We start from the raw sequence: 247,134 nt of genomic DNA on the forward strand, positions 1-247,134 counted from the left end.
TTTATACCTAGAGAGACAGGAAGATGCAAATGCAGCTTACAACCAGAACCTGGGCCAAGCCACCCTCTGACTAAATGACCAGATATAGGCTCATCAGTATGACTGGCTTTGGCCATATTTGAAGTAACTTGAGGTCTACCTGTGCTGGTGGACTTGCCCTCCTGCTCTCTGATGATCTATTATGAGAGAAACATGAACCAGGTACCTGCTGTCCCTCAGCCAAGGCCCCTGAATGGGAAATGTGAAGCCAACCACATGCCTTAGGTAGCATTTGGTCTCAGAGGGATAAGAGACACACAAACCAGACCTGAAATCAACCTGGAACCTGGAGACCAGAAGCTGGATCCTAGAACCTAGCGTCCAGCCAAGCCCAGTCAGGTGGCAGCCTGCTTGAGAATAGATGGCTGTTTTTAAGCTACTGAGTTTTCCTGTACAGCAAAAGTTTTGCTGTGGTGATAATTGCTAACACATTATACTTTATTGTATTCCTTTTCCCTAAGTGTTTTGAGAATTTGCATTTACAGGCTTACTTTGAATGGGAGGGTTTTGGTTTATTTTCCTCTTTCTTCTCTGTGTTTATCACTACCTGTGTAATACATTTCAGAAGCCTCCATGCAAGCTCCCTGGGCCCTATGTCCAAAGTCAAGTCTCACCGACTCTTCAGGTCCTGGGCTGGGGCATGTAGTTGGCTTTACATTTATCATTTGGGCACCCAGGCTGAGAGACAGCAGATACTGGGTCATGTTCTTCTCATAACAGATCATCAGAGAGCAGGAGGGCAAGCCCAAGAGCATAGGTACATTTCAGGTTACTTCAAATATGGCCGAAGTGGACAAGCCCAAAGTCAAGAGGCAGGGAGTATACTCCACCCACCAAGATGCCATAGTAAAGGTGTGAACATATCATTCTATTCCAGATATGTTTTTTAAAAAATCATACAAGTGACTGCAATGAATTTCATGCCAGTAAATTTGGAACACTACATGAAAGAGAAAGGTTTTGAAATATCTAGTAAGCAATTGGACATTTGTGGACAATGTCGACAAAAACTCAGAAAAGTCCAGGCAGGAAACAGAGGTCATCAGAAACAAACAGTTGTTGAAGACTTGAAGGCAGAACAGATGCTAAGATCTTTAGGACCATCCTTATTTTGAAGCAAGGTAGATAAGGAAAAGCCACATCGAAGATCACAAGAGTGACAGAGTTAGTAGGAGAATCAGAGACATGTTGACAGCTATCAGAGGGAAGAGAAAGGTTCAAGAAGTTGGGTGTCAACAGAAGAGAAGTTAAATGAATTAAGAATGGAGTGCAAAGTGTCCACTGGAGTTGGCAGTTTGAACGGCTTGAATGACCTTTGTTACAGCAGGGCCAGCGCCACCATGTGGCAGGAGACATGTGGGCAATGTTGGAACATTTAAAGAGGGAACATTTCCTGGAAGTGGACACTGCAAAATGTAGATGACTTCAGGAGCTTGGCTCTGACGAGAAGAAGAGTTTAGGAAGTAAAGGAAGAATCTATAGAGAGAAAGAGAGATACAGAGAGAGAGAGAAATAATAGATGAGGGAGGGTGGGACATGAGAGCAGGGAGAGGTGGGGTTTGAGAACACAGCTGGGTGGAGAGCCGCTCCTGCATGGCAGATGAGATGCCTCTGCCTGTGATAATTAGGGGAAGTGGTGAGGCCAGGTGCTAGGCAAGATAAGTTCTAAAGTGGTAGGTGTAGGGGAGGGCATGGGAACTTGAGGGGATTCCTGCCAGATAACCTCTGATTTTCTGTAGAGGAGGAGATGAGTTCATATCTGCAGAGAATAAGAGGGTGGGTGTCAAGCAGGGTCCTGGGGAAAGTCAGGAGAAGCTGCTAGGAAAATGGGGGAAATGGACTGCCCAGAGCACGCGCAAGGACACTTGAGAGAGTAGTGAGACCACAGCAGAATTAGCTATGATCTGTGCTGGTACCAGGACCCTAGGGTCTAACTTGTGGGCATTTTCCTTATAGCACATTAAACTCTAGGATTCTAAAGGGGGCCTGCGTGGCTAACTCAGTTAAGTGTCAGACTCTTGATTTCGGGTCAGGTCATGATCTCACGGTTTGTGAGTTCAAGCCCTGCGTCCAGCTCAAGCAGTGCGGAACCTGCTTGGAATTCTCTCTCTCTCCTTCTCTCTCTGCTCTCCCCATGCACTCTGTCTCAAAATAAATAAATAAAATAAACTTTAAAAATAAATAAATAATAATAAAATAATAATAATCCCTAGGATTCTAGGGATCTTATAAAAATTTATAAAGATTTCATTAGCTGTACCTTCTCCATAGACAATATTAAATAAAAGGTAAGAATTATCTTTAAGCTACCCACATTCCTATGTTCCTGCAGCATTGTAGATTTAGTCACAAAATTCCTATTCTCTCTTCCCAGTCTTAAGTTTTTCATTCAGCTAAACTGAAGTTATTGGAAAATCATATTCAATTTGAGATGGGTTTATTTTGAATACATTCAATAGGAATCTTAATGGAACATTATTCTTGATTGTCTTGGACTTAGAAAAGTTGTGGAACACTTCTGGGATTTAGTTTCTACTATATGGATACTAAATATTTCAATTGTATGTGATTGAAAATCCACAACTTTTACAATCTATAGAGCAAATCAGCTTAATGGGCAATGTGAGAATTCACTAGAAGCATAGGAGCAATCAACAATGAACACTTTTTCCAATTCAGTGAAAAGTCTTTGCAAATAAAAGATCTTATTAAATTGTTTGCACTTTGGTGCTATTTGTTTATTATTATTTTATTATTTTTAATTATTTAAAAAAAAATTTTCTCCCAGCCCCTACCTGACCTGGTGCTCTTTATTTTTAAGTAAATCTTTTAGAATATTGATATGCACTATTCTTATGTGCTGAGAAAGCATATTCTAGGTAAAGAAAAATTTAACCTCAATGTATAATGTGTTGCTTCAATGAAGATATAAATAACTAAAGTGGAAAGAATTATTGGATCTTAATCTTGAATAAAAAATGTAGTGTAAAATGTAGTGTGGTCAAAAACTCCAATGGAAATGGCTAGTTATTTATATGAAGGAGTAAAATTTTGCCAATCGCGAAAGACTATAATATCAACAGATAATACCACATAGGAATAAGACCACACTGTGAAGCCTTACCAATCTTGATATGCTTATTTAGAATTTGTAACAAATTTGACAAAAGCTTAGAGCAAGTTTACCTTTTTACCATTATTAATCAAATTATAGTATAAACAATATTCACAAAGTTAATGTTTAAATTACTTTAGAGAACAGATTATGTTCAAATATCTTGAACGGACTGTATTTAGTAACAATGTACATATGAATTATAAACAATTTAATCTATCCCTGAAGGTAGTTCTCTTTAGGCTTTCTACTATTTTTGTACTTGTTTGCTTTTAAAAATAAAACTCTCTTTAAAAATACTCTATCATTCAGCTTTAAAATTAATTTTACTAGGTTTTTCCCTACCCAGCCAAATTGTTATTTCACATGAAATAATTGAACAAGATTATTTTACCTTTGTTCAATTTGGTCTTCTGTTTTACCTTAAAAAAGCAAAATAGAAGATAATAAATAAGTTCATTAATTATGAGAAAATTACTACAATTTAGTGAGTTCCTCCTAAGTAATAGGTAATATGTGAAGTATTTAAACCATTATCTTTAATTCCTCACAAAATATTGCAAGAAAGATATTGTCCTGGGGTGCCTGGGTGGCTCAGTCGGTTAAGCGGCCGACTTCAGCTCAGGTCATGATCTCATGATTGGTGGGTTTGAGCCCCACGTCAGGCTCTGTGCTGACAGCTCAGAGCCTGGAGCCTGCTTCAGATTCTGTCTCCCTCTCTCTCTGCCCCTCCCCTGCTCTTGCTCTGTCCTGTCTCTCTCTGTCTCAAAAATAAATAAACATTAGAACAAAATTTTTTTAAAAAATGTAGCCCTCACTTCTTTTTTTTTTTTTTAAATTGTTGACCTTTTTTTTTTTTTTTTTTAACGTTTATTTATTTTTGGGACAGAGAGAGACAGAGCATGAACGGGGGAGGGGCAGAGAGAGAGGGAGACACAGAATGGGAAACAGGCTCCAGGCTCTGAGCCATCAGCCCAGAGCCCGACGCGGGGCTCGAACTCACGGACCGCGAGATCGTGACCTGGCTGAAGTCGGACGCTTAACCGACTGCGCCACCCAGGCGCCCCTGCCCTCACTTCTTATAGGAAGAAAGTTGATATTCAAATTAAGTGATTTCCCTAAAGCCTCAAGTATTTTCTGAATCTGATAAATAAGATACAGTACTGTGTATCAAGGGCTAAATAAGCCCTCATAGAAAGCACTCAATAAATGTCAGCTATGGCTACTGTTATTACTCTAAAGAAGGGGTTTACTTTAAAGTTCAGTGAAAGTTGATGGACAGATAAATTAGTCTAGCTTTTGCATCTGTTTCAAATGCATTTGAATACTCATTCATTTATTCATTCAACAAACATTTACTGAATGTTTACGATGCACTGAGAATATCACTGTGGATACACAAAGATGTACCTCTGAGGTAATCCAGTAGCTTTTTTTAAGTTTATTTATTTTGAGAGAGTGTGTGTGTTTTGTGTGCAGGGGAGGGGCAGAGAGACAGAGACACAGAATCCTAAGCAGGTTCTGCATAGTACCGTGTGCAGAGCCCAAAGTGGGGCTTGAACCCACAAAAGCATGAGATCATGACCTGAGCCGAAATCAAGACTTGGATGTTTAACTGACTGAGCCACTGAGGCACCCTGAGGAAATCCAGTATTTTAAAAAGCAATCAGCGGGGCGCCTGGGTGGCACAGTCGGTTAAGCGTCCGACTTCAGCCAGGTCACGATCTCGCGGTCCGTGAGTTCGAGCCCCGCGTCGGGCTCTGGGCTGATGGCTCAGAGTCTGGAGCCTGTTTCCGATTCTGTGTCTCCCTCTCTCTCTGCCCCTCCCCCGTTCATGCTCTGTCTCTCTCTGTCCCAAAAATAAATAAAAAAACGTTGAAAAAAAAATTAAAAAAAAAAAAGCAATCAGCTACAAATGCATGTGTGTGTGCATGTGTGTGTACATATATATATGTGTATATATATGTGTGTATATATATATATATCAGGATATTATATCCTGATCAGATATATATATATATATATATATATATATATATATATATGTATTTGTAGCTGATCACTGTGAAAGTTAGAAATTCAGATGCCTTTTGGATATGACAATATATATATCCAAAAGGTATCTGAATTTCCAACTTTCACATTTTCTGTGTGGTTATTTTGTACTTAAATAGTATTTGTATGTGTTTCATGTTAGAGTTTTTGAGCCAAAAAGGATCTTGGACATGACCTAGTCTAAAATCCTTCATCTTACAGTGAGAATCCTTAGACCCAGAGAAGTCAGAGGTCTGCCCTAAATCAGAGAGGCACCTCTCACAGAACCGGCCTTGGAGTCCAATTTGACTGGTCACCAGATGGTGGTTTTCTCACATCCAACACACTTCATCTCCAGAGCAAATGAGCGACAAAGCCAAATGAAACATGAAGCCAAAGTAAATCCCTCTCATCTGTCACTGCAATAGACACATATCAAAAGCAAAAGTAAACTCTTAATTTTATTTTACACATGTCAATCTGAAATGTATAGGTGTTAAACATCTGAAGCCTGGTAGGAAAGCAATCACCAATGTTTTGAGAGCTGGAACAGAATTAACGGTCATCCACCTCATAGCTCTCAGGTCATAATGAGGTAATTGCTGCTTACCTCAAGATACACCCTGGTCTCCAAACTGAGACTCAAGAGCCACGTTTCTGTTTTCTTGGCCCCTTGCCTCTTCACTGAACTTAAAAAGAGGCCCCAGTACCATCCCGAGAACCAAAGTGGTTTGTAGCGGGCTAGAGGAGCAATTTCAGACTCATCCTTTGAACGGTGAAACATCGAATGGAATAGAATAGAGATTTTGGGGATGAGCAGGGGAAGCAGCTCTCAATCAGAGCCCTTTTCCAAAATGCTGTTTGTTTAAACACTAAAGAAAAAGAACACGAACTGACAAAAACCTAAGCTTTTAAAGACCTGAAAACTACCTCTTCATCCAAAAAACCTTTTCATGCAGACAGAATGAGACAGAGCACCTCGTGTCCATTACAGCACCCTTAGTTTCTTTATGGGATCTTTACATTTTAGTGGACTTGCTTAACAGCACAATGACTCATCAGTCAAAATAAAGTCTATTCTTTGTCAAGTATGGGAGAAAATATGAAGTGACTCAGAGGACCAACCTGAAGAAGCCAATATTCTCAGAAAACAAGCTTATTCTCCTGAATAAGCAGAGCATGTGTCATCCACAGAGGGCTATGTTAAGGGATGTTCCATACATTCTGCTTTCCCTGCTCTGCATTTTTTGGGGCACTGTCTTCCATTGCTAATCCCCTTTCCATTTATTCGGTCTTTCACTTGATCGTTAATTGCTGGAAGCTGTTGCTACAAAGATGAAGAAGACGTGGTCTTTCTCTTAAGAAGCTCATAGTCTACTGTGATGATCTTCCAAGCTTAGTGAGCACAAAACTCAGCTGGGGAGTGCTAGAAAATGGAAGCACCCCAAACCTCTTCCTGAAAGATTCTGATTCAGGAGTCTGAAGGGAAGCCCAGCCATCTGAACTTTATAAAAACACCCCTGAGTGGTTCTGATATAGGTGGCTCCCAGACGCCATTGTTCAACCTACTGGTCTGGAAGGAGAGAGCATTTTTCATGTTCTTTTGAATCTCAACTAACCTTCAGCGCCCAGCTTTCCATGTTACCTTAGTCAGAAATCATCACCTTATTTCCTTCTGTGGCCTTTTATCTGTATGTCTCATGACACTGGCCATCTCCCACTTTCTGTCTTTACTATGGATCCTTTCTGGAATGTCTTATCTCACCTACCAGACTCCTGGATGAGGGACCATCTGACCCAAATTTGCATTCTCTGCAGCGTGAAGCACAGTGCCAATTATTAGTAATCATGTAAGTCTTGCTTGCTGGATGAAGGGCCCATTTGTAAAAAGTTGTGCCTTTAAAGCAGATGTTGGGGCGCCTGGGTGGCTCAGTCGGTTAAGCGTCCGACTTCAGCTCAGGTCATGATCTCGCGGTCCATGAGTTCAAGCCCCGCGTCAGGCTCTGTGCTGACCACTCAGAGCCTGGAGCCTGTTTCAGATTCTGTGTCTCCCTCTCTCTCTGACCCTCCCCCGTTCATGCTCTGTCTCTCTCTGTCTCAAAAATAAATAAACGTTAAAAAAAATTTTTTTAAATAAAAAAAATAAAGCGGATGTAAATAAATATACTGATACAATGGAGAAAGGAGGATGTTTTCAGATGTGCAATGCTAGCTAGGCTCAGTGCTTCATAGGTGGAGTAAGTACAGGATGTTTGGGGAGACACTGAATAGCTTGGCTAAAACGGAACAAAAGGAGCTGTATAAGGAGAGGAGAAAAATGAGTGGGCAAATGGAAGGTGGTAGTAGCTCTGACAGTTGCTGGAAGGTACTGGCTGCCCACCAGAGAGGAAGTATACAGATGGTCAGAGATCAAGGTATTGGAATGATCCTGCCACAAACTGACTGCCACTCTCTCCCCTCCAGTGCTCTGTCCTGCCTTGGTCTTCCTACCCTATCAGCTTCTCCTTCACTCAAGGAGCCGATTGGACTCAGCCTGGGTTCCCCATTTCATATCATGGCCTGGAAACTCTGTAAAGGTAGTAAGCTGAGGAAACTGTAGAGCTTCCCATCTCTCATCTGTCCTTCCTTGCCTCTCCAGCTGCTGCGTGTTGGAGGCTGGAGTGGAGAAGCAACAGTGGGTGTGGGGAGGCCACCTGCAAGGTCCTTGCAAAATTCCAGTTGGGCTCGAGTGGTCTTTACATGGGAGATGGAAAGAGGTGGAGAAGTGTGAGATATGCGCTTTCATTAGTAAAGAGGAGATACCTAGCACAAAGTTGTGGGGAGGATTAACTGAGATAATGACTTCCCCAAGTTTATAAGTGTAGTGCGAATGCAGAACACAGGTGCTGCTGCTGGTGGTGAGGAGGACTCTGTGTGACCTAGAGGCCCTGTAGCCCATTTCCACTGAGGAGTTCAAAGCATCTTCCCCAGTATGATTCAGTCCTTGCCAACTACCCTCTTCTTCTTTACCTTTCCCTTTCCTTCCTGAGCCCCAGCTGGGTCCTCAACTTCTCTCACAGATCTTGATCAGAGAAATCTTGGTCAGCTGATGATCTGCATGTGTCCACACCTTCAGCCCCTGAACTCTCCAGAGTGGGACTCAGAGGGGGTGGCAGGCAGGGGACCTGTGGGATGTACCTGGGGGGGCTCCTGTGCTGAAAGAGGCAATCTTCCAGGGACTCTCCTTAAAACTGTCCTCTAAAAAATTGCCAGGGCACCTGGGTGACTCAGTCAGTTAAGCCTCTGACTCTTGATTTTGGCTCAGGTCATGATCTCACAGTTCATGAGTCTGAGCCCCATGTCAGGATCTGTGCTGACACCCCAGAGCCTGCTTGTGATTTTCTCTCTCTCTGCCCCTCCTCTACTTGCATGTACGTGCTCTCTCTCAAAAATAAATAAACATTAAAAAAGAAGAAGAAGAAGAAGAAGAATTGCCAAGCCTGCTTCTTCATCAGCAGGTCTGTGAGTCTGGCTCATTATAACTAACATCATAGGTTTGGGGTTTTATGGGATTTTCTTCAATCTCATTTTTTTTTTTTTTTTTTTTTTGGTTAGAATTTTTTTGTGGTAAAGTACACATGAAATTTACCATCCTAACCACTTTTAAGTGTGCAGTTCAGTGGCATTAGGTACATTCACATTATCACCCAACCATTACCACCATCCATCTCCAGAACTCTTCACCCTGCAAACCTGAAACTCTGTAACAAACACTGTGTCCCCATTCTTTCCTCCCCTCAGCCCCTGGCAGCCACCATTCTACTTCCTGTCTTTTATGAATTTGACTATTCTGGGTGACTCATATAAGTGGAATCATACAGTATTTGTCCTTTTGTGACTGGCTTTTTTTCACTTAGCATAATGCCCTCATGTTCATCCGTGCTGTAGCAGGTGTCAGAATTTCCTTCCTTTTCAGGGCCGAGTAATATTCCATTGTTAATATATACCACATTTTATTTATCCATTCATCTATTGATGGCACTTTGATTGCTTCTACCTTTTGGCGATTGTGAATAAGGCTGCTGTGAACATGGGTATACAAATATCTATTCGAGTCCCTGTTTCCAATTCTTTGGGGGCATATATCCAGAAGTAGTACTGTTAGATAATATGATAATTCTGTTTCATTGTTTTGAACAAGCCATGTTGTTTTCCACAGTGGTTGCATCATTTTACATTCTTACCAGCAATGCATAAGGTTCTAATTTCTTCACATCCTTGCCAACACTTGTTGTTTTCTGCTTTTTTAAAAGCATTTTTATTTTTTATAATAGTCATCCTAATGGATAAGAAATGGTATCTCATTGTGGTGTTGATTTGCATTTCCCTAATGATTAAAGATGTTAAACATCTTTCCATATGTTTATTGGCCATTTGTAAATGTTTGGAGAATGTCAGTTTGAGTCCTTTGCCCACTTTTGAACTGGGTTGTTTTTTGTGGCTGTTGAGTTGTAGGCATTGTTTATATATTCTGGATATTAGTCCCTTACAAAATATATGATTTACAAATATTTTCTCTCATTCCATGGGTGGCCTTTTCACACTGTGTCCTTTGATGCACAAGTTTTGAATTTTAATGAAATCCGATTTATCTATGTTTTCTTTTACTGTTTTTGGTGTCATAGCTATAATTTATGTTTTTAAAATAATTTTTTAACTGAAATATTGGAGCCAGAATCCTCTCCATTTTTCAGCTGGGGAAATTATTACACAAAGAAACTGATGGATTTCCTCTATTCCAACATTGGTTAGTAAGTTCTGGGCTGAGAATCCATAATCTGGGTTTCCTTTGGCCACCCTCACTTGCCCAGCAAGACAAGGCAGGTAACATTGGTGAGACCTGGAGCAAGTCCCCAGGGACCATAACGTTTGATCAACTCCTGAAGTGAAATAAAAAGTGTTGTTTTTTACCTTTTTCTTTGCTAGTCATGTACAAGTTTCCCCGCTGGTGTTGACAAAAGAAGGACTCTGGAATGGAGAGGCTAAAATATTTTAGAATGTATTCATTTCTGGGCACTACCTTTTTCTAGAGCAGAATTCTCTGTTTAGAATGAATCAGTGGGTTGTTTACACCGCGTTACCAAATCCTCAGGAGAGGAAATCTGAAAAGCTGTAACCACCGCCCAGGCAGAATTGTATTCCTTTTGCTGTGTTACTAAGTGCATGGTGATTTTTCATTCCATCCTTGTTGAAGAAGTCTCTCTGCACCTCCCTCCCCACAGATCCACTCGCCACTGAAACTTTTAAAGCAATAAAGCAACGAATGGGTCTGCTTAGGAGGTTCTAAAGGGGGGGGGGGGGTGGAACCCACATTGGGACAACATGACGGGCCACAATGGAGGGAACTTACGAAGAAGCCACTCAGTAGCCCAGCATCCCTCAACCTTATCAATTCAGGGGAGGTGGGTAGAATGGTGACTTTTTCTAAACCAAGGGGAGCGGAGAGGATTTTTTGGTCTGTGTCTTTGTGTTCTTGAAGGTCCAAAGTTGTAATCCTGCTCGGAGTTCTGAAGGGAGAGCATCTAATTGTGACTTCGGATTTAGCGACAGCTCTCCGGGGGTGACAGCGCGGTCGCCTGTGCCCGTTCTTCCTTCGGGTGTCCACAAGCGCACCTGGAAACTTGGAACCCCGAAGACGTTCTCATCTCGGTTTGATCTAATCCTGGATGCCCCAGAGACTTTTGGGGAAGGGACATGCTTACTCCGCCACCCCGGTGACACTACCGCTCCCCAACTCTCTCACCCCACTCTCTAGGTAGTTTGGGGGTCTAGAAACAAGCCCAGCAGCGGCACTTTTCGCGCACACCATGGGTGAGCATTTGACCGACTGGAAGACGCCTTCTTCCGACATCGTTCTGCCGCTGGTGCGACGAGAAAAGGGAGACCCAGGGCGAGACACCGCGCGGGGGAGAGGCCGGGCGAGAAAGCGACTGGGCAGGGGAGAGCACGGGCCGGAGGGCGGGGCGGGCGCGGGAGGGCGCGAGGGGGCGTGGGCGCGGCGGCCCGCGCGCCCCGGCGGGCCAGGGGGAGGGGCGCTGGCGGGAGCGGCGCCTCCCGCCCGGGGTGAGCGGCGCGCGCGGCAGCCCCGCGGCACAGAGCGCCGAGCGGGGAACGCGGGCGGGTGGCGGCGAGGAAGGGTTGGAGCGCAGACGGCCGACGCGCGGCGCGGCTGCCATGGACGCGCAGTGACCCGCTGTTTAGTGCGAACTTCCTCGGCTGCGCGGAGCTCCCTGGCTGGCGGTGCGTCTCCTCGGTCACCATGAAAGGTAGGGCGGCGGCGGGCTGCGCTGGGCTCCCGGCCCGCAGGGCGGGCTTCGGGACGCGCGGGAGGGGGCGGAGGTGCAAGCTGCGCGAACTTTCTCTGGGCGGAGGGTCGAAGGAGATGCGGCGCGGGGATCGTGCGTGCACGCGTGGGGCGCTCCTCCGTCCCGCAGTTCCGCACGGCAGGGGACCCAGGGGTTCGGGTTTGGGGGCGTACAAGTATTCCTCTCCCCATCGTGTCTCTCTGCGAAGTAGTTTGAAGCCCTAAGTCGTTGTTTACAGATTCCAGTTCCTAACTTTTTAATTGAAAAAACATGCCGAGGAGAGTGGAAGCATCCTCATTCCTCCCAGTCCGTTTTCCGCTCTGAGGCGCTCCACACTGTGTTTGGGGGTCCTCTCCGCTCGGCTGGTTCAGTTTCCCCATCCGAGAAGTCGACGTGCTGCCAGCCGGGTGTTTCCTTCGGGACTCGGGGATGTTCTCGGTGCGCCCTCCCCACATCTGGCAATGATTAGGTGCCCGCGGAGTTCAGCTGGCTCGGAAAATGCGTTTGGCATCTTTCTCCATCAGACCCACCGATTGGAAAATAACTGCTCTCGGTTCCGCGTCCCTTCCATGTGCCCGCCTGTGCAGTTGGTGTGCCCACGTGTGCTCAGAGGTGACACAAATCATTCCGTTGATCGTCTCCTGGGCGGTGTCCTCTGCAGGCCGTTTTAGGGGAGTGTCAGATGTTATCGTACCTTTAAGCGGAATCACAAGGATGAGGGCTTTGCAGGGCAACTTTCTATTTATTAGAAACAGTGAGATCGGTCAACAGAATTCTGATTTATATGTGGGATAAATAATTGCAACGGGCATCAAAAGGGAATCATTTCGGGATGGCCTGGCGTGGTGTTTACACAAGACTGGAGTTTCTAGTTTTGTGCTAGGATAACACGGGCCGGGCTTGAGTGAGGGGGCTGGGTGCGAAATGCCATGTGACCGCCGTGACCGAATTTCCAGCCACCAGAGACCACGCGATGCGATCGCTTTGACTTGCCAGGGCTGTGGTCCGAGGGAGGTGTCTGGGAAGCCCCACACGCTTGGAAAGTAACTTTTGCCTCTAGCGTTCTCTGGAAGGAAGTTCTCGCTAAAGTATCCGGAGCGATACCGTCCTACCAATTAGCTGTCCTTACAAGGTGTTAGTTTCCTAGTCAGGAGACTCGAGGAAAGGTAGGGACTGAACTCCAGGTGAAAAGTCACCCTCCCCAGAAGAGAAACGAAAGATATGGTACAATTTTCTGGCTAGGGAATTTCAAAACGCAGTGGTGTGTGTTTCTTGTTTTTCCACTCAGTTTGTCTTCTCTCATTTACATTTTAGGAAACACACTTTCCTTGGCTAGCACTGATTAAAAGGATCCTCCCAGAAAGGAAAGAGTTCACATGGCTAAATGTTACTCTGGGGCTCAGTTACCTTCATATGAGCCAGAAGTTAATCTTAGTGCTGGTCCCTGAGGCCAGTAGTTTTTGAACTTTTGGGAAGATCAGCTCCCATCTGGGCTCCTGAACCCTGAAAATTTTATGCTTTTTGACTGGGTAAATGACCATTACTGCAATTTGGGTATTTTTAAGTGTTAATTCAAATCTGCCAGGGAAGACACACCTGAGAGTCCTAAATGTACATTTGTGAAGTTTACGCTGCATTCTGGACCAGCTTGCAGACCCACCTGGAGAAGTCTTATTGCTTACCCTCTGTGATCCAGGCACTGTCTAAAGGCCCCACTTACCTTGTGTCCCAGTGGGGGAGGGGGTATAAGGTACTGGTGAATCCCAGGGTAGACTACTTGCTTTGAAGGCCTCTTTTCAAAGGAAATATTCTGTAAGAGATTTGCTTACCAACTATTGCCGTATAACTTACATTCATTTGTCTGGTTACTGAGGTGGGGAAAGGAGAGGATGGTAATAATTTTTTAGTATGTACTAAGTGCCAACCCCTGTGCTACACCCTCTACAAGCCCTCTATCAATTAATCCTCAATGGTATGAGGTAGGTATTTTAACTCCTACGTTACAGATGTGGAAACTGAGTCTAGAACTTATAAGAACTGGAGTCCAGGAGTGTGGTAAGCACTAAAGACAAGCTCTGCCAATTTCCCTGTGTTCCTTGGAAAGGCCTAGGACACCAGGTATGATAACTTCTGGTATAGACTAGAAGAAGGGTAAGTCTCAGACAACTAAGTAGCCAAGTAACCCACAGTAGGTGCAGCAGTCAGGAAGGGGGTGGATCCAAGAAATTGGACACAAGGCTTCTGAAGCCAAGCAGAGAGTGTATTTCTAGCCAAGGAGGAAGGTTGCCTTTACCGAGTGGAATTATTTTGACAATTTGCCATAGGTAACCAATCCAAAGTTTTCCTTGGGTTTGTGATTATGTCTCGTAGTTATTAACTCATTATGCTGAAGAAAGCCAATGTTTCATTAGACTTTAACTTCCCTAAATGATACAGGTCAATGACAAACCTTGCAAATGCTTAAAGTATTAACTTAAAACATTCTTTAGATAAATAGAAAATTAGTAGACTCCTTAGAAGTTACAGAACTTTTTTTTTTTTTTTGCTAAAGCAAAAATTTAGCTCCTGTACGAGTCCAATGCTTTTATAAGGTACCTATTTGACTTTCTAATTCTGATGTTTCAACCTGGGACAGGGTCTATGTAATAAACCTGGCTTTTGGAGTGTAATTCCACATCTGCCATGAGCCACAGCGCCACCTATCTGTTTCATTCAGGAAGTACTTGTCTCTGTTTATTTCCTCGATCTCTGGAATCACCAAGTACCAAAATAATGACATCATTATATCTTTTCCAGAAGAAAATTACTTGCCTTGTGCTGCAATACTCGAAGTCTTTCAAACTTATTAAAACATGAAGTTGTTTTAATTTATTTCCAGTTTCATTTTCAATTAGCTGTGCTACACCATAAATCTCATGGTTTTGGATAAATAGTCACATTCTTTTTGAAGGAATTTGACTCCTCCAGAGTTAGGTGTGTCATTATTAAATCACGTTTCTAGTTCTGAAAGTTGGGAATATTGGTAAGTTTTAATGCAGCAGCACTTGTTGCCTAAGAGATGGCCCAAAACAGCCACTAGCAACTGGGACCACAGTGGTCCAAACCACTGTTCTGATTTAACACAGGAAGGAGGTTGGTGCCATCAAATCATACTATTCAGCCGCTTATTTTTGTGCGCCTGTATAGAAACATTTCTGAAATACTGTTGGCAAGAATACTTAAAAAATGCACTGGTAAGCAATATATGTCTATTGCCAGTTGTTTTTCTGGACTCATGGACTCCTTGCTTTACCACTGTCTCTCTAAGATTTCTTGTCCTTAACTGGGATAAGTAAACAAGCGTGTAAGGGCCAGCTGCATTGAAAGCATCATGTTTTCTGAGGGGAAATGGAAACAAAATGAGGCCTTTTCCCCTTCACTGATTTGGAATTGGGGCTGACCTTCCTCTGGAAGGCAAATTTACAATCTAATTATACTTTTGACTTTTCGTTAGTTTGGGGATGCTTAACATTCTTAATCTGAGGTTTAATTATTGCTAAGTATAGATCTTTTCTGTGGTCTCTGCAGTTTCCCAAGATTGCTCCTATGTCCCCTCCCCCCTGCTTTTTACCATGCAGTTCATCTACTGATAAGGGTGTGACTGGGACAAGCTGGCAGATGATAGCTTGCAAGCTACAGCAAAACCAGGTGTCTAATTTTCTGAATTAACGCTTATTAAAATAGTATTTTAAAACAGTTGATGCAGCTGCTGCCAAAGTAAGTTTTCAGATGGGAAAATAGACATTTACGTTTTGTGATAGAAAAAAAATATATTTTGCCTCAGGTAAACGCGGAATGTGAGTAATCTCTCAGGTGGCAAATCTGACACGTGTCTCCCCATGGTGGGAAGAAGGGGTGGGGTCCTGGGAAAGGAGGCCAGAGTGGTGGTAGAGCACAGCCTTCTTGCTGGCCGTGTGTACCCATGGTGCTTTGGAGCTTCAGCTGGTGAGTCTGAGTGAAGAGAATCAGGCAGTCAGGGGGAGTGGGGGCTGGACAGCATTCTAGGTCTGGAAGGTAATCATCTGTGAAGAATCTAACCCCACCATGGGGTCAGCTCTACCAGGCTGTTTCTGCCCTTTTCATCTTCTGCCATTCTGAAGGCACCGGCTCACTCCCACTCAGCTTCCAGAGTTCCTGTCAATGGCCTGGAGGAAGGAAACAGGGTCATATGTTGGAAGATAAATGGCAGGGACGAGGTTGATCTGTACCAAGGGGTACGCTTGCTAACAACTTCTGAGGTATGACTGATGGCCACTTAATATGCCCACTTATTATTTTTCTCTTTAATAATAGCTGACACTTATTGAGCACCTGCCCAGCCGAGTGTCCTTATTTTCTCCATTTTGCAGATAGGAAAAGTTTGGCTCAAAGAGATACAGTTACTTATCTAAGGACACCTAGCTGGTCAGTGGGAAAACCGGTATTCAAACTCCGACAGTCTGACTCCAGAATGCACATGACACCTCTTGCTTAGACTCCTTCCTAGCCAAACTCTAATATTCCACTCAATCAACCCATCTTTGTTAAGTACCTACTGTGTGTCACATTCCACTAGATACTAAGTGAGCCACATACAGTCCTACCATCTGGACTCAGACCTATAATAACCTGGCATCAAAGGTCTGAAGAAATTGATGTGCTCTACAGCCAGCCACTAGAAGAGCCTCTTTAGATAGAAGCTCTTGTAAAAGATATATCATATTCCAGAGTCATTGCCATGTGTACAGTTTATCTTCTGGGAGGTTTTGCCTATGACTGATTGAATGTGAGTGGCTCACTGAATCCAACAACTCTGAAAACAGCCTCTGCACCACAGTTTTGCTGACAGATTTGCCATGAAACAATGGAACATTGTCAGAAGTGTCATATTCGAGAACAGACTGTAACCATCAGTAGATGATCAGTTATAAGAAAAATACGTAAAAATAAAATAGTAGTAGCGGTAGTAAATAAACATTATGAGCAACGGATAGGGAAATAGGGACATTCTTCATAGAAAGTATTTCATTCTTTACTGCTGACACCACTGTTTCTAACCATAGCAACAAAGCTTGAGGGAGGTAACTTTTCAATCAGTGATTTGATTTCTGTTTAAGTGAGTGATATTTGAAGAGCCCAAACCAATATAGTGCCATGAAAAGATCCTGCTGATTGCTTAAGGGTCCTTTGTAATTATATGGCAGTGAAAACCAGCGTAAACAGAAATAAGTGATATCAAATTAAGATGCCAAAGAGCTAATCCCTGAATTTATCATGAATATTCAGTTAATACTCTTTAGAATATAAAGGAAGTGTGTTTTTCAGCATGGGAGAAGTTTTAAAAATTAAGTGAATTTATTGGACTTTGATATATTAAATATGACTCTTTTATGTTTTCTTGAATGAATGGTTTGGGACTATAACTCAGTATCACATGAGGTCATATTCACTAGACTGAGATTGGATATTTGACATTCTGCCTGACTTGTGCTTGGCTTTTGTGGAAGCAGTTGCTCTTCTTTGGGCCTAAGTCACTTCCTTGTGACCTAGAAATGTTAAGAAACCGATATTTATGTAACAACGTATTATTCACAGGCAAAATAGTTCAACTTTATACCTGATAACGCATACTTTAAAATATAACCATTTCATAAAATGTAATTATACATAGTGACCCCAGGAGTTGAGCCTGATAATTTTAGTGTGGTGGCAAGGGGTGTGGACCCTGAAACCAGAGGACCTGGTAACCACATGAAAATTACCTAACCTCCCCTGGTTAGGAACATAGCCCCTGGTTTCCTTCTCTGTCAAGTGGGGGATAGTAATGGCATCTACCCAATGCCATTTTTATTTGTTCGTTGTGTGGAGGATTAAATAGGTTGGTATGGATTGTTTAGAATAGTGTCTAGCACTTAATGAAAACTCAAGACATTTTAGTTATTGTTATACTGTGTAATTGTTAACCTGCTGCCTCCTCCAGGCAGTAATAGAATTGCCAGTTATGAACCATTTAAGTTAATCAAGTGAAACAATATATACCATGAAGAAAAAATTTCAGTTTTGAGAGAAAAGTAATTTTCAAATTACAAATGTGTTAAAGCTGACCTCAGAGGCTGGAGGGAGCTGTGCTCTCTATAGGAACACTGCTCACATTGGTCTATCTTTAGCTGTTGTCTCTAGTGTTATCGTCATCATTGTATTATATAAAAACCAGCCATACTGAAAATGCAGGGACCGTGTTTATAGTGAGTTTGTAAACTATAGTAAAATCATACAATTTTCTCATTTGTGGTAGTGGTAGAAAATTGATTAAATATTTGTAAATACATTTAATTTGCCTAAGAGCATGCAATTTCCAGGAGCACTATTGTTCATGCCTACTAATAATGACATACTATTTTTAAAGATATGTATCTCAAATCCAGTGTCCAGATTTATCCAGTAAAAATACGACATCAAAGAATCAAAACATAAAACAAATTCGTCTCTAAGGAAGCATTAGGACAGAGGCATATATATATATATATATATATATATATATATATATATATATACTGTATGAGATCATGTCTATTTCACTGGTAGTGTTGATTTCCTACTGATTTGTCATATTTGTATTTTATTATTTATGATTGGGCCACCAAATCTTAACTAGCTTTCACTTACTCTTTATTTAATATATTACTTAAATATGTTCAAATATTCTTTATATCAAATATATTCAAATATTCATTTAGTATATGATTGAGATCTATTCAAATATTTAGTACATTATATAGTATATTATTTACATTATTTAGTATATTATACAGCTCCTGTCCCCAAAGAGCTTGCAGTCTGGTGGGCAGAGCAAGGCTTATGCACAAACAATTGGAATCTAAGGTAAAAGGTGAAATGGGGCCTATGTGAAGTTCAGATAAATGTTGTTGGAGGACAGGAGGAGAGGGCAACCTGGCTGAGAACAGGGATAATTTCATTTGGAGGGATGATGCAAGCTGATTCATTACCTTGAATTATATTTCATATTTCAGATTGCATTATTCTAATTGTAATTGAAGAGGGAAATGGTACATCCAGGCACCGCAAAACCTTGAAGTGAGGCATTTCACTGTAGGAGGTGAGAGAAGATCACAGTTTTCTCAAACTTTGTCTCCTGAGCTCAATGTTGGTCCATTATTTGCAATTAATTATAATATATCACTTTGGCATAATTGTCTGGATAACCTAAACAGAAAGTTAAGTGATTTCAAAACAAAACAGATGTATCAGTTGTTTATTTATTATTTGGGAGGGGGCTAGTTAACAAAGACCACTTATTTTTTGCATGCCTCCAGAGAATTGGACAGCATTAGTTTTCCTTGACAAATGACCCATGTATTTGAGGTCGTTTCAGAGCCCTTATAAAATTTGAGGCAGTGATTCGTCTGCTCTGGACTTTCTTATTATTAACCTGACAATGTGATTGGATGAGGAGGTCCATCATAAAACAAAGAGAGGCATGTCCTCTGCCCTATAATTAGCCATGAATGGTAGATGTGGGGATCAAGGTTTTGAGTGTCATATTTGTTTCTTACTTTTTAAGTTGTTAAAGTTGGCTCCCAGGGGAAATCTGGTTTAGCCTACACTCCCAATTTAGGGGTAAAAGTAACAAAAAAAATCACCTCAATTTGTTGGAATATAAAGGAATATAAAGGAATGAAATATGGTATCTCTCTTTACCCTAAAAGCAAGTATTTGCTGTTTTTATAAGAATCAGAACCATAAGTTGTACCACAAATTGAGGTCATTTTATGTCTGTAATATTGACTTAAAAAAAAACAACAAACTTATACTATTGAACCAAAAAGTGATCCTTTTGTTATAAAACATAAAGTTGGGAAAGCAGCTGAATAATTGAAATAAATCTTCTGTAATATTTGGAGTAATCTACAAGTATTTAAATTGCTACAAATTCCTTTATCCATTTGGAGTAGGGTAGTGGGGAGGCCTGGAAGGCAGATCTAATTACCCCATCAAAATTATGCTGAACCTCAGTATTATATTACACTGCACTGAGCTCATTCACTTGCAGAATACTTAACAACTATGGCCCAGAAATGCCAATGGGCAAACCAAACTATACAAGGGCCATGTTAGGTTTTATATTTATAAAGCTATGAAGCCAGGGCAGATAGTACTAGTACGGCTCTTAAGGTTAAAGAATGTCTGCCTTTGGGGCGCCTGGGTGGCTCAGTTGGTTAACCATCTGACTTTGGCTCAGGTCATTGATCTCACGGCTAGTGAGTTCAAGCCCTGAGTCAGGCTCTGTGCTGACAGCTCAGAGCCTGGAGCCTGCTTCAGATTCTGTGTCTCCCTCTCTCTGCCCCTCCCTTGCTCACACTCTGTCTCTCTCAAAAATAAAAAGAATGTCTGTCTTCAGTTTTTACAGCCCAAATTTTTTAAGATAAATCTTCTTCAATATCAGATAGATACTTCAGTGCCAGTTAGCTAGGGTCCAAATTGAACCCACCCCACATAATACTCTTGCTAGTCAAACTTCCCTGCTGTTGATCTCCCCCAAATGCTCACTTCAGACTGGAGCTTTGAGTCTTTTGAAACTTGAGCACTAAAGTAGTCCCTACCTGGGGCACCTGGTTGGCTCAGTTGGCTTAGCATCTGACTCTTGATTTTGGCTCAGGTTGAGCCCCAACATCAAGCCCCATGTTGGGCTTCTCACTGAGCCTGCTTGAGATCCTCTCCCTTTCTATTTCTCTTTCTCTCTCTGCCTTCCTCTACCCATCCCCCCTGCTCAGGTGTGTTCTCTCTTTCTCTCTCCCTCTCTCTCAAACATAAAAAATAAAAAAATAAGTGGTCCCTACCCAAACCTAAAGCTATCTTGTATTTCATGAGCATTCAAGTTTTGTGATATTTATTTTTGTCCTTAAAGCAGAGTACCGCTGTTACCACCTCTGTCCTCTTACTTAGAAAGACCCCTCATGTTTATTAAGCATTAAGTATGTGTTGGGTGTTTCCCACATATCAATTCCTGTTTGCCTCCCAACAATAAGTGAGATAGGAATTATTGGTCCCATCTTATGGGAGAATGAGAGGCAGCCTTGAGTTTATGTTGCCAGACGAGGTGGAGCCAGTGTTCAAACTCAGGTCTTCTAATTCCAGAGCCCAAGCTTTGGCTGGCTCAGCCTGGCTTTAGGAGAAAAGTCCCCCAGAACAGCACAGTGGTGTCCAAAGAGATGCCCAAAATATTTAGTAACCCAGGTGACATTCTCTGGAGGCCACAGTTCTGCAGTGCCATGAAGGTGCCTCCACGCAGCAGTGGCCAGTGGAGGGCAACTGTAGACTCAGGGGTCCAGATGACACTGGGTATTTGGCTCCAGGGATGCAGGGGCATTTTTTCCTCTCCTCACCACCCAGGCCTGCTGTGATAGGTAGTGGTGGTGGGAACCCACAGGAACAGCTTGCAGGAATGCTCACGGCAGGCAGCGTATGTTCACCAGCTGGTTTGGAAGCATGGAAACATTCTAACAGCTGGTAGGACTGTGCTGTTCTGTTCTAACAGTGATGGCTGTACAAGAGCTGGGACTGCATCGAGGTAGAAACAGCATAGAGTAGCCGATGGATACGCACATGTGGACAGCATCACTGAGCCTAGCCTCTGTCCACGGTCCTTCAGCCTGGCTCCTAAGGAAGTCTGAACTTGCTCTGTTCAGTTTGGCGTTTGTCAGAACATACTTTGTGCCAGGGATTTAAGGCTCTAAGTCCAAACTTCTTATTCTGTTGCTTCAGGTTGGACTCTTCACACTGGCTCTTTGGAACAGGGTGGACTTTGGACCTTTTTCTGGTCATCAGCACTTTCATTTTTGTCTACCTGACTTTTATCTTGCACCCACATTCCTTTGTTTTGTTGGCTTTATTTTTTTTTTTAAATCAAAGTTAGAGATGTGTATAGTTGGAAGAGTCAAAAAATATTTATTATGAATGAGATTTATTATGAAAAACAGCAGTTTCCTGCTGGCCCACCTTCATATCATCATTTTCCAGTCCCCAGAGGGAATCTCTTGAGAACATTTTTAGCATTTTCTTTTGGCATTTACTTTTCTTGCGGTTATCCTCTGATGCCTAACAAACCATCCCCAAACCCTGTAGCGTAAAACAACAGCTGTGTATTTGTTCAGGATTCTGTAGTTCGGCTCGGCTTCTGCTTCCTGGGGTGTTGACCATGCTGGTCAGCCGCACCCCCAGGGCCGGGCATCAGCAGGGTGGCTGGAATGGCTTCTTCCCCTTCGTCATCTCTTGCTCTCCTACAGATCTTCTCTCCCAGGGGGGCCTCCAGTCCAGCACGGTCGTGGGACATTTCACATGGCAGCTAGTTACCAAAGGGTGAAAACAGAAGCTGAAAGGCATCTGGGGCCCAGTTCCTGAGGTCACCCACTGCTACTTGTGGCAAATTCCATCAGCCAAAGCAAGTCACAGGGCTCTCCCAGATTCAAGAGAGTGGAAATGGGCTTGCATGTGGAGGGATGGAAAGAATTGTTGGTAGTCCTTTATGCGGATGATCTGTCACAACCCCTTGTCTTTAAGTGAAATGCTTGTGGTCTTCTCCTCCTCCTTATTACTATTAGTACTACAGCAGTACTAGTTAGCAATTAGTTAGCAATTAGTTAGCAATTAGTACTAATTGCTAATTGAGATTTAGGCATATATATTGACTCCCCTTTATAGCAGATAAGGTTTAGTTCTTTCACCCTTCATTTCCACCTAACAACCCTCATGGATGCCGTCTGTTGCCCTCCATCATCCCCAAATAGTTACATCATAATCTTGATTAAATCAGCATTCAGTGTTCATATTACTATACTTATATAAATGCTATTCACAGCTGACTCATATTTCCTTCATGCATAACTTTTCTCCTCTGGAATTAACAATTCTCTTGTTTTATTTGCTTAGCTTCCTATGTGTATGTGTATGTGTATGTGTGTGTGTGTGTGTATATATATCTCATCATTCATCCCCAGAGTCTCTTCCACTTTTCTGAATCTCTACACATGTGTTCACCTATAGTAGATATTCTCTCATTTCCATATTTTTGAAGAAATCTTCCCTGGAGCTTTCTGACCTACTCAGGGTTAGGGTTAGATTAGGGTATATGCATGTGTGCATGCACACGGATACACACACACGTGTTTTTCTAGCTTTGTTATTTTAGTGGAATGCATTCTCAAATGTCTCGAAGAAAGTGTTCATGAGAAGTACATTTTTGGGGACTGTGTAGGTCTGAAGACATCTTTGTATTACCTACTCATTCACTGGAGAGATTTCTGTGTAGGAAATAATTTAGCCTTAGAATTTTTGAGGGCACTGATCTATTTTCTTTTAGTTTTGCTATTAAGAAGTGTGAGTGTGAGGTCTTCCTTTCCTTTCCTTTCCTTTCCTTTCCTTTCCTTTCCTTTCCTTTCCTTTCCTTTCCTTTCCTTTCCTTCCCCTCCTCCTCCACTTCCCCTTCCCCTTCCCCTTCCCCTTCCTTTGTAAGCTTTTAAGTTTTCCTGTCTGGAAGTTTTTAGGATTTTCTTTTTGTCCTCAGTGTTCCGAAATTTTACAGTGATGTGCTTTGGAGTGGATCTCTTTTCTTTGTGCTGGGAAGAAACTGGCCCTTTCACTCTGGAGACTCATCCTTCACTGCTGAAAAATTTTGTTTAGTTCTTCCTCTGATAATTGTCTACCCCTGTTCTTTTACCTAAAACACTTGCTATTTGAATTTAAATATTGGATCCACTGAATTGATTTTTTTTTTTTTTTTTTTTTGGCTTTGCTCTTTTCTATTTATTTGTTTCCCTTCCTTCCCAACCTCTGGAATATTTCAGCTGTGTTTTCCAACTCTTCTATTAAATTTTTGCTTTTGTGATCATACTTTTAAAAAAATGTTTATTTATTCATTTATTTATTTAGAGAGAGAGAGAGAGAGAGCGTATGAGCAGGGAGGGGCAGAGCGAGAGGGGGAGAGAGAGAATCCCAATCAGGCTCAGTGTAGTCAGTACAGAGTCTGATATGGGGCTCAATCTCATGAACCAGGAGATCATGACCTGAGCCAGAATCAAGAGTCAGACACTTAACCAACTGAGCCACCCAGGTGCCCCTTTATGATCATACTTTTAATTTCCAAGAGCTTTTTCTTTTTCTCTTATGGTTCTTTTTTTAAATTATGCCATCCTGTTCTAATTTTATGGATATGTTATCTTCTCTTATCTCTCTAAGGATATTGGTAGAAATTTTTTATGAAATTTTTTTCGTCTCATATCATATGTCTTTCCTCCAAATTTCTTTATCTGGTTTCCTTTTTTTTTTTTAGTATTTATTTATTTTGAGAGAGAAAGAATGCATGTGCATGAGCAGGGGAGGGACAGAGAGAGGGAGAGAGAGAGAATCCCAAGCAGGCTTCGTGCTGTCAGTGCAGAGCCCGACGTGGGGCTTGAACTCACGAACCACGAGATCATGACCCTAGCTGAAATCGGACACTTAACCAACCGAGCCACCCAGGCACCCCTATCTGGTTTCTTTATGTTCATATTTATTTTTTTCATATTAGAGGCTGTGTGAGATGTCTGGGTCTTATCAGTAGGAACAGACTATGGTAAAGGTTGATTAGAACCTCTTTGTTTTGGTGGGTTTTGTGAACTGTGACTGTCACTCTAGGCTGAACTGGCTGAGCTGTTCCACTGGGGACCACCCAGAATCAGAATCATTCGTTTATTTTTCTCTTAACTGGTCAGATTTCCCAGGAAAAGCCTTCCAGTCTTTGACCTAGAGGGCACAGTCTGGCTGACTGGGAGAGGAGGACCACGTGTCTGGACATTCAGTGTGCAAACGTTCACCTTTTCTCTGAGTCCCTTGCAGTCCCCTCATCTCAGCTGTTCCTGGTGTCTTCTAAGCAAGATACCTTTTGTTTCTGACTTCTCTGAAAAATAAACTTAGGTCTTCTGCTGTAGTCAGGGAGGGACAGTCACTTCCCTTGGCAGGGGACTTGGGAAGTCCAGCTGCTCCCCACCCCCCCCCCGCTGCCCCACGTACCACACAAACCATTTAAAGTGTACAAGTCAGTGGGTTTTTTTTGGATTTTGTTTTGTTTTGTGTATTCACAGGTTTTGCAACCATCATTACAATCAATTTTATTTTTTATTTATTTTTTTTTAATTTTTTTAACATTTATTTATTTTTGAGACAGAGAGAGACACAGCATGAATGGGGGAGGGGCAGAGAGAGAGGGAGACACAGAATCGGAAGCAAGCTCCAGGCTCTGAGCCATCAGCCCAGAGCCCGACGTGGGGCTCGAACTCGCGGACCGTGAGATCGTGACCTGAGCTGAAGTCGGACGCTTAACCGACTGAGCCACCCAGGCACCCCTACAATCAATTTTAGAACACTTTTGTCACCCAAGAAAGAAACCCCATACCCATTAGCTGTCATTCCCCATTTTCCCCTAAAACTTTTAGCCATAGGCAACCTTTAATCTGCTTTCCAACTCTGAATTTGTTTAACGTAGACATTTCATTTCATATACATGGAGTTGTACAACATGCAGTCTTTTGTGACTGGTTTCTGTCACTTAGCATGATGTGTTCAGGGTCCATTCATATTGTAACACATGCCAGCGCATCATTCCTTTTTAGGGCTGAATAATACTCTATCGTGTGGCTCTTCCCTAATTTCTCCGTTCATCATTTTGTGCACATTCAGGGTGTTTCCACTTTTTCCTGTTATGACTAATACTGCTACAAACATTTGTGTACAAGTTTTTGTGTGGACATGTGTTGTCATTTCTCTAGGATGTATGCCTAGAAGTGAAGTGGCCTAACCCTTAGAAGAAGTGCCAGACCATTTTCCAAAGTGGCTGTACCATTTTACGTGTCCACTGGTAGCATATGAGAGTTCTGATTTCTGCACATCCTTGCCAACATTTGCCATTTGTCTTTTTGGTTCTAGGCAACTGCTTCTTAAATATATGTTCATCCAGTCCTCCTATTTTAGCCTTACGTTGATTCTCCCTCAAGAGTGACCTGTGTCCCAAATTCCTCAGCCTTTTCAGCATTCTGTGGTATAAAGCATTGCACCTTAGCTTTTCTGCTAGCACAGGGTTCAGTTTCTTGGGACTGTGGTGTCCTCATGGTGTGGAACTCGAGCCCTCCTCCCCCCACTGCTGCCAGATTCTGGGTCTTAGTCTTGGTCTGACTCCTCACAAGCGGTGAGACCTGGGGTCAAGTTATGTAACTCCTCTGAGCCTTAGTTTTCTCATCTGTAAAACAGAGAAATATAATGAGTAGGAAGTATCTGACATATGGAAAATATTAACTAAATATTAGTTCTCTTATCTTCCCCAAATGTGGTGAATATTTAAAAAGAGGAAGATTTAATCTCTTTTCTTTAGGAATTCATCAACTGGTAGTAGAGATAGACACATATATAACTCTAGTCTGCTGAGTTTCAACAACTATTGAGTACCTATAAGGTGCCATAAATGTGCTGGTTGCTGAGGGTACATACAATGCAACAAGTTTCCTGTTTTCAAATGGCTTTCTATCTGGTGGCGTGAAAACCAGCAACTGGAACGTGGGATAGACGGAGGAAAGTGCTGTCGCACTGACCTAAAGGGAGTGTAGGGAAAGGAGAGGTATATTCTAACTGTAGGGTGTCACACACTTGGTCCTTAAGTTGATTGGAACATCTTCACTTGAACCCACGGGACCCTGAAATAGCAAGACTCAAAGCTGTCAATAATCAACAGAATTCTCTTCAGTGTTCTCTATCATGAAACCTCTGGCAAGTGTGGCTCTGTGCCACATACCAAGGAAAGTAAAGAAAACAAATAAAAATCACTTTTTGAAACAGGCAAACTGAAGACCGGGTAGCCCATAGGTATTGAAACAAAAATGCGGAAATACAGCTGTGGAAGCCTAAAAGCATGTGCCTATAGATATAAGTCTCACATTGTTTTAAACTTGTTTTGTTATTTTGTTATGTTAAGGTTATGTCCTCTCTGCAGACAAACTGCTGTTACAAGCAGGGATCAGGTTAGGGCCACGCCAGAACTTAGAGGCCTTTCATCTTAGCCAAATCCTTGCTTGCATAGGGGTGCAACAGATGTGTGGCTTAGGTGGTGTCGGAGACAGATTCTGGAAAGTGGCAAGTTGCTGAGGTGACTGGATATTCTCTAGGGAGAATATCCGTATTTAAGAACACCACTTTTGGGGGCCCTTGGTACTGTAAAGATAGTCTACAATGCACTTCCCTTGGGTCTACAGAGCGTGAGGAAAAGTTTTGAGAATAGAATGCAACGTTGCACATCATGTCAGGCTTATTTATCTTCCTCAAACCTGTCTGTCTGCCACTGTGGGCTGAATTGTAGTCTTTTCCCCTCTAAAATCTTCAGGCATTGCTTTCTCTTTCTGTCTCTCAAAATAAATAAAAAAAAAAAAAGAGGGGTGCCTGGGTGGCTCAGTGGATTAAGCATCTGACTCTTGATTTTGGCTCAGGCCATGGTCTCAAGGTTCGTGGGATAGAGCTCCTGTCAGGCTCTGTGCTGACAGCATGGAGCCTGCTTGGGATCTCTCTCTCTCTCTCTCTCTCTCTCTCTCTCTCTCTCTCTCTCTCTCTCTCTCCGCCCCTCCCCCCCCCCACTCTGCCCCTCCCCAGCTCATGCTCTCTCTCTCTTTCTCTCAAAATAAATAAACTTAAAAAATAAAGCATTTAGGCATTAAGAACACTTGACCTTGTCCTCTCTCCTGGGGCTCGTGTAGCCTGATGTGGGTTGCCCACGCAGCCACAGAGCCATCAGCCCTGGCCTTTTTCTCTTTTTCCATCCCCTAAATGCCTGGCTCTACCACTAGCTTGAATGGACTGTTTGTTGGCTGCACAGCTGGGGAAACATGGCAGAGGGCTCTGGGGGCCAGCCAACTATGCAAATGAACAACAGATAAGTGTTACCTGACTGACTTCACCTGGCTTTTAAGGATACGAGAAGAGGATTCTAAGATCAACTGTTGAAAACACGAGTAAAACAAAGTTAAGTTCTTTTTCCTTTTTCATAAGGGTTCAAAAACCCTTGTGAATCGCCAAGAAAGGAACATACTATACAGTGTTTCCAAAATTCTCTTTTTTCCTCCAAAGAAAAAACGTTGAGAAGACTCATTTAAGATGCCTCTCTATGAGACCTTCCCTGATCATCCACATGAGATGTGATCTATGGTACTTGATGTGTACCCCTTAGGTCTCATGATTTTCTGTCTAGTTGTAGAGTTGGACGAGATAGTTGTTTGTATTCTTTTAGTAGCTGCTGTAAGAAGTCCTGATATTTTTGGAATGAGGCTTAAGACAAGAAGCAGGAGATCCTCCTTGAGCCCTATTAGGAGTCACCTGGAAGGCCTTTGTTTTCTCGAACCCCTAACAGGTTTGAGTATGTTAATTTGGAGACAGAGCTGAACTGTTTTAGTAACAAAAATATGAGACATTTGAAGTTCCCAGGGAAATTTCAGGAAGGAGACAAGAGTTAGTCAGACTAAATGCTGCATGGGAAAAAGATCAGAGAGGAAAAAGAAAACAAACAAACAAACTAATGGTAGGCTTGCTGCAAAGAAGCTTTGGGAGGAGAACAGAAATGTCTAACGGGAAATTGTAAGCTGTTTGCTATGAGAGGTACAGCATAAACCGCTCTTTTGTTTCCACTGTGTGATCCTCAGTGATGCCTCCTTGCTTCACAATGTCTGAGGAGTCTGTGAGTAGACTCCTCAGACGTGGCCTGGTGGAGGAGGGGCTGGAACTGGCAGGGGAAGCTGACATCTAGGTGACACCATTACCTGTCTTCATGCCTCATCAACCCCATTAGGCTATAAGCATATGTTTATTGAGTGAATAAATAAGTAAGTAAATGAATGAATGGATTGATTTATCTGCAGAAGCAGTAGATAAGGATTTCTCTTTAACTGAGACTAGACCAAGCCTTTCAGCCATTAATATGATAGGATTACTTAGTAAAGCTGGCCCAGAGGAGCTTAATAGGTATTTGTGAAACTAACCAGTCACCGAGTGACTGAGAAAGGTACTGTTCTCTTGGTTGTAAGCATGTTCTTCCATGTAGAAAGAACTAAAGATTTAATCTTTTTTTAAAACAAATTTTAATGTTTATTTTTGAGAGAGAGAAGGAGAGAGATTGTGAGCGGGGGAGGGGCAGAGAGAGAGGGAGAGATAGAATCCAAAGCAGGCTCCAGGCTCCAAGCTGTCAGCACAGAGCCCAATGCTCGAACCTGTGAACCATGAGATCTTGACCTGAGCCAAAGTTGAATGCTTAACCAACTGAGCCACGCAGGCACCCCTAAAGCTTCAATCTTTGACATAAGAAGACTGCTTTAATTATGAAGACCTGGCCTTCTGCATTCCAAGCAAGATTTCTTCCCTGTTCTCTGAATAAGGAAACAATGGTAAAATACAGATACACACTTCTCCATTCTCTGCTGGAAGTAATTGCTCTCTCACTGGTGTTTTCATAGCACTTCACAACAAACTAGTGCTCTGAGGCCACCACATTGTATTACAGATACCATGCCTCTTGGGTTTTTCTATAACAGTTCAAGGTTCAGATACATCCAGGTCCTGCATTCCATTTGGGGCCTGAAAAAAATGATCTCAGAGGCTTTGTTTTCCCCCTCCTTGACTCTCTTTCTTGAAAACTTGTCAGCTTCTTCAGGGAAGGGACTATGTTCACTCATTTCTGAAGCCCCACTGCCTGGCAATCTCTGGTCCACAGTAAGTGCCAAATAAATGCTTTTTTTTTTTTTTAATTTTTATTTATTTTAAAAAAAAATTTTTTTTTTCAACGTTTATCTATTTTTGGGACAGAGAGAGACAGAGCATGAACGGGGGAGGGGCAGAGAGAGAGGGAGACACAGAATCGGAAACAGGCTCCAGGCTCTGAGCCATCAGCCCAGAGCCCGACGCGTGGCTCGAACTCCCGGACCGCGAGATCGTGACCTGGCTGAAGTCGGACGCTTAACCGACTGCGCCACCCAGGCGCCCCTAAATGCTTTTGAACTGAACTGCATAATGGAGATTACTGAATGCTGGTGCAATAATGGTGACCAGCTCAAGAATAATTGGTTAGGGCTCCCTGGAAAGGCCTCATCTTGACACTTTACTTGTTGTCAGAAGTATCCTTTAAGTGCACAAGAAACTAGACCCACACCTGGCAGAACTGTAAAGTAGGTTCTTTGTCAGTGTGATAAGGAATCACATCACATCTGTCTTGGGGGTCTGGATTTAGATCTTTTGGTAGAAAGCTTGGCTGACCTATCTCTTTTGTTCCAGAGGGGCCCTACATTTAGGAATTCCCACAGCAAGTCTGTCTTTTGAAATGTATTTACTGGAAAACCATCTGTTGGTCCTGGTTATCCAATGGAAAGGGAGTGGGAAGGGTTTGTTTGTCACTGCAGGAGCCATGCTGGGCTCCTGAGATGTCACATTTAGTGAAACACAGGACCCCAGAGCCTGGCATCTGAGAGGAAGGGCTTAAGACTCAGTTACGTGACGATAACATAACCCTTTGGACAGCTGGTTATTCAGTCATCATTCAGCAAAATTCATTTAGCCCCTGCTTTGTGGCATGCACCATTCTAGGCATAGGTGATTCGTTCGTGAAGCAAAACAGAAAAAGTTTCTGCTCACAGGATGCAAGATGACACACACACACATAAATGAGGATATCAGAGAGTAATATTAAAGTAGGGTGGTGTGACAGGGAGTGTCTGGGTTGTGGTCTGGAAAGGCATCTCAAAGGTGTCACTCTTCAGCTGAGACCTGGATTAGTAGGAGTCTCATCAAGAGCAGAAGAAAGAGCATTCCAGCCAGAGGGAACAGCCAGTGCAGGAACCCCATAGCTTTTCTTAGAAAGTGTGGCATGTTTTCTGGGAGCAGAAGGACACGTGTTATGGGCAAAGGGGAGGGTGGAGCTGGTGGGGGAGGTTGGAGAGGTGGGGGAGGGTGGAGCTGGTGGGGGAGGGTGGAGAGGTGGGGGAAGGTGGAGCTGGTGAGGGAGGGTGGAGAGGTGGGGGAGGATGGAGAGGTGGGGGAGGGTGGAGAGGTGGGGGAAGGTGGAGCTGGTGAGGGAGGGTGGAGAGGTGGGGGAGGATGGAGAGGTGGGGGAGGGTGGAGCAGGTGGGGGAGGGTGGAGAGGTGGGAGAGGGTGGAGCAGGTGGGGGAGGGTGGAGCTGGTGGGGTCCCAGCAGCTGCATTCCAGGTTGGCCCTGTGCATCTGGGCCTTGCCAGGGTTAACACTGTGCCTTTGCTTTTCCTGCAGACGACTTTGCAGAGGAGGAGGAGGTGCAGTCCTTCGGTTACAAGCGGTTTGGTGAGTGCTGACCAAGCTCTTCTTCTCTGTGCTTGATACGAGATACAGTGATAGCGCCATTGCTGGACCTTTAACACACATGGATGTGTGTGGTTTCGAGGCCCAGGTTTGACTGGAAGTTTTGAGTTTCCCTGTAACAGGTGGACGACTTCTCCTAACACCAAGGGTAATGGTAATGGAGCAGAAGCCGTGCCCAGGCACGGAAAGTGATGGGATGCTCACAGGGTTCGCTGAATATAAACCAGTAGGCTTAATAGGCAAAACTTGATGAAAAAGGTAAACCTGTGACAGGACAGGAGCAAAAATACACGTGATTTCTCTATGTTGATATTGAGAAAACATCTCTGCCTCTTTTCCTCAGGGCTCCTTTTTCATAACCTAGTGTGTAGTGAGAAGGCGGCTTTCTCCAGGCACCCAGCCAGACACAGGTGCCCTGTGGTGGCTGGATAGCAGCCCCCAGGAGTATCCACATCCTGATCCCTGGAACTTGAATGTTACCTTGTCTGGCAAAAGTTGCTTTGCAGATGTGATTAAGTTAAAGGTCTTGAGATGGGGAGATTATCCCGGATTATCTAGGTGGGCTCTAAATGCAATCAAAGTGTCCTTATGAGAAGAAGGGAGAGGGATATTTGACGACTGACAGGAGAAGGTGGTGTGCTCTGAAGGTGGAGGAAGGGGCCACGAGCCAAGGAATACAGGTGGTCACTAGGAGCTGAAAAAGGCAAGGAAATGGATTTTCTGGTCAGAGCCTCTGGAGGGAGCAGGGCTCTGCCAACATCTTGATTCCAGCCAACTGGAGTGGATTTCACACTTCTGGCCTCTCAAACTGTGAGAGAGGAGATTTGTGTTGTTTTAAGCCACCACGTTTGTGGAAATCTATTACAGCAGCCGTAGGGAACCAAAACACGCTCCTCTGCCTCCCAGACTGCCGCACACAGTGCTCGTCTCTCTTTGACCATGCTTCTCATGCTCTGCAATTTGGTTTTGAACTGGCAGTGAACACTTAAAGTTCTGAAGACTGTTCAGAGGAGCTGGGGTTTTTCTGTCCAGAGAGAGAGAATGTGAAAGAGAATGAATCTACTTCCTGTTGACTTAAAAAAAAAAAAAAAAAAAAAAGTCTCCTGGCTGGATTTTGATTAAAGTTAACAGTCCCCAGCTGCTCTGGCTCCCTCATTGCTTTACATTTTTCCTTCTGGATATACACTTCTACATTTCTTTCTGTGAAAAAGTCGGGCTTTATGATGGGAATGCACTGGCATCAAGCCGATGGCCACTCCATTCGTACACTGGCAGGGATGCTCAGTACTTTCTCCCCTCCTCCACACTGCTGTTCTTTGCACATTACATGTTTCGGGATTGGTGCCCTGTGTTGTTCTGCACTGCCATGGTGGGTTCACTGAAGGTGGTAGCAGGAGCAAAGATGAACCCAGGAATTATAAAGGAAAGAAAAACAAAACAAAAATGAAAAGGTAGAAATAAAGAGGAATATCAAACTTGTAAAAATAAGGCAAAATCAATGTTGACCTGCCTATTTTGGAAATCAGTAGATTTCAGATCTTTCTTTGGACGTTAGTAGAAATAAGAAGAGCCATGAGAAAATGTTTCCTTTAAAAAGAGTGACCTTGAGAGAAATTTTTTTTAAATTTCATGACTATGTAACTAGCTATGTAACTAGCTAGATGGATGGGGATTTGGTGAAAAACACACAAAAATGATAAGTTGCTGAAATATTTAATTTGTGGTGGTTACATTATGTGTGGAAATCATAGACTGATGACTCAGAGGAGGCATGGTAAAAACTTACCAATATTGGCGATCATGAGCAGAGAGGCATGGCAAGAGTGTTAGCAAGTGGTCTGAGTGGGGTAACATATAGGGTCTGTTGTGATTTATGCAAATCACAACTTGAATTTAGACCACACATGAACCAGGGATTTGTTATTCACAGGGCAAAGGGGCCACTCACTGTTCTAACAATTGTTATTTGGTGGCTTGTTTTCAAAGTTATTTGTATACAGTTATTCAGAAACATTTGCTACATGAAATCGTAGCAGTTTACATAATATTTTGCTTTTTAAAATTCAGTACAAAATTACAATAAAGTGCAAAATGGGTGATCTTTTCTGTTAATCTAGCGTGGCATGATATTAGGACAACCAGCCCTTGTCTATTTGGGGATTCATTATTGCATTTTGGTTTTAAGTAGGTCTTCTGTTTTTCTTCAGTTGCTCTTTTTTTTTTTTAATGTTTTATTTATTTTTGAAAGAGAGAGAGAGAGAACGAGTGGGGGAGGGGCTGGCAGAGTGGGGGGACAGAGGATCTGATGCAGGCTCTACGCTGAGAGTAGCGAGCCTGATGCGGGGCTCAAACTCATGAATCAGGAGATGATGACCTCAGCCGAAGTCAGATGCTCAACCAACTGAGCTACCCAGGCGCCCCACTTCAGCCTCTTTTTATGTCACACTTGTTAGCCCATTTCCCAAAGTTCTGGACAGGTGTCTGGGGAAGAGGCAGAGTTAAATCTCATAGGTTTGCCATGCATTTGCTTCTCTAACAGAGGCTTCAATGAGGGGAAACTTCGAAAGGTTAATGAAGTAAGCATATACAAGTTTTAATCAGGTTCTCAGGGTCAGCATTTCTTGGATTCAGTATGCAGAGCTAATTAATTTGGGATATAACTATAGTTACAGTTTGGCAGAGTTCACTCTCTGAAACATGAGGCACCTGTATGTTAAATTTTTACTTTCTAGAGATAGAGTATGATCTATACTATAATGATATCTTTCTACGTATTTCTCAGTTACTGTTTTCTTCAAAATATCATGTGGCACTAGTATTCTTTATTGTAGTTAGCAGAAAAGGAAGGAGAATTACTTCATATTATAAGGGATAAATATAAATTTATAAATTTTGGAACTTGTGATAAATTGATCCAAGAATGTCCCCTGAAACCTTCCGATTAGTCATATGATCAACATGAATGCATCCCAGGTTTTGTTTTCTTAAATTTTTCTTCATGAAAATGATGTGGAGTAGAAGGAATGAAGAATGTCTTTTCTTCATTGAATGAAGGGCTAAGTGTATCAGAATTCCATAGGAGAAGGGGAGAAGTGTGGGAAGAGGGGTGAATTCCAGAACATGTGTAGAAATGATCATAGCAAATCCAGCTCACATTTGTTTATCACATTTATCTTTCTAAAGGACTTACATATTTTTCCTTCACAACAAATCCATGAGGACAGCAGGCCAGGTGTCATCTTTCCTGTTTGATGGCTGCTTTTCATCTTTCCTGAGACATTGTGGGGGCAGTGGTTAGGTGTATGGGCACTGGAACCAGGTGTGTGAGTTTACTCACCAGCTTTGTGACCTCGGGTTCGTTAGTGTCCAAAATTGTGAAGTCTGTTTCCTCACTTATGAAGTTTGGATCATAATAGGCCAACTGCATGAAGTTGTGGAATTAGATATGATGCTGGGTTAGCACAGTGCCTTGCACACTGTGAGCATCCCGTAAGTGTTGACCCTTATTCTAATATTAGGTTCCTTCTTGGACCTTCTGGCCCTGTGGCTTGAACATAGTGCCTAGGATTTAGTAGACCTCTGGAACCTTCTGATTTCTAGCAACCTCATGAATTCTTGTTCTATCATATCTCTTCCTTTACTGCTAAAAACTAGGAAAGGTGAGAAGATCTGGGGACAGCAGTCCTGTGCCCCAGCACCCTGGTGGGTGGTGTGTGCATCTCATGGTGAACATCATACTGGATGTCGTGGGCCCTCCCTCTAGAGCCTGCTTTGCTCCTTTGTGTGCTGGGGCAGAAGGGAGCCTAGACCAACTTTGTTTCCTTGGTTGCTTTGGGTTCTCTTGAGTTATCTTTGGGATATGATCTGGTATAATAATAGGATGTCCAAAGCTGGAATGGTAGATGAGCAAGAGATACGTGGTTCCGTCCGTGAAAATCATGGGTAGATTTAAGGGTTGCAAGTGACCAACTGGGAGTGGCTGGAAACATTTGTTGTTTGTATTTGACAAAGCTGTGACAAAATTGCTTCCTCGGGGCTCAGCTATGAGGAGCATTAATAGCTATGAAGAGAAAAAGATCTGAAAAATTGCAAATTGTGAAAGAGTAACAGAAAGTTAAAGAAGCATTCTCTGTGGAGTAGAATTCTAGTCGTTTGTAAAAACTAAGTGAGGAAGTTCTGAGAGAACTATTTAAGGGATACAGTCCCAGAAAGGGTATCAGATGCCTTTTCCTAAGTATGTTCCGGGAAGTGTGCCCTTGAATAGTTTTGTTCGCCTACAACTTCACAGGCCCCCCTGTATTTAAAGTTTCAAACATGCTGGGCTTTTTCTTTTTCCTTTCTTTTCTTGAATGATAATTTCAGTTTAGCAAGAATATTTTAGCAATTTAACCTTCAGGCACGTGGAAACAGCCTGAGAAATCTTTGTGGAATAGAGCCCAGTCCTGCTCCAGAATGCCCCCCCCCCACCCCTTACCTACACCATCCTCCAAAGACATAAAATTCAAATCAGTGACTTCAGTTAAATCGCTGAGCTGTTTCTTGCCAAGAGTTTTAGAGGAACTGAATGTCTAAAGGTGTGGAAGACCACACGGGCTCCTGAAAAATAGTGACGTGTATTTGCTTAGTCAGACAGCCAGAAAGAAGAGTTGTTTCTGAGATACATGGTGCATTTCTGCTTTCAATGCAGAGGATTGAAAAAGTTTACTAAGAGGACGCTGAACTGTGTTTGGGAAGCTGCTCAAGATAAACCCTTGATGCCTCAACTTCTGGTTATTTGGGTTTGGGGACCAGGCTGCCTGTCTCTTCTCTCCCACGACTGTGCTAGAAGCCTGTCTTCCGTGGTTGGGTTTGGTGAAGGCACTGCTTTGAAGTCATCCACCTCCAACAACAAAGCAGGGATCCCCACATCCCTCTCACCACGGCCTGCAGGACTGACACCGGCAGAGCTCACCGGGGTCCCTGAGAAGAATGCCAGGAATGTCCATCATTTCCTGTCAGGAATGACTCAATAAGCTCAGCATGGGGCTGGCCTTTCAGCTGCACCTTTTCCAAGCATCTCTGAATGGAAATGATATAGGATCAATTGCAAAGGACTGACCCTGGGCAGAGACCAGGTTAGGGCAGGAAACAGGAATCTGATTTCTTGGAAATGTTCAAGCCATTTGCATCACTTTGTGGGAGGGTTTTATTTATGTGGCTTTGTGAATGCTAATGGAGTTGATATTTTTGATTTTTTAAGAATTTGGTATCAAATGGCTTGTGGAGAAGTAGACACAAAAGAGATTCTCAGTCAGAGTCACCTTGAAGGAGATTCGTAGCATATCTCACCCTACTCTCTGCTTCCAGTCAGGCAGGCGGGGTTCCTGAGACCTAAGAACGGGAGTTCCGTGGCTGTCACTTTCTTTTAAATAACCTAAGCAGGTTTCCTAACTTTTATCATTAGAGATGATATTCACACCATCTCTTGCACCAGTATTTGTCCAGGTTTCACTTCTGCTCCTATCAAGGTCCTCCCTGCCTAGTCCTTCTAGCTCATCAGTAAAAAATTTGTTCCACATGGTGTTCCCATGTGATTATGATTTTATTTTAACCATTTTCATGTGAAAGAAACCATTAAGCATCATTTCTCATTTCTCGGCTATCTATTATGTGTTAGGCAATTTCCCACTCATTAGTTCTTTTAATTCTCTCAGAAATCCTTTGAAGTGGGAATTACCTGCAGTTTGCAGGTGAGGAGGACTGAAGCCCCTAGAGCTGAGTGGCATGGCCAACATTTGTATTCAACCTGACTTCAGTCCCCACGATCTCTCCACTCCATCCATGGCTAAGAAACACACAGATACATCCATTCTCAGAGCATCTCAAGATTTAAAAAAAAAATGCTTATTTATTTTTGAGAGAGAGAGCATGTGGAGGAGGGGTGGAGAAAAGAGAGAATTCTTTTTTTTTTTAATTTTTTTTAATGCTTATTTATTTTTGAGAGAGCACAAGCAGGGGAGGGACAGAGAGAGAAGGAGACACAGATCTGAAGCAGGCTCCAGGCTCTGAGCTGTCAGCACAGAGCCCGATGTGGGGCTTGAACTCACCAACCACAGGATCATGACCTGAGCTGAAGTCAGTCACTCAACCAACTGAGCCACCCAGACTCCCCGAGAGAGAGAGAATTCTAAGCAGGCCCCACATTGTCAGCGTAGAACCCGAGGTGGGGCTCTATCCCATGCACTGTGAGATCATGACCTGAGCCAAAATCAAGAGGTGGATGCTCAGTCACCTGAGCCACCCACGTGCCCTGCATCTCAAGATTTTGATGGGAAAACAAACGATCACATGTATATGTGGATTAAATCAGCAGCTGTTTATACATGGTCTCATGTTTCATAATTCATAATATGTATCGATTGAATACTTGAGCCCTGAAGTTTTCAACCGTTTTAAGTAGAATTCCTCCCTGCCCTTTCCTGGTTTGCATTTGCTTACGAATCCTGGTAAGAGTGTGGGGAGGGAGAATAATTTGTTTGTCCTACAGTTGGGTTGAAGCTGAATGTGGTTTGTTTTTATTTTTGGAAAAACTAAGGGGGAAAAAAAATCTCCTCAGCCATTTTTCTGCTCAGACAGCATGAAGGCATTAGGTTGTTTCCAGTGCTTGGTCGTTAGGGGTAGGGTGGGAAAGAGTGATTCCTTTTGGTAGCAACTCCAAGTAACTTAAAACAGATGAACTCTGAAATTTTCCTTGAAAGACTTGAGCTGTTCATTTGGAGGCCCCCCAGGGAAGGGAATGATGTCTGAGAGTCGTTGGTTTTGAGGGAAAACACAGTCCTCAGCAAAGTGGTGAGCTGGAGGGCTCCTCTCCTCCCTCACAGTCCCTGCTGGTGCCTCTGCTCTGCAGGATGCCAGCTCATCTTTAGATTCCTATAGTCTGGTTCACATGCTGGCTTTGCCCCTTGCCACCAAATCACCCACTCTTGAAGTACCACTTTGCTCATCTGGGAAATGGGAATAACAAGAAAACCTTCCTTGCAGGATGTGTGAGTTATAACACTTACAAGTAATACAGAAGAGGGGCCAGGTATATAGTCGGTCTGCACTGACATGTGGCTGCCGGTAAGTTGCTGACAACTCTCAACCCTCTTGCTCCCTTCCCCTCCATTTTCCAGGCACCAGCCTCCCGTGTTTGCGTTACCTCGGCTCTCCCTTTGTGAAGCCTGGTAGGCCTCATGCCCTCTGACCCTTTCCGCCTTCTGTCCTCCCTCCATCAAAACCTCACTGCCCTCACTCCTATGTACTCTTCCCTGTACCAGGGTCATACTTTGTTCAGGGAATATCGAAGGAGTCTATTGTCTTGCAGGCCTTTTTAAAAATAATTAAAGACCTAGTGGCCACTAGCAAAGAGGATATTTTAAAGGGAAGAAACACATGCTGGGGGCTAAGAGCAGCTTTCTTGGAGAGGTGACATAGCATCCTCATGGCTGAGAGATGTACCCTGGCTTGAATTTCCAGCTTTGCCACTTAGTGGCGGGACAGCCTTGGCTAAGTCAGCCTCTCAGTGCCTCATTGTCCTCATCAAAAAATGGGGGTAATTCGAGTATCTACCTATAGGGAGGTGAGAACTGAATGAGTTAAAATACTTAGAACAGTATCTTGCATGTAAAGAGAACTGCATACAAGTGTGTGTTATGAAAAGTGATGGAAATGGTCACACGGTGGCTGCTGCAGCGGGTCCAGGTTGGTGAAAGAATCTGTGTTTCTTCCCAGAAACTATCCCAGAAAGCCTTCAGTAGACCCTCTGTCACAGGTCATTGGCCAACATTGAGCCTCAGTCTTTTCCTAAATCAGTATGGACGAAGGGAGTAGGGCTGGCTCTGGTTGGCTTGAGCTAATCATTTAGGTGTAGAATGTATAGTGAGGAATTAAGGACTTTGACCGCTCTTATTATGTAGAACTTAATAGCCATGGTATTTAACATAATATTATATATAGTATTGTCATATTTATAATTTAATGTTAATTTAGACTGAGTAATTATTAATTATTAAATAACAATGTGATTTATTTATAATCTGATCCATTATTACCTATGCTTTGTTCCACTTACAAAATTGTCAGGTTTTATATAGCACATTGAAAAATTCAGTTTATTTACAAAATAATTACAAGTTTACTTTTCAGTGCCTTATAATTTTGTTATAAACGGAGCTACAAAGGTGTTGAACTCTCAAGAATACAACTCTCATGTTGTATTCTTAGTGAACACAACTCTTGCCACAGGAAACATTGTGAAACTGGTCTCCTGAGTCATAACTATAAACACTTCGTGCTTCTTCCGATGTTTTTCATTTTTTAGCCTTTTTATAAGTTTTTGAAAACTGACATTTGTCCCTGATTGAAACAAGCTTCTCTTTTCATATGCTATGATAGTTTTTTTTTTTTGATTGGTGTAAATATTTCCATACACAGATCAATTTTTTTCATACACTGAGAAGATGAAGAACTGTAGACTTGTCAGGAAAACAGGAGAATGGAACTAGCAGTCTGCAAAAGTTCTGGCAGAAACTTAGAATACATTCTTATTCTAAATGCCTAAAGATGCCTCTGTTCTCTAATATTTGAGATAGACTTTTTATTACATTCTTGTTCTGTGAAGCAGGAAAATACGTAAGTAAAATTACTGTTGACATTTTAGATGATAGAGTTTTCAATCCAAGCTCAGGCATTCAAAGCAGTGTAAGCGAGAGATAAGCATATTCTTCCCCTTTGGGTTTTATTTCGTTTTGTACTTGGAAGAGGAAGTCCTCATGATAGCTCATATTCAGTACTTTACTGGGGCCTTTTGATGAAGAAAATGAAGATATAGTGATTGCTCTACCTCACATTTTACATAGAAATCTTACTGTTGAATTGCTTTCGAGATAATTGAGGAGAGATGGAAATACTTATCATTCATATGAGCTCTCACTGACTACCCACCATGTGCTGTGAATTGCGGTACAAAGATAAAGAAAACAAGGTCCCTTTCCTGACTATTAATTATCATTGGCATTTATAATTCATTTTTTTTCAATTTCTCAGAAGATAAGAGGTATAATAATCCTTATGAAAACAAAAAAACAATGCTTTAAAAAATCTGCATACTAGTGATAGCCTACTTGAGAATCCTCATCAAAGGGTTCCCCCAAAGACTCATAAAGTATAGGGAGTTTAGAGAGAGCTGCCATTTTGTGATGGAAGTGATATGAACCAGGGTGTCAGAGATTTGTGAATAAATTCTGCAAGTGGGAATGGAAACAGAGTTGGGGAACAGCTGGGGGTTGTGGGAGGAGATATCCCTTGGCCCAGAGAAAAGGCGAGTGAAGCATTAATAGGAGTTTGGGGAAGAGATTCAGGCAAGGAAGATGGGCCTTACACAGTGCTTTTTTCTTAGGAAATAGATGCAGGTTTTGAGATTTGCTGAGAAATTGAAGCAAGCAAGACTCATGGGAAAATGTCATTCTTAGTCAAGGCAATATGAAAATGATGTGACATTTATTAACTATCCATAATATGTTGGGCATCATGCACAGTAAAGAAGGGAGATGTAAGCTTTGCCTTTGGGAATTTCCGATTTAATGAAAAGCAGACCGTTTTCCAACACTGGTACATTTGCATAAAAGAAAAATATCAGCCAGCCCTACAAATTGTTTCCCCACCCGCCAGCAGAATTTCAAAAGGCACAATAGAGGGCACCACATGCCAGATGGAATGTGAGCCGTCTCTCTCTGTCTCCAGTGTTGCTGTCAGTTCACTATTGGCAAAACTTCAGTGGTTTCCGGGTAAGGTTGGGACTCTCCTTTGTACCCGCCCCTTCCCGTCTGTGCAAGTGAAGAGGGCATATGCAGAGTCTCTTTCCTTTGCTCCACAGAAAAGATTCAGGATGAAGTGTAAGAATCTGTTTGATATGAGCCCGTGAAAGAAGGTTGGAAGGTAATTTCCGTCTCCATATGGTGTACACACCAGCGACCACAGCTGTTTCTAAACTGCTGCCATGTGAATCCACTCTGCTTTTTAACAGCAGCTATATTCGTTTAAAACACAGTTCAGAAAGTGTGCATAAAATAATTTGGTTTGGAAGCCTTCACTATTTGTTGCACTTTTGGTAGACCAAAATGTGCCTCCTCTAAACAGTGAAGCCTGTGAATGAGGAGGTCAGGGAGACCAAGTGACCTTAAACTTGTGAATTTATACCACCAAGCCTTCATTTGCTCTTTATGGAAAGAGAGATAACAAAACCACCTACGTCACAGGGCATTATGAGGATTCTTTGATGTAAGTGAAGTACTTCTCAAAACGCCTGGCACTTACAAGGTATTCCACAAATGCTCATTACTAATCAAGACAGAAAGACAAAGATAGAAAACTAGATTTTGTGAAAATAACTGAGTTCAGTACTTCATTTGAGCTCTGTCTCTCCCACGCTGTCTCTCCCTCCTTCTCTCTGTCTACACATGCACACCCCCCTACATGTGCATGCATGACTGGATATTTGAAGAATGGAGTTCAGAAGTAGTCTTTTTTTTTTTTTTTTTTTTTTGCATATGTATTAACTAACTAGCTATGTGAATTTACAAGATGATGTAAACTCTCTGGGTCTCAAATAAGCCAGTCTGCAAAATGAAGGGAGTAGAGTAGGTGATTTTGAAACCTTCTTTAGGCCATGCACTGTTATGGGTGTGATCTGTAATGTCATCCAGAGCTCTATTCCACCCCTACGTTTTATTTTATTTTACTTTTTTTTTTTTCAAGTTTACTTATTTTTGAGAAAGAGTGAAAGAACACAAACAGGGGAGGAACAGAGAGGGAGAGAGAGAGAATCCCAAGTAGGCTCCACACTGTCAGTGCAGAGCCCAATGTGGGGCTCGAACTCAGGAACTGTGAGATCATGACCTGAGCCAGAATCAAGAGTTGGCTGCTTACCTGACTGACCCACCTAGGTGACCCTGATTTTACATACATAGTACTGGTTTTTACTTTTACTTACTTCAACACTTCAGAGTAAATATTTTGGTACCTTCCCTTTAGATATATTTTTCCAGTTCTCTGAAACGAAAGTTAGTTGGTAAAAATTGACAGATGGAAAACTCTCATCTCATTAGTTTTGTTCAAAATGTTAGTCATCTCATGATTATTGGTTTTCCATTTGGTTCCCTTCATGTAACTTTAGAGGTACTGAAGTATTTTCTAGGCTTATGTGTTTTGAACTCACTTTATTCTAGATTTCTACACTCAATCATGGAAGATTCTGGTCCCTCCCAGCTTTCATAAAATCAGTGGGTAATTATTCAAATATACATGTCTACAAATTTAATAAAAAGCATAACGTTTCCATTAATAATCCCAAGAAAACTTGCAGTTTCTCTCAGTTCAGTGATCTGTTTATATTTATCATATTATGAAATTTTTCTTTGTGCTTCTCATGTTAATGAAAGCCACATTGAATGAAAACATAAATCTACTAGTTATCAACAAAGGAAAAAGAAATCACTTGAACCATGCTCTGTATTGAGATGGCTTGCTGGGAGCAGTGACTTTCTTCCCTTCTCAGGCTAATGACCAAGTATTAGAATCCATCCACCAAAGGAAAAAAAAAAAAAAAGGTGCCAGGTGGTCTTCTCTGCTTTGGAGCTTTTTTCCTTCCTCTGAGATTGTGGTTATGTAAAGTGGGAACACTTATATTTTAAAAGCTCAGCTAGTCCTTCTCCCAGCTAGGATATTATTAAATTGATTCCTTCCCTCTCTGCCTCTTTGTATATAGTTAACCTCACTTTCAAAATAATGAATAAGTCAGCATTTAGAATGAAGGGAAGAAGAAAAGAGTATTAACTTTTTTGTCCTATTTTAATTGCAAATACCTACAAAAGGTGGATTCTGATAAGTTCAGAGTCTTTTTTTTTTTTTTCTCCCTAGCTGAGCACAAGGCAGGGGGGGGGGGTGGTTTTGGTATGTATACCTAGGCTGAACACGATGGGAGGGGATGGTATGTATACCCTGGATGAGCATGTGGTGGGGGCGGGGGTAAGTATACCCACGGTTGGAGAGAGTGGAAGAATTTGGGGTTCCAGGGTGCTCAGGGAAGCACCAGGAAGGGAAGGACCCATGCGTGGGAAGATCTGGAGGGAGCAGAGTGTGCAGCAGGTTTCGACATTGGGGTATGAAGTGATCTTATTTAGTCCTCAAGGGCAGGGCTTATAGGCAGAAGGGAGTGAACAAACCCTTGCATCCTTACAATTACTTTTTTTGTTTTTAAATATTTTTTCTTAGCCATGGTGTAAGTTTAATGGGGACAGAGTGTCTTGTTCATTACTGTACCTGGGACGGTTCCTCAGCTCAATAAATATTTGAGAAAGGAAGAGTGATATGTTTTGTGTGCTTATGATGTGCATCGTACTTAGGGTGTTTTCTTAAATCTTACTGAAGCCCATGATCTGGTAGGCCTCTCCCAAAAGGTGCCTGCCTATGGACAAAGAATATTTTCTAAAGTTGAATTCAGGGAAGGCAGAGGCTCAGACCCCACGTCAAATAGTCAGTTATAGGGGCGCCTGGGTGGCGCAGTCGGTTAAGCGTCCGACTTCAGCCAGGTCACGATCTCGTGGTCCGTGAGTTCGAGCCCCGCGTCAGGCTCTGGGCTGATGGCTCAGAGCCTGGAGCCTGTTTCCGATTCTGTGTCTCCCTCTCTCTCTGCCCCTCCCCCGTTCATGCTCTGTCTCTCTCTGTCCCAAAAATAAATAAACGTTGAAAAAAAAAAAAACAAAAAAACAAATAGTTATAGCACAGACTCAGATCCAGGAAAAGTAAAAGATAGCAGTGGCTAGGTCTGAGAAGGGAGGAGACAAACTCGAGCCAACCTTGGGGAGGAGGAGGTCAGAGAGTGACTAGGGTCAAAGGGAGAAGACTGAGCAAAGCAAGGACCTGCTGAAGCACCTGGAAATCTCTAAGGTAGGACCAGGTGTCTCTTTGCTTCTTCAGAAAGATACTGGGACAGTCCTTTTGCTTCATTTGAATTTACTCTATTTCTGTTAAACTTAAGATTATAGACCTCTTGTGAAGTACAAATACACTAGGAAGTTTTAGAAAGAATGGTGGTTCTTAATGGTCACCTGCACTTCAGGCTGCACTGTTTAATCAGATTACTTTCTCCATAAAATCTCGCTGAGGTCCTTGAATCTGTTGTTAATAAAAGGTTCATGTTTCAGAGATATAAGAGGTTCAAGGAGCTTTGGAATGAAGGCACCTAGGATTGGGGAAGAAGAGTGTTGAGATGTAGAGCAGGAATTCAGAGAGGTGAGTGTGAAACAAACTTTGCATAATGATTTCCTTTAGGTCTGTTCCTATCTCCCTTCTTTCCAGAAAGCAAGTGAGAAGAGGCCATCTTTAAGGAGGCTTGAGGGAGAGTACAGTCTGCAGTCTGAGGGGAAGCTACCTTTATTTTATTTTATTTTATTTTATTTTATTTTATTTTATTTTATTTTATTTTTCAATATATGAAGTTTATTGTCAAATTGGTTTCCATACAACACCCAGTGCTCATCCCAAAAGGTGCCCTCCTCAATACCCATCACCCACCCTCCCCTCCCTCCCACCCCCCATCAACCCTCAGTTTGTTCTCAGTTTTTAAGAGTCTCTTATGCTTTGGCTTTCTCCCACTCTAATTCTCTGTATGGCTTATTTCACTTAGCATAACACTCTCCAGTTCCATCCATGTTGCTACAAAGGGCCATATTTCATTCTTTCTCATTGCCATGTAGTATTCCATTGTGTATATAAACCAGAACTTCTTTATCCATTCATCAGTTGATGGACATTTAGGCTCTTTCCATAATTTGGCTATTGTTGAGAGTGCTGCTATAAACATTGGGGTACAAGTGCCCCTATGCATCAGTACTCCTGTATCCCTAGGGTAAATTCCTAACAGTGCTATTGCTGGGGGGAAGCTACCTTTAGATAGAGGTCCCCAGAGCAACAGTGGTGAGCCGGAGGGCACGCCGGCTTCCCTGGGCCCTGGGGCTGAGCCCCTTTCTGCATGCTGGGAAAAAGGACTCCTCAACCAAGTTCTGTGAAAAGAGTTAACTTTTCACTAGGAAGAGGAAGTTTGCATGATTCCTGGGCCCTCCATGAGAGCTCCTGGAATAAAATCCTAGAGTATCTGTTATCTACCTATTATATCCTACCCCGTGCTAGAGTGTGGGATTGTATTGCTGAGACATGGCATCATTATTTATGGTCGTTGCGGTCTAACAGAGGAGGGAAAAAAAAAATCAACATAATCATACTATAGTTTGAAAGATGTTTGAAAGGAAATAGAGGATAGATAGAGGACCCAGATTCTAAGGTTACTAATTCTGCAGGGAGGAGAGCAATGTGTGATCAGAGAAAGGAATAGGGAAGGATGATTGTTTAAGGGAAGGGGCATTAAAATGAGGGAGTCCCGGGGCGCCTGGGTGGCGCAGTCGGTTAAGCGTCCGACTTCAGCCAGGTCACGATCTCGCGGTCCGTGAGTTCGAGCCCCGCGTCAGGCTCTGGGCTGATGGCTCAGAGCCTGGAGCCTGTTTCCGATTCTGTGTCTCCCTCTCTCTCTGCCCCTCCCTCGTTCATGCTCTGTCTCTCTCTGTCCCAAAAATAAATAAACGTTGAAAAAAAAAATTTTTTTTAAAAATAAAAAAAAATGAGGGAGTCCCTAGGCAGTCAGTGGGAGGGTCTCGAGGCAGAGACAGACTGAAGATACAGCAAGGGAATCAAGGAGCATTAAGTACCAGTCTTCTGTAATCCAGTATCCAGTGATAGTTGTTAATGCTGTGTGGTTTAGGCTCCCAATATGTGCTCGATGCCCTGGAAGATTCAGAATAGTAAATCTTGGTCCCTGCAGTCAGCATGTTACAAGCAAGTTAAGGAGACAAAAGTTACTGACAGGTAACAGTAGCAAACAGTGCCAGTGAGTTCCAACAGTAGCTCTCTGTGGTGAAGGTGCGTCCAAAGGAAATCAAGAAAGGAAGAGGAAAACCATTGTAGTAGTCTGGAGCTCTGGGTGAGGAAAGCAGGAGTTAGCTTAGAGAGCATGTGGGGATGGGAGAAAAGGTCCCCAGAGAGGGAAACTGTTTTCCTGACTGGAGCTGGGGTTGTAGGGAGGGTGTGGTGGGGGGTGGGTAAGGAGCCAGGCTAGCGAGCTGAAAACCAGGACAAAAGAATTTAGACTTGATTCAGTTAAAATGGCCCATCTCTGAAAGTGTTTTAACAGAGCAGTCTGTATAGCAAAAGGGGTATTAAGGGATATTGAGGGTGACTGATGTGATGTTGCCTTGCAATGTTACGCAGAAAGAGGAGAAAGGGGCAGTGAGGGGACAGGGGATGGAGCTGTAGCTATCACCAGCGAACAGGCTGATAACATACTTGTGACAGTAGGAATGAAGTGAGAGAGACACTGTAATCTGTGACTCCAGGATGTCTGCTGACTCTTCCTGTGGTCGCTGATAGCATCTGGCACTGAGGTTCAGAGGTCAGCACGCGAGGCCGCAGCTCGGCACGACCCTGCTCCCACCACAGAGGAATCCAGGCACTTAAGTTGCTTAGGACGCAGGCCGCCACCTTTCATTTCATTGAGACAGTTAGGCAACTAATTATTTTTCTTTGTGGTTTGTTACTTTCTTGATTTGAATAGATCTTTTTGGTTTGGTTGGTTATTGGGAAGTGGCTGAAATGCAACCATGGATAGTCAGGCACAAATAATAAGCGCTTTTTACGAAGCAGCTGTTACTTCACCAATGTGCCAGTGTGGTCTTGGAAACGTTTTTGGTTTCGGGGAAATAAAAACAACCGGCAAACCAAGCCTAGAACAAAACATTGTAAAAGAAGTGTCAAACTATAAGGGAGGACAGTAGTCTGCGGGTAAGTAAATCGCTTTCTGGAAACCCTGATGCTGAAGGCTGGCGCTAGGGTCCTAAAGTCTGAAGCTGATTTTGGAAACCCATCTTGAAGAGGTAGTGAGTGGTGAATGAGTGCTGAGCTGCCCAGGAGGATGGCGGGATTGCAGGAGGAAGCGGGACGTCACGGTATGAGCCTGTACTTCTGCAGACCTGTCACCCTGTCGTCAAACCCCCTCTCGCCAACCCTCCTATGGAAAGATTGGCTTTTTCCTTATTACCAGGGAGGTCTTCAGTCTGAGATTCTACACTTTGTTTCTCTTTATAGCCTCTGGCTAGGGAGAAATTAACCTGGAGCTTCTCTGCTTTGCCTTCTTTAAATAGAAGAAACATACTTCAGCATTTCACCCATTGTTTGTATTGGTAGAATGCCTCTGTATCCATATATCTGTGGTCACATGGGCAATCTCATATGAGCACTTGATAAAATGTGGTGTTCAGGGGCCTCATACATTAGGTGGAGTCGTCTTTTGTTACTTTTTTTTTTAAATAACAGCGTTATTGAGACATAACTCACATATGATTCAACTCACCAATTTAAAGTGTACAATTAGATAGTTTTAGTGTATTCAGAATTATGCAATAATCACCACAATCAGTTTTAGAACATTTTCATCACCTCAGAAAGAAACCTTGTACCTATTAGCAGTCATTCCCCTCTTCTCCCCAACTCTTTCTACCCCTTTGTAACCCAAGCTACTTTTTGACTCTATGGATTTTCCTGTCCTTTTTGACTCTATGGATGTTTCATATAAATGGCACCATTTATATGAATGAGCCTGGATGGCTCAGTCGGTTAAGACTCCAACTTTGGCTTAGGTCACAATCTCAAGGTTCATGAGATCAAGCCCCCCTTTGGGCTCTGTGCTGACAGTGAGGAGCCTGCTTGGGATGCTCTCTCTCCCTTTTGCTCTGCCCCTCTACCACCCACGCTCACTTGCTCTCTCGGTCTCTCTCTCAAAAATAAATAAATATTGAAGAAAAGTATAAAAAAATAAATGGAACCATACAAGGTCTTTTCTCTCTGGCTTATTTCACTTAGCATTATGTCTTCAGGGTTCACATGTGTTGTACACCTGTCGGTACTTCTTTCCTCTTTATTGCCGAATAATATTCTTGTGTATGTGCCACATTTATTCACTGATCATTTGATGGGCATTTGGCTTCTTTCCACGTTTTGGCTATTATGAATAATGCTGTGGACATGGATGTGTAAGTTTTTGGTGTGGATGTATGTTTTCACTGCTCTTGGGGAAGTGTTTAACTTTGGGAGGAACAGCCAGCCTGCATTCCAAAGTGGCTGCACCACTCTTTCATTGTGTCCTTTACCCCCAAAGGGGGAAAAACCCATCTTCAATTACTTTGCTATAGTACAGTGGTGATTTGTATTAACTAGAGAGGGTAGAGCTGAAATGATCTGAGAGTGGTTTTAGGTATGGTGTCATTTGTTTACATCTCCATATCTATACATTACAGTATACTTCAGTTTGCCACCATGGGAAAAAGAAAACCCGGTTAATATTTCTGTTCTCCTTTCCCTAAGTTGGTGAGGTGTGGGGCAGGGCTACATCTGAGCTTGCCAGTGTGGTAGCCAGGGGCTGCATGTGGCTACCGAGCCCTCGAAAATGTGTCTAGTTCAAACTGAGATATGCCGTGAGTCTAAAATCCACCAGATTCGGAAGACTTAATATGACAAAAAGAATGTAAAATATAACGATTTTTATATTGATTACACATTGAAAGGATAATATTTGGGATCTGTTGGGTTAAATAAGATATACTGTTAAAAATAATTTCACCTGTTTCTTTGTACCTTTTTTATGTGGCTATTAGAAAATATTAGATTACATGTGTGGCTTATATTTCTATTCGGCAGTGCTATTATATACTATTTTCTAGGCTTTATTTTTTGAATACTGGAAAAAAAAATTTAACTCTCTTTTGGGTAGATTCAGATGGTTATTGGCAAGTTTCTTTTTTTTTTAATCACTAAGAAAGAGCAGAAATCCATTTGCTCCTTGACTGAGAACAGTGAGTCAGCCTTCAACAGAAGGGTGCTGACTGACCAACTGACCAGCCTTCCTTCAAAATTAATTCATCACCTAACCAACAAAATAAGACAAAGCCTTCACAGAAAAAAGAAACGTGACCATAAAGACATTAAAACAAACTCCTGTGATAATCGAATATAACTCCTTCACTGACTCTCCCAGTAACATGCTGGCCTAGGACAGTGTCCCCTCTCTTTGTGTAGCTCAGGAGAGTGACTGGTGGACATTTCAGGCCAAGAAAGAAAAAAAGACAATATACATGTGGCAAGTTGTTGGGGAAATGTTGGGCGAGGCTGATCTTTCAACTAATATGTGTGGATACCACTTAATCGTAGAGTTGGCCCTGTGTTTCTCACCTGCCTTTTTTCGTTCAAGGTCAGTTTTCAGATTACCAGGAGAGCTATGTTGAAGGCGTAACATACTTGGCAGCCATCTTCTGTAAAGCACACGTTATGTACTGGTGTTTTTAATCTCAACTATTTGGACATAAGATTACCACTGGTGGTTTCATGATTCAGAAAAGAGAACAGACCTTTTTTTTGGCACCATCCCCAGGTAACATAATTTAGCTTGACTCCAGACCTTAAGACAGATAAATTCCTGAATTCTACTCCAGTGGGAAGAAAACTCCTTCCCCTTTGGCTGAGACTTTCGCTGATGTGTAAAATGAAACTTGGGGTGGTGTTGGGGGAATGGATTCAAAAGGTGAGACAAAGTCCATAAAACCTTAGGGCATAGAGTAAATGAAGAATCCTGATCTCTCCCATGGCCCATCCCAAGTGACCATGGAAGAAGAAGGAGAAAAATAGGTGGGAGCCAGTCAGGATTTTGCTCTTGGATGACAGCAGAGGGATTCCACGTGTCTTTAAATGATGTCTCTTGTCAAAAACATTCTTAACTGTTTTACTGATGTTGTTTCTTTGAGCTCACTGCCAAATCAAAATAACTAAGTCTATTTTCTTCTTTCTCTTGATGAGTTCGTAAGTGAAGGATTTGGCAGGTTACTCAATCATCACTCATCACTTGTCCATTTTAAAGGAAGAACTTTAGGGAAGTCCCCCTGGGAAGTACTGAGAGGTCATTATGGTTTACTGAAAAACGGGGTAATTAAGAGAGAGAATGATCCAATAAACTAATTTCTGTGTTGAACACATGTGTTTTATTAGATTTCCTGGTTGATTTTAGGGCCAACTTTACGAGCAATGATCCCCCTTTAAGAAGCTCCTCAGTATCCTTTTTCCCTCCTGTACTGTCCTACCTCCATAACTAAGAGGCATGGGAGAGTCAGGAAATTGTATCCTGGCCCTGGCTCTACTTCCATGAAACTTCTGGAAGGAAGATGGAGAAAAGAATAAGCAAAGGTATTCTAGCACATAGGCAATACTTGCTGCCCTAGGTGTGCAGAGGTAGCTGGTTTGGGGTCTCTTGACGTAGACCTGGCATTAGCAGAGTTTTAAGGTAAACAGAACTATCTCAAATGCTCCTCTTATCTACACTCAGGTTTTACATACCACGCTCTGGTCAGTCTCTTCCAGGCATCCTGCCCCTTCACTCTTTCAGGAACCTGCAGTGTGAAAAAAGCTGTCTGATTTAGGATTTAACTTCTAAATACATTCTATACATATGTACCGGGCACTGTGCATGCTTACTTTTCCAGGTGGTCATTCACTCAAAAGGAGACCTTGATGTAAGAGCCCTGTGTAACTCCAAACAAGAACACGCAACAAATGACCTTCCAGACTTAGAGCTGATTGGCAGGGCAAAGTCCATTTCATTGGTACCCTTCACATCTTAATACAAGATGAATTTCTCTGCCCACACCTAAGTCCGTAAGTCCCTAAGTCCCTAATCCATCTAAGCTCCTCATTAGAATCTGGGTGATCCAACTCTATCCACCTGTTATTTAGATAGCAAGTAAGAACCAGGTGTGGTGGTAGAGCACAGAGGAAATTGGAGAAATAGCTCCACTTGGGAAAGAGAAGTCTTGGGGAGTGATCATCTGGGGAGAGAATCTGTGGTCATAAATTCTTCAGACAAGAACATAGATGGGAGAAGTCCAAAATAAGGAGGGGCTTATTTTAACAGGTGGAACTGTCCAACAGTGATCCAGGCCGCCCCATAAGTCTCTACTTCCATCCAGAACTGCTTCCCATTCACAGAAGTGAAGGCTTGCCTTCTGCAGAGAGGGCCAGCCCAGATAGCTCCAGCAGGCTTCCCCTCTCCCTGGCCCCACCACCCTCCCATCTTCTCAGTTGTTTGGATAAGTCCGCAAACTCAGGTGGAGAAAGGAGAATTGCTCTAAATTGTCAGAAATGTGTGTCTGTTCAAACACGAAACTCAATTCAGTAGCAGTTAAAAAGATCATTGCTTTTTCAACATGAGAAACAAAAATATGTCCTCAGCGGGATGTTTCAAGGGTATGTTAGGAAATGACTGATAGAATTTTTGGTCCTGACAGGGTCCTCTGAGAGCATTCTTAAAAATTGCTCGTTTTATAGATAAGGAAATTTAGAAGAGTAAAATAACTGCAAATGGGACCAAAAACAAAAAAAAAAAATCACAAGCAAGCTGAACATTTTTCTCTTTTTTCAACTCAGACTTGAGGTTTATCTCACATCCATAGTCCTCCTCTTGCCTGAACTCTTTCCTGGCAGGGTCCAGCAGGTCCCTTTGCCCCAAAGAAAATGCGGTACCTCTGGCAAACCACATCTTTATTCAGCCTTAGACATATTTATCTAACTCAGTCGGAAGAACTTAAAAAGATAAATTTCCAATTCTGCAAATTTACTGTAACTTTTGAAAAACGACCTATATCCTGCCTAAGATATGCCATCCCCTTAGTCATAAGCTCTAAATAGTCAAGGATCCCGTTTTTGTTGGCAGTGATGTTGAAAATGCTGAATGGAGAAGGCTTGTTTTCATTCTCCTCCACTTGGTATGGAGCAGTGAGAATAACAACAAGGGGGAAGCAGCTGAGAAACCCCACCACCATGGGGACGGCAGGATCTTCATGGAAGAGTCTAGTTGACTTCATTTACACCTCATTTCGTGTAAACACTGGGCTTCGTAGGCATCTATTTCCAGCCAGCTCAGCAAATCCACCGAAGGATTTTGCAGATTTTATCAGTTGCCCCACCTCAGTCTCAGAGATGAGGAGTTCGAATCAACAGAATTTCGGTCCCCTCTCTGAATATGTAAGCCTTGCTTGACTACTGTACTCAACTCCATCAGCTTGAGCATGTGACATGGACATTCTTCAAGGCAGAGTTAAAAACATCTGCAGGCTCGAAATCAGCCGAGTTCCCCAGGGAGGGTGTTAAATCCAGAGTGTGCTGATCTGTTTCCTGTCTCTGTTATGATTTCTTCACTGTAACTGAATATCCTTTGGCGCTCCAGTGACTGGGTACTCTGGTGCAGCTGTGTCAGCAGGCCAAGGACTGTTGGCTTAGGGGGCTCCATTTGCGTTTACACAGCTAGCTTCCATAATTCCAGTCAGGCCTATTAATTTACAGGGTAAGCCACTCCTTGTCTGCACATCAGCATGCCTCCCTGTGCAGTCCGTGCTGTTAAACATAATCTAATTAAGGCTCATTAAGGGAGAGCAGTCACCTAGCTGTACTGATCCCTGCCAAGAGAAAACTCCCAGGGACATGAGCAAACTACCTTCCGAACAAAATGCCCATGGAAACACTGCCAAAGAGCAGTGAAACATTTAAGAACTTGAAGGTGTTCCCAGGCTCATCTTCAGAGAAGGAGCTAGGGCTAAACACTTGACCAGAAGGAGGGGGCTGAAATCTCAGAGTTGTGTATTGTGTGGCCATATCTGCATAGCTCTTACCTACCCCCTGTATTTTATGTTTACTTTCTGCTTGGAAAGCTGATCTTGCCTTCCCAACAGACTTTCATCCTCATGTGGGATCTCTCCAGAATCAAAAAGGTGAGCAGCTCAGGGGTTACCACTGCCCACATCCCACAGTTCAGTCAGAATCTGCTCTTTGTTGGAAGGGAAACTGTGCCTTTTGGAAATCTTGAAGATTACATAGTTTATTCTCAAAACACTGCATCAGCCATCAGTGGGTTTCCAGTAAGCTGTGAGAGCATTTAACCCAAAGTGGGCTTGTGACCTTCTTGAGCTGAGGTGTGGGAAGGCTCCAGTGATGTGGAGAACAGATCATTGGTAACTTAGAAGTCATCCTGCTGTTTCCGGCACTGAAGAGAGAAGCCAGCCAATATAGAGTATTTCTCCAGAGGAGGTTTTTGGGAAGCTTTTCTTTCTTTGTGCAAAGTGTTTCATCTGTGTGGGCCTGGCTTATGAGCACAAGTTGCTCACAGCACACTGTTGGTCCAAACTCCCCAGCAAGGATCTGTATTTTGTATGAAGGTTATAGAACTGAGCACTGTGCGAGAGAGAAAGAAATGTTATCTTTCATTAAGGTTTAAACACAATATAACATCAACATTGTAGTTCTGCGCTGAGAATTTGAATGGAGCATGGCTACAGTGTGCCTGTTGGATTTTAATGCTACCATGCCCCACCTCTGTGAGACAGGGTAAATGTGGAAGTCAGATGGTTTCTCTCAATTCCGTAGCTAAGTTCAATTCAGAAAAGTAGTAAAATTCTTTATATAATGTAATGCAAGCCCCTCTTAAAGCAGTCAGCCTTCAGCCACGTGCTTTATAATTCCACCTGAGGGCTAACATATGGCCTGATTTCACACCCTGCCTGGGTATGCCTGATGCACTTAAGTATTGTGTCATTTAAAATAGGTTGTGCTTTCTTTTTAAAGATAACATTATAGCATCATGGTGCCTTTCATTTCTGTTTATCTTCCAGTGTAGCTTTCCATTTAGGTACCACACAATCATGGAACGGAAAACTGATTTTTCATATTGTTTCTGTCTGGCTCACATGCACCATCTGAATGATGGTGTGTGGTCTGTGATTGTAAAAGGTGGCCCAGCTTGTGGGGGTAGTGGAGATTCTTGGACATCAGTAAGAGCAGGAACATTAGAGATCATCAGGTATGATTCCAACCAACATGTATCCTTCATCTCTGAAAATAAAACTAAAAATCCTGATTATAGGAAACCCTTTCTGGCCAATCTCAATGGCTCCACATTTATTTATTGAGATACTGTTGACTATCTGTTATATGCCAGCCTCTGTTCTAGGCTCTGAGAATACAGTGGAGAACAGATAGAAAGCACCTATCCTCAGGCAGGTTGGTTGGGGGATAGGTAATAATCTAATGAGAAAATTCAAATAGTGACAAGGTGCTATGGAGAAATACCAAGACAGAGGACTAGGGAGATGAATGGTTGTTTTGGACAGGATGATTAAGAAAAACCTCTTGGAAGAGGTAACATTGGAACAAGGACACACATGAAATGATGATGGATGCTGTGATTTTGGGGAAGCATTATACGCTGAGGGTATAGTATGTAAAAAGACCCCTGAGGTAGAAACAGCCTACAGTGTTCTAGGAACAGTACTAAGCCAGATATTGCTAGAATAAAATGAAAGGGAAGCGGAGGATATGAGGTCAAGAAGTGGGAAGTGTTAAGACCTGGCATCCATGGGGAGGATTTTGGAGTCTTGGAAAGCCTTAGTAGGGTTCGAGTAGAAAAGTAACATGGTCTGACTTGCATCTCGTAGTATAAGTCACTCTGACTTCTCTATGGAAAAGTGATTATAAGGTATGAGGGATAAGGAGGCAAGTGTGGGAGCAGGGATAGCTAAGGAAGTGTGTTGGTAGACCAGATGGAAGATAATGGTGTGTTTGACCAGAATGGCGGTCCTGGAGAAGTGATAGGGTTCCGGGTATATTTTAGAGACTGAGCTGACTGGGCTTGCTGATGTGGGTATAAGGGAAAGGGTGGGGTCAGGAATGTTCAGATATTTGGTCTGTGCTCTTCATGTGTGTCAGGAAGAGCAGGGGAGTCGGGGCCTGATAACTTTCTTTTTCCTCTTTTCCTTTTATTTTCCCCTTTCTTTCCTTTCTTGATTAATTTCCAAATTCTGGAGCTCCCCAACCTGGCCAGGAGTTGATCCTGTGCTTACATCTCCTAGCACAGTCCTGTCCTTGTCGATCTCCAGAACACGCTCAGTGACGCTGATCATTGGACAGTGATTCAGAATTCCTCCTTGCTAAATTCACCACCATATTTAAGTAGGGGAAGTTGGACTGTTTAGGGAAGGTGGGGGAGTAAACCATCAAATCCCAGAGACCTCTCTTTATTGTTGAGGAGCTCACTGTGTACTAGAAGATGGACTTGACAGTGTGCCATAAAAAAAAACAAACAAACCAACAACACTAGTTTCCTGCTGCTTTTTAGGGTGATATGTTTTGAATACATTCTTTCAATTTGTGGAATATTAGCTTCAAATTCCCATGGATTAGGATTTCTGACGGTGGGTGCCTGAGTGGCATTGTTTGGTGGGACAAAGGCCATGTCCTTACCCCTCTAAAGCAGCCCTGTGCTCCTGTTAGAAGTGTCTGGTCCTGGGGCGCCTGGGTGGCTCAGTCAGTTAATCGTCCGACTTCAGCCCAGGTCATGATCTCGCAGTCCGTGAGTTCAAGCCCCATGTCAGGCTCTGTGCTGACAGCTCAGAGCCTGGAGCTTGCCTCGGATTCTGTGTCTCCCTCTCTCTCTGCCCCTCTCCTGCTCATGCTCTGTCTCTCTCTGTCTCAAAAATAAATAAAAACATTAAAAAAAAAGTGTCTGGTCCCAAGGCCCTTAGGTACTTGTGTGGCAGGAGAAACAGATGTGAAGTTCAGTGGAAGAGAAATAAATACACAGCAAAAACCATATCGGCAGAACACAGTAATTTAAAAAATAAGCAAGCCTACAAGTGCTAGAGATCCAATCTTGGGTTCCTGGCTTGCACTGGGAAAATTTTTGGTTTTGTCAGGGGTAATATCAGCTGATCTTCTGTACTCCCACAGAATCCTGCCAGAGCCCAACACCTGGAAACGCGGGATTTCTTCCAAGATTCTTAAGAAATGTTCTTTGATGATGAGGAGGAGGAGGAGGAGGACGCTACTGCCAAAGAGGAGATTTCTAGAAGCAGCAGTCAGAACCCTTAAAGGAATAAAAACTAATAGTGATGTTGATAATCACCATTCCATGAGTGTTTACATGTGCCAGGCACTGTGTGACACTTTTACATGCCTTATCTGAGCTGATCCTTAGTATAGTCCTATACAAGAGACACTAAAGGGAGGGATCCCATTTTATTGCTGAGGAAGCTGAGGCTTCAAGAGGCTGTATAAATCATCTAATGTTATATGCTAGTAGGTGGGAGAAATTTGAAACCAAGTCTGTCTGTTTTCAGAACCTAAGCTCTAATCTAAAACATATATTGGAGACAGAAGTGCACAAAGTTGGTCTTCTTTTTCTAACACAATCTGTATGAGTGATGATTGATGCCAATATCTGTTCTGTTAACACTAGCCCATGCATTGTGGGGGCATTCAAAAATATGCGACATTGTTGTTTTTTTTTTTTTTCAAGCAGCTTAGGTGTCAGAGAAGACATAATAAAAAAAAAAAAATAGAGACAAGTGTAAGGCAGTAGGTAACGAACTGCCTAATCAGAGCTATGGACAGATATTACAGATGCTCAAGGGAGAGCAAATGCTGTGACAAAGGTCAAGGTGATATCTTTCCTCTATGATAACTATCTTTTCAACTAATGGTGTATAAAACACCATCTTGACTGATACTTAAGATGTACCCTCTATCAAAAGGTTAGTAAAATCCCACTTTCAGAAATACTATCATAACTTTTGTTTCAATAGGAGAATTTATCTGTGAATCCCAAGGAAGACCTCAAATAGGATAGTTTTAGTGTTGTGTATATAATGCAGTTTCTTGAATGAGTTCACTGGTCATCATTTGCTAAGTGAGTGTCTTCTATGTGAGAAGTTCTGTGTGAGGCCAGTGGGATTCCAAGATGAAGGAGCTCAGAAGATAGGAGGGCAAATGTGAGAAGAGCAAGACTAGAGCATGGGGAATGAGCCCATGAGCCCAGATGATAAGCACATAAACTCTTAACTTAAAGGCTTTAGCTGGAGAGATTGAGAGATGCAGATGAAGTCAATAAATACTTAGGCAGATAAAAAGTTCTTTTGCACAGCAAAGGACACAGTCAGAAAAACAAAAAGACAAACTACTGAATGGGAGAAGATATTTGTGAATGATAGATCTGATAAGTGGTTAATAGACAAAATATATAAAGAACTTATACAGCTCAACACCGCAAAAACAATAATCCAATTTAAATATGGGCAGAAGACATGAACAGACATTTCTCCAAAGAAGACATACAGATGGCCAACAGACACATGAAAAGATGCTCAGCATCACTCATCATCGGAGAAACTCAAATCAAAACCACAATAAGAGATTACCTCACACCTGTCAGAATGGCTAAAATAAAAAACACAAGAAACAACAGGTGTTGGTGAAGATAGTGGAGAAAAAGGAACACTTGTCACAATTAGTGGGAATGCAAACCCATGCAGCCAGTGTGGAAAACAGTATGGAGGTTTCTCAAAAAGTTAAAAATAGAACTACCTTATGATCTAGCAATCATATTACTGGGAATTTACCCAAAGGATACAAAAGCACGAATTAAGATGGATACGTGCACCCCAGTGTTTATAGCAGAATTATTTACAATAGCCAAGATATGGAAGCAGCCCTAGTGTCTATCAGTAGCTGAATAGATAGAGAAGAAGTGGTGTGTGACACACACATATATACACACACATGTACAATGGAATATTATTTGGTCACAAAAAAAGAATGAAATCTTGCCATTTGCAATGACATGGATGGAGCTAGAGAGTATAATGCTAAGTGAGATAAGTAAGAGAAAGACAAATACTATATGATTTCTCTCATATGTGGAATTTAAAAAGCAAAACAAATTAGCAAAGAAAAAAGAAAAAGACTCTTCGTAACTGTAGAGAACAAACTGATGGTTGCGGGGGGGGGGGGAATGGGTGAAATAGATGATGGGGATTAAGAGTACACTTCTTGTGATGAGCACTGAGTATAGAATTGTTGACTCACTATGTTGTACACCTGAAACTAGTATAACAGTGTATGTTAATTATACTGGAAATAAATAGGGGGAAAAAGAGCAGTCTCATCCAAAAAACTGTTTTTATATTGAAATGATAATATTTTGGACATGTTGGGTTAAATAAAATATTATTGAAATATGGGGACCCTGGGTGGCTTAGTCAGTTAAGCAGCTGACTTTTGATTTCTGCTCAGGTCATGATCTCACAGTTACGAGATGGAGCCCTGCGTTGGGCTCTGTGCCAGGAGTAGAGTCTGCTTATGATTCTGTCTCTCCCTCTGCCCCTCCCCCATTCATGTGTGTGCCCCCCCTCAAAAAATAAATTCATGCATACATATATACATTCATACATACATACATAATTAGGTGGTAAAATAAGCAGGACTGAGCATGGAGTTCAGGGGAAAGCAAGGCATCGGGGAGAACTCCAACACTTCTGAATGGATCAGTGGTGGTGGTGTTACTATCTCACGAATGGAGTATAGGAAGAGCAACATGTTGTTTGGAAGGAGGATAAATTATGTTTTGCATAATGCTGAATTTGAGGTATTTATGGGTTGAGTTATGTTCCCCCAAAAGATGTTGAACTCCGAACTCCTAGTACCTGTGGATATGCCCTTATTTGGAAATGGGGTATTTACAGATAATCAGGCTAAACTGTCATTAGGGTGGACCCTAATCCAATATGATGGGGGTCCTTATAAAAAGAGGGGAGATTTGGACACAGGACATGCACACAAGGAGAACGTCATGTGAAGATGAAGGCGGAGATCAGGATGATGAGCAGAAACCAAGGAATGCCAATGATGGTCAGAAAACCATTGGAAACTAGAACGGGTATGGAGGACACTCTCCATCACAGCTCTCAGAAGGAATCAGCTTTGCAGACACTGATTGTGGACTTGCAGCCTCCAGGACTTGGAGAGAATACAGTTCTGTTGCTTAAGCCGCCCAGTTTTTGGTACTTTGTTACAGCATCAGCCTTAGGAAACTAATACACATTTGGTGCTGTGGTAACAAATCCCTAAAAATGTGGAAGTGGCTTTGGGGTTGGGTAATGGGTAGAGGCTGGAGGAGTTTTGTAGTGCTTGCTAGAGAAAGCTCAGATTGCCTTAAAGAGATTTTGGTACAAATGTGGATGTTATAGGTGGTTCTGGTGAGGACTCAGAAAGAACAGGAGGGCTCTCTACAAGAGAGCTGTAGAGAGAGCTTCTGTCTTCTTGGAGAATACATAAATCATCATGAAAAGATTGTTGCTAGAAACATGAATGCTTAAGTTGCTTCTTGTGAGTTCTCAGATGGAAATAAGGAATGTGTTATTTGAAACTGGAGGAAAGGCAATCCTTGTAATGAAGTAGGAGAGAATTTGATTGTGTTCTGTCGGATGGAAAGTGGAACTTATAAGTGATAAACATGGATATTTAGCTGTGGAGATTTCTAAGAAAAGTGTTGAAAGCATGGTGTAGTATCTCCTTGCTGCTTTTGGGAAACTGTGAGAGAACAGAGATTATTTGAAAAAGGAATTGTTAAGCATAAAAGAAACAGGACCTGAAGATTGGAAAATTCTCAGCTTGTCCATATTGTAAAAAAAAAAACAAGTCTACCATACAGAGAGCATCAAGGGTGTCAACCATCTCAGCAGAAATACTTCCAGTGTGGACTAAAGGGGCCAGAGATGGGATAAAATGAGGGAAGGATGTTATCAGACTTCTAGGAGTCTATAGGGAGGAGATGGGTCAATGGAGCTGTTTGGCCAAGAATATGTATTATCCTTCAGGAAAAGGGAAGAATGAGCCTGAAGGCAGTTCATAGGTCACCAGGGCTGCTGTCATCACCATGGTCCTCTAGGACACAGGCCTGGGGTCAGTGCCTCCTCCTTTTTTTTTTTTTTTAATTTTTTTTTTAAAGATCTTTTTTTTTTTTTCCCCAACGTTTATTTATTTTTGGGACAGAGAGAGACAGAGCATGAATGGGGGAGGGGCAGAGAGAGAGGGAGACACAGAATCGGAAACAGGCTCCAGGCTCTGAGCCATCAGCCCAGAGCCTGACGCGGGGCTCGAACTCACGGACCACGAGATCGTGACCTGGCTGAAGTCGGACGCTTAACCGACTGCGCCACCCAGGCGCCCCCAGTGCCTCCTCCTTGATTCCAGAGGGCTGGGTCTGGGGCCGCCATGCTGGTGGGCCTGGAGGGCAGAGCATGAAGCCAAAGAGGATTATTCCCAAGCCTTAAAATCAAATGGAATTTGCCCTGCTACTTTTCTTTCTTGCTTGGGACAACATAGTCCCTTTTTTCTCCTTCCAGTTACTCCCTTTTGGAATAGGAATGTGTATCCTTGTATCCTATGCCTGTTCCACAGTTGTATTTTGGAAGGAGATAACCAGTTGTCCAGTTTCACAGCTGGAGAATAATTTTGCTACAGGATGATTCTTACCCCAAGTCTTACCCATTACTGATTTGCATGATGTAGATGATGAGATTTGGGACTTTTAGTTGATGGTGGAATGATTAAGACTTGGGGAGATATAAGTGATGAGGTCAGTGTGTTTTCCACGTGGGAAGGACATGAATTTGGGGCAGCAAGAGAATAGACAAGGTATGGGTTGAATTATGTCCCCCAAAAGATGCTGAAGTCCTAACTCCCCAGTACCTGTGGATATGAGCTTGTTTGGAAACAGGGTCTTTGCAGATTAAGTTAAGATGAAGTCATTAGGATGGGCCCTAATCCAGTATGACTGATGTCCTTATAAAGAGGGGCAGTCTGGACACAGAGGACATCCACTCAGGGAGAACACCATGTAAAGATGAAGGCAGACATCAGGGTGATGTATCAGAAGCCAAGGAACACCAGTAGTTTCCAGCAAACCACCAGAAGCTAGGAGAGGCAGGGAGGAGATTCTCCATCACCGCCCTCAGAAGGCATCAACCCTGCTGATCCCTGGACCTTGGACTTCTAGCCTCCAGAACTATGAGATAACAAGTCTCTGCTGTTTATGTCCTGTGTTGTGGTACTTTGTTACAGTAGTTGTAGAAAATTAATACAGTACTCCATCAGTTTCTTGTGGTTGCCAAAACAAATTGTCATGATCTTGGTTGATTAAAGCAGCAGAAATTTCTTCTCTTATAGTTTGGGAGGCCAGAAGTCCAAAATCAGTTTTCACTGGGCCAAAATCAAGATGTCAGCAGGTGGATTCCTTCTACAGGCTCTAGGAGGGAATCTGCTCCTTGCCTCTTCCAGCTTCTGGTGGCTGCTGGTATTCCTTGGCTTTTGGCCCCATCCTTTCTATCTGCCTTAGCAGTCACTTTGCCTTCTTCTCTGTGCATTTGTTGAATTTCTCTCTGCCTCTCCCTTGTAAGAACATTTGTGATTTTATTCAGAGCCCACCCAGGTAATCCAGGACAGTCTCATCTCAGAATCCTTACTGTCTTCAAAGACTGTTTTTCTAAATAAGGTAACATTTACAGGTTCTAGGAATTGGAGTTGATGATCTTTGGGGGCTGTTACCTGCTTACCACAGATCCTCTAGTACCAAGGTGGAGAGGTCCAGCGGTTAGTCAGATATGAGTCTGAAGTCCACAGGAGAGGAAATGACCACAACATATATGACAGTGAAAACCATCAGAAGTGGATATGACCACCTACAGGGAACCTGAGGGGGCCAAGGACAGAACTCTGGAGAATGTCCATGTTAAAGAGGTAGATGGAAAAAGATGGATGATCCAGTAAAAATTTAGAGGTGGGAAGAGAATCAGGAAGGTATGGTGTCCCTGGAAGCTAAGTAAGGAATTAAAAAAAAAAAAAAAAAAAAAAAAGGTCGTTCATGGTACAACACGAGTGAACCTTGAGGACATGATGCTAAATGAAATAAGCTAGTCACAAGAGGACAAGTACTGCATGATGTCACTTAGAGTTACATAGAGTAGTCAAAATCACAGGGACAAATAGTTGAATGGTGGTTGCCAGGGACTGGAGACGGGGCAGTGGGAAGTTGTCGTTTTATGGGTACAGAGTTTCAGTTTTGCAAGATGAAAGGAGTTCTGGAAATTGGTTGAACAACAACATGTCCTTAACACTACTGAACTTTATACCTAAAAATGGTTAAGATGGTAAATTCTATGTGTATTTTGCCACAGTGAATAAAGAGAAAGTTCTTGTATTTTATTAATACTTTCTTCGATGTCAACATTCTCCCTTTAAGTAGATGTTTCCTAATGCAAGTGAAGGCAATCTGTGCCTAATTTTTTCACTAAATATTTTATTAATAAATGATTTACCTAGCATACATATTTGATATGATAATAAAAGATAAAATGAAATTATATAAGTGAAAATTGTTTAAAATCACAAGAAATATCTCAATGAAAGTTTTTTAGTCATGTTTTTATTACTGATAACAATATTATTTTTGAAATGTTATGTAATTTCTGGGGACACAATTGTTTTTAAAAAGAAGAATGTTTCCTGGCTATGTCTAAACCAGAGTTAGTATCGAGTTTCTAGGAACTGCTTTGCAATAGAGAGGGGAAGCCAGGTCTGAGCGGGAGAGCACAAGGTGTTTGGATGATGTGTCCCAGACATTCTGTTCTCATTTAAAGATCTGTGTGTATACTACAGGTATCCCAGGGCTAGCTCAGCTCCCAATTTTCTCACAAGAATGTAGGTTGGAGCCTAAGGTGTCTACATTTATTTGAGTCCACTGGAAGGCACATGCCAACAAAGAATTAATTGGTGGAAATGTCTTGTGAAGGATAATGGAGTGAAGAAGCCAGAATAACCAGAGAGAGCCTTCAGACTGTACGGGTCTGACACCTTTGAAAAGAGAGGAGGAAGGAAGGAGGACTGGGTAGGAGAAGCCTCAGACTACAGTGCAGCCAGGGACGGGATCAGTTGGCCTGATGGGGAGCCCCAGAGCAGAGGCTGCCTGTTTAGAAGCATCCCATGTTGAGAACTGACCTAGATCTAGTGTTCCTGCTATGCCCAGTCATTGACTGGGAGCAGACGCAGGATAGTGTGGCCTCAGCAGGAACATTGTTGAAGATCCCAAAAGTATAGTAGCTGGCAGTCACAGCAAGTACTGTCTTGACGGCAGATCTGAGAGGCACACCTCCATGCCTGCATAGTGGTTTTTACCACATTCTAGAAAAGCATCTCAATATGGGAGCCCCTGTGTGAGTTTGCTGAGGAAGCTTCATTATGGTAGCTCATAAGGCAGCTAGTTAACAGCATTTCAGAGACTCCATGGCATTGCAGGTGGCCTTCAAGACAAGCTCTGATATTTGTATATTTCGACTGTAAACAACAGTGAGAAGAACATACTTTTCTTCAACTCCGCCTCAGAGAAAATCTCTCACACTGGAGTTATTTTTTTAAGTGACAGGTTTTTTCTTATTAGTTTAGAAATGTGTATTTTAGAATGTAGAGGTCTGCTGTAACGCTCCATCCCGAAAAGACAATCATTGTTTTTAAAAAGGTGTATGTTCTATATTTAAAAAAAAAAATGTTAATGCATTTGACCCTTGAAAAACCTGGGTTTAAACTGCATGGGTCCACTTACATGTGGATTTTTTATAGTACAGCAGTATAAATGTATTTTCTTTTCCTTGTGATTTTCTTAATAACATCTTTTCTCTACCTTCCTTTATTGTGAGAATACAGTATATAGTGCAGGTAACATACAAAATAGGTGTTAATTGACTGTTTATGTCATCGGTAAGGCTTCTGGTCACGAGGAGGCTATTAGGGGGCACCTGGATGGCTCACTTGGCTAAGTGTCCAACTCTTGATTTTGGCTCAGGTTATGATCCCAGGGTTGTGAGTTGGAGCCCCACATTGGACTCTGCACAGAGCTTGGAGCCTGCTTAGGATTTTCTCTCTCTCTCTCTCTCTCTCTCTCTCTCTCTCTGCATCTCTCCCTCTCTCCCTCTCTCCCTCCCCTCCTCTAAACATTAAAAAATTTTTTTTTCTCTCCCTCTGCCCTTCCTCCCCATTGAAAAAAGAGTAGGGTATCAGTAGTTAAGTTTTTGTGGAGTCAGAAATTATATATGGCCTTTTTTTTTTTTTTTTTTTTTTTTACTGTTTGTGGGGTCAGTGTCTCTAAGTGCATTGTTCAGGTGTCAACTGTATATAGACTTCAGTATGATTTCAATGAAACACATGAATTCAAGTAAGGGCACCTGGGTGGCTCAGTTGGTTAAGCGTCTGACTTTGGCTCAGGTCATGATCTCGCGGTTCGTGGGTTCGAGCCCCCACGTTGGGCTCTGTGCTGACAGCTCAGAACCTGGAGTCTGCTTCAGATTCTGTGTCTCCCTCCTTGTCTGCCGTTCCCTTGCTCATTCTCTGTCTCTGTCTCTCAGCAATAAATAAATGTTAAAAACAAAAAAAGACATGAATTCAAGTAAACAATATTTATTCCCCTCCCCCCCCCACAGGTGTCATTTCTGTAGGAGCAGAAAAATGACCTTGTTTTGTGTATCTGGCCATTAATTCTTTTTTATTGTTTGTGAACATACTGAGTGTACATCAGTCATTGAATGAAAATTACTTTTTAAAAGAAACCGTAGTATTTATTCCTTTGTACGCTACAACAGAAGGCACTGCTTTATTGTCATTAAATTTATGTATAATACAGTAGTTTTTTTAAATCTTTTAAACTCATCAGGAAGGGTTTTGGTACTTGTGTAATGGAAACAGCATCAGTTAAAAAGATTTTTCCCCACAAATTTCAATTAGTCATTTTTGTTTAGTTAATTGTTCTAATTTATGCATATTTTTGGCCACTGACAACCATAATGGCCTCACACACATCTCATTTTATTCAAAGTCCCTCAGTAGTTAAAAACCATCTCCCTTTTGGATTCCATAGGAATTTGGACAATAACTGGGAAGTTTTTGGTACAGGAGTAGGGCTTGGGCTGCCCATATATTATGAAAAATAGAGAAGAGAAACATTACTTTTCAAGTAAATTTGGTTTTCCATAGAAGAGTCTGCGCTTAAGCATTCATTCACCACAGACCCATTGAGGGCTTTAGGAAGTCAGTCTGTTTACACTGTATCTTAAGTCAAGGGTCCTATTTTTACATAAGGTTTGCCAAACCGAGTTATACTACAGTAATGTTCTGCCAAGACAAAGATTACAGGATCAGGTCCTTTGTGAGCAATTGTTTGCCAAACAGTCAGTCATGTTTTATCTAGACAACCCCAGCCTCCCAGATTCATTTTGGAAACTCGATTGTGTTTATCCCACGATGATGACAAAGTGATTAAAATAAAGATTACTACACAAAGTAATATTTTCAGGAGACACAAAAGGTATCGATGCAGACAGGCTTTAGAGAAAGACAGACTTTGTGGCCACCACTTGGGTATTTGAAAGCAGCAGAATTACTGTTTTTCATTTGCAGTTGGTGCTGCATTCCACATTGAGCTTTTTAGATACATATTTTCATACATACTGTTCCCCAAAGTCAGATTTCCATGCCCCTACACCCTCAAATTACCATTTACCTTGACTGTTGATAATTTTTGGAAAGAGTTCTAAAATATTTGATAATTATAAAAATGAAGGGTGGAGTTTTTCTCCCCATAAGATTATTTTATTGATGTATTCTGCTAGAGGAAAACAAAGTGATCAGTACATTTATACTTAATAAAATCAGGGATGACAGGATCTGCTTTTGCAGTTTTACTTGTATATTTACTACATTAGTGAAAGATCCAAGCATTAGAAACGGCTTCTTCATAATGTTGTCAAGTATATGTGAAGGGGTGAATTCCACAAAAGGAGAAGCTGGGTTGTACCCTCCAACTTTCGACAGTGCCCATAAAGAGCAGGACACCAGTTTCTCAGCACTCCGAGGTTACGCTCTGCTGTTTTTCCTGGAGTGCTTCTATGGTGGATCTGTTTCACTTGGTCTGGTGAAGTCATCAAATTCTATTGAAGAAGACAGACTGGGTGGCCGCCATTCAGCATGCTAGGAAGAACTATGGTGAATTTCGAGAAGTGGTAGGCTACTCTGCTTTGCCTCAACCCCCATGAGAAATGGAGAACTGCCCAGGGGAGGTTGAGTGGAGATCTGATTCATGCTGCCCAGGGGAGATTGAGTGGAGATCTGATTGCCTTCTGATGAAGTCAGATCCTGCTCAGAGGAGCAACGTATGTCTCCATATAGGAAGGTACCACTGACTGATCCAAGTATTTCTTAGATGGTACAACCATGGCTGACCCCAAATTACGAATAGAAAAAGTATTTACTAAAATATAACCATTTTTGTTGGTTAACAAAGGCCATAAGCCAAGGAGAAAGCCTGAATGCATGTGTTATCTATACAGTGTGAAAAGTCTTTCATAAAGAGGGATTCAGCATGTTTTAATCTAACTTAATGGGCATGTAATTCTCAGCAGGAAGTCACTCTGTCCAATCACATGAGCTAGAAGAGCCCCTCAATAGTCAGTATCTTGAACATGGGAAGATAAACCAATACTTATGATCAAGAATAACTATGAAGGTGGTCCTGAGCACTCAAAGCATACGTCAAAGATAATCGCATACTTTTTTTGGAAGCCTATTAATGTGCATATGCACTCAAAGATCTTATATTCTAAAGAAAAATGGCTAAAATAATTCACAATGATTAGGGAGAAGTCAAATGGAAAATGTGAATTAAATTAAGGCTTTTGATTGCTTTTATGGTTGCTTAATACAAATAAATGGCTGACAGAATGTTGCAATATACATTAATATCAACTGAAATTGCTCTAAGAAGACGATAATTTGCCAGTAACATAGTAAAAATTTTATGCAAATAGTCCTGAAATGTTGAAAGGTTTGGAAATTATTTTAGAAAAGGGGCAGAATATTCCTTTTTTTCTTTTTGCATTTCACATTTGATTTTGTTTACAAAACTTGTTTACATCAACAAGAAGGTAAGTGTCTGGTAGTTTCTCAAAAGATTGGACATAGAGTTTTTATATGGCTCAGCCATTCAGCCCCTAGATATGAAATGAAAACATGTCCACCTAAAATTTGCACACAAATGCGTATAGTAGCATTATTCATAATAGCCAAAAAGGAGAAACAACCCAAGTGTTATTAACTGATGAATAGATAAATAAAATGTAGTATAATCCATAAAATGGAATATTATTCAGTTATAAAAAGGAAGTACTGGTACATGCTTCAGCATAGATGAACCTTGATCATATTATGTTAACAAAAGAAATCATACACAAAATGATTCTTTGCATGTGAAGTGTCAGAACAGGAAAATCTATAGCAACAGAAAGTAGAGTGGTTGTTAGGGATGGGGTGGGGTGGGGCAGGAGCTGGAGGATGCTAATGGGTATTTGGTTTCTTTCTGGGGTGATGAAAATGTTCTCAAATTGCTTATTGTGATGGTTGCACAGCTATACTAAAAACCCTTGAATTGAACACTTGAAATGAGTGAATTATATGGTATGTGACTATATCTCAACAAAGCTCTTCTATTAAAAAAAAAAAGTTAAATGTCAGTCCATCCCTATTAGAACTTTCACAGATATGAATAATTGGCATTGAAATGAGTAAGAGCTGACATACAACATAGGCAACATCTACCACTAAAAGGAGCAAGGCTGAGAAATGTAGCTTTAACTTAGGAGAGACCAATAAGGTTTTTCCCCAGGTGCTCTGAAATCCACACTAGCTGGAATCTGCTGATGCATACTTTGTGCCACATTGAAAGAACAAGTGCATGTTGCTGTATGATCTGGCACTTTTTCCCTGGCATTCTGTTCTCCATATGAAAATTGTTGTCCCGGTCAGGTTTGATTACTTTATTATATGTTCCCCTCAGAGTGCAAACATCACGTGGGAAAAACATTTCCAACTGGAAGAAACAAACTGTGAATGTCGTAAGAAGAGGGCAACAAGTCAGAGTTGACTTCTGTTTTAAAGTCATATGTAAAAAAAAAAAAAAAAAGTATCTTAATGAGTAAAAGTAGCTTAAATGGGCAAAATAAAAACAAAACATAACAAATCAAGGAGTAAGTATTTGCCTAGATCCCGAAAAGTGTTGTACATGTTCCCTTCTGTCAGATCTTGCAGGCAGCTTGGAGAATTGCATTTATTGTGAGTATGGGACCTGGTGAGATGCTTTCAGGATATTGTTCCTGACAATGCTAAATTTCTTGCTTTAAGGCAATATGGAAATATCATATGTATATCTCATTTATATAGAGATATATAATTTTTAAAATAAAAGTTATTTCCAGGGGTGCCTGGTTGGCTTAGTCAGTTAAGCGTCCGACTTCGGCTCAGGTCATGATCTCATGGTTTGGGAGTTCGAGCCCCACGTCAGGCTCTGTGCAGACAGTTCAGAGCCTAGAGCCTGCTTCAGATTCTGTGTCTCCCTCTCCCTCTGCCCTCCCCTGCTTGCATCCTGCCTCTCTCTCTCAAAAGTAAATAAACATTAAAAAAAATTTTAAGTTGTTTTCACATGGGAGAAAAATAGTTTTCTTGTTTTTCATACCTGTACTTGTATTTTAACTTTATGTTTCCCTGTTCTATCCAATCTCCTGCTTCCCCTCTACCAAACAAAACAAAACAACACGAAGAAGCAAAACATATAAATATTGCTTCAGAAAGAGTTGAGAGTGTCAGAACTATAAGCCACTTCTGGGAATATCATGTCTCAAAAATAAATTAATTTCATATCAAGGCTACTTCTGATGTTTTATGTTTACACTGCAGTGTAAATATGGGCTCAGGGTTCTATCTGCATGGCTTTGTTATTATATTTTTTATATTTTCTATCTCTTTGCTGAAGTTCTCACTGATTTCTTCCACTCTCCTCTCCAGCCTGATGAGCATCTTTTTTTATTATTATTAGTTTTTATATTAGAAAGAGAGAGAGAGCACATGAGTGGGGCAAGAAGGGCAGAGGGAGGGAGAGAGAATCCTAAGCAGGCTCCACATTCAGCATAGAGCCTGATGCTGGGCTGAGCCACCTAAGTGCCTCAGCCTGCTAAGCATCTTTACAATCATTACTTTAAACTCTTTGTCAGGTGTATTGCTTATCTCTGTTTCATTTAGTTCTTTTTCTGAGGTTTTGTCTTACTCTTTATTTTGGAGTATATTCCTCTGTCTCCCCCTTTTACCTGACCTTCTGTGTTTGTTTCTATGATTTAGGCTGAACAGCTACTTCTAAACTTGAAGGAATGGTCTTGTGGATGGTTGTCCCTTATGTAGACCATGTGTACTTGGTGAATTTGGCTGGCTGGTTGGGGCTATGGCTGGTGTGGGCTGGGGGTCCTGGGGTACACTGTGCTGAGGCTGCCCTGGTGGGATGGCTGGAGGTGAAGTGGGTGTGGGCCAGGGCAGTCCTGAGGCTCTTTGCACAGAGGGTGTTCTGGCAGGACCGTTGAAGCTGAAGTGGGAGCATGGCTTTATTAGCTGTGCACATGGCATGTTGTTTCAATTATGTCAGCATTTTCACCCACTGTAGCCTTTGCACTGGACCAGCTCTTAGCTATGGAGTCTAGACTTTATACCAGTGATCTACAAAGTGCAGTATGAACGTGGTTGATTTTTATTTGACAAAAGAAAAGGACATTTAAACTGTAATACTATTTAATATGGACAAACATAGTGGGTGTATATATATACACATATATATGTGTATATGTGTGTGTGTGTGTATACCTATATACACGCCTATATGCACACACACACATATATAAAATAAATATACTGAAGGACATTTTCTCATTACTTCGTTTCTGATAAGGATGTTTGAACAAAAGTTTGGAGCATGTTCCTTTCTTTGCTTTCTCTTTCCCATCATAATCTAACCCTTATTCTTATGCTCCAGCCTCCATGATTCATTTCCAGTGGTTCCCCTTCCCCTCACCCTGCACCATTAAGCACCATTAAGGGCACACAGGCACATATTGGGAACCAAGAGTACCTCAGGGTTCGCCAACAGATGCACATTCCCATGAAAACCTGAGGACAGCCACACTTCCAGAGCCAACTGCTCTTAACCACCATTTCAATAGAAGGCCCAAGAGGATATTTAAATAAAAGGAATGGTTTTATTTTACTAACTGAAAGACATTAAAGTGAGATACAAGCTAACTGAGTTTCTTCCAGGTTTGACCCGTGGTTTCTTTCAGCCATGAAAAATCAATGCATCCATTTTTCCAGATTTGGAGATTTTGACCAATAATTTAACTCCAATCTGAAGATACTTAAAAGTCAGTTCAGTACTCAAGTACATACGTTGTTTTAGGTGCTATGGGAAATATTAGAGAAGTACTTGTTCTTGGAGAGTTCATGCATTAGTTGGAAAGAGAATATGCATGTACAGAATACATATTTTTCATATACTATATATATATATATACATATACACACACACACATACATACAGAGCCAGATGTGGGGCTCGAACTTACGAACTGAGAGAGCATGACCTTAGCCGAAGTCGGGTGCTTAAGAAATGTTGGGAGAATCCAGTGCATTAACATATTGAAAATGCTTTTATGTAAAACTCTATTTAAATGTAAAGTATTAGCAGTATTTCCTAATTATTATTACTGCATGTGCTATTCTCCAAATAGATGGTATGTGAATTATATCTCGATACACATTGTTAGGTAGGTAGGTAGAGAGAGAGAAAGTTGGAAAAATGAAAAAACTTCATACTTCTGGAAACCATGAGGTTCAGAAAATTTGAATTGTTGTGGCTGTGAGGGTATTCTTCTCTGTGTTCTAGGTTTTCTCTCCCTTGCCAGCCTAATTACCTCTTTCCATTTGCTTGTTCATTCATTCATTCATTCATTCATTGATTTATGCAACAAATACTATTAAGCTCATCTTCAGATGAGCTACTATTTTGGTTGGTATAGGCATACGGACAGTGCCTATGAAGGAAACAAAAAAAATCCCTTTTTTAAGTTCATGGTTTTGAGGAAAAGGCAGACATGGAAACAAATAATTATAAAACAGTGAAGAATGTGCCATTGTGGAAGTATTTACAAAGAATGAGGAGATGCCCTTGATTTCTCAGAGCAAGGGCACTGTCAGAGGAAGGTAGAGAAGTTTGAGTTAATTCTGGAAAAAGTTTCCCAGATAGCTGAGGCATGTTAATAGGAACAGCCAGTTCCTATCCAAAATTATAAGTCCTGCTTCCTTTATTTATTATTCTTTCCTGCCAGCTGCTTCTTTAACTTCCCATAATTATGGCCTTGCCCCCAGACTTCTAGTCTGTTCTTTCTTCTGTTCTTTCTGTGACTATTCAGAGAGATTCAGTGAAAGTTCGTAGATGTGGGGTGCTTGGGATTTTGTGGAATGAGAGTTTTTGATCTTGCATTGTATCTCTTCTTTTTTTATAAAGCACAGCTAAACTTGATGTGTAAATTTTTAAAGTATTGCAAATAAAATGACGTATGTTCACTTAAGATTTTAATGTGTTTAAAAATAATAGTTGGCAGAAATATTGAGTATATTAAAATTTAGAATGAATTTTAGCTCCATGATATAGTACAATTTTATATTTGAGGCTAAGCTATCAACTTGGAAGAAAGGAGTTAGGAAAAGTAAGTTATTAATTTATTTGTCAGCCCAGGTTGTAAGAGAGTAAGGTTTATGCTGGCATTCTGAGTACAACATCTGAAATCACTCATGTCTACTTTTCTAGATCCAACAGTATCTCTATGGCCAAATTAATTTCTTTTTTACATTCATTTAAGAATATTGCTTTTACTTTACAATCTAGCACATATGTCATCTTACCCCTTTTATCATTTTTTTAAAAGTTAAACTCAAAATATATCCCAGAGTTCAAAGCTGAATTATACTCAACTATATACATGTACCATGTGTACGTAGACTATAAATTTCTAAAAATTATATTTCTTCAGAAATATGTGTGCTTTGGGATGACAGGTCAAAGCTTTAAATTCTACTTTCCTTAGTCTATTTTATTAGTTGCTAGAGAAATATTGGAGACTTGTTTTAAAACCCATTTTTGTAGCTCAAATAGTCCATTAAGTGAATTAATAGATGCAAAAGAGCTTAGGAGAAAGTGCCTGGCATCTGGTAAGGGCTCAGTAAATGCAAGCTCTTGTCATTCCTATTATTTCTCCAAAGACTTTTCTTTTCAGTCACATGCTGTGACATGAAGTATCACCATCTGGGTTGACTCAAACCACTTACCCAAATCAGAATAAAACTTTTAGCCCTGGAGTCATTTCCTGTCCTTTCTAATTGTACTTAGGAATATACTAAAGAAAGATAACTCAACCAGCTATCAACTGAGCAAATGATGCAAGTGCCTCATTCCATGTGTGTGCATATACACCACCAATGCAATGAAAACCAACTCGAGAGTATGAGAGAAAAGAGACTACGGAAATAGACTTTAAAAAAAATTCGGTTTAAGTGGAGAGTCATGGGACAGGTCAAAATGGGCAGGGGAAAGAATTTGAGAGAAATAAAAATGTGGTGCAGGTGGCCACCCTGAAGCTAATTTAACTTGGGTCATCTATGATCTCTTCCAGCTGTGAACATGTGCATGTGGCCCAGTGGCCCAGATGTTCTTCCTCGGTCTTTATGTTGCATAGCCCATAAAATTAAAACAGGATTGGAATTTAATTCTAGGGCTTTCAGAGTCCAATCATCAATATTTAATGGAGCTGTTCTCTGAAAATATGGAGTCCTGGTTAGAGAGTCCCTGGTTTGGGCCAAGACAGCCTACTGTAATTTTTGTAATTTCTCCTCAGTGACTGCTGACTCCCTTCCTCCACTGCCCCCCACCCCCTCCATCTTCAATTTTATTCTACTCAGGGAATGCTTTTCACCTCAGAAGCTGCTGGATCATATAAATATGTGGTTATTTCTAGTCATGAGCTAGAAATCTCTGAAAGACACAAGTAGTGTGCTACTTTCTATAGCAAAATCAATTAGTTGAAGATATTTAATGAGCTTGTGCTATATATTTCATCACTGGCGACTCTGTCGGCCATGTGAGGAATACAAACAAAACATAAAACATGGAACCTGGCCTCAGGAAACATGCAGTCTGGTTGTGAAGGAAAGATGAACACATGTAAGGTCATCAAAGAACAACATAAAACTCTTCTATGGCTCTTTAGAGGAAATCTACATACTTCCTTGTGATGGCTACCTCTGGTTGTGACCTTTGATTCAGGTGACTCCCAGATAAACTGGAAGTAAGGCCTGAAAATCCCAGTTGAACACAGAAGAGATCTATGAGATGTCTGTACCAAACTACATTTACACCGTAGAGTCCCACATCTAAATTCCTGAAAGCCACCCTTTCTTTTTTCCTTTGTTACCTGTAAAATAAACAGATCTCTAGCTGAGAAAGAACCCTTTGTCTAGTTAGTCCTGTGGCAGAGCAGGGCCTATTTGAGCAGTATTTTAATCACTAAGTAGTGTTTTTTCATGCAGTCTAGTAACTTGACCAAGAAGCAACAAAGAGTTGATGGCTAGCTAGCTGGAGCTTATTTCGTAGCAATAGTCTGGCTGACATACTATGCACATTAGTCACGGATTCTGACTTAAATTCTCTCCAGAGATGACACAGACACATGGAAGACCAGAGGGGAAAGGTGAACAGTTATTAAGAATATCTGACTGCCAGAAACACAATCAGAGTCTTTTGTGGACAGTTGCTGTGAACAGAAGATTAAGAGTCCAGATTTCAGTCCAGATTTCTGTTGTGTGTTATCAGAAACAAGAGTGCAAAGTTCCAGGAAATTCTTTAGCCTAACCCATCAAAATAATAGTCATTATATTTGGGCACTTGTTGTGTTTTGAGAACAAATAAGTGTCTTCAACTTATGTGTAGGAGGCTATTCAGTATAATGCAATATTCAGATTTTAGATATCCAGAAGGATTCTTATCGAGCAGGCAAAATTCTGAATGCTTTGTCTACCTCAGAATATTCAGGAAAAAGCTATGTATAAAAAGAGACTTCAGATATATGTCAGCCATATATTTCTATGAATTTAGTTTCTCATCCTTTCTCTTTTATAAGTTCAGCCTAATTACATTTAGTGAATATTAATAGTGTTCATTATGTGCAAGAGAGTGTGCTGGGTGCTAAAATCTTTAACAAATTCACAATCCAGCTAGGGAAGTGTAAGTGAAGAGAATTACAGTATCAGGAATAAGTACTAAATAACACCAGAAAGCTGCTAGTCAACCTAGGCTGAGCATTGGCCTGGAGCAGGGGCCATGTAGGACACTTCTGTGAATGCAAGTGTTTTGGCTCAACTGGGGAATGTAGGGATGGCCAGGATGGGAGATGAAGCAGGAAAAGATAGTTTAGACCAGAACAGTGGGGTGCAGTGGAGATGATGTTTGCACTAAAACCCATCCAAAGACTTCTGTAAGGAAAAGGTAGCCATTATGTGATTGCAGAAGAGAAAGTAAGCTTCAAATATGAATTTTGGGAAGATAATTTTGATGGCTGTGTGAGTAGGGAAGTGATAAGAGAGGAGGTACCTCAGATAGGGGTTTGAGTTTGACAACCATTGCATCCCACTTGGCATGAGATGGTGGTAGCCTGAGCTGATCAGGACAGTGAGGAAGAGTGGCCGGGAGAGGCCTTGTGGAGGAAAAATAAGCTAGATGTGGCTGTTCAGACAATATAGAAACATGGGTGATAGAAACCTAGTGCAAGGTTGGTTGTGAAAGCAAGTCACCACCAATTATGGAGATTTGTCATGGAAATACCATGTATCACATTTATCTCTCTGGGTCATTATCAACCATTATCAGTTTATGTATTTTTAAAACATCTTCAGTTTTAAGCACTGGGTATCTTCCCTTATTTCTTCCATTTTCAAATGATGCTTTGAACCAGTTTTCAGTGGTTGGCATGTTCTTTCACAGTTTTACATCATCAGTGGAAAGCATGTATTCTAATAATTCCTGTTCCTTTTTCCCAACCAGTAAGAATGGCTTAATGATATATGGATAATAGTTCAGTAGTGTTATAGTATTAGTAGTAATAAGATGGCATCCTATGATTGTGTAATGACTCCCTCTTGGAATATGAGTTTGATTTTTATGGACAATCTCTCAGGGTACTTAACCTTCCTTCTTTTTAAAACAATTTTTTTAATGTTTATTTATTTTTGAGAGGGAGAGAGAGAGACAGCACAAGCGGGTGAGGAGCAGAGAGAGAGGGAGACATAGAATCTGAAGCAGGTTCCAGGCTGTGTGCTGTCAGCACAGAGCCCAATGCAGGGCTCGAACCCACAAACTGTGAGATCATGACCTGAGCTGAAGTTGGACGCTCAACCGACTGAATCACCCAGGCGCCCCTAAACTTCCTTCTTTCTTCTCTTTTTTCCCATGATTATATTCAGAAGATTACCACCTGCCACAGCAGATCTCTTCTCCAGCCTTTTAAGAAACAGAGCAGACCTAGATTTAGGAGGTGATGATCAGGACCGGCCTCTAAAACCTTGTGTTGTCTTCCACAGGTGGTGACTCCTAGAGCTGATCGGCTTCTGGGCTAAGCAATAACTTGACTTCAGGGCCTCCTCGGGATGCCAGAATCTTGTAAGAAGCCAGCTGTTCAGTTGCCATAGGAGTCTCAGAGAAAAAACTGGCAGCCACACGCCAGTAATCTTCTGACTATATTAAGTGTCTTGGGCCCATACCAGTCCTACCTTAAATGAAGCCCCAAGCATCCTTGATTGTGTAGGAAACCAAGGGCCAGCCTTTCTAAAGTGCTGAATTTTCAAATGCAAGGAAGTAGGTGCTTTTCCTGAGGGAGTAGCAAAATGGACAGCAAATGTGTGGTCATTTAAATGGTATGACTTGGTCCTTTTTTCCCTTATGGGGGGAAAAACAAGTTCATACTTAAATTCTTTTTATTTTCAGCCTCCTGTTGATGTGATTCAGCATGTTAAGATTTGTTTGAAGGACTATCAAAGGTAAACATTCAATCTAGGAATGACATAGTGAAGTTTTGCAGAACTGAACGTTAAATTTAAGCATGATCCGAGTACAGTCAGTTCTGCTATCATGCAGCATATTGCCTTCCTAAAAACCACTGCACTATACAAAATCATGTGATAAAAACCACAGGCTAATGGGAAACGTAGGGTAAGGGGCACAGGGCACAACACTCAAAGACTTCACCAGTGACATATGTTTTTTAAAAAAGATAAGATTCTGTAAAAAGATTAGCACAGTTTTATACACATTAAAGAAACACATGTTAAGAAGCATGTAAATACTATGGTAAATGTGGCACTTTATGTTGAAAAGTTTGTTTGAGGAGGTAGATACTGAAAGGGTTGTAGCTTGTGAGTTTTGTGAAAGGGTGGAAGGAAGGTTATCTGATATCAGATAGAAAGTTCTAACACCAGATGTGGATGGGAATGGCTCACAACACACAGTGAACCGAAGTAGCTGGGTGGTGTTTAAAATATGTGTGGGGGGGGGAGTGGGGGTAGGTACGCACACACACTGCGCATTTTGTGTATTCCCACATGGCTCAATTCAGCTGGATGACGTTTTCTGCATTCACTTAGTGTTTGTCACAGAAGAAATTTCGCATTAGCAACAAAGTGAAATTCATGTTATGCTCAAATTGTTTTCTAATATATCAAATGGTTCGGAAACAATTTGTATCTTCACACTGGCAATACAGCAGAACTCCCCCTTAGCTTCTATATAAGGAGTCAGCCGCAGCCAAGCTAAATGAGGTTTCCTAGTCAGATTAGCAGTAGCTGAGCTGAGTGTGAATTCTTGGACACCCAGGTTCCTTTTGCAGTAGGAATGTCTATGTCGTCTGTTGCTTCTTTTACTGTTATATCTTTTATTTTTATTGTTAGTGATAACATTATTTTAGTACTTGTTTTAATGTAGGTGTAAGCACTTAACATAGTATGTGGAACTGAATAAATACTTGTCAGTAAATTAATTAATAAATTAATGAGGTTAGTGAATGACCATAATCAAGCCCAGGTTCATTGTGGAAACAGTTCCAGACCTGCGTGTAGAGGAGCAAATAGAAAAGATATGTAGAGTTCAAGATGGCAGTACTCTCCTTATATACTCTTCAAGGTTTCTTGGGTTTGTTTGGATTTTTGTAAAATAATTAAGGTATAGGCTTGTGATAACAGACAAGCTATTCAACCTCCCTAGATAATACCAGAACTACCTCATTGGGTTTCTGTAACAGTTAGATAAAATCAATGTGTATAAACTCTTAGCATAATGCCTGGTACATGGCAATGGTTCATTAAGTGTTAGCATGTATCATCATCATCACTACTACTACTGTTGCTGCTGTTTTTCTAGCATAACCCTCTGTACGTCGGAAGGAACCAAGAACCAATGAATGTGAGAGAAGGCGCTCTGGTACTTTTCCTGAGCTGTGGCCCAGTTTTTCCAATTACTCACTGGATACCCCAACCCAGAGATACAATAGCACTTCAAACTCAACACATCCAAAGTCAAACTCATTAGCTTGCTCCCAGTAGACTCCTCCTCATGAGTTCCCACTTTCCTCAATTTACCCAAGCTAGACACCTCAATGGTCCTTTATTCTCTCCTTCCTCCTCCACATTCCATGGGTCACTCATTCATTCAATTAAGATTTTATTGAACACGAAGTGTGTACAAGGCACTCTCCAAAGTGCCTCAAGAAATAAACGTGAATAAGGCATGATTCTCGTCCTGAAGAATCTTCAGTATAAGACAAGATGCAGAGAACGAAGCGCTGAATGCAAATCCTACATAGTAAGCCTGTCAAAATAAAATGTATTGACCAGCTGTAAGAGGCCACATGATGTGATCATGGTTCCTATATGTTGCCACTCAAATACAAAGTGGACAACCGTTTACATGGAAAGATGATGAAGGGTACCATCAGGGGATCATTCTGTATTTTAAAAATTTTGGTCCTTTTGGTTAGCAAAACACTTGTCAGGAAAACTAGTGTTTGTTTGTTTTGGTTTGGTTGGGTTTTTTTTTTTTTTTGTTTTTTTTTGAGAGAGAGGAAGACAGAGGGAGAGAGTACACAGGAGCAGGGGAGGAGGAGGGGCAGAGGAGAGAGAGAATCCCAAGCAGGCTCCATGCTCAGCACAGAGCCCATGTTGGGGCTTCTCTACCTCACAACCCTGAGATCATGACCTGAGCCAAAAGTAAGAGTCAGACCCTTAACCAACTGAGCCACCCAGGCACCCCTGGGAAAACTAGTTTTATTACTTGTTCTCCATTTTGGGTCCTAAAAATATTCTTTCACATGATGATGACTTTACAGTAAAAGTTTTCCCTTTTTTAGAATATTCAGTTCTTTTTTTTTTAATGTTTATTATTATTTTGAGAAAGAGAACACAAGGAGGGGAGGGGCAGAGAGAGAGAGAGAGAGAGAGAATCTGAAGCAGGCTCCAGGCTCCGAGCTGTCAGCACGAGCCTGATGCAAGGCTTGAACTCATGAACTGTGAGATCATGACCTGAGCTGAAGTCGGATGTTTAACCAACTAAGCCACCCAGGTGCCCCTAGAATATTCAGATCTTCAGGTGGACTTGTGTCTGTACGGTAATTGTTTTTTGTGGTGATATGAAGGTAGGTTGAAAATAATTTAAAGTCGACTATTTAAAAATTTTTTTAATTTAAAGAAATTTTAAATTTAAATTAAAGAATTTAAATTTCTACTTTTTATATACTCAGTTGGATTAATAAATTGAGCTTAGCCCATTTATTCTCATTCTTAGCAGTTTTGTTGTACAAATAAAACCTTAGAGATTTTTAATTCACTGTAAGCTTCAAATGTAACATGTAAGTGAAAGGGAACATTATCTTTCAAATGCACTATAAGTAATTTATTCACTAGTAAGTAATTAGGCAGTTAGGAAAGAGCTCTGGAAAAATAAAAGTTTTTAAAATAGGGGTAATTAATAAGCAAAGTTATCTAGGTACAGAGTCTGTAGTTCTCCAAAGGATTTATTTATTGATAACTTCCATGTGCCAGGTCCTGTTCCGGGAGCTGGGGATGCAGCAGTGAGCAAACCAGAACCCAGCCCTGAGACAGTTTACATTCTACTGAGAGAGACAGGAAATAAACTAATAAACAATAAACCTGTGATGCCAGGCAGTGATAAGAGCTATGAATTAAAATAGGGGCAATAAGGGCAGCGCACACGCATTCAAGCCAGAAGCACAAGTTGGGACTGGAAAAATTCTTCCGAGGATGGAGGCACAGAGCCCCAGGGCTGAGGACAGCTTCACCCAGGTCACCTGCCAGGATGGCCCAGGGCCCCAGGGAAACAGCAGCCGCATGGACAAGGCAGGCAGAGGTCCGGCCGCAGGGAGGCCCAGTTTCCCACCCCTCTCCGGCCGTGGATTCCTAGGTGGGAAAGAAGAAACAAGGAAAATTCCAGTCCCAGCTAACAGATACATGCCATTAAATGAGAACGGATGCAGAGATTTACTCCTATTGTAGAACATTTGCGACTTCAGATACGCTTTACCTTGAAATTCAGGAATGTGGAATCAGGACTTGTAAAGAAACCAAGGACGTTAGTATTTTGACAAAAGCAGCTGATTTTGTGAAAGCCTTTCTCTTGGGTTTCAGGTGGAGGACATACTTGCCCTCATTAGGTTGGGTGACCTTTTCCTAGAGTCTTTTGAAATTACAGATGTGATGACCCTAAAGGGAGACCACCTGTGTGGGGCAATAGGAAGAATCACTGGCAAAGGAGGAACCACCCAAATTCACCACAGAGAGTGTGACATGGACAAGGATAATTTTGGCTGATGTGAAGGTTCACATCCTTGGCTCTTTACAAAATATCAAGATGGCAAGAACTGCCATTTGCAAACTCATACTGGGGACTCCTCCATCAGAGGTTTATGGCAATACTCAAGCCATGGTTAGTGGAGCAGCAGATCCATTCTGATTCCAAATTACAGACATTTTATCTTGTCTTTGGACTCTAGAGAAAAAGACTTTGCCCTCCACTCATGGTCACGAGAAACCGTGTGAAGGATTTTTCCATTTCTTTAAGTCTCCATCACTTGTTTCGTTCTCAGCCAGAAGCATAAATAGAAAGAAAAGGTTTGATTATTCACACCCAGCAGCTTTGAGGGTAATTTCCATATCTAAATTTAGTACCGTTATTATACTTATACATTATTTATAATTTATCACTTCATTTTAAAGAAAAGATATGCATAGTTAATAATTCTCTTATTGGAGGAAAACATTGTTTAAACAGTCCTTTATGAATTCATAAATTTATTTATAAATGTGTAACTTTTACAAATTGATAAACATTTCTTGTCTATGGAGTATAATTAAAAGAATCATCTCACTAAAGAAAATAAGGGCAATAAGGATTAGCAAGTAAAGAGTGCTAGATGCAATAGATAAGGTGATGGGAAATCACTCATAGATTGTAGAGCTTCTCTCCCTATTTGGTTGTTCACTAAGATTTCATTATTCACATTGGCCTAAATCAGACATTCGAATTGACCTCTACCATCACACAGTCCTACCTTCCCTTTCACTCTGGTGCATATTCTCTGCTAGCTTGTGTTGGTAATGAATTGCATAAGAAAATAGTTTGCGTTGTTTATCAAATCTGCCATGTATAGAGGTTGTCTCGTGTGGCACACATGATTCTAACAATAGTGTAAATACTTTGAAATCTGCATTCTTACTAGTGGGGAGACAAAATGCTTTCATTAAGAAAACACATACATGAAGCAGATGGCTAACTAACAGCATCTTGATGTGAGCAAATTTTAGTCTCAAATTCTATGGCTTCATAATCTCAGAGGGATTTTCCTTCTTACTGTTAAGGAAAACTTACTCCCCACTGCATTTTAAAGAATTAAAAGTCACATTTGTATGTTAAGAATATTCACTTTGGCCTATTAAAAAAATTATGATTGCCCCCCAAAAGGGGGCTTTTATGACCTTTTACATTTTTAAAGTAAAGCCTTCCATCTGGCTAAAAAATATCTAAAAAAAAAATTCTTTTACTGTGTTTGTCTTTCCTAGTAAATGTTACATTCATTCCTTAGAAAATTTGCCCTAGGGCAAGTTCATTTTGGCCTGATGTAATTTAATCCAAAGGGAGAAAAACATTAAGTTAATGAAATCTTAATGGAAAGCCATTATATATAGTGTGGTGTCTTAATTATTATTCTCCCAAATTATATTGGCTTATAATTTTTAATTTAGGTCTAAAAAAAAAAGATACAGTGTTTAGTTACCTAATTAAATGCAATGCTGATTCATTAGGGGAATAATACATTATTTAATTCCTTTTAAATGAGCTCCCACAGACATGTGTCTGTATGTATCAATTGGATATAATTTCTAATCAATCATTTTTTTTAGCCATGATAATAGATTGCTGAGCAATCCATGGCATCTGTTCTGACCACTTGGAGTTATTCAATGAGTAACTTGAAGTAACCAATTATTTTTAATTATTTTTAACAAAAAGATCAGATTTCTGTATTCTCTGAAAATGGAACTACCACAGAATCATATGAAAATCAACCTTCTTTGCCATCATTTAACTTGATCTGAAGAGATATAAAAAGTGAGTTTTTATTGCTTAGGTTATTTATTTTATTTTAGTTTTGAAACTCAAGACAAGATTTCTAACAATTTTTTAAGGTTTCCTAGTATAATATAAGTTTGCAAACCACACATCCAGTAAAGGACTAATATCCAAAATACACAAGGGACTCATCCAACTCAATAGCAAAACACCCAAATAACCCAATTAAAAATATTTTCTTTCATTCCATAGTTACCTTTTTATTTTGTTGGTGATTTCCTTTGCCTTGTAGAAGCTTTTTAGTTTGAAGTAGTCCTACGTATTCATTTTTGTTTTTCTGCCTTTGCTTTCAGTGTCAAATCCAGGAAATCATTGCTAAGACCAATGTCAAGGAGCTTATACCCTGTGTTTTCTCCTAGGGGTTTTATGGCTTCAGGTCTTATGTGCAAGTCTTTAATCCAATTTGAGTTGACTTTGTATATGGTCTAAGATAGGGGTTCAGTTTCATTCTTTTGCATGTGACTGTCAGTTTTCCCAAGGCCATTTATTGAAGAGGCTATTCTTCTCCCATTGTATATTCTTGGCTCCTTTGTCGTAAATTAATTGATCATATCATTGTGGGCCTATTTCTAGGCCCTCTAATCTATTCCACTGATCAGTGTGGATGTTTTTATGCCAATACTATACATTTTGATCACCATGACTTCATGACATAGTTTGAAATCAGGGAGCCTGATGCCTCCAGCTTTGTTCTTTCTGATGATTGCTTTGACAAGCGGGCTTTTGTGGTTCCATACACATTTTAGTATTGTTTGCTTTGTTTCTGTGAAAATGCCATTGGAACTTTGATGGGAATTTGCAGGGACTCTGTAGATTGCTTTGGGTAGTATGGATATTTTAACAATATTCTTTCAGTCCATGAACACAAAATATCTTTCCATTTATTTGTGTCATCTTCAGTTTTCCATAAATGTCTTACAGTTTTCAGTGTACAGGTCTTTCACCTCCTTGGTTAGATTTATTCCCAGGTTGTTTTATTCTTTTTGATGCAATTTTAAATGGGACTTTTTTCTTAATTTTTTTTCTGATAGTTCATTGTTAATATATAGAAATGCAACTGATTTTTGTATATTGATTTTGTATATTGATTTTGTATCCTGCAACTACTAAATTTGTTGACTAGTCAAACCATTTTTTGGTGTGGTCTTTAGGATTTTCCTTTTTAAAAAATTTTTTTAAATGTTTATTTATTTTTGAGACAGAGAGCACAAGCAGGGAAGGGGCAGAGAGAGAGGGAGACACAGAATCTGAAGCAGGCTCCAAGCTCTGAGCTGTCAGCACAGAGCCTGACGCAGGGCTCAAACTCGTGAACGTGATGAGATCACGACCTGAGCTGAAGTCGGACGCTTAAACGACTGAGTCACCCAGGCACCCCAAGGGTTTTCTATGTATGGTATCATTTCATCTGCAAATAGAGACAATTTTACTTCTCTCTTTATAATTTGGATGCCTTTTAAAAAGTTTTCTTTTAGCTTCATCTGTTTCCTCCCACCATTGTCTCACCTTAAAATGAACATAAACTCTGTGGGAAGAAAGACTTTCTCCATTTTAATCCGGCACACAGAACATGGCATAACCCATGGCAAACATTCAGTCAGCATTTGTTGGGAAAATGTCATTACTTTTTATTCTTTTAAGTTTTTAATTTGTTTTGAGAGAGAGAGAGTATGTGCATGAGTGGGAAAGGGGTAGAGAGAGAAGCCCAAGCAGGCTCTGCACTGTCATCGCACGGAGACCCATGCAGGGCTCAAACTCATGAACCGTGAGATTATGACTTGAGCTGAAACCAAGAGTCGGATGCTTAACCAACTGAGCCACCCAGGTGACCCAGGAAAATGTCATTAAGTAGGCCCTCCGTGAGGGCAGATAACAGTTCATGTAGAATTGTGCACTTTTAAAAGACAATAGTTTAACACCAAAGACAACTTTGAAAGGAGAAAATAATATCTCCCAAAGACAGCCAGAGAGGAGAGTGGAATCCAGGGAGCATGTCCCACATGAACGTGGTACGGTGGGCTTGGCATCTCCTTCATTTGGGATAATACCAAGCATGTGGTAGATGTCTAATAAATGTTCATTGTATTAATTATTTAACTAGCTATGGGCTTATCTTCAGTTATATTCAGTAAACATTTGACGATTAGTTATGAGCTGTGTCAATCACTGGGCAGACACAAAGATGAATAAGAAAAGATCTTTTTCCTCTAGAGATTAGTAATTACATAGATAAGCCTCAGTCTTGTTAGTCCCAGCCATAGAGTTTCACTTTTCTTCCAAGAGGGCTGCATCCCTGAGTTACCCCCAGAGATCCACTGAAGAGGCTTCCAAAGGGCTCAGCCTTGTGGGGATCACCCAGGACAGTTCTGCTCATGGGGACAAGATATAGAACGCTTCCACCTATGTGTACTGGATGACCTGCAATTCTTGCTTCTTTACCAGTTTTTAAATGAGGATTTTCGGGGCGCCTGGGTGGCGCAGTCGGTTAAGCGTCCGACTTCAGCCAGGTCACGATCTCGCGGTCCGTGAGTTCGAGCCCCGCGTCGGGCTCTGGGCTGATGGCTCGGAGCCTGGAGCCTGTTTCCGATTCTGTGTCTCCCTCTCTCTCTGCCCCTCCCCCGTTCATGCTCTGTCTCTCTCTGTCCCAAAAATAAATAAAGGTTGAAAAAAAAATTTAAGAAAAAAAAAAAAAAAAGGGTAAATGATGACTCTCAGATATCAAATGAACACGTGTCAAGGATTTATTTAATTCGCTCATTAATGAGATAATCAGTAGATTGTTACAATCAGGTACCTGGAAGGCTGCACCACACAATGCCTAGTTTTCTGCTGATAACACCCATTAATCATTCTGATCCATTTCAGAATTTTTCACAATTATTTTCTGCATTTTTTTTTCTTATTGCTAGTTCCTTATTTGCATGCTAGGAATGTTTTGAGGACCAATAAGATAATAGATAGGAAAATTTGCCATATAAGCTGTGATATATTTTGCAAATAGTAGAGTACAAAAGAGACAGGTGAGGCCAACCTGCATTTCAGGCCAACCTCTGATACTTCCTGTGATACTGTGATCTTGAGCAAGTCACAGAACACCTCTTTGCCTATCTTTCCTTAGCTGTAAGTTAGTGTATTTAAGATTCACTGCACAAGGCTATGGTGAGAATTAGATGAAGTTACATGTGGGAAAGTACTTTGGAAAATAAAAAGAATGCTATAGAAAGATGGGATGTGATGTTATTGCTCTCAGCTTAGATTTGGTCCATTTTTCTTTAAGAAGAGACTTTAGAATAAGAGATGGAGTGGTGAGTTCTTAAACTCACCAGGTCATTATTACTGCAAGTTGTAAATCACGTGGAGAGGTCTTTAACTCAGTAACAGTGATTTATGGCACTACTGTTGATCCAAAAGCACCTCTCCAATATTCACCCACATGTCCTGATGGCTCCAGAGAGAAGTTCATGGTGCCAGCAGTGGTAATGTTGATGCCCATGGGGCCATGTGTCCTTAATTAAACCTGTAAGAATGGTATTTTACTCTCCTCAACCTCTTCCCCCAGTGCTGTCATCCCAGAGTCTCCCCTGGTTATCCTGTAAAAAGAGATTCATTTAACCAGCCTGTGGAGACTCTCAGGAATTTGCAGGAATTGGGAAGGAAAAGTCTTTGGCCCAGCACACTCCTTTCCTGGCCCAGTTCTGGGTTTTGTAATTGAGAAGGGATAAGGAGGGTTTGGAGTGAGTCCAGGACCCGACACTGAAAGCATTGAGAGGAGTTGAGCGAGCTCTGGTGGGAGGGGCCAGGACTGCTTCGCCTGGAAAGGAGCAGGCCACAGCGGGACTCTATGGGCAGATGCTTCCACAGAGGCAGTCTTTCCACCATGTCTGCTGCAGAAGAGAGTGACTTTACCTCAAGGGTTATAGTTATGGAGACTGAAGAACTGTCTGCCTAAGCTAGTGAATGCTGTGGACACATTTATGAAGGTTCTACCAAGTTCTTCTCTAGAGATTTTGAAGAACAAGATTGGGTCTCTCTTAATCTGAAATATTACAGAACATGTCTCCCCCGCTGCCCCGCCGAGGCAGAGGCTTGATTCAGATATGAAGAAGGGAAAAGCTGAGACAAGGGAACCATACCTGATTGTCCTACCTTGTCTATTGTGACTAACAGAGCCAGGTGAAGGTGGGAGAGAGATTGAGTAACTGAGCTGACTTCCCTGTTTACCTTCCCTTCCCTGTGCCCTGTGAGGGGACCCCAGCATTTGTGACAGCGTTTATCACACTTACTTCCTCTCCTTAGACTGAGCTCTTCAAAGGCAGAGCCTTGGTCTTCACCCCTGTGTCTCCAGCCCCTAACATAATACCTGACACGTAGTAGGGCTCAGCAAATATTTGTTGAATGAGTGCACAGATATGAATAACTCCTTTGACAGGCAGAGGTCAAGTCAACAGAAACCTCAATGCTGGAGACACTGACAGAAACCCCATTTAAAAGCCAGTTGACCAGCCCAACCTGTGAGTGCTATTGAACTGTTCACCATAAAATAGTAAGGGAAGCCTGAGTTCAAACTTCAGCATTCGTAGTGAGACTATTTTCAGCTTTCTCAGAGACAGCATCTGTAAATAATCAGGCAGAAGCCTTTTATAAAACAACACAGAAAAACCTCAAAGACTATTCTAAGGCTGCAACATTTAAACAAGATTTTAACCCATGGGGACGCCAAGATCAACACGGAGCTTCCTGAACATAAAAGCCTGGAATGTCATAGCAGTGTGGGGGCAAAAGCTATGATCGCATTTCCCCTTTTCTAAATTATATACTGCTTAGTGTTAATGTGAGCGGAGGGCTGGGACAGAGACCGCCCTGTGGGTTACGTAAGTAAATCTCCTTGCACCCTCCATCTCAGCTGTAATGCAGCATCCATGGTGACAGTGGTTGGAGGGAGTCACCAGGCTGGCTGGACTGACGGAAGGCAAAAGGTCACTTGTAGGTCATGCCATGATTTAAGTACTTGATGTAATTTATAACTGGGCTTTTGCCCTATGTAGAAAAATGATCAGGGACATTTGTTGTGTAATTTCTTCTCTCACTAGAAGATGTTGTTCTTAAAACTGAGTTTAGTGGCAGCTATGAAAGACCATCTGTAGCACATTCCAAAATCACTTTCTTTTCCTTCCCAATTGGAAAGAGGGACAAGAAACCAAATGAACCCTTTAGCTCTCTCAACCTGCATGATTGTTGCCTGAGGAGGAGAGACAGGTCTCTAGGTCACATCTTTCCCTGTCCCTGTATTAGGGACCACATCAGCCAACCTCAATTATAAACAAGTGAAAACAGAGTGCTCCTAAACCAATCTTACTATCAACCTTACTATGTGTGTGGCCAGTATGATATAAAAATCTGCCCATTTCTCAAGTTACCTGCAACGTTACTTCTTAAGGCTCTTCCAGGGAGACCTGCACTAATAATGAGTCGTCATGTCTTGTTACCTGGGCGAGCTAATATTTGAACAACTATCATAACACCTGACAGTTGATACAACTAACTTTAATTCCTTAAATCATTTTAATTCTTTAAATCCAAAAGGATTTTTGAGGTTATTTTCTTAAAAAATGAGAACGTTATTTGGAAAAATAGTACACATATTCATTTTAATTCGTGTGTTCTGGACTTGAGGATAAGGCTACATCTTCATTTTTGTACTCCTAGTTGGTGTAGTGTTTGGAAGATGGTCTAAGCCCAATAAATATTTTTTGAATCACTGAGTGAGAGGAATATTTACAGAGCAGAAGCCTCTGTGCTGGTTGGCTGTGAGTCCAGTGGTGTCTTCTTTCTGCAAACTCTGAAAATGTGTATAAACAAAAAGATCAGAGTGAGAATTTAAAAAGAACATTTATTATAATTTTCAATAATATGTACTTTTTAAACTCATGAATACCATATCTGAAATTGTTCATGGACACACATACACCCCCGACACTTCCCATAGGTACATGCTTAGACTGTCATGCATAGACTGTGTGTGAGTGCATGTATATATATCAATGGTTTTTTTTAAAAGATACGGAAAATATAGTTAACAGTAGTTATCTCTAAAGAAGGAGTAAATTTGGGAAAGATAAAGGGTACTTTCACAATTTAGCTTATATGTTTCTCATTTTCAAATTCTTCCTATGAGTATGCATTTGTATATCTCAGTTCTTAACACATGGTCTGGCACTTAGCAAACATTAAATCAATGTTAAACACACACATAAAGTGAATCAGTGAATGGAGTGACATGTAAATTATACTCAAAACATTTGACTTTGAGAGAGTTAGGAGTAGAATGGTGATAAGGAAATTGAACTGAAGACTTAGGAAAGAGAGGGCATCATCTGGGTCTATCAACGAAAGAAGCCATCAGAAATATAGGAATAGTTTTGGGTTGCTATTGATAAATATATTTTCCAATTAAAAAAAAAACAAAATGGCCCCAAATTTACTGCCCACTATTAGCAAATAACATAGTATTATGTAGAGTAACATGGTATTACACATAATTGTATGTGTTCCTCTGGGCTTATATATTGCCTGAACAAAGGCCAGTGGCTTGGCAAGAAGGCCACTAACTTTGGTGATCTGTTAACCTGATAGGGCTGGACAGGCATGGCTTCCTGAAAGGCCTTTGTACTCACAGTCCTGTTCAGGTAACGCTGGTTTGCCGCATCAAATAAAGAACTAATGAGACCATCTGGGGAAGGAGACAGCAATCTAGTGGTTCAAGCATCAGTCATTTGGCCTGTCCATGAGCTTGATATCCAGAAACTGACATGATGCGTGAGAATGTTTAACCCCAATCCAGCTGGCATGACCCCAATGCAAGAAACCCTTTCTTGGCCCCTCATCTAGGAAATGAGTTGGCAGTATTTAAAAATGCTTGAATGGCAACTTGGAGTCTATTTGAAGAAGCTGGTAGAAAGATCCCAATGGCAGGAATGTCCAGATAAGATTACCACCAGTAGTCGGTTGCTGAAATCACTTAAGTATTTTGATCAGGTGAAAAAAGTGCCACTTAGCTTCAGTCTGGGTGGCAGAGAGTCCTTTTAAATGTAGCTGCAGCGCAGACGTTCTGTGCATTACTCATGCTGTGAAGTACGTGATTTAAGCCACTGACTTCCTAAATTAAAGACACAAAAAGGCAGACATGTAATTCTTTTAATTACACCTCCAAATTTCTCCTACATTCCTTTGAGTTTGTCTCCTGTTTGTCCGTGTTTGCCTGTTTGATCAACCTACCAGCAGAAGATGAGCAGCGGTGAAGGTAGAGGATCTGTAAGAGGATAAAAGACTTGACTTAATTTGTTTTCACTATAGGAAAATGAAGGCAGTGTTTTTGGAAGTTGAGAAGATAAGAAATCTGATTTCTGCTGATAGTAGAGCATTTCAAGGCAGAACTGAGACATAATGTTTGCATGTTTTTTTGGTATCTGCTGTCCACTAACATGGGTTACTAATAAAACATATTTGACTTATATCACCAGACAAGAAGGTTCAATTTTATCTTGTATTTCTAGTAAAGTACAGCCTTCTAACCTTAACATGTAGTTTTCGTAACTCAGCAAGAGACAGGCTGCACTTTCAGAAGGTTTGTAGTCATGAACAACTTAAAGCTGTGTGTACTTTTTAAAACTATGCAACCATTTAGATATTTATTTGTAGGAACTAATTGAAGTAGGTACTTAGAAAGCCATGTAAGTTTGTTTTCTGCTAGATGACATGAGAAACTGAATTTTGGAATTAAGCAGCTAAGTTTCTCTCCTCTTTCTCACCTGTTCCCCTTTGTAAGGACGGGGACATGATGACTTCTTTTACTGTCACAGTTTCTGGGTTGGTTTTCTGATTATAATGGGAGACGTGCTAACCCATCTGTACTCCCAGACTAGGCCTCACTGACATCAGTGCACCAGTCTGAAGGTTGTTAGGTCTCTGTGCCAAGAAAAGCCTCTCTCTAATCCCACGGTCATTAAACTAGTGTAACCTCACCCACCCCAGATTTCTCCCCCAGGTACACTTGACCTCAGCTAAGTCTTTGAACATGTAACCCTTTGAGTGATGTTCTAAGAATGTCCATGTTGGATATGGCCTGGTAAGAGAAGGCTACAATCTTTATTGGGGTTTCTGAGGGAAAGGAAGGGCAGAGCAGGATAAATAGGATTGGCTAGTTTGAATAATTTCTGAGGGATTTTGGCAATGGGGATGGTCTCTAGTTGCCTGGTACCTGGCCCTGGGATGATTAAGGCAGAGGAATATTGTAGCCAGGGTGAAGGGAACAGAATGAGGAAGTCTGGCTCTGGATTGGTTAGTTTGCATATCAAAGGCATGCTCCCAGCTGGGCCCTTTGCTATCTCCAAGAATTGGCTATCCCCAGGGGAGGGGGCAGTCTCTTTTCAGCTAGAAAGGGTTTTTTTAAGGTGTCAAAACATAATAATGTACAGAAAATAAAAAAAATACATACAATACAAATGAGTTTAACATATCTGTCTGAATCTTTCTTAGTTACCTTTTGTGGGTTTGCATGAGTATTTGTCAAATTATGTTATAAAGTGATTTGCCTTTAGTGGTCTACATGATTTCAAATGAATGGTACGGTATTTATACAGTCCTAAGTTACTGTCCAATACCAACTTTAACCTCGACTGTGGCAGGCAATCCAGAGCCCTCTTCCCCTCACCCAGAAACTTTTTGAGGGCTCTTATTAATTAGCCTTTTAGACCTCTTTTTTTTTCTTTTTCTTTTTTTTCAGATTTCTGCAGAAGAGATTTTAGCCTACATAGATTTTGTTGCTTTACAAAACTTAATGAGGCTTTTCCCCTTTTCACCGTACTTGGAAATACTGAGGACTCATTCCAGTTACCCATAATTTCTCAGACACCCACTGGCAGCTAGCCATAGGAAAATGTTTTCCTGTTCTAGGACTGAGGCAACTGTGGGGCTGAAGTTTCATTTTGGTGACACACACACTCGTAAATAACCATCAGATATTTTATCATTTCATGTTTGGATGATTTTCCAGTTATCTATTTTATCTATTGCTGTGAAACAAACCACTCCAAAACATGGTGGCATAAAGCAGTTTATTACTCTTATATCTCTGGTCTGTGGGTTCAGGATTCTGTGCAGCTCGCCTCTGCAGCACCACCCTGGGGTTTCAGCTGGGATCATAGGAATGGCTGGAACTGGAAAACTTGGGGGCAGCAGGGCAGGTCTCTCTCCTCATATGGTCTCTCCAAGTGACTAAGTGCAAGCTTTCTCACAGAACAGCAGCCTCAGGGTAGCCTTCTGACATGGTTGCTCTGGGCTCCAAAAACAATTCTTCAGGAATCAGAAAGGGGAAGCTGCTGGTCTCTTAAGGCTGAGCCTGGAAATTGGCAGGCTACGGCATTCTTTCTGCCATATTGGTTAGGTTGGTTAAGTTTTCACAGAGACACCCACACCCCACCCTGCAGATTCCAGGGCAGAGGACAGACTTCACCTCTCAGTTGGAAGATTAGCAAAGAATCTGTGGTTATCTCTACTCTACCGCATGGCGTTTAGCATATCGACAAAAAGAAGATTATTTTTATCTCACTCTGTACCTACCTTAGAAAAGTAGATATTCAGCTGTAGCTCATTTCAGAGTTCTCTCTCTATGAAGATTGTTGACTGTTTGATGGAAAAATTTTGACTTCAGACTCAAATTATGACTTGGTAATCATCTAAACTATATACAGTGTATAGTAGGATATCCAAATGTATATCCTTGCACTTATTGGATATTTTCCAAAGAATTTTAAGATGTATTAAATGATTCTTACATCTGTGCTTGAGTATTACTGCCTTCATTTTGTTCATGAGGAAGTGGAGGCTCTGAGTAGTTACGTGTCCCACATTACATGGCTACTCATGGTGGCAGAGACAGGACCAGAATTAGGTTAGCTGTATACTTTTCACTGATGGCATCTTTGTATTCCTTAATATAGATAAAAGGAAGTCAACGACCATGATAAGAACTTTTAATAAATTTCATCATTTTGGGTGTTAATTTCCTGAAATGAAGAAAAGATCTTTGGTTTCAAGTACATGCTTAGTGTTTGACAGCTCTTAGAGACTTTGTCCCACATGCTGATCTCATGAGAGGTATTGTTAAAGCACCATTTTTCAGATGAGGAAACAGAAGTACAGAGAGGTTAAGTAAACTGCTTGTGGATTGGTCACATGGCTGACTGGTAGAGCTAGTGCCCACGCCCAGAACTTGAAACTCTGAATCTTGTCATGTCTACCTCTTGAATCCCCACTACCCCACACCCATACACCCTGTTTCTTGGCCTTGGAAGTCTTAGGACAGCATACAAATGGCTCAGTTGTATAGACCAGGACCAGCCTTCTCAGGGACAAAAATGGAGGCCTCAGAGGACTGAAAGAGCAGTGAGAGAAAGGCATAAAAGAACAGGGCAGCACTGGCATTATTAGAGGAAATGGGGAACACTCTAATTGCAGGCAGTTTCAACTTTGACTGTTTCCAGGAAAAGCTAATACTGTTATGATTTCTCCTGATGCATGTGAAATCAGTTGCTATAGCAATGACCAGTGTTTGTTGGAACTTGCTGACAGCAGCAGGCCTTAGGAGTAAAATCTCTCTGTTAATCATGCTTCTGATGCTGATAGTAATGAACTTGGATCCACCATCTCAGCCCCTCTACCATGTCCATTTCCCACCATGATCTCCTGGCCAGAAGGAAGGGCAAGACAAGTCTCTGCTCATGTCACTAGATAGACATGTTGACAATGGCCTTGGGAACATGGTTCAGCTGTGGCCATGTTCTAGGGAAGGAGAGCCAGGCTGATGATAGGGAAAATGAGGAGTTTGGAGCCCAAGTCTGAACCGATCTTGGTAAATGTTTGGGTAGATCCAATATCGTCCATACATCTGTAGATGTCGCAAAGAGACTAGGAAATAAATTATTTTGTTATTTGTTCAAGCTGAAACAACATTAGCAAACATTTCCATTTTTCCATTGAGATGTAAGCAGATGTTGGCAGTAAGCTACAGGACACATTTCCCGGTTCCACATTCCTTCCCCACTGCCACAGCGGCCCTCTTTCACTCCTCAAGCTTCTACTTGTGTTGGGATCTCTGCAGTAGCTACTCCCTCTCCCCAGTGATCTTGTATGACTAGCTCCTTGTTAGTCAGAGCTCTGCTTAATAACCACTTCCTGACTTAGTTTTAAATTATTGTTATTGATTTAGGGGTTTTTTAGGTATAATTGACATACGACATTATATTCGTTACAGGTATACAACTTAATCATTTGATATCTGTATACATTGGGAAATGATCACCACAAATGAACTAGTTTACATCCATCACCTTATGTAGCGACATTTTTTTTTCTTGTGATGAGAACTTTTCAGGTTTACTGTCTTAGCAACTTCCAAATATGCAATACAATATTGTTAACTATAGTCATTGTACTATACATTACATCCCCATAATGTATTTATTTTATAACTAGAATTTTGTACTCCCTGCCTCTGGAAATCACTGGTCTATTCTCTGATTCTATGAGCTTGATTTTTTGTTTGTTTTTTAGATTCCTTATAAGTAAGATCATATGTTATTTGACTTTCTTTGACTTATTATACTTAGCATAATGCCCTCAAGGTCCATCCAAGTCGTTGCAAATGGCAAGATTTCATTCTTTTTTCTGATTGAATAATAATATGTATGTGTGTGTGCGTACACACACACACACACACACACACACACACACACAGAAGTAGAATTGCTGGATCATATGGTACTTCTATTTTTAATTTTTTGAGGAACCTCTATACCATTTTCCAGAGTGGCTGCACCAATTTACATTCCTACCACCAGTGCACAAGAGTCCTTTTTCTCTACATCTTTACCAACACTTGTTATTTTTTGTCTTTTTGGATATAGCCATTTTAACAGATGTGGGGTGTTTTATCTCATTGCAATTTTGATTTGTATTTCCTTGAGGATATCTGGTGTCCATCTTTATATCTTCTTTGGAAAAATATCTATTTAGATCCTCTGCCTATTCTTTAATCAGATTTTTTTGAGTTTTTGTTCATTTCTTTGTTTTGCTATTGAGTTAAAGGAATTCTTTATATATTTTGGATATTAACCCCTTACCAGATATATGATTTGCAAATATTTTCTCCCATTTCATAGGTTGCCCTTTTATTTTGTTGATGATTTCCTTCACTGTGCAAAGGTTTTTAATTTGGTGTAGTCCTACTTGCTTATTTGTGCTTTTTTTTTTTAAACATTTATTTATTTTTGAGAGACAGATAGAGACAGAGCATGAGCAGGGGAGGAATGGAGAGAGAGGGAGACACAGAATCCGAAGCAGGCTCCAGGCTCCGAGCTGTCAGCACAGAGTCCCACGCGGGGCTTGAACTCATGAACTGTGAGATCATGACCTGAGCCGAAATCGAGTTGGATGCTAACCGACTGAGCCACCCAGGTGCCCCAGCTTATTTTTGCTTTTGTTGTCAGATTAAAAAAACACAACCTATGTCAAGGAGCTTACACCAGTGTTTTCTTCAAGGAATTTTATGGTTTCAGATCTTACATTCAAGGTCTTAGATCATTCTGAGTTAATTTTTGTGTATTGTGTAAGATACTTTCTAGTTCCATTCTTTTGCATATGGCTGTCAGTTTGTCCAGTCATCCATCCATCCATCCATCCAATTATTTATTGAAGAGATTGCCCTTCCTCATTGTATATTCTCAGTTTCTTTGTCATAATTGACCATATATGTGCAGGTTTATTTCTGGTCACTCTGATCTGGTCTTTTGATGTGTGTCAGTTTTATGTCAATACCATACTGTTTTGATTACTGTGGCTTCAAAATATAGTTTGAAATCAGGGAGCATGATGCCTCTAGGTTTCTTCTTCTTTTTAAATTTGCTTTGGATATTCGCATCTCTTGTGGTTCCACACAAATTTTAATATTGTTTATTTCTGTGAAAAATGCCATTGGAACTTCAATGGGGATTGCATTGACTCTATAGATTGCTTTGGGTAGTATGGGTTATTTTATTTTATTTTATTTTATTTTATTTTATTTTATTTTATTTTATTTTATTTTATATGGACATTATAACAACATTAACTCATTGAATCCATGAACACAGAATATTTTTCTATTTATTTATTTCCATTAATTTCTTTCATTGATGTCTTAAAGTTTTCAGTGTACAACTCTTTCACCTACTTGGTTAAATTTATTCTTAAGTATTTTGTTATTTTTGATGCCATTGTAAAGGGGATTGTTTTCTTAATCTTTTTCTGATAGTTTGTGATTACTGTATAGAAATGGAACAGATTTTTGTATCGTGCAATCTTACTGAATTCATCCATTAGTTCTAACACTTTTTTGGTGGAGTTTAGTGTTTTCTATATATAATATCACATCATCCGCAAATGACAATTTTCTTCTTCCTTTCCAATTTGGATGTCTCTTATTTCCTCTTCTTGCCTAATTGCCCTGGCTTGGATTTCCAATGTTATGTTGAATAAAAGTAGTCAGAGTATACATCCTTATCTTATTCCTGATCTTAGAGGAAAAGCTTTCAGCATTTTACCATTGAGTATAATGTTAGCTGTGGGCTTGTCATATGTGGCCTTTATTATGTTGATATACTTTCCCTCTATACATACTGTTGAGAGTTTTTTATTGTTGAATTTTCTCAAATGCTTTTCTGCATCTATTGAGATGATCATATGATTTTTATCCTTCATTTTATTATGTGATGTATCATAATGATTGATTTTTGTGGAGTTGAACCATTGTGCATCCCTGGAATAAATCTTACTTGATTATGGTGTATGATCACCATATTATTTGATATATTATTGAATTCAGTTTGCTAATATTTTATTGGAGGTTTTTACATTTATGTTCATTAAGGATATTGATGTGTGATTTTTTTTTTTTTTTTTTTTGGTGCCATACATGTCTGGTTTTGGTATCAGGGTAATGCTGGCCTTATAAAATGAGTTTGAAAGAACTCTCTCTTCTTCTATTTTTTTGGAAGAGTTTAAGAAGGATTGGTATTCTTTGGATGTTTGGTAGAATCACTAGTGAAGCCATCTGGTCCTGGACTTTTGTTTGTTGGGAGGTTTTTGATTACTGATTCAGTTCCTTACTAGTAACCATTCTTTTCAGATTTTCTGTTTCTTCATGATTCTGTCTTGGCAAGTTATATGTTTCTAGGAATTTATTCATTTCTTCTCGGTTGTCAGGTAGTAGTCTCTTATAGTCCTCTGTTATTACCGTGGTAGCAGTTGTAATGTCTTCTTCATTTCTGATTTATTTATTTGAGTTTTCTCTCTTTTTTCTTGGTGAGCCTAGCGAAAGGCTTGTCAATTTTATCTTTTCAGTGGACCAACTCTTAATTTCATTGATCTTTTCTATTATCTTTTTAGTATCTATTTTATTCATTTTGGCTCTGATATTTATTTCTTTTCTTCTACCAACTTGTACTTTGTTTTTCTTTATCTATTTCTTTGAGGTATAAAGTTAGGTTGTTTGAGATTTTTGCTTGTTTTTTTTTTTTTTTTGAAATAGTATTCATTGCTATGAATGTCTCTCTTAGGACTGCTTTTACTGTATCTCATAAATTTTGGTTTGTTGTATTTGCATTTTTATTTGTCTCAAGGAATTTTTAAATTTCTTCTTCAACCCATCAGTAGCATGTTGTTTAATCTTCACATAGTTGTGAATTTTCCAGTTTTCTTGTAATTAATTTCTACTTTTACACCATTGTGGTCAGTAAAGATGCTTGATATTATTTCAGTTCTTCTTAAATTTATTAACACTAGACCTAAGATATTATCTATCCTGAACATAGTGAGTGTTCCATGTGCCCTTGAGAAGAGTGTGTGTTCTATTGCTTTTGGAGAGAATGTTCTGTATATATAGGTTAGGTCCATCTGGTCTAACATGTTGTTAAGGCAGATGTTTCCTTGTTGACTTTTCTGCCTAGATGATCTGTTAGCCTCCTGATTTCTGAAGGACCCAATGTAAAGTAGCCACTTTGATTCTCAGTGTAATACTATTTGAAATTTTCATGTTATTTTATTTATTTTGCGTCTCTTCCCAACCCCCATACTCTGTCTCAGAGGCAGGTTCATGGAGAAGGGACCTTGTCTGTTGGTCACCACTAGAACCCAGAGAACAATGCCTGGCCCAGGTCTCAACAAATACATGTAAAATTAATGAACTCTTCCTAGTTACTGCAGTTCTTTAAACCAGGTATACTTTCCCACACATCAATACCTTTGCACATGCTGGACCCTCTACCTGGAGTGCCCTTTTCCTCCCTTCTTCTTTTTCTATAACCCCCCAATTTGTTTACCAAACTTTATCTTGTGCTGTCCAGAATGTGGGCAAGATGAATGTTCTAACTTTAATTTTATTATTACTATTACTATTATTATTATTATTATTATTGTTATTATTATTATTATTTACATACTTTAGGTGAAGAGATCTGTCACTCTGATTGTTAGAGCAAAAGATCTATCCTCTGGTTAAGGACTTCAGTCTTCACTAGAGCTGGTACTTTCCCATGACACATTCAAGAGAAGCATGTGAACAGTGCCTGCACAGCAGGTCATGGAAGAGACCCAAAGCCTCATTGTGTGGATGGAAATTTGAAGTTATCTCCCTGCTCTTAACAGGAGAGATTCCCTACTAGAGAGGAGGCACAGAAGCCACTTTCAATGGCTTGTGAAGTTCTTGTAGGATATAATAACAAGATATTTAAATAAAATGTTGGGAGAGCAGTTAGAGATGTATAACTCCTAGATATTGTGACAGTATCTCTCAGTACATCCCTTTTCAACCTCTGACTTTATTCATCTTTCTTTTCTTTTTTTCCTCTACATCAGATAATCTCATGAAACTCAGTTCTGCTTAATGTTGGAATCATCTACAATAACCAGCATGTGATAAGTACTTCACTAGATATTCCTGGCTGCTCTTTGTTAGCTTTTGCTTTTTCCTTAAACAGTTCTCAAACTGAATTTTTTGTGGGTCAGTACAGGTAACATGTTCATTTTGAAATTTGATCTGTTGGACCTTCTTGTTTCTTTAACAGCAAAAAAGGAACTGGAGAATCTAGAAAGAGTTTTAAAAGTCATCTCTCCACCCTAAAAATATTTCACCCACATCTCCTAGCATGATGATAACTCAGTTGAGGGCAGTGAAAATCAGTAGCCTGACCAGGAACTAGTGCTGTTGATTGTCATTTCTTATTTATTTTTCTTCAGTCCAACTTATTTTAAGCCTAACGTATTCAACACCAGAGTATTGAGTAGTTGAAGAAAGACAGATGTGAATTACAACATAATTAGGTTCATATGTCAGGATGATAGGCAACTGAATAACCTCCATGTTATTGCACATTTATCCAGAAAAGCTGTGCTAATTATTCTATTTTTCTGGGCCTCCATTTCTTATCTTCAGATTAATAGATCAAACTAGTTGATAATTAAAACTTCTCCTACCTCTAAGGGTCAGCGTTTGCATGAGTGTTTATTTTTTGCTTGTTTTGTTTTGCTTTTGCTTACTTTCCTTACTAGTTTGCAAGTCATCTCTGAAGCATTAAATTTTAACTTAAATTTTGTTTTGAAATCATTGTAAATTCTTATGCAGTTGTAGGAAATAATACAGAGTAAGCTTGTGTATCCTTTACCCAGTTTCCCCCAGTGGTAACATCTTGCAGAACTATAGGACACTATCACAATCAGGATTTTGGCAATGGTAGAGTCAAGATACAGAAAATGTCCTTTGTCACAAGGTTCCCACACATTTCCCTTATATAGATAGCTTTACTAACTTCCTTCCCTTCCACCTTCTCGTAATCCCTGGCAATCACTAATCAGTAGTCCATTTCTATAATTCTGTCATTTCAAGAAATGTATAAATAGGATTGTACTATAACCTTTCATGGTTGACTTCCCCCTCCACACACACACACTGAGCATTCTGTGTAGCCTCATTAAGATTGTTGTGTGTATCAGTACTTCCTTCCTTTTTTATTGTTGAGTAATATTCCATGGGATAGTCATTCATTCACTGAAGGACATCTGATTTGTTTCCAGTTTGTGGCTATTATGAATAAATCTGCTATAAACATTCATTTACAGATTTTTTTTGTGAACGTAAGTCTTCCTTTTTTTCTGGGATAAATGCCAAAGGAATGCAATTCCTGGATCATTATAGTATTTGCATATTTAGTTGTTTAAGAAACTCCCAACTTTTTTTCAGAGTGACTGCACTATTTTACATTCCATTCACATTCTAGAGTGATCTAGTTTTTCCACACCCTCACTAGTGTGTGTCACTATTTATTTTAGCTATTTTGATAGATGTGTAGTGGTATATATTATTGTGGTTTTAATGTACATTACCGTCATGGCTAGTGATGGTGGATATCTAATGGCTGATGATGTTGGATATCTTGTAATTTACATGACTCTAATGGCTGCTGATGTTGGTTTTAATTTACATCATTCTAATGGCAGGTGATGTTGGATGTGCTTATTTGCCATCTGTCTATCTTTTTGGCAAAATGTCTCTTCATGTTCCTTTGAATGTCTCTTCATGTTTGCCTATGTTCCAATTGAAAAATTTTGGGGTTTTTTTTTTTGGTTGTTGTTCTTGAGTTTCTGAAAATGCCTTATACATTCTATATTAGTTCTTTGTTTGAATATATGGTTTGCAAATATTTTCTCCCTCTCTCTAGCTTGTCTTTTCAGCTTCTTAGATAACAGGACTTTTTTCCAAAGGCAAAGGTTTTAATTTTGGTGAAGTTCAACTTACCAGTTTTTTTTAATGTATCTTGCTTTTCGTGTAAAGTCTAAGAACTCTTTACCTAACTAAAGAGCCTAAAAATGTTCTTCTATTACTTTTTCTTTATAAGTCTTTTGTTTTATGTTTAAGTCTGTGATGCATTCAAGTTAAGTTTTATATCAGGTGTGAGAATTGCTTGTCAATATCCAATTGCTTCAGCATAGTTTGTTGAAAATGCTAAATTTCCTCTTTTGAATGGCTTTTGTGCCTTTGTCAAAAATCAGGTGGGCATGTTTGGGGTCTGTTTCTGGGTTCTCTGTTCTGAATCACGTATGCAGTACAATCTTGATTACTGTAGTTATATAAAGCTTTGAAATAGGGTAAATTGATTCCTCTGACTTGATGATTCCTTTTCAAAATTGTTTTAGCTATTTCAATTCCTCCACTCCTTCTTGGGAGCTTTTAAATTATGAATTCATGGGGTGCCTAGGTGGCTCAGTTGGTTGAGTGGGCGACTTTGGCTCAGGTCATGATCTCACGGTTCGTGAGTTCAAGCCCTGTGTTGGGCTCTGTGCTGACAGTGCAGAGACTGCTTTGGATTTTCTGTTTCCCTCTCTCTCTGTCCCTCCCCTGCTTGCACTCACACTCTCTCTCAAAAGTGAACAAACATTCAAAAAATAAATAAATTAGGGGCTCCTGGGTGGCTCAGTCAGTTAAGTGTCCGACTTCAGCTCAGGTCATGACCTCAGCATTCGTGAGTTTGAGCCCGTGCCCCACATCAGTCTCAGTGCTGACAGCTTAAATCCTGGAGCCTGCTTCCAATTTTGTGTGTGTCTCTTTCTCTGCTCCTCCCCAGCTTGCACTCTGTGTCTCAGAAATAAGTAAACATAAAAATTAAAATAAATAAATAAATAAATAATAAATTCATTTTCCTCAATACATATAGGAATACATATATTATTTCATGTTAAGTGGGTTGTGGTAGTTTGGGTTTCTTTGAGGAATTTGTTCATTTCATAGAAGTTGTCAAATTTATTCATGTAGAATTGTTCTTAATATTGCTTTATTATCCTTTTGATGTCTGCTGGGTCTGTAGTGATATCCCATTTTTTTCCTGATACTGTTGGTAGTTTACATATATATTTTTTGTCGATCCTACTGAAGTGAATTTTTTGTCACTTTTATTATCTTGGCAAAGAACCAGCTCTTCAGTTTACTATTTTCTCTACTGTTTTTGCATTTTAATATTCATTGGTTTCTGCTCTTATCTTGATTATTTCCTTCCTTCTGCTTGCTTTGGGTTTATTTTGTTTCTTTGTAGGTTCTTGAGCAGGGAGCTTAGATTATTGATTTCAGACTTTTCTTCTTCTTTTTTAGTTTATTTATCTATTTTGAGAGAGAGAGAGAGAGAGAGCGCGAGCAAGCATGAACTAGAAGGGGTAGAGAGAGAGGGAGAGAGAGAATCTCAAGCAGGCTCTGTGCTCTCAGCATGGAGCCTGATGCGGGCTCAATCCCACAAACTGAGAGACCATGACCTAAGCTGATATGAAGAGTTAGATGCTCAACCTACTAAACCACTCAGGTGACCTCCTCCTTTCTAATGTACATATTTAGTGCTGTATATTTTCCTCTCAGCACTGATTTAGTTGTGTCCCACAAATATTGATATGTTGTATTTTCATTTTCATCAGTTCAATGTATTTCACTGAAATTTCCTTTTGACACATGGATTACTTAGCAGATTGTTATTTAGTGTCAGTGTTTGGAAATTTTACTGTTACCTTTCTGTTACTGATTTCTAGTTTGATTCCATTGTGATCAGAGAACACACTTTGTATGATTTCAACTCTTTTAAATTGATGATGTTTGTATTATAACTCAGGATTTGGTCTATCTTGATATACGTGCTGTGGGCACTTATAAAGAATGTATATCCTGCAGTTGTTGGGCAGAGTGTTCTAGAAATTATAATTAGATCCTGTTGGTTGTCGTTGGTGTTGAGTTCTTCTATGTCCTGCTGATTTGCTGTTGAAAATCATTTTCGAGGCGCCTGGGTAGTTTGGTGGGTTAAGCGTCTGACTTCAGCTCAGGTCATGATGTCATGGTCTGTGGGTTCGAGCCCTGCATTGGGCTCTGTGTTGACAGCTCAGATCCTGGAGCCTGCTTCGGATTCTGTGTGTGTGTCTCTCTCTGCCCCACCCCCACTCACTGTCTGTCTCTCAAAAAATAAATAAACATTAAAAAAAACTTAAAAAAAAGAAAATCAATTTCAACCAATTGTTGAAAGAATGGTGTTAAATTTCTCAACCATAATTCTTAAGTTGTTTATTTCTCCTTTCAATTTTATCAGTTTTTGCTTCACATATTCTGCAGTTCTGGTGTTTGGTGCACATACACTTAGGATTTCCAAGTCTTGTTGGAGTGACCCTGTTATTATTATGTAATATCCCTCTCTGTCTCTGGTCATTTTATTTTCTCTGAAGTCTACGTTATCGGATATTAATATAACCACTCCTGCTTTCCTTTGATAATATTTGTCTGATGTATCTTCTTCCATCCTCTTACTTGAATATACCTTCCTATATTGCTATATTTGAAATGAGTTTCTTGTAGATAACATATTCTTAAGTAACACTTTTAAATATGTTCTGCCATTCGCTATCTTTTAGTTGGTTTATTTAGATTGTTTGCACTTAATGGATTTATTGATATGTTAGGGCTTACATCAACTGTTTTATTTTTTTTGTCATTATTCTGTTTTCTTTTGTTTGTTCTTTTTTTTTTTTTTTTTTTTGCTTTTCAGTGGGTTATCTGAACATTTTTTAGAATTCCATTTTGACTTATTCATAATGTTTTTGGGTGTATCTTTTTGTATAGCTTTCTTTTGGTGGTTGCTCTGAATACTGTGTATCTACATAGTTTATCACAGCCTACTGCTATTTTCTTTTTACCAATTCAAATGAAGGTAGAAACCTTACCTCCCTTTACCTTTCTCCATTTATAATATACTTGTCTTAAATAGTTCATCTACATACATTTGGAACCAAATCAAACAGTCCTGTTAATTTTGCTTCACCATCAAACATAATTTAGAAAACTCCAAAGGAAGATAAAAGTCTATTGCATTTATCTTTTTTTTTGTTTGTTTACTGTCTCTTCCTTCTTGATGTTCCACAGTTTCTTTTATGTTTAGAGAACTTTCTTTAGCTGTTCTTTCAGAGTGGGTCTTTTAGCTACAACTTTTCTTGGTTTTCCTTCTTCTGAGAGTGTCTTCATTTCTCCATTCCTTCCTAAAGTATGTTTTTTCAAGGTATAGGATTCTGTATTCACAGTTGTTTTCTCTCGGCACTTGAAAAATCTTGTTCCCCCTTCCATATTCTCAGATGAGAAAACCACTGTTGTGTGAATTGCTTTTCCCCTGTAGGTAAAGTGTTGTTTCTCTCTTGCTGCTTTCAAAATATTTTCTTGTCTTTTGTTTTCAGAAGTTTAATGATGATGTGTGTTGGCATAGATTTCTTTGGCTTTATCCTGGTTGGGGTTCACTCAGCTTCTGAACTTGTAGGTTCTGTCTCTTGCCAAATTTGAGAAGTTTTCTCAGCCATTATTTCTTCAAGTACTTTTCTAGTTCCTCCTTCTTTCTCTTTTCCTTCAAGACTCTGCTGACATGAATGTTAGATTTTTCTAACAGATTCCTGAGGTTCTCTTCATTTTCTTTTTAATCTATTTTCTCTCTATTCAGATGGGTAGCTTTTATTCTTCTGTCTTCCAGTTCACTGTTTCTTTCCTCCGTTCCATCCATTCTGCTGTGGAGCCCTTCCAATGAGCTTTTTATTGTAGTTATTACATTTTTGTTTGTTTGAAGTTTCCATTTCATTTTTCTTTAGGTCATCTGGTTTTACACTTAAACTTTCTTTTTCTTTTCTAACTTTTTAACTTGTTTCATTTGAAATGTATTCATAATTGCAATACAAGAAGCAATTTATAGAAGCAATTTATAATGGCTGCTTTAAAATCTTTGTCAGGTAATCCTAAAATCTCTTGTCATCTCATTACTGGCAGCTGTTGATTGTTATTTTTTACTGAGTTTGAGATTTTTCTGCTTATTGGTATGACAAGTCATTTCAATTGAAACTCAGTTATTTTCATATTATTTTATGAGACTCTGGATTTTACTGAAACCCTGTTTTAAACTGGCTTTCTTGGGCCTTCGGCAGAAGAAGGTGTGAGCATTGCCTCATTACTGTTTAGGTGGAGGCAGACATGCAGGTCCCCTACTCAGCCTGTGTTGACACTTGAGGGGTGTCATTCTTGTTCACTATTATCATTGCTCATTATTAAGCATTATAATGCTGCTGGACAGGGGTGGAGGTTCTCTTTTGACACCACAGGCAGGGTGGCCTCATTATCACTAGGCTATAATGAAAGTCCTGACACCACCACCACCCCACTGCGGGTATTTGGGCACCTTATTACAGCCTCACAAGGGTGGAAGTCTAGGCTCCCCACCTGGGAGGTTGGGTCACATTTTTTGTGTGTGCATTGTTTAGCTGGAGCACAGTGTTTTGTTTTGTTTTAATTTTTTTTAATGTTTATTTATTTTTGAGACAGAGAGAGACACAGCATGAGCAGGGAAGGGGCAGAGAGAGAGAGGGAGACACAGAATGTGAAGCAGGCTCCAGGCTCTGAGCTGTCAGCACAGAGCCCGACGCGGGGCTCGAACTCATGAACCGTGAGATCATGACCTGAGCCGAAGTCAGACGCTTAACCGACTGAGCCACACAGGCGCCCCTGGAGCACAGTGTTTATTAATTTAAAAGTTTACTACCTTGCAAGGCTGCCCCTTTCCAAAGCAGGCTTTTGTTGGGGGTATTTGACATACAAAGAAATAAGAACAACTCACCACTGTGTTGTTCCATGTGTCCTGAGGTTTCTAACTAGTCTGCCTTCTCCTTCCTCTCACAGTGTCACATTTGTTTAATATCTGACGTCCAGGGTTTCATTTTTACTTAGTAGGAAAAACGAGAGTAAGTGCATCCACTTCATCTCCCTGGAAGCTGGAAGTCCTGGAGCTTTAGTTTTAGTCAGCTTGGTTTTCAAGCTCAATATTGTACGAACACGCAGTACCACTTAACAAACCAGAAGGACACCAAACCACCTGCAGGAAACATTTGTTTCTTGGGTTTATGCAAGAGGAAAAGTGTCTACCACGTGCTTGGTACTTTATGCATAATTTCACTTAATCCTCAAAAGTAATGCTACAGGGAGGGTATTATTAACCCTATTTTGCAGAGGTGAGAACTGAAGTTTAGAGAAATTAAGTAACTTGTTCCAGATCGCACAATTTAGTAATTTGCTGACATTTTCCTTCCACCACATGCCTCACTCAGCTTGTTAACTCAGCCAGGACAGAGATGATCTTTCCTGCTTCTTTTGCGTGTGCATACCTAATAAATCCCATGCAACTCCACATCAGTTTTCAGTTAGGTGAACCGTATTCTTATAGGTGTGGTTTTTGTGTATAAATATAAATACACCTGCATAGTTAAAGAGGAGTCCTATGCTAACAGTAGGAAACTAATAAATACCTATTGGATGAAATCAATGAGAGAACTCACCATGTTAGTGTGTTCCAGTATTGCTATGTAAGTTGTGCCTGCAATGTAATAGACTGATTTCATAAGTAAATACATATGTAAAAAATCATAAGTAAAAGAAGTCATTGCCACTCTTTATAGGAATGCTCACATTTTGGGGAAAGGAAACATTTCTTTAAGAACTTAAAAACATTTGTCTGCTAGCAGAATATCCAAATGATATTCTTTTGGTTTTGAAGAATCATTGCTCCATTTAAGGTTAATAAGCTGATAATAATTGTCGAACATGATCATTTCTGAGTTAGGCATTGCAAGCCTTATTTTAGTGTGAATTAATTTGTGGCAAAATTATTTTTTGAGGGGCTTTGGACACATTACTGATTTTAGACCTATTTCCTGTCTCTGAAATTTGACTTAAAGAAATCATCTTCATCTCTTTCTTCCCTTTTATTTTCCCCCACTTTTTCCCTCAATATTTGACAATACTTGAATTCCTTGGAGAGTTTCAACTTTGAGACAGCTATGAATAATTCAAGTTTAATCCTGCATTCATACCTTTTCAAGTTCAAAATCTGACATCTTTTTTTTTTTCTGTTTATGAACCACAGGAGTTTTTGGTACAAGATAGTGATTGAAAAGAAAGACTGCTAAAAGAGATGTGGTATGTGATGTATTATTTATGTATTGAAAACATAGATGGGATTACATGTATGATGGTAACGTTTTCGGTTCTCAAGTTTTAATAATACTTGATCCCTGCTGAGTTTAGAGGAAGAGAATGGCCTTTGCTGGTATCCTGTCAGGGTCGGGCATTGTGCTGACCTTCTAAGAGTGTCGACTCAGCCATCATTATCCCTAGTTTACCAGTTAGGAAATGGGGGTTGCCGGGGATTTGTGAGAGGCTAAATAACTCTGTGGTAGAGCTGGGATTGAACCTAAGTCTTTCAGACCCTGAAACCCATACACTTTCCAGGATACATTCCCCACGCCAAGCTGGAAAATCCTCTTATGCTGAAAACCAAAGAAATTGACTTAACCTCTTGCATTCTGAAGAAGACCTACTAAAAATTCATCTCCTAGGCTAGTGCCAGCAACTGGATTCCATCTGTTCATCATTTCTCCAACCATTTATTGTATTCCTTTTAGTCCAGAGCTTTGCAATTATGACCACATATCAGATCATTGGGCAGGTGTTTTTGTTTTTTGGGGTTTTTTAACTATGTCAGGCTCCATTTCACAGAGGTTCTGATTTTTGGCCCGAGATGGGGCCCAGACAGCTATTTCTTAAGTCCCCAGGTGACTCTGATATGCAGCCAGGATTGACACCTTGCGGTCTCCTTGCTCCCTGTAATCTGTAAGGTCACTTTCTGTGATGGTCAAATCTCATGTGTCTATTTGATTGGGCTGTGAGGTGCCCAGACATTTGGTCAAGTATTTATTCTACGTGTGTTTGTAAGAGTGTTTTGGAATGAGATTAACATTTGAATCAGTGGACTGAATAAAGCAGATTGCCCTCCCTGATATGAGTGGCCATCTACAATTAGTCAAAGACCTGAATAGAAGAAAAAGGCTGACCCTCTTGGAAGTAACTGGGTCCTTCTGTCTGACTGCCTTGAGCTGGAACCTTGGTCTCTTCCTGCCTTTGACTGAACTGAAACACTGGTGTTTCTTGGGTCTCAACTGGCTTTCAGTCTAACATCATCAGCTCTCCTGGGTTATAGCTTGCCAAAGGCCAGTCTTGGGACTTCTCAGCCTCTATAATTACACAAGCCAATTCCTTATAATAAATCTCTCTATACACATATGCATATCATATTTTAACTAAGACTTCTTGACACCTTTTCCGTCTCTGAGATTTTTCATACTTTATGTCCTTCTAGATATCATAAGGAGAGTTTTTTTGAAATGGGGTTGGATGGACATTTCTTTATCATTCTTTAACATTCCACCTCAATATTGATGCTGGGGATGCAGTTCAGCCACAGGAAACTCACATTCCTGCCCCTGTGCTTCCCTCAACCAGCTTGATCTGATTCTTGGCCTCTACACTTATGTTCTTCCAGCAGAAGCAACTGTGAAATCAAGGAACACAATACCTTGCTATCAAAACACAGCCTAGATAAAGTGGCCTCAACACAGGAAGAGCAGCCTGGGGGATAAAGGCACCTTATGGTACCTATTGTGTTTTTTTTTTTTTTTTATTGTTGTTTGTTTGTTTCTTAAATATAATTTATTGTCAAATTGGTTTCCATACAACACCCAGTGCTCATCCCAACAGGTGTCCTCCTCAATGCCCATCACCCACTTTCCCCTCTCCCCCAACCCTCATCAACCCTCAGTTATGGTACCCGTTGTTAATGCACACTAGTTGTCCCTCCTGGTGGTCTGGATCAGTCTGCTCAGAGTGTTGGCCAGATGCCCAAAGCTGAACTTGGCATCTAGAGTCCAACACTGAGTGGGGAGGTGACTACCCAGAGATACAAGAGCAAAATGAACCAAAGAGGGGTACAGGCCAATCCTAGAGAGCACTGGGGGCCAGGCTAGTGTCCCATGCCAGTCCAAGGGGCAAGCAGGGAGCCAGAGAGGGAAGAAAAGTCGAAGGTCAGAGCCCAGTAGATGTAGCCAGAGGAGAATAGGATGGGGTGGGGTGAGAGGGAGATGGGAAGGTAAACCAGATGTTCCCATCATTACATATCTGATTCATTCATATTGACTGCCAGCCATATGGCCATGAATAAATCAGTTTGGTTGAAAGTCCTGTGTTGGAATGGCTATTTTTTTTAAGTTTTTATTTTGGAAGAGAGAGAGAGAGAATCCCAAGCAGGCTCCTTCAGCGTGGAGCCTGATGTGGAGCTTGATCTCATGAACCATGAGATCATGACCTGAGCGAAAACCAGGAGTCAGACGCTTAACCGACTGACGCTCAGGCGCTCCTGAGTGGCTACTTTTTCGTTCAATTTTTACAGCCCCATCCTTAGTTCCACTTTATATTAAGATGTGGCTCCATCTGTCTTTTGAATATTTCATTTTATTCAGTAACACAAGTTCATGACTTGGTCAAAAAAAAAGCCTTGGTTTATAACACCATAAGCCAGTGCCTCATAAATTTCTATCACACTGATCATATCTTTAAATATATGAAAGGCACTTTGGGATTCCATATTGTTAGAGTAAATTTTAATTTATTTTAGTATCTTGTAAATCGCTGGCAGAGGAGTGATATTCTTGTTTTATCATTTGCTTCCCCGCCCCCCTTTTTCCAAACTTTGAAAAACAATTGCTAATAAACAGAGCCATAGGAATTATTCTGGTTCAAGGGAATAAACGGATTTTGAGAGATCAGAAGTCACCGAAGTTTATCTAGGGCTGCTTTCATGACTATATCCTACCAGCACATCAGGGCTGCCGTGTGTGAAGATAAAAGCATCAGAGTTTCCATTTCGTGCTTAATTTTCAGATGGTTTTGCTATTCTCATTTTACCTAAAGTAAATTTAAAAACCCAACTAGGAATACATTTGGGGAAAAAAAGGAAGATGCCCTGGGTTGGATCTTGGAGTCCTTCCAATTCTATAGCAGCAAAAGAAAACCTCTTCCAACCCCTCCCCCCCTTTTTTTTAGAACCATAGGTATGTGAGAACAAAATGTAACCATCCCTTTTTCATGTTTGCTTGGCTTCAGGGGAATGAGAAGGCTGCCCAGGGACCTGAAAAAATTGGGACCATAGAGAGTATGGACATTTTAGATTTGAAAAGATAACTTGTCTTTTAGTTTTGTCCAAGCTGGATACTTTTGTTAGCTCCCCACTTTGGTTAGCTAATGGAAATACAACTTTTTAATCTTTTTGTCTCCATTTATCTTTTGGATTGAAATTTCCAGCAGAAATTAGATTGATAGGTTTTCATTCCAAGCTGTTTTTTCAGAAATTTGGATAGTAAAGAGTCACTGAAGGCAAAAGAAACTACACTTTGCTTCATATTCTGTTGCTTTATGCATTTTTATAAGTGGTATTAGCACACGCAGTGCTGTATTGGAAGGTTTGGCAAATGGGTGCTGTTAGTCTGGATTTTCCCACTCTGGGCATCAGAATCTTGTCTTTTATAGGCACCTGTGTCTACCCAGGTCATATGTTTATTTACAACAACCTCTGAAAGGTTGTTTTTTTTTTTTAAACTCAGGGTCTGTATGAAGACAACAAAGGAATTTCTTGGGAGTGATTAAAAACACACCCTCTGATAAGTAAGGACCTTATACAACTTGTGTAGACACCACAAACCACAAAGAAGAGAATGGGTTTTGCTATGAGTTGCTGGTTCCATATCCCTGAGGATTTGGTCACCCTAGTGGGGCTCTGCTCCCGTCTGAGTCCTTTCTATCATGATCTTGTCTCACTTGGTCTGGTTTGCACTTCTTACCTCAAGGTCTTTCATAAGCTGGTTACACATAGCTGTTAGTCTTTGTTTCTTAAAGTTTAGCTCTTAAGAAGCAAGTATTTAAAAGTCCTCCAAGGATTAGCATTCTTCTGAATGCTAAGGCTACAGATGGGGAGTTGAAAAGTCCTTTTGAAGGGCAGAGTAACTTAACCCTTAAAGAAGTGAACATGGACTGCTCATTGTCAGAAGCACCAACACTATTTAACACTATAGACTGTCCCCCAAATTGGCAACTCAGGCCATAGCTGTTTAATCACTTTGTGCCCAGTACACGTTTCCTGCTTTTGTGCACACCTAATCCACCAAGTTCTCCCACGCACACACCCGAAAGCAAGGAACAAACGTTCACTGCTGCCCATGGTGGGGGATGGGGGTGGCAGTGGAATTGTGTCAGCCATGGAAATAGCCCTAATTCAACTACTGCTAAGACGGCAACTACTTTATTATGTGAAAGTAGAAGTTCTCGATCTTTTAGATTACAGGAGACAAGACATGGGCATCTTCTATACCTCACTTCTGGTTCATCTTTGCGTCATCTGGCCAGGCTATCATAAGTTCCCTCTTTCATACAGTTACATTGCAGCTTTGCTCCACCACAGTCTGCTAGGACATGATTCTGACTAAAATGGAATTACCGAATCACGCAACAAATCTGAAGGTGTCCTGAAGGTTGTTGAATATCCAACTCTCATTGTATAGGTGAGGAAACCATGAAGTGCGGTAAAGCAGCAGTTGGACTCAGAATGTATTAACTGTGCTTTCCAGTGTTTAGTTCTTTCTGCTGGTGTAACGTAGAGGAGGACTTTGTCAGAGCTAAGTGTTGAGTCTTTCAAGAAGCCACCCATCCCTTTCAGGCCACCTCGGGTCCTCTGAGTTCCAGACCATCATGTAACACAGCTAGTTTTCAGCCTTCCTGTCCCTGGACCCTGAAGAAAGAAGGTTTGAAGCCTGCTGTGAAGTCTTATGCAATATGATGTGGCCAGTGCCATGCCTCCAGGAATTATACAGAAGCAAGTATTTGAGCGTATTCCTTTGAGGTACTTTGTGGAGTATCTGTAAAGGATAAGATGGCCCAGCTTCATAAACAAGAACATTGAGATGCCAGGAGGATGCACAGTGGAGCTAAGCCAAGTGCTAGCATTGGCCCCACCCACGACACCTGGAGACTTTTGATCTGAGATCACAAAACACTGAGGACAAGTCCTTGGTGACAATTAGAAAGTATCTTTTCTGTTGATAATAATTGTACTTTCATGAGCAGCTAAGGCGCCAAGGACCATTTGGCTTTTTGAAAACCTGGTCTGTTTCCCTTGGAATAGGGGTTGAATCCCTGTAAGGAAGCCAAAGGTAACTGCATTGCTTTGAGTGGCGGAGTTACTGGAGATTTTACAGAGGAATTATTTAAAAGGCCAGCTGGTGTGAGCTGGTTACAGATCTGAAGAACTATAATGCAAATACAAATATTTTATTTCACTCATGAATAACTAATTTTAGATACCTAAATACTAAGAAGGTTGAAGCAAGCCTGAGTGCAGATAGTATTGAAAAAAAGCACATGTTTGTGGCTCCTAGGTAAGAATTGTTGTTTCATGATTAGAAGACATTCATGTGCAAGATAGTCTACATTCCATTAGCCCCTACCTCCAGAGGCTCTAATGAGATTGATGTTCCCATGTAGATAAATTCCAAGGAGATAAAATTCCATTAACTAATCTAGTCTTGGTTTCACTAGGAATAAAGAATTTATCTTAACAAAATAAGAAAAGAAAGTTTATTTTTCAGGAAGCTGAAACCATATGTTCCCAGATGCTGCCTTGCTACAAAACTTGGGGAAAGAAGGTTGAGGCTATTTCTTTGGGCGGGGGGGAACACTCAAATTGTTATTTCTTAAAACAGAACAACAAGCCCTCAAAAATAGTAAATGTTACCAGAACAATAATAAATAATGGCACAAATGCCCATCTTAAGAAACATGGTCAGTCACGTCTTCCATTGCGCAACAAACAGCCATGTGCTCAGGCATTTCTGTGATGATTGAAGACACATTCCGACAGTTATAAACATCCATCACAGATTCAAGTATGCAGCTCAGGATTCCAGAACCACAGTCTGCCAGTTGTTGACCGTTAGTGACATACCAAATATTACTGAGATCTCTGCAAGATATCTGGGTTTGCACGAAACAGCTGAAATACTACTCAGAATAAGAAAGTACCTGGGGTGAAATAACCCTTCAGGAAGCCTAATAAAAGAAGAAAGGAAATGTGCCATTTAAAGCTAAAATTGCTTTCCTGAAGCATGGTCAAATCATACATGAAACACAATGGCCTTTCCATGCCAGAGGAGTAATAGCTCATTTCCCCTGCACGCCCTGGACTCTCTTTTCCCTTAAGTTTTATTACATGTTTAACTATACATTATTGGTTATTCCAAGTGCACGAACTTATGACAGATCAGAAGGATCTATTCATTCTAGAAACTGTTGAACATTCAGTTGGCGTGATTTAAACTGAAAGTTGCTCCACTCGTAGAGCACACCAGTGCTTCATTATCCAGTACCCAGAGATTATCCAGATTAGACTTTATGTGTGCCCTTTCCAGCTTCTAGATATCCACTTGCCACTGTCTTTTTGCAGTTTTACTCCTCCCAAGCACTACCACGCACTACCTCAGTCTGCACTGAGGACACAGATGGAGATGAAAAGGGTTAACCACTTACACAAAGAGAGAGCTGAAAGTCTAGCTAAAACTGTGTCTTGGGACTTTCTATAGACTCTGAATAAATATAGCCTCTCCAGTCATTGCCCTCCCCCCCCACCCCATGTACACCCTTTAACAAGGGTTGTCTGAGGACTGAGCCAAGAACCAGGGTCTGTTATAGGTTGGGCTAGTCCCAAGCAAACTGTGAAACAGATGAAAATTAATTTCGCAAGTGCTCTACCATGGTTCCCACCACACATCTGCCCCAGTGCTTCCTTCCAGGTACTCAGTATCAGTCTGAATTTCAAAACCCTGCTTAACTAACAACTGGCAACAGCCAAGTCTAATTCTGCCCCACAGTGTCTACATGTTAACCAGGATTAAAACTCAAGCAAACAGCCTGCCAGAGAGACTTAGAGAATGCTCCAAATGAAGGTAGAGGCTATGTGTGTTCCATTCATGTGTATATCCCCAGGACTTGACCCTTAGGAGGAATTCAATAAATATTTGTTAATGGACAAATAAATTAGTAAATGACATGACATGGATGGCAGAGCATGGCCTGCCATTGGGGAGAGTTTGACAGAAAGGACTCCCATCTAGTAGGAACAGCTACAAGGGCACAGAGCTGCCCACCTGGGACTGAGAAGTACCTTTCCTTCCTTCCTTCCTTCCTTCCTTCCTTCCTTCCTTCCTTCCTTCCTTCCTTCCTTCTTTCTTTCTTTCTAATGTTTATTTTTGAGAGAGAGAGAGAGAGTGAGTGAGCATGAGTGGGGGAGGGGCAGAGAGAGAGGGAGACACAGAATCTGAAGCAGTCTCCAGGCTCTGAGCTGTCCACACAGAGCCTGACGCAGGGCCCCAACTCACGGACCACGAGATCATGACCTGAGCTGAAGTCGGATGCTTAACCGCCTGAGCCACCCGGGTCCCCCGAGAAGTATCTTTTCAACTAAGTTGCTCTCCTGGCTCATTTCCCTGTCACACACCCCAGGTCTCTAGTGCTGGTGGTCCCCACCCCAGTCATCTGAAATTCAGTCCTGAGACAGGGTGGAAAGTGTCCTCAACCTCAGACTCCATTGTGCATTTTCTGGGATGGCATTTTGGGTTTGTTTTTGTGTGTTGTCTTTTGTTGGTTTATTTGGTTGGTTTTGCTTTTTTATAAATAGTGCCTCGAGCTGCTGATAAAGTAGCCTGGTATACATGGGTGGCCCTCAACTGCTTGGCATTATTTGGACCTGCTTTGTTTGGTTACATTGATCTTAAGAAGATCAGAAGAATTTGGATATGTTTGGGTTAGGATTTAGGTCTGGATACTACATATAGGCCAGCTTTTAATTCCTTCTTTTCTTCTTGTATTAAGTCCATGGGCACTTAGAATCCCCTAGTGCAAAAAGAGGCAGCACGTAGAACTTGAGGTCAAAGCTGTCAGCTTACATGTTCCCCCCATTCCAGAAAAGACTAGAGATTCTGGATGTCTCAATCCATAGCCTCAGTTGGCTTCAGTGCTGGTTTTCTTCTTGTTCTTTATAATAACTGACTTCTTTGAACTTCATTACAGATGCCAGTGAATCAGAGAGTTCATTGGAGAAGCTAACTTAGAGTTAACTTATGGTTAACTAACTCCTCTAACTCTTGCACAGTTTGAATCTGCTTTTCCCATAGATAGAATTTTCCTGTGACTGACCCTGCTAAGTTGCTAAGTCAGCTTCCCCACCCTTCCCCCAGACTCCCTCTCTTGTATCAGGCCCACTGAATGCACAGAGATGCTTCTGCCGTCAGAGAGAGAGGCTTGTGCACAGAGGGGAGACCTGGCTCAGAAGGGCCAGTATTCAAGCATTGGAGAAAAGTCTTCACTGGCAACATTGGAGAAATGCGCTGATCTTGTGTTTTTACCGTAGAAGTGGGTGGAAAGGGGAATTTGTGGCTAGTTCCTTTCATCTTGTTGGTGGTTGCTTTTCTTGGATAAAGTAGCAACATTCCTCAAAAACTAGAAATCACGACCCTTTGGATTGAAAATGTATATAGCAGCTCTAATTTTTCAAACCTAGAATGGGGTGACAAAATCAATTTATGGAAGGTGTTAAGACTGTAGGTGTTATTATTGCGGAAGGTAAGGCAATGTGGGCTAATGGAAGGAGGAACAGCATGCCTTTTGCTGCTGTCTTGTAGCTCCCATGCTTTTTTTGAAGTGCCCATGGAGGAAAGATGAGTGAAGACAGACCCTGTTTTTTTGTTTTGTTTTGTTTGTTTGTTTTAAGCCTAGAAAGTTAGGTTGTATACTTTACCTGCTTCCCTTTGGAGGCATTTAAGACATTTGGACATAAATGGTATCTGTAACTTCCTTTCTCTTGCTAGGAAGTGCTCTGAACCAGAAATGATGTAGATGTGGAGTCAGCTATGAAATTCTCGTGTTTCTGGTGGCTATAAAACCCAGTGCATTTTTTCCTGGCTGGGTGACATGGTATTAACCCTAAGTGAAAGAGTGGGCCAATCTTTAGACTTTTGTCTCCAAGTTCTCAAAGGCAGAGAGTACTCCATGCTTGGTTACTGGTACCTAGTTGAATGGGTTTAACAGTTGTATTGTCTAGTTTTAACCTCCACGAAATGAACATATGACTTTAAAAGACCCCTGTAGGGGCATGTGGGTGGCTCAGTCAGTTAAGTGTCTGACTTCGACTCGGGTCATGATCTCACAGTTCATGGGTTTGGGGCCCACATCAGGCTCTATGCTGACAGGTTATGTGGAGCCTGCTTTGGATTCTGTGTCTCCTTCTCTCTCTCTGCTCCTCCCCTGCCCATATGCTTGCACATGCTCTCGCTCTCTCTCAAAAATAAACATTAAAAAATAAATAAAAATAAAAGACTCCTATAAAGGAACCATGGATTAAAGATAGCATTCTATCAGTACATCCCTGAGAGAACCAAATAGACAAAAATTGAACACAGGAAACACTTCTCCTATGCCTCCCAAAAATGGTTTGCCAATCACATTATAAGGTGACAGTGTTACAGGGTAGACACAGTGACAGTCTCTTGTGATTTGCCAAGCATTAGCCAGAAAACCATCAAAATTATTAAAATGTCACTGGGGGATATGGATGAAAATTTACATGTGTAATTGTTACGATAGCTTTCACTCTAAGTGTATTTTGAACTATTAAGTAGTGATGTGATAGCTTGCATCGATAATTTATCAGTTAACAAAGAATAAATAAAGTAATGAAGTTGGGGGTTCTATGTTCGAATGCTTGGAACCCATTGAACTAGGAAATAGCACCTACTAAAGTTGGTGGTCAGAGTTTGGTGGTCTGTTCAAAGATAGAGTGGCCACAGAGGACAGGCCTGCCTGCAAAATCTGAGGGATGATAGAGGCCACTGACAAGAAGTGGGAAGGCATATACAAACCAGGAGGACAGGAAATCTCCCTGTCATTCCAGAGGTATGCAGAACTAAGGACGCAGCTTAAGAAAGTGGACCCAAACTCACCAAAGCAACAAGTTCTGTCTGGCAGCTGGTTCTTGGGCAAACTGAGGATTATCAGCTCATCTGGCCAGATGGAGGCCCATCGGGTATGGCTAACTCATGCCAGCCTTGCCATCCAGCCCTCTGTGGGACTCAGCATTCAGCAAACACAAATAAAAGTATATGGTAGGGTTTTATGTTTTTTTTTTTTTTTTAATGCTTATTTTTGAGAGACAGAGCGTGTGAGCAGGGGAGGGGCAGAGAGAGAGAAAATCCCAAGCAAACTCCACACTGTTAGCATAGAGCCCGATTCAGGGCTGAAACCCATGAACCGTGAGATCATGACCTGAGCCAAAGGTGGTCGCTTAACTGAGCCATCCAGATGCCCCATGGTAGGTTTTGATTAGAACCTTTGACCTCTTGCATTTAATCATCCTAGTGTGGCTTTTCCAGTTAAAGCAAATAAACTTCAGAGTTTCTGTCACTTTTTAAGGTCTCTGGAAAGAAAAGGCCTAGGAAAAGCTCTTGCCAGGGCTGCTGCAGTCACTTGTGCAGGTTTGGCTCTGCAGAAAGGTTTCCAGAAGGGCTGATCTGCCTGAAGGGGCACCTTTTCCTAAGTCATGCAAAGACACTTTTGTTGTCCTGCCATGGCTTTGCAGTCAATTTTGGCAGAATAGAGCCAAAAATCAGAAAAAAAAGATCCAACAGGCAAAACACTAAGTCTAACAAATTTTCATCCTTCATCCCAGAGTGTGGCTTTATGTAGGCCCAGGTAACGTAGGTTCACGTTGCCATCATCTTCAGTGTTGTTAGAGAAGCCACTTGAATTCAGATTAGGTGGTGCAGAGAAGCCCAGTGTGAGAATTGTATTGCAGTCACCAGGAGCCACCCCAAAGACAGCAGGGATAAAAAAAAAAAAAAAAAAAAGGAAGAGCACGTAGATTTCGTTTTGTGACCAAGACTTTTTGAGTTGCTGCACAAACGCCATTAGTTTCCAACAATTAACAAGCTGTGTGTTTCTCCCAACGTTTTTATTTATTTTTTGGGGGACAGAGAGAGACAGAGCATGAACGGGGGAGGGGCAGAGAGAGAGGGAGACACAGAATCGGAAACAGGCTCCAGGTTCTGAGCCATCAGCCCAGAGCCTGACGCGGGGCTCGAACCCACGGACCGCGAGATCGTGACCTGGCTGAAGTCGGACGCTTAACCGACTGCGCCACCCAGGCGCCCCGCTGTGTGTTTCTCATTCTCATTAACTGCTGCCGCTCTTTCCCAGACTTGCTTTAAGGTCTTCACCCACTGTGTGACTAAGAAGGGGAGTTAGTTGTGGCCCAGACTAGAAGTGAAAGAGAGCTCACTGGAGGATGGGAAGGTGTTCTCTCCACATACAAAGCTGGGAGCCATGTAATCAAACCAAGCAGCACTGAGAGCCCAGCCCGCCTCCCTGGCAGCTCTTTTCATCACAGTGTGCTCTGGGTTACAGAAGACCTGTAAAACTGCATAGTAATGGCTGATTCCTCAGCAGGAATAAACATGTGCTTTGAGTTTTCCAAATGAGTCAGACGCACGCTGTGAGATAAATACTGATAGCAAGCAGATGTGACGTGTGCTTTTCAAGAGGGACAGAGAGGGATCATGTGTTGGCATCTCCCACACTTTCTGAGATGATGGACTGACACTTAATGGGGTCTGGTCCCTTAACAAGAAACATTGGGTGATTTTCCCCCCTCATTCTTTCTTTCTGTAAGAAGAATCTACATTTTAAGCCTTAAATGTAAACGTGTCCTGGCTCCAATTTGTCGGCTGACTCTAATCGCCTCGGAACTTATATAAACTCTAGGTGAGTAATTTCCCCAAGTACAGTGCCCCCTTGGAATGTGTGTGCTGTGAACTCAGATTAAACTTTTAACCTCACATTTTTCTGGGAAGGATTATGATCCATGTTTTTATTGTTTAAAAAAGGCAATCAGAAACTCAAAAAAGTCTAGTGCCCTTCCCGTGGTTGAGTCGGTACATCCTAACATGAGCCTTTGCCTTGTGCTGTGCGTGCCCAGGGATTGTGGACACATGTGGCCCCCTAAAATTGGGATATTGTGCCAGAATTGAAACCAGAAGGCACCAGCACTCTTGTGTTCCTTATGGCACTTCCAACTGAATTGTGAACTGTTTGTAGAGCCCTGTGCCCTCCCAGCTCAACTGCAGAAACCCTGAGTGTCTTTTTGCTGATGCACGCCATGTCCCAGTTGCCAAGTGACATACATAACACATTCGTCAACAGAGTAGGAGATCTGAGACCAAGATTTCTGCTGCATTCTTGCACACCCTGCTTTCATTCACCTCCTCTCCTTCTTCCAACACTTGGGTCAGCAGATGCTAGGCTCTCCCCAAGTGTTTACAGAATCAGTCCCAGATGCCAAGCTCGAAGATAGAACATTTCTTTGCAACCTTGTCCCTGTCCCTGTACACATTAATCACTTGCTCAGATGTTTAACTGAGTCTGTTAGCCCTTTAATAGAGGGCTTTTTTTTTTCTTTTAACTGAGTTGGCATTAATGTAGAAACAAGTGGGTTGGTTTATTCTCCCAGGAGTTTCTGGTTATTTGTACTTAATTTTTGTCTGAGGACTACCAGGAGGCAGCTGGCATGAGATCCTGGGAGCAACAATGGTCTGAGTATCAAGCATTGGTTCTGCTGCCAGTTCATTGTGTAGCTTTGGACAACTCAGTGTATCTGACAGGGCCTCGGCTTGCCCACTTGTAAAATGGAGGTGTTGGACTCCATGGTCTTCCTGTTGAAACTGTAGTAGTCCTATTAGTTTTACTGTGAGGTTTCCAGGAAAGCAAACACCAAGCAAAAGGCAAAAATGGGAAAGCTCCAAGGCAGAAAGTTACTGCTTACTATATTAAAATTGCTCTGCAGTGCCCTTTGAATGTGTTTTGGTGCAAGACTCTTCTGTAAACAGTGTGATGCTATTTTCATGTTCTGTTTCATCATCCAGTGGATATTTGGATTCTTGAACAAATGAGAAGTTATGCTGGCACTGGAAGGACAGGGGAGGCTGTGGTAGCATCATTTCTATCCCAGTGTTTGGAAAATTGAATCATTGGTTGCTGGTGTTAGCTTTCCTCAACATTCATACGCAGGCGTGCACCCTTGAGGCCCCCAGTATACCAGACTGCTTCCTACCTGCTCCCTTTACCTGGGCCCCTCTTCTCTGTCCCGTGGAATCAAAAAGCAGAATCAGGTGTAGCTTTTTTTTTTATATTTTGGGTTTGATGTTGTGGTGTTAGCATCACCAATGCCAAACAGCTGGAATTTGACCAGGTAGCAAATGCCATAGGCAAGAGTCGTGGGGGGAAAAAAGCATCCCTGTATTCCTGTCTCCAGAAGAAATTTGGAGGATTGGGGTTTGCTCTGAGGAAAGACTGATGTAGCCAGTTATCTCAAACTCTGGAAGATACCAGCATGTGTACCTGTGCCTCCAGCAGCCACCACTGTGAAGCCCATGTGAATACTGAAATGCAGCTTGTTATCAAACTTCGTTACGAGTCTCCCAGGGGTCCCAGTTCTGGTTCTGGAGTATTCATTGACTTGTTACTTTTACAAACATTTGTTGAGCACATATATGTGTGTGTGTGTGTATATATATATATGGAGCTGTGGTGAGGTGCTGGAGATACAAAGATAAATGCAAATTGCCTTCAAGGAGTTTATGATCTAGCAAAGGACCCAGGTGTATACCTAGTGTACTGGAGATAATATAAATGCTATCCTGGTGGCATGGATGAAAAGCCATACAGGAACAAAGACAGAAACTATGAGTTCTGCCAGGATTTCACTTGACTAAGAAACAGGCAAAGGGTCTTCCAGGCAGAGGAATCTGCATAGACAGATGGAGAACAACACAGAAGGGCACAGCATAGTCAAGGCATGATGCAGGTCAGTGTGACTGGGTCACAGAGTCATGGTAGAAAATGGCAAAAGACAAGGCTGGAAAGGCAGATGTGATCTGGCAGAGCCTTTTCAGGGCCCACAAGTTAAATGCACATTTGTTCTCCAAAAATTTAGGAGAGTTTACAGAAATACACATAATAAACACATTAAGAAGAAATTAAACTGTAGAAAGTATGAGGGATGAGGATGGAAAAGACCATGAAAGTTAGTTGTTCATATACAGTTTATGTACAGTTAGTTGTTAGAGGTAGCACAAAAATTTGACTCTGTGCTTCCTAAAACCACAGCGAGAAGGGAAATAGGCACTTTCCTGTGCCCATATCAAGAAAGCCAGAGAAACAGGTTTGTGCTGGAACTAAGACCCAAGGGACATTTCTCCACTGATTCTCATCAAATGCTCAATGTGGAGATACAGTGGAAATATCTTCAACAACATTCTTACACTAGCAGTTTTTATAGAACTGCTTCTTATAATGTCCCTCACTGCAAGCCAATGGCATACTGCCAAAGTGTAATTCAGTAAAAGCAGCTCTACACAGGGCCAGAGCAGTTCAGCCTAAGCCTGCTGCTTTTTTGATCGTTTGGCTTGATGTGCGGATACAATTTTGGGTATATAAAGGGATAGAAGTTCTTCGTATCTTTTAGGCAATCATCCATGAATATTATTTCTTACAACAGGACTCTTAAAAAGTATTGGACAGCAGGCAGTGAACTTAAGCTTCTATTCATTGTCAAAGAACTCAAGAACAAAAGAGTTTGAACCTTGGGTTATGTAACACAGAAATCCTTTCCAAAGATGTTTAATCATAGAAGGAAAGTAACTGTCATCCTGGACTAATAGTGTAATCCATGGCTCAGCTCCAGCTGACCTGGAATTAGGACTGGGTTGCTAAAGTGAGTTCCCTGACCTGACAGCACGTGTCTTGCTGTGAACTCTAGGTTGAAGGTAGATGTATAAAGAGCCCTTACATTATACAAGTCAAGCTGTGAGCTGAGCATCTTTTGACATTAGCCCTTTTCCTTAGCAGCTGAAGCAATAGTGTGAAGCATAAACATAGATCCAACAGGCTGGTGTGTGTGTGGCATTCACCAAATAGCATGTAAACTAAAAGAGTGTAAATTTTACCACATATAAAACACACTTTCCACATATTTATGCAACATTGTACAATTTATAAAGTAGATTTCCATCATTCTGACCCAGCATCTAATTTGAATTGCATAAAACTTTGAGCAGGACTGGTATGATTATCCCATAATACAGATGAGAAAACTAAAGGCTTGACCAAGTTGATATGGACATGGGGGAGGAGAACAAGGGTCATAACCTGGGTCTTTTATTTTTTTCTTTCTTCCAAGATGTATCTGACTTATCCAAAAGAATAGTGAATTGTAGGTTATGATAACTGTGCTCAGCAGCCACCAGGCTATATACTGCCAATTGGAAAAAATTCCATGCACTGTAGGGATGGAAGGCTCCCTGCAGTTTAACCCAGAAAAAAAATATCAACTCCTTAGGCAGAAATGCTAAAGCCATGTACTTCCTATTTCCTGTGCTCCCTGGATGGTCCCAGGTACTCATGGGCCAGAGACCATCCAAGGATTTGTTCTTTCGGTCTTCTATTTACTAAACATACAAAGTTTATTGCCACACGTGAGTGTGTGGACGTGCATGTTCTCAGTATAATGTAAGATTAGTTCCAAAAACATTGTATAAACTTTAAGTAATCTTATCTGTTGATATTAAATGACGAGATCTTCCCAAAGGTACTTACTCACTGTAGATGTAAGGATGAACTTGAACTCTGTATATTGTAATAATTGGTTTTCTGAGTACTCTACTTAAGTAAAAATAAACTCTTGCTGCCTCCTACCTACTTTTTCGTTGAACGTCCAAAGAGCTAACTTGTATCTAGTTACTTTGGTGTGCAGCAGGGAATTTGTGGTTGTAGGCTGTTTTCTCTTGGTCCCCCCCAAAAATACAAATAGGAAGTAAAATTCAGACATCGATGGCACAGTGCACTAATTATAAACTACTGTCCCAAAAGACAGAATCTCCTCCCGATCAACAAGAGTTCTTACAACAAGAGAGCCACAGGCACTCAAAAAGGTGATCTCAAGATAGCACTAAATATCTCCAGTTTATTGCCCAAGAGGAGATGGCAGATCTTAATATGGCATACTGCCTGTTAACTTATAACATGTTGTGTATTTGCTGAAAAATGGAGACACTTTTGCTGCAGTTACTTGCCAAAGATACCCCAAAGTAACCCCTCCCCAAATCAATCAGGGTAAAACATTCCAGAACGTCTTTCCCTATTCTCTTCTCTGTTTGGGCACACACATTACCAAGCACCCCTTTCCATTTGGCATCCAGTTGGTACATACTCTTCAAATGAGAGATATCATCTCCTAAGTCTTTTTCAGTTCAAAACATTGGGAGTCTACAAGATGAAAGTAGGTACATACCCAAAGAGCTTTCTTCTCTCCAACCTCCCAAGTTGTTAGAGATGGAGTTCATGTTAAGTCGGTGGAAACAAGACTCTGTGACATCCAAACCTGAGACTGGTTTGGAAAAAGCCATTAAATGGCTCTGCAGTAAAACTGGAAATTCACATGAGAAAGAAAGGAAGGAAGAGAGAAAGAGTGGAACCAGTTCCCCATCAACACACAGCTTCCCTCAGCCACCTGCATGGTTACTTCCTAACAGATCCCAGTTTGCTGCTGTGGGGATGATGTCTGACCCACCAGTGTAGCAGGCAAGGACTGTCCTTGTGTCTTTGTGACCTGCTGCTGTACTGTGACCAGGGCATTAGGAAAACAGGGCCTTCTTAAGTCTTTAGGATTGTAATTCATGCACCAAAGGAGCCTTTGCCTTTGTTATCTTTTTAACCTTTAAGTACAGTAAAGATCATTTGCTAAATGATCTTTTGTGCCTTGAAATAGTTAATGGAACATTTCTGAAAATATCCGGGTCCTGGAAAGTAGTTTCTGCTTTGAAAGATTCTAATTCAACTTACTCATCTTGCCTCTTTTTCAAAAATAGCTCACAGGACAACAGGCGTAGGCCTGTTCCGTAACAAACCACCATTTGTGCAGCAAGACTGGCTTCCCTTCCCAGATTTTGAGAGCATCTGAGGCCTGCTCTTGGGAAATGCAGATGTGATTTGGAGCACTCTAGCCCCTTGCTGGGCAAAGCACTTACGGGTCCTAGGATAGGCCTCGGGTTGACATGGCATCCTGTGAAATTAGAGTCTGACATTGTGTTTGCTGTATGTTTTTATTTATTTGTGCGTTTTTTAAAGGTTTACTTACTTTAGAGAGGGGCAAGGGCAGAGGATCTGAAGCAGGCTGTGCACTGACAGCAGAGAGCCCCACATGGGGCTTGCACCCATGAACCGTGAGATCATGACCTGAGTCGAAGTTAGGCACTTAACTGACTGAGCCACCCAGGTGCCCCTTTGTGCTTTTAATGTTAAGGAAAAATTCCATCAGGATCTTATCGTTGGCCTTTCAATTAGAATGAAAGCCAGTCATCAGAAAGCTGTAGATGAGGTCTGTGGATACCATGGCAGAAAATGGATTTGCATCTGTGGCCTGATCTGTGAGTGTGATTTTGACCACAGATGAGATTTCCACATCCATTGGCCAGGGTCAGGGCTGAACAATTTTTCAGAGGTGCTGTGCCAGGTTTTCAGCTCTGTTCTTCAGGCTTGAGTCTGTGGGTGGCATTTTGAGTGAGCTTGATTCTCTCGGGGAGTAGGTGGAACAGAGAGGATGATTATTCTGAAATAGTGGGAGAAGACCAGTGATGACCTTATTTTTGACCTTGTGGTTGGATTAAAGAATCCCCAAAGGGGCTTGCTGTTACAGTACCTTGGAGAGTTTCCACTTAAGTATATATGGCACTATGTCATTTTAAAAAATTGCTGCATAGTATTGTACAGCATGGCTGTGTGTGTGTGAAATGGATATAGGTATCTTTTCAAACATCCTTTCCTTATTCTGCCTGAAACAGCTTCCTTTTCAAAGTTACACTGGTTGGAAGTCTATCAGTGATAAATTCAATATTGTCAATAAGCTCATCCTTTCAATTGTTAATACCCTTGGGAGAGTTGTAGCTAGTTGTTCTATTTTCACAATAAATTGTGAATCATACAGACAAGTTGTTTCTTTCTAACACCTGGCTTACATACTCACCAGGAGAGGAAATGTTTGTTATAGAAGGAAGAGGTCATCAGAATCCAGGGGCATTGGAGAGGGCAGCAAGTGAGGAAATGCCACTAGCTGATAGGCACAGTGAGTTCACCGGGAGCCGGGAGACAGGTAGATGGCATTCGGGAGAAAGAAGAGCAATGCAGAGATGGGGACAGGAGGACTCCAAAGTGATGGGGACAGGAGGACTCCAAACTTCTCCCTATGTTGAAAGTGTAAAGCAGACCCTGGCTTGGGACGAAAGGTGTGTGATCTCGCAAGTGTTCCTTGGCCTGAAGGAAAGGGAGCAGTAATGGTGAGTGAGAATTTTATAAGCACAGTCAGTTATTACAAGTACTGATGTGCCTGCTCCTCTTCAAGTGTCCCTGGGACTCTGATTTTGTGACAAAAGCTGGCTTCAGGGTCACATTAATTAGTTGGTAGCCCATCATTGCCAGGAATACCTCCCATTGTTTCTCCACTGTTATCTCTATTTAGTCCATCCCTGTGACATACTGGCTCTTGGACATTGGCTGGCCACAAGTAGTTAATCAGTTCAGTAAGTTAAAGTTGAGGTTTACCACCTTCACTGGATGTATGCTTGGCATTTGGGGAGACCCACATACATATGTTTGAGTGAATCTCTTCATAAAAAGGTGGGTGGGGGCGCCTGGGTGGCTCAGTCAGTTAAGCATCTGACTTTGGTTCAGGTCATGACCTCTTGGTTCATGAGTTTGAGTATCGCATTGGGTGAGCTCAAGCCCCACTTCAGGTGAGCATGAGTCCCACTGTGGGTGATCCCTGCTTCTCTCTCTCTCCCTCCCCGCTTCCCCCCCCCCCCCCCCCCCGCCTCTAGTGGGATTCTTTCTCTCTGTGTGTGTCTCTCTTTCCCTCCCTCTCTGTGTGGGATTCTCTCTAGTGGGATTCTCTCTCTCTGTGTGTCTCTCCTCCCTCTCTTGCTCTGCACCACCACACATGCACTCTCTCTCTCAAAAAAAAAAAAAAAGGTAGGTGGCTAATGCTAGCTGCTACTTGGAAGGCATGTGAGTGTGTGCAGTATTGATGGCGCCATGCTAATTAAGACTAATGGCCAAGAGAGCCATTGCTGATGACCCAATTAGGCAGATTTAGTTAGAGATTATACAGATAACTCTGGTTAAGACATCAATCTAGTTCAATTTTACAAGGCTTCCATTTAAAATGAGGTGGTATTTGACTATAATAAAATAGTATAATAAGTAGTTTACTGTGTCTTGCCATTATGGAAGCTGAGTGCTACAAACAGCCTTAAAAATTACCATTTTAGCTTGATTTTTTTCATGTACCAATTATGTAGATGGCTTATTACCAAGTTCTTTTTGCTCATTATCCCTCCTGTTGTCCAGTTGAGATTGTTTTACAGTTCCCTAGCCCCTTGACAAGAAGGTAGACATGAAGAAGGTGAAGCTCACATCTATCTGCCTAGCAGCAAATCTAGTAAAACATTTTGTGGGGAAGATACTGAAGCTATTGGCTGAAAACAGACCTATGTGTTCCCGCATGGATTACATTTTCCTTTGATTCCCTTAGATCCCCAATGTTGGAAAGAGCTAACAATTGGCTGAACTGAATATTTCTTGGTAGGATAAAAAGTAAACTCAGCAGGATTCTGCTTTATATGGCATTAATTTTGTTACATGTAAGGAAAAACAGTGATAAATCCAACAGGATTTTGAAGATTTTCAAATTACACATGATTTGTTCAGTGATTACACTCATCAAAACAGTTTTTGCCTAATTCTGTAAATACTGTCAACAAAGTTTCTGAATTTTCTTAGAGTACATTATTTTTAAGAGCTATAAAAATACAGTCATTTATAGTTGTATCTGAATCAATGGTGCTGAGATTGATAGTTCTCAAATATTGCATAAGAAAATATCACCGAGGGATTGCCCTATGGCTTAGAAGCCTTCAAACATTTCTTATGTTTTTGTTTTTTAATTTTTACTTTTGAGAGAGAGACAGAGCATGGGCAGGGAGGGACAGAGAGAGAGGGAGACACAGAATCCAAAGCAGGCTCCAGGCTCCGAGCCATCAGCACAGAGCCCAATGCAGGGCTTGAACCCACGAACCGTGAGATCATGACCTGAGCTGAAGTCAGCGCTCAACTGACTGAGCCACCCAGGTGCCCCACTTCAAACATTTCTTAAATGGGGAGAGGGAAATCACAATATTATACCAGTAGAAATTTTATCATGGGGCTTAAACTGGATGCAGAAGTTTTTCTGCCTCTTGCCTTTAAGCACGGGTTTGGTGGGGAGGAGAAAGGGGGGGAGTGAGAGGATCGAGAAAAGGAAAAAGGCTAGTAGAAGGGTATTCCAGCTTCTGCTAGTTTATTGCTTTCTCTAACGCTCCTAGTCACTGCCATATGATAAATGCCTCAGTGCACCCTTCAGTTTCTTGCCCTGATGCAAGAAAACACCAGCTAAAGAAGGACATATGTTACCCCCCTTGGAAAAAGAAATAACAAATAATTAAGACCACAGCTCAGAGGGACCCACATTTATTGGCAATAAAAGGCAGCTGTGCTGACAACTCTACCAATTAATCTGCCAAAAGCGAGCTTGTCACTGTGTTAGAAAACAGCACTGGAAACATCCAGGGATCTATATAAAGCTTGGACAGCAGTCTTAAAGAACATGGGCAGCAGTGTGGTACCCCACCCTTCAGCAGATGAAGTAGAGTTCTCCATTCTTGCCCAACAAAACTCCTCACCACGTGGAGAGCCCCTGAAGCCTCAGTGAGGAGTGCAACTGGCCCCTTTCAGAGGTTCTGTGCCTCTGGAAGGTACCAATAGGAACAATAACTTTTTGGAAGTTACATTTTTTGTGGACCTTGAGCTCTTTCAGGTGTTTCACTAAATCTTCACAATTATGCTACTAGGCAAGTATTAGCATCGTAGTGGCCACAGGTGAGGAAACTGAGGCACAGAGCTTCCAAATTCAGGTCTCCCTGGCTTCCATATTCATTATTTTCCCATAACAACATAGGTTTCCAGATGAAGCAGCAAGAAATGTGTGTTCTGGGCCTGGCTTCCATGAATTTATGGTGTGACTTTGGGCAAGTCGTTTAACTTCTCTGGGCCTCGGCTCTGTAGCTAAGAAATGAAAGGTTATTCTTGTAAAACTAAACATACTCTTACCATACAATCCAGCAATCATACTCTTTGACATTTACTCAAAGGAGATGAAAACTTATGTCTACACTAAAACCTGTGCACAGATGTTTATAGCAGCTTTATTCATAATTGCCAAAACTTATAAGCCACCAAGATGTCCTTCAGTAGGTGAATGGATAAACTATAATGCATCCAGATTATGGAATATAATTTAGCATTAGAAATAAAGAAGCTATCAGGCCATGAAAATACATGGAGGAGGGGCGCCTGGGTGGCTCAGTCGGTTAAGCGTCCGACTTCGGCTCAGGTCATGATCTCTCAGTCTGTGAGTTCGAGCCCCGTGTCGGGCTCTGTGCTGATAGCTCAGAGCCTGGAGCCTGTTTCAGATTCTGTGTCTCCCTCTCTCTGACCCTCCCCCATTCATGCTCTGTCTCTCTCTGTCTCAAAAATAAATAAACGTTAAAAAAAAAATTAAAAAAAAAAAAAAAAGAAAATACATGGAGGAGACATAAATGCATATTACTAAGTGAAGGAAGCCAGTCTGAAAAGGCTACATATTGTATAATTCCAACTGTGTGACATTCTGGAAAAGGCAAAACTATGGAGACAGTAAAAATGTCAGTGATTGTCAGGTGTAATGGGGAGGGAGGGATGAATACATGGAGCACAGAGTTTTTTAGGGCAATGAATCTACTGTGTGTGATGCTATAATGGTGAATACACGTTATTATACATTTATCTAAACCCACAAGATGTGCAACATCAGGAATGAACTCTAATGTGAACTGTGGACTTTGGGTGATCATGATGTGTCCATGTAGGTGTGTCACCTATAACAAATGTGCCACTCTGATGGGGGATGTGGATAATGGGGGAGACTGTGCAAGTGGGTAGGCAGGAAGTACATGGGAAATCTTGTACCTTCCCCTCAATTTTGCTGCAAACCTAAAACTGCCTTAAAAATAGTCTTTTTTTTTTTTTTTTTTTAAATGGGAGGATAGAAATTCTAAGGTCTCTTACCAAAGTGCTTCTCCAGCTTTAATGAGCCAAAGGAATCACTTAAGGATCTTGTTAAAATGCGGATTCGGATTCAGTAGGTCTGGGGGGAGGCCTCACTTTCTGCTTCTGAGAAGCTTCCATCCAGGTGATGCTATTGCTGCTGGTGCACAGATAGCACTTTGAGTGTGGAGGTCTTTTATTTTTTATTTTTTTTTAACTTTTATTCATTTTTGAGAGACAGAGAGCGACAGAGCATGAGCAGGGAAGGGGCAGAGAGAGGGAGACACAGAATCCGAAGCAGGCTCCAGGCTCTGAGCTGTCAGCACAGAGCCTGACGCGGGGCTTGAACTCATGAACTGTGAGATCATGACCTGAGCCAAAGTTGGATGCTCAACCAACTGAGCCACCCAGGCGCCCTGAGTGTGGAGGTCTTAATAGCATTATCCTCCTGAGACTCGAAGATGGCAGCAGGCATGTCTTAGTCTTCCCATCATTGCTGTATGCTCACGTTTGGTTAGATGCCTTGCATGTAATAACGTTAGACATGTTGGATCTAGTTAGTACAGAAAAGTGGCTCAAAGGGACATAGATGGATGGGAGTTTGTAACTTTAGCTGTTCAGTGATTCTGTAGTCCTCTAAAGGTTCCATTCCTCCAGGACCAAACCAAGACTGTCCTTATTCCCATCCCCACCCACAGCAGGTTTCCTATTAATCCTTTCTCCCAGGTGGGCATACCCACCCTAACTCTATCCTCAGTTCACTCTGACTGACTTGATCCAAAATGAGATGACCTTAAAGTATATCTTAATCGTAGATGACATTAGGAAACACCTACCCTTCCAGAGATTTTATTTTGCATGTTAAATCACATTCTCCCCCACATGCATTGTTACATATAAAGTTTCTTCCTCCAGTCCAACACCGCTCTTTGCTCTGGTAATCAATACCTGCACTTTATTAGCTGTCTATGGTAGTACCATGCATTTTTCCTTGTTCAGTGGAAGTGACTACTCTTAGGAATGGTTGCAGAAACCAGAAGTCAGCTTTTCATTATCTCTATGGGGAAACATATTCATAATCTCAGGACAACAAGATGGCATGAATTCAAAATTTCTTTTCTTTTTTAAAAAAATCCCATTATAAACTACTTGTTTAGAGTTAGGTTTAATTAGAATACTTTACAAATAAGGGCTTACTGTGTTGAACCTATAAAGAAGTAGATGCTATTTTTTTAACCTGATCTTTTCTTATAATGCCCAGAAGGATAACACTATGTATTTTTGTATGACTATCAAGGGACAGAGGCAGCTCCAAACATTTGACCTAGATAAACAGATTACCATTCACTTCATCTGAAAATATAGGGATAATTAACTTGGACAGCCATATAAACAGCAGGGAGCTCCTCCAGAGTGTCTGCCTTCTCAAATCAGATAGCTCCTGGAGAGCTGCTGCAGAGAGGGCATTCAGCGTAGCTGCCTTTCACTGCTGTATTTTGAATTGTTCTAATGAACTGTATGGTATTGTGGAAAGAGCTCTGGGGCATTTTAGTCTTCTTGGGTTTGTTCCTACATCCCAGCCCACTCATGTTTACCCATTAGGTAAGGGTTATTAATGGATTTGTTTTCCTGAGTTAAACGAAATTTTTTTCTTCATCATGTAAAGTTGATAACTTAGTCCATTACTAGCATCAAGCCCCGGAAGTCACAGAGCTGCACCAGACCTGAAAAGCTGTCCAGTCTGATCCCCCATCTGATGTCTGATTTCCCATTATAGAATCTCTGGCCTCTGGGGCCTCACACCAGTCTGCGCTCATTCACGTCCAGCTGTGGGTTGTGCGTTCCCTCAGGGCCTCTTCATCTTTGAAGAGTTCTCCTTCTAAGAAAGTTCTTCCTGAGATTGAACTGAAATCATTTCCCTCTAGTTTCCATCCTTTGATAGTCATGCAGGGAGAACAAAACAATTTTTTTCCTACACTTGACAGGGCTCCAGGTATTTTATTTTTATTTATTTATTTTTTCATTAAAAAAATTTTTTTTAATTTTTCCTGAAGTTTGAAATATACATTTATAACTGACCCATCTCTGTTTTCACATAACACTTTTTATTTTATTTTATTCTATTTTATTTTATTTTATTTTATTTTATTTTATTTTATTTTATTTTTAATTTATATCCAAATTAGTTAGCATATAGTGCAACAATGATTTCAGGAGTAGATTCCTTAGTGCCCCTTACCCATTTAGCCCATCCCCCCTCCCTCACCCCTTCCAGTAACCCTCAGTTTGTTCTCCATATTTATGAGTCTCTTATGTTTTGTTCCCCTCCCTGTTTTTATATTATTTTTGTTTCCCTTCCCTTATGTTCATCTGTTTTGTCTCTTAAAGTCCTCTTATAAGTGAAGTCATATGATATTTGTCTTTCTCTGACTAATTTCACTTAGCAAAATACCCTCTAGTTCTATCCACATAGTTGCAAATGGCAAGATTTCATTCTTTTTGATTGCCGAGTAATACTCCATTGTATATATATATATACACCACATCTTCTTTATCCATTCATCCATTGATGGACATTTGGGGTCTTTCCATACTTTGGCTATTGTCGATAGTGCTGCTATAAACATTGGGGTGCATGTGTCCCTTCGAAACAGCACACCTGTATCCCTTGGATAAATACCTAGTAGTGCAATTGCTGGGTCGTAGGGTAGTTCTATTTTTAGTTTTTTGAAGAGCCTCCATACCGTTTTCCAGAGTGGCTGCACCAGCTTGCATTCCCACCAGCAGTGCAAAAGGGATCCTCTTTCTCCACATCCTCACCAACATCTGTTGTTGCCTGAGTTGTTAATGTTAGCCATTCTGACAGGTGTGAGGTGGTATCTCAGTTTGTATTTCCCTGATGATGAATGATGTGGAGCATTTTTTCATGTGTCAGTTGGCCATCTAGATGTCTTCTTTGGAGAAGACATATTCATGTCTTTCGCCCATTTCTTCACTGGATTATTTGTTTTTTGGGTGTTGAGTTTGATAAGTTCTTTATAGATTTTGGATCCTAACCCTTTATCTGATATGTCATTTGCAAATATCTTCTCCCATTCTGTCGGTTGCCTTTTAGTTTTGCTGATTGTTTCCTTTGCTGTGCAGAAGCTTTTTTATTTTGATGAGGTCCCAGTAGTTCATATTTGCTTTTGTTTACCTTGCCTCCTGAGACGTGTTGAGTAAGAAGCTGCTGCGGCTAAGATCAGAGAGGTTTTTGCCTGCTTTCTCCTCGAGGATTTTGATGGCTTCCTGTCTTACATTTAGGTCTTTCATCCATTTTGAGTTTATTTTTGTGTATGGTGTAAGAAAGTGATCCAGGTTCGTTCTTCTGCATGTCGCTGCCCAGTTTTCCGAGCATCACTTGCTGAAGAAACTGTCTTTATTCCATGGATATTCTTTCCTGCTTTGTCAAAGATTAATTGACCATACATTTGTGGGTCCATTTCTGGGTTCTCTATTCTGTTCCATTGATCTGTGTGTCTGTTCTTGTGCCAGTACCATACTGTCTTGATGATTACAGCTTTGTAGTATAGCCTGAAATCCAGAGTTATGATGCCTCCTGCTTTGGTTTTCTTTTTCAAGATTTCTTTGGCTATTTGGGATCTTTTCTGGTTCCCTACAAATTTTAGGACTATTTGTTCTAGTTCTGTGAATAATGCTGGTGTTATTTTGATAGGAATTGCACTGAATATGTAGATTGCTTTGGGTAGTATCAACTCCACGTATGTTAAGTATCGATTATACACCCCCTGAGTATATTCTCCTCATCTCCATGTCCCTTGCCAGTTGTCCTTCTGTCACTATCCTGGTCATTCTCATTTGAACAGGCTCCCAACTCTCCAATCTTCCTCAAGTTTGTGGACCAGAACTGGTACCATCCTCTGGGTTCAAGTGGGACCAGCATTCTAGAGTAGTGGTTCTTGACCTTGACTGTGCATTGGAATCACCTGGACTTTACTGACCTGGGTTCAAGATTTGTACAGACTTCTGGGGTATATCATGCAACTGAGGCTGAGAACCACTACTGTAGAGTCTTTACTGATCAAAGGCATTCCTGGGTGCATGGGCTGAGTGTGGAGAAGGGATGGGGAGGGTGGTTAGGGTGGAGGAGAAGCTATAACCTGTTGTTGAATTGGTAGGTTTCTCCTTAAGATGGAACTAAGGTTACTTGGTTTTTAGGTTTTAATCTTGAATTATGTTGCATTAATACAAAACCAATATAATCATAACTTAAGTTTCACGGCTGAGCTAGGTAAGCTCATGTTTTCATGTTCCACATTTTATCATGTTTCTGGCAGGTATTTTGTTTTGCTATGGGATGTTATGACAAGGCATTTTGGAGTTGGGATTTGGGGACATACAGTCTCCCTCCTGAGGTATCACTCCCCTCCATACCTCTATCACACTACATATTACACATTAGCTACACCAGATCCCTAACTGATATTGAATTTGCTACTCACCTAAACTCCTAGTCTTTTTTCCCTCATGCTACTACTAAGCCATTACCCCATCTTATATTTCAGCAGATGCTTTTTTTTATTAATTAAAAAATTCACCTTTAATACTGATAAAGGCTAGGTAGGAGGATGTGGCTTAGGTGTACCACAGCAATGGGCTTCCCAATCCTGGACTCTAGAATTAGCTGGACTTTCCCACAGGGAATACTAGAAAACTACAGACTTCTTATGTGGGGACTGTCTTGTAAAACGTACTGCGTGGAGGCACAGACCATAAAGTGTGTTCTCTGTCTGCAGGCAGACACCCCAAAAAGGGAATTACATTTTACAAGGAAAGAAGAGGTAACTATGATGCATTGGCCCAATATGTACCACATTTACCATATTCATTGTAAATGCATGATTTCACTTAGTCTGTACATAATTTTGTGATGTGCATGTAATTATGCCCACATTACAGAGAAGAAAGCTAGTGCTCAGAGGGGCAGAGTGCTAATAAGTGGAGTGTCAGGAGCGAAATGTGTGTCATGCCCTTTCCACCACACCATCCGCTAAGGTAAGGGAGGCACTTCATCTGTATTGAATTTCATTGTATTGGGTTCACTCCAGAATTCCAGGCTGTCAGTCTTTCTGGGTCCTATTTTTGCATGGCGTACATTTGCTAGGTTACAAAAACCTGCTCCACTGTGATGAAATGCAGAACACTTAGGAGATACTCTACCTTCCTTGGAGCAACTTGCTGTATAAAGTAGTAAGTCAGACTATACACTTGTGAAACTAATTGATCCTATATTCTTGACTCTGCATGAAAAGTAGAAGAGGGGATTTTTTTTTTTTCATCAGTGTGTCTGAATGATTTATACAGGTAGTTCCTAACTTGGAACAGGCAAAGTAATTTGTAAGGCAGATGTTTGATCATTTAAAGATACATTTCTCTCTAGAAATAATGTTTTACCTTCTGATCATCTGCAATGCCTGTTTAACCCACTGTGTACCTGGTATGTATAGTGAAAATACTATTCCAACTCCACCATGAATATATTATGGATTATTATAGCAGTGTATTCCTAATTCCTAGTAAAACTCCTGTCTCCCCTGTGGTGGCAGTAGCAGTTTTTAGATCTCTAGAAGATCACAGACCTGGTATGCTTGTTTAACGTGCCCAAATAATGAGTTCTTGACATTTGTAAATCCAGCAGTTTATTTCCTGATGAGAGGTGAGCACACCTACAAACTACCAACTACACCCAGTTTCAGAAGTGCAGAATATTCCAGACTTAGATACCCCTTTCTTCTCCTGTCAGTTTCATGCCAGACTTCTTGAAAATTGAGGTTTTGGAGCAGAATTATATCTCTGTACAATGAACTATTTCAAAAATTCCTTTGTACATAAATACCCACTTCTGTACTTTTCTACACTTTTCTGCACATGCTTTGGAATGCAAGGGGTCCCTTCCTGCATTTACCTGACTTTCTCGGAGTCTGGCTCCACTGCCTTTGACATTTACAAAAGTCTCAAGTGCTTACCTCAGCATCTTTGACATTCTGTGGTTCTTGGGAAAAGGCTAGTTAAAATGGATGGAAATAATAAATGACTCTTTATATAGAGCCACTAGCCAGGGGCCATTTGCCCAGGAGGCTGGAAGGGGGGGACCAGGAGTGAGACTCTGCACAAGACACTGTACCCCCTCTGTCTGCTCTCACTCACTTTGATTTACAACCTCCCTACCCCCCACGTGCAAACATTTATACTCTGATTTGAAGGCTAAGGACTGTGGATAGGAAATACTTCTAAGCATTTGAAGCCATTCATTTCCAGGTTTCAAACTTGATTTCAGATAGACCACTCACTCTGTTCATCACATCACATCTGTCCCAACCTTGGGGCCCTGGTCAAAAACTTCTAACCAGTGTCCTAACTAGAACCCACAACCCTAGAGATGCAGGAGGTGATGACAGTGTGTGTGTGTGTGTGTGTGTGTGTGTGTGTGTGTGTGTAATTAAATATGTATACATGTAGAATTGAAACAAATGATATCTGAATATTCTGAATATGTTTGGGGCACTGCCTGTGTGCTAGGCACTGGTTGCAAAAAGATGGAAAGATACAGCTCTAGTCTCTATTACGGTAAAAGATAATTAGTAGAATGGAAACACATTCAAGTTCTGTGGGCATCCAGGAGAGGGAACGCCTTAGAAGTCAGGATTCACAGAGGAGCTGGAGTTTTAGATGGGTTATAGCGGATGAGTAAAATTTGGGCAGGAAGGCAAGCAAGCAGGAGAAAGTGTTCGAAGCAGAGGGAAAATCATGAGACAGTGTAATGTGTTCTGGAAGGTGCAAGTCCTCTGAAGTCTGAGCTGAGAATGCGGGAAGAAGACAAGAAGTGTTAGGCAGAGGTCTCTTCGTGATGGCCTTTGGTGCCATGCGGTGGAGTTTACGTTTTACGCTCTAGGCAGTGGGAAGCTACTGAAAAATTTCAGGCAGGGGAAGAGAGACATGGCCAGACGTGTTGGGCATCAAAGCTGAGGCATGTATGCTAAAAATAATTCAAATCAGAGGGAAGTAGAATTCTTTCTTCATCACTGGAAAAAAAAATAATAAAATAAAGCTCTTACCTCAGCTTTGGGTAGAAGTCTTTGCTTTTTCCTCCGGAAATACAGCTCCATCTTCTCCTTTGTGGTTTCTGGGCTAGTGCTTTCTTAATCTGGTCTTGCAAGCAAAGCTACCAGATGGCTCCTGTCCCTTCTGCCATCCTGGGCATGCCCGCCTGTCAGGGTTGATGGATGGACTCCTCCCTTGTATTTCTGACCTTTGCATTGCCACCTTTCCAACTGTGTGACTCCAGACTCTCTCGATCTAACCGTCATGCATGGAGATTCATGAGCCCCCTTGGGAGCAGACCACTTGTCTTAAATCACTTGTCAGAGGCACTGAGAGGCTGCTACTTAGTGGAACATTAAAAACAGTTTTAGTATTTTGAACCTTGACCTGTATCCAGTGTGATCACTCTGAAATTGAGTCTCTCTCTCCTGCTCTTTATTCCTTTTATTTCTTCCTTTTATCCTCCAATTTTCCTTTTTTGCTTTAACAGAATTTTTAGGCTGCATGGATCTGGGCTGGGAGTAAGTGACCTGTTCTAACTTTTTCTCCTAGTGAAGATCTAGTTTGCGATAAAAGAGTGAACAGTCCATCCAGCTCTGGCCTACCAGAAGGAATCCTGGGCTGGTGGGGGCATGTTGTTGGAAACCATCCTTCACATTTCTACCTTGCCCCACTCCATCCTCAGTCACAAGCACTCGGGGTTCTTTCTGGTGGTCCAGATGTAAGGTTCTTGAAGGCACTGTTGGAAAGAAAGAAATAGAGCTGCTAAGAATCAAAGAGACTGCCATGGAGAACTGGTTCTAGGGAAAGAAGGAAAAGAAAGGTGAGAATGGAGAAGGTAGCGATCTACTAGGAGTGAGGAGGAGAAGGGAAAATAGATTGGGAAGAAAAACACTGTGTCAGAAGAGTCCTGAAAGGACAAAACAGGGGCACCTGAATCATCTGACTCTTAATTTTGGCTCAGGTCCTGATCATTATAGTTCGTGAGTTCGAGCCTCACATTGGGCTCTGTGCTGATAGTATGGGGCCTGCTTGGGATCTCTCTCCCTCCCTCCCTCCCTCCCTCCCTCCCTCCCTCCCTCTCTCACTGCACCCCCCCTACTCTGTCTCTTAAATAAATAAATAAATAAATAAATAAATAAATAAATAAATAAGACAAAACAAACTGTGGTTCTGTCAGTATCTCCTTTAGCACTTACAGTCTTTCCCTGCTGAGTAGTGACAGACTGCTGCATGGAAGGAGCCTAGTTATCTACAACTATGACAGTAATTGCAAAGACTTCGATTGTAAGTTTCTGGAGGCTGGGCACTGGGTGCTGTTTGCTTCTTTCTTTCTCCCTCCCTAGCCATGCCCTTCGGGACTTGATGTGGGTCTTCCTGCTGAAGGACCTGTGGCAATCACATCTGAATTTTTTCATTCACAAAGCAATAATACACTTAGGGTTTTTACGCAATTTGACAGGAATGGAAGAATTTTCTCCAAGCCCTGGCACCTGTCCTCACAGCTCCTTTCCCAAAACAGTGGAGCAACTTAAAATAGCCATTCATCGTCTACTTTTATAACAGTTCTTGTTTTTAATTCACAACTGGAGCACGCAGTCCATCTTCTGATGTACCATTGAGCTCTGTGTGGCCAGGTGACCATGGAGCAGGGCGCCCTCCAGGCAAAGTTCCAGGCAGTGAGAGCTGCGTGTCAACAGTGGAAAGTGTTGGCTGCTCTGGGATATTCCACCCACAAGTAATTGCTGTGGTATTTTTAAAACATCTCTGTCAGGATATAGGTAGGGCTGATGCTTAGCAGGGAGCACCATGGTATATTCCGTCTGATTGATCAGTGCCCATGCCAAAGCATTTATTAAATATTTGGACAATCACCCCTAGATATGGGGTTGGGGCTGACGTGCACAATCACATATTTTCCTTTTGGTTGAACTGGTATTTGGGATATGGGATGTTTTAATGTCTGAATTAAACCTCAGTCCTCTCAGTGGGGAAGGATGTAGCCCCCCCCCACAAACCCCACTTTTTGCCAGCCTAGAGCCAAGTAGGGCTTAAAGGTGCCCAATGAGGGGTGCTCCTTGAATCTTCTTTCCGCGTGCTGCTCATTGGCTTCCCTATCTTTCTTTGAAAGGCAAATGCTCCAAGTTCAGGCTCTGAATAGACAGAGGATTAAAGGCTTTTGAAGTCAAAAATAGGTCTTCAAAGCTGCCAGCAGTGGCCAAGGATTCCCTCCACTATAGCATGGGTCCAAAAACCCAGCCCAGCACACATCTCCCAAATGCTTTGGGAAGCTCATTTCCTTTGTGCAACAAGACCTGTGTTGTCTGTGAGCCTCAGACTTGGATGCTGGGGAGCAAGCATTGCTGGAGGAGGGAGGGAGGTGACTTCTGTGCTGACTGATCCAGTACTGGAATAGTACAGTCCAGCCAGGGGATCCAAGTTTGCTGGGGGTCCATTTCTAGTTCATATAGGTTCTTTATGAGTGTGGGCCACCAGCCCTGCTGATGGGCATCAGATCCCTTGGGCTCACTTGTGCTGAGTGCATCATGTGCTGGTTGTTCTCCCGCTATCTGGAAATCATTAGCATTGAAATGGTTTCAGCCACTGTGTACTTGGTGTGTCACGGGAGGCGCAGCCCAGCACAGCCCCAGTTCTAGGAACCAGGAGCCTTTTGCTTCCTGTAGGATTTCCAGTTTAAAACCCAGTGAAGCCCTAGCCTCCAGGCCATCATCAGGTCCCCTTTTATCTCTTCCCTTTCCTCTCCTTTTGGAGCCCAAGAGTAACGACATTTGCAGGGAGATTCTGACATCTATCTTTCTGTCATTTCTTGCCTACCTTGTAGGTTTGAAGGGGTGGGGTGTGCAGGTAAGTCACTCTTTAAAAAGCCCTCAGGAAAGGATTTGCATTTTACATCCTCTGTTATGTGCATTTTGCAAAGTGGAATGTCTCAAACGAACCCTCAGAGGAAATTGGGACTCAAGCCTCTAGCCACCTAAAAATCATCATAAAAACTATATTATAATAATAGCTGCTGGCGGTGCCTGGTAACATGCTAGGAGTGACGTCTGCCTTCCTTACTCCTCACATAGCCCTGTGGACGAGGACCCTGAGTCTCAGAGTGCTGCACAGCTAATAAAAGAAACAGTGGATTCTAACCATGATCTTTGTGAATCCAAAGCCTACGCTCTTTCTGCTCTACAAGCTCATGACCTGGTTAGGCTTGGGCAGGGTGGAAGCCCCAGGAGGACAGAGGAGCAAAGGAGGAACAAACATCTGCAGTTCACACTAGATAGTCCAGTCATGGGTTTCTCTAAGGAAGCAAAATGATCTTTTGAAAGGAAACTCACGCAGTCCATCAGCTTCTTGCCAACATTAGGACGGTACAACTTGCCAAAAACAGCCAAACCTTGTTTTGGGTATGAAAGCAGCTGTTATAATAAACTCCTCTCTCTACCTCTTTTTCCTGTTATGGTAGAATGACTGTTTAAAGTAAATGTCTCCAATACATGGATTTTCTGGGGTCATGAAAACATTTTTTAATTGGCAGGTTCTTCTACATTTTTCGGTGAAGTTAGGAAGTAAACAGAATGCCACACGCCATTTCAGATTCACGCAATACAAAGGTCTCTGGATTCGAGAGACTTTATTCCCTGCCCCCCACTCCCTTGGGCTGGAGCCTTCTCAGGCTTTGTGGGCTTGTTCCAGAATGAATGGATTGCTGCCTCTCTTCTGTGCTGGGAATTACAAAGCAGAGTGAGGGGAATGAGCACATAGAACTCAGAGTCAGATCTGGGTTTGAATCCTGGTTCTGCCAGTTGCTAATATGTCACCTCAAGTGAGTTACTCTGAGCTTCAGTCTCCTAATATGTAAAATGGCATAGTAGTAATTACTCATTAGGTTGTCATGAAGTTTAAAACAAAATTCAAAATGGGGCGCCTGGGTGGCTCAGTCAGTTGAGCGTCCAACTTTGACTCGGGTCATGATCTCGTGGTTCGCGTGTTGGAGCCTGGAGCCTGCTTCGGATTATGTGTCTCCCTCTCTCCCCCCACCCCCCTGCTCACACTCTCTCTCTCAAAAATAAACATTTTTTAAAAATAATAAAATAAAACAAAATTCAAATAATTGCCAACATTTACATAATTCTTGTTATATGCTCTGTGCTGTTAGGTTTGACATGACTCATTTAATCTTCTCAACAACCCCGTGGGGTAGGCACCATACTAGCCATATTCTAGCCCTTGGGGATATAGTAGTGAGTTGCAAGTGACTGACAAAAATCTCTGCCTGCATGAAACCTACATTCTTTTTGAGGAAAGACAAAAGATAAGTAAAATAAGTAGCATGTTAAATGGTGCTTAGTGCTATGGAGAAAGATAAAACAGGAATGGGGAATGGTGAGGGATGGGTAGTGTTGTTATTTCTCAAAAGAATGATCAGGGAAAGCCTCTCTGACAAGATGATATTTGAGTAAAGACTTTAAGGGAGAGAGGGAGCCATGAGGATATCCCAGAGAGAGAGAGTCTGGGTAGAGGAAAAGACAAATGCAAAGGCCCTGTAGAAACATGCCTAGTGTATCCAAGGTGCAGCAAGGAGACCAGTGTGGCTGGAGTAGAAAGAGCAGATGAGGTCAGAGAGGTCAGGGTTGGGGCACAGACTGTGTAGGGCTTTGCGGGCCTTAGCTCTTTGTCTCTGTGAGATGAGAAGCTACCAGAAGAACTTGAGCAGAGGAGGGGCATGATGAAGATGAAGCCAGATGTGTAGAAAGGACACTTCTGATTCATTCACTACAGCTGCTGCCCCTGCTGTTGGTTCCCACAAGGACAGTTGCCAACTTTTTGAGACTGTTTAAGTAGGAAATTTCTTAACAGGACATCTGGGCCTCCACTGTCAACATTGTACTTGTTGATTTTGACAGCAGATGAGCTTTCCCCAACTTCCCCTCTATCTGGGTCCAGCCTCCCTTCTGGATGATTCTGTCCTTTGCTGCCTCTCTGCACTGGATTGTCTCGATGATACTGCTAATGTGGTCTATACTTGTGATTCATAATGTGTTGCTGCATTTGCATTAGTTATTGGGACCGGGGACTCACAGATAAATATTGCTTTGGCTGGGCAACCAAGAGAACCAGTGGAGACCAAGGATGTGGAAAGCCATGTTTGTCAATGAACTTGCCCCCTGCAGTGTGGCAGACAGAGAACTCACTAGCACCTATAAATTCCTTTGGGAAAAGATTATGATATCCTTATATTCCTGTGAGGGGCCAGGCATCACAAACTCTGAGCCTTAGGTATGGCGAGCTTCTAGAGCCCAGAGATCTCCTGAAATAATGTCCAGTGTACATCCAGGTACGTTTTTCTGGGGAGAGGTCATAACTTTCATGTTGCTTGTTCCTTGAATGATTCATCACAATTGCAGGCCATACTTACATATGGATATGCTAGTGCACTAACCTATATGCCAGCATGTGGCAATATACACATTTCAAAAAGGGGCTTAAAGGGATCTTTTAGTTTCCTAATATTAAGAATCTGGAAAATTTCTATTTAACAAATATTACTTGTAGGATTTCTAAGATAGAAAGATAAATCATGGTCTCTAGGAAGGCATGGAATGTATTTTTGAGGACATCAAGGTGTGTTATCACACAAGGTCTGTTTTGCCTCCATGCTCAGTGACTAAACTGCTAGGAATTCACCCGCTGTATTAGATCACTTATTCTCATATGCTCCTCATTGCCTTTGAAACACCTCCAACTTTAGCAATGCTTTACAGACATGCACATGAGCCAAATGGTTTAAAACAACAACCTAGGCCTTAGGTATTTGGAAGCACCCACATCCCCTTGGGTCCTTAGTGGAACAGAGCTCACACACAACATGAGGTCTAAGCTGCAAAGGGGAAAAGAGAGGAAAATTTAATAGGGAAGCATAGTGACTTCGCAGCAGTGCAGTGATAGAAATAGACGTTCCTAAAGTCGTGCTGGCACATCCTGACGTGTTCCTGTACTGGAGGCAGGCTGTGCACCTGGCATATCTATTGGTTGCCGCTCATCTGCAGATGTACCCGAAGCACACCAGGCGGAATTTGGTGGGTTGCTGCTTCCCCTGGGCACATTAGTCCATGGGGCCCAGTGCAGAGAAGCCCTCAAGGGGTTCTTAGCTGGGACTTAGAGAAGTCAACAAAAGGATTTGTTGAGAATGACTGATCCCACGCCCTGGAATGCAAACCCTGCACAGTTTATGGTACATAATTATATACAATAAACTATAAAGGACATACAGTGGGTTTTGATATCAGGTTCCAGCTCCTCCTCACTAAAGGAACTGGTAAAAACCCTTCATCATTGTGGCTAAGGAAATAGTTCTGGTCCTGTCTGAATCTGCTTCCATAGGTCCACCCTGCTCTTCCCCCACTGTTTAGTCTCACTGACTAAAGAGATGTCTGCTTCTCACGTCAGGGTCAGGAACATCCATAAGCCTTCCTATTTTTTTCTGTGGAGGGGAAAAACTAGGACCATCAGAAACATGGTCAAATATGATTAAGCTTGTATTTGATAACTGGAGAAGATCCATGATACACATTATGAAACAGAAGCCTGTTTATTTTGTTCTTCAATTGCATAGAAATTTCACATTTTTTATTGAGATGAGAACTTTAAAAAGGAAAACTATGAAAACATTTGCTACCGGTTCAGTCTGTGTTTCTGTCCACCAACACGAGCAACATTTCAGTTTTATCCTGGCCACAGGGAGCCCTAGTCTCTGTTCCTCTCTAACTTGAAAATCCTGTCAGAAGATAAAGTGAGGCATGTTAAGAATTTTAAGAGTTTAAGCAAACATCTGTTCAAATTGGAGCAGGCAAACCGGAAGTGGTTAGGAACCAAGGGAAAGACTTAAAGAGAAGGTGTAGAAGCAAGGAAAGGAAAATATTTGATTGGCTAATGCTTAGCTGTTTGTGATTGGCTACTCTTGGGTTGGGATTTTGTAACCTTAAGGCATTTACAGACTTAGGCTTTGGTTTGCTTATGTAGGCTGCCAGGGCATGAGAGCCACCTCATCTAATGGCCTCCTGATTTAATTAATTTAACAATACCAGTCTCTCAAAAAGATTCATTATCTTTTGCTACAAAGCTGTAATCTCTGTTTCCTGGAAAGACGGGAGGAGGTTTAACCTCTTTGGCCGGAACCTTTTTTCTGCTGGAAGATCAGACCAAAAACTGGATCCCCTATTTGGGAGGTATCAGTACACTTCCTGTGTCACGTTACATGTCCACTTGTCAGAAAGTGCTTTGCCAAAAGTGCTGCCCAGTGTCAGTAAATAACACTTATAGGTATACCCTACAAGATGATAGAGCTGGGAAATTATTTTGCTCCCACTTCTGCACCATCTTAAGGGTTGGACTAGTTTGCTCCCAGCTGTGGCTCAGAGACTTCAGAACTGTAGTACTTGACTTACTAGAAATGAGATAGTGCAGTAAAAATAGAGTCAGTTTGGTCTCTTCAGTTGATTACCTGTTTCATGAGGGTGGGTAGAGGAAAAATAATTGAGGTTGAGGAAGAACTCTGAAATGGGTCTACTAAAAAAGAATGCTTTCATTGTCTAGACATAGCACCCCAAGTAGGGAGCACCCGACCTGTGTGCTGAGCCACGGTGTTTGGGTCCCAGTGGGGGCCACACAAGAGCACCTGGCCATGATGTCCGTGGTGGGAGGAGTGGTGAGGGTTGAGTGGAAGCCGAAGTCTCACCCTACTCTGAGGACCAGGTGTGCAGCTATAAAACCTTAGTATTGGCCATTTGGGAACTTAAGAATCACTGCATTTTAACAGCAGGAGCTCCACTGGTACTCATTTCTTTACCTAACAGACTTACTTGATTATGCCCTAGATGTCCAAGTAATTTTCTATGACTTGTGCAGATACTTGTATCATGCTCTAGTTTGTTTTCTCTTTACTTTCTAGAACCCACTCTTCATTACTAACAGAAATAATCTATATCATCTCTATGTTCCAGTGCACGGAGCACAGACATTCCACCTCAGGATTTCCCCGCTTGTTGGGACACAAATGACTCAGTGATATCAACCTTCCTTATAGTGTCTTTCAAGGCCTTTTGTTGCTTATTTTCATTCCTGTGTTGCTACAGCTCTCCCCTTTCTTTTGTTATTTCTAGATACTCACAAATCTTTGCTCTTCTAAAAAACTTTTTTTTGGTTATTTCTGTCTCCTACTCTGAGATCCTTTCCTTCTTACTCTAAGCCTGTACAGCTGAAGCCCTTGAGAGGAGTGCTCCCTGAGCCCCTGACTTTCCCAGCCCCACTTGAACAAACATTTCCATTAGGTGATTTGTGCCCACTTGTTTTGTGTGCCTGGGAAGTAAGCAAGAGTAGATGGAAACCGACAAATCTTCCCACCCAGCTCAAAGCCAAGAAGATTTACTTCTACACGCTAGTCCCATAGATACAATTGAGTAAATCTACAATCACATAGTCATTGGGGGCTCTGTATACCCTAGTAAATTAGTGCTTCTAATTTTATAAGGACTGTCATAACCACAGTTGTAAGTGGGATTTTTCCTTTTACTGTAGTATATGTTCCTGTGCTTTACTAGGTGTTGTTTATTAGGTGTTGTTTCCCCTAAGTGCTATATAAAGTGACAGATTGTTTCAAGGCAACCAGTAGACTGTATTTACAGGTGGTTGGTTGTCTTTACTAGCTTTACTGCTACAACACAACTGCTTTCTGGCAAGAGGGAACATCACATACTAGCTGGAGTTATTAAGTCCAGACTTTATTCTATTCCTCATTTAGGAATGGATGTTCTGTGAATCACTGAATCCTTGTTTAGTTCCTCTTCAGGGCCATCCGTGACGTCAAAGTAATGAAATAGCACTGTCTTTTGATTGTAGGATCACACTGCTGGACTGTTAGCAATAGGATGAGAGCTTTTCCAACACTTCCAGGACTTCATGGGGAAGTCTTGCTGCTCAAGGAAGGAAGATCCCTGCTTAGGCCCTGGTTTGTTGTTGTTGTTTTTAAGTTTGTTTGTTTATTTATTTATTTATTTTGAGACAGGGGCAGGGGGGCAGTGGGCAAAGAATCCCCAAGCAGGCTCCACAGTCAGCACAGAGCCCAATGTGAAACTCAGACCCACAAACTGTGAGATCAGTACCTGAACCAAAATCAAGAGTCGGGCATTTAACCAACTGAGCCACCCAGGTGCCCCAGGCCCTGTTCCAGAAGGGGTGTGTGTCCTTGGTCTGCTGAGCCCAGCCAGGCCTGTCCCTCGCATCCCACTGTGCAGTGACCACTCAAGACAAGTACTTCTTTACTGGAAGGGACCAGAGGATATTTTAAAGAATAATAAGCAATAAACTCACACTATATTCCAAACTATATCTAGCTTACTAGGAATTAATGTAAATAAATATGTGCTACAAATTAGAAATGAAATACATGAATGACTCACTAGTGGGTGATTCTGATACAAATTTCAAATTCCACATTCACTGGCATAGTGGAGAAAACCCTGACTTAGGTGAGGGTTAGACAGCATTGTTAAGAACTTGTCCTAAACCTCTTCTTTCCATCTGTTTAACCAGTTTACTGATGTAATTAAAAGCTGTTTGGCCATTTGGGCAATAAAATGGATTTTGTTGAGCATGGAGTAGAATTAAGTGATTTGACCCTAAGAAGTTCATATTGGTGAAATTGTGTGTATACTGTCTGCATCTCTGATCTCCATTGAGTAATGAACCAGAGCTAATATGGCCCTGACCAAATTTTGCAATTTTCTGCTACAAGAGGTCAAGTTCAAAAGGTATTCTGCCTCCACTGTTTGCAGCTCAGCTGGTGTATTTCTGATGTTTTCCTGTTTCTGTCTGTCTCTGGGTCTGATGGATGCTGTCACAGATATTTGTGCATCTCATGAATGTATAGAGATCTTATGCTCCTTTGGACTCTTGGACATTTTTAATTTTTAAAATTTATTATTATTATTATTATTATTATTATTATTATTATTATTATTACTACTACTATTATTATTTGGCCTAGCAGATGGTGTTTTAATTCCTTCAGAATTTTAGGAGGCAAAGAGAATGTCTTCCAGACTGAGGCTTGTCATTTGATGTGCCCTCCACAACCCTCTGTCCTTAGACTGATTCATCTATGCTCCACCTCTTAACTTTGCTGCACTAACTTCATGTAGGTGACAGACTAGGCCAGCCCTTCTTTACATCATCTCCGAAGCGAGAGGAAAATTCACTTTCAGGCTGCTTGGTCAGAATTAAGTCAAACTTGTATCCATAGTATGAAGTTAACAGACATGTGGGAATTGAATCCTAAACACTGTCAGTTTCACTAGGAATTGAAGGTTATTGTACCCCATAGAGATTATGAATTTGAAATGTATTAAGTATCCCTGGAAATTTTGAATTCAAAACATCTCATGTGCACAAATATCACTAATAAGAATACCCATCTGATCTCTATAACCTGGAGGGGGAGAGAAGAAACAAAGGTCCAGTGTTATCTTCACTCTGTCCAACGATCCCGAACTTCTCAAGTGATTACTCCAGATGGACAGAGCAGTTTGATTTGTTTAAATGTGATGGGTCAGTTGAACCAGGCTGAGTAGTGTGCTGGCAGATGTTTAACAACCAGCTTTCCAGGGGACAAAAGCCCTGATTTGTAGCATTTGCTGATTTTTTTGGTGTAAATACTCCCAGTGTGACCAGTTCCAAGCTGTCAATGTAAAGTCACTGAACGTAGAGTTGTGAAGAGATACAAATACTTGGTTCTCACCAGTCAGTGTCAGCTGGCTCAGGCACGCACCTGAGGAATCCATGGGAAATTGTGAATTTGGATTTTGACTTAGAGAACCATTTTTAAAACATTTCTACTGTCAAGAAAATCACTTTGTGTGTGTGTGCATATGTATACAAGTGTGTGCACTTATCCATTTTTTTTATGTAGTTATTTCAGTTTTAGATAATTTCCTAAATTTAACTCTGCGAACTCTTTACAAAGTCATGGAAAATTTAATAAGCATACATCTTCCCATTTATTTTATGTTCAATTATAATTCATTGCATGCCTTCTGACTCTCTTGTGTAGTGGGTTTCCATTTTTATATTCTTTTGACCTCTACAACCATAGCTGCCTGCCCCGTGGAAACATTTCTTCCTCTCTCTGTCCTTTGTCCGCCCTTAATAACAAGTAAGAATAACAAGCTGGTGAATGGGATGCTCTTCACCGAATCTGGGGACCTCATTCTTCTCACCGCTGGGCCATAGTCTGTAAAATAGATTCCCCCCCCCCCCCCATTTCCCTCATTATTTATTTGCCAACTCTTCCTCATTTGGGTCATTTCAAGTTGATTGACTCCTTTCTCATCAAGGTTCAGAACTGGGGCTACATTCAATGCAGAGTAGATAATTACTTTAAAACACCAACAGTAAAATTTGTTGCTCTGTCTTGGCTCACTTTTCCCTTAATTTAAGTGTCCTCAACTACAGTGTTCACTTGAAGAAAGTAAAAAACACATATTCATAAAGGAATGAGGAATGTCTGTCAGGCTGATTGATATTTTCATTTACATCAAGGCCCCTTTTTTCCCATCAAAAACACTAGTTCTGTTGGTTTGAAAAAATCAAGTAGGTATGTGAGAGAGAGTGGATTAGTCTCTTTTTTATGCCAGCACCTGCTCCACAGCATAATTTCCACATGTCCCAACACTGTTTCAGTGATAAACAGCAAATACACTATCATTAGCTGAGACTCACTCCCCCTTGGCTCAGCAGGGTTCCCATCATCATGATATTAGCTCCTCTGCTGCCCCCCAAATAACACTTTTTAAAGCAAAAGCACTCTGGGGCACCTGGGTGGCTCAGTTAAGGGTCTACCTCTTGATTTCAGCTCAGGTCATGATCTCACGGTTCCTGGGTTCAATCCCCATGTCGGGCTCTGCACTCACATTGCGGAGCCTGCTTGGGATTCTCTGTCTCCCCCTCTCTCTCTGTTCCTCCCCCACTTGTGTGAGAACACTCTCTGTCTCAAAAATAAATAAACTTTTAAAAAAAATTAAAAAAAAAAAAAAGGGGCGCCTAGGTGGCGCAGTCGGTTAAGCGTCCGACTTCAGCCAGGTCACGATCTCGTGGTCCGTGAGTTCGAGCCCCGCGTCGGGCTCTGGGCTGATGGCTCGGAGCCTGGAGCCTGTTTCCGATTCTGTGTCTCCCTCTCTCTCTGCCCCTCCCCCGTTCATGCTCTGTCTCTCTCTGTCCCAAAAATAAATAAAAAATGTTGAAAAAAATTTTTTTAAAAATAAATAAACTTTTAAATAAATAAATCTTTAAAAAAAATAAAGCAACAACACTCAAGGCAGATGTTGGGTTGCGGGTTCACTTTTCTCATCTTTGCCCTACTGGATTTAGTTTTGTGAGTACTGAGGGACAAAAAACATAGAAATGCTGCTGCATGCCCCACATTAGATCTTGGGATTCATTTCAGGCTGGGCTGGGGTCTATAGAATCCCTTGAGTTTCTTTGGTCAGTAAACCCCACTGCACTCCCCACCTCCCATGGTGAAAAAGAAAACTCTTCCTTTCAGGCTGTGGGCTCCTGATTGTTCCAGGCAGTGTTGTTATGAATGTCTGCATTTTGACTGTCAGGCCTCTGAGCTGAATGACTCTCCCAGGATGGCTGCATACATCCTGGCCCGCAAGTGAGATCAGCATGTCACTCATCAGGTAGAAGGCAAGATGGGAGAAAAGGTTGTGAAATCCCAGCACCTGAGAGCTGAGGGAAGTGGCCACTTCCGGTTTGTGTGAGAGACCTTCACTGAGGGAGTGACAGAGACTGCTTTTCTCACTTTGTTAAACGGCTTGATGTGTAGGGTTCTAGAGAGAAATAACTGGTTTGTTTAGAGATATCCAAAAGCAATCATGCAGAGAAATAAAATTCCCACACCTACAAGAGGTGGTAGCCATACATATGGCCTTCAAAAACCCAAATGAGTATAGATTTTTACACTGTAAACCACACAGGTACTAAAGGGGTTCAGGCCCAGCTGGGCATGGGGTGGGGCTAATTTTACGAAAGGATTCACAAATGTGTGAGTAAAGTTTTAAAAGAAGTCGTTTGATGGAGAGGAAACATTTTGCAGGGAGGAGGAGGACAGATCTCAAGACCTGGAGAAGGAATGAGCACATGTTTGGGGAATGCAGTGTGAGCTCCACACAGGTACCCTGGTGCTCTTTCCCACATTCCCTCAAGCTTTTGCTCCAGTGTTACTCTCTGAAGCCTTCTCTGACCACGCTATTTAAATTGCCATCCAGGGGCGCCTGGGTGGTGCAGTCGGTTGAGCGTCCGACTTCAGCCAGGTCACGATCTCGCGGTCTGTGAGTTCGAGCCCCACGTCGGGCTCTGGGCTGATGGCTCGGAGCCTGGAGCCTGCTTCTGATTCTGTGTCTCCCTCTCTCTCTGCCCCTCCCCCGTTCATGCTCTGTCTCTCTCTGTCCCAAAAATAAATAAACGTTGAAAAAAAAAAAATTAAAAAAAAAAATAAATAAATTGCCATCCAGGGGCGCCTGGGTGGCTCAGTCGGTTGAGCGGCCGACTTCAGCTCAGGTCATGATCTTGCGGCCCGTGAGTTCGAGCCCCGCGTCAGGCTCTGTGCTGACAGCTCAGAGCCTGGAGCCTGTTTCAGATTCTGTGTCTCCCTCTCTCTGACCCTCCCCCTTCATGCTCTGTCTTTCTCTGTCTCAAAAATAAATAAACATTAAAAAAAATTTTTTTTTAAATAAAAAATAAAAAAAAATAAATTGCCATCCATCTCCTCTCCCACAAGCCCTTTGCCCATTCCTGGCTTGATTTTTCCCATAGTGTTTATCACCTTCCGACACCTTACTGTATCTTCCTACTGGTGTGTAAGTTCCATAAGAGCCAGGATTTGTTGTCTGTTTTGTTGACCATTATACCCAGTGCCTGGTACATAGTTGGTGCTCCATATTTATTTCTTGAATAAATGAATAAATGGGATGTAACAAGAAAGAAGCATAAGGAGGTGGGCAGGGTTTGGGGGTCTAGATTAGAATTCTGGCAGAGAATCGGGAAACCTGAATCCTAAAGACAGGGCTGGCCCATGGAATGGGGCAGATAGTGGAGTTCACTGGGCTGTAGTTTCCTCACTGTAAGACAGATGTTGGCCTAGATGACAACTGATTCTCCTCCTGGCCCTGAGGTTCTTCAGACCTGTGTGGTTAGAGGAGGCTAGCTGACGTGCATCTTGGAATCTACTTTGAGCCACCTGGAACTTACTATGGCAGTGGAGAACACCATGGGTTTCTGAAGCATTGGGTCAAGCTGGTATTTGTGAAAAGGTTTTCCCAATATACTCAAGCAGATTTTTTGTTTGAGGGGTGGTTAAGAGGCTACAGATAAATTATTTTTTTTATCACCATTTAATTAATCCTTCTTGTACCTCCTTCTTTCCACTAACTTATCTCACCCAACTTCTGCAGGTGTGAACCTACTGTTAAATGGTCCATTGGAGACCGGCTTTTGTGGCTACTGTGTCATGTACTAGAAGTTCAGAAGAAAATTCCTTAGGAGCAACCAACTTGCTTTGGTTCCAAGCTTAAACTGTGCAAGCCCCCTGCACGTCTCATAGTTTGCCTTGAAATTATAAAGCTGCCTTCTCTTCCTGGCCCACCCCATTCCAAAAATTCCATCACCATTGGTGGATGATTCCCCTGAAAGGCCAATAGACCTTACCAGCCAACCTTCAAGACAGTCCTGACCTCTCACAGAGATAATGAGCATTTATTTAGGGTGGAATTAACTTGCTTTTCAGTATGTCACCACAGAAGAGTCAGAGAGAAATTACAGTCAGTAGAAGCCCCAGGCCGTTCAGCCGCTCACTAGCTTGGATAGTCAAACTCTTTGATGCCCACTTTCCCAAACTCTGTAACATTAGGGTCAGAATTCCTACTTTGCAGAATTGTGAAAGGGATTGTAAGTAACCAGGAGAGGGTGCCTGGCACATATCAGGGCCTCAGGAAGAGCAGCCGTCCTCAGCAGTGCCTCTTTGCCTTAGCAGCAACGGCAGACTCTCACCCACTAAACAAATGTTCAGTGGCCTTCCTCCAGATACCTGTGCAGTGTATGTGTCTGGCTCAGTTATACAACAGACTCTGATGGCCTGAGCTGGAGCTGCATTTTCATAAGTCCTTTTCATTAAAAGATTCAGTGCCTAATCACAGAAGGACATTGTTTGGTAGTGCCAGATAATGAAGTAGTCAGGGCTGCTGAAATGTATCAACAGGATTGTTGACAGCTCACTCTGTGTCCATAGGATAAAATGAACAGGACTGGAGCCAAGAGGAGGGGGGCCAGCGAGGAGGGACAAATGCAGGAGATGTGATGGTTGAGCTCCCTGATGAGCCCGGATTCTGTTCCTCAGAATCGAAAGCATTTGTGTACGGTTCATATAATAAAGGATTTCTTATTTTAAAAGCCACAAAGAGAAAATAATGGTGTTCTGTCGAGACAGTATATATTCTGGCAGACACTATATACTCTGAGTGGCTCATTACATCTGGCTTTTTCCTACAGCAGTTCTTTTTTAGTAGGCAGGGCACTAATGATAAATTTTAAACAAATAACACATACTCTTTTTTAAAACATTAAACCCAAACCAGAACTGACTGCCATATATATATAAATATATATACTTATTTATAAATATATATATATATTTATATATTTATATATATATAAATATATATATGTATATATATGGCAGTCAGTTCTGGTATATATATTTTTATATATATATATATGTATAAATATATATATATAATTGTTTTAATGAAAAAAACTATACCCTTGTTAAATGTGCAGAATATTAATATAAGCTCAGAAGGAGTACTGAAGATTTCAAACTCTCCTCTAAATAATTTTCCTGGTTTGAATATACTTTTATGAATGCAGAAATGCTGTAAGGCTTCATTTATTTTGTGCGGAAAGTTATTTCATTCCCAAGTCTTGTCCTGCTTCCGTTTTCATGATTCTCCACATCGTTTAGGAAACTTGGCATAATAAGGTGTCCAGGGCTGGGATTTATATTTGGGGAACTAAATTACTCATTAATAAAAAAAATTTTTGCTAACTAAATCCATATTCCACCATTTAGTAAATGGCCTTTATAATAAGCAAAAAAACTAATTATTTGTGGGATAAAGTGTTTCATGTATTTAACTTTTGTTCTAATGATATTGCATAATATCCAAATAACTAACCAGGATGTTAACTCTTACTGTTTTGTTGTTTTTGATGGCATTTTAATTGTAGGAGTTTATTTGAATCATCAGTTTTACTGTTAGAGCCAAATCATTCTCATGGGCTTATGGGAATATATGCCACCAGGCGGTAGATTAATAACTATAAAAAAACCACATGAAAAGGTCACTGCAAATCTGGGATCAAAACCTGTGGTTTTCTGGATTTTGCAACCCACCAGCTTTTTGAAGCTCCTCTCTGGTAATATGATTTTTATGACAACACCACAGAGCTTTTATAGACACTTGTGATAATTAGGACAGACCAGGAGTACTCCACACTTGCCCACAGTGCCAGGCTTCTTCACCTGACAAGGAAGGACATTGATCAGCACAAGTCTGTCTCAAAAGACAAGCCATCCTTGTGATGGCAGAAAAGTATGATAGTTAATGAAGGAGACCCTTTTGTTCTTCAAACAGATTGGGAAAACAGACTGGATTGGAGCCTGGACCGCAGCACTTGGGAGGGCTCTTTATGGAGAACCACAGCAGAAAGGAATTCTCTGCTGGAGAATTCTGGCCCTTTGCACTGTCATTCCTGCAGTGTTGCAGTTATTCTCTCCAACCAGCTAACCGCCAGCCCCCTGATCAGCGGCCCCACCCACCCCCCATCCTTCTTACTTTAAACATGTGTTATTGGAAACAGGGCAACACGAGGAACTTTGAGTTTGGGCCCTGGGGATCATATTGTCAGTCTATTCTGAACTTCCGTGCGATACCCAAGGACTTAACTGGGAGTGATTCTGATTTCACTGGGCCCCCAAACTTACTTTTGCATAAGAAAGACTAGGACCCTGGAAAACACATTTAAAACATGAGCCAAGAATCAAGTTCAGTGGGAGCTAGTTTAAGAGGGATAACCAACAGAAAAGCATGGATCCTTCAGGCACGTTCTATCTGTGGCCTGCTGAATCACAAATGTGCTATTTGGGCCAGGTTTTTTGATCCGCTGAGTGTCCTGGTGGTACAGGGGCAAAACTGCTTCATTTCCTGAACTAGAATGCCTTATCTCCAGCACTCTGCAGACTGATTCCCTTGCCCTTCCTTCCCCCCCCAGCCCCTCCAACAGGAACAAAGCCCCCAGTCTCTGGAAAGTAATGCTGAGAAAACAAACAGTACAAAGGCTGGTAACAGGGGGATATCTCTCTCGAATGTTTTTTGTGACCATCTAGGTTCAAGGAGGGGGGGTCCCCAGCTACGTGAGCCAGCAGGATCTCTTTGTAGTAGGCATCTGTATGTTTGGCCAGGTGTCCTCCCAGCAGAGGGCAGAGAGGGAAAGATAAAACAGAATTCTTATTAAAAATAAGTCTCTGGGGAGAGAAAAAACAAGACACAGAAAGTGTGTCAAGTGGAAAGGGAGGCCAGGCGGTGCCATCTGATATTGATTAAATGCTTGATTAGGCCAGCAGGGAGAAAGGCACATCACGAGGAAATGACCCTGCTCTTCAGAATATGAACCAGTGACAGCGGTCTGGGAGCAGGTCTGCATGAATACCACATGCACAAGATGTCCGGTGGTAAACACAGTCCTAGCACACATGGCCATAATGGGAGGGAAAGACCCTTTCCCTGAGAGTGAGGACGCGTGGCTCCTGATTTGCTTTACCTCGCCGGCCTCACTTTCCCCATCAATAACACAATGACACTTGACCAGATGACCCCTAAGCAACTTCCTCGCCCTAGATTCTGTTATCTATCCTAACCTCTCTGGTGACCAACTCTTCTGAGGCTCTGCTAATGGAATGCAAGAAATAGCCCTGGAGAGACATAAAGAGCTCACCCACCACAGTCCTAAAATCCAAAAGGAATGAACCCCCTCCCCCATCAGTCATAAAAATGTCATCCAGTCTTTCCAAGGGAGGTTGGTCCAGCATTGCTGTGTCTATCATCTTTCTGTGTTTATAGTTGCCACCAAAGCAAGTTTATGGTTTCTGAACATGAGATGTGGCATATTTGTGGGTCTATTTACATTTCCCCCCTCTCCCAATTCCAAAAATATTTTCATTCTGACTGATGTAAGGGCTCTTTGTTTTGTTTTAAGCTGCCAAATTGTAGAGAATCTAAGAGCTGATGGGTGTGTGTGTGTGTGTGTGTGTGTGTGTGTGTGTGTTCATCCTTTATTCAAGGATGAGCTGTTGAAGTGTTTTTGTTTTTTTCTCTTTGGCACTGTCATGAGGACAACAGCATCTGAGTACAGGGTGAGGCCAGATTCCAGTGGGAATGGAAGTAGAAGCTCCCACTGAGATGAAGGGCCAGTGAAATCGAGATGAAGGGATGACCAGAGAGAGTCACCATGGCAAAGTAAGATCATGGCATTTGAAGTTGGGCAGACCCAGGTTTGAATCCTGGCTGTGATGTCTATGGGATGTCATTTCAGCTCTCACTGCCATGCCTCCTTGAAGGGTGATTACAAATAAAGGTGCTGTGTGGAAAGTACCTAGCTCAGAACCTGGTACAGTGTAGGCAGTAAATGAACAGCAAGAAACTATAGATGAGATAATAGTGATAAAAATATCCCCAGGGAGGATTCGCAGAGCCTGGCAACTGAGTGAATTAAAGAATAAGTACAAAAGAAGACTTGAGTGTGTCTTTGAGTGAGGGACTCAGATAGTGGTACTATTTAGGTTGGATGGAAATACGGACATTGGTGGAAGTTAGAGATCTGGTTTGGTGAAGATGGTACTGAGGTAGTTTTGGACAGGAGAGGTGGTGCGGAGACATACAGGTGGCAATTAAAGAAGGAGGATGAAAAGGAAACAGAGTGAAAGAAATAGGAAAACTGATAACAAAGAAGTTGATTTTCTCTAGGTCTGTTTGACCATTGAGTCTGACTTTACAGCTTCACCTTCAAGGAATTGGCTACCCAGAGGTTGATCCGGCATCATCATCTTCTCAGTAAACCTTAGCTCCTCATAATGTGTGTCTCCAACTAAGCATCTTCTAGACCTTGTTAGAAATGCAGAATCTTAGCTCCTACTTCAGACCTGCTAAATCAGAATCTGCATTTGATAGTGTGTTTTGTAAGCACTTTATAGTTTGAGAAGCACTGTTGTAAAGCAGGTGGCCAGACTAGCAGTGTCAGCATCCCCTGGGAACTTGTTAGAAATCCAAATTCTCAGGCACCTTCTCAGGCCTCCTGAATTAGAAAGGCTGTATTTTGACGACTCCGATGTACCCTAGAGCTTGAGAATCACCGCTCTAAGTCATGGAACAGATGGATTGAACCCCCTCCCCTTGGGTCTGTAGCACAGAACACCAGAGGGATTGGTTAAACCCTGAAAGTTAAAATGGAGTCATTGTTCTATGCTGTTTCTCTCATCATTTTGCATTAAACACAGCTGAAGAACTCTTTTCACTGAAGAAGGGCACTATGCGTAAAATTGCAAACCAGAAGGGGGGAGCTTTGGCTGAAGCTTAATCCTCACGACTTACCCATCAAAAGTTATTGAGCACAATTATAGGAGATCAGTACTTTATGTGCTGTTGCTCCTGTGGGACACTATTAGTAAGACACACATAGGAAAACAAGGAATCTCCCGATATTTCTTACAATGTGATTTTCACATTTAAATGTCCACCGTTTTTGTCTTCTGTGATTCTAATCAATTTAATGGAAAGTTCCCTTTTTATAGGTTAGTTTCTGGAGTCACTTGCAGAAGTGATGGTGGTTTACCACTTAGACTAGAATGCTTTTCAAAAAGTTGAACTGTAAGCAGTAAAAATTTACCTCCTTTCATCAAAAATGTCTGGTTTTTCTAGTTTCCTAGTCATTATTCAAGTCACTGTGATAACGTAAATAAGGGTCAGTGTCTGTTTTCTGTATACATATAATGTACAACAATAGTTATATATTGACCATTTTAATCATGAAGTTACCTATATTTTCTGCTGCAGGTTATAGTACATTATAGCCAGTGGCATAGTAAACCAGTTCGGTGTTGGGAGGGTGGGGGGGATGAATGCATGTCACAGTTTATGGTGGTTGCTAATTTCCATGGTGTAAACACTCCCTCCTGGGCCGACTTCAAGCTACCAACAGTTAAACAACCAGCTACCCAGATTCCCACACACTTAACAGCTGACTCTTGTAAAACCAGTAGGAACTAGCTCGAGTATACCACTGAACAAACATTAAGGGACAGGCCACAGTTTTTTTGATTGGTGTGTTTGAATTGTGATAGGTCCAATAATAGCTGAAACAAGTAGATTTGGGTGTTTAAAATCTTCTGTCATGTAGAGATTTTTATTGAAATTATAATTATTTTTTTGTCATGTAGAGATTTTTATTATAATTATGGAATTTGATCTGAAATTATTCTGAGACAAAGTTATATGCAAATGCCCAATCTCATTAAATACAACAACATTAAATTACAACATAATGGCATTATTCAAAGTCTTTGTGTTGCTAAAGTGGTATGTTTAATTTTAAAATACCATTCATTCTGGGGAGCCTGGGTGGCTCAGTCAGTTAAGCATCCAACTCTTGGTTTCGGCTCAGGTCATGATCTTTTATGGTCATGCGGGTTATGAGTTCGAGCCCCATCTTGGGCTCTGCACTGCCAGTGCAGAGTGTGCTTAGGATTCTCTCTCTCTGCCCCTCCCCTGCATGCATGCGTTCTCTCTCTCTCTCTCTCTCTCTCAAAATAAATTAAAAAAAAAAAACCCACTCATCCTATAGTAAGGCATGTGGAAAAATTACTTTTTTTTAAAAGTAGGCTCCATACCCAGCATGGAGCCCAACCCAGGGCTTGAACTCAACTCAAGACCCTGAGATCAAGACCTAAGCTGAGATCACGAGTTGGATGCTTAACCAACTGAGCCAGCCAGGCGCCCTAGAAAAATTATTCCTAATCATAGTGTTTGAAGCAACATGCAAAAAGATAGTTTTCAAAATGAGATCTCTGGTTACTATTATTAAAATTTGACTTCTCTTACAGGTATCCAGGAAGGAACGCAGTGTACCAAATGTAAAAATAACTGGGCACTGAAGTTTTCTATCATATTATTATACATTTTGTGTGCCTTGCTAACAATCACAGTAGCCATTTTGGGATACAAAGGTAAGTACTCTTTCCTTTTTCCTTCCAAATGGCAGGTTTCTCTTTATGACTTTAAACATGAAAAAAAAAAAAAGACACCCCTGTTTGCAAGTATTTCATTAATTCAGCTCAAACGCACAAGTAAGCAACATGATAAACTTTGCTTGAGCCTCTTGTAGCTGTGGGATCAGAGTCCTTTTGACTCATTTCAACAATAAGAAAGGTCCTCTGTGACTTATAAAAATTTTTCTCACTGTTGCATTTTCCTACCTGTTTCTAGTTCCACCCTCTTTTTTCATCTTCTCTCTAAGAGGTGCTATGGAAACCCTGAGTCAGCACACAGGAAAATTGTACTGACACAGGGTAAGCCAAACACAGTCTCCAGAGATACGACTTACTTTACTCAGGGACTGGGCAGCCAGTTCCCTTTTTTCCTCTTCAGCACATTTACTGTGACCACTGTTGTTTATATAGCTCCATAAAAATATTGCCCTGCAGAAGTTAAACACAGAGGGAGCACTGCCACCTCAACAATACTTTATAGGATGTTAGGTATTCTTTCAATGTGTCTGGTTTCAGGTCAGTGGAGAATTATTGCCTCAGACTTGCAAACAAAGCGGGTTCACCACCATCACCACCACACCCATTCTAGATACTGCAGGTAAAAGGTGTCATGATTCAGAATCACAAGCTACATAAACCTTTTTACAGAAAACAGCCATAGAAGCCTTTCCATCAAAGATATGTGAGACAGGCATGTCATCTGGTTTTAGCAAGAGGCAGACGTGGGGTCTGCTAATCTTCAAAACCTTCACTCAGCAGTCATCTCGGCTGCCTTCCCTCAGAACTGACAGATTAACAGTGGAGAATTCCCACAGGTTCTTGGTTCATAGATTTACTCTCCTTGGGGAGAGAAAGATTCAAAGTGAATTCCCCCCAAGCTATAACTTCTGTCTCCTCTCTCCCAGTGTCTAGAAGCTTCCTGAGGAAACCCAATGTGTTGAAATGAGAATGGGCTTTGGAGCCAGATGGTCAAGTTCATTCTTGATTCTGCTGTTTGTAATACAATTAATGTTTATTAAGTGCTTGTTGATATTCTAGGCATCATGCTAAGTCCTCTGCATGGTTGTGTAACCTGGGTATGAAGCATAACTTCTTTGAGTTTACTGTTTCTTAAAATGGCAATTAATAATGCCATTTTTCAAGGTGATTGAGATGAGCAAAGATGATGTCATTGAACCACCTGTCCATCTAGTCCTACTAGATAGTGGCCATATTTCTGTGTTTCCTCTTCATAACTGCATTTATACAGCTATAGCCATTAGAATGGCAAAATGTTAAAAATACTCAATATAGGTGAGGCTTGGAAGTCTCATCTGTGAGGTCACACACGGAGAAAATTATGTGTGTCCTATAGTGTGTTGACTGATTAATTTGAGCACAGTGGAAATTTGGAAAACTACCATGTAATTTTATCCATTTGTGATTAGTTAATCCAAATTAGTATTAACAAAGTAAGTGTTAAGAAAGGTTATTAAACTGTGGTAAGGCAGGACAAGGAGTAGGGAGGGATCCTAGTGAGGAAAAGGAGGGTCTTTTATGTCCCAGGTAATTCAGACTGGCTCTCCTCCTTTACCAAGTTATTTAGGTCACTGCTCACTTCTCCTTGACTGTTTCTAGCAAACTCAGATAAAGGAGAAACTTGGCAAATGGCCATTTAATAAGTACCTTTAGGGCTTAGTACTATGTGATACCATGAAAGCAAACATTTACTACTGAAAGAGAGATGACAAAGGTTTGAAGAGCATACCACCATATGGGATTTTGTAATTCTTACCACTGCAAAGAAGTAAGATCTGAATCTTGACGCCTTTAGAATGATACGGAAAGATCCAAATTTAGAGGAGGGTTTTTTTTTCTTTGTTTTTAAAGTACAGATGTTTCCTCCATTTTTATGACATTTGAAAGCCCTTCTCAGCTCTGGCATGTTTTGCGTGTGCTGGTCCATTTGCCTGGAACACCTTTTCTCTGCTCTCTACCTAAAATGACACCTTCTTTCCCTTCATGTTTCATTCAGACATACATCCTGCAAGAACGCCCTGAAGGCTGAGTTAGGTGCTCCTGTCACACTGTATCATTATGGCAAGTGGGCTTGTCTGTCTCACCACCCAAACTATAAGTTCCATGAAGACAAGAGACTCCTATCTTTAGTTTGTTATATCTCCCATCTAGCATCTAGCCTCATGGTACTTATTAGGCACCAAGTGAAGTTACTGAATAAATTAATGAGAGAATGGATGGATGGATGGATGGATGGATGGATGGATGGATGGATGGATAGATGGATGGATGGATAGATGGATGGATGGACGGATGGATGGATGGATGGATGGATGGATGGATGGATGGATTGTAGATCAGGGCTGACTTCTGTAAAGACAATCAGGTGGTGCCCAGGGACTCTAAAACCATTCTGCACTTAAGGCATTGCTACCACTCAGATCCCTACCTGTAAGCCTAAAATCCTGAAGATCAGCATGGCCTTCTCCGTGGGTGTCATCTGTCCAGGATGAAGTGGGGAGAGGTTGAGGGAACCAAGTGCAAGTGGACACAAGATGATCGTCTTGCCCCTTTTTCCTCCTTCAGGGGCCCCCATCTCTCAGGCATCTACTTAGAAATATAAGATAATACAACATGCAGTTTTGGTTTCCAAACATAGTCTTCATAAACTAAAGTGTGGATATTTTCCAGGTGTGTTTTCTCTTGTACAGTGATTCTTCTTTCTTGCTAATAAGATTCTAGTAACCGCACATTGTAAGAGGCAGAAAGATAAGACCTAGTTCTCCCCTCCCATGTCTCCCTTTGAAGTCTAGAGAAACTCTGTCCGTTGCAAAAAAGAAAGGAAGAAAAAGAAATATTCAGACAAAGAAGATGTTTCTCTGAAGGAGAAGTTAGAAAGGAAAGAAAATAGAAACTGCTTTATGTATCAGAGTTAGCAAAGGCAACTCCATACTGTTTTTCTCAAAATTGTGTTTTTACTTCTCCTTTTATGTCACTCAGACAGCTACAAGTTGGGATATAACTTAGTTCCTTCTAGAGAATTTGCTGCACAAGTCAGGGAACTGCTGAGTCACCCACACAGGTCTGTACCGTGGCTGTGACCATGACACTCATGAGCTACTTTATAGAAAGCGTGTTCCTGGACAGTTTCAGCTTGGGTCATTCTCTGCTTGGGTTTTTTATCCTCAGTCATGGAGCTTCCGTGGCAGAAGCCATCTTTTAATTTCAATGAGTTGTGTTTCCTCCAGAACATTCCCTGAACGGGGAAATTGTACTCAGTTGTCCTTCCCAGCAGTCATCCATCTTAAGGTAATGAGGATAAAGAAGAAAGACAGAAATCTGAATATTTCTCAAGAAGAATCTCCTGTAACTCAACATTCCTAGTCACAGAAGGTCTACCTTGCTGCTAAGCTCTCCTAACCTAGCAGTTATGTCCATCAAATCACACTGAGTTGGCTACGTTAGAAGCCAGGGTAACACCATACAACCATATCTCCTAAGTGTTTGTAATGAAACCTGAAATAGTGTTCAAGGTAGAAATGTCTTTATTGCATTCCAGGGGAGTGCAGCTGGTATTCCCAGAAGTCCCAGGTACCAATGCAGGGGTATCTCCCCTCACTCAGTCCCCCATTCAGCCTGGGACAGACACTCATGCGCACCAAGCAGGAGCTCTGTGCCTTGCTGCTGTTCCTTTCCTCAGGGACTGGACCATGAGCTATGCCTCTTGTGGGAGGAAACCATATTTAGGAAAAAGAAATAGTACATAAGAAGCAATGTGGAGTTATAGAGAAAGCATGGGGTTTGGAATTAGATCTCCTGGACTGCCAGCCCCCTAGTCATTTACAAGCTGTGTAATTTTGGGCAAGCTACTGAACGTCTCTGAGCCTCAATTTCTTCATCTGTAAAATAGCAGATTAAGGATTAACTGCAGTGATGGCACAGTGCACCTCTCAAAGAGTAGGCCCTCAATAAAGAGAGGCTGTTACTGGTGTTATCATTGGTGTGGTGTGGAATCCGATCATCTGGGAAGGCTGAGCATAGTTGGAGTGGTCATCTTGGAGTGGACCCTGAAGGATGGGTGGCATTAAGAGAGAAGGAGGTTGATGGTCCAGGCCAAGGGATGGTACCAAAATGCTTTTGTAGAAAAGGGATTATTGTCAGATTATCCAAGGGAATTAGGCTTTGGGTACTTGAAGAGGGCTGACCCTTTAGCTATAATATCTGAAGCAGCAATTATTCTAAAGAAAAATTCTCTGTTAAACAGTTTCTAGTAAAGCGGAGCCCATGAAAAAAACAGACTGCTGGGAACTCTTCTGTTTCATGTTCATTTTCCTCACAGGAGAGGGACCTACAGACAGAGGTCTGCATCGATAGACAGTTTCTAGTCTAAGAGAGGATGGCTCTGCCACCGTTTTCCTGGTTAACAACTTGTGCTGATAAGAGTAAAAATTGACGAAAATGCTGTGTGCTATTACAGCAAGTGTTGGTTCTGGATGTCCATCAGCTGGGTATTTTTATGTAATACCAAGCTGCCAGCTTTGCAGCCCTGAAGTTTGCAGCTTTATACCCAGATCCTATTTTTAAACACAGACGCACACACCCCAGTGCATGTAAGCAGTTCATTAGCATTTGTGGTCGGGGCAAATAGCTTCCTTGCTGAGCGGAAGAGAAACCTAACAGGTTTGTTATTTGTTTGTAACAAATGTATTCATTCCCTTTGCGCAAACCTGAATTATCTGTCCATGAAAATTCTGTGTTTTTTTAAACTAAAATGGAAGAAAAATTAGAGAGGGTAGAAAAATGACTGCCTGTCAGCATATTTAGAGGTTTTTTCGGCTTCCGGGGGAAAAAAGGGCAGGACTTAAAATCCTGTGTGTGGTTTGAGGACAGACTGAGGCATGTGTTTTGATTTGAGGATCAAAACTGAATCTTAACTCATAAACATTTTATACTTTATTTTTTAAAAGTTTAATTTTGCTTAAATGCAGATGAAACATTTTGTTCAGTTTCAGGGATTTATGAATGTGCATGCCTATCTAACAATCCTAAGGTACAGATTACTGTAACTGTACCTCTCTTGTCTATATAGTCACTTACCAAAACAACAATCCTCATTCAACTGGATGTTGTACTCGTTGCCAGTGCTGAGGCTTCCCTGGGGCGTCTGGTTTGTATGTTTGTTTGCATGACCTCTATCTAGCTCAGCCAGTTTTTCACAGGCCTCAGTAGCCAGCAGGCAGACTCTCATTTATTTAAATAAATAGCATTATAAACAAATATGTGTTGAATGCCTACTAAGTGCCACACACTAAGAGGCATGGATAAAACTGCGTACACATTTTCCTGCCTTAAAGGATCTGATAGTAAACAAGCCATGATAACACATTGAAGGAAGTCCTACAGTAGGGAAAGGACTACTTGCCAAAAGAATTCTGCAAGATGCCCGGCAGCAAAGATTTCCCACAGGAAGTAATGAGCTGAGTCTTGAAGAGCAAGTAGGGCTTAGCGTGGTGAAGAGTCCAGGGAAGAACATTCTAGGTAGAAAGAACACATGGAAGGGCTTGGGTGGGAAGGTATTTGGTACAGTGACTGCATGGCAAGGTTCTCCAGGGAAGGTGCTAGGCACCACAGGGCTGGGTCAGTTTAGGTCATACAGACACATGGGAGCATACTTCTGCTTCCTGATAGGAGCCAGGGGAATCTTCTAACACGGTCTTGCATGGGTGGGACACTTGATAAATAAAAACAAACTGGCTCCATTACCTCACAATTAACATACAAAACATATTCATGCTTAAAAAAAAATAAAGTCCGTATTTTCAGAAAACCGTTGATACCAAGAAAGACTGCATCTCAAGCTGCTGGAGGCTGGATCTCACAGGAGTCACTTCTGGAGAAATACACTCTTAATAGATATTTTAGAAAGAAACCATATTCACAACCATAGAGAATGACTGCCTTCTGAGAACAAAGAGAACAGAAGCTTTTACTTAACATTGTATCACTAACTCTTTCCCTATCGCGTACAATCAAGAAAATGCTAAGAAAAAAAAAAAAGGAAAAGTCTTCATAGATCATTGTTTGGAAACCAACTTAGGCATCTCCTTGGGAACTGATAAACTACAGATTCACTTGTCACTAAGGAGAACCAAATTTTTCAGGCCTCCTGAAAGAGAACGGCAAACACTGTTTCCCTTTCACGAAGACTGTTTATAGAATTAAGCTAGGTGTTCTTTGCTATGGACTCTGCTTCCAGATAAGTGAGTACCACCTTCCAGGAATAGTAGGGAGTCTGATGAATGATGAGATTTTGTAAATGATCTACCTATGGAAGTTCCTATAGAAAATAATACAGATCAAAAGCTTATATAATACATAAAAATTAAAAATTAGTTTCAAACAAGGTCTGGAACATCTGAGGCAATACAGAATCATAAGAACATACAGTTCTCAACCAAATAAACTATCACTGGGTTTTGTGACAAGTTATTTTTCTACGAGAATGGCTTATTCCTCATATTTGATTTCATTTATACTCTTTTTGTGTCAATCTGTTTCCTGTATTCTGTAATGAAATGGTCTTTTGTTGAAACTGAAAAATAAATTATGAGCAGGTGTGTGTACTAATCTTTAGTTTCCAAATCTTAGTTGTAGAAAAAATGGACAATGTTACAGGTGGCATGGAGACATCTCGCCAAACCTATGATGACAAGCTCACAGCAGTGGAAAGCGACCTGAAAAAATTAGGTAATCTGCAACAAGAATGACCCATTAAACTAAATCCTCTAATTCTACATTAAAAGACCATAGCTCTTTAGAATGACATTGCTATAAACTCACATCCACCCAGAAGGACATTAATTTTTGTGTTGTGTGTTGAGTTTTTCCTCACAATTTAATTTAAAGGCGTCTACGTTTTAAAGTTAAAGAGCAATCTTAGAGTTGGATTCTCCCCACCCCCAAAAACTACTCCATATGCCAGTTAAAATCTGAAGACCAGGCACGCCTGGGTGGCTCAGTCAGCTAAGCATCCAACATCAGCTCAGGTCATGATCTCACAGTTCATGAGTTCAGGGCCCACGTCAGGCTCTGTGCTGACAGCCAAGAGCCTGGAGTCTGCTTTGAATTTCGTGTTTCCCTCTCTCTCTGCTCCTCCCCTGCTTGTGCTCACTTGCGCTCGCTCTCTCTCTCTCTCTCTCTCTCAAAAATAAATAAGCATTTGAAAATCTGAAGACTGGGGCGCCGGGGTGGCTCAGTCGGTTAAGCGTCCTACTTCAGCTCAGGTCATGACCTCACAGCTCGTGAGTTCAAGCCCCGCATCGGGCTCTGTGCCGACAGCTCGGAGCCTGGAGCCTGCTTCGGATTCTGTGTCCCTCTCTCGCTCTGCCGGTCCCGTGCTCGTGCTCTGTCTGTCTCTCCCTCTCTCTCAAAAATAAATAAACTTAAAAAAAAATGCTTATAAAAATCTGAAGACCAATCCTGATCAAAAAGTACCACAAATACACTTAATAAAAGCTCTTTTATAAAATTTCCAGTCAATTCCTATTTGAAATATTCTAAACTGCATTGAAGAATTATGAAAATTAATTTTTTTTAAATGAAAGATTCCAGTTCTATCCTTGAATTTTTGTTTCCATTTTTTTGGAAGGAATTAATGGTAAATTTAATAAAGTTTATTGCCTTCTTGACACCCTGCCCAGTGCTCTAGAATCTGGTAGAATTCCCTCCTTCTTTGAGAAAAGCACTTACAAAGTTAGTACCCTTTCCACTTTTCCAGGACCCAGTTTTAATAGACACATGGGTTTTACTAACGTAGACCATTCTGCATATATCACAGATTTTATATCTGAAATACGCAGTGCATCACAGATTTTATATCTGAAATACGCAGTGCATACCAATTAAGTCTCTTTGAGATCTTTGACCTCACGTGAACATTTCTTCATATCACTAAGTAACAAAACATGTCTTATTCCAGGGGACCAAACTGGGAAGAAAGCTATAAGCACCAACTCAGAACTTTCTACCTTCAGATCAGATATACTGGATCTTCGTCAGCAGCTTCGTGAGATTACAGAGAAAACCAGCAAGAACAAAGACACGCTGGAGAAGTTACAGGCAAGTGGGGATGCGCTGGTGGACAGGCAGAGTCACCTGAAGGAAACTTTGGAGAATAACTCTTTCCTCATCACCACTGTAAACAAAACCCTCCAAGCGTATAATGGCTATGTCACCAATCTACAGCAAGACACCAGCGTGCTGCAGGGCAATCTGCAGAGCCAAATGTACTCTCATAACGTGGTTATTATGAACCTCAACAACCTGAACCTGACCCAGGTGCAGCAGAGGAACCTCATCACTAATTTGCAGCGGTCTGTGGATGACACGAGCCAGGCCATCCAGCGAATCAAGAACGACTTCCAAAATCTGCAGCAGGTTTTCCTTCAAGCCAAGAAGGACACTGATTGGCTGAAGGAGAAAGTGCAGAGTTTACAGACGCTGGCTGCCAATAACTCTGCCTTGGCCAAAGCTAACAACGACACCCTGGAGGATATGAACAGCCAGCTCAGTTCATTCACAGGTCAGATGGACAACATCACCACAGCCTCACAAGCCAATGAGCAGAACCTGAAAGACCTGCAGGACGTACACAAGGATGCGGAGAACAGAACAGCCATCAAGTTCAGCCAGTTGGAGGAACGCTTCCAGCTCTTTGAGACAGATATTGTGAACATCATTAGCAACATCAGTTACACTGCCCACTACCTGCGGACGCTGACCAGCAATCTGAATGAAGTCAGGACGACTTGCACAGATACGCTGACCAAACACACAGACGACCTGACCTCCTTGAATAACACACTGGCCAACATCCGTTTGGATTCTGTTTCTCTCAGGATGCAACAAGACATGATGAGGTCAAGGTTAGATACTGAAGTAGCCAACTTATCAGTAATTATGGAAGAAATGAAGCTGGTAGACTCCAAGCATGGTCAGCTCATCAAGAATTTTACAATACTACAAGGTAAGTGAAAATTCCGAATTTATTTGTGTTAGTTATTGATTGCTGTATAACAAACGACCCTAAAAGCTGGCAACTTAAAACAATAAACACTTGCTATCTCACCATTTCTGTAGGTTAGGAATTCAGGAGTGGCTTAGCTGGGTGATTCTCACTCAGTATCTTTCATAAGGTTGTGTCAAAATATTGGCAAGGGCTGCAGTCATCTCAAAACCTTAACTGGGGCTGAGAATCTGCTTTCAAGATGACTCACGTACATGGTTTTTGGCAGGAGGCCTCAGTTCCTCACAACGTGAAGTTGCTTGAGTGTTCTCACAATATGGCAGCTGGCTGCCTCCAGAGCAGGTGATCCAAGAGAAAGCACAAAGAGAAGTCACATGCCTTTTATGACCTAGCCTCAGAAGTCACATACCATCACTTCCACCATAATCTGATAAATCACTAAGTCCAACCCGGGGAGATTAAGCTCCACATCTTGAAAAGAGTTTTAACTATGAATTTGTGGTCAGTGGTCAAAGACAGTCCATTAAATATTTGTTGAATTTGGACTTTGTCAGTACCTAGTTCTTTCAAGTCTTTATAAATTGGGCTCCTTTGAAAGCAAGATTAATTTTTTTAGGTCACAGATATTCCTAATTTTTTTAAGTTTATTTATTTTTAGAGAGAGAGTGTGTGTGTGTGCGCGCACACACAAACATGACAGGGGAGGGGCAGAGAATCCCAAGCGGGCTCTGTGCTGTCATTGCAGAGCTTGATGCGGGGCTGTATCTCATGAACTATGAGATCATGACCTGACCCAAAATCAAGAGTCAGATGCTTAAATGACTGAGCCACCCAGGCACCTCAGAGATTCCTGTTCCTAAGTGTCATGAGCAGATGGATGGATGGCCATCCCAGTAACCATAAGGCCACAGAGGAGAGAAAGAATGTGACTTGCATATAAAATCTGAGTTTTACTTTCATCCAGGTCATCCATGTAAATTGAAAATATTTGGCTCAAATTAAGTCTCCTTCTGAGATTTGCAGCAACCATGTAATAATAGTATTTTTTAGTCATAAACTATCTTCACAGGTTTTAAGTTGAAAGTACTATGTGAAAGATGCTGTGCTGAGCCCTCTGAGGTATGCAGAGAAGCCCAGGTGGTCTCTGGCCTCAGGTAGCTCAAATCAATAGAAGGTCAGGGGCGCCTGGGCAGCTGGTCGGTTAAGTGTCCAACTTTGGCTCAAGTCACAGTCTCACGGTTCGAGACTTCAAGCCCCGCATCAGGCTTTCTGCTGACAGTGTGCAGTCCATTTCTGATCCTCTGTCTCCCTCTGTCTCTGCCCCTCCCTCACTTATGCTCGCTCTCTCAAAAATAAGTAAACCTTTAAAAAAAAAAAATCAAGAGATTTAGAGTATCAGGAGACTACCTGTTAAGCAAAATAATCCTGATTTTCAAAAAGAGGATATAGGTGGATTCTACACACTGTGTAGAATGGGAATTTGTCTTCAAGCCTGAGAAGAGGATAATTTGTGAACCTTCAGGAAAGCAGCAATCATCACAAGGAGTTCATTAAGAAAGCAGGTGATGGGGCGCCTGGGTGGCTCAGTCGGTTGAGCGTCCGACTTCGGCTTAGGTCATGATCTCACGGTCTGTGAGTTCAAGCCCCGCGTCGGGCTCTGTGCTTACAGCTCAGAGCCTGGAGCCTGTTTCAGATTCTGTGTCTCCCTCTCTCTCTGCCCCTCCCCTCTTCACGCTCTGTCTCTCTCTGTCTCAAAAGTAAAAATAAACGTTAAAAAAAATTAAAAAAAAAAAAAAGCAGGTGAACCTAAACTTATTTCTGCATATTAACAGAGTTATTCGATTGTTTAAACTAGGAGAATGAAAAATAGCATATCTGGATTTTGCCAAGGCATTTGTCACTAATGCTGTTAAGAACAAGATGGTAAAAATAGCTACTGGATTATAGCACAGTTAGATGGGTTTATGGGTTACGTTGGTTTTCTGTGCTATGTAACAAATTACAAACTCAGCAGCTTAAGACAACACCCATTTCTTTCTTTTTTTTAGTTTATTTTTTATTTTGAGAGAGAGCAAGCAGGGCAGGGGCGGAGGGAGAGATAGAATCTGAAGCGGGCTCCATGCTGTCAGCAAAGAACCTGACAAGGGTTTGAACTCACAAACTATGAGATCGTGAACTGAGCCAAAATCAAGAGTTGGATGCTTAACTGACTGGGCCACCCAGGTGACACCCATTTCTTATCTCACAATATCTGTGGGTTAGGAGTCTGGGCAAGGCTTGGGTCCTCTGCTTAGGGTCTCTCACCAGGGTGCAGTGTCACCGAGGGGCTGAGGTTTCATCAGAGGCTTGACTGGGGAAAGATCCATTTCCACGCTCCCTCAGGTGCTTGACAGAGTTCATGTCCTTGCAAATGTGAGATTGAGGTTCCTGGGGGATTTCAGGGGAGTAAGGGGTACTGGCCTAGAGACCACCTACAGTTCCTTGCCATGTGACCATCTGACAACACTGCAGCTTCTTCAGAGCTTGCAAGGGAGTCTCTCACTCCAGTCTGCTGAGACTGTGTTATGTAACGTCATCTCATCTAATGTAAGTCAAGGGGGTGACATGCCATCATCTTTGCCATGTTCTGTTGGTTAGAAGCAAGTCACAGGTTCTACACTCAAGGGGAAGGGATTACACGAGGGTATGAGTCATTGGAGATGACCCTAGGGTGTGTCTACCACAGAATGGGTCTAAAGAATGGTAGTTAATGAGCCCCTGTGAGGCTGGCAGCAAGTCTGGATGGCAGATGGCAGGGGCCCATTCAACAGCTTTGTCCGTGACTAGCATGAGGATATGGATGACCTGGTAATCCAATACTTGTATGACATGAAACTATATATACTAGCCCATGGATGACAGAATCATAATCCAAAATGACCTGGAGAGGCTAGAATAATAAAAAGATACCAACAAATGAAGGAGATAGGGAATACATGTAAAATCCTGCTGGTAGGTGGAAAAAAACAAATAGAACAATGTTGATGGGAGAGCATGGCTTAAAGAAGTATGCATGAAAAGCATGGTGGTTTTAGTTGATTGTAAGCAAGTCACTGTGTCTGCCAGTGAATCTAATGTGATCTTTGACTATATCAATAGAAATATGTCCAAAATGAAGGAGGTGATATCTTACTCCATTCAGTGTGGCAAGACTACCCCTGGAGGATAGTGTGTACTTTGGAGGGGTCCCTTTCAAGAGGGACGTTCACAGAGCAGCATGTTCAGAAAAATTTGCCCAGGATTATGCAGTCTAGATGTGCTCAAGGAAAGATTGAAGGACCTGGGAACTTTAACCTGTAGGAGAGACTGCTTAGTGGGAGATAAGGCTGCTATCTATAGCTATTTAAAGACTGTCACATGGAAGAGATTTTAAATGACATCTGAGGAGGGTGAAACAGACTAATGAGTACTCATTAATAGAAAACATTTTGGTTTTATATGATGTTGCTTATAAAAATTGGCGTTGCCTGTAAATATAATGGCTTCCCTGAGAAATATGGGTGTCCCAACTGGGGGATGGACAGTTGCAGGGACACTGTGGGTGTAAGTCATACTCTGAATAAGTGACAGGTTTTCAAATGATAAAAAAGGTATTAGGGGACTAGTTTTCCCCTGTTTTTTCTCAAATTCAGAATGAGGGCATATCTCAATAGATAATGCAACCACATGAAATAAGAGCTTGCTAAATTTCTCTGGGCATTGTAAAACCTTAGAAAATCCTATTGTAGTTTTCTGGCCATTTTCCAGCTATAAGTTTTGTGGTTTTATTATTCCATTAGTCCAATTGCTAGCTTGTCTTCTACAAGTAAACTTCTGACATATTTAGTGTGTATAGACAGTGTGACTTGTCAGCTAGGGAAGTGTGTGTAAAGCTTATAGTTGAACATTCAGACCCTGGTTTTAAATTAATGTTTCCATTATTGTGATTATTTTTATTGGCTAATGTTGAATGTGAGTATACTGAGTGCTTTACACAAGCTCTGTAGGATAGGAACTTATCATAACCAGTTTACAGATGAGGAAACTAAGGTTTAGAGAGGTGTTTAAGGAAACTGCTCAAATTTACAGAGATGGTAAATAGCTAAATAGTATCAAGTCCAGGCTTCCTGGTGCCAGAGCCCATGCTGCCAACCCCGTCAGTAATAGCTGAAAGTGAGTGACTCTCCTCTACAGTCCCCAGCTGCCCCTGAAGTAGTCTGTGAGGGCAGGGAGCTGGGATTTCGTTCTAAGTGCGACAGGGAGGTTTTAAGCAAGGTGGTGACATGGTCTGATTTATATTTTTAAAAGGTCATTCTGGGTGCAGGGTCAGGGGGTGAGGTGGGAGAAGAATAGATTACAGGGGAGCAAGCAGGGTGATGGGGGTCCAGTGAGGAGCTATGGGCCAGATATGAGTGACGTGGATATAAGAGAAATGGGTCTCATCATTGAGGAGGAGTCTTGTAGGCAGGCTCAAGGGCAGCCTTACCCTTCCGTGGTCAACAGGGCCCTGCTGTAGAAGCCCTGACTGGCTTCCTCTGGCTGTACTCTGCCGAGGGGGAGGAGTCTACAGGTTCAAGGGGCTGCGAGTATTCAGAGCTCACATCAACCTGTTCTTGACCCCATTTGATGCCCAAGGCCCTAGAATTTCCTACGCAAAGTGTCCGAAGCTCAGAGGAGCAGCCGTGAGACATGGTGTGTTGTATTGGTGGTGGAGGGGTGTGGACAGAAACTGAACACAGGGTCAGGGGCCAGTGTATGTGGCTAGATGAGGCTGATGGGTGGATTGGCTGTGAGGGTGAGGGAAAGAGAGGAGCAGGATATCTCCTTAGTTTTTAGCTGAAGCAAGTAGGTAGATGGACAGACTGGGGAGGTTCAGGTTGAGAGGCCCGTTGAGACATACTAAGTGGAACATATCTGTTACAATGAGGTTTCTGACTCCATGCTTCTGAAACACCTGAGATCCTGGTTTCTGAATGATTTTTTCCTTTTCACATATGCCTTTCCTATATTACTTTTATCCTTGGTCTTTTTATTACCTGCACTTTCTGTGAGGTAAATGAAACTTCTCAGGCCAAACAAACTGCCCCCATTCTATTCCATCTGTTCAACTTCCTCCAGAACAGGAATGTTCACGAGGTGTTCCCATGGAAGAAGAGACTGGGGGCAGAGCTCCATTTCCCCTTGCACTTCTCCAGTGCCTTTCCTCTGTCCCTCCCAGCAAATCTGGTTCCTGAGGATGAGGGAAAGATGAGATAAAGTAGGATGGAGCAGGATTGGATTAACTTTGGGTTATGTTGGGCTTGCCTCTGCAAGATTCAGAATACCCTGATGCTTCCAGGGAAATCCTTTGGACTCGCACTTAATGAGCCCTCACGCATATGGTGCATGCCGTTCAGTCGCAGGAGACATTGGCCTCATTTCGAAGTAGAAGCTGAAGCTCCCTGCTTGCACTGAAGCTAGGTGATAACTGGAAATAGATTTTAAACCCCATGTTGAATCCCAGCAACAATTATCTCTTTATCCATAAACCAAAAATACTTTATTGGAAAAGCCTTGTTTTTGTTACAAATAATGTAAATATCTTTATGCTCATTGTGTATGTGGAGGACTTCACTTGTCATAACGTCACGGTGCACTCTTAGGTAGGAAGCAAAGAATGCAAGGTGCACCTTCCTAGCACAATCAGAGGGCTCCCTTCCTCTGTTCTTGTGAGAGAGGCAACAGATTTAGTGGGTAAGAACAAGAGCTCTGGAAATAGACCTGAACACAAATACCAAGTTCCTCATCCTCTCCCTGCCTCAGTTTCCTATTCTGCATCTACCTTTCGAGTTATGAGAACTTCATGAGATAATGTCAATAAAGCTCTTCATACAGTGCCTAGCAGGCAGTTGGCTAATATTCATACTCAAATGTGAGTAAGTTCAGTGCCTACCCAGGATTTCTGTTGCAGCCCCAGCTGCTATATCACAGTGCCAAACAACAGCTTCATGTGCTCAAGGAATAAAATTGTACAGATGGGGTCAGTGTTGATTTGGTTCCAAAAGTACTTACTGCTGGCAGCCCAGTGCCTAGCCTTGGAGAGGACTCAGAGTCAGGTGCTGCTGACAGCTAGCTTTCACTCACTTTCCAGTCCATTGTCTGCAGTGTGCCAGTCATACTGCTGAGCTCTTGGTTAATTTGTCTGTTTTCCTTGTTCCATCTCTTTAAGGTAGGAATTACCAGCATTCCGCATTTGCAGGGCTGGGAACCATGGCACAGAGCCTGAGTAACTTATCCAAGGTCAAGGAGCTAGTAATGTCAGAGAGTACTAACCCTGGATCTAATTCCCAAACTGATGCTTCTACATGAGCCCCTGCTGCTATGCAACGATGTAAGAGAAAAGATAGCATGTTTGGGAAGTTGAAATGTGGAAGAGTTTGTTTTCAGTAGAACAGTCGGTTGAGGTGTAAGAGATTGACATTTGAGCTGGACCTTGACAGATACGTAGGAAGGCTGAATGGATCAGGCAGGAGGCCTCAATTTCTCTCATTGCCAACTGCCATTCTTGTCATGCTTCCTCAAAGAAGACTGCTTGTCTGAGGACCTTTGAGAGCAGGCATTTGAGGGCATAGAAACAGAACTGTGGCCAGTTGGTGAGAAATGGTGGTTTAAATATACCCTGTGGACAAGGGTATATTTGTGGAGAGGGAGCTTCCGTGGCTTTCCAGAAGCCTGTCTTAAACATGAGGTAAAGAATCAAATTATTTTTCAAAATTATTGCCAAATAATATCTTTTAAATTTCCTCAAACAAGTACTTTTAAAGCACGTCAGTGAGAACAAACTGAGGGTTGATGGGGGGTGGGGGAAAGTGGGTGATGGGCATTAAGGAGGGCACCTATTGGGATGAGCACTGGGTGTTGTATGGAAACCAACTGGAAAATAAATTTCATATTTTAAAAAAATGAGAAGAAAAAATGTCTCAGATTATACGACTAGTTTTCTCTGTCTTCTAACCTTACCACTAGAGGTTCTAAAATGAAGTCTCCAAAATCTTGCAGGGCAGTAAGAATTGAAGTGGTTTCTCTACTTTCTGCTTTATTGGAAAACAAATTGGAAACTTTTCTCAGGGGTAGGACACAGGGCTGGTCCTCCTCAGGGCCTGCAGTTTGGTTTCCAAAGCAGAAACAGCAAAGTGATGTAAATTTACTCTGTCCTCTTTAAACTGTTTTGGGGTGCCTAGGTGGCTCAGTCGGTTGGGCGTCCGACTTCGGCTCAGGTCATGATCTCGCAGTCCGTGAGTTCAAGCCCTGCATCAGGCTCTGTGCTGACAGCTCAGAGCCTGGAGCCCGCTTCGGATTCTGTGTCTCCCTCTCTCTGACCCTCCCCCGTTCATGCTCTGTCTCTCTCTGTCTCAAAAATTAATAAACGTTAAAAAAAAAATTTTAACTGTTTAGAGGATTCAGGTGTTCAAGGCTCCCAATTCTGGAGGGTGGGGAACAGGGAGGATGTTTTGCTGGCAGTAAAACACAGGCTGCTCAAAGATCTGGTCTAGGTCATATTCAGGCATTTCTGGAGCTTGCAATGGCTTTACCAGCAACCTGGGTATTCTGGCATTTCAGAATCTTGAACCAGGGAGCCACTCACTTGGTCTTGAAAGCAAATCTCAAATTTGCTTCTGAAGGGGGACATCACATCTGCTTCCACATGTAGCATTTACCACATTCTCGACTCTGAACACAAGTTGTTACTGCCCAAGCTCATAAATAATCCTGGGTCATTTATCTCACTGTTGCGGTTTTAAGGCACTAGGGGTGACTTGTCTTTTATTTCATCTTCTTTTCATTTCAGCAGCTGCCCAATTAAAGATTCAAGTAAGACCTAAAAGCTTGGGATCGTCCAGATACTAATATTTGATGCTAGCATCCCAGGTCCTAGAAGAAGATATACCCCTGGCATTAATAATCTATTTTTTACGGGTAGCCAGTATGGCTATTTTACAGGTAGCCAGTGGTTTTAGCTTTTTTTCCTCAGTAATTTTTAAAAAGAAACAAGTTGGAAATTTCTAGTTCTTAGTGAGCAAAGTACGGTCTTACTGAATACTTAAGTATATAAATGAATCCTCTTACACATGGGACACATAGAGTACATTTTTACTTAGCCCAGCATTGGAAGGTAGAGTGCGAGCTTCCTGCTCTAGTGTCATGATGGTTTTCTCCCAAGGCTGGGGCAGCTATGGATGAAGAAATCGATAACACTGTGCTTGTCAGGAGTTTATCCACAGTCATTGATATTCAACCTTGTCTTATTAAGAGAGATGTAGCAATTCCTGTAAAAAATTCAGTTTTCATTCTAATCCAGCTGGAAATGCATCACAAATAAGATTTTCAACGTTTTTATTTATTTTTGGGACAGAGAGAGACAGAGCATGAACGGGGGAGGGGCAGAGAGAGAGGGAGACACAGAATCGGAAACAGGCTCCAGGCTCTGAGCCATCAGCCCAGAGCCTGACGCGGGGCTCGAACTCACGGACCACGAGATCGTGACCTGGCTGAAGTCGGACGCTTAACCGACTGCGCCACCCAGGCGCCCCACAAATAAGATTTTCAAGGTGCCTGGGTGGCTCAGTTAGTTAAGCATCCAACTCTTGATCTTGGCTCAGGTCATGTTCTCACGGTTTCATGAGGTCAAGCTCCACATCAGGCGCTGCGCTGACAGCACGGAGCCTGCTTGGGACCTCTCTCCCTCTCTCCCTGCCCTTCGCCCACTCTCTCTCTCAAATAAATTAAAAATAAAATTAAAAAATTTGGAGGTGCCTGGGTTCTTCAGTTGCTTGAGCATCCGACTTTAGCTCAGGTCATGATCTCGAGGTTCATGGGTTCAAGCCCCATGTCAGACTTTTTGCTGACAGCTCGGAGCCTGGAGCCTGTTTCAGATTCTGTGGCTTCCTCTCTCTCTCTCTGCCCCTCCCCCATTCATGCTCTGTCTCTCTCAAAAATAAATATTTTTAAAAAAGAGATTTTTGACCTTTATATCAGAGGCAAAACCTTGCATATTGACATCTTTTCCCTTCCTTCCCAAGATCTGGAAGTTAGCACCTGCTGATATTTTGCACTGACTATGGGATCCATGTTTGATGCCATTCTTAAAATAAGCCACAACTTTTGTGTGGAGTGAGTGGAGACATTTGAGAAGCACTTCAGTTCAGAGGGAAATAGCTAAACACCGTAATAAACCCACCCAACCTCAGAGAGAAATAAGATTAATGAAAAGCTGTCATCCTACATAAGGAAGGTCTCGGATTCATACCCGGAGAGGAGTAGAGAGTTGTGTGTCTTCAGAGTTCTGTTAGAAACAAGAGGAAGGTGTTCTGGAAGAAATATAACTCCCTGTCATGTCAGGAAGACAAGTCCCAGAATAGTCACTATTCCATGGGCATGGGTAAACCCATTTCCCATAACCTGCAAGTATAGTACCAAACCCAGTTGTGAGTGATTGAGAAACACTAATTATTGGCAAAACCCATAAGGAGAATAAGGAATAAAGAATCTAAAGCACTTGAATTTCCCCCCAAAAAAACCTCTTCATTATTTGGATTTCTAAAGTCTAAACATAGACCATAAAAAGAAACAGGTGAGAAGAAAAGCTACTTTTATTTTTGCTATTATTCTAACTAAATTAGAATTGTTGTTGTTGTCCTGGCCTAGTTGTCAGTATTGTTCTGCTAGAACCTTCCATAATACTACATCCATTATGGAGGAATGAATGCACACACCACTATCCCCACTATTAATCTCTAGGGCACTATTTCTCAACCACACAAAGGAACTAAGATACTTTTTTACAGAAGATCAATTTGACAATGAAAATCCACCTTCTCTATCTTTACTAATACATTCCAAGAGCCTTCTCAGCTTAAAAAGGAAAAAAAAGGGGTGCCTGGGTGGCGCAGTCGGTTGAGCGTCCGACTTCAGCCAGGTCGCGATCTCGCGGTCCGTGAGTTCGAGCCCCGCGTCAGGCTCTGGGCTGATGGCTCGGAGCCTGGAGCCTGTTTCCGATTCTGTGTCTCCCTCTCTCTCTGCCCCTCCCCCGTTCATGCTCTGTCTCTCTCTGTCCCAAAAATAAATAAAAAATGTTGAAAAAAAAAAATTTAAAAAAAAAAAAGGAAAAAAAAAACACCTCAGATTGCAGATGAAGAGACTACTGGATCAATTCTTAAATGTGTGTAGAGTCAAGAAAGATCTCCCCAGGACCATTCCGTAGCAGCAGCCAGGAGCATCCTGATACATAGACTGAGTGGAGCTTTACTTCTTAGAAAGGTAAGGGGCACCAAGCAAATCGCTGCTCCCCCAAAATCTCTCCCTTCTGGTCTCTCCTGGGGCCCAAACTGTTGGCATCAGCATGCTAGGCATTTAGATCTGTGATGCACATTGGTTTGATAAACACTGTCTGAATAAGGACTATACACCAGACACTGCTAGCTGCTAGATGGAGAAGTGTTGTCAAAGAACAAACAAGTACTAAAAGATTAGAGAAAGAGGAAAAACTTCCACCTGGGAGGATTACGTGGTAGGTGGATGACAGTTCTCCAGATGGATATGAGCAGAGGCAATTTTAAGAGAAGAGATATGCAGAAGTGCAGAGGAGGATGGACTAAAGACATGTTAGACCAGGTCATGAAAACCCTGATTTAATACCACATGACCAGGTAGTGGGGACAAAATATTTTAGGGCAAGTGGAGATCAGAGCTGTGGGACAAATGTGGGAAAGATACAGAGTGGAATGAATGGAGAGGAATCAAAGGTAGGAAGAGCAGTTACTATAGAGGATACTATAAAAATCTGCCAAAAAGAGAACCCCCACACTGGGTCATGATGAAGGACAGAGGGAAGAGGTGGTTGTGATGATGTAGGATGAGGGATGATGGAAGAAGGGCATAAACAATAAAGAGGTGATAAGGTCAGTTTTAGACATGTCAGGTTGGAGGTGCTGGCAGGACATCCCAGAGATAATGGACTGTCCAACTACGAGATGGAAATAAGGGCCAGGAGAGCTAGTGATGGAGAGCAGCCAATAGGAGCTGGTGGGCAAAAGTCAGTGAGTTGGGTTCGGAGAGAAAATTCTTCATTACAAAGTCTTCTCAAGCAGATGAGAAAGACCCCTAGAAAGGGTTCTCAAAAAAAAAACACACTGAAGCTAGTCCTAACCATTAGCATGAACTCTCTTACAGCTTGGTAGTAGGTCTGCCAGTCAATCCAGGGCAACATCATGAGTACCTTAAATGAGGAAAGCTGAGTCCAGAGCCAAGGTTCTTGCTAAGGGAGAACAGAGATGGGTGGGCTAGTTAGGGCCATGGATAATATGAGGGTACAGTGGACATCCATCAAGGCCTAGAGAGGGGAGTGGGGCAGAGAGACGCCCCCGCCCCCTTGAGGCGGGAAGGCCTGCTTCAGTGTTCTGTCCTGACCAGCTGGTGGGGGAGGAGTGGGGTAAGGGGATCAAGAAAAACATAGGGTGGGAGGCCTATCTACTCTCCCTCTCCCCAGCACTTCTGCCCATCCAGCCTGAAAGGCTTTCCACTTCTATGGAAAGAATGAGTGTGGATCTCTTTTACTTATTCACATAAAGAACAATGAGATCTCAGACACTCAAAAGTTCCAGGGACTAGAATATTTGAGAATAGTGTCCTCCTAGATACAGTCATTGCAAGGAGAAGACAGGAATTACCATCCCAGCTCCACCACTAGACTGTAACTGTTCATGTCTCATTCTCCTGGATAGATCTGTCTTGAGGAGCTAGCATGGAATAAGAGCTTGGTGTCTCTGGCCCTACACATCCTCAAATGCGCTCTGGGAATATAATCTCATAGATACAGTTCAGATGACATAATGTATGTGAAACTAGCTCAAAAACTGTCAAGTCACCATATGAATCCTGGTTGTGGTATGTTTGTGTGCAGTTCCCTGTCACCTCTAAGAATTTACAGAAAACAAAACAATCCCAGGTTGTGTGAGCATCTCTAGGATGACAAGGGATGAGCAGGTATTTGCCTTCTTCCTTTGGGGGAAAAATGTTGTTGTTGTTTTTCCTCTCCCTTGCCCAATTAGATGGTCGCCTATTTTTTTCTGTAGCCCACAGCCCTATTTGCATTATTAGACTAACAAACTGGGGAAAATGACACTTAGCCCAGCTCGTAGAACACTTTCCCCCAGAGACCCTCTGAGCTGTTCCACAGGTGAGCAAGGCTCAGCCTCAAGGGCAGCAGCATCCCTGCAGCACTGGCAGAGGGGCCAGGAGGGCGGGAGTGAGGTGTCAGAGGAGAGGCTGCCACTTGGTGAGGATGAATTAGCAGAATGGTGCCTCTCAACATTGGATGGGATATTTCATTCAACTCTATGAAAAGAAGAGGAAATAGTAGGAGAGAATCCCCATCCCAACTTGCACCGCCTTTCTCCTGGTGATAGAACAGTCCCAGACGACTAAGGGAGCCCAGGTGAATGGTGTGAGTCACTGCTGTGGTTGTTGGCGTGAAGCTGTCCCTCCCCCTAAAACATCAGTGGATACCGGAGGGTTGTGTGCCGTTAAGATAGATTCTAAATGCAGGGCGCTTGGGTGGCTCAGTCGGTCGGGCATCCGACTTTAGCTCAGGTCATGATCTCATGGTTCATTGGTTTGAGCCCCACGTCAGGCTCTGGGCTGACAGCATGGAGCTTGCTTGGGATTCTCTCTCTCCCTGTCTCTCTGCCCCTCCCCTGTGCGCTTGCTTGCTCTCTCTCAAAAACAGGAAAAAAAAAAAAAAAAAACATTAAAAAAAATATATTCTAAATGCTTGGAGCAGAAAGGGTGAGCTTAGTTAAGAAACCTTTTTGTTTGAAAAAAATACCATCGACAACAGTATACTGAAACAAGAAGCAGTCCTTTAATGAATATATTTTATATGTCTAGGATTTTTTTTAATTAGATATTTTATAAGATAAATTCTTCACTATCACTCACAATGGATTTTTGTTCATGCCATGTACATTTTTTTTATGTTTTAGGTCCTCCTGGCCCCAGGGGTCCAAAAGGCGACAGAGGACAGCAGGGACCCCCTGGTCCCACTGGCAACAAAGGACAAAAAGGAGAGAAGGGAGAGCCTGGTCCACCCGGCCCCGCTGGTGAGAGGGGCCCAATTGGGCCAGTTGGCCCCCCTGGAGAGCGTGGCGGCAAAGGCTCCAAAGGCTTGCAGGGCCCCAAAGGCTCCCGTGGATCCCCTGGGAAGCCTGGCCCTCAGGGCCCCAGCGGAGACCCAGGCCCCGCAGGCCCACCAGGCAAGGATGGACTCCCTGGCCCTCAGGGCCCTCCTGGCTTCCAGGGATTGCAGGGCACCGTGGGAGAGCCGGGGGTGCCTGGACCTCGGGGGCTGCCAGGCTTGCCTGGGGTGCCAGGCATGCCAGGCCCGAAGGGCCCCCCTGGCCCCCCAGGCCCATCAGGGGCAGCGATGCCCCTGGCCCTACAGAATGAGCCAACCTCTGCACCTGAGGCCAATGGTAAGTCTGAGCCCTCCCTCACAACCAGGGTCAAGGGCACTGTGTGGGGTTGTGCCCAGCCCCCAGCATGCAGCCCATATGCCACCCACACCCCACTTCTCTTGGCATTGAAGGCACCACGTGGGCAGGCATGGACCCCGTTGCTCTCACAGGCCTCTGCACCAGGCAGTGTCACTCAGGCACATGTGTTTCTCTCTAAACACTATCAGGTTCTCTAGCACTTGTTTGTTTAGCTAAGTCAAGCCCTCAGGGACAAATGCGTCCCCAGACATTTCCTTTGTGACAGTCTGAGGCTGGCTACCCCCGACCCATTTTGTTCTCATTTTATGCCCTTCAATCTGGGGGATAGACATCCCTCAGTAACTACGTAGATGGAATTTTGTTACTAAAGCCCAGATTTCATTGTTTCGAGAAGGTGTTATGGTGCTTCTAGTTTTTTTATAATTATTAAATTTGCTTACTAAATTTTGATAACTTGGCAAAACCCTCAGTGTTTGGTTATCAACCAAGCCTATTTTTCTCTCCTTTGAATCACACCCAGTTCCACCTGATTTCCTTAAGCATGACTCTGGTCATCCTTGTAGCTCCACAAGCCCAGTTTTGGTTCTGGGTGCTCCCATCTAGTTACTGATTAGTTCCATGTGACTCCAGACTGATGTGGAACATCTATCTGCATTGCCTTTTGTTGTTGTTTCTGTCACTGTAAATACTAATCCAGACACAGAGGAACTAAGACCCAGCAAAAATAATTTTCCAGGCTACGTAGGTTTGACTACTCTGTGCTCTGTGGCCTGCCCTCCTGGACCAGTCTTAGCTCCCAAGGTGTCTGTCAAGGGCAGTCACAGGCTCACACACAGACGCTGGAACTGCTCACTCCTGGCCTGTGAGGGAAGTGAGGCCAAAGCCATGGCCTCTGACATATAACTGAAGAAAGGCATAGTGCTTCGTGTGTGTGTTTGTGTTTTCATTAATATTTTTAAAAATTTTTTTTAATGTTCATTCATTTTTTGAGAGACAGAGACAGAGCATGAGCCAGGGAGGGGCAGAGGGAGAGGGAGACACAGAATCCAAAGCAGGCTCCAGGCTCTGAGCTGTCAGCACAGAGCCCAAAGCGGGGCTTGAACTCACGACCTGCAAGGTCATGACCCAAGCTGAAGTTGGCCACTTAACTGACTGAGCCACCCAGGCACCCCTAATTAATAATCTTAAACATTTGCATTCCTAGGCTGCCCACCTCACTGGAAGAACTTCACAGACAAATGCTACTATTTTTCGGTTGAGAAAGACATTTTCGAGGATGCAAAACTTTTCTGTGAAGACAAGTCTTCACATCTTGTTTTCATAAACACAAGAGAGGAACAGGTATGTTTGCAGCATACTTGGAGAAAACTATAATTTAAGGATAGTTTACATCTGGAAATTGCATGCTTACTGGGAATTCAAAGATATCAAGAATCTATAGTCACATAAACACAGAAGGCCGCATTCTGGAGATTTGGGCTTTATCCAGTGACAAGAAGCATTCATGGCACGGGAATTCTGTCCTCTTGCTTCATACCTGGAAGATACTGCGTTATTAAGCCAGAGATCTGTGGCTCCCCCCAAACCCCGCCTCTGGTGGCTGTCAAAAGAGCCGTAATGTGGAAAAGAAGCCTGCAGGCTGGCATCAAACGCCTGTGGAGAGAGAAACAAAGGGGCATGAACACTGTAGGGGTGGGTGCAAGGGACCAGATCTGTGGCTTCAGCAGGGTCAGGAATAGCAGAGAAGACCACGGGGTAGAGCCCATACATAACGATGTTGACTACTCCCTAGGCCCCTACTGTGTGCCAGGCACGGTACAAGGCATTTCTCCTTTACACCTCACAACAACCTTAGAACCTGGGGGTATTATTATCCCCTTTTTACAGATAAGAAAACTGAGGCCCCACAAGGTTCAATGGCTTTATTTATGGGATTAAAAAGTAATGCAGAGCTGAGGCTGAAACTGAGGTCCCTCTAGCAACCATGCCAATGGGCTTTGGTGCCACACTGCTCCAGTGGCCTCCTTCTTTTTCTCTAAGTATCTCCAGCAGACACAACCCTGAAAACAGATGTTTCCTGCAATAACTGGCCAGGAATGAGCATCCAGTCAGGTGCCTGGGCTTTAGACTGTGTAGACTTGGGTCTAATCTCAGCCCAGCCACTTACTATCTTGGTTACATAGGTTGCTGTGAAGGCTTAGAGACATGTGGCATGTGACACACTGGACGTGGGACGTGGCCAAAAGAAGAGCTCAATAATGCCACGGTTGTTAGTAGTATTAGAACATGGGAGCAACAGCTGATGGAGAGGGATGGAGCCTGGTGGGATTCATTGAGTTGTCTGGGTGATTTACAAGAGGAAAAGCGTCCCATAAACGTTACTTACAAACTTATAAGAGGAGAAAGTGTCAAAGCCCCCAAAACACTGCAAAACAAAACAGGTGCAGTAAAAAAGAGAGCAGAAGCATGTATGTGCTCTAACAAACATCCTCTTTTAAATGTCCTTTTATCCCCCAAATGCTGCAGGGGACAGGGGAATTCCCCCAGGTATGTGTGACCCCAAAATAATAACACATTGTCACTGTTTTGTTTTTCAGCAATGGATAAAAAAGCAGATAGTAGGAAGAGACAGCCACTGGATCGGCCTCACAGACTCGGAGCACGAAAATGAATGGAAGTGGCTGGATGGGACGTCTCCAGAGTACAAGTGAGTGCTCAGAGCCTTCCAGATCCCTGGGAAGACTTGGGCTGCTCTTGTTTTTCACCTTTTGCCTGACCCCCTGCAGTTTCTTCTTTAACCACCGATGCCCTAGATGCCCCTCACACTGAGGCTTCTGGTACAAGTGTTGTGTATTTCCACGTGTGCTTGAGAATCACTGTGCTATAACATAAGGTTCCTTTTTCTTTTCATGGAGTGAATTTTTGTCATTTATATGGGGAAAAAAAAGTCAGAGACTCCTAAAAGCTCACAGTATGGTACTTGGACTGAGGTGTTCTCCTTAAATGAATGGTGCTCTGAAGGATAAGGAAGCCCAGACTACTTCAGGCACGATCAGAACTTGCCCCAGCCCTGTTCCTGACAAGAGCTGGGAGTTCCCTTAAGGACAGCACCATCACTGCCCCTGACCCCAGCGGGGCTTCTGGCCAGAGTGTGATTATGAACTACAAGTTTATGACAGGTGCACCGTGAACAAAGGTGTGTGTTGTGAGTCCAGCGTGACCTGAGTTCTGTAAAGGCAACGACCAAGAATGGAAGCCCTTTATAAAACCTGCTCAGACTCCCAGGCTCATGGGAACTTCTGTGCCCCTAATTCAATCCCGGGGCTGTCATGTCAGCTCCTTCCCTAATCCTGCCCAAGGGTCATATGGTGGCTGAATTGTGCCAATCTGAACTTCACTTCTTCCAACTCCTGCCTTGCCTCTAATGGATGTGAAAATAGGCAACAAGCTGCACCACATGGAGCAGAATTTATGCAAACTCACCTCCGAATAACCAGCCTTTCCTGTGCTGGAGAAGAGAAGGCAGACCTGCAGAGGCTCAAGCAGGCGTGGTTTGGAGACAGCAGTGACCATGGCACCCAGGAAGGAGACAGTGAGGTGTTTCAGGACTAAGATGGTGTCGGAGGTATTGAGGCCGAGCCTGTAGCTGTCAAGGAGGAGAAGCAGGGGCCAGAGGCGGTGGAGAAGCCAGTGAGAGTTTTTAAAATGTTTCTGTGTGCCTGTGCACAGGTAGACAGACAGGCAGCTTAGCTTTGTACTTTTAAATCTTCCACGGGACCAGGATTAGAGGGTATAGGTAGAAACCTGAGTAAGGCCATTTCTTTACAAAACAGTGACCAAACATCAAGATGGAACATGAGAAGGTTTTAGGTCTGCTCCGAAGGCGAGCCTCACGGTGCCCACAGGGCAAATGGCTTTCTGCCTGCTGGCCTGACACATATCCTGTCGGCTCCCTCTGCACCTGTCCTTGGGGGAGAGGAAGCTATGCCACACCCTGGCGCTCGGGGAATTGGCTGACAGCCACCCTGAGCACCCAGCGTGGCAGAGATGTACTCAGGAGACGCGAAACAGTTGGGAGGGTTGGCGGTGGAGATGGAAGGCATCTCCCTTTAGAGGATAAAGCATAAATCTTGTCTTCAACAGACAGGAGTGCCAGGATCTTTTGTTTTTTTTTAAGGGTGGGCAAAGTTAGGGGCGCCTGGGTGGCTCAGTCAGTTAAGCACCCGACCTCAGCTCAGGTCATGATCTTGGGGTTCGTGAGTTTGAGCCCCACATTGAGCTCTGTGCTGACAGCTTGGAGCCTGGAGCCTGCTTCAGATTCTGTGTCTCCCTCTCTCTCTGTCCCTCCCCTGCTCACACTCTCTCTCTCAAAAATAAATAAACATTACAAAGGGTGGGGCAAGCTTTAAAAAAATCAGCCTTCTCCACTTTCCTCACAGCTATAAGTGCATAAAAGGTCTGGGTTAGACTCACTGAGAAATTCAATCTTAAGCCTTCCTCCAAGAAAAAAACTAGATTGGCCCATATGGGATGGATTGAGCTGAAGCATTATTGTCTGTGCCAACTCTCCCAAAGGGGAACTTTTCTCCTCTTCCCCGGGCTCCAGCAGGAATTTGGTGACTGGGAGGAGAGCACCAGTGTCAGTACCTGGAACCTGAGAGGGATTAGATGATCAGACACCTTGCTGGGAACTCCTCCCCAGCCACAGCCACCCTGGAGCCTCCTGAGAGCCTTGGCTTCTGACCCTAACCACAGCACACACTGCACTTCTCGTTTTCCACCCAGAGGAACACATATGTAGTACGTGAAAAGTCCCCAGGATCAAGTTTTAAAAGCAAGAATAAATTAGGCAGACATATTATGAGGCCTCAATAATGGAAGGCTAATTTAATTTGACATAGAATAATAAACACTGCTCAAGCTAGAAAAAGAGCCAATGCAGTGAGGTCTGGGTTCCAGGGTTTGACGTGGCATTCGTAGCTGCCAGTTACTCCACCATGTGAAATCTCATGTCTTCACCTGGCAGTGAGTATTACAGAAGGACCTATGTTGGTATTGTGAAAATTAAATGAGATTATGTATATAAAGCGTTTAGTTCAGTACTTGGTTCATGGGAAGTGCTCAAGAAATGTCACCTACTAGTATCAGTATTATCACTATTATTGTCATAATTTCAACTATCTTCATACCAGTCAGTAATTGCAGAATAACACTACCTAGCATTTATGTATTTTACCATATCCTTACTCAGATACCACACATAATTATCTCACTCAGATCCCAAACCAGGGTTGTGAAGGCACAACTTTGTGCCTTGCCCAGGCTGCAGAAGAATCAATCATGTCTCCTAGATGTCCTCTTACCATTTTCCTCCAACACACACAGCTTCACACCCACCCACACCCTCACTCTCACAGCCCTTTTGAAATTGTTTCAGGTGTTTGTGGTACTGTTGAAGTGGAAATAGACAAGAGATAAAAGGTTCTCCCTGCCTGTTGCCTACCCACCCCCCCACCTCCATTTTTATGCTGAGACCTAGTTGACAAAGACTGCTGGAAAAAAAAAAAACAGACAAAAAGCAAAGGTAAAAACATGGGATGGATGCTAGATGCTAAAGGGTTGGGTCATATACACACCTGCACTAAGATTTATTTCTAATAAAATATATGACCTGCCTCAATCTGTGGTGGCTCAGGATGCTGCCCAGGACAGTTTCCCAGATGCTTTGGGTCCACACTCATATATAATTCCAAGGGAAAGAATGGAGGGCTGAAATACGTTGCCAACATTTTATTTGCCACTTAAGGACATGTTTTTTAAAAATTGCCTATCAACAAATCTTGGTATTAAAAAACCAAGTCTATAGTCCTTTCCAAGAAGACACTTGGCCATCTCTCTCTCTCTCTCTCTCTCTCTCTCTCTCTCTCTCTCTCTCACACACACACACACACACACACACACACACACACACAGTTGTCCTTTTCATTTCACCACAGAACTGTGAAAACTTCTTTCCTGGCCAGCATCAAACCCTGACTGGAGATTGGAATCCAGGGCCATAGTCCTATGTCAACATTCAGTGAATTATCCTGGTGAGTCCACTGTGAGCCAGCCTCTGTGCTGGCCTAGAGGATCTTTTCCAAAGTACAGAGGCAACAATGAGTGAGACATGTTGCTGCTCATGTAAAAAAAAGTCTGATTTCCAGGACCATGTCACAATCAAGAAAATAGACACACCAACCCTAAATGTGGACACAGCAAAGAGTGGGGCTTCAAAGGAGATTTCAACATTCTCTTTATAGTAATTGATAGAGCAAATAAGTAGAAAAATCAGTAGGGATATGATGGACACTATTAACTAACTTGACTTAATTGATGTTTATGGACTGTTTCACCCAAGAGCTGTAAATGCACTCTTCTCAAGCACATTCGGTACATTCACCAAGATAAACTATATGCTGGGCCATCACACAAGTCTCAATACATTTAAAAAGAACTGAAATTATACAGAGTATGTTCTCTGACCAAAATTAAATTAGAAATCACAGCAAAAAAGATATCTGCAATATTGTCAAATATTTGTAAATTAAAGAACACACATCTTAATAACCCATGGATCAAAGAAGAAATCAGAGAGGAAACTTGCAAATGTTTCAAAGAAAATGAAAATATAACATCAAAATTTATACAGTTAAAACAGTGTTTAGACTCCTCTAAAGTACTCATGTTTTTTTAAAAAGTTTTTTATTTTTTTTAATGTTTATTTTTGAGAGAGAAGGAGCATGTGCGTGAGCTGTGTTAGAGCAGAGAGAGGGAGTCAGGATCCAAAGCGGGGTCTGCTCTGAAAGCAGACAGCCTGATGTGGGGCTCAAACTCACCAACCATGAGATCATGACCTGAGCTGAGCCAGGTCGTAATCAACTGAGCCACCCAGGAGCCCTTGAAAAAAAGTTTTTAAGTTGAAAATCCATGATCTAAGCTTCCACTTTATGTGGGTAGAAGAAAAGCAAGTCAATCCCAAAATAAGTAGAAGGAAGGAAACAATAATGACTGGAAAGCAGTGAATCAGAACACAGACACATGAAAGAAAGGATCAGTGAGCCTAGGAACACATCAAAGCTGATCTTTCTACTCTGGATGTAATACATGCAAGTACGTTGTTTGGCAGAGATCATCACTGTTTACAGAGGCTGCCTGGTACAAGTGCAGGAATCAGACACAAGTGGCATGTAGGTTCTGCCCACTGACTTGGCCCAGAGCACAACCCAAAGGGAGCCTTGTAAGGCCTTTTCCAGTGCGCTCTGCTTGCTGTTGCCCACCTTACTTAGATCACCAAAGATGTGAGTATCTTCCTGAGGGCTTCCCAAAACACACTTGAAGTTCCTCTATTCCTCTTGTCCACTTCTTAGTCCCCTGAGCAGAACCTCATTTGGTGGGAATATGCTGTTATGTGTAACACTCTCATCTCTGCATTGCAAAGATAAAACCTGGGTTGCCTCTGTCCATGTAGACTGTTCCGTTATAATATTACATATTGTGTTTTTAGACTGTAGAGCCATAGAATGGTGGAGACCAGAAGGGAACCTTCAGAGTCATCTAATTCACTAAAAACTCTGGTTGACGCTTCATGTTTCTGTCAGAGTGGCATTGGCTTAGGCCACCAGAGAGAAACCTATATAGACCCTGGTATCGGGAGAACATTCTACAGCAAAGTAATACTTCTCACTACTAAGATTTTCCTGTTTTGAGGCCAGGCTCTTACCAGCAGAAGTTTCTTGGCCATGAGGCCTCAGTCTTGTGGTTGATGAGAAAGTACTAAGTCGTGAGGTTGGAAGGGGCTATTCCCAAGATTGAGACTTTGTGCTCTGCCACCATTAGGAGAAACCAAAACCCTGGGTGAGGGAATTCACACCCACTAGCTGATGTGCTGGTGTGTTTCCAGCTGACAAGAGCAGTGAGTCCAAGTGCTTCCAAGGTCCCTGGAGTACTTAGAGAATGCTGTCCAGGTACAAATGTGTGTTGGGATATGTGTTATAATATGGGATTCAGGGACTTGGGGCCCATCCTTCAGCCATCTTCTTTCCAGAATCTACCTGTAAAGGAAGTTAAGGCGCAGTGTAACCTGAAATTCTTCTCTAAACTATATATGCTCTCTTTATCTGACATGTTCTATTCTGTTTAATGACAAGCATGCAGGCTTGGGGTTTTGCTACAAATCACTCCATGTGATTTGGCTTTTCCAAAGATATATTTTGAGACTGGGTGAAAGACAAATTGCCCCCTGGAGCCTGGCTTCAGGTTACCTCACCGCCCATCCACACTAGTATCACCTAAGTCACACACTCATACCCACAGAACTGCATTCTACTTCTAGTCCCAAAGGAAAAACTTGAGTACCATATGCAGAGAATTCCAATGACTTAAAAAATAATGGAGAATGGTGATAAAGGTTATCTCTTTTTTGTAATTTTTTTAAGTTTGTTTATTTTGAGAGAGAGTGTGAGCGAGCACACAAGCGGGGGAGGGGCAGAGAGGAGAGAGGGGATCCCAATCAGGCACCATCCGCACAGAGCCTGATGTGGGGCTTGAACTCAGGAACCAAACCATGAGATCATGACCTGAGCCAAGATCAAGAGTCAGAGGCTCAACCAACTGGGCCACCCAGGCACCCTGATAAAGGCTGTCTCTTATCTTTAACTTATCTTTTGGTCTAGTCTAGAAATCCCTTTTATCTATTTAACTTGAAGTAAATGCAGGGGAAAGATACTAAGCAGGTCTTCTTTCAGAACTCCTATTTATACAACTTCCCAATTAACTGAGATAAAGAATATCAAATGTCCCATCATTATACATTCAGGAATTACAGACCTCAAATTCTATAAACAAAATTGGAATAAAACCCCTTCATGTTACTGACAGAAATTAACCAAATGTACACCAACAGGATCAAACTGCTCAGGCATTGTTGACATTGCTGAAGGGTCCTACAGGGTGGATGGAAATATACAAAAAAAGCAGACGTGAAAGTAAACTATTTTTCCTTCTAACTTCATCTGTCTTTGGCCCAATCACTGCGGCAGTCTGAGATTTTTAATTCACTTGTTTGTTGCCTATTACATAAGTTCTCCAAGGGAGGGAATTCTCTCTAACCCCAACCCAACCCTAACCCACATGCTGTGCTGCCATCATGTAGCATCATCCCTGGCACATAGTAGGTACTGTCTGGATATCTGTTGAGTGAATGTGTGAATGAATATTTCTAACACTCCCTCCTAAGTATCATCCCATTTTTATTCTTTTTAGTTGATGGTTTTGTCTAAATTATCTGTTTATCACTAGATTTATTTAAGTGAGGTCACTTTACATTTTTTAAAAATCCATATATATATATATATATATATATATATATATATATATATATGGATCCATATATATGTCTGTGTACATATATATATTTTATATACATTTATATTATATATTATATACATTTACATATATATGAATTATATGGTGTGGGGAGTCAATTCTGCCTTGTTTCCCCACCTTTTAATTGTAAATTTCACCTGTCATTTCCCACTGCCCTCTAGTCTTACTGGTCCTATTGTGAAAAGATGTAGAGCAATATGGGCTCTATCCTCAGATTACCCTAGGACACCCTGTGGCTGATGGGGTAGTGAGTCATTTATGGGAAGAGCCTTCTGCTGCACATGTTTTTTTAGACCCTCCACGCAAGGCAAGCTTGTCTTCTCAGGCAGTAACCACAAATTTCTGTGCAGGAACCTGCTTCTTAGAGAAAATTGAGCTCTCAAGTTTTGAGTCCTGGAAGCACAACTAATTTATTGCACAGAAAGACAATCAAGAACAGTGAACTCTGACAAAGTGGTATTTTAAGCTGCGGCATCCAAGTTAACAAGCCCCCAGTGAACTCCTGAAGAAAATATGTTTTTGAGAATTTCCCTCCCCAAAAAGGCAGTGAAATGTCTGAGTCATTTTCAGTAAGATTCAATTACTACTTCTTTCTAAAGCAGTCAACTATCTGCAGCTTAGCCAGACAACCCATAACCAAGGGTTTGTAATTGTAAATTCTCGTAAATGTGGATATTGGCGGTCCCTCACTTTCTCTGTGTGATGCTTTGACTTGTCAGAGGCAAGGAATCAAGATGCACAAGGATTCCTCTGGGCTCCCATAAGAGTGAGAGAGACTGTGTATGTGTGTATCATGTCCTCAGCGTGCATATATATTCACACACATATTCACACACGCCCAGAAGTCAGAATTCCAGTACACACTGGAAAGTTACTCATCTAACTATGTTGCCGAAGGATTTACTCCCTCAGCATTGTGATGAAGCAGCTCAATGAGTTGATTTCATTCAAAGATAACAAGCCCACAGGGAGATGCTGCATCACACACCACTCTGCAAAACAGCTGCTTTTTATTCTAAGAGCAGGCACAGCTTTTTAAACAGTGTATTTTTATTCCAGGACAAATGACATGGCTTCAGTTACGTTTTTTATATTTATATGCTGCTCTTGGGTAAAAAAAACTTCTGCATGACTTGCAAATAACACTCCATTTCTGTTTTGTTAAAAGAAATTGGAAAGCTGGACAGCCAGATAACTGGGGTCATGGCCATGGGCCAGGAGAAGACTGTGCTGGGCTGATTTATGCTGGGCAGTGGAATGACTTCCAGTGTGAAGACATCAATAACTTCATTTGCGAAAAAGACAGAGAGACAGGTAAGCAGGAGAGGGGACTGAAGAGCGAGCTGCACAGCTTATATTCTGTCAAAGGGTGAGATGTGAGGAGTAGAAGGGCTCTAAATGCGGACTCTGCAGTCAGGTTCTACAGCCTGTGGTTCTGCCTCTTACCGGTGGGGCAGCTTGTTAACCTTAGGGAAATAATAATAGTATCCTCTTCGTGGGGTTTTCATGAGAGTTTAAACAAGTTAATAAATGTGCCTAACTTCTAGGAAGTAAATATCAGATTAACTGTTCTAGGTCACTATCTCATAATATTGTCAGTTAATAAATATGGTACCAGTGTTATCATCAGTTTTATAGTTTCATACGTGGACAATTTAGGTGACTAAGCATTCAATTCCATGCGTATTTACTGAGCATCTACTATGAGCCAGATGCTATGCCTGATAATAGAGGGAGATCAGCTTAGAAGCTTTTCGGGGGTATAGACTAAGAGCCTTTTGTGTATACGTTGTTTTTTTTTTTAATTACAAAAGATACCTATCTAAAGTTTCATTTAATACATGACCCTTTTCAGAATGGGTGTCTTAGTTTTCTTCATCAGACCTAGATTTAAACATTTATGGTGGGGGAAGGAGGGAATGAGGAGTGAATCCTCATGAGTATGGATTTCTTTTGGGGGTGATGATATGTTCTAAAATTAGATATTTCTAAATTTTACACATCTTTGAATATACTAAAAGCCACTGAATTGTATACTTTAGATGGGTAAAATTTATACGTGAATTACATCTCATAAAGCCTTTATAAAAACGGTGGTGGTAAACAAAAACCTCAAATACATTTGCTCAAACCATTATTGACAGTAACCAGGACACAAGTTATCCATACATCCATTCAACATTTATTGAATACCAGGCACTAGTCTCCAGTGCCACAGGTCTTGAGACTCACAAAGAACTCCCAGCCTGATCAGTTCCAGGGGACAACTACAAATATCTAAACAAGAAATGACCCCTTCCAATTCATGATGGCATGTCCCACAAACACACCAAGTCTACAGCTACATATGGAATAACTGCCTCCGAAAAAAACTTAAAGCCTGGCCGAGCAACTGCTACACATGAGGCAAACAAGAACAAAAACCACATCGAAGCGGGTAGGAGAGGCGGGGACACAATCTTGCCATAAATCCCACCCTCCTGCACAGTGACACCTCAGTCAGAGGGGAGCTCAAAACCCAGAGCTTCTTCCGGAGGAGAACCCTACATCCGGTACCCCAAGTTTTAAGACTTGCACCTGAGAAACAAGCCCCCAAAACCTCAAGCTTTGAAAACCAAAGGGGCTTGTATCCATGAGACCCACAAGGCTATAGCAAACTGAGAAATGGGGTCTTAAAGGGCCTGCACACTTGGACTCACCCACCCCACGGCCCAATTCACAGGCAGTCAACTGCACCCAGAATTTACATGAAAGAAGCTCATTTGCTTATATTAAAGCATAGGGCTGGGGGCAGGCATCTAACTTAACATACGTATCTAGGAGCCTGGTGGAATACTGTCTGAGACCTGACAGGCACCATCCTTACTCTCTCCCTCGGCCTTGCTCCACGGCACCAGTATCTCCTAGATAAATGTCTGGTGCCTTGGTTTTTGCCCATGGGACTGCCCTTGATCACCCAGCTCTGGAGGCCGGGGAGACTTGGGTTCCTGGGTTCTATGGGACTGTAGCAATCAGACCATTCTTGACAGACTACTGCCCCAGGACACTGCACAGACAGCAGGCTGCAAGACACCCTCAGTCATTCCGTGAAAGAAGCCTTATTTGCTTGTCCAGGAGCCTAAGGAACAGGCCTCTGGTTTGGCACACATCTAGGAGCCTATACATATGTTCTTCAGGAACAGAGGCTGGTGGATTCAGTCTTTGCCCTCTCCCTCAGAGTCACTCAGATTCATCAGTGTCTCCCAAAGAGGAGCTTAGACCCTTGTCTGGTGCCCTAATTTTTGCAGCTGCCACCAGGGGACAGTTCTACATGACTTGGTATCAGTGGACATGGGTCCCACAGGACTATACCAACAGAGAAAGAGTTGTTAAACAGCAACCACCCCCAGGGCACAGCAACAGGTAACAGTCCCAGAAGCTCAGTCTATCTGTGAAAGATGCCTGTTAGCTTATCATCATGGCTGCAGCTGGAGGCACAGGCTTATAATTAAGCACGTATCTAAGGACTGATTGTAAGCATTCCAGAGACCTCTCCTCAGAGGGCAGTCACTATCTCCATCCTCTCTGCTGTGCTCCAGAGCACCAGAATCTCCTGGTGGGCTAGGTACCCAGGACAGCTCTTACACATGTGTGGTGGGCTAGGGAACCTATCAGGTTTGGCACACATCTGAGGTGCTCCTAGGGAACAGAGGCTGGGGGATACTTTGTACTCTCCCTGTGCCTCATGAAAGCCCACTGGTATCTCCCAGAAAGGAGCTTGTATACTCACGTAGAGCCTTGGTTTTTGCAACTGCCACTGAGGGTACACCTTCAGATCACCTGGCTCTGGTGGCCAGCAGACCTTATACTCATGGTCCCACAGGACTGTATATATTTGCATATTTTAAACACTATTGCCTGAATGTCTGACTTCCAATGTGTGTCTGCCTACACAAGGTAGAAAGCTTATGAAAGAAATTAAAGAAGACAAAAAGAAATGGAAAAACATTCCATGCTCATGGATTGGAAGAACAACTATTGTTAAAAGTTGATACTACCCAAAACAATCTACGCATTCAAAGCAATCCCTATCAAAATAACACCAGCATTTTTCACAGAGCTAGAAACAACAATCCTAAAATTTGTATGGAACCAGAAAAAATGTTGAAAAAGAAAAAGCTGGAGGGATCACAATTCCATACTTCAAGCTGTATTACAAAGCTGTAATCACCAAGACAGTATGGTACTGGCACAAAAACAGACACATAGATCAATAGGACAGAGTAGAACCCAGAAATGAACCCACAAACATATGGCCAACAATTCTTTGACAAAGCAGGAAAGAATATCCAATGGAATCAAGACAGTCTTTTCAGCAAATGGTGTTGGGAAAACTGGACAGTGACATGTAGAAGAATGAACCTGGACCACTTTCTTACACCATACACAAAAATAAACTCAAAATTGGTGAAAGACCTAAATGTAAGACAGGAAGCCAACAAAATCCTAGAGGAGAAAACAGGCAACAACCTCTGACCTTGGGTGCAGCAACTTCTTACGAGACATGTTTCTGGAGGCAAGAGAAACAAAGCAAAAATGAACTATTGGGACCTCATCAAGATAAAAAGCTTCTGCACAGCAAAGGAAACAGTCAGCAAAACGAAGAGGCAACCAATGGAATGGAGAAGATATTTGCAAACGACGTATCAGATAAAGGGTTAGTATCCAAAATCTATAAAGAACTTATCAAACTCAACACCCAAAAACAAATAATCCAGTGAAGAAATGGGCAAAAGACATGAATAGACACTTCTCCAAAGAAGACATCCAGATGGCCAACAGATACATGAAAAGATGCTCCACATCACTCATTCTTAGGGAAATAGGAATCAAAACCACAATGAGACAACACCTCACACCTGTCAGAATAGCTAAAATTAACAACTCAGGAAACAACAGATGTTGGCAAGGATGCAGAGAAAAGGAAATTTTCTTTTTCTTTTTGAACTGCTGGTGGGAATACAAACTGGTGCAGTCACTTTGGAAAACAGTATGGATGTTCCTCAAAAAATTAAAAACATAACTACCCTATGACCCAACCATTGCACTACTAGATATTTATCCAAAGGATACAAAAACGCTGATTCGAAGGGGCACATGCACCCCAAGGTTTCTAGTAGCACTATCACCAATAGCCAAAGTATGGAAAGAACCCCAATGTCCATCAACTGATGAATGGATAAAGATGTGCTACATATATATACATACACACACACACACACACACACACACACACACACACACGCACACAATGTAACATTACTCGGTGATCAAAAAAAGTGAAATCTTACCATTTGCAACAATGTAGATGGAACTAGAGTGTACTATGCTAAGCGAAATAAGTCAGAGAAAGCAAATATCATATGATTTCACTCATATGTGGAATTTAAGAAAGCAGATGAATATAGGGGAAGGGAAGCAAAAACAAGATAAAAACAGAGAGGGAGACAAACTGTGAGAGACTCTTTAATACAGAGAACAAACAGGGTTGCTGGAGAGGAGTTCGGTGGGGGGATGAGCTAAATGGGTGATGGACATTAAGGAGGGCACTTGTTGGGATGAGCACTGTGTGCTCATGATGAATCACTAAATTCTGTTCCTGAAATCATGATTACACTACATGTGAACTAACTTGGATTTAAATTTAAAAAATTTTTTTTAATTAAAAAAAAAAAAAAAAAAGACTGGGAGAGGTGGTTGTTTCCTCTAATACATAGAAACCAACAGAGAGAGTCAAGCAAAATGAAGAAACAGAGGAAAATATTCCTAACAAAAGAACAAGATAAAACTTCAGGGGAAAGAAAACCTTCATAAAATGAAGATAAGTAATACACCTGATAAAGTGCTCATAGTAATGGTCATAAAGATGCTAACTGGAACACCAGGGAAGATGGCAGAGTAGGAGGATCCTGAGTTCACCTTGTTGCAAGGGCACACCAAGATAGCAACTACCATCATGTGACTTAACTCTGAAAACAACCTGAAAAGTGGCAAAACAGACTTTTCATAACTAATCCTAGGAGGCCGCATCATAAAAGGTAGGAAGGACAGAGATGTAGTTGGAAACCAAACCCTGACTATGACTAACTGAAAATGGGAGGGACATCACATCAGTGGGGCTAAAACCCCAGGAAGCTGGAGGGCAATAGGAAACTGAATCCCCACCTTTAAAGAGCCAGAAAAGGAAACCATCAGTAAAACTAAAAGCCTAGTAAATGAGAGAAAATATTTGCAAATAATATATCTAAGGGGTTAATATACAAAAACTATAAAGAACTTATACAACTCAGCACCAAAAAAAAAATTTTTTTTGACTAAGAAATGGATAGAGGACCTGAATAGACATTTTGCCAAAGAAGACATGCACATGGCCAGCAGACACATGAAAAGGTGTTCAACATCACTGATCATCAGGGAAATGCAAATCAAAACCATCAGGAGATGTCACATCACCCCAGTCAGAATAGCCAGGGCTAGTATCAAAAAGACAAGAAATAGGGGCACCTGGGTGGCTCAGTTGGTTAAGCATCCACTGTCAGCACAGAGCCCACTTCAGATCCTCAAACCCCCTCTCTCTCTCTGCCCCTCCCTGCTCTCATTCTCTCTCAAAAATAAACATTAAAAAGATAAGAAATAACAAGTGTTGGTGAGAATGTGGAGAGAAGGGAACACTTGTGCACAGTGTTGGGAATGTAAATTGGTGCAACCACTGTGGAAAGCAGTGTGGAGATTCCTCAAGAAATGATAAATAGAATTACCATATGATCCAGCAATTCCACTACTATTTACCCAAAGAAAAAGAAAGCACTGACTTGAAAAAATATATGCACTCTCTATGTTTACTGCAGCATTGTTTACAATAGATAAAATATGGAAGCAACTCCGTGTCCATTGATAGATAAACGGATAAAGATGTGTGTGTGTGCATGCATATATATATATAGAGAGAGAGAGAGAGAGAGAGAGAGACACACACATGCACACAGAGGAATACTACTCAGCCATAAAAAATGAATGAAATCTTGCTGTTTGCAACAACATGGATGGACTTAGAGGGCATTAAGTTAAGTGAAATAATTCAGAGAAGGACCAATACCATATGATTTCATTTATATGGAATCTAAAAGACGAAGCAAATGAACAAAGAAAAACACTCTTAATTACAGAAAACAAATTGGTGGTTTGGAGGGATGGGCAAAATAGATAAAGAAGATTAAGAGGTACAAACTTACAATTATAATGTAAATAAGTCACCAAAATGAAAAGTACAGCATAGGGAATATAGCCAGTAACATTGTCAGAACATCATATGGTGACAGATGATTATACTTATCATAGAGAACATTAAATAATGTATAGAATTGCCAAATCAATATATTGTATACCTGAAACTAATATAACCTTGTATGTCAATTATACCTCAGTGATAATTATTTAAAAAGATGCTCACTGAACTTGGGAGAATGGATGAACATGATGAGAACTTCCAGAGAGATAGAAAATACCAAACAGAAGTCACAGAGCTGATGAATATAACAACAGAACTGAAAAAATATCTTAGAGGGGTTGAACAGCAGAATAGATGAAGCAGAAGAAAGGATCAGTGAATTCACAGGACAGTGGAACTCACCAAAGTAGAGTAACAAAAAAAGAGAATGGAAAAAAGTGAAGATACCTTAAGGGATTTATAGGACAACATCAAGTATACTAACATCACATTATAAGGGTTGTAGAAGGAGAAAAGGGGGTGGGCAGAAAACTTCCCTAACCTACAGAAGGAGATAGACATTCAGATTCAGGATGCCTTGAGAGTTCCAAAGAAGATGAACCCAAAGAGACCAACACCAAGACACATTACAATTGAAACGTCAAAAGTTAAAGACAAGGAGACAATTTTAAAAGAAACAAGAGAAAAACTTGTTATGTACAAGGGAACCCCCATAGGACTATCAGATTTTTCAGCAGAAACTTTGCAAGACAGAAGGGAGTGGCATTATATATTCAAAGAATATTTTTTTAAATGCTCAAAGAACAGAACTTCCAACCAAGAATACGCTACCTGGCAAAGTTATTCAGAATTGAAGGAGAGATAGAGTTTCTCAGATAATCAAAAGCTAACAGAGTTCATCACCACTAAACCAGCCTTACAAGAAATGTCGAAGGGACTTCTTGAAGCTGAAAAAGGGGTGCTAATTAGGAACAAGAAAACACACCAAAGTATAAACTTTAATGGTAAAGGTAAATAGTAAAGGTGGTGGATTAGTCATTTCAAAGACAAAAGTAATAAAAATAACTATACAATAATTAAGGATACACAAGATAAAAATATATGAAATGGGACCTCAAAAAAATAAAATGTGGGAAGTGGGAATAAAACTGTAGAGCTTTAGAAAGCAAACTTGTTACCAAGTTAAAATAGACTGCTAAGTAGTTGTATGTAAGCCTCATGGTAACCACAAAGCAAAAACCTATAGTTGATAGATAAAGAATCTAAGCACACCAGTAGGGGAGGTCATAAAATCACAAAGGAAGAGAAGAAAGGACTAGAAAGGAACTATAAAACAACTAAAAAGCAACTTTTTATTTTTTATTTTATTTTTTTTCAATATATGAAGTTTATTGTCAAATTGGTTTCCATACAACACCCAGTGCTCATCCCAAAAGGTGCCCTCCTCAATACCTATCACCCACCCTCCCCTCCCTCCCACCCCATCAACCCTCAGTTTGTTCTTAGTTTTTAAGAGTCTCTTATGCTTTGGCTCTCTCCCACTCTAACCTCTTTTTTTTTTTTCCTTCCCCTCCCCCATGGGTTTCTGTTAAGTTTCTCAGGATCCACATAAGAGTGAAACCATATGGTATCTGTCTTTCTCTGTATGGCTTATTTCACTTAGCATAACACTCTCCAGTTCCGTCCACGTTGCTACAAAGGGCCATATTTCATTCTTTTTCATTGCCACGTAGTACTCCATTGTGTATATAAACCACAATTTCTTTACCCATTCATCAGTTGATGGACATTTAGGCTCTTTCCATAATTTGGCTATTGTTGAGAGTACTGCTATAAACATTGGGGTACAAGTGCCCTATGCATCAGTACTCCTGTATTCCTTGGGTAAATTCCTAGCAGTGCTATTGCTGGGTCATAGGGTAGGTCTATTTTTAATTTTTTGAGGAACCTCCACACTGTTTTCCAGAGTGGCTGCACCAGTTTGCATTCCCACCAACAGTGCAAGAGGGTTCCCGTTTCTCCACATCCTCTCCAGCATCTATAGTCTCCTGATTTGTTCATTTTGGCCACTCTGACTGGCGTGAGGTGATATCTGAGTGTGGTTTTGATTTGTATTTCCCTGATGAGGAGGGACGTTAGGCATCTTTTCATGTGCCTGTTGGCCATCTGGATGTCTTCTTTAGAGAAGTGTCTATTCACGTTTTCTGCCCATTTCTTCACTGGGTTATTTGTTTTTCGGGTGTGGAGTTTGGTGAGTTCTTTATAGATTTTGGATACTAGCCCTTTGTCCGATATGTCATTTGCAAATATCTTTTCCCATTCTGTTGGTTGCCTTTTAGTTTTGTTGTTTCTTTTGCTGTGCAGAAGTTTTATCTTCATAAGGTCCCAGTGGTTCATTTTTGCTTTTAATTCCCTTTAAAAAGCAACTTTTTAAATGGCAGTAAGTACACACCTATCAACAGTTGCTTTAAATGGATTAAATTCTCCAATCAAAAGACACAAAGTGGCTGAATGGATAAGAAAACAAGACCCATGTATATGCTGCCAAAAAGAGACTCACTTCAGACATAAAGATACACACAGACTGAAAGTGAAGGGATGGAAAACGATACACCATGAAAACAAGCCAAAAGATGGGGTTGCTGTATTTATATCAGACCAAACAGACTTTAAACAGAGACTGTACAAGAGACAAAGAAGAGCATTAGATAATAACAAAGGGGTCAATCCAACAAATGGATATAACATTTGTAAATATTTACGGACCCAATATAGAAGCCCCTAAATATATGAAACACATATTAACAGACCTAAAGGGAGAAATAGGCAGCAATAGAATAATAGCAGGGGACTTTAATACCCCACTTACATAAATAGATGGATCAGCCAGACAATAAAATCAATGAGGAATCATCAGCCTTAAGATCAGAAGGACTTAACCAACATTTACAGAACACTCCATCCTAAAGCAACAGAACACATATTTTTCTCAACTGAACATGCAGCATTCTTCAGAATAGATCACATATTAGGCCACAAAACAGTAAATTTCAATAAATTTAAGGAGATTGCAATCCTACCAGACATCTTTTCTGACCATAAAGGTATGAAACTAGAAATCAGTTGTAAGAAGAAAACTGGGATATTCACCAATATGTGAAGATTAAACAACATGCTACTAAACTACCAATTACTCAAAGAAGAAATCAAAAGAAAGATCAAAAAATTCTTTGAGACAAATGAAAATGGAAATAGAACATACCAAAAGTTATAGGATGCAACAAAAGGAGTTCTAAGGGAAAAGTTCATAGCAATAAATGCCCACCTCCATAAACAAGAAAAAGTCAGATAACATAGTTTTACACCTCAAGGAACTAGAAAATGAAGTCCAAAGTTAGTAGAAGGTAGGAAATAAAAAGCAAAACAGAAAGGAATAAAATACAGACTAAGAAGACAATATAAAAGCTCAGTGAAAATGGGAGTTCGTTAAAAGATAAAATCAACAAAACTTTATCTAGTTTCAAGAAAAAAAGAGAGTGGACTCACTTAAGGAAAATCAGAAATTAGAGATATTACAAATGATACCACAGAAATACAAGGATCATAAGAGACTATTATGAATAATTACTGACAACAAATTTGACAACCTAGAAAAAAATGGATAAATTCTTAGAAACATAAACCTACCAAGACTGAATAACAAAGAAAACAGAATATGTGAACTGACAGATTAGTAGTAAGATTGAATTAATAGTAAGGAGTATGGTATTGGCATAAGAACAGACACATAGATCAATGTAACAGAATAGACAGCCCACAGATAAACCTACACATATATCATTAATTAACTGACAAAAAAGCCAACAATATACAACAGCAAAAGGACAGTCTCTTTAATAGTGTTAAGCAGACTGGTCAGCCATGTGCAAAAGAATGAAATGTACACAATACACAAAAGTTAACTCAAAATGAATTAAGAATTTAAGACCTGAAACCATAAAACCCCTAGAAGAAAACATAGTAATCTCCTTGGCATCAGTCTTGGTAATGACTTTTTTGAATCTAACACCACAAGCAAAGGCAACAGAGGCAAAAATAAACAAATGGGACTACAGCAAACTAAATAGCTTCTGCACAGCAAAGAAAACCATCAAAAAAATGAAAAGGCAGCCCAAGCGTCTATTCATAGATGAATGGATAAAAAAGATGTGGTGTATATTTACGATTCAGCCATAAAAAAAAGAATGAAGCCTTGCCATTTGCAGTAACATGCATGGAGCAAGAAAATGTAATGCTTAGTGAAGTAAGTGAAGACAAATACCATATGATTATACTCATGTGGAATTTAAGAAACAAAACAAATGAACAAAGGGAAAAGAGAGAGAGACAAACCAAGGAACAGACTCTTTAATTATAGAGAACAAACTGATGGTTACCATAAGGGAGATGGGTTGGGGGATGGGTAAATAGAAGATGGGGATTACAGAGTATATTTATCATGATGAGCCCTGGGCAATGTATAGCATTATTGAATCACTATATTGTACACCTGAAACTAATATAACATTGTTAACTATACGGGGATAAAAATAAATTTTTTAAAAAGATTTGAATAAAAACCATGAGGATAAAAAAAGCCACCCGTGGAATGGTAGAAGATATTTTCAAATCATATATCTGACAAGTTGTCAATACCCAATATACATAAGGGAATTCAAACAACTCATTAGCAAAAAGCCAAATAACCCAATTTAAAAGGGGTCAAAGGACCTGAATAAGATATTTTTCCAAAGAAGATATACAAATGGCCAACAGGTACATGAAAAGGTGCTCAACATCACAATCATCAGGGAAATGCAAATCAAAACCACAATGAGCTATCACTTCACACCTGTTAGAATGGCTGTGCTCAGAAAGAAATAAACAAGTGCTGGCAAGGATGTGGAAAACAGGAAATCCATGTACACTGTTGGTAGGAATATACCAGCCACTATGGGAAACAGCATAGAGATTCCTAAAAAATTAAAAATACAATTACCATATTATCCAATAATTCCACTTCTGGCCACTTATCTGAAAAACATGAAAACACTACCTCAGAAATACATATGCACCTCTATGTTTATTGCAGCATTATTTACAACAGCAGCCCAAGTGTCCATTGATTAATGAATGGATAAATGTGCAGTATATATATAAATACAAAGGAATATTATTCAGCCATTAAAAACACTGAAATATTGCCATTTGCAATGATATGGCTGGAGCTAGAGGATATAATGCTCAGAGAAATAAGTCAGAGAAGAATACCATATGATTGAACTCATATGTGAAATTTAAGAAACAAATGAACGAAGGGAAAGAGAGAGAGAGAGAGAGAAAGCAAGAAACAGATTCTGAACTATAGAGAACTGATGGTTACCAGAGGGGAAGTTGGTGGTGGGAGGGTGAAATAGGTGATGGGGATTAAAGAGTGGACTTCTCATGATGGGCCCTGGGTGAATCACTATACTATACACCTGCAACTAATGTAATACTATATGTTAACTGGAATTAAAATAAAAACTTAGGGGCACCTGAGTAGCTCGGTTGGTTAAGCATTGGACTCCAGATTTCGGCACAGGTCATGATCTCACGATACAGGAGTTTGAGCCCCATATTGGGCTCTGCACTGACAGTGCAAAGACTGCTTGGGATTCTCTCTTTCCCTCTTTCTCCCCCCCCCCCCCCGGCTTGTGCTCTCTCTCTCTCAAAATAAATAAATAAACATAAAAAAGCCATCATAAAAAAATTTTTTCCCACCAAAAACCATAATATACCTAGGAATAAACCTAACCAAAGTGGTGAAAATCTATACATTGAAAACTATAGAAAGCTCATGAAAGAAATTGAAGAAGACAAAAAAATGCAAAAATTGTCCATGCTCATGGACTGGAAGAACAAATATTGTTAAGTGTCGATACTACCCAAAGCAATGTACATATTCATTGCAATCCCTATCAAAATAACATCAGCATTCTTCACAGAGCTTAAAAAAAAAAACAAAACCTAAAATTTGTATGGAACCAGAAAAGACCCCAAATAGCCAAAGCAATCCTGCAAAAGAAAACAAAGGCTGGAGGCATCACAATTCCAGACTTTAAGATGTTTTACAAAGCTGTAATCACCAAGACAGTATGGTACTGGCACAAAAACAGACACACAGATCAATGGAACAGAATAGAGAACCCAGAAATGGACCCACAAACATATGGCCAACTAATCTTTGACAAAGCAGGAAAGACTATCCAATGGAATAAAGACAGTCTCTTCAGCAAATGGTGTTGGGAAAACTGGGCAGTGACATGCAGAAGAATGAACCTGGACCACTTTCTTACACGATACACAAAAATAAGCTCAAAATGGATGAAAGACCTAAATGTAAGACAAGAAGCCATCAAAATCCTCGAGGAGAAAGCAGGCAAAACCTCTTTGATCTTGGCCACAGCAACTTCTTACTCAACATGTCTCCGGAGGCAAGGGAAACAAAAGCAAAAATGAACTATTGGGACTTCATGAAGATAAAAAGCTTCTGCACAGCAAAGCTGTTTAATTAGCAAAAAGATAAAACCACTAACAGAATGGGAGAAGATATTTGCAAACGACATATCAGATAAAGGGTTAGGATCCAAAATCTATAAAGAACTTATCAAACTCAACACCCAAAAAAACAATCCAGTGAAGAAATGAGCAAAAGACATGAATATGTCTTCTCCAAAGAAGACATCCAGATGGCCAACCGACACATGAAAAAATGCTCCACATCACTCATCATCAGGGAAATACAAACTGAGATACCACCTCACACCTGTCAGAATGGCTAACATTAACAACTCAGGCAACAACAGATGTTGGTGAGGATGTGGAGAAAGAGGATCTCTTTTGCACTGCTGGTGGGGTGCAGCCACTCTGAAAAATGGTATGGAGGTTCCTCAGCAAATGAAAAATAGAACTACCCTGGGCCACCTGAGTGGCTCAGTCGGTAAGTGTCCGACTTCAGCTCTGGTCATGATCTCACGGTTCGTGAGTTTGAGCCCTGCATCAAGCTCTGGGCTGACAGCTCAGAGCCTGGAGCCTGCTTTAGATTCTGTGTTTCCCTCTCTCTGCTCCTCCCCCACTCACACTCTCTCTCTCTCTCAAAAATAAATAAACATTAAAAAAAATTTTTTAGATTAAAAAAAAATAGAACTACCCTATGACACAGCTATTGCACTACTAGGTATTTATCCAAAGGATACAGGTATGCTGTTTCAAAGGGACACATGCACCCCAATGTTTATAGTGGCACTATCAACAATAGCCAAAGTATGGAAAGAACCCAAATGTCCATCAACAGATGAATGGATAAAGAAGATGTGGTATGTATGTATGTATGTATATATATATATATATATATATACACATATATATATGTGTGTGTGTGTGTGTGTATATGTATATATATATTACAAAATGGAGTATTAGCAGTCAAAAAGAATGAAATCTTGCCATTTGCAACAACATGAATGGAACTACAGTATATTATGCGAAGTGAAACTAGAGAAAGATACTTATGACTTCACTCATACATGGAATTTAAGATACAAAACAGATGAACATAAGGGAAGAGAAGCAAAAATAATATAAAAACAGGGAGGGGCACAAAACGCGAGACTCTTAAATACAGAGAACAAACTGAGGGTTGCTGGAGGGGTTGTGGGTGGGGGGATGTGCTAAATGGGCAAGGGGCCTTAAGGAGAACACTCGTTAGGATGAATCACTGGATTCCACTCCTGAAATCATTATGGCACTATATGCTAATTTGGATATAAACGAAAAGGTAATTTTTTTTTTCCTGTGTGTGATGACAAATGTTAACTAGACTTATTATGGTGATCATTTCACAATGTATACAAATATCAAATCATATTACACACCCGAAACTAATATTGTATGTCAGTTATATTCAATTAAAAAAAAAAGAATTACAGTAGAGGGTGAGAAGTGACCCAGGTTTGTCATTTGTTTGCCTTGTTTGGCCACTTGAGATTTAAGTTGAGCCCAGAATGGACTCCTTAAAGGAGACATTTACCTTTTAGTTAATCTGGATATGAACTTATAGGCATTTCTTGAAAAAAATAATTGATGTATTTTGGAATCTTTCCTATAAAAATATGTGCTCCTTTTTTTTAATTGTACATAGTTATTCTTTAAGAAAAACTAACGCCCATTATTTTTCCTCTTTTGTAGTACCACCATCTGCATTATAATGGACTGTGATGTAATAACAAGAGCAGATTTTCAGATGGTTCTCAAGGGCAAAGGATACTTCTTTCTGATTGCATCATCTTCTCACCAGATTGAAAAAAAAGCACTGAAAACAAATTACTGAAAAAATTGACAGCTAGTTATCTTTACCATCTTCCTTTACTCAAGGATTTCAGAACTAAAATGTTCCCCCCAGTATGATGTATTGATTTTCAGTACGCAAATGGACTGAATCACATAGATTTTTTTCAGCCAGTAACTGCACAGTTATGCAAATCACATCTTCCAAAGTATGGATTGCTCCAATCAGAAAAAAGACTATCATTGGTTGTTGAGCTTTAGGGAGAACTATACTGTGTAAACGTACCATACATTTCTAAAATCCCAAATGTAAGAAAAATATGCAGACACAGATATATAGGCCAACTCTTAGTAATGATATGAAATATACTTAAAGAGCTTTTAAAACTTTGTATTTTTGTACAAAATATTTGCCTTTTTACAATTTTTTCCTTTTCTTTTTTTTTTTTTTTTTGTCATCTTACCAATATAATACATGGAGCCAAAGAAAACAATAATGGTACTAATAAAAAAAAAACTCTTAGGGTTTCTTGTCAGACTTAATTCTACCCATTGGCAAAGAAATTTTTCAGTTGTGGTTTTAAAAAATTAAATATGTGTGTATATATATATTTTTTTAATGTATCATTTCCTCAGAGGAGTCAATCACTTGAAATGTCTAAAAATATCCTTGCAGATTTTGCCAGGGTAGGTCAAGCCTGAGCATATACGTGGCTCAGTCAAGTGGGCTGTGTTTTGAGCCCATCACCAGCCAACATTCTTACTATGTGCCTGGCCAGGCCCAGAGAAAGTGGTCAACTCAGGATGTGCTTCTACTTCATTTTGGTGGAGTTAGGGGTGGTGGAGAGGTATCTGTTGGGAAAGAATCTGGCTATCTAGAAAGCCCTATTTTATGGCTGAGTTATGAATGTGCTTCATATCAGACCAATAGCAGAGCCACTAGTGACTGTCAGCAAAGTATGGCATCTCATCAACCAAGGCAGAGATGCAAGCAAGATGGGGACAGCTATATGCTACCTGGAAAGTTTGTGTTTTCTTAAGGCAGGTTCCAAAAAACATAACTTCAAGGTACACGTATGATGAAATGCAAGAGTAAACTTTTGGCCACTACATTGAACTGTTGCAAAGAACCTTTCCTCTGAGCCCATCTACCTTCTACACCTTGACTTGCCATCAAAAAGTCTAACATGAAATGTGCTGAAAATAGGCATTAGATATAATTGATGCTCAAAGGTAAGATTTCCAACCAACAGATTCCCTCTCCTCCCCTTCCAAGGAGCTCCCCAGGCAGTGCTGCTACCTATCCCAAATAAAATGGTAAAAGAATAAAGACAGAGTTTGACTTTCACACCTGTAGCCGTGTGGACTATGTTGTCTTACCCCCTGGTCACCATTCATGCCATCTCTGTAGCTGAAAACGACCATCTCCTCGCACCTTTATGCCCTGCTGTCCTGTTCACGTGGCCTGGTCAGGTTGCCAGCACTCACCGTCATCTGGGCCCTGTGACACAAGGCAAGCACTGGACTCCAGTATTTTCTCAGGTCAAGGCCTTCCACAGATTAAACCCAATCCCTCAAGACCTTTTATAGATTAAACCCAATCTGCTTTTTCATCCTCTTCCTGTTTTTTAAGTGTCAATTCATATTCATGCCCAGAAGCAACTGAAATGTGTGATGCCATCATCAGAAGGGAACAGTGCTAGCTCTCTCAGTTGAGATGGTTCTCTCCAGCCCTAATCATAACTTACAGTGCTGTCATTTGTCAGGTACTATGGGAAGTACTTCAGTCAGACCATCTCACGTCATCCTCCTAACAGCCCCATCGAGCAGGCCTTGCTACCCCCCCCCATTGACAGAAAAGGGGAGGGTCTCAAGGAGGTGACACCACTTCCTAGGTCCCACCATCACTAAGGAGATAGGATTCTGACTTGAGCTCTGGAAATTCTGTTTTTGAGGAACAGGGGTCCCTCTTAATAACACACTGAATAAAATCAGATGAATATCACACATTATAAGATACCTTATGTACTTCTCTGTACATTTAGCTCTTTATACAACAGGTTTCTGTTCACCTACTCACAACTGATGCTCTTTTGGGAGGAGAATTTTAATGAGATATGATAAAGTCTGTTCAGGTACGTAACCTGATACACACTAGGAGAAGGAGAATGATTTTCTTTCTTTTTTTAAGTGTATTTATTTTGAGAGAAAATGCACATGCAGCAGGGAAGAACAGAGACAGCAGGAGAGAGAATCCCAAGCAGATTCCACACTGTCAGCACAGAGCTTGATGCGGGGCTCTAACTCAAGAACCAAGAGATCATGACCTGATCTGAAATCAAGAGTTGGACACTTAACCAACTGAGCCACCCAGGCACCCCACAGTTTTCTTTCTAATGGTTCTTAAAAGAATGAATGCACAACCAGGAGGGGAAAAAACCCTTTCTTTTCTATTACCTTCTATTATGAATCTCCTCTCACCCTTCCAACTTGTAGGAGTTAAAATGTAAGCTAAAGTAGACAACAAATGGTAATAGCCACTCCCATTTTAAAAACCAGATATTTAAGGAAGTAGAGAGCTATATAAATCAGGTAACAATGCCAAGCATGTGTTTTTTGCCTCAGATGACAAAGCTGGTCTCTTCTTGAAAAAGTAAGCATATTAACTCATGACTCAGAGAAGTCACACAAGAATAATTGTTTAAATGTTTAGCATTTTCACATACATTATCTCCTCTAATCTTCATGCAAAACTGAGGAAACAGGATGACTGGAAGACTTGTCCCTAGCCCACACTGCTGTCATAGTTGCCTTCAAAAATGCAAATCTGATCAGGTTCCTCATTCTTAATTTAAAATCCAACTCTATCCTACCCCATATCCCTAGCCTAAAATCTTCAAAAGGATCCCAGGTTCCCAACCACATGTCCAGCCTTCCCTCCAGCTGCAACCCTACCCTCCCTCACCCATGCACCAAAACAGCCTGCCAAGCCACCTGTACTTTCTCCCATGCTCTTTCTCACCCCCATACTCTACCTGGATTCCTTCCCTGTATTTTATACCTGGAGAGTACCTTCTTTAAGATTCAGCCCAAGCATCACTTCTTGTCTGAATCCTTTCCCAAAAAATGTAGAGCAGATCCCTCTTTCCATGCCAAATACTGTGCACAAGTGATCTGGATGAAACAGAAGAAAACTCCTTCAATGTGTTAGATGATCTACAGATTAGATGAGAGACCTAAAAATTACTGAATTGAGAAGAGAGAAAGGTGAATGTGGCCAGTCAGTTATGAAATCTTAAAAGAACTGAAGAGTAGAAGAAGCCAAGCAAGAGAAATGAAGGGATTCATGTTGCTAAAAGTTGGTTATTATACATCCAGTATATTGGATGTATGCTTATTATATTTGTATCAGTCCATCAACGTGAATGGAAGATAGAGTGGAAAGAATCAGATGGTAAAACAGATTCATTCTATTACCCAAGTATGGCCCTGAGTCAGGGAAGAACTTTAGAAACCTTTTCTAAATGGTAGTGTGATGGAGCATCTCTTTTCTTACCATTATACTCAACAATTTTACAAGTACAGATAGACTTTTCAGTCTTTTTGAGGTGTTTCTCTGTACAACAGTTCCATTTTCCTGAGAAGAATCCCTTAATGGCATGGTGTCATATTTATTTGATAAGTCACATAGCAGATGTTGAAAAGATTTTGCGTCACCTGTTCATCCTTTTTCCTCTCCTCCAAGATATCCTTGTTCAAATAAGTATATAGCATGCCCAGTTGAGCAAAAGTCCAGAAAAAAGCAGGCTTAAGAAAACTAACATTAATTCCCCAGAGACAGGACTCCTGGTTTTCATATTTTTCAATGAATGGTCTATGAATAAACTATCTCAGTCCACTCCAGCCTGCCATAGTCAGGATTGTGTCCCAGCCTCCAAACTCCATCCAAGGACATTAGCCCTCAGTTTGCAAAGCAGGGTCACCTGTGCAACTTGAGCAGGAGGAAGCTGCCAGTGTAGAGACTTCTGCTAACAACTCATTCAGACAGGTCATAAAATGGGCATAACCAAGGGTCTCAATTTAGTCTTCTTGGCCAGGTATGGAGAATTGCCCTTTGACCAGTCTCCTAACCTTTGGCACCAGAGTTTTGTGTATTCTTTACATGTCACTAATTGCCAAGACCCACCAAATCATGGCTGGAAGCTGCAGGGAGTTACAAGCTTCTTAAAATTAATTCCTGTGCCATGAAGCAGGAGCCAGGCCAGGCCTGACATTAACAAGCACAAAGTGCTGGCTCTATAGTAGCACCTACTATAGGTTAGGAAGTTGACATATACTATTTCCAACCCTTATGCAAGAAAACTAAAGATTGGACTGATTAAATAATCTTCCAAGAACTGGGATTTGAACTCATGGCTGCCTAGCTTCCACCCCTCCATACTGTCTTCTATACTCCCAACCAGGACCTTCCTGAGAGCCTAGGCTTTTCCCATTGTATTTTGTTCTTTGCCACAAGAAATCTCAAACCACCAAGATTACCTCTCTCTAACAGGACCAGAGAGAGAATGTAGGAATCCTGATGTGCACAGTTTAGATAAAAGTGCTAGACCATTGTCTTCAACGTCAATTAGCAAAGAGGCCCCCAATGCCATGGATGTCCAAAGAGGCTAGTTTGAAGAACCCACTCTAGATTCTAGAGTAGCTGGACCTCTCCCAGTTTTCTGATATAATTAGTGCCAAATGAAGAGAGATGAGCTTTGGAGCCAAATGGGCCCAAGTTGGAATCTTGCTCTCTACTTCCTGGTTATGACACATACTCAAGTGGCAAAGAGCTCTCTCCCCTCATTTCTCTCTTTGCCTGCCATGCCCTCCACTCACATACAGAACCAGCATTGTCCAGAACTGGTTCAGACCTGTCACTACCTGTCCCAGTATCATTAGGGAAACTGCATCAGCAACTAGCTCACTGATAATGCATCCTTTCAAAATACTAGATAGGGATAACATGGTGAAAAACTAAAATTATAAGATCTCTTCTCCCTTATACCAGTAAGACTGAAAAAAATAAAAACAAAAAAAAAACTTGTACCTCTTTCTGTGTTATCCCTTCCATTGGGTATCAAAGGAATAGAGGTTTTTGTGAATTTGTATTAATTACAGATTTGGCTGATGAAATAAAGACCCAAAATAGCAGCAGCCTTAAAAAGTTGGAGGCTTCTTTCCCTTGCACCTGACTATAGGTACATAAGCAACCCGGGGAGCCGCCCTCCTGCAGTCTTCTTGCTCTGCCATCCTGAAGCAAGCATGATCTAAGAGGGCTCAGCAATACATCCACATTCCAGGAAGCAGGCTCGGGGGAGAGGGTGGGAAAAGAAGTTAATTAATCCCTTTAAGGGCAGAAATCGTATATACCACTTCTACTCACATCTCTTCACCCAGAACTTAGTCAAATAGCCTTACTTACTTGCAAGGAATGCTAGGAAAAACTGTCTTCAGCTGTGAAATACAGTCACATGTCAAGCTAAAAATTCTATTATGATAAAAGGAAGGGAGGATGGATATGGTGGGGGTGGGAGTACAAATAGAAGTTGTACCACCCAAAGCTGTTCACACTAATCCCCCTCCTGCACAATCCATTTTCTACCTCATCCTCCTAAGGGAAATTTTGATAGGCTGAATTACTGGTTCCACTTCTTCACACGCAACCTGGCAATTTCCCCATCTCTCTGAGAGGAGGGGACCTTCTTGCTCCTTGACTTGGGCTCAGCCACATGACTTGCTTTGGCCAATATTGGCAGATGTGACATGACCAACGGCTTGAGAAGTGTTAAAGTAACGGTCTGCCCTCTTGTACATCTGTCATCACCTTGAAGAGGGCCTCCCTGGCTTCCAATTGGTTTGGACAATGAGACGCACTGGGAGAAGAGAAAGAGCTAAGTGGGGTATTTATTTCCCTCGTCTCTTCCTTGAAGGTCACCAGGAATAGGTGGGACCTCTCTACCAAAGGCCACACCTCCTGTTAGGTGGTCCAGTTCTGTCCCTGGGTCCAGGAGTAGCAACTTCCTCTTACCCCTAGTAATGGCTTGCTGATACACTAGCTCCAAGATTCCACTTTTATTGTTTTCCTTAAACCTGCTGCAGCTTTCTCAATCACCCCATCATTACACTCTCCTCAATACCCAGCTTGACTATGCCACCTTTTCCTTATTGGACCCTGACTGACACCCTTTCTGCCTCTACCCCATCTCCCCTTCCAGGGCCTTTACTCATCCTATCTCTGTCCTTTACCTTGCCAAGAAGTGTGTCCCCCAACTCTCCTGGTTCAAACATGACTCCCTTTCAAACAAGACATACCCATCTTCAAAACACTTCCTCCAAAGTCTCCAGCTCCAGTGAACTCTCCCTTCCCTTAATCCCCCACAAGATCCACCACCCAAACCACATCATCAATACTTTGCTTTATACCAAAGTACAGCAGTCTGTAAACTGTGCTCTGGGGAGCCAAGGGATCTTGTGAAGTTGTCACAGTAGTTGGGAGATGGGTATTTGCAGAGCAAATGGAACTCCAGATCACTTTTCAGATGGCTATGTATTTATCTCATATATAAGGTTTCTTTTGAGGTTCACTGTTTTTTTTAGTGTTTACTTATTTATTTTTGAGAGAGTGTGTGCACGTGAGTGGGGGAGGGGCAGAAAGAGAGAGAGGGAGACAGAGAATCCCAAGCAGGCTCCACTCTGTCAGCCCAGAACCTGATGTGGGGCTCAAACCCATGAACCATGAGATCATGACCTGAGCTGAAATCAAGGGTTGGATGCTCAACTGACTGAACCACCCAGGTGCCTCGAGATTCACTGTTTAAAAAAAAGTTTGAAAACTTTGATGCAGTACACTAGCCTTTAACTTTTTATTCAATTGAATTATATCTCCCCAAAAGGAACAAAATCAATTCAAATATCTCCAAAATCAAGGAATTTGTGTTCCCCCTTGGCTATAGGGGCAGATGGATGATGGAGAAATGGATGATGAACTGATAGAAGGTTGGAAGCATAGATGGATACATGGATGGACAGATGCATAGATAAACAGCATGGATGAATGAGTGGATACATGGATGGATGAATGAGTGGATACATGGATGGATGAATGGATGCACGAATGCATGCATAGACAGATGATAGATAGATAGATAGATAGATAGATAGATAGATAGATAGATAAAGAAGGCTCTGGCCCCCAACATAAGCAGTTTCTTCACAGGCTCTACCCATTGCTCATAATCTATAGGAACATGGCTTTTTGCTCCTACACGAGTCCCCCTGGAAGTATCTCTCCTGCAACTTCAAACTCCAAGAGGTCACAACTAAAGAGGAGCTTAAAGGATATGTGCAATGGGCAAGGCTGGCTGAACTCAGCTGCACTAAGCAGCTCCAGATTGCACTGACGGAGACCTGGGGGGAAAGTGATGCTAGAAGAATGGCATAGAAGCCTGAGGCTATGGGAACTGCTGCTCACACATATTAAAAGTAAGTGCCCCCAGTAGACTGGCAAATCTACTCTGTCATGATGCTCTTAAGTAGTTAAATGAATAAAGAAATCATTTTTCTTTTGCTTAATCAGCATATACAATGGTCATATGTGTTGTACCACTCATACTACCTTGTTTTTTTATGGTGACAATTACTTGTTTCTAAATAACTATTTGCTATGCCTCCATTAGGACACTACCATGTGAGAAGAAACTGCTTTTTTTTTTTTTTTTTTTCTCCAAAGGTATAGTCTGAGGCCCATTTTATATAATAGTCTGGATTTCAGGTTCTATAAGATGCCACCTAATAGACACTCTGCAAAGCGATAATCATTTTATACTGTAACTTCACTTATTTCAACCTTATACCTACAGCTTCACAGGATGAAATGTACCAAAAGTCCTGAATCAACAGTCACAAGGAATAGTGACCAGCATCTTCATACAGATCCTGACATTTCTCAAATAGGAGAAAAAAAAAAAAAAAACAAACACCTAGAATTAGATGATAGATGGATGGATAGATAGGAAGATACATACATACATACATACGTACATACATACATAGAATGGAAGGGAGAGAGAAAGAGAGAGAGATTGAGGGTTGGCTAGAAAAAAGTGGTTAGTTTTTAACCCAGAGTCCATTTGAAAGAGTTCTTTCAGTGGGAAAAGCACAGCCCTCCAGTCCATTGAAGTCCGTCACCTGCTTCCATGCCTGAGTTTTAAATTATAATAGATAGGGGTGCCTGGGTGGCTTGGTCAGTTAAGCGTCCCACTTCGGCTCAGGTCATGATCTCACGGTCCGTGAGTTCGAGCCCCGCGTCCGGCTCTGTGCTGACAGCTCAGAGCCTGGAGCCTGTTTCAGATTCTGTGTCTCCCTCTCTCTCTGCTCCTCCCCTGTTCATGCTCTGTCTCTCTCTGTCTCAAAAATAAATAAACGTTAAAAAAAATTTAAAAAAATAAATTATAATAGATAAGGAAAAGCTGGCTCTACTGCATATACCTTGCTGAAGGCATGAAAAAATCATGTGCCCCAAATCATTTTTGCTTACTTTTCAATACTCTACAGCTATAATATTTGGCAGTTATTTATAGACCTCCCCACCCCCTCAGAAATTACCTTTCCCCGTTTTCATAATAGGCAACAAAACTACACGCATTGCATTCTCCAGTTTGCAGTAAGAATTGGTGCCTTGGTCAACTGGCCCTGGCATTTGGGATTGCTACATCCCTCCTCCTGCAAGGACAATTTACCTCCCTCTGTAATTCAGCTCAGTTAATTGTACTGTGGAACAACAGGCACATAGGGAGACCAAAGCAGGAGAAGCCAGGAACCCAGTGTATTATCCAAATACAGGTAGAAAATGAACCTCCCCGGGAGCAGATGCACCAGGGGCAGACTGGTCCCAACAACCTAAAACCCTCGTGGGAAGGTGCCTGGCACCAATGAAAAGCAGGCAAGGTTGATCGTCTGCTGTCACCTCTACTGTGTAAACCTTTAAATGAACTCCAGAGTTTCATCCTTTCTGGTCCAGCCCCTTTGCTATTTCTGAGTAATAATCTTATACTTAGTACTAGAGATTATATAAGAAAGAAAATACCACTTCTCATAGGAAAATAAATCAATTCCCCAAGATTAGAAGGATAATGTCTCAGACCACACAGCCTAATGTGTCCCTAAACTTCACATTCCCCTCAGGCCCACACTAATCCCTACAGTCATCATAGCGGGGAGGGGAGTGTTGCCCCTTCACACCCAAAAATGGACCAAATCTCTTCCTTTCAAATTCCCAAGGTTGGAAGATCTGCAGAAGGCTTTGCAATAAAAACTAGCACACAATAAGAAGCAAATAGTCACAAAGAACAACCAATTGTTAGACTACCAGAGTTCACAGTCCACAGAAGATTCCAGGGCAAAGAGGTCTCACCTAGACTCCTCCTGTCTTAGCTCCAGCTTGCCTCCAGGCATCACCTTTAAAACCTTCCATCCAAGAGCACCTTGTAGGCATCCACCCCCCTGAAGTGCTTTTCGCCTACTTGCACAGACCCATCCATCCACTAGTCTCAGACTGTTAACACAAAGGCAGACCTCAGCCTTCAGGCAAGATTTCAGCCTTTCTCTATAGCCATCTGCACCAGAATAAACAACCTCCCAATAAACCACTCAAACCATTAGTACAAGAAACAGAAGAAGGAGTAGGGAGGGAAAGGCAAACCTTGGTAAAAAGTCTAGGAAGGATGGCACAAAAACAGACACGCAGATCAATGGAACAGAATAGAGAACCCAGAAATGGACCCACAAATGTATGGCCAACTAATCTTTGACAAAGCAGGGAAGAATATCCAATGGAATAAAAACAGTCTCTTCAGCAAGTGATGCTGGGAAAACTGGACAGTGACATGCAGAATGAACCTGGACTACTTTCTTACACCATACACAAAAATAAGACTCAAAATGAATGAAAGACCTAAATGTAAGACAGGAAGCCATCAAAATCCTTGAGGAGAAAGCAGGCAAAACCTCTTTGATCTTGGCCACAGCAACTTCTTACTCAACACGTCTCCAGAGGCAAGGGAACAAAAGCAAAAATGAACTATTGGGACCTCATCAAGATACAAAGCTTCTGCACAACAAAGGAAATAATCAGCAAAACGAAGAGGCAACCGACATTATGGGAGGAGATATTTGCAAATGACATATCAGATAAAGGGTTAGGATCCAAAATCTATAAAGAACTTATCAAACTCAACACCCAAAAAAACAAATAATCCAGTGAAGAAATGGGCAAAAGACATGAATAGATACTTCTCCAAAGAAGACATCCAGATGGCCAACCGACACATGAAAAAATGCTCCACATCACTCACCATCAGGGAAATACAAATCAAAACCACAATGAGATACCACCTCACATCTGTCAGAATGGCTAACATTAACTCAGGCAACAACAGATGTTGGCGAGGATGTGGAGAAAAAGGATCTCTTTTGCACTTCTGGTGGGAATGCAAACTGGTGCAGCCACTCTGGAAAACAGTATGGAGGTTCCTCATCAAATTAAAAATAGAACTACCCTATGACCCAGCAATTGCACTACTAGGTATTTATCCAAGGTATACAGATGTGCTGTTTCGAAGGGGTACATGCACCCCAGTGTTTATAGCAGCACTATCAACAATAGCCAAAATATGGAAAGAGCCCAAATGTCCATCGATGGATGAATGGATAAAGAAGATGTGGTATATATATATGATGGAGTATGACTCGGCAATCAAAAAGAATGCAATCCTGCCTTTTGCAACTACGTGGGTGGAACGAGAGGGTATTATGCTAAGTGAAATTAGTCAGATAAAAATAAATATCATATGACATCACTTATATGAGGACTTTAAGACACAGAACAGATGAACATAAGGGAAGGGAAGCAAAAATAATATAAAAACAGGGAGGGGGACAAAACAGAAGAGACTCTTAAATATGGAGAACAAACAGAGGGTTACTGGAGGGGTTGTGGGAGGGGGGATGGGCTAAATGGGTAAGAGGCATTAAGGAGTCTACTCCTGAAATCACTATTGCACTATATGCTAACTAATTTGAATGTAAATTAAAAAAATAAAATTAGAAAAAAAAAAGTCTGGGAAGGGAGCACTTCACCCAAAGAATCATGTCTCCAAAGGTGGACTCAGTTATTGTGTAGAGGAATCTGGGAATAGGAAATAAAAACAGTGGGTGGGGGTGGAGGGTAGCAGCTGACATTTATACATGGACCTTGATTTTTTTTTTATCTCTACAGGCATTACTTCTATGAGGCAGTTATAGACTTACAGAAAAATGGATCAGAAAATACAGCAAGCACATATCCCCCCTTGCTCCCTGTTCTCACCATGCATTTTGTATTGATGTGGTACCTTTGTTACAGATGATGAACCAATATGGATGCATTATTGTTAACTAAGTAGTTTACATTAAGTTTCATTTTTTGTGTTTTATAGTTGTCAAAATCCATAGAAAGTACAATGACAGGTGTGAGAAATAAGCCCACTGACCCAGTTAAAGGAGGGATGCAGAGACTCGGAGCACAATGAAGAGAGGCTTTTAATCAACTTTCTTGCAAAAGCGGGTGTCTAATGGACAGGCACACTCAGGGCAGCTACAGCAGGCAATTTATCTCCTAGAGTGCAAGTCCCTCCCCTGATTCCTCATTGGCTGAGTACTACAGAGGTTACAGCCTTATTCGGAAGTTGCCTATGCCCATGGAAGAAAAAAGGTCTGATTAGAACAAATGCTCATTCCTGGGGCGCCTGGGTGGCGCAGTCGGTTAAGCGTCCGACTTCAGCCAGGTTACGATCTCGCGGTCCGTGAGTTCGAGCCCCGCGTCGGGCTCTGGGCTGATGGCTCAGAGCCTGGAGCCTGTTTCCGATTCTGTGTCTCCCTCTCTCTCTGCCCCTCCCCCGTTCATGCTCTGTCTCTCTCTGTCCCAAAAAAATAAATAAACGTTGAAAAAAAAAAAATTTAAAAAAAAAAAAAAGAACAAATGCTCATTCCTGATGTGACGCAGAGACTTCAGTTGTTTGGCGCATGCTCATTGCAAAGCCCGTGAAAAATAAGCCTGCGAAATGAAGTGTCTACGGGTTTGGGACTCCATTGAGGGGGTGTGTATCTATTTACAATAGGCTGTAAACCTATTGTTAACAGACAGCACAGCTTTGATTTGGTATTTATGAAAACGAATCATCTCACTTACTTCTCACAACAGGTATCCATCATCACTGGATCATACAGAAGTTCCACTGCCCTAAAAATCCCCTGTGCTTTCCCTATAAGTGAACCATGTTTGATGAACAAAATATCAGAATAGGGTATCTGACGAAGCGTTTTGCTAAAATCTGTGAAATGAATGTGCATTGGGAAAAAAAAAAAGCTTAAAAAGATCCCCCATTTCTCCTCCCCAAAAATCACATTTGGTCATTTGAATTCCCTTTTTACTGGGGAGACTGACATCACACAAACCCTAAACTCCCAAGGAAAGTTCAGGCCTGCGTGGTAGCTCGAGAGCCCCTCCCTACACTTAAAGCCAGCCCTTGGAGGGTCCAGCTAGCATATCACTGTCTCAGGGGCGCTGGGCAGGGAAGAGAAGCCCCTGGGGGCAGAGAAGCAAAAGAAGCCACCAACTTTTTATTTCTCCCCCAAGATCAGACAACTCTGCAAAAGATCACCATGAAACAAGGAAGCAAAGATTTTTCACATTTTGTATCATCACATGGTGGTTTTCTTTAAGGATCTGCCTTTTACCACGGGAAGGCTGCATACCAAGCTGGTGTAAATAGAACAGATTAGAAGGAGTGGTTGAGAGCTGAGGGGAGAGAAGAGCGCCCTCTTTTTTTTTTTTTTTTTTTTTTTGCCTTTGAGCTAGGATTCTGGGGCCCTGCTGTAATACTTTCCAAAGCTTTCAGATTAATCACATATCCTACATATTAATCACCAGACAAGTTCTCAAATCAGACATGTTCATATCACATCTTTGCAAAAGGAGGATGAGCGAACACTTGAAACACACTAGTGTGTTTATGAACGTGCACACACACTCATACACGAAACCCAGCTGAGGATTCCCATGCCTACCTACAGTGGCATCTGAACTCACCTTCACACCATCACCCCTCAGCATCTGGTCTTCACTCTCTCTGATACTCCCTGCATTGACTGTTAGAAATTTCTCCTGTGTGTTTTAGCCTCCAGTTCCTCCCTGTGCTAGTCTGCTAGGGCAGCCATAACAAAGTACCACTGGGTGGCTTAAACAGCAGAAATGAATTTTCTCACAATTCTGGAGGCTGGATGTCTAAGATGGAGGTACTGACAGGTTTCACCTGAGGCCTCTCTCCTTGGCTTGGAGATGGTTGTGAGCTCCCATGATCTTCCCTCTGTGTGCCTGGGTCCTCTTCTCTTCTTAGAACGGCACTTGTCATAGTAGGGTCCACCTTAATGACCTCATTTTACCTTAATCACTTCTTTAAGGACCCTATCTCCCATATAACCACCTTCTGAGGTATTAGGGGGTTAGGAGTTCAACACAGGAATTCTGGGGGACACAATACAGCCCTGTAATACTCTCCATGCCTCCTTTACTCTTAGTAAATGGCTGTTTCTGCCTCTTTATTAAAATGTTGAGGCCAAAGTACACTCTTCTAGCTTCCTCATGCCCATTTTTCTAAATTCCCTTTATAGATTTCACCCATCCCCCTCCCCACTACTTCTCTGGCAACCACAAGTTTGTTCTCTGTTAAAACAGTTAAAAGTCTGTGGGGTTGTCACTTTTTTTGTTTCATTTCTTAAATTCCACATGTGAGTGAAGCCATATTGTCTTTCTCTGTCTTATTTCATTTCGGATTATACCCTCTATGTCTATCCATGTTGTTGCAAATGGCAAGATCTCATTCTTTCTCGTGGCTGAGTAATATTCCATTGTATGTGTGTGCACATGTATGCATATATATCATCTTCTTTATCCATTTTTCTATCAGTGGCCACTTGAGTTGCTTCCATAATTTGGCTATTGCAAATAATGCTACAATAAGCATAGAGGTGCATATATCTTTTTGAATTAGTGCTTTCATTTTCTTTGGGTAAATACCCAGTAGTGGAATTACTGGATCATGTGGTAATTCTGTGCTTAATTTTTTGAGGAAGCTCCATACTGTTTTCCACAGTGGCTGTACCAATTTACATTCCAATCAACAGTGTATGAAGGTTACTTTTTCTCCACATTCTTACCAACACATTTGTATTTCTGGTGTCTTTGATTCTAGCCATTCTGACTGGTATAAGATGATGTCTTATGGTTTTGATTTGCATTTCCCTGATGATGTTGAGTATCTTTTCATTCATCTGTTGGCCATCTGTCGGTCTTCTTTAGAAAAATGTCTATTCAGGTTCTCTGCCCATTTTTAACTGGATTATTTGCGGGATGTTTTCTTTTTGGTGTTGAGTTGTATAAATTCTTTACATATTTTAGATATTAACCCCTTATCAGATATATCATTTGCAAATATTAATTTCTCCCATTCAGTTGGTTGACTTTTCATTTTGTTGCTTGTTTCCTTTGCTGTGCAAACACTTTTTACTTTGATGTAGTCCCAATAGTTTATATTTGCTTTTGTTTCCCTTGCCTGAGGGGACATATCTAGAAAAATATTTCTAGAAACAATGTCAAAGAAATTATTGTCTATGTTTCTTTTAGAAATTTTATGGCTTAAGGTGTCATGTTTATGTCTTTAATTCCCTCCTGCCCATTTTAATATCTCTCTCTGCCTTCACCTTTTCATTCCCTTTGTTGAGGAGGAAGTCCCTCTCACCTGGGCCACAGCCCTCCTGTCTCCCTGTGCCCCTTGACTTCATCCACACCTATTTCTAGAACCAACTCACCACACCACTGGGAGGCACATCACATTGCCTACCCCAAGAATACATCACTCAAGAAACCCTTCTCTTGTATCTTCAGCCTACATGTCCCTTCCTCTCTTCTCTATCTCCTATCCCCCCCACCACACACACCTAATTTTTTTTAATGAAAGGAAAAATATCAAAAGTGACTTTCTTCCTCTTTCTTAAACTGCTTCCCTTTCTCCCTCACTTCCTGTTAAAGACATTGCTTAGAATGACTTAGACCTGCAGACTCCACTTCCCTTCCATATTCTCACTCCTTTACCCCTTGCAGACCTGGCTCCCACTCCCACTGCCTTCTGGAAAAAATGCTCTCCAAGGTCACTAGTGACTGCCTCAGTTTGGGGGGTGGGATAAAGTTAGAAAATACAGGTTAGGACTTTAGAGCCCAGAATCTGGCCCATGTGAGTGTTCCTGGTTGTTATTACTCATGCACCAACCTGCCCCAGTGCGCTTCCCTCCTGTCACACTAACCTCATTTTTGTGCCTCCACCTGTGGAGATACTCCCAGTGACAGGGCCACCTCTAATTGTACAAAGAACCCAACTGTCCAGGCCTGAGCTCCTCAGGATTCAATGTATGTGCCAAATGGCCCTTCACCTATGGGCCCACCGATTGATGAGACAGTTGTTAGGTCAAGAGGCAGAGGCACATAGCTACAGAGATATTTAACGTTTATTTATTTTTGAGAGAGAGTGAGACAAATTGCAAGCAGGGGAAGGGGAGAGAGAGGGGGAGACACAGAATCTGAAGCAGGCTCCAGGCTCTGAGCTGTCAGCACAGACCCCAACACGGGGCTTGAACCCATGAACCATGAAATCATGACCTGAGCCGAGGTTGGGCACTTAACGGATGGACAGAGCCACCCAGGCTCCCCGGTTTTTAAATATTTTTTAAAGTTTATTTACTTATTTTGAAAGAGAGAGAGAGCACAGGTGGGGGAGGAACAGAGGGAAGAGAGAGAATCCCAAGCAGGCTCCATGCTATCAATGTGGAGCCCAACACAGGGCTTGATCCCACAAACTGTGAGATCATGACCTGAGCCAATACCAAGAGTTGGGTGCTTAACTGACTGAGGCACCCAGGCTCCCCTTGTCACCTCTTTCTTGTGAAGTTTGTTCTGCCCCCTCTTCTCTTCCCTTCCAAGACCTATTTTTTATCCTTTTTCTCAATATTAATTCCCATCTTTCCAGGAAAGCACTTTTGGTTTATTTCCATAATCAAGGTAGCTGGGAACTTTATACAATACTCAAGTCTCAGGCAGTCCTGGGAAAAAAGGCAGAGAAACAAACTGGGATCTGCTTTATATCAGGTGGCCTCAGGTCTACAGAGGAGCAAAAGCCCACAGTTTCTATATCCATGGCCAGCTTCCCTGGGTCGAATACTTTTTAGCCACACATCTATCCACCCAATGAACTCAGGCTCTCCTTACAAATTCTGCCTCAGATGCTATGTCCTCCATGAAGACCCCAACCAGAAATAATTTGTTTAACTCTCTCGTGCCTCTTTCTTCCTCTCTTAAGGCACTGACTTTCTGCCAGTTACCTGAATATTTGTCTACCTTCCTACCCCATAGGTGACAGACACCTCTTGAGGCAGGAGCTGGGACTTCATTTCACCTTTCTACAGCCACCTGCCACAGTGCCTTGTACATAGGAGGCACTGGATACACCGGAGTCAAACTGAATTAAGATAGGAACATGGGAGGAGGGGAAGTGGGGAGTTACTAATCAATAGGCATAAAGTTTCACTTAAGCCAGATAAGTAAGTTCTGGAGATCTGCTGGCCGACATCAAGCCAAAAGTCAATAATACTATGCTATGCACTTAAAAAAGGTTAAGAAGTGGTGATAGGTATTAAGTATACCATTATGGTAACCATTTTACAATATTAAATCATTATGTTGTCCACCTAAAACTAACACAATGCTATATGTCAATTATATCTCAATAAAAAAATGTTTAGATGGTAGATCTCCTGTTAAGAGTTCTTCCCCACAATAAGATTCAAAAAGAAACGGTTTAAAAAAAAAAAAATGAAATGAACAGGATCCTAATTGAGCTCTATTTAATCTGAACTTCAGTTTTCCATAATGTTTGTTTCTAGAAGAAATGAAACAAGCAGCCAAGGGTTTGTCCTCACAGCAGAGGCCAGCCTTCCCCCACAGGCTGCCTCTTCCCGCCAGGCACACGCCATCCCCTCTCCCCCAGCCTGTCTCCACTCCTAATCTAGCACAAGACCACAAAGCCCATTGAAACTGCACAAGTGAAGCAAGGCACCTCGTTTGAGGTCCTGGAGGGGACAGGTCTCTGTGAGGCCATTTGCCTTGGAAACTTGGCTGTCACAAGGCATTTAGAAGGCAGGTTCAGAGAAGAAAAAAGAGAGAATTAAAATCTGTCCTCTAAGATTCAGGTAGCAGCCAACCCTACCGAGGTAAGATGACAAAGACTCCACACGCTTAGCACACAGACAGTTGGGGGGGTGCGCAAACTGACATCATTTACTTAGAAGAGTTTGGAAAAAGTTTTTAAATACAGAGAACAAACTGAGGGCTGCTGGTCAGGAGGTAGGGGAGGAGATGGGCTAAATCGGTGATGGACATTAAGGAGGACACTTGTTGGGATGAGCACTCGGTGTTATATGTAAGAGATGAATCACTAAATTCTACTCCTGAAACCCACTACACTATATGTTAACTAATTTGATTTAAATTTAAAAAAAGAAGAAGAAAAGAAAAAAAGAAAGAAAAGACAATGCCAGCTCCAGGAAAAAAAAAAAAATTCTATTGTGGATGGCAATTGTTATCCTATCTTTGGAGGGGCAGCCCTTTGGCCTCTTCTCTTTTGTGGAAAATTTGGGGGCACCCTCATGTCCTCACTCAAACCCTTTTATCTACTCCCTTCAACACCTTTTTCTATGTTCTTCAAATCAGCACCTTCCTCTACCCACGTATCTTGTGTAATGGTCAAGTACCCTACATCCTTGCTGACATTCTAGTCTTTAGAACCTTCCCCTCCTGGACACCCAGAATAAAACATTTTAAGGACGCACACTCCTTGGGAGCTCCTCACAGTCAGCAATACCTCAGTGGAGCACCTGGCCTCAGGACCAAGACTTCTGAGTCTGCAGTCTTGTGTTGGGGAACAGAGTCTGGCATAGAGCAAACCTCTCAGTGGTTATCTGAACATCTATCTCATTTGAAAAATCTCAGTCTTCATTCTTACCTCTCTGGGCCTCTCTGCAGCATTTGGACCTGCTGAAACTGAAAACTCCTTCCTTTAATAACTCTCCCCTCCCCCCACTTTGGGTTTGTTTTGAAATCAGGCAGGGCTGGCTGCTGACCTGGATTGGACCTCCACATCTTCCACTCTCTCTGGTGTGCCCTGGGCGAGTGGTCTAGCCTCTGGGGGCCTCCGTTTCCTCACGGGTGAGGATGCATGGATGATATTTTGAGATGCTATCCTAGGTTTCTCCTCCTCCTCCCTCCTTGTGCCCTTCCCTTGGCTTCCTCATTTAGACAAAGAAACAGAATCCTAAACTTATCTGTATTCAGTCGGTTCTTAAGCTTTTCATAATGTTTGTTTCCAGGAAAAAACAAACAAAATGAAAGCAGTTCTCTATGCATACTATTCTTAGGGGGAAGGCAAATGTGCTAAACTCAAAGAAATAATTGTTAACCTGTGAGTTCTGAATTAGACTCGTTAGAGCCTAGTGCAGAGATAGTATCTTAAAACAAAGCTTTTTTGCTGCAGCAGGCAGGGGGTTTGAGAGAGAAAAATGTTTGTGACAGAAAATGTTGAACTAAGGAACTAGGATCCTTGAGGATTCTGCGTATTGTATACTATGAACTAAAGAACAGAAAAAATGTAGGGTGACATTAAAACATTTCTCTCTACTTGAAAAGACCAAAGATGGATTCAGTGACTGTGGAATAAAGAGTAAGCAGGGCAGGGGCGCCTGGGTGGCTTAGTCGGTTAAACGACTGACTTCGGCTCAGATCATGATCTCATGGTTCATGAGTTTGAGCCCCATGTCAGGCTCTGTGCCAACAGCTCAGAGCTCACAGCTCAGAGCCCGGAGCCTGCTTCAGATTCTGTCTCTCTATCTCTCTCTCTGCCCCTCCCTGCTCACACTCTCTCTCTCTCTCTCTCAAATTAAAAAAAAAAAAAAACATTAAAAAAAATTTCAAGAGTAAATAAGGCTATAGCCAATGTTTGGATCCCTAAGAAGCGCCCTGGGGCACCTGGGTGGCTCAGTCAGTTAAGCTCCCAACTTTGGTTCAGGTCATGATCTCACAGCTCAGGGGTTTGAGCCCCGTGTCACTGTCAATACAGAGCCTGCTTCGGATTTTCTGTCTCCATTTCTCTGCCCCTCAACTCCCCTCTCTCTTAAAAATAAATGAATAAACATAAAAAAAAAAAATAGAAGTGCCCTGAACAATGGTCCCCTCTATGGACCCAAAACCTTGGACAGAAGGGGAGAGAGAAATCCCAGATAACCTTAAAGCATCTCCAGAGCCAAAGAGACCATTGTCTGGCTTCCCAGGAAGTAACTCGGAAGAATTCAGGTCTTGAGGAAAAGCCTCACATCCAAAATGACCCCAGAGGGGTAGCCTGACAATGACTAAGGTAATTTCCAGGTCAGATGAACTTCAGGGCAGCCTCACAGAACCATAAGCAAAAGGTTCCTGTGAGTTGCTGCACAAAAAGGAAAGTGACTGAGCACAAGCCACAGTCAAAAAGGAGCCAGGGTTTGGGACAAGAAGAGGGAGGAGTGTGTGATCCTCACAGACATGATAAGAAACCATGAGGACCACATGGACTAGAAAAGACACACTTTTTAGGAGAATACAGGAGACAGAGGCTGGTAACCACCTCTCCCCACCAGGATGTTATATAAACCAACACCCCAGAAACATAGCTCACCCCACCCCCAGACAAGGAGTGAAGGAGTGGAGGGGGGAACCTGCACTAATTGAGTAAAAACTACACTAAACTGTAAAAACGTATTAATTACATTTAAATCTAGAAGTGACTGTGTTACCTTGAGTTGACAACATGAAATTTCCTGCTCTCTGGAAACTGAGATGTCATGACTTCAGAAGAAATGTTTATACATGGAAAATTGAATGAACTAACTATAAAATTTAAACTTGTCAAATGTGAAATAAGTGTGCCAATACCTACCCTCACAGAATTATTGCAAGCTTTAAGTGAGTTCAAGGACAAAAAGCTCCTAGCACAGTGTCTGGTTCATATGACACAGGCAAAGATCTTGGTCTTTTTCCTTCCTGCGGTACTTTTCTAGTCTCTGGTGCAGCTAAAGAAATAACAGGGTTTCAGTCATCCCAGACACTTAATAATATGGCCCAGTGAGTGGGTGAGCAGTTTTATGGATAGACAAGTGTGGCAGTTCCTCCCGTAGCAGGTTAAGCTCCACCCACAGAGAAGATGGGACCCCAGGGAGAAAGCAGGGAAGCAGTTGTGTTTTCTAAATAGTTAGGCTGACAAGTTAGGCTCAACCCACCTAGAGACTTTGTAGTCTGTGAGTTAAGACTTTCAGGAAATGAGTGGATGTCCTCCCCAGCACTATATTTGGAAGAGACTTCAGAAGGAAAGAGGCAGAGAGTGGTTTGTGTCTTTCCACACTTACTCTAGACAAGGAGTCAGCATACTACAGCATACTACAGTGGGCCAAATACAGATCATTGTCTGTTTTTATAAATAAAATTTTATTGGAACACAGCTATGCTTATTGGTTTATTTGCTGTCTATGGCTGCTTTTGAACTGCACAGGGAGAGTTGAGTAGTTGCAACAGAAACCATTTAGCCTGCAAAGTTGAAAATAGTTACTATCTGTTCCTTTACAGAAAAAGTTTGTCAACGCCTATGCTAGACAGTAATAACTTATCCTTTTATAGAGCTTAGAAAGTATTTCACACATATAATTTCATTTATTTTAAGCAAACATCTCAGTGGATTAGGATATTTTCTCCATCATAATATCACTGTGTTGCTGTATGTTTCCTACCTTACAAAAATGAGGAAGCTGAGGCTTAAGGTGTTAATGGACTTGGTGCTGAGTAACAGAGTGGTCCTCAGACCCAGTGCAGTTTCCATCCCACTCTATCACCATGCTCCTTACACTAATAATGTCCTTAATATGACCTGATGAAAGTCTTAAGGGCACACAGAATCATCTTAAGGAGCTTTAAAAGCAAAGTAGTACTTTCAACAGACTCTCTTGTATATAACCACATAGCACCAGTCATCAGAAATGCTCCCCTTGGCTCACCCTTAGAAGTGCTCACCCATCCCAAGGCCACATCAAGGTCCATGCCTATGGAAATGAGGTGGGTGGCCAGTCTCGAGGTCCTACAGCATGTTCCCCAAGCCACAGAAGGAATATTTACATCATCCCAGAGGCATTTTATAAAAATAGCATGTCAGCATATGATTGCCAAGAGAGTAAAAACAATTCTCATGCAAATAATGGGCACACGTCAATGAGGGAACTGGCAAGACAGAAAAACTCATTCAAAGGCATACACAAGAAGTGAATATATATAGTCAGTGAAAAAAAAAAAGGGTTGCTAGCAGAAATATAGCAGTTTTATTCATAATGCTAAAAACCGGAAGCAACCAAGATGTCCTTCAATAAGTGAACGGATAAACAAACTGTGGTACATTGTGCAATGGAATATTAGTGACAAAAAGAGATGAGCTATCAAGCCACAAAAAAAAAAGAAAAAAAAACCATGAAGAAAACTTAAATGCTCATTGCTAAGTAAGAGGCTACATACTGTATGATTCCAATTATTTGGCATTCTGGAGAAGGCAGAACTATGGAAATAGTAAAAGATCAGCAGTTGCCAGGAGGGAGGGGAGAGAGAAGAGAGAGGTGGATAGGCACAGCACAAAGGATTTTTTTAGGACAGTAAAACTGTATGATGCTTGACATTATACATTTATTAAAGCCCATAGAACTTTCCAGCACCCTAATGTGTGGGGGAAACATTTTAAATCATTTAGAGCTTGAGGGATCCCAGGATGGAATGCTAACTGTGATATGAGAATCTGGCCGTATCACAAATGTATGAAACGACCTTACTGGAGAGGGAGGGGGTGGGTGCTGACCTCAGTAACTCTGGAGATGAGTGGAGTCTACAGACTAAAGGCAGAAGGAGCTGGGCATAAGCACTGTCCCCCAGCAGATAAAGTGGTTTCCCAGGGGGGCATAGATTAACAGTTATTACAGTGTTTTACACGAATCCTGGAATTGAACAATTAAGTGAATGGATGGTGGGTGGTAAAAATCAGCCTTCTTACTCCTGAAGTGAAAATTACAGGGAAGCCAGGGAAGGAGGCTAGAATGATGCATGTAGTTGGAGTTGGGAGACAGCAGTAAGAACGCATGTGTAGCTTATGATAGCTACAGACAGCTACATATAGAAATAGCCACAGACATGTATGTACACACAGATTAATATACATACACAGATTTCCCTGCTGCAGCTGACAGGGCCCAGGAGGAACAACACCCCATCAGCAACAAGTATACCCAGGGCCCAGTAGCCAGGAATACATATAAATATGATATAAATACATGATTCAATAAGTTAATAAGTGGGGGAGAAGAAACAAATATCCCATGAAGAAGAATTCCAAGCAATTTATGTAGATCTTCCACCCTCAAGGAGGTAGAGCAAAACTCTCCAATCTGTAGGAATGAACTGCATACAGTGGCTTCCTTCCAGAGAGAGGACAGAGTGGAATAGGGGAAGAAAAGAGTACATGCACAGTAGAGAAACGTGACAAACACTACCTCTGCCAGGTGCTCCGGGCCAACCTGAGTAGTCATATACCATATTGATATATGTTATATCAATGTGTGTCATATATATATATGACACACATTGATATAACATATATATATATGTTATATATATGGTATATACCTGTGATATGATGTAATGAAAATGGCACTTTATCTCCATGGTCTTTTTCCCAAAAGCCCATAAAAACAGTCTAATCATGAGAAAACACTGGACACATTCCCACAGAGGAACATCCTATAAAATATCTGAGCAGTACTCCTCAAAACTATCAAGGTCATCAAAAGCAATCAAAAACGTAGAAACTGCCATAGCCAAGAAGAGCCCATGCAGACCTGACCACTACATGTAATGCGGTATCCTGGTGGGATCCTAGGACAGAAAAGGATATCAGGTCAAAACTAAGGGAATCTGAGTCAAGTATGGAGTCTAATAATAATGTATTGATACTGGTTCACTACGTAAAACACATGTACCACATTAATATAAGATGTTAAAAATAAGGAAAAGTGCAAAAGAGATCCTCTTTCTCCGCATCCTCGCCAACATCTGTTGTTGCCTGAGTTGTTAATGTTAGCCATTCTGCCAGGTGTAAGGTGGTATCTCATTGTGGTTTTGATTTGTATTTCCCTGATGATGAGTGATATGGAGCATTTTTTCATGTGTCGGTTGGCCATCTGGATGTCTTCCTTGGAGAAGTGTCTATTCCTGTCTTTCGCCCATTTCTTCACTGGATTATTTGCAGCCACTCTGGAAAACAATATGGAGGTTCCTCAAAAAACTAAAAATAGAACTACCCTACCACCCAGCAATTGCACTACTAGGCATTTATCCACGGGATACAGGTGTGCTGTTTCAAAGGGACACATGCACCCCCATGTTTATAGCAGCACTATCAAAAACAGCCAAAGTATGGAAAGAGCCCAAATGTCCCTCGATGGATGAATGGATAAAGATGTGGTATCTATATACAATGGAGTATTACTCAGCAATCAAAAGAATGAAATCTTGCCATTTGCATCTACGTGGGTAGAACTGGAGGGTACTATGCTAAGTGAAATTAGTCAGAGAAAGACAAAAATCATATGACTTCATTCATATGAGGACCTTAAGAGACAAAACAGATGAATATAAGGAAAGGGAAAGAAAAATAATATAAAAACAGGGAGGGGGACAAAACAGAAGAGACTCAAATATGGAGAACAAACTGAGGGTTGCTGGAGGGGTTGTGGGAGGGGGGGATGTGTTAAATTGGTAAGGGGCATTAAGGAATCTACTCCTGAAATCATTGTTGCACTATATGCTAACTAACTTGGAAGTAAATTTTAAAACATTAAAAATAAAATTTAAAAAAAATAAGGAAAATGGGTCAGGGCATAAGGAAACCAACCCTCTGTACTCTCTTCTCAATTTTCCTGTAAATCTAAAACTGTTCTAAAAATCATTGGCAGCTTATCAATTATCTTCATTAACATCTAGCTTTACAGGTCTGACCCATACTTGACATATTGTCCCAGTGTCATTCTCCTAGAGGTCTTGATGGCCCTTAGATGGGTTTGTTGGTCAATTTGACAGATGACATTTACATGTATATATACATTCATTCTTCTACTTTATTTCTGAGTTTTGGATAATTTTCTCTTAACAAAAGTAACACAGACTGTTTTCTTCACAGAAATCACCACTACCAGCTAGATCCATGGTTCTAACTGGTAGGTCACATATAGGACTGTGGCATCTCACAAACCCATTGCTAACACACAGCCAAATATTTCACAAGGTATAAATTTTATTTGGGGCACAACTAGAGTACTTCCTGTTACAGAGCTATCCAAAAGATGAAACACAGAGGTGAGAAGGTTGTGAAAAGCAATGACCAGCAGTTTGAAACTTACAGGAAGGCAATAAAATGTAGATTTTTACCAATCCAGTATTAAAAGCAAATTTTACAATAACTTAAACATGTGAACAAAAGGCCAGGGCAGTGAAAAGGTCACCTCAAACAACAACATAGGCCTGAAAAACTGCCAGGTGAATGAAGTAATAATTGTGGATGCTTTGTAGACACCACAAGAAAGCATTATACCTAGCAGTGATCACATGGGAATTTATTGCTTGTTTATTGCTGAGCATTTCAATCTCTTCAAGTATGCCACCAAAATTCTCAAATAGGAGAATGGTCTAGAAACATTAAGAGTTGAGAGTCATGAACCAGATTCCAAAATGTCAAAACGTAGAGAGAGCAAAAAAAGTGGGGAAGAGGGTGAAAAGCTGATAGATTTCTGACCTTATTCAAAGTCTTCCACAATTAGGCAAAACACTTCCAGGTCCACCCAGGCTTATGATTACATTTCAGAAGATGGCTCATATGTTGGAGAATTCATCTCCCACCAACCGATCCCAGGAGAGAGAAATGAAGGGGTGGAGGGAAAGCAATTTTTCATCCAGCTAAGCCTCAGACCACTGTCAACACTGTAATTATACTACGCTTGCAGTTTATTTTGGTAATTTATCAGGGTAAGGTACATGGGGTAATTGAAAAACTAAATTCATTCAGTCACTTACAAAAACATTCAACTAGTTTATGTGTGGAGCAATAAAGTGGGAAAGTGACACAGCATCCAAATTGTAGCCATGTGTGACTTGGCTTTTTCACTTGGGGGAAAGAAAATGGTTAAGCCTGAAGGATTGTATTTCTCTCTGTCGCTCCGACTCTGAAGGAATAATGAGTTCCTGCTGGTGACACAGTGGCTTGGGGAGGCAAGCAGAGAGGTGGTTTGGTGCATTTCCAAAGCTGTGTGTGAGCCTTCACCATGAGACCCTTGTTCTGCGGGAGGGGCAGTTAGCGAACCTTGCTGAAACTGGCTGGGAGTGCCACGTGCCACAATACAGACTTTGCCCCAAGATCCCTAAGCACATCTCAAACGTGAATTAACTTGAGGACCTTTACCATAGAGCGCAAGGCAGTTGCACAATCATACATTCACCAAAGACGTTCATATGGTCAACCACACAGGGCCTCCCTGCTTTGTTCCAGATCCTGTGCCAGGTGCTAGGGATCTTTCTTCTTGAGTTCCCTGGGAAGTAGATCGTGGGACAAAGACTCTATTTCCCTCCTCTACCACCCATTCTAATTTCAGTCACCCTTGGCCAGTGCTCCAGACAGCCAAGGCTGCCTGCCCAATGGGCTGATCCAGGACCTCAGCCTTGAGTCTTGAACTGCCTTGCCGTCATCAAACCATAGCTCTTGAAGTTGACCGTTTACTGTTATCCCTGGCATAGAAGCACCAAGAGACACCCAAGCAAGTTCTCTGGGTTCTAGTCTACTCCTCCATGCTTTTATTATGTAGAAGCAACCCATTCCCTGCAGTAATTGGGGTCAATTTTGCCCACCAATGCAGCGATTCTTTTCTTTGTCAGTTCTTCCACGGACATGAGGTGACTTAAATGACCTAGCAGTAGCCACAGCTTCAAGTCCAATTACTGCCTGGTGTTTCCCTTGTGGGAATCAGGACCTTTAATATGGCAGAACCTGAAGTTGCAAGCTTGAGAAGCAGTGTTTATGAGAGGCTCCACACATACTCCTTCCCCTTGGTTCCTGTATCTGTGAATTCTAGGTATTGGGAACATAGCACTATAGCCACTGATTTAGTGCATATACTACACACGGAAGAATAGCAGCACCCCAACCCTATAGGTTATTGCCCCGAGGCCAGCACCCAAGCTGAGCCTTCAAGACTCTTTCCACTGTCCCATTAGCCTAGCTACTCCTGGTTACTCAAATATCTGATAAGACCAGTAGATCTCATGGTCATGCACCCATTGCAACAGTGTTGTGCAGGATGCCATGTCAATAGATCAGGATGTCAACAGCACCCTTGGATGGTGGTGCTAACCGAGACACGGGGGCAATGTAAGTATCAACTCTGGTAAGGACAAGTTGAAATTGAAATCACTCTGCCCCAGGTGGGTGGTCTGGTGTCCTCAAGGCTCATCACTAGTTGTCCACAGCCACAAAATAAGACCTCTTATCGACCTCATTGTTGACAGCTTGCTCTGCAGTGGAAGTTTTCTGGTGGGCATTAATGTAGGATATAAGAAACACACACTTTGGGCCCACAACCTCATCCCTCTCCCCCAGATTACCCTATCACGGACCTTCCAATCTGGTTCCTCCATGGCCCTGACCAAACAGCCAAGCCATTCACCCTTGTCCTCCAGTTCATAATAATCTGTATCTCAAGCCACTTCTCCCTCTTTATAAAGTGAGCCTCCAAGTATGCGGTTTGTATCTCTGCCCACTGGAACAATTGCTGTCACCACTTTCTGTTAAGGCCACCATGAGAGGGCTTCTCACACGGCAGCAGTCCCTTCCCCAGTGAGCAGTGAGATACTGTGATCCTTCTCTTCCACTGTGTCTGTAAATGGATGGTAGGTGTCTGGTTAACTTTCCTGCTGTGGTAGGTTCCGGGCAGAGACGTGATATGAGTGAGGCTCGTTGACACTTAAGTCTGTACTTTTCCTTGGCGACCCACCCTGCCAACCCAGAAAGCAGCACTGGGCTGAGGAACACACGGCTTCTCCCCGAAGTGTTTTGCCCAGTGGGTGGTCACTACTCCTCTAGCAACCAGCCAGAACATGATACCCTCTACAGAGCAGGTCAGAAAAATAACCGTGCGCCAAATCCCACTCTGTCCAGTTTTGGGGGACACACTTGAGGCAGCAGCTGTTATTACCCATTTGAATGCCATTGCTACAGAAGAATGAAAAACCACAGTTTGGTTTGGGCCAATCCTGGTCCTCAAATTGTGTTCTAGCCAGCTGAGAGGCTGGCATTCCTGAGAGAATAGAAAAGTTAAGAAATCTGTAAGAGGTCTGCGTTGTGTTGATTTTTCCAGGGATTTTGAAGTTGCTGGATGCTTCGAAGTATTGAGTGACTAATTTCCCTTCCTTTTTTTCTAAAACCTCACATGGTAAACATTTATTTCCTGAAAACCTGCCAAAAGAGTAATTTTTTTCAGAGTTGGAATATTATCTTAAAATGTAAAATGAAGTCCTGATAGCAAATATGATCAATGCAGGCTCTTGAATCTACATAGAGCAACTTAAGAAGTATTGCCTTCTTTTGGTTTCAGGCTTTGGGAGTTTAAAAGAGAGAGAGACAGAGAGAATTCCAAATGTTTCTGAAGTGCTTATTTTTCTCTAAGATTCAGGCTTACTTCTTGGACGAGAACGGTCAAACCAGGACAGTTGGCAACTACAGGTAAAAATGTGCCTACAGTTTGTTTTTAGTTGTGTTATTACACCTTTCAAGCCAAGGATGCAGATTGGCAGTGCCATGGAGAAGGGAGAGAACTGGACACCATCCACCCCTCCCCTCTGGGGAGGCCTCCAGACAGAGCCTGGAGCAGGGCCCCACTGGAATTGACCCAAAACAGGCCTCCCTGTGCTGCCCCAAATGAGGGCAGCTCGCTCAGAACCAATCTTCACTGGCTCCCACTCTGTACTGGCCGGACTAGCCGTATATCCAGATTTGCTTTAGCAAATCTGGGTGTTTGTTTGTGTCCTGAGAAGTATCTCTGTCAAATCCATAATTTAGGTTGGAGGATGGTGATAAAATACTATGGGAACCACTACCTGTTTTTGCCATTTAGTGAAGGTATAGATAGGCCTTTCATTGCAAATAGTGCTGATTGAAAATAAGGTACTTTGCCACCAGAGGTAGATATACAGTTAACTTGGAATTTTAAAATATTTTCAAAAAATAACAATACAACTTATTTAAGTGAAACAATTTAAGTGCCCTGTGAATTACGAAATTCCTTTGATTAATAAGTCACATTATTTATGGACTGTTGGAAGACCAACCTTTCACTGTAAAAATTGCCAATTGATAATTTGGGAAAAGAACCAGAGGGTCAGGAAGAGCGCTTTATTACACTAATGCAGAAAGACACACAAAGCCTGACCCAGATATAAAAAGGGGCCAGCACTTCTAGCAGATGCCATTCATGGTTGAGCTGAGGAAGCTGCTGCCTGGGAGAAAGACGAACAAACAAAATGATGGAAAAGAGGTGGGGCCAGGAGCGGGGTGGGGGGGGAGGAAGAAGGGGGCCACTGCCCAGGGTGAGACACAATGGGGAGACCAGGAGGGTCAGGTTTCAGTAAAGAAAACAAGATGTGAAAAGATTTCCATTTTTCTACCTTCTTCCCCTCCCTCTCCCTTCTGAAAATCTGAATCCAACTACACAACATATGTGATGGCAGAAATCTACACTTTCTATGTGTTCCACCATGGTTATAGTTATGAAAGAGTGTAGCACTAGCTGCTATAACAAACAGGCCCTCAAAAAAGGATACAATAGCTTAAAGAACACAGCAGTTTATTTCTTATGCATAATTCAACGTAAGAGAGAGAGATTCCTAGTTGTTTGGCAGCTCTCTTCCATATGGCGACTCAGGAACCCAGGCTCCATCTGTTTTGCGGCTGTGTCATCTCCACAGTCTTGTCATTTTCTGCATCGAGACACTAAAGGGAACAAGTATGAAGAGGCACCCCTGCCTCTTAAAAACCCTGGCTCAAAAGTGACATGCAAAACGTCTACTCACAACCCATTGGCTGGAACTTAGTTGGATTCTATGCCTACCCACGAGGGTACAAGAGAGGTCTAGGTGTACACCCAAGAAAAAGAAGAATTGATTTTTTGGCTAATGGCTAGTCATCTGCTTGGAAGCAAGATAAATGCCTTATTCATTTTTGCAGGAATGCAATGCAATGCTGGGCACTGCAGGGTTAGTGGCAATGAAACATCAGTGAGACAAAGAATGTTTTAGTGATACTGAAATCCTTGTAATAATAATAATAAACATATGTTGAAAGCTTTATTGTGTGCACCTAAGTCACTTACGCATAGGATCTTATTTAATTCTCAAAGTTTTGTGTACTTTTTACAGATGAGGAAACTGAGACACAGAGAGATTAAGCAACCTTCTAAAAGTCACATAGCCAGTAAGTGGCAAAGCTAGATTCTGAATCCAGATTCCTCATTCTTATCCACTATATTTTGCCTCCCAGAATATAACTTTTAATCACAACTTTCATGCAGGCACACAGAAACCAGCTTTTTAGAATTTTATAACCCTAGGGAGCCTGGGTGGCTCAGTCTGTTGAGTGTCCGACGTCGGCTCAGGTCGCGATCTCGCAGTTGGTGGCTCTGCCCATGGTCAGGCTCTGTGCTGATGGCTTGGAGCCTGGAGCCTGCTTTGGATTCTGTGTCTCCCTCTCTCTCTGCCCCTCCCCCACTCATGCTCTCTCTCAAAAATAAACATTTAAAAATTAAAAAAAAAACCAACTTTATTACCTAAAGTTTAGCGTGACATAACGTCGTGTATCTCAAAGTGCTTTCTTAGATGGGGTCCCATTGAATTCACTATGACAATTTAAAATTTGAGTTTCTGTTGTAATGATAACCTTTTTTAAAAAATGTCATGGGGGGTGGGTATCAATCTCAGTGTGTAAAATTATGTACGGACCCAGCTATAACTCCCCCTCCCGGCTCACCCAGTGCTGAGTCAGCTGACTTTTTAAAAAGTTTTTATTTTAATTCCACTTAGTTAATATACAGTGTTATATTAGTTTCAGGTATACAATATAGTGATTCAATACTTCCATACAACACTGGTGCTCATCATGACAAGTGCATTCCTTAAGCCCCATCACCTATTTAACCCATCCCCCACCCCCTCTCCCCTGGTAACCATCAGCTCTCTATAGTTAAGAGTCTGTTTCTTGCTTTGTCTCTCTCTCTCTTATTTTTTTTCCCTTTGCTTGTATTGTTCCTTAAATTCCACATGAGTGAAATCTCATGGTATTTGTCTTTCTGTGACTTATTTCGCTTAGCATTATACTCTCTAGCTCCATCCGTGTCATTGAAGATGGCAAGATTTCATTCTTTTTTATGTCTAAGTAATATTCCATTATGTATATATGCCACACCTTTATCCATTCATCAATCAGTGGGCACTTCAGCTGCTTCCATATAGGTAATGCTGCCATAAATATGGGGGTGCATGTATCCCTTCGAATTAGTGTTCTTACATTCTCAGCTGCCTTTTAAAGTTCCAGGCTCCAAGACCCACTGGAATTCAGCTCCTCTGGTTTTCAAAGCCAGATGTTATGGGGATTCGTTTTCCCTGTATGGGCTTCCTGGCGCTTTCCCCTCTCTGCAACTGCAGCTTCCTCCCTCCTGCAGACAGCTCCTGACCACCATTATTGCCCTTGCTAACCTCTCCCAGGCAGCTTCTTTTCTATGTTTAGTTCTGGAATTTTTTCTGCCAGTATTCAAATTGCTCTCTGGCTTATTGATTCAGATGTGAATGATATCTAGGTGTAATCATGGGACGGGGTGGGCTCAGGATTCTCCTACTCCACCATCTTGCACTCCCTCCTACTTAATTCTCTATAATTAAACTTAGTTTCTCACTTAAGTCCACCATTCCACTAGGAAGCCAGACAATCTCAAGTCTCCTTGCTCCCCTCACCTCACATATCCAGGGTTTTATCACAACCCCACAACCTTTCACAGAACCCAAACACCAAAGTATGGGGGACTGTGTGGGAGGCAGGACATCTGTCCAAACAGCCACTGAGGTGTGCCCCTCCAATCTCAGGCCAGTGCCTCCAACTGACCAAACTGAAGAAGCCAAAAGACAAGAGGGTCCAGTTATGCAATTCATAAGGGTCAGCCTCCAATGCACAGATGAGGATGGAGGGAAATGGAGAGTGGATCTGGAGGTATGAAGATAAGCATCACGTGGAGGAAGGGTATACTCAAAAATGGCTTTCATCTGGAGGCTTAAGGAACAAAAACCAAGAAAGCTTGTAGACAACCTCTGTTTCTCTGACCCACTAGATCTCTCCAGTGAGGTCACAGGCATAGAACCCAAGTACCTGCCTGAGTGGCTGAAGGAAGAAGAAAGAAAAGGGATGGAGAAAAACAACACAGAGAGAAATCAATAAGTAAAATAACTCAAAATATTATCTCAGCAATATAAGCACACTTGGAATCATCTGGATGACCATCTAACAATCTATTACTACCATGAGATTTCAGGCCCTGCATTTATATTTAATAAGGTATAAGCCCCATGTCATGCAACTCTTGTGCACTGCTGGTGGGAATGCAAACTGGTGAGCCACTGTGGAAAACAGTATGAAGATTTCTCAAAAAATTAAAAATAGAACTACCCTATGATCCAGAAATTGCACTAGTATTTACCACCCCCCCAAAATACAAAAACACTTATACAAAGGGATGCACCACTAAGTTTATTGCAGCATTATTTACAATAGCCAAACTATGGAACAGCCCAAGCATCTATCAATCTATGAATGGATAAAAAGGATGCGGTATGTATATGTGTGTACATATATAATAGAATATTATTCAGCCATAAAAAATAATGAAATCTTTCCATTTGCAACATGGAGAGAGCTAAAGAGTATAATGTTAAGTGAAATAAGTCAGAGAAAGACAAATAAATACCAGATAATCTCACTCATATGTGCAATTTAAAAAACAAATGAGCAAAGGGGTTAAAAAGGAAAAGACACACAAAGCACAAAACAGATTCTTAACTATACAGAACTGATGGTTACCAGAGAGGAGGACGGTGGGAGGAAGGGGGAAACTAGAGGATAGGGATTAAAGGGGAAAAAAAAGAGGTCTAATGAGCTTAAATCATTTCTGAAGCTCAAGATACAATTAAAATATAAAATTTTTTAAGCTTATTTATTTTGAGAGAGAGAAAGCACAAGCAGGGGAGGGGCAGAGAGAGGAGAGAGAGAAAATCCCAAGCAGGCTCCGAGCCATCAGCATAGAGCCTGATGTGGAGCTCAAATTCACAAACCATGAGATCAAGACCTGAGCAGAAATCAAGAGCGGGACACTTAACCAACTAAGCCACCCAGGCACCCCTACTATAATTTTTTTTTTTTAAGTTATGTTTTTATGGGCGCCTGGGTGGCTCAGTCGGTTGAGCGTCCGACTTCAGCTCAGGTCATGATCTCACAGTCTGTGAGTTTGAGCCCCACGTCGGGCTCTGTGCTGACAGCTCAGAGCCTGGAGCCTGCTTCAGATTCTGTGTCTCCCCCTCTCTCTCTCTCTGTCTCTCTGCCCCTCCCCTGCTCATGCTCTGTCTCTCTCTCTGTCAAAAATAAACATTAAAAAAAATTTTTTTAATTTGTTTTTATTCCTCAAATTGGGGAAACTCTTCATTTTTTATTTTAAAAAAAGTTTTTTTAATGTTTATTTTTGAGAGAGAGAGAGAGAGAGAGAGCGCGCGCGCGCGCGCAAGTGGGGGAGCGGCAGAGAAAGAGGGATATAGAATCTGAAGCAGGCTCCAGGCTCTGAGATGTCAGCATAAAGCCCAATGCAGGGCTCCAATACATGAACGGGGAAATCGTAACTTGAGCTGAAGTTGGACACTTAACCGACTGAGCCACCCAGGCGCCCCAAATTTGGGAAACTCTTAATGTTATTCAAATCTCAGCTCCCGACTTACTACCAGTCTGATATCTCTATCAGACTTTATTCCCTCCTCTATGAAACAGGGATAATACCAACACATCATAGGGGCTGTGTTGGGAATTAAATGAAAAAAATGCATATGAAAGAATTGTCTGGCACTTCCCTTTCCAATAGGAAACATTTTCAAAATAGGGAACATTTTCAAAATGATAAAAAGAAAATACTTGAAACGAGAAACTAATAAGGCCATTTCTTTAAAGAATTCTTTCTTCTGGGGCACCTGGGTGGCTCAGTCAGTTGAGCATTCAACTTCAGATCAGGTCATGATCTTGCAGTTCGTGAGTTCGAGCCCCACATCGGGCTCACTGTTGTCAGTCTGTCAGCGAGGAGACTGCTTCGGATCCTCTGTCCCCCTGTCTCTGCCCCTCCCCTGCTTGTGCTTGCCCCAAAATAAATAAATATAGAGAATTCCTTCTTCTCAAGAAAATGTAACCATAATTTGCCTGGAAATTTCCAGAGTCTCATCAACTAGGAAACTGTTCAACCTGCAAAGAAAATAGAAAAGAGGAAGAAGCCATAGCTAAGTAAGAAAGGCAACGCTCCAGGTGCCTGGGTGGCTCAGTCAGTTAAGCGTCTGACTTCAGCTCAGGTCACGATCTCATGGTTTGTGAGTTTGAGCCCTGTGTCGGACTCTGTGCTGACAGCTCAGAGCCCAGAGCCTGCTTCAGATTCTGGGTCTCCCTCTGCCCCTCCCCCACTCACTGCCTCTCTCTGCCCCTCCCCCACTCACACTCTGAGTCTCTCTCTCTAAAATAAATAAAACATTAAAAAAATAAAAATGTTTAAAAAAAAAGAAAGGCAATGCTCATGCCACAAATCTAAGTGAAAGTCTAGCTTCTAATTTTTTGAGAAAGAAATAAAAAGGAATGTTGGAGATACAACCCATGAATCCAAAATTTCTGCTCCCACACAGCATGCTCAAACAGCAATGAGCTACCTCAAGAATTTAAGAAAGGAGTGTTGCTTCTCTGGATTTACCCATTCTGAATACGCAAATCCTCCCTGTAGTAGTTTGGGTGGGGGTTGTTGTTCCTTAATTTCAAGGTCCTTTTGGTCTTTCTATTTGCAAAGGCTCAAAGTTCATTTCAAGTCTAGCCTTCAAATACAGCTACTTCTTTGATTTGTTAACCCAGGTGATAGTTTTTTCTATTCTCTTAGCCTTGTATCCTTCTATTCCCTCTACCCTGTGAGCTCTGTGTTGAAACTTTAGTTACTGCTTCCCTCAGTACTCTCTCTCCTAGTAACAATATTCTGGGGTCAAAGGAGGTGGACTTATTTTGCTCCCTTTGGAAGGAAGAATCACTTCCTTGTTGGAGTTCAAGTTAAAAATGGAGTTCTGCACCATGTAAAGCAATGGTTCTTCCAGTAGAGCATCAGCAATTACATCCTCAATCCTCTGTTGATCTCCCTCACACACATTCTAAGAAAAAGTACTCAGGACTGAAAACTCAGAGCAGGTGCAACAGGGTCAACCACAGCAGGTGATAAAACTAAGTCTTAAACCCAAGAAGGATTTGACCAGTTAGAACAGAGGAGAAAGGCATTCCAGAAGAAGTAAAGACATATACAAAAGTTATTAGACATGAAAGGAGCTAAGAGTAGCTCAGTCTGACTGCAGAGTATGTGGTTATGGGGAGAGGCAAGATGAGAGGAGTGTAATATAGAATTATGGCTTTGGAGTCAAATACATTCAAGTTCAAATCCTAGCTGTATAAAAATTTGAGTTCTCGGAATCTTGGTTTCCTCATTGGCATCCAACATTTCAAAAAGGAATAAGAGAGATCATGTATATACAGTATGAAAGACAATGATGACATATTTTATAACTAAGTATTAGTATTCATATATATTTCTAAGTAATAGGTATGAATATTATACCCTTTGAATAAGGCTGACAGATTAGTCAGGGCCACATCATTAGTAGTTTTGAATGTGGAGCTAATTCAACTAGGTCTTGAAAGCTATTTGGAGTCACTGATGGATTTTTAGCTGGGAATGGATTGATCAGGTTTCTGTTTTCATTAGGGCAAACATTCAAGTGCAAGGCACTGTGCTAAGCACTGTAGAGAAGGTGTTTAAATAAAAATGCTATCTAGAGTCCCTATGATTCATTGCCATCACTGACAATTTAGTCTAGTGCTGACTTCAAAACAGGAAATTCATCGCTATTTTCCATTTACAAAGTGGGTGGAAGTAAGCTGGAGTTGGGTGAAGACACATTGTAGTGGAAAATCTAACCAGAACCAAATGGCAAGAGACCTCCTCTAGCCCTGGGGGCAAAGTGCTTCATTTTCCTCTAAGAGAAAGAAAAACACCATCAAAGTGAAGATGAGCCTTCTTCAATTCTGCAGCAGGGAACTAAGATGCTCAGAACTAACAAAACTTGACCATTCTAATACAATACTATATATATCATTTTCTGTAATAACTTACTTAAAATTTGCATTGACTAAGGCAGTTGAAGGTCAGTACCAGAATCCACTTCAGATAGGAATACATCTAAATACAAAAAATTCACTTTTGTTTTTGGTCTCAATTTTTCCACTGTACCACTTTGAGGGAAATATTTCCATGCAAATGCTGACCTCTTGTGGTAAGAACCAGTTACTTCAAAGAAAGCATCCAATGGAATTTAAGATCATGTCTTATGGATAGAAAGAGGCAAAGTTAAATGATATTTTAAGGGAGAAAAAAAAAACACCTTCGTCTGAAAAATGCTTTATCCTTGGAAATCCACAGAACTTTCTCTCCTCCACAGGATTTCTCATTTTTCTTATTACATTTCTATTGAAAAGTATAAAACATGATCACTCCAAACCAGTGATCTATTCCCACTGAAACAAGTACATCTAGTTCCTTCATTTTTCACTGCTTTATACACTCATCAAATGAATATTTAAAAACTTATTCACCAATTCATTGATTGGCACTGGTGTTTCTAAATCTGCAGCATTACCAATGGTACTGAAACAAACCTATACAGGTCTCTTTGTATACATGTGTAAGAAATCCTCTTGTCTTTATACCTAGAGTTAGTAGGTTAAAGCATATTACATCCTCAATAATACTAGAGTGCCAAACTCTTCCAAAATATTTGGACCAGATTAAATTCCCATCATTTGAATACATGAGCCCCACCTCCTCAGCAACATTCATCAGGCTTTTTAACTCATGCCAATCGGACAGATGAGAAAAGAGTATCTCAGCATTGTTTTATGCCTTTCGCTGATTCCTTGTGAGGTTAGCAGCTTTTCCTGTTTCCTCTTCTGTATGAATTTCCTGTTTACATCTTTTGCCATTTTTAACTTGGTCATTTGCTATTTTTTTCATTGATTTTAAGGTTTTCAATATATTCTAGATATTAATCACTGGTCATATGCGTTGTAAATATCTTCTACCACTCAAGTTCTACCTTTCCATTTTTATTATGGTGTCTTTTGATGAGCCGAAATTATTTTAAGTTTATTTATTTTGATAGAGAGAGACAGAAAGAGCACAAGCAGGGGAAGGGCAGAAAGAGAGAGGGGGAGAAAGAATCCCAAGCAGGCTCCAGGTTCAGTGCAGAGCCCGACGCAAGGCTCGATCTCACACCTGCGAGATCATGACCTGAGCCTATATCAAGAGTCAGACACAAACAAATGAGCCATGCATGCACCCCCAAAATTCATTTTAAAGTAGCCAAAATTAGGGGTGCCTGGGTGGCTCAGTCAGTTGAGCGTTCAACTCTTGATTTCAGTTCAGGTCATAATCTTGTGGCTCATGAGTTTGAGTCCCAGGTCCTGCTTGGGATACTCTCTCCCTCTCTCTCTGCCCCTCCCTCACTCAAAATAAATAAATAAACTTAAAAAAATTTTTTTAATAAAGTAGCTAAAATTATTGATCTTTTCCTCTATGGCTTATTTTTTTGTATTTTGAAAAATCCCTCCCTACTCCAACGAAATTAGGATATTTTCTAAATAATTTAATTTTGCAGTTCAACCCTACTAACGAATGAGTGGGTCAACCAGGCAATTAGAGAAGAAATTAAAAAATATATGGAAACAAACGAAAATGAAAATACAATAATCCAAATGATTTGGGACGCAGCGAAGGCAGTCCTGAGAGGAAAATACATTGCAATCCAGGCCTATCTCAAGAAACAAGAAAAATCCCAAATACAAAATCTAACAGCACACCTAAAGGAAATAGAAGCAGAACAGCAAAGGCAGCCTAAACCCAGCAGAAGAAGAGAAATAATAAAGATCAGAGCAGAAATAAACAATATAGAATCTAAAAAAACTGTAGAGCAGATCAACGAAACCAAAAGTTGGTTTTTTGAAAAAATAAACAAAATTGACAAACCTCTAGCCAGGCTTCTCAAAAAGAAAAGGGAGATGACACAAATAGATAAAATCATGAATGAAAATGGAATTATGACAACCAATCCCTCAGAGATACAAACAATTATCAGGGAATACTATGAAAAATTATATGCCAACAAATTGGACAACCCAGAAGAAATGGACAAATTCCTGAACATCCACACTCTTCCAAAACTCAATCAGGAGGAAATAGAAAGCTTGAACAGACCCATAACCAGCAAAGAAAATGAATCGGTTATCAAAAATCTCCCAACAAATAAGAGTCCAGGACCAGATGGCTTCCCAGGGGAGTTCTACCAGACGTTTAAAGCAAAGATAATACCTATCCTTCTCAAGCTATTCCAAGAAATAGAAAGGGAAGGAAAACTTCCAGACTCATTCTATGAAGCCAGTATTACTTTGATTCCTAAACCAGACAGAGACCCAGTAAAAAAAAGAGAACTACAGGCCAATATCCCTGATGAATATGGATGCAAAAATTCTCAATAAGATACTAGCAAATCGAATTCAACGGCATATAAAAAGAATTATTCACCATGACCAAGTGGGATTCATTCCTGGGATGCAGGGCTGGTTCAACATTTGCAAATCAATCAACGTGATACATCACATTAACAAAAAAAAAAGAGAAGAACCATATGATCCTGTCAATCGATGCAGAAAAGGCCTTTGACAAAATCCAGCACCCTTTCTTAATAAAAACCCTTGAGAAAGTCGGGATAGAAGGAACATACTTAAAGATCATAAAAGCCATTTATGAAAAGCCCACAGCTAACATCATCCTCAACAGGGAAAAACTGAGAGCTTTTTCCCTGAGATCAGGAACACGACAGGGATGCCCACTCTCACCACTGTTGAAGTCAAGCTTTCGCTTTTTGTAGATGACATGATATTATACATGGAAAATCCGATAGACTCCACCAAAAGTCTGCTAGAACTGATACATGAATTCAGCAAAGTTGCAGGATACAAAATCAATGTACAGAAATCAGTTGCATTCTTATACACTAACAATGAAGCAACAGAAAGACAAATAAAGAAACTGATCCCATTCACAATTGCACCAAGAAGTATAAAATACCTAGGAATAAATCTAACCAAAGATGTAAAGGATCTGTATGCTGAAAACTATAGAAAGCTTATGAAGGTAATTGAAGAAGATTTAAAGAAATGGAAAGACATTCCCTGCTCATGGATTGGAAGAATAAATATTGTCAAAATGTCAATACTACCCAAAGCTATCTACACATTCAATGCAATCCCAATCAAAATTGCACCAGCATTCTTCTCGAAACTAGAACAAGCAATCCTAAAATTCATATGGAACCACAAAAGGCCCCAAATAGCCAAAGTAATTTTGAAGAAGACCAAAGCAGGAGGCATCACAATCCCAGACTTTAGCCTCTACTACAAAGCTGTCATCATCAAGACAGCATGGTATTGGCACAAAAACAGACACATAGACCAATGGAATAGAATAGAAACCCCAGAACTAGACCCACAAACGTATGGCCAACTCATCTTTGATAAAGCAGGAAAGAACATCCAATGGAAAAAAGACAGTCTCTTTAACAAATAGTGCTGGGAGAACTGGACAGCAACATGCAGAAGGTTGAAACTAGACCACTTTCTCACACCATTCACAAAAATAAACTCAAAATGGATAAAGGACCTGAATGTGAGGCAGGAAACCATCAAAACCTTAGAAGAGAAAGCAGGAAAAGACCTCTCTGACCTCAGCCGTAGCAATCTCTTACTCGACACATCCCCAAAGGCAAGGGAATTAAAAGCAAAAGTGAATTACTGGGACCTTATGAAGATAAAAAGCTTCTGCACAGCAAAGGAAACAACCAACAAAACTAAAAGGCAACCAACGGAATGGGAAATGATATTTGCAAATGACATATCAGACAAAGGGCTAGTATCCAAAATCTATAAAGAGCTCACCAAACTCCACACCCGAAAAACAAATAACCCAGTGAAGAAATGAGCAGAAAACATGAATAGACACTTCTCTAAAGAAGACATCCGGATGGCCAACAGGCACATGAAAAGATGTTCAGCGTCGCTCCTTATCAGGGAAATACAAATCAAAACCACACTCAGGTATCACCTCACGCCAGTCAGAGTGGCCAAAATGAACAAATCAGGAGACTATAGAAGCTGGAGAGGATGTGGAGAAACGGGAACCCTCTTGCACTGTTGGTGGGAATGCAAATTGGTGCAGCCGCTCTGGAAAGCAGTGTGGAGGTTCCTCAGAAAATTAAAAATAGACCTACCCTATAACCCAGCAATAGCACTGCTAGGAATTTATCCAAGGGATACAGGAGTACTGATGCATAGGGGCACTTGTACCCCAATGTTTATAGCAGCACTCTCAACAATAGCCAAATTATGGAAAGAGCCTAAATGTCCATCAACTGATGAATGGATAAAGAAATTGTGGGGGCGCCTGGGTGGCGCAGTCGGTTAAGTGTCCGACTTCAGCCAGGTCACGATCTCGCGGTCCGTGAGTTCGAGCCCCGCGTCGGGCTCTGGGCTGATGGCTCAGAGCCTGGAGCCTGTTTCCGATTCTGTGTCTCCCTCTCTCTCTGACCCTCCCCCGTTCATGCTCTGTCTCTCTCTGTCCCAAAAATAAATAAACGTTGAAAAAAAAATTAAAAAAAAAAGAAATTGTGGTTTATATACACAATGGAATACTACGTGGCAATGAGAAAAAATGAAATATGGCCTTTTGTAGCAACGTGGATGGAACTGGAGAGTGTGATGCTAAGTGAAATAAGCCATACAGAGAAAGACAGATACCATATGTTTTCACTCTTATGTGGATCCTGAGAAACTTAACAGGAACCCATGGGGGAGGGGAAGGAAAAAAAAAAAAAAAAAAAAGAGGTTAGAGTGGAAGAGAGCCAAAGCATAAGAGATTGTTAAAAACTGAGAACAAACTGAGGGTTGATTGGGGGTGGGAGGGAGGAGAGGGTGGGTGATGGGCATTGAGGAGGGCACCTTTTGGGATGAGCACTGGGTGTTGTATGGAAACCAATTTGACAATAAATTTCATATATTAAAAAAATAAAAAATAAAAAAATTAATTTTGCAGTTCATGTCTTTAATCCACCTGGATTTTTTTTTTTTTTTGGTATAATACGATGGATCCATTTTTATTTTTTTACATGTGGATAACCAATTTTCACAGAATGACTTATACAATCTCCTATTTCCCTACTAACTGTCACAGTGTCTTATAATGTGATACGATGAAACAGTAAAAAGCTTCTACCTATATGTGGGTCTGTTTAGAGGCTCCTCATACTCTTTTCTTAGTCTATTTATCGTTCTCTAAATCATTATTATGGCACCTAATTTTTATGATTATGATAATTTTTTATTTTTTCCAGTGTTACTGAGGAATAATTGACAAAAGTATGTATTCAAGGTGTACAACATGATTTTTTGTTTTTGTGTAGTTGACATACAATATTATATTAGTTTCAGGTGTCACCCATAGTGATTCAACATTTATATACATTATGAAATGATCACCACGATAAATCTAGTTGCCATCTGTCACCATACAAAGTTGTTATATATTATTAACTATATTCCCAATGCTGTACATTGCATTCCCATGTCTTTATAATTGGAAGTTTGTACCTTTTCATACTTTCCTGTATTTTGCCCATCCCCTCTATTCTCCTCCCCTTTGGCAACCACCAGATTCTTCTATGTATCTATGAGTCTGTTTATGTTTTGGTTTGCTCAATTGTTATTTTAGATTCCACATATAAGTGAAATCATACGGTATTTGTCTTTCTCTGTCTGACTTACTTAGCATAATAACCTCTAGGTCCATCCATGCTGTCATAAATGGCAAGATTTCATTCTTTATAATGGTCAAGTAATATTCCATTGTATGTCTGTATGTGTATGTACATACATATATATTCACACACACACATCTTCTTTTATATTTATCATCTACTGATGAACATATATCTTGACTATTGTAAATAATGTTGCAATGAATTAAAGTTTATTTTCTTCAGATAAATACCTAGAAGTAGAATTGCTAGATCATAAGGTAGTTCTATTTTTAGTTTTTTGAGGAACCTCTGTATTGTTTTCCATCAGGACTGTACCAGTTTGCATTTCTACCAACAGTGCCACAAGGGTTTCCTTCTCTCCACATCCTTGTCAATTTGTTATTTCTTTCTTTTCTTCCTTTTTTTTTTAATATATATATAATGGCCATTCTGACAAGTGTAAGGTTATATCGCATTGTGGTTTTTATTTGCATTTCCCTGATGATTAGTAATATTAAGTATCTGTATGTCTTCTTCAAAGAAATGTCTATTTAGGTCTTCTGCTCAATTTTTAATTGGGTTATGTGTTTTTTGGATACATGATGTTTTGATATACATACACACTTTGAAATAATTACCACCATCAAGTTCATTATCATATCTACTACCTCTCATATAGTTACCTTTTTTGTGTGTGATGAGAACACTTAAGATCTACTCTCTTAGCAAATTTTAAGTACAGATCTTTCTCGATTTATGAGGTTACATCCTGATAAATCCATCATAACTTGAAATATCATTAAGTCAAAAATGCATTTAATACACCTAACTACCAAGCATCATAGCTTAGCCTCGCCTACCTTAAACGTGCTCAGAACACTTACATTAACCTACAGTTGGGCAAAATCATCTAACAGAAAGCCTATTTTATAATAAAGCATTGGGGCTCCTGGGTGGATCAGTCGGTTAAGCGTTGACTTCAGTTCATGTCATTACCTCATGGTTCAGTTTACGAGTTCGAGCCCCGCATTGGGTTCTCTGCTGTCAGCACAGAGCCTGCTTTGGATCTTCTATGCCTCCCTCTCTACCTCTTCCCCGTCTCAAAAATAAACATTAAAAAAAGAATTTATAAAAAAGTTTTGAATATCTCATGTAATTTATTGAATATTGTACTAAAAGTGAAAAATGTAATGGTTATATAGGTACAGAATGGTTTTAAGTGTATGGCTTGTTTCCCCTCCAGATCACGTGCTGACTGGCAGCGGTGGCTTGCTGCTACTGTCCAGCATCATGAGAGATTATCATAGGGCATAACACTAGCCTGGGAAAAGACTGAAACACAAAATGTAAAGTTCTATTGAATGCATATCACTTTTGCACTCTCATAAAGTCAAAACATCTTAAGTCAAACCA

General features: G+C 41.4%; 1 protein-coding gene, 1 long non-coding RNA gene and 1 pseudogene across 2 annotated transcripts; 2 read left to right on the plus strand and 1 right to left on the minus strand.

Moving 5' to 3' along the window:
• Positions 1–11,278: 11,278 nt before the first annotated feature.
• On the plus strand, positions 11,279–205,518 carry COLEC12 (collectin subfamily member 12). The gene is made up of 10 exons (XM_086682574.1): positions 11,279–11,493; positions 30,887–30,937; positions 156,377–156,499; positions 163,187–163,285; positions 164,517–165,563; positions 178,601–179,089; positions 180,315–180,451; positions 181,708–181,817; positions 189,705–189,850; positions 204,072–205,518. The coding sequence occupies exons 1-10, from the start codon at positions 11,487–11,489 to the stop codon at positions 204,089–204,091; spliced, it is 2,229 nt and encodes a 742-aa protein (XP_086538700.1). The 5' UTR covers positions 11,279–11,486; the 3' UTR covers positions 204,092–205,518.
• Positions 70,457–84,108, plus strand: LOC147575529 (RNA-binding protein PNO1 pseudogene; annotated as a pseudogene).
• On the minus strand, positions 119,831–159,147 carry LOC147575530 (uncharacterized). Its single transcript, XR_015242482.1, has 3 exons — positions 158,988–159,147; positions 135,114–135,838; positions 119,831–123,433 (listed from the first exon to the last, which is right to left on the minus strand). It is a non-coding gene; the product is annotated as an uncharacterized LOC147575530 (long non-coding RNA).
• Positions 205,519–247,134: the final 41,616 nt, after the last annotated feature.

Source organism: Puma concolor, chromosome D3 (assembly GCF_028749965.1).
Source record: "Puma concolor isolate L17-30 chromosome D3, mPumCon1.1.hap2, whole genome shotgun sequence".
Taxonomy (NCBI): Eukaryota; Metazoa; Chordata; class Mammalia; order Carnivora; family Felidae; genus Puma; species Puma concolor.

What these genes read in the sequence shown, in the direction of transcription:
- COLEC12 (XM_086682574.1), top strand. An exon ending in TAAACACAAGAGAGGAACAG is followed by an intron (nt 180,452 to 181,707) that starts GTATGTTTGCAG and finishes TTTGTTTTTCAG; the next exon opens with CAATGGATAAAAAAGCAGAT. An exon ending in GGGACGTCTCCAGAGTACAA is followed by an intron (nt 181,818 to 189,704) that starts GTGAGTGCTCAG and finishes TTTTGTTAAAAG; the next exon opens with AAATTGGAAAGCTGGACAGC.